At 38.6% G+C, this 288,358-nt stretch overlaps 2 protein-coding genes across 19 annotated transcripts; one reads left to right on the plus strand and one right to left on the minus strand.

The window, feature by feature from the left end:
• Positions 1-29,203: 29,203 nt before the first annotated feature.
• On the plus strand, positions 29,204-140,559 carry MBP (myelin basic protein). 15 transcript variants are annotated; one of them, XM_069004311.1, is made up of 10 exons: positions 29,756-30,083; positions 48,979-49,154; positions 56,237-56,311; positions 87,532-87,622; positions 121,348-121,778; positions 133,931-134,038; positions 134,509-134,544; positions 135,122-135,154; positions 136,130-136,252; positions 138,753-140,559. In XM_069004311.1, the coding sequence occupies exons 3-10, from the start codon at positions 56,261-56,263 to the stop codon at positions 138,807-138,809; spliced, it is 930 nt and encodes a 309-aa protein (XP_068860412.1). In that variant the 5' UTR covers positions 29,756-30,083; positions 48,979-49,154; positions 56,237-56,260; the 3' UTR covers positions 138,810-140,559. The 15 variants fall into 15 exon arrangements, with proteins under 15 accessions (XP_068860411.1, XP_068860412.1, XP_068860407.1 ...); XM_069004309.1 differs by lacking the exon at positions 29,756-30,083 and adding an exon at positions 30,581-30,789; XM_069004308.1 differs by lacking the exon at positions 29,756-30,083 and adding an exon at positions 30,581-30,784.
• Positions 140,560-141,733: 1,174 nt separating this feature from the next.
• On the minus strand, positions 141,734-223,456 carry ZNF236 (zinc finger protein 236). 4 transcript variants are annotated; one of them, XM_069004322.1, is made up of 33 exons: positions 223,286-223,456; positions 212,617-212,759; positions 211,009-211,173; positions 206,014-206,192; positions 204,760-204,884; positions 201,440-201,612; positions 198,671-198,817; positions 196,771-196,842; positions 191,859-192,062; positions 190,519-190,747; positions 188,538-188,810; positions 186,592-186,795; positions 184,695-184,839; positions 182,124-182,384; positions 181,620-181,870; positions 178,036-178,137; positions 173,019-173,170; positions 171,772-171,878; positions 171,526-171,677; positions 171,199-171,411; positions 170,405-170,684; positions 169,765-169,868; positions 165,655-166,020; positions 163,554-163,669; positions 162,100-162,343; positions 159,858-160,037; positions 159,178-159,330; positions 158,370-158,560; positions 154,638-154,769; positions 153,149-153,346; positions 147,360-147,489; positions 144,378-144,554; positions 141,734-143,937 (listed from the first exon to the last, which is right to left on the minus strand). In XM_069004322.1, the coding sequence occupies exons 1-33, from the start codon at positions 223,344-223,346 to the stop codon at positions 143,810-143,812; spliced, it is 5,757 nt and encodes a 1,918-aa protein (XP_068860423.1). In that variant the 5' UTR covers positions 223,347-223,456; the 3' UTR covers positions 141,734-143,809. The 4 variants fall into 4 exon arrangements, with proteins under 4 accessions (XP_068860423.1, XP_068860422.1, XP_068860424.1 ...); XM_069004321.1 differs by having other exon boundaries at positions 163,554-163,699; XM_069004323.1 differs by lacking the exon at positions 223,286-223,456 and adding an exon at positions 214,021-214,077 and having other exon boundaries at positions 163,554-163,699.
• Positions 223,457-288,358: the final 64,902 nt, after the last annotated feature.

The following is a 288,358-nucleotide window of genomic DNA, read 5'->3' on the forward strand; positions in this document are numbered from 1 at the left end:
ATTTGCTTTGGCTGGTAGGACAATCTCTCCCACAGGATCAACTACTCGAAGAACAGCAGTCTTCCCCTCACTCAATGCTTATTCCTTCTCCTAATCCAACTTGCTTCCATCTCTCACTTGCCCAATCACTCACAGAATGCACAATGAAAGCCAAAATACCCTGCAGAAGGACAAACTAATGGAAAAATCCCTGACTGGCAATGCAATTTCATTCTCTGGCAACATTGCACTAAATTCCAAATCTAGGGTCTGTATGGTGATCTGTTTACCCACTGCTTTTCTGATCCCATATTGATCCCCCCATGTTCCCCTGCCCTTAGCCCTGGCCACACTCCCTTGGGCTCTCCCTATTGGTTCCTGTACCCCAACTCTGCCCATGTACCACCCCTGAGCCTCTGACAAAACCCCCTGCGCCTGGATCACGAGGTCTCTCTGCCTCTGGAGATCACTGGGACAAGATGTAACTATTAAAAGATCCTCTTAAACCCTTATGGAGAGACCCCTCTCACCTCCCTCACCATCGCTACTTGTAAAGCTGATCGTTGCTGGAGCAAAACCACAGAGCCGTCTGAAATGGACTGCGGGAGGGCGAAATGGTCGCACTGCCCCAAGCAGCCCCACCGAGCTCTAGGGAAAGCTGCAGCTTGCTAAATTAAACCTAGCATTACAACAGGTCCAGTAGAAGAAATTATTTTTGCAGGATGAAGCACCCAGCACAGGAAACATTACACCAGCTCCAGCCTCCAACTCCATCAGCCTGACTTCGTCACTAATACCACATTTCATGGTTGACCATGTGTCTGACAACTTCATGGGCTCCAGTGGAGCTGCATTTCTTGTTCCAAGGTTCTGTTCCTCTGTACATTTCTTTATTTTCTTGTGTGTTGGAAGAGACTCCTGCACTGGAGGAAGTGGGCTCTGTTCCAAGCAGAGATTCAGAAATCTTTCTTTCCTGGTCTGTGTTAATAAATGTTGACATGCAATGGCAACATAGCACGGTGGAGGCAATGTGTGATTCTGGAGATAACAGGTAGTATTTGCTTCCATATGTGTGTTTGTGTGTATAAATATTTATATGTATGTATACATTTTTTTCTAATGCTTATATGTGTTATACAGTTCTCATGCATTTGAGCCCCTGCATAGGAGCTTGCACTGAGGATTTTTCTGACTATTCTCAAACTTCCAGAAGACAGGCCTGTGGGAGCTAAGACTGATGAGGAAAAGGGGCATATGGGACAAAATCACAAGGTGGTCTTTTACAAGGAAACAGCTTTTTTTCCTCCTGTGTTTCAAAGCATAGCAACTACATATTTTAATCTGGTTAATATTATCTTGGTTATGAGTGACCCATACTGGTCTTATTTTCTATAATGGGCTTTTCTCAACCGTCCACTATTTGTACACATATGCATGAATCTATGCAGAATTTTATAAGATCTGGTAAAAAACACTAGCACCACTACTACAGAAAATGGAATAATGGTTGCCAAGGGGTTCAGATTTAAACTTTTCTTTAGTAAGTAGAAGTACTGACAAATCTCATATTCATTTCTGGATCTTAATTCTTGTACTACATGCCTTTTGAGTGATGTGCTGTACTTTTGAGGATAAGCACATCTTGGGGGCTGTGGTATGTATTTTTTTAAGTAAATATTACACAGTACAGTCATTGGATCTGCATAACATTACCAGAAATATCTGCAGATCTTCAATTTCTTCTAATCTTATTATTTTCCTGACAGCTATAAACTGATGCTTCAAAATGTAGCATTTACTATGGGTAAAAATGTTTCTTCTCACCAAACAGAATTCCTCTGCCGGAAAAATAGTCCAGTGACAACAGCAGTAAGGTAGGGTTTGTGGTGCTGCTGTGCTCAAGGGGGAATAGAAATCATTTACAATTCTTGTTAAAGTTCCAAAGTCTCAGTCCTCTACTGTGACCTTTCAGATACTAGAGGGTTTTTTTTCCTTAAAGTCATCAGGGATTCATGTCACTTGACTGCAACCTCTGCAGAGTTATTGTTTCCTTTGCAGCTGATTCAGAAGTCAAAATGCAGGGAAAAGTCATCCACTATTGTAACCATTTTAATATCAATTCATGAGTTTAGGTGTTAGACTGGCAAAATTTTTCTTGTTAGAATATTTGTACTTGAGCTATTCCAACAACTACAAAGCAGCTGCGAATGCTGTGGGATCTGCAGCCTCAAAGCAGTGTAGGTTTGTATGCTCACACATGGTTTAGAATGGCTGTTAATGACTTCAGCCAGTTGCAAGAGCTGGTAATTCTATAATGAGAAAGAACAACTTGGATAAGTACTACCCACTGGTAAGATTAAGTTTGCATACATATTCATCATAGATAATCTAAAATTCTCATCCTTTCTGTTATGCAGTTATCTAACATGACTTGTGTTGTGTTTGTGTTTTCTGACAGTCCCTCTTTCTTGCCTTTGATCAGAAGTGATATTTAGTTTCAGACATGATACAGTGAGACGAGGGGTAACTGCCTCATAAAGCTGTTGCCGGCAAACAGAGGGATTGAAAGAGATTGCACTGCTTCATGGCCAATCTGCACTTTGAAATGTTCCTATCTAGTCCCAGAGCAATAAGTTTTAAAACATTGCATACCGTGCACAACACTGCTGAATGAACAGGTGGTTTCAGTCTGGTGAAACTGTATACCTCAGGCTTGAGACAAGAATGAAGACAAGTTTGTATATGGGCCTGTTACTTTCCAGAATATGTTAATTCACTGCTTTTAAATAAAATGTATTATATGTACAAATTCAAGTCTTCCTGTTTTGCCAGCATCTCTGGTTATTGTTTCAGTCTTACACTGCTCATCCGGATTCCCATTTCTCAGTGCACAGGCATCATCTTCTGAGTGATTTAATAATGGCTGTTAAGCTGGGCCTTTTGCAACTTACATCACTTTCAGAAATTCGAATTAGAACAGACTACATTTCTAGCTTGATTAATTTAGTTGGGTAAACCATTATCATATTTGTTAATTAAAGGTTGGTTTAATTGAAACTATGGAGAAATATTGTCATTGTATTAAAACTTTATCCCTTGAAGTCAAGCTTCTAGAAAGATGTACAGAGGGGTTTTAACTTGTTTTAAGTGCTGGAACTCTAAGCTCAGGACTGAATCATATGCAGTAGACAAAAAAAGATTCATGTAATAGTTCTTTTCAGTCTGAGTCTTGAAAATTAGTCTTTCATTCATAGTGAGACTGATGCAGTTATATGCAAAACTCTGTCAAGGCAAGGCGAGAAATGAATTGGAATTTGAAAGTTCATCAATAAACCTTTAAAAATAATGCAGGTTGGGCATTCAGCAGATCAAAAGAAAACTGAAGTAGGGTAAAACTGCTGAGTTTTAAAAGCCAGTTTCACAGTAAGTAGTTCAAGCTCCCTCTAAGCAATTCAAATGTTCTGAAGTTTGGGAGCACAGCTGCAACCTTCCACTGTAATTTAAAGAAATGTGCTTTCTGTCCCCCTGAAACAGCTATCATTAAATCCTCTAAACAATCATTTATGAGCAAAATGGATGCTGACCGGGCCACAGATCTGCAAAGTTATAAGGAAAGAGGCATTTTCCTCAACAAAAAGAAAGAATTTCAGAGGTTTCTGTTTTAAAACGGAAAGAATTCTTTCTACACTCATTTGGAAGTTGAGTAATACATAAGGGAAGTCAAACTTTTTTCTTCTTTTGTTTTACTAGCTTTTTTTGACCTATTTATCAGAAAGGATATGCTTTTCTAGTTAGATATGATGGCTAAAACTTGAAAACAGGAGAAGCAGATACAATACACCAGTGAAGAAGTCTCAACAGGATTCAGTACCTGATTTAAATTATATTTATATGTTGTGCTAGTAGCATAAAAGGATTAGTGAAAGAAGATGTTGGTTGAGACAAAATATTAGAATATACCAGGCCTGGCTGTTTGATTAGGTTCAATCTACAAGTCCTGCTTTGTATATTCACACCCATTCTTCCAGTCTACACAGGTCTTTCTCCTAAACTTAGAGGCTGCCAGCTGCAGATGATAAACATGAAATAGTGCAGTACTTGTTACACAATGTGAATATACTACTTTGAGGCAACATCATTTGAACTGCATGTGTTAGACTTCTCTGAATTTTGACACAACTAAAAATTCATGTGATGAACAAAAAGGTCTCTGCTACTTCTCTTGCCTAATGAAGTGAATTGTATTTGTTTGATTTTGTACTGTGTTATATTTAAAGTCCAAAAAATGTTGCAAGTTTTGTGTTGTAGAGTGATTGCATCTTGTTGAAAGCTCCTTTTGACACAATCTAAGATCCATATAAATGCCAATTCCCAAGAATAAGTTGCTGTGGGGGCAGAATCAAATATCTAATGGACTGTCTTGCAGAGGAACTGTTTGCTTAAATTTAAATGCTATACAAGAAAGCTGCTTAAATCTTAAAAGTAAAACCAAGTATGAAAACAAATTGTATGTTTGTATCTTGAAACTTAGTAAGTTTATGTGAGAAAAATGGGAAGGACAATTCTAAGTCCCTCCTCCTTTGTGCTATGGTTGCACACATGCAAACTAATAATCACATGGCAATGGAAGTTTCCAAAATGCAAATGGAAAAGGCCTGCAACTTTTTCTTTTAGGCCTGTCTGCAATTTTTATCATAGTTCTTTCTTGCTTTCAAAAAAGCAAGGCATTCAGGCTACAAATTTCCATTCTTTGTTTTTGCAACAGTTTTTTTTCAGAGGGCTTGAGTGAGATCAGTTCTGCTGAGACTGAAACAGGGAAAATGTGGAGCTTTCTTACTAATGTTAACAAATAAAGCCAGAAAACAAAACAGCTCTATGAGGGTAATATCCCATCATATCTGCCCTGAAGTATAGCACAATGCAGGCACTGCACTTTACTCTGTGAGGTTGAGTGACAGAAAAAGCAGTAGTGACCTTAGAGTTTTTGCAGGAAGCTAATACCTGTGGCCATGAAAGGCTCTTGTAGCTGTCACTGTCATTCTTGCAATCTTGGTAGAAGATTGTACCAATCTTGACTGCTTTTCTTGTGGGCACACACTGTGCTAGTTACATAGTATGATAGTTTATATAATCACACTGTATTTGTTCACTGAAGTGTAGTTCCACTAAGTGAGACCGCTAAATGCTATGGGCTAAGTTGAATTGGCTTTTGCATCTGTTCTACAAGTACAGGCTAAGCCAAGGAGACCTTGGCTTTTTTGCATTCCAAATGTGACATTCCAGTATTTATTAGATACTTAGAAAACAAGTTATAGAAAATTCAGGCTGGGTACATAAATGAATAGAAACATCTGTCTTTAGTTTCTGGCTGTATTCTTCTGCTCATGTATCAAGTGAGCTGTGAAACATCCTAGCGCTGTGTTTACAAGCAGCATAAAAGATCATGAGGAAATAAACCATTCTGTCTTTAGAAGGGCATTTCTGTAGGTTAGTGTAAATGTGATAAATAAGGCATAATAATGCATTATCTGCACATTGTGGGGAAAAACATAGCCAAAATACTGTTTTGCTGTCTATCTGCAGAGCACTACCCAGCTGTGTGCTGAATACGGCAGGGGGACCACTGGACAATGTCTTTCAGTTATGTGCTTAGACAGTGTTCGCATTTCTTAACTTTAGAAATCTTGACTTAATATGGTTCCTGTCTGTGGTTGGTCTGTTTTGTAAGTATTATGTATTCAAGGAGTATCAAAGTTTTTGTAATGTGATAAACAACAATCAAGAGAGTTCATGTGAGGAATGAGACAACTCTTAGTAGAAATTAAAACAATTTATTAAAACAGAAAAATTGAAAAATTGCAAAAATTAGCAAAATATAAAAATTTGGGATCCTAGTGGCTCAGGAGGTATGCCCCAGGAACGCAGGGATTCGAGATCTTCAGGCTTAGACAGCACTGGACCTCAGGTAGAGAAAAAAAAAAAGGGCTTGCAGTGCTAGGCTGGTCAAAAATAAATATATTTCTAAAAGGCTCCTGGAAAGGAGTAGGTTTCTCCAGCACTGAACTCAGCTGGAGAGGAAGGGAAAAAGGGGGCATGTGTGTCTTTTGCTCACTTTTATAGCCTTTGCTCCGCCCACAGCCCGCCCCTTTGGTTTAAGGTGATTGGTGTTTTCCCTTTGACAGATTATCTCTGTCCACCAATGGCTCATCCTTGTCAGAGGGGTGGTATTAGTTGAGATAAGGGTCATTAAAATTCAGGTTGCTGTGGAGCTTACAGGGTAATGGCTGTGGGGGCTGGGCTGTTTGTTGGAACTGGGGTTTTGAAATTTTCTTGGGAACCAAAGTACAAGTAAAAACATAAAAAAATACATCCAACACATCTTAAAACACTTGTAAAAGTATACAGTAAACACAGGAAGGATAACTCTTATGGTGTACAAGTAATTAATGTTTGAAAAGGGATTTTAACTGGGGAACTTTTAACTGGGAAGGGTGCAAATGAACTGCTTTGAACAAGTGAAAACCATAATAATAAAACTTGATTTGTGTACCTGGGCTGATGGGTTAATTTTAACATTCAATTTAAAAATATTTAACTCAAAATTAATTAAAGCACTTAATATGCAAAGACCAAGCACAAATAGGGATTTCATGTATGACAGTTCATATTTCCTTACTCAGCAGTCATAAAATAATGACAGAAAATATGAAGAAAGGCTCATAAATGCTACAGCAAAATTTAATAACTTTGCAGTTTTATATAATTGTTTCCACTTTTTTATCTTTTCCTTATTCCTGTCAACATTTCTTTAGATTCTACTTCTCTATCCCATCCTGTTACCTGCATTTCAGCACAGCAATTGCTGAAAATATGGATCAGAACTATTTCCAAATCCCTTTTACATTTAGATACTGTAACAAAAATATAATGAGCCTTCAGCAAGTGATTTGCAACATCAGAACTCTGGTTTTCAATATATAAAATGTGCTCAAAAGTGACAAAAATTTACAAATAACAAAAATAAAATAATGGAATCTAAAAGACTACTAAAAAATTATACCATAGTAGCATTGAGTGGGATGTTTTTCACACTAAAATTGCCTTTTTTTTAACCTTCAAATTTTGTGCTAAAATATTGCATTAATTCCTGGACAGATAATTGCATGTCTGCAATAAAATAGAAGAAACTGTAAATCAAATGCAGTATGACAGTTAAGTTAAAGGCTACTACATTTAGACATGAAAAAAAATATATAAAATAAACTGTTATCTGTAGTGACAAGATTCTGAATTTTTTTTTCTCTTCAAATTCAGAAATGGCTGTGAGTATTGCTCTCAGGATTGAATTGTTAGCTGAATTCTCTATGTAAACCAAATCTATGTAAAATAATTTTGTAAAATTGTTTAGATCCTAAAAAACTCAGTAATTTTGCCCTAATTCATTCTTGGTTTCAAGCCATTTCCCACTGTAAATTTTAATACTATAATTTAGTATGAGACAGCAATAACTTTTCTATGCCTCACAGGGATCAAAACTAAAAAACTTTGACAGCCAACCTGACAATATCATGAATGTAGATCATCTGATTGTAGGCAATTTCCATAGAAATCTTATTTCTATGGTGTCCTAGTTGCTACAAATTAAGTAGACTCATTCAATGCAAAGATAAAGGACAAAGTGTAGAGTTGCATAAATATTCAATTACTTGAAATTGTCCAAAGCTAATAAATAATTGCCTAGCTTTGGACAAATGTATGCCATATCTGCAAAAGATCATCATCTATCATGTATTTAAACTATCCTGCAGGTCTAATCTAATTAAATACACGAGCATCAGTACAAGATGAAGAATTTAGGAGGAAGAGAGTTTAATAATACCTGTATAGGCTGCCAATTTCCTTTCTTTTATTCAGGAAGGACAGTACCTACACCAGCATTAGGTTCAGGTGCACCTTTCAGGAGAGTAAGAGCATAATAGCATTTAAATGTTTTGCAGAACTAATGTTTTGTTTGTCATCATGCGCCACCAAATAGCACAGAACTGCTTAAACCGGTGGAGAAAGGGTTTAGTGGGTGTCAGATGGAAGACCATGTCCAGGAAAGGCACTAGGTGGCATAGAGATGGTTATTTAGGGCAGTGCAGAGTGGTAGGAGACCTCAGAGACTTAATAAAACAGCAGTGCTTAATAGTAATGTAAACTAATACTTTTTTATGCAATTTGCCATTGCAGACATTTAAAATTGCAATTCTGCTGTAGCAGAAGGATATTGCCCATCACTTTTAATATTGAAAGGGTTAGGACTAATGAAATAAATTAATTTTTCCCTTGATGGACAACAGGGACTTGCGAATTTCCACTTGTATTTCTCTTTCTTTCTGCTCCAACTGTGCTTTCTCAACCTTTCACAGGAATTACCTGAATCTTTTGGAGTTACATCTGCTAATGGAGCACAGATGCCAGGAGAAAACCTACAGTCTCCCTAAGGTGTAACTCTGACACAAAGCAGTTGCTGAAGATTATTGTAGCAAATGTTATTGTCTTCATAATTCATTCCTAAATCAGCTGTTGGGGAAAGGGCTAGAATGTCTCCAGGCTCTTGTCTCCAGAAGTTCCTCCTTTTTGCTATGGCTTTCTTAATTTCCTGCTCTGGGAAAAGGACTGACATTAAGGATAATGAATGTACTGACTCACACTTCTGTTAACGATTAAGTGATATTAAAGATTCTCCCTTTGTGTGGGCAGAGGAAGCTGGGCCTCATTAAGAGTTCAGAAGGAAAGATTAACATACTAATTAATGCACTAGCAAAAAACTTCCAAGATCTTTGGATATGATTTCAGGCTGTGTTCTAGCTGCAATTTCTCATGATGCTTCTTCTAGATTTAGTCAGAATTTGTTCCATTAGAAGATGGTTCACACTCACAAATTTAAATAGGATTTCCCATTGTTAAATATCAACACTAATAGTTTATATTCTTTCTGAGAAACACAACTTCTATCTCTTCATCACTGTGGAACACTGACATAGCTTTAGTTAACTCAGTGCAAAATTGAAGGTGAAACCCAGACAGAATCATCCCCCATATTCTTGTAGTACTGTAGGCAAAATTGTGAAAAATAGATGTATTCAATTTATAGTTACTAGCTTGGTGTGGGAAAGACTCATTATCAAGTTTTGTGGCTCTCTATCTCTTGGTAAGTAAATAGAAAAGGTAATTTTATAACCCTGTCACTAAACAAAAGCTCTCTTTTTATTGATTATTTTCAAAACTTTAAAGTCTTCTATGAACAAAGATGTTGCTTTTTGATCAGTGAAACTTCCTTAGAGATGATAAATATTGGGTGTATTGAGGATTGGGTTTGCATTTTGTTCTTACCAAAGGGGTGTTTACACAGGCAGCAAGGAAACAAAAAGTTATGTGGCTATTAAAAACTACTATATTTAGAGCCTGGTGCACCTAAACTACTACATCAAGTAACTATCAGTGTCTCAACAAGACCTCCATCAAAATGAGCTATCCCTCCTATTTGTAAATATTTGTATTACATTTCAAAAATGTTTGCATCTCCCACTGAAATATTTGAAGGTGGGTAATAGAAAATAGAATAAACCAGCAGTGATGGTAGTTGATTCAGCATATTCTGAAATCCTAAGCTTATTTACTGTACATTATATCACTTTGGGGGTGTTACATTAAAGCTGTAAGCTAAAGGAACAAGTAAGGGTATTAGAAGCCAGCTAGAGACTTCCTTGTATTCAGACATTCTTTCATTTAAATTTTGTTGATTGCCACTGACTTTGCTCACTCCTCCCCAAGCTTTCTATTTCCATTTTTCTATAATTATTAAATACTATTTTAATGCAGAGGGTTTACCTTCTTGGCTTGGTAATGAATGATTGGAGTCCACAGAACATGATAAATACAGTTGCCTTTTACTTGTTTTTGTTTGTTTGCTTTTGTCATCCTTTTCTAGGCATTTCTTGCCTTTCTGTGATATCTTTCAATAATAAGTTCTTCCAGGTGAAGGCATTATATTTTTCCATACATTCACTTTTCCCTAGGTACACTTCAGAATCATAGAATTAAGGTTGGACACGACCTCCAGGATCAAGTCCAAACTTTGGCTTAACACTACCATTTCATATTGCAAAGTGCCACAATTTAAAAGCCTTTTAAAATTTAAATGTATTTTATTTGTTAATCAAAAGACAAGAACTTTTATCATTTTCACTTGTAGATTTAACTTGTTTGCAAAATACTCAGGTGAACATTTTTTAACTTTTTCCCCATACATTTTTTTTCACCTTAGAGAATAACTGCTCAAATTGCTGCTTATGCTTTGAAACCATTGACAGCCTGCTAGGCCTTTCAGATGTTTCTAAAATTCAATCTCATGCTTAATGATTCTCATTAGAAAAGAAATAATTTCTTAGACCCATTAATTTTAAATGTACTTTGGCAAGAGTTGCCTATGTTATTCCTATTCTGTTCTCATATTGTTCACCTCTGAGTGACTGCAAATCCCAGCAAGAATTCTGGGGCACATGTAATTAATGAGTATGCTTGGTTAACGAATAAAGATTACAGGAAGAATGAAATGTCCTCTAGCAAGTGTCACTCTTGTATCCAAGGAGAGGATAGCCAACAGGCCTGGATGGTGCTCCCTTTAACATTATTTAATTCCTTGCATTTGGAAGGGATTTTGCTTTTCTTGTTTGAGGCAGGAGAGGCAGAATGTTTTGTGCTCTGGTGTTGTTATTTACAGGGTCCTTTCTTCACCTACTGTCCATTACGGTCAGTATTTTCTCTCCACCCTTCCCATTCAACATTTCAAAGTATCACAAGCAAGTAAGGTCCTTGGTGTAGAAAATGGATACAAATAAACTAAAAGTCTATATTGTTGTTGATGTATTTGAGATGGGACACACTGGGTTTCACACTGACCCGTTTTCTGTGTCTAAGTTGGACCAAGAGCCTCAGAAAATACCTGCCCATCCTTCTGCTCAGCAAGAGCAGCTTGACTTCTCATTTTGTTTTGCCGGGGCAAGACAGGAACAGCCAAGCTCCGGTGCATCATGGCATTGGCCCACGACATTGGTGTTAAAAACAAACATATTGTTCCAGCTTGTTGTGCACCAGGAGGAAAACACCATGGGTGTATGTAAGATGGAGAAATTAGTTGTATTGCTGGAGATGTTATACTACAGGTAACCCCAGTGACGAGATGGGAGAACACAGTGCCATCTGCCAGTTGCAGAGCACAGAAAGGTGGGACCTGTGGTGGAACAGTATTCTCTCTTTAAATATTGCAGAAGAACCTATTTCTAGAAGAACCCTACATTAGAGTGAAAGGAATATGTTAAAACATAGGTGAATTTTCACAGGAAGAAGAGATTTGGCCAACATGTAACATTTCATTGTCCTTGCTTGCGTAGCAGTCCCACTGTGTTACAGGCAATAGCACTGAAGAGCAAATAATTCAGAAAAAGCAAGCATTCCTCACTCTGCCTCTTCTGTGCTCATTATATGCATATCTTACACTGATTTTAGGTTGATTAATGAGGTAACTTTTTGCAATTCCAACATATTAGCTGTGCTCTTATGTTTCACCCAAGAGTGGTGAAAGCTGAACTTGTTACCACACATCTAAAAGGAATTCTAAAGTTACCAAAGCAGATAGTGACTCTCAGCATGGTCATCACATGCTTCAAAGCAGCATATTGGAAAAGCTTCCTGAAGTGAAAGTATCAGAGACCCAATTTGTTCCCAGATCTTGTCAGGAGATTTGTTTGGCTAGATTGGTTTGGCTAGATTTCTTTGGCTAGAAGTTTTGTAACCTGACACAGTTGGATGACACCAGATGCTGCAATAGTAGTATGTTAACTTGAGAAAGAGAAAAGTGTAGATTATGCATATCCACCTAGCAGGGGAAAAAAAAAAATCAACTTGTTTTCCTGTTGATCTACTTTGAAGACTAAAACCGGATATCGTATGCCAGACAGTAAGGAGTGTACAATTTCTGTGGGATAATTTTTTTTAAAAATGAAAATCTGTGACAGATCTCGTCTTTTATTTATTTCTTTAACTTTCTTCCCACTTTTCTAACAGTAATACCGGAATTTTAAAAACGACATTGCACCACATTTCACAATTAACACTCCCTACTAGCAGACTAGAATTTATCACATAATAAGCAGGTGGAAGTGGCTTATATTGTATTTTCCAGTTCATAAAGTGTAAGGAATAGAGTGAGCTATTCCGCTGTTGGAGGCAGGCCCAAACCTTTTAATCCTCCATCTTTAGAGATGTATAAGCCACATACCAAGACAAAAATGTAGGTTTTGACTGCTTTTTGGTGAAATGAATCTTGGCTCTATCCCTATTGCATAGCACTCAAAACTAAGTGGGGAAACAATTTTTTTGAAACCTTGTTAAATTTAATTATCGGCTTTGTTCATATGCTAGAACACTGTGTAGGGATTTCTGCCTTAGAATCTGGTGTTTCAGATGATGTATCTTCAGAACATACAGGACAGATCTAGGAATTGTCTTGGTTAATTTTTCTATATTTAACAAGAGTGTCTTATGTTCCCTACCCACACAGATTTGTTCAAGTTTCTTAGTACATTTTATCCAGAGTCTGCCACAGTGCCTTACTCATGACTCAAGGCATCAACTAACACTTAGGGATTATGTAACACATGATGCTTTCTCTTCAGCACAGACCATGTCCTTCAGGGACAATCTCCTTATAGAGGGTCATCTGATTCACAGATGATTTTGTCTGTCAGCTCATTTCTGTACAGAATATTACAGATTTCAACATCTGGGGACAGATACAACTACGCTGAAGGGAACTAGTGAGGAAGAGAGAAGCAGTTTAATAAAACAAATAACACAGATGAACATGGGTTGTTTAACAGTTTTAGTTTTTCCCCAGATAATTTTTGTGTAGGACTTTGATTTGTGAAATTTGGGTGAGATTAACTGTAGATTTCAGATATGTGACCAAGCTTTTTCAAAACTTGATAGACTGTTAGATCTGATAGTTGTTTTCAGGAAGACTCACATTTTCTGCACCCACTGTCACAAGTAAACTGTGTATTTAAGCAAGCAATTTCATCTCTCTTTGCACCATTTGTTCCTTAATTTGGCTAGTTTGTCTTCTGCACGATGGCCCTTCGTGTGTTTTTTGACTCTGCTGTTATGATGAGCAAACACAATCTTGGCAGCACCTTGCAAGAAATATTGTAATAATAATTAAAAATGTAATAACCAAAACATTACTTTGTTTTTATAAATGATTGCAGAACGCTGAAGCGTTAAACAAAACCCCTTTTCTTTGCATTTCTGAGCATCAGAGATACACACTAAAGCCTACGCTTTCAGGGAGGTACAAAAATAAAGGCAGAGTAAGAGGATGGCAGAGCAATTCCAGATTATGGACTTTCATATTACAGATAAATATGAAGTCTAAGTATCAGCTAAACACATTGATTTTCCCATTTTGGTTTTGAATGAAACATCTTCTCTCTTCCTTTTACATAATCTCCTGCTTTTGAAATTCATGTCGTTCCGCTGTTCAAGTGGAGAAAACCCCTGGGGGGCTGTAAGGGCAATGCATTGCAAAACTTTGGGAAGGAGCCTGCTGCACTGGAAGATCATATTGTAGTTTTACTGGTTCATGAAATATTTATGCCTCATCTCCTATACAGTTTTCACTCCAAAGTTGCTGAGCAGCTTGTAGAGCATGTGGCTTTGTTCTATTTCCTAAAAGATTCTTTCAGCCTTTAATGCAGTGGAAACCAATAATGATACTGACATTTTCCCTGCAAGCCTCACATTTAACCGTGACTTTTTCCTGATGTCTGTGGTGCAAACTCCCCATCTGACTGGTGTTTGTTACTGAAATGAAGCCTGTTCTGTCACCCTCTGAGTATAGAAATATGTACTAAGGAGGCAGGGATTTATTGAGGTAACCCAGTATATGGATTTTTTTGGGTCACTGATGTCATGCAGTTCCAGTTCAATTAAATCCCATTCAACCTCAGCTACAGTAGAACGCAAATACAAGCATTTATTCACAACATCCCAAAGCAGCACAGTTACAAATCATTACCAAAAAAAGGATATACACACAGAAGCGAAAGAAAACCTTGCCTAGTGTACCTTAGGCAAGGTTATGTAAGAAAAGTCTTTCACCCTTATTTATGTAATACTATTTGTGGCTGGGTCCTTCCCTCCTGTCTCAGATTATACTTGCTCAGTAACCTCCACCTAAAATTTTGCCCATCACTAAGCTGTTTTTAGCTTCCTGTGGCAAATCACCTTTGCAGGGCATCTTCAGCTATGCTTGTATCTCTGCTTGTCCCCTTCTTATCCTTTGTTGGAATACTAGCTCTCCTTCCCTTCAGTCCTTCAAGGACATCCACATGAACCTATTCTATTGCTCCAAAGCTCATGTTAAACCATGCTTATACAGGAGATAATCAGGCCATTCTTCTTAATGAAAACCAGGATTGTTTCCCCTCATTTAATATGTATATATTGCTTGCAGCAACCCTTTGGACAAGGCATTGCTGCCTATATGTAACTAGCTAGTAGAGAAAACTTTCCTTTGGTGAGTAAAATTGTTTTGTTCCCCTCTAATGACTGCTTCCCATGTTTCAGTGTGGGATGTAGCTTTCATTGCACTTTTATTCTATACCAATCTGTACATTGAAACCATAACTGAGATAATTACACTTAGGTGCTTGTCTGCCTCTCATTATTGGCTGAGGACTGCCTGGGCTGACAATGAATTTTGGTGACTGATCTCTAACCTCCTAATCCAAAGCATTCCATTTGACATATTGATGGTCTTAGGAGGATAAAGCTGTAAATTTTTTTTTTTTTTTTTTTTTTAAATAATTGAAAAGGCATTTTTCTACCTAGTCTGTAGCATCTCAAAATTGAAGCTTTTGGTGAAACTAGAACTAGTCACTGGTGATCACTGAGTTTTTTGACCTTGATTCAAAACACTACTGATATCCAGATTAAAACACGACTGAATGCCACTGGAGTTGCTGTAAGCATGATCTTGAGTGTCTTTAATGAGTAAAGATGGGCAGAAATCTTGTAGATCTACATTCCAGACCTTGTGTCTTCTTTCCATCCTCCAAAATTAAAATCCCTATGCCTGCTTCAGTCCTGAAAGAGTGAGACAGTTCCAGAAGATTCTGTCTTGTAGATTATATTTGCTCATCTGGGAATGTAAGTCCTCTACCTGAAGCATAATTCCTAGAAGAATAAGTTCCTGTCAGTGGCTGAATGCAAATTTTTATTTTATCCTGTCACTGCTGAGCAATTTACTGTATATGCATGATCCTTTCCAGTAATGAAGAGAGAGATTTGATCAGTGGCTGGGTTTGTTAACTGAACTCTGTGCCAGGGCGCTGACAAGGCTTAAAGAACCCTCTTCACTATTTCAGGGCCCTGAAAGGTCTCTAAAGAAATCTAAGAAATATGCTACCTCAAAAGTGAGTCGTTTCACTTAAGGGTTTCTTGACTCCTTGGGATACTTTTCCCAAACACTTGATGGGAAGCTTCAACCAATTCATGAAAACAATTCTTTGTTTTCATGATAGAGAAATATGAATAAATTAATGTGTTGGGGTTTTTTAACTTGATTGAATGCATTTAGAAAGCACTGCAGTATTTACACAATTCTACCACTACCTTTTCATCTTATCCTGCACAGAGATCAAATTTAGCAATTTCATTTATCTGGAGGAGGAAAACAGTTTCATAGTAGATAAAACTGATCTTCTGCATCAATATAGCTAATGGACTCATCAGGTGCTAATAGTTATGCATTAACTTTATATCAGGTGTCATGATGAACACATTTTCCTTTCCCAAATCATTTGCATTTATTTCACTATTACAGCCTTTTTCTCTTGGATTAATGGTAGGAAAAATGAAGGAAAATAGCTGGAGTTTTTCCTCAATGAGACTAATTTTTCAAGAGCAAAACGTAAATTACATTTTTTGTCAAATAAAAAAGAAAAAGGCCAGAATAAATAGATCGTCTCTGAGGTCCTTTCCAACCCAAAGCATTCCACAATTCTATGACAAATCAAAGCCTGTTTGCCCCAGAGAAGTGTAACACTGTTTTTACCTCTTTTCACAGTAGTTCAATCTGAAGCCTGTTATGACAACTGAAAAGGTAATTATCAGTGTAAGCAGAAGCTAGACACTGAATTGCGTCACAACAGCCGGGAACTTAACTCCCAGCCTTAAAATGGAATGGCTGTGACAGTTTCTTTGGAAAAAAGACAGGTGGCAGCACATCTATATTAGATATTTTCTTAATCATGCCTACAGACAATGGCACTTTTATAGACCTTACAGCACAGCACCTCTCTTGAGCAGTACATCCATATGTGTTAAAGGTTCCTGATAAAACAGGTCATTGTATAAAGGCAAATTCACCTATTCTGACATTTCATATAGTAAAACCTTTGCAACTAATGTCACTAGTTTTTAAAAATAGTGCTTGTAAAAAAAATTTTAGAAAAGTACTTCACGCCGCATTAAGAGTCTGCAAGATCTAATCCTAAAGTGAGATTTTTTTTTCCCAATACAGCTATGTAATAATGGTGCACTGTGTCACTAATTCTCAATATTGCTGGATAAAGCAGAATTATTTATTTACTTTGTGATGTAATATTCAAGACATGGATACAGAGACAGAAATTGACAACACAAAAATAGTTTTCTTCTAAATATATTACTTTGCAAAGGAAAAAACAGAGAATGTGAAATTGATAAGTAAAAATCTATTATTGAAGAAACAAAATTTATATGCAGTGCTGAGTGACAGACTTGTGGAGTATCCATAAACACCAGTTTATGATTTTTTTTACTTTAACCTAAATATTCCACTTAAACTGTGGCCTTATGACAGAAGTTATAATTAAAATACTCTCTACTTAATAAAATTAATTTGGGCGGGTGGTGGTGTTATCTTCTATCACCCTGAATTAAATCTCTGGCAGCAAGCTAGATTCCACATATCACAGAAAATTCAATTCCTCTCCCTGAAGAGCTTAGAGTCTGATTAAGCTGACATTAAAGTCGATGTAGATCTGCCCATTAAGTTAAGGGAATGGGACTGATTGCATTGGCCCAGATTTGGAGATAAGGATAGCAGACACATACTGCTTTGAATAGGCAGCTTCGGTGATTGTAAGTGCAAGATGACATTCAGCAAGCTGTTCTATGCAAGTGGAACACCTATTGAAAGCAGTTTTTTCTCCCCACTCAAAGATGCTTTCCACTGAAAAAATGGGATGATTTTCAGTGCCACTCCCAGCACTCAGGACAAGCAGAGAAAAACACAAGATTTGAGGCTGGAGAGAGTGTGCTCAGCTTGTTCAGCATTCAGGATCAGCAAGAGGCCTGATGCTGAAAGGAATCCTTTAATTTTTGCAGTTTGGTTTCAACAAAGCAATCCTACTTTTAGAAATTTAATACTTCTTATGTGGATTGACAGTTTGAAAACAGTGATTTAAGTAATTTCTTTCCCATTTGATGAGAAAACCAGGAGCTAATTAATATTCATAAACCAAACATGTTTGGTCATTGTAAAGACACATATTTTACCCCATCTGTCTGCAAATTGATTGTATTGGGACCCTTAGTTTGTGCCAAACCAGCAGGAGGTAGGCATGTTCATAAAAAAATAGGTAGTACATAATTCTTCAAAGATTGTCATGAACTGCAATTACACAGCATGAGAAACTGATGTAGCCAAATGGGGAAAAAAAAATCCACACTATAATAAAAGTGTTTTAACTGCAATTATGTCTATTAATGTCACGATGAACCCGAGGCCTTTTCGTGCTAAACACTGTTTCCAACATGGAAGCAAGAGATGGTGACTATTATAAGGACCTTGAATAAGAGAGAAGGCAGCAGATGGACACAGGCAGATGGGAAGCAGTATAACAAGGCAAATACTATCGGTCAGCTTGCCTGGCACTTGTCTCAGTCCACTGAAAGCTTAACTGCAGTCATGCTGCAGGTGGCTGTTTTCATTTGGGCAGTGGGTGGGTACATTTTGCTTGTTGTGGGTTCTTTTACATATTATTACAATTGAAGGTATTAAACCAAGTGGAGGGAGGATAAAGAGAGAGCTCTGCAGATGTTTACAGGGAAAATTGAGGGCGCAGATAATCTGAAAATGTCATTTCTACCTTCCCCTGTAAAGATTTGTGCCATTTTTAGTGGGTTATATATACTCGAAAAGAAAATAACTGTCTTCAGACCTTTTCACTTCATACTTTCAGTCTACCCTCATTTTGGTGAAATTTAACTCTCAGAGAATTTTATTGCATGAGATTTGGGTAATGGGGGTGAACTGTATGTTACCTGTGAAACTAAATGTTGTTATGTACAGAGATATTCAATCTAAGGGCCTTGTGGTATTAAATATGTACCTGATTTAACATGGATTGATGGGCTGTTACTGTCATGAAAATCACATTTTTCCTTAGTCTTTCTACAGTAGAACTCTTTAATATTCTTCCCTCTGTCACATCCTTTCTGAATACATTGTTTTCTCATGCTGTGAGATGCTGACACTTGATGGAAAAATTGTGCACCAGCTACATTATTAATAAAAAACCACAATTGTCTTCTGCTATTTTGGACATGCACACACACCAGCACATGCTCCAGCACAGGCTAATTTACAGAAATACTTCCACAAAACTTATCTTTGAACAAAATTAATGTGAATTTCCAAGTATAGTGAATAAAATATTTTTTTCTTATCATCTTAAAATTGATATTGACAAATTATTTTAGGAATTTAGTATTAAATTTATTGATTTGAATATTGTTGAAAATGTATCTAGAAAAACACTCTTTGTTTCATTAACTTCTAAAGACGTTTTGAATTTTTTTTAGGTTTTCAATGGGCTTGATGGAAAATTGTGGAAGAGAAACCTAGCCAGGGCCTACAATTACTCTTGTAACAAACACCAAGTTTAATGAAAGAGATGCAGTGGCTTATGACACGTGAAGGAAAGTTTACACAAGGTTGAAAACAACATATTTACAGGTAGCATAATAAGTATGCCTAAAACAGAGCTATTTTCAGACAAAGACTTCCTTGGGCTAAGGCTGAACCACAGATAAGCCCAGTCTACAAAAAACTCCTCACACTGGCATTTTTACTGGGATAGTTTCAGCCACTGGCAGCTGTTCAGCTCTGATAAATTTTTCCAGTAATTTACACATATCACTATACAATTACAATTTATAACCATAAATGTTGGCCTTCACAGGTTTATTAATTTATAAAGACTTTTCCTAACAGTTACACAGGATTCAATGTTCTGGGCTGAAACTTTATGGTTTGACTACTTTTATGAAATTATTAATATATACTAAAATTTATGAATATACTCACTTTAATTCCAAACTCATTTACTCATTGAATTTGGGTGTTTCCCAATGGAAGTGCTGACAGTAAGTTTAAAAAGCATTCACAAAAACATCTGTTGGGCTTTCTTTTGCTTTGTTTCTTCTTGGAAATTCAATTTCATGCAGACAATTAACTAGCTTTGGGGTTTTTTTCTGTTTTCCATTTTAAGTGTTTTTTCCCCTTGAAATGTCATGTTTCCAGTTTACATCATTTCTCTTTGTGATACATCAGATTCCAATCTTTCCACAGCTGTGTAAGCTGTACAACAATGGAATATAATTCACACTTTCTTTAGTTTAGAAAAAGGCCATTCTTCTAAAGCATTGAACACTGGATGTTTCATCCCACTAACCAAAAATCATACAAATTCAGTTATTTATGCAATATTTAAGAAGATAATTTTTTCCCTTCAATATTTAAGAAGATAATTTTCCCTTCAACCTTGCTGTCACCTCTCTGCTTAGTGGCATCATTAACATGCACAAACAAACATTCTTGTTTCAGCTGGAGCAGAAATAGCATGACTGTATACAATGCTTTGATTACCAGTTTTAGTAAAACTAATGAATTAAAAAATTGGTTCTACTCAGGAAAAAAAAAAAAAAAAATACAGAAAGAAGATACTTAATCTGACAAACAGCTCTTTCTGAGCTCCATCACTGAGTCCGTACACTGGACTTGCACAAGAAATTGAACACAAAAATTTCTTCCCAATATTTAATCTTATGAAAAACTTTGCCAGCTATTTGGGCCACTTGATGTTGCCTCCATAAAACTTCCACAGCTGCAAGTAGCATCAGCTGTGGTCTGGCGCCCTGGTGGCATCCCTCAACCCAGTGAGTGCCATCATGCCCATTGCTTAGTCCTCATCAGGATATTTTGGACTGCCAAGAAGATGTGTGATTTTCATGGAATGCATGCCACCAGCAGGGCAGATGTCAGACTCTGAGAACTACAGAGGCATTGAGAAGCAGCGCCAGGAGAGAGCACTGACTGTACCTCACACTGCTACAGAGAGGACATGTCTGAGGCCACAGGACCTGGAGCTCCTTCTGCTTCACACCATGCTTTTATCAGTGTTCACCATCTATAAACATTTTTGCTACAAATGAAACTACCTTCTTTCTGCTCTTATCTGTCCTGCTTATGACAATCTTTTATATACTGGAAGGTTTATAGGTTTAGCTCTTGTTTCATAAAGTTAATGTTATACTTGTAAGGCCCAGCCATTTCCTGTAGTACTGCTGCCTACTCCCATTGTATTTAATGCTTCTCTTTTCCCTTTCATACAGGCACTACCTAGGAAAGATTTGAAGCTTAATTTCTTCAATATTTTAATTTTCATCTTGTCCTATCAACTTACTTGCATCCTTTCTCAGCTGGCTCCTTCCACCCATTTTATGGTCATCCTTTTTCTCTAGCTCATATTAAACAGGAAGGAATCTGGACAACTGTAGGGTGTGTCCCTGTTGAAATGCATCAGAGTCCAAATTTATCCTTTTCTGTACCTCCTCTTACTTCCACCTTCTTTCATACTGCCTAGCTACTTTTTAATTGCCCATTTATTAAATTTTTTCTCTGTTAATTAAACAGAAGTTTTATACTAGTAGCTAGAGCTTATTAGAAATAGAAAAACCAGGAATGTGGTAGACTATTTCTATCTCTGAGCTGCCTATTCTTTTACCTTCAAGAGAAAGCTTTAATATTTAAAACAACTAAACACAAAGAAGCTGCATTGTTTTCATTATGACAGAGATCAGAGAACCTCTTAAAATCTATACAGTAGTGTATTTTGGGAAATGGATGTATTAATCCAGTTCATAACTGCATACAGGTTTTTACAAGACATTTATATCAAATATATTTTGAAATACCTAATAATTACCGACCAAACAGACCATAGATCCACCTGGAAGTATTGCTAGGTGGTTACCACCACCCATTGGAAGACTCAGCTTTGGACACTTAAAATGTTTTCAAATTTCAGTTATTTGGGAAAACAGTTTATTTGGGCTCTGCTTCTCCCTAAAACTTCCAAAACATTGCTTAATCTATTTCATACACTAGGAATGTACAGAAAGTTGCTTTCTTCATGTAAAAACAAGCAAGAAAACTTAGATTTTGCAGCGTATGTCTGAAGATCCATATGGGTGGTCAGTATTTAGGGTTTAGATCTACCATGCGGGTTAAAATGAATATTAGGTAGCACTGCTCTATCATACCTCGCAGTTGTTTTGGCCGAGAAATAGAAAGCTTGGCATAGTCAATTCCAGAGTTGTCTAAGGTGAAGTTTTCAGTATTGACTGTGGAGGCATAAGATAGCAATTACCCTGCTCAAGCTTGTTTGAAACTTCCAAATGAATAGTCATGTATTGTCTGAATGTTTGGGGGCTGTGGCTTTTCAAAGTTGAGAATTGTTGCATTGTGACTGTAAAGAAGAAGGGAATTGAAAGCAATACTACTCAATCTACCACTGTTCATGAACACAAGATCAGAACTTTATTGACAGTGATTATTTAAATACTGTATCTGTTTTGATAGATTCAGATTTCTCCACCATTCTAATTTTTACAGCTTTTTTCACAACCAGTCCAAGTAACAATCTTTTATTATGGTTAACCTTATTAGGTGCGGAAACCTGAAGTGCTTTTCTGATTGATGTTTGAATCATCCTTCTATCCACCATCTCTGAATCTGGGGTAAACTCCAGTATTAAGCAATGCAGTGCAGCACACACAGTAAAGGAATGAACTGCTACTGAAAGGCTCTATCTAATTGACTGTTTGCTTACCTGTCATAGGTTAGCAAGTTTTATTGCTGTGAAGAGCTGAAAACCTGAGGGAAGAGAAGGAGGAGATGCTTAAAGCTGAAAGTCTGTTGTGAAGCTATGATATATCAGAGTATCCCGTTGTGATTTCATGAAGATCTGGGGGGTGGAGTGTTCAACTCGTAAGCAAAAGCACCTGCGCTGAGATAGGCAGATGCTGACGCAGCTGTAATTTCATGAGAAGTTTGGACAGGGAGAGATGGACCAAATGAGGACTGTTGCTCCAAATGGGAAAGGAGAAAACCTCAGTTCCTAGAGATGCTCCCAGAGATAGTCCTAAAGATGAAGATGAGGAAGACCCTTTGCTCCCAGGGAAGGAGAAGGGCCTCTGTTTTTTGTTTCTGAACGGCTCAACCTTAAAATTGTACCCCAAAAAACTTCAAGAGTGGACCCTTGAAAGCAGTTGCGGGAAAAGCTGCAAGTCGGGGGAAGGGACTCACATGCGAGCAGAGAGACTCCTCTTCCTAAATGGACTGAACAATATTTGGAAGTGGGTGGCTGTCTCGTTGTGATAATGTGTTCATAGCACGAGCAAGAAGAGACTTCTCTTTCTAAATGGACTGAACAAGGTTATTATGGAAGTGGTAAACAGACTGAACATCTTAAGGGTTGTCTTTTTCATTGTCAGTGGGAGAAGGGAGGAAGGTGGGGGGGAGGAGGAGACTTCTGAAGGTGGTATAATTTTTTTTCCTTCTTTTAGGTCTGTTAATGAACTTCGTTATATTTCGTTCAAGTTTGGTGCCTGCTTTGTGTTTCTCCTAAATCTTATCTCACAGAAGATAAACAGTAGTGAGTATTTTGGACCAAACCACTACACTAAATTGGTGTTTCTGCCCGGTTACAAACCCAACCCGCTACATTACCCCATAGCATAAGTCAATCCACACCTGCCAGTCAGAAGAGCACACCAAGAACAGGTATTCTCTGGCGCAAATTGGGATACTGCTGCGCTAATCTTTGAAAATGCTACTGATACCCATATTTTCTGGACCTCTTCCATTGCAGTGACACAACATCTTGCAAGGATACTGTACCCTCTTTTCAAAAAACAAACTTCACAGGTGCAAATAATATCCTTTTGTTGTTCATCTTCAATCTGCTCACCTGCCCACTTTGCAAATGTAGAATTAGGGGGAGGGAATGTTATACATTGACAACTCGAGCTATAGTCAGTAGCAGAACAAAGTTATGTGCAGTCCATTAACAAGCACTGTAAGCACAGTTGATAAAATTCTTTCTTATGTATACTGCACTAGCTATTTAATCTGCTCCAACTGAAAAAAAGATAAGTTAGCACAGTGCCATGTATGAAAGAGAAAAGAATTTCCCAGCGGGGAAAACAGAAAGCAGTGCAAGCAAGTACACGCCCTGTAACTGCACACTTTGCATAGATTTGTACTGAAAACTGCTTGTTTTCAGATCCCACTAGATTATGCAATATCAAACCTGGAAAATGGCATGATTTCCTATCCCACAAAGCTAACCCCCAGCTGCAAAACATGATTAGTTTTTGTAGTAGGAGATTGTTTTTTGTAGTGAGAAGGGGGAGGCCCCATTTCAGTTATCAAAAATGCTTTCTGCTCTTTCTCTGCTGATACTGCTGCAGCTGTGCTCAGGCATTCTGGAGTAAGTTTTATGTGTGAGGCTGGTTGACTTCCTCTTGTTGGAAATGCATTGAATAGCAATAAAGCAGAGCTTTGTAGATGTCTGCCCACACAGTGACTACAGCTTCTCTCTTTTGCAGCAGGAGAAACTATAATGATGGCTGTCATGTTTGAGATTTAAGGAGTATGTTTTACTTAGTGTAAAACTGATCTGAGCACACATTAGATTCTCTGGTAGAGACATATCTGCATTTTGTGATTTACTCTCAAATTGCACTGAATATGTAGAGACATATCTGCATTTTGTGATTTACTCTCAAATTGCACTGAATTCAAGAGCTAGGTGGTCACAAATTTCATGTAATACAGATCTTAGCCTTTTACAGATTTTCACATCAAGGATTATGCTATAGTAAACAAAATTATATTGTCATTAGATTTTATCATTCATGTTAACACCCCTTTTATTTCCCTTATAAAAATGAATTTGGAAGTTGAAATGTCAGAACCTTACCATTTTATAAAGAATAATTAAAAAGTTAATTCATTGTGGGTGCCAGCTAATCATTCTTATTAGTTAGTACACTAAACCTGTCTTTATTCTCTAAGCCTGGTTTCTTTTCCAATTACCCCTTCTTGGAAACTTTCACCTGGGAACTTGTAAATCTTCATTTTTAAAGATGAACAAAAGAATTCTTCCTCTTTGGTTTTTTGTTTTTGCATGATGAAAAGTAAAAGGACTTCAAGCTGGACAGCCCTGCCTGTTACATCTGTTTCCAATTTAAGTTTGATAGGAAGTTAGATATTTTACATCTCTGGAATAAAGATGCTTTCTCCAAATGGCTGGAGAACTGGCATTAGAAACAAACAGTACTTCAACACACTGCAGATATTGGATTGAGAAAACGGATGGAGACACAGACAGGCAGAACTTCCTCTGGCACTGAGCTGAGTGAGGGCTGTTATTTTAAAAGCATCTATACTGAAATAGAGGAAGTGTTGTGCTGGTCATTCCAAAGAGAAGTCCAAGTTCTGAAGCACTGCAATGTAAAAGCCAAGGTGTAATAAGTAAAAAAAAGAAAGATGGGAGGAACAGAGGTTAATGACAGGTAGTCCTGTATATATTAATCTCTGTCTTGAAGTTAACTTTCCATGTCCACAAGAACCTTTAAAACACTCTATCATAGCTAAAGAAAAAAGGAATCTAAATGTACCTATTTATGTATATCTCTGTGAGTGTATGCATCTGTAATTACTGAGAATACAGACACTTTAATTTGTGTAAGTGAAGAGGTGTTTATACACAGGCTTGTTTTCTACTCATTCATTTGTAAATTAACTGTACATATCAGGCATGTTTTCTCTACTGATTAAGTGAAAAACAGAAACATGGTAATGCTCTTAACAGCACTTGAACACATCAAATATTTTTGACTGACTTTTTCCATTAGCTGGAATGTTCACGTCAGAAGACACAGAAGAGTAAACTCCTTTTATCATAGGACTTCCTTGGCCTATATTGCAGCAGTACATGGGATGTGTTTCAAATAACTTGCAAGGTGATCATTTTCATAGAAAACTGGGTTGTCAGAGGCAAAAATTAGACAGAGACAAAAAAAAAAGGAGAAAATTAGTTTGAAAGGCTGCTACGTTCATCTCCACAGTCCTGTGCTACTACAACCACTTTTCAATCTTCTTCTGCAAGCAGGACATTGGTGGTGTCATGAAAATAATGTTCATCTCTTGAACAACGCTTTAGGATCTGAAGACAACTATTAGGTGAAAAATTTGAAACAAAAATTCTTGTTTTATCACTGTGGTGGCCAGTGAACCCATGTTACAACAGACAGGTTCTCAGTAAGACAAGTCCTTAGTACCACAAGAACCACTTCATGTTAGGGTGACCAGAAAGGCTTCTCCCAGGATGCTTGTTCTGTTATGTTAATCTATCCCAGTTTGAATCCCCAGTTGGCTGTTGGCCTCTACCCCTCATCACTCCCCCAGAGCTTCCCCACTGGTCCCTGTTCCCTAGTCCCGCCTTTTCCCCAACCCCAGATAAAAAACCCCTGAGTTTGGTGTTCTTGTCTTTCCTCTAGAGCCTTTGACAGTGTAGAAGCAATAAATGCTCCTGTTGGAACCCATGCAAAGAACCTTCCTGTCTCTTTGCTACCCACAGTATTACTGAAGCTAGCCATGCATTTGTGCCTGCACGTGTGTGAGCCACAGAGCCAGACGGAGACAGTAATCGATCACCGATAGGCTATTTTTGCTCTAAAATGCAGTATCACTCAGACCTTTAAATGCCAGTATTTCTGTAAACAATTGCTTTTCTTTCTCATTCAGGCAAGGATACATCATATTTGCAAAGACTGTCAATATCTATTATATTGTCATTCATCCACTGCTGATTCCTCCAGTAGGTAATCATAATTTACCAGTAGAATTTAGAATGCATATTTACGATGAGGTCAAATGCCTTAATACCCACGGCTAGTAAGAAACTGTGAGTTCTGACAAGATTTCTGAAAAGGGTCTGTCCCCTTGTGGCTGCAGATCACCACCCCAGTTCTCAAGGTTCATTGAGAAAGTAAAAATGCAATTTTTTTAGGACTCAAAGGCTTCAGAAATGGTGGCTTTTTAACCACTGCTTTCACAGGTATTTACTGAAGAAGGATGTATTTTGATCCATTTTTCTAAATATTTGGCAGAGATCTTCTAAAGTTTATCCACCCTGACCATAAAGAAAATTCCTAGCAACTAAGTCTAACTTTGAAATACACTGACTACTAACACATCGCTCCCTGTCTGTGATAGTTCTCAGGTAAGGGTGTTCTGTTTATCTATATAAACAGTCTGACTACTCAAACAAATACGTGCTGAGACAATGCTCTTGAATCAGAGTCTTCTTGGAAAAAATAGTATCAAGAGCTTGTGTGATTCTGCTTATTAAATAGGGTAAGCATTGTCTCGTTATTTTCAAGGACTCACACATAATAAAAGGTTTTGTGAAAATACAGGAACCTCCTAAGTCTCTATAATCAAGACTTGATACTAAGACTTAAAGAGTTATCATCTGGAGTTTACTGACAGTCCATTCATGAAAAATTTCAAATGAGTTCCTAATTAGGTCTAGATTATGTTTACTCTGCATGTAGGGCTTGATATCGTTCATCTTGCATCAGCAATCTCCTCTGTCTCAGTGATGGTTCCTCATTACAACATTTGCCATTTTCAATTCTTGAAAGCAAATAGCTGTTCTTTCATCTTAATTCAATAGCGTTCCATGAATTTTAATTAAATCCTTCTCCGAGTTTATATGACGTTTGCCTGGTTACCCATTATGAGGCTATCACACACAAACTATAGTTTTCCTAATAGGTCTAATCTATTGGCCAACAAGGTCAGTTGCTTTTCATTAAGAATAATAAATGGCAATTCTAGTATAAAAGTACATGTGAAATATTGTGCAAAATCTGTTCTCCTTCCATTGCCTTTCTCTGATTTGCATAGAGGAACATTTAATACTTGACTCAAGCAATTTTTTCATGGACAGTTAATTAAAAAAAATCAAGATTAATTTTCCTGTGTCACTTGTTTTCATACTGTCTTTTATTCAGATAGAATTCTTTACAGTGGCCCAAAGACCAGGGGTGAAATAGTGTGTGGAATATTTAAAAAGAAGACGACATTTTTCTTCTTTCCCCGCAAAAGGAAGCAAATAAAAGAAGAAACTATACTGGCTTTGTAGATGTGAGCACATTGCTGCTGAACATACATGCTTTCGTCATTAAGAGTTTTCAGGAGCTGGCCTTCATTAGTAGCAGAATTACAAGGGACAAATCAGAATGTCTACACTTCTAGCCACCAATACTGTCCGCTGATTCTAGTGTTTTTTACAAAAGTTTAATTTGTATATGTAATTGAGCATACTGACATCTGCTTTCATACAAAAATCCTGGAACAACAGGGGAAACTACAAACTGAACAGTAGGGAGATGTTCAACACATTAAGAGAGATGTTGCAGCTATGCCAGGCAACACAGCTGTACAAGGGCAGTCATTTTTCCAAATTTTTTTCCCATATATTGTATGACAATCCACATTCTGCAGTTGTGAGTCTCCTCATACCTTCATAGACATTGAGGCCTCAGCAGAGTAAGTGTGCATAATTGTATATAAACGCACACACATATATATACAAATGTATAATTTTTGCATGCACATCTGTATGCAAAGATGTTCACATACGTAAATACATGGCCCACTGCCTGAAGGATAATTATTCTAGCTCAAACTTACATACAATATGAAAGAATGCAAGACTTGGATTCTAATCTCATTACCATAATTTATTCATCTACCTTCTGAAAGTGTGAGCAGATGAGATTTTGATCTAATTTTCCCCTGAGATTTTTATGCAAAAAAAGACAGGTATCACCACCCAAAATCTGAAAGTGAGTGTTGTCTCTTCAAGCTGTTGAATATTGGCTTATTTTTTCATGCTTTTTACCAAAGTTACCATTTAAAAGCAAAAATTATACATAAAGCTACAGTATCAAACTCATTTAGTATCTTCCTCAAATTTCCAAGAAAAGAAGTGATACCTTTTTGCCAGTGACAAAGTGTGAGGAAAGAGATGATTCAAAGCAGTACTTTATGTATCCTTAATATAAATTTCCCAGACTTTGAATTGCTCATAATGGTGATACTCCACCTCTTCATTTCCTCTGCAAACCTTCCTTCCTTCTGGGACCTTTTATAACTCACACTTCAGCATTTTATCTGCACAGTAGTCTTCACAGATACAGTAAAGACTAATGTTGTAGACTTCTCACTTTGCACTGTATGGAAAGTAGGATGTACATTTTGTACAATGGAAATATTTATGCAAATAACTGTTAACTCATGAGAACACAGAGTTTCTAATCTGGCCCAAAATACTGTTCTAAGACCTCTTCCATCTTTGGAGATGAATATCTAGACAAAACAAAAGGTTTACATAATGAGAAATTAGTGTATAGCTGGCATAATAAGTCTCTATTTATAGAAGTTTAAACATGGTGCAGGTGCAACAGACAGTAATCAGCAATGAACTTTTCAAATAAAGAATTCTATAAATTTACTTCATACTTTCACATTTTTGAACTGGATGGAAACTATGCCTAAAGTATTCAACCAAGTGAACTGACCCCCAAACGCTGGATGAAATGCAAAAGGCAGTTTCTCATCTCTCCGAACTCCGAACAGCCCGACCCCAGGGGCTCGTGCTCAGGAGCTTCATTCCACGAAGGTGGCTGAAGTTTGCCTGTGCCTAGCGCTAGGGTGACACCGGGTCACCACCCGCCGGACAGTGTGGGATTCCCGCTGGAACAGCGAGATGTGCCGTGGGCCTCGGACCAGGCAGAGCACGGCGATACCCGGTTTCTGTTGCGGGTGAGTGACTTTGAGTCTAAAACTACGGACCCTTTGCCTACCCCTCCCGCCACCCCGGGAATCAGATTTATCAGGATCCCAGTAAGCCCAGTTATGGGAGGAAGTTCCCGGCCCACGGCAGCCGGGTCCGGGAGGGCAGCGAGCCCCGGCGGGCAGGGCAGGGCAGGCAGGCAGGTTGCCACCGCTCACCCCACTGCAGCCGTGGCCAACCCCAGCTCCCAGTGGCCCGAAGCTACTGGCGTCCCTCTCCCCCCTGGAGCTCGGTGCCCGCCCCACGGGGGTAACGGGCCCCCGTCCCTCCTTCACCCCCGGGGTCCTTGCCCTTCCCTGCCCGCCTTCCCCGGCGGGAGCTCTCGCCCGCTGCTCCTTCCTGGTTGCCGGCGGCTGCCGAGGGGCGGGTGGGTGGCGGGGCGCGGCTGCCGGGCGCACCTCCCGCGCAGGTACCGCGGGACAGCCGCCAGGCTTCCAAGGGGGGTCAGGAGGGAGCAAGGGAACGAGCCACACGGCGCCGACACCGAGCGGGCGCAGCTCCCGGCTCCCCGGCGGGCGGAGAAGGTGCGGCTGTGTGGCGGCGCGAGGGACCCACGCGCGCTCCTGAGCGCGGCGCGGAGCGGAGGTTCCCCCTTCCTGAGCATCCCTGCCTCTCCCCTCACCTGGCCGCCGCTCCCGGTGGGTGCGAGTGTGCGCTGCCCCCTTGCACCTTGGCTGCCCCCACCCGCTGCATGCAGCCCCCGGAGCGCCGCAGCCCAGGAGGATACGCCGGGTGCGTTGTGATTATTATTATTATTATTATTATTATTATTATTATTATTATTATTATTATTATTATTATTATTATTATTTTGTGAAGGTTTTTTCTCTTCTCTCTGGGCGGCTTCGCGGAGGAGAGGGGAGAGGGGCAGCCGTGGCCTCCCCAGCGCCGGCGGCTCTAGGGCCGTGCCCGCCCCGCACGCTGCGCTCCGCTCCTCCGTGTTTGTTGTTGTTGTGCTCCGAGGAAGGAGGCGGCAGAGCGAGCTGCTCCCCCGGGGCGGCGGAGAGGGGGCAGCCTTTCGGCTTGTTTCTCTTCCTCTTCGCCGTGTACGCCCGCGTCCCATCCTCCTCGGCGGGGCAGCCGCGGGGGGCTCGGCGGAGGACGTGCGGCGCTGCGGGACACCTGGGGCAGGTGGCAGCGCGGACAGCGGTAGGTGGCCCCGGGCTCCCTCCCGGGAGGGTTCCCCCCGCGGGACAGGTACCTGCGGAGCTGGTGAGCGGTTCTGGGGGCGGCCCGCCGCGAGGGGCTGGGGAGGGCAGGCGCAGCTGCCCGGCTCCCGCAGGTGTCTGCGAGGGGCGCGGGGCTCCCCCTCCGTCGGGACAGCCGTGCCTTACATAACCGGGCGGGAGGCCCGCAGTCGGTACCGTGCCTTCCGGTTTCACATCGCGGCCGTGCCCGGAGCCTTACTCCGAAACGGACAACTTCTCGTTTTGGTTTGGTTTGTTGCCTTGTTTTTGGGGTTTTTTTTCCACTTCACGGGGCCAAGGCGCACGACAGGCGCTGGCGGAGAGCTGAGGAGCGGGGCAGGTGCTGTCCTCCCCGTGATCCCACCGCTGCCCCCTGCACGGCTGGGCACTCACCGGCTCTTGCAGGGATTTCCTTAACTTTCTGTGGGGAAGGTGTGCGCGGGGCTGCGGCGCCTCCGAGGTGCCGCCTCCTGTCAGGCGCCCCCGGGCCCCGCCACCTTCTCCGCCCTCACCGGCTCGGCTCGGCTCGAAGTTGCCGTACTTGTGATACGTGCTAGGCTGTGCTGGGCTGTGCCCTTGCCGGGGAGGGTTTGGCGGTGTTTAAGGTAACTGTGTCTCCGTGTGTGCCTGTGTGATGAGCTGTGGCATCCGATAGCAAAGGCTGTACTTCTCGTGTTTTCATACGCTTTTAATGACTTTTTAGAAATCGCTGCATGATTTGCCTTGGGAAGAATGTAAACGTGTGTTTTTGTAATTTTAAGTAGGTCTATCCTGATAGTATTTCCTGTGCACCACCTTTGCCTTTCAGTGTATCAGATGCTGTGTTTGGAGTAAAGTTGATTGAAATAATATGAAGAAGCTGGGAAAATAGCAATTTCTTGTGGAGAAATTGAGGTTTTCACCCTCTGCAGTGCAACCAGAATTGAGTCTCAGGTGATCAGGAGTGATAGCATGTATATTGCACTGTTTTATTTCTGTTACATCCACTAATCATTTTTAAAGAGCTGAGACTAGTATAATTTTGTTGGTGTGGAGTACTGTCACTTCACAGATACAAACAAGTTGTCCTGTAGATTATGGGTGATTGTGTATAAAGGCTTGAAATACCTGGCTGGAAGGATGACGAAGTGCTCCCTGTCAGTCAAGGTAAATAATAACAGAGTACGAGAACAGTCTTGGTTTACATTAATGATTTGATTGCTGTTGGCAGTCAAGTAGTAAACAGTTCTCTAAAATCTTTAAATGGTCTTAGAGCAGTTAGTAATAACTGGTATGGGTCCATCAAACCTCATGAGCATAATGGATTGTGGGTTACATCGGCTCTGTCACAGGTTGCATTCTGAATCATTCTAAAGAGCACCAAAGAGAACATTACAAATGCCATGCCTGGTTATACTGAAGTGTCTCATGATAACTGCCTGGAGAGGACTAGGACAGGGAAAGCTTGCATTGATGCTTCCCTAGAATACTCTCTCCAGGCAGCTGTGGCTCAAGGATTCCCAGGGGTATTCCCGTGGCGTTGCCTTTGTTCTTGACCGACACAAAGTTTGTTGTTCTTTCTTTGGTCTTATACAGTAGTTTTTTCAATCTCTGAGGAAATAGGTAACCAGATGAAGCATTCTACAGTCGCTATTAATCACTGATAAGATGGTCAGAGGGCAAGTTCTTGTTTGCAAAGGCCTATGCATAGGAGTTATATTGAGGGGTATTAATTTTCCAAGTGGTGTTCATGCACTAGGCTCTGAGATAATACATTTAAAATAAAGCTCGATATTTATAATGAAAAGAAAAAGGCATAGTGGTATCTTGATGAAATGGATTCTAATTAATTTTCACTGAGTTGGGAGAAAGCCATGAATACAATGTATTGTCAGCTTCACTGGATTTTTAATAGAGAATTAAGAACAGAGATGGAGTTAATGCTATTCTGTACAGCTGAAGAATGTTCACAGACTTTCAAAGCCCCTGTTCTATCATGATAGTTAATATAAATAAGGTAATGAGTGTTACAGTCACTATTGTAGTGATAAATTTTAGCTTACCACAGACACTTAATGATAGAAATTGCAGCATGTTACTTAAAAATAGTTGTGTATTTGTAATTGATTTGTTTTGTGTGTTTGTGAAAATCTTCATGACAGAATTGTTCTTGCATTGGGATTTTTTTCTTGTAATGCCAGCTCCCATATGATACCTAGAGCCTCACATCCTCTTTGAAGATAAGCTCATCAGAATTCTGGAAATCATCGACTCGAAGTATCCTGCACATGCAGAGCAGGCTTATTTCTGTTTTCAAGGCTTGAGAACAACCAAGATGACATTTGTCACCCCACAAATCCATAGCATAACTGGGACATCCATCCAGTTCTTTTCAGTTCTGAAAGTTTGAGAAGATGAGTGTTAGTGGTATCTTAGATTACAAATGAAGGTACGTGGAGTGGTAATGGTGGGATGAAGCAAGAGAGCAACCCAAGTGAGTGTCCCTACTGTTGTGTATCCAAAAATTTCTTGTTTGTTTTTTTTGTGATGGTTTACTCAGTACTTGATATGAATTACCCATATGGTTGAAATAGCCACTTTGGTTATTTTTTCCACCAAATAGAACATATATTTATAGTTTAGGCTCTAACTGCTCTGGTACATGATTGTTGTGACTAAAGAAACACGTTATAAACTGTTGAGAGAAGGCCAAGTGAGCTGAAATATACATCTCATAGTTATCAGTTGTTCAGTGTTTCAGTGCTACCTGTTTTCTGTTAGCTTCTTACCTGCCAAAAGGGAGAGCTGTGAAAATACATTTGTGCTGATATATTAGAACCTGAGCCATTTGGTTCAAACTTTTACTTACCAGAACTAGATTAACTTAATTTACATGAGACTGTAACAATTTTTGACAGTCCACATTGTTATTGGACTAATGAGAATGAAATCTTTGGCTAAAACACTAAAAGCATAAATAGTGTTTAGTGAGAAGGCTGGAATCTTGCATACAGGTTTAAAGTATAAACTCTGTCATGGATTAAAGTGCAGCAGAGTCTTCTGGATCACTGGTAAAGTGCTCTGTCCTTTGGTATTTAATTACCTGAATAATTTTTCTTTCAGGCAAGATGTCAGGTTGAAACTGTTACCTGTGTTTTCTGAGGTGAGGGTCTTAAATAAAGGACAGCAGCGATTAAGAGCAGCAGGTCAGGAACTGCTGTTTTAAATACAGCCAGCTGATAATCTTTTATAAACCAGGAATTTTTCTGGATTCTTTAAAATACTCTGTTGAAGACAGAAAGGTGTCCAGAATTGTTAGATGCTTCCAAGAAAAAAATCAGCAGGGACTTGTAATTTCTGAAGAAGCCTAAATTTATATGTATTTTAAAAAAGCTAGCAACCAATGGAAGAAGAATCAGAAAAAGGATATATGTTTTAGAGCTTGACTGCTCAAATCACTTGTACAGCTGGAATTTCCGACAGATAACACTAGGCTCCAGTACTTTATTTGCATATTTCTTGTGTTAATATCCATTTTCCAGGGCACTCAGCCTTCTGCACAAAGTGCTTGATTTGAACCTAATTAGATAATCGATATAAAATGAACAAGTTGGTCTCTGAGATACCAATCCAGTTGCCCAAGGCAGTGGCTGACTTCAGTGGAGATGACATTAGAGCCTCAGCAGCCTTCAGTCGTAGTTCTGGCTCTGGCTGTGTTGATCATTCTGCAGGCAGGTTTTTCTCAGCCCGAGGAGACAACCTGTGACTGCTGCATTCGAGCTAAAGGAGCACAACATGCTGCTACTGACTAAACAGTAAGTTAAGATGCCCCAGTTGAAACACAGTTTCTAAGGGTTTTGCCAACATGAGAATTTAGACAAAATATTCTTAGTTATGCTAAGCTGTGGTTGGAAAGAGTTGCACAAAACTTCATGGATGGCTTTCTCCCAGGGAGATAGTGATAGTGCCTAATCTTATGTCTTCAGTGGCGTTAAATAAAGGCTATGTCACAATCAGTTTTAAATTTTCTTTACTTAATAATTTCATTCAGATGACTATGGATTTTCTATGTTCATTTCTCTGGTTGTTTTCTTGTATTAGTAGCACATGAAGAAATGTCTTCTTCAATCTAATCACCACACATATCAAATGTACTCCTGTTTGAATTCTCATGTCACATCGGCTTTTGGGCATAGTAGTAAACAATTTTGATGTTAGTTATGTTTACAGTTAACAATCTTTTTAACTTCTTTAAAGAACAAATTGTACTCATGTTTTCTTTCTTTGCCAGCTGTTTTCAGAGTTTGGCCTGTGGGTTTTTCAAACACTTTTTCTAGATATTCAGGAAATATATCAGTCAATCTCATCAATTTTCTACACCTCATCTTCTTACTTGAGACATTTGCAGAGACTGACTCTTCTGTAAAAGGTAGATCATCCTGGGTCTAACTTTTTTTTGTAGAGATTCACACAGAGCTTACTACTATTTTCTTTAAAGGAAATTCAGAATCTATTGTGGACATTTATTAGTAGCTAAAGAATGTCTAAATAGGAGACACTTAAACCGTTCCTGACAACAGTATTCAGATTTTAACATTTTTGGGCTTTCATATTCTGAAAGAAGCTTTGTGCTTCTCAAAATGCTCTGTTAAAAATAAGTAGCGAACTCTTTGGTTAATATAGAGTGAGATCATTCCTGTGAGGTTTCTTGCATCAGTTGCAGTAACTGTGAAATCCCAGTTCTGTTGCTTGGAATAGCTGTAAATCTTGGACATAACCCAGGAAAGCCCACACAAAAGGCACGTGAGAGAAAACCAAGAAACAACATGGAATTTTTCAGACAGGTTTTTTTTTTTTTTTTGCTTCTGTCTTGAAGTGATTTTGAAATAACTCAGTGAGGAAGTTAGTCTTCTAAATGTTTACTTATATATTGCTTTTTATTTCACTTTTTAAACTTTTTTTTCCCCCTGGAGCTTTTGGAAGGCCTTTCAAAGGGGAGAAACAAGGAAGTTCATAAATCTGAAAAGACTGATCAAATCAGAGTTGTTGTTTTTTTTTAAATATACAATGACTGAAGGTAAAATAGTGGGTTTTATATTATTTTTTCTTAAAATTTGAGCAGTTTTTGATCAACGTATCAGCTGTACTAGGTTTATTTTGCACATTGGAAGGAAGGCTGTTTTTTAAATCTGACTTTTTTGTATTTTGTTCTAACACTTGTAAAATTTCTTAGTGTGTAATTGAAATTCTTAGTATTTGTTGGAACCCAGAATGCAGGGAATGTTTCTCTGCCTGTCCTGAGGGGCCTATCCCCTCAGGGAAACACTGTTTTTAACCTTGTACATGGAGACGGCTGCCAAGGCTTTGGGATGAATTAGAATCTACAAGGGTGTGAGTGAGGTGATAGTACAATATATAGCTTGTCACAGGGTGAAAAATTTAAAGTTTAGGTTTATTAGTATGGTAAGTAGATGAAGACAAGATGGAGGACTCCTGTCGTTTTTCAGGTCTCTTCCTTCTTCTTCACCTCCTCCATTTTCTGCAGTGTTGGTAGCACAGAATGATTGGTCAGGAAATGCCGCAGTACCGGGTTACGTGAATGGATAGTTCATTAGGCATTGGTAGAAAAGTCGAAATAATGGACGTTCTTAGTGACAATTGGGTGATTTATCTTTAAAAGGGCCTTGAGTTTCCTGCATTTTGTCTTTTGCTACTTGCTCTGCTTCATGCTATGTGGGCAGCATGTAAATTACTGATAGGATATAATAAACAATCTGAAGACCAAGAAGATCCAAAAGTCCCGTTCGTCTCTTACTCCTGGCAAGGACTTTCTCCGCCATCCGGGGAGGACATGTTGGGGTCGAGAACCCTCACAATATTTATTTTTTTAAACGCTTGGGAAAGTTTAAACATTTGTGAATGTGGGAAAGTTTAAACATTTGTGAATGTTTAAATTCAGGTCTTTCCAGATTGGTGAAGTTAACAACGAGGGGATCTAGTGTCTAACTATTACGATTGGAAAGTGAGAGGGACTGCTGAAGAGTTGAAATCGCTGGATCACAAGTGAAAATCTGTTTGTTATTCGCTTACTTCTTACTTGGAAGTCACAAAGTTCAATTAAAACAATGCAGTTGGACAATTCATAGCTATCCCTGGAATTCATACACTTATAAAAGAGGCATGGCAGTGTGAGAGATCGTTACTACCAGACACACATAGAGCTGTTCTGGCTGCGTTTTTGAATCAGTTCTTCTGATTGATCTTGTGAATACATGAAAGACCATGAAAAATAATGGTTGTATGTAATGGATTAGGTTAGATCAAGGACTTGTATAGTGCAGCTGCAGCCTGTCATCTCAAAGGGACTATATTTGCCCTCCAAAAATTGGAAAAGCTCTGAAATACAGCTTTTCTGTAGTTGTCAGTGCCCTGCCAATTTTGCTTTTTTTCCTTTTCAATTACAAATTGTGACACAACAGTTTCCAGATTAGAAGGCAGTTGTGTATTCTGATTATCCAAGGATCTTTTGGAGGACAGTATACCTCTCTTGCTTCATCTCTTCTGGGCATGGTCTTGACAAACTGTGGTATGATGGTAAGAAGCCAATCATGAGGTTTGTTCATATTTGGACAGAATGTGTTTCACTGGCAAAATGGCCCCAGTAAAATCATAGATTCTAATATTAACAATTGCCTTGGAGCCCTAAGAGCAGTTGTCCTGTAATTTCTGGTTAGTATTGACATTCCTGTTTTTCCTTGATAGATTTCAGATGGACAAACTGAAGTGAGGTAGGGTGACTTCAGGTTGGTAATGCTGGTTGGGTGGATTAAGTGGTAGAGGTGGTCTTTGCTGTCTCCTCAGATCTTCTTCCTCACCAGCCTTACTGTATCACTTTCACCTTGTCCGCACAGCTGGCCAAATCTCTTATTCTTCAGACTGGGTTAATGCCTTGAAGATAAAGCCTTTTTTTTTTCTTTTCTCTGTTTTTAGTGGAGCAATTCTGCAGATCCCAGTTACAGCTGTTACTGTCCTCTGCCCTTCAAATCTGTACCTACACCTGAGTGGCATCAACATATCCCCTAACTCATTGCCATTTTCTTCTGATTAATATAGATAATAATATATGTATATATTTAGAACTTCTGTTGGCTTCCTACAGTACCCACTCCCAAGAAGTGTTCCTGCAGTTTGTGAAAAATTCCTTAATTAACCTAGACTTCCAGTTAATCTCGGAAAAGACTCATCATATTCTGGAGTGGCAGTTCCATATCATCCACATCATCTCATGATTAACAGCAAAACATTGCTTTATGATGTTGTCTAACATACTGTAATGCTTTTCAGTTATCCTTCTCCAACATTGTTATTTCCCAGATGTCACCATTGCTCTTCTCTTTTAATTCTAAAAACATGAGTCCTTAGTTAAACTCTCTTGTCAGATCTTGTTAGTTCTCTGGATGAAAAGTAGTGTTGGAGTATTATCTGACAGAACTTACAGTGATGAAAATAAAATACTATACTTGTCCCTTAGAGTGTTAAGAAGGTACAGAAGAAATTATGGCAGATTCGTGCATACACTGTGATTTTTTTGTGGAGGATGGCTGTACCAGTTTGTGTCCAGAAACAACCCGTTACACTGAAAATTATGACAGCAAAGGCTGAAACCAAACAAAGGAAAACAACTGGCTCATGTTTCCAGTAGTTCTGTGGTATGGGATAAAATACTGATGAAACAATACAAAACAGTAACTTTGGGGATTAGCATGTCCCTCGGAGCTTTATCTATAAAGAATGATATAATAATTGTAATAGGAAACTTTCTGACCCCTACTGTGTTGCATTTGTAATGTTTTGATAGCTCACACCATTCTAGAGAGCTAAAATTGGAGTAAAACTCAATCCCACGAATCACTAAAATCCACTGTCAAGTTACACAGTCATCCCATTTTAATTTGTCTCTTCTGTGAAGTGGTCACTGAAAAACAGTCAGCAATTTGATTCCAGGTATTTTCATCTCTATGTTGCTTAGTTTAAAAGAAAAAAACCACAATGCTTGACTAAAAGACAGTGGCAAACTTTTTTGAAAATGGTTGCCTGTTGTGCTTCATATATTAACAAAATTGGTGATATGAGTAGAACCTTTTCACATTTCTTAAGTCAGCCTTGGTGTTAACTCTCCTTTTATTTTTCTTAAAGTAGAAAGTAGGTTTTTTTCATAGTTGTTTTTAGCTTAATATATGTGCTCAAATAATTGGAACTGACTTAAAGGAGAACAATTGCAATTATCTTGTGCTTTGGCTCTTGTTGAGTCTTTTACTTTTAGATTCTTTCCTCAAATGTTGGAAGTTACTGTAATGAGGGATTTCTCACTAAAATGCATAGCTTCTACAAGTAGAAACTCCCTGACTTGTATTTTGTGTTATCTTTTATCTGTACTATTACTTTGCCCTGACTTGTTCCTTGAGAAGAGATGCACATAAGTTTCTGCTCAGCTTTCATCAGCATAGTCTGACTCAGCACTGTTCACCTGGAAGATAGGCAGTAATTTGGCTTTGTTCTTGTTCTTTGGAAAGATACTCTTGTCAAATGGGAAACAACCCCTAATAGGCTCACATGGAAAAACTGTTACTTTAATGGAAATTTTAGTAGGTGCTTTTCAACTGAGTGCAGGGCTGTTGGTGTTGAAAAGCTAATCTTAAACTTTGGCTGACTTGTAGAGTGGGTTGTGAAATATTCTATTCTTCTCCTCCTCCAGTGGTAAAAAACATTGTATGTGGTTTGGTTATTGGGTTTGGGGTTTTTTTTGGTTGGTTGGTTTTTTTTTCCCTCTTAATTCTAACTCCTGAATGCCACAACCTTCTTTATTAATGAAAGCACCACAGGAAGATATTTGGTTCCAACTGAAGGCTGAAGTTATAGCCATGAGTAATAATTTTTTGTGCCCCTGGAAAGAGTGAGAAAGAAGTAATGAAAACTACTTTGCAACATAATTGGCCTTTTATTATAAATGGTTTGCATGTTTCATCCCTGTGAGTAATATTTTGTCCATTAGGCTTTAGCGAGGCCACAAACAGCATACAGCAACAACAAAAGTGTGCTCCTTGTCTTAATGGAGTTATGTGGTAAAGCACTGAGTAGCATCATGTTCAGAATTCTTAACTGCAGTTTATATTTTACCATTAGGGACTGTGTTTCTTTCCCCCTTATCTAATACTTACTTACAACTTCCTAGATCACAGTTGATGTTGCTCTGCCTCCATGCACCTTGTTGAAGAGCATGGCTTCATCATTTTTATGATTTAGTTTTAGATACAGAAAATTCGATACTAAGTGCTCCAATGCTTTCTCCAGGCAGAACAATCCCAGTGTGTTCAGCCTCTCCTCACAGGACGTATTCCAGCTGACAGCTGTCTTTGTGGCCTCCCACTGAACTTGCTTCTGTTGACACTTCATAATGTGGATCCAAAAGCAGACCTGGTAGTGCAGATACCGGAGTAATGGATTGTGCATGATGCAGAACAATTGCTTCCCTCAGTCCACTGGCTGTGCTTCAGTTTCCAAAGCCTGGGAAGCTGTTAGCTCTCCTTGCTGCCAGGTGGAGGGCTGATTCATGTCTCTCCAGGACTTCCAACTTGTTTTCAGGGGAGCAGCTCCCCAGTAAGTTGGTCTTTAGGCTATGCTCTCATGACATTTGTGTTGGCCGTATCTAAGTTATTCTGAATGGCAATCCTGCCCTCCAGAGTGTCTTCTACACCTGTAAGTGTAGTGTTTGTGGACTTACTGAGTGCACTGTGTGCTCTGCCAGGTCACTGTAAAAGAAATAAAGACATTAAACAGGACTGGGTCCCTAACCTATTCATTTGTAACCATGGGCAGATTGTGAACCATTAAGAGCTGCTGTTTGAGCCTAATGATAAGAGATATTTGGGTTTTTTAATCAGCTAGTAGTTTACCCACCCACACTGTAACTTAGGTTAGTTAGGTGCAAAGATGCTGCGTGAGAGATTGCGGAGTATTCCTAAAATCAAGGTGGATGACACCAATGATCTCTCATCCACAAATCCTGTCATTTTGTGACAGAAGGCAATCATATTGGTCAGGCATGATCTAAGCTCTGTACATCCATCCTGGTGATTCCCAATCAACATCTTCTCCTTCGTATGCCCAGAAATGACATCCAGGTAGGCACATACCTAAAAATTTTGTGGAAGTAGACTAACAAACAATGAAAGCAGGCTGGACTGTGATGCTTTCTTTCCTAGTGACCCCTCAGACTTGGTAACTGATAACCTGTGCATAATCCCTCTCCTGCTCTTCTTTTCTGGATGCCCAGTTGCTGTCCATCTGTAGGTGATGAGTGCCTGCCGGTCACAGGATGGAGCACCTGCATCTTGGGAGTCTGGTGATGAATAAGCTGGGACTTCATGTGACCTGGGGGAACAAGTTTGTTAGGAACAGGATGTTGCTTCTAGAGTGATTCTTGCCCCCTGTGTGTGTGTGTGAGGAATGCACAAGATAAGAAGGTGACAGCAAAAGTGACAGTAAGTTTAATAATTATATTGGCTTTATCTAATGCATGTTAATGATTATATTGATGTTCGGCTTATGGCCAGTGGGCTTTGCCCTGGGTTCTCTTTTGTATTGATTTAGTTCCATAATCTTGCCATTAGCTTGACAGTAACAAGTAATGCATATGCACGTGTCAGTGAGGCTGTGCGAAAAATCTGTATTTGCCTTCTGATATGCATTTAAAGCTTCTTTTTTTGGGAGTTGTTTGCTTTTTTTTTTGGTTTTGTTGCTACTGTTGTTCTGCTTTTACAACTTCTCTAATTATGTCATGGCTTTTTTTCTGCTAATCACTATTTTGATGTTCCCTTATTACTCATAATTTTAGATGGTCTTTAGAAAACACTGGAAACTGTCAAATGCAGTAAGATGCACAGTAAAACTGAGACTTGCTTGATTTTCACATAGTAAGAAGCAAAGAAATTTAACCTGATTATATGATGCTGAATAGTGAGCTCACAATCCCTTACTGGGGAATTCAGTGTTTCTCGGATCTTATCATTAGCACCACTTGCCTTACTGGTTCAGGTGTTTAATTTTCCAGTTTCTCTTATTGATAAACAGTTATTACTCTGCTTAGTTCATCATGTATCAAAATGATTTTGTCATGTGATGATAGTTGTCCTTAGTTTTGTCCTGTCTAGAATTATATATTTAGATATTCATTTTTATTAGCTGCATTATTTTTTAGGATCTGAAAACCCCTTCAGAGTAAGGTTATAAGTATATTTAATGAAACATTTCTACAGGAGCAGTAGCTGAACTGATTGTAAGAGCTACATTCTACAATTTGTAAATGTTCTAGTAACCATCCTATCAGCAGTGAATTAATCAGAAATACAGCTTTCATAAAATATTTTGAATGGCATGTATAATTAGCTCATTATTTTAATGCTTCCAGTAAGAAATTAATTAATGAATTGCAGTAAGACTTTAATACTTCAGGAAAAAGATCGTAATAGTTGGCAAATCATTGTCAGTATTTTAACTCAATCTTACCTGGATTCCAAAATCATATTGGCCTTTTCTAAACTAAGACTGAAAAATATATGTAGGGGAAAAATTCAAATGCTAAAGGATAAATAGTACCTCTATAGTAAATTTTATATACCTAAGTTCTTACTTTTATCTGTAATGTCTGTCTTCCACATTTTAGGAATCTGGTTTTATGCTTTACGTGTGAAGTGTAAAATCACATTTTCCTCTCGCTCAGTTTAGTAAATATTTTATTTTTGCAAATAAAAGATTAACATGCAAATACAGTATTTGTAGAATATTACATTTGGAGATAGACAAATGATTAAATGTATTTCACAATCAGCCAGCTCTGTACTTTAACCTGAGAGGAATAACCAGGCCTTTGGAAAGAAGGCAGTTAAGTGATTTCATAATCATTCATGCATTACAGCAATACTGGCACACACAAGCATAAAAACTGGTTTTGCTGTGTCTTCCTGATACAAACGAATACGATGATCTTCAGTGGGCTTTCTTGTAAAGACCACCTAAATAAGTAAGGTCAAATGAAAGCAAGATTTTAAGACATTAAGGTTTGTTGGAACACTGATTTTAAGTAGATAATAAGCAGATAAAAAAGTTATTCTGTATGTGTCCTTTTGTGGTATTGAGTAATTTTGTAATTTTTTTTTTTATTGATTGAGGGAGGCGTTGACTTAGAGTATGTTGACTCAATTCCTGCTTATAATTACATTTTGTTTGTATAAAAACTCTTGTAGTGTCAGTTAAATAAGTTGCCTGTCATATAGTTTCTTAAGCATTCTAAGTTTTCTCTATTTAAAGATTGCTGCAATTCAGAAATGTTTGAAGTTACTTGTATTTTGTTGGGAACCCTGTGCTTTGAAGTTACTAAACAGATTTTAATCCTTGTAACTAAAAATTGCCACTCTTAAGAGACCATACTTTTATAGTAATGGTTTATGACCTAGTGGTCTGACTTTACACAGAATACCAATGTTTATGTGGTCTGGTATCACACAATTATTGTAAAAATTAAGCTATCATTAGAAACTAAAAGATATACTTAAATTTTTCACTTCAACCCATCATAAAGAGCAACACTAACTCTTCATTAGAGAGATTCTTGTGACTGCTGTCCTAAGAGAAGTTCGTAACAAAGAGCAAGAAGTAGCCAAGTCACAAGAGTACTATCGGTTCATATGAAACAGAAAATAAAAACTCTGGTGGAAACTGAGGCAAGGAATTATAGTTCAGACTGAAGAGAATGCTGAGTAGCATTGCTGAGGGACATACACAGGGAGTTTCTGGCCAAGAGAGATTTCCTTCTGCTTGCAAATTCTGTATTTGCAATATAAGATCAGGCAGGTTGCGGGAGCAGAGCATGAAAAAAATCCCTTTGTGAAAAATTATGTATTCTGGATTATGTTTGGATATGGACAATTTGCACTGGGCAGATGGTAAGTAAGTGATGGGCAAGAAAATTGTATTGCTGGAGTGTCATGATGTGAAATGAGCAAAATGGTACCAAAATCACCCCCAAAATTATTAGGTGCCCTTGTTTCTGTGATGTTGTGACACCACTTGTTCATCAACTTGTGCATGTTCCAGTCCCACTGGACCTGGCATCACTGTGCATCTGATTCTGTTATCATCTGCTTCACCTTTTCCCCATGTGGGATTTGAGAGAACATTTGTGGTATGATCTGCAAACCTCTTCCATTTTAGCAGACCACCAGTATCTGGTGACATTTTCAGTGCTTTAGGATGTTTATATTATGTAGTTGGAAAGATAAGGGAAACTTATGTGCATTACTAATTGAATTTAAGAGTGAAAAAAGTACACTCTGACGTATCCAAACAGATTAAATGTTTACATACAAGTGTGTTAAAAAAAACCCCAAAACAGTTCTGGTGATAATTGCTTTGCACTTTGCTTAGCTTCAAACATACAGAGTCTGGAGTGCTTTTAGCTTGTGTTTTTAAACATCCTTGCTAGATACTATGAAGCCTGTGGTTTTGGGGGTGGAGCTGTGTTTTTGATCAGGGTGTTTTTTTCTGAGTGAACATCGTGTGCTTCAAGATAGTGAATGGGGAAAACACCTTTTTCTTTTTTTTTTTTTTCCCCCTAGCATTGCTGAATTTTTGTTGTGGACATTGGCATTAATTTTGGCAGATGCTCAGATACCAAACTGGGAATGGATTTACTAACAGATACTTACCTATAAACAGTGATGCATTAGTGTTACTGGATGCACCAGAAGAAAGTAGTGATGAAAACAGTAGCATAAGCTTAGTAAATGCGAGTTTGGTAATTCAGAATTATTTTTAGGTCTTAAAGTGCCACAGACTAAATATCAGGGACCACAGTGGGGCAATGTTGAAGTAAAGAAGGGACTATTCATTTGGGAGTGAAAGACTCCAGCTGTAACATCTCAAACCTATCACAACTGCTAACTTAAATAGCTGAATTTCCACTTAATTTATTATAAATTAGCTAAAACCTGTTGGTATAACTTAATTGCTTGCAATTCAGTAGAAGCTGATGTATGATGGTACATTAAATAAAAGACCCATTGCTTTCACTCATAGCTAACTCATGTGAGTGTTAAATGACAGGTTTTGATTTGGGTATTGATGACTTGTATTGATAACTGTGTTTATAACATGAGTAGTTGTTTGAAATTGCTGTAGATGAATTAAGAGTTGGATTGTAGTAGGTTGGGTAGAGATATTGTTTGAAGTGAGAAGTAAAGAATTCAGCCAAACCAGCAGCTCAATATCTCACTTCTGAAAGGTTTTAATTCTCTTAATATGTGGGATGGGAAGCACCATTATCAATTGAGTCAATGATGTGATGCACACACAGATTGCTGCAAGAGTTTGTTACATAGTTTGTTCTATGCATAGGTGATATAAAGTTTCGGTCATAGACTGAGGAAATATTATTCATTATTGTGTTTCCATGGAGAAGTGTTTACTGCAGAGTGTTTGAGGAGGGGAATTTAAGGACTCTTTTGGAATATAGTCTTAGAGGAATGTAATGAACAGAGCAGTTGGTTTGTAAATTATTTGGAAAATAGGGGTGAAAGAGACTTGAAGAGCCTTTTATGAAGCCCCTAATCTATCTAATGCTGAGAATTAGGTGTCTCAGAATAGTACCCAATGTAGTCAATGAGCAAAGGCTCCTGAAAGTCAGTATCCATGCAAACAAAGTGTGTTTCACTGCTGTTCCAGTTCCTGGAGCTGCAGAAGGGCAGAGGTGGACTTTGTGTGTGTCTCACAATTGTTTCCTGAGGGCCAGTGCTCACAAACTTACAGAAGAGCTGGTTAGCCAAGACCCTGCCGTGCTGTGGTTGGGATGGAGATCAGCTCTTTCCCAAAGGGTTCCGACCTGTATTTCCTGCTTCAAGGAGCAGGCTGCCAAGGTAGAGGCTGTTGAGCAGGAGTCATGCTCTCTTTCTTCAGTAAATGCATGTCTTTGTGCAGCGAGAGTTACAGTTTTCCCATACTCACACTGATCCCTTACAGGATAAAGTGAGAGAGCTCAGAGTAGGGAGTAAAGTCTGTTTGTCTAGTATCTTACATTGCAGTAAAATCCAGCTGGCTAAAAGCTATCACATTTCTTTTCTGTTCCGGCTTTCCAGACTATTGCTGGTTTTGTGATTTTTGTCTTGTTTGGAGCTTTGATTATTTTATCCTTTTTTAAAGTCAGTTGTCAGTGTATGAACAGATTCAGAAAAAGGTAGGCCCTCTCTGCCGCCTCTCCCTTCCCACCCCAGTGTTCCAGGTACATTGTTTAGAAATACAGATTGAAATATCCCCAGGCAAAAGGAGTGGCCTGTGTCATTTGCGGCTGTTCTGCCGTGGTAAGAGCCACACCATTCATGCAGTCCCTGAAATACAGTGGTCAAACTCTTGCTTTCTATCTTGAACACAGCTAGGTTTTTTCTCTCCTCTGGTTCTCCCAAAGCCCTGCTCACCTGATGTTTAGAAATGCTATGACTTTTAGTTTAGATTTATATGTAGGCAGTGTGTATTTTCTCCTCCTCCAACGCTCATTTAGCTTTGCTTTACTTAGGCAGGACACGTCATGAGCTTTTAGTCTTATCTCTGTCTAATAGATTCCTGTTGTTGCTCCCCTCATCTTCATCTGTTCTAGTAAAAAATTCATGTTGTTAAATACGGCTGACCAGAATTGTACCTTCTATTCAGCTGGTGTTATGCTAGTGGCTTGTGTGATGACTTTAATTCTTCCCTGTCTTATCTGGAAATATTCCCTCATGATACAATGTAGGTCTGTTTGTCTGTCTCTTTTTAATCTATTTTCCCCTTGCCAGATCACACTGGTGACTCACAGTTACCCTGTGATCAAGCCAGACTGATCTTGCCCTTCCGTATCGTCCAAAACGATCCCTGGTTTCCCACATCCTGTGTGAGTGTGCTAATCACAAGCTTATTATCTCATAGTATGGGTGACCTTCTGCTATAGCTGTTTAGAAAAAAAAAAAAGGCGGGGAGTGGGTTCTTGCAGTGGTTTCCACTCTGTCTTGTGATAATCTTGAGCCTGATAGTTCACATTTTCTGTGTTTGAGACAAAGTTGGCTGAATGAAGACCTAGGATGTCAGAGAAATAACCTCATTGTATATTGATGGGGTTCTGGTGTAAAATCATGTGATGCTGCTGGGCTGTATCATTGTAGCTGGAGTGTTATTTTGCACGATGGATGGCAGAAGTTGAAGTCCATGAAGCACTTGTAAAATAAGAAAGGAGGCGTGTGTTGTGATTACAAACCACTGGCATTATGTTGTAGCTGAAAACGGGTTTTCAGAATTACAGCTCTGGATTTAATTTTCTAATGTCTGCCAAAGCTTCTCACGTGGGCTGTAAGTAATTTTTTATGTATTGTCCTTACCCTATCTCTGCCTTTGCTCTATATGTGTAATATGGGAGAAAGGTTTATCTTCTGGTCATGTGTTTTGTCTACTTATGTTGCAAGACCTTTAGGGAAGGAACTTCCTCACTATCTTTGCATACTGTCTGGAAATCTGCTCTTGGCTGGAGGCTGTGGACCCTGTCACAAATAATGGCATTTGAAACATTTTCTTCTTTTAAAAAAATATTTAGTTAACAATAAAATAGTTTACAAGTGCAACTTGTTCGAGAATAAGATATTCTTGTGGTGGGTGCTGCAAATATTATATACAAGCTTAGTTAACTTTTAATAATATAGTGGATTTGAGATATATTTTGGTAATCATGATTGAAAGTGAATACACTGCTTGTCTCCTTATTGAAACATATTTTTTTACTCCTTTATTTTGATATGTTGCCAGACTTTGTTGTCTTTTTCTTTTGTACACTGATAAATGGTGAACTGCATTGCAAAACCATGCTGAAAAAATGAGTGTTTGGCCTGTCGCATGCTTTTGTCTTCCTTTTAACATGAAATAAACAATCTGGTTTGCTTTTTAATGAAAGAAGGGAAGATAATGGTCTTGTGTACATTTAGAACATTCTCATGTTCAAATGGAAATTTTCCCCTGGGTCTGTCATTGTTCTCTTCAATAGTTACTCTAAGTAATGACTCTTTCTATATTGGCTTTGAATGTACCCCTGATAAAGATTGGGAAAACAACATCAGCACATGACATTTAAGATTTTGATAAAATGAGACAATGTTCAAGTATGAGGCACGAGTTCTTGAAAGTATATTTGAAGAAGCACACAAGTATAATAATTATGTCAGGGTGATGTTTCTCATGCAGATTTCAGCTGCTGTTACTCATTAATTATTTAAAATTCCAAGTGCAACAACTCACAGCTGAGTGACTGTAACCTGCTGAGCCTCTGACCTAAACAATTAAAGCCAAAACATCTGGATTTTCCATTTGAAGAGAAGATAAATTGATTTATTTATTTCTCAGCTATACAATTATCCTTAGCAAAAAATGTATTTTGCTTTCTCTCCTCAGAAGGGAAAGCAAATCTGTGTATCATCACCAGAGAAAATCCCAAACTGGGATCATAGTATCTGTGTTTCCAGACAGGAATTTCTGAGGCCAGAAAAATTGCTCCTCTACAGCTTTCTGAGTTACTTTGTTCTTACACTTAATTTACTGATTTCGGAGAAGAGGAGTTTTCGAATCTTTACTTAAGCTTCATGAGGTGTCACTTGGAACTTGAATAGCAAACCATCTCTGACTGGAGAACTGTCATGTTTGTGTTAACGGACTGGGGAAAATGCTAAGCTGTTAGGAGGCTGCCACATGAACTTTGAACGTTCTTGCATGTCTTCAGCATGCTTACAAATTAAAATACTGAGGATGGAGTCTTCATCAAATTACTTTAAAAAGTACTCTAAAAGCATAATTTCATGTATGAACGCTCAGACAATAAGGTTAGCCAAAAGAAGTGAGAAGCACAATGCACAAGAAGACAGAAATACAAGCATATAGTGAAGGATGCATTTTTTCTGTGTCAGAAAAGAAACATGGGGTTTTGTGCCTCTTTGGCAGTGTGTTTATGGGAAGGAGGGGAGGGACATGGCTGTAGAGAAGTAGATTGGGCCAAAGGGAGTCAACTCAGAGTGTGGTGAAAGTCAGACCCTTTTGCAATATCAATATGCCAAATGTTACAGAGGAGAATCTACAGGAAATCCATCTGTTGGTTGATATGTTTGCAGTATAGATAACATATATGAAGTCAGAAGAGAGAGAGACAAAGATCAGGGAGAGAGATATACTTTTTTTTTTTTTTAATTTTTTTTTTTTAATTGAGAAGGATATAGTGATTCAGTGTTATCTCACAGCACAGTTAATGCTGTCTGAAGAGGGTGAATCATCTCCTTGTCCCATCTGTTGGTCTGTTGAATATGAGAAGAGCAGGCATACAGTGACTTTAATTCCTGTGTGTTTAGAACTGCAGGTGTGCATTTTGTCATCAGTCTCTACAAAGTGTTAATGAAATACGGATCATCAAAGTGCCTGTGTTCTCTGGGAAGCTGAGGTGACCTACTTCACTTTGAAAGGGAGAAAATACCACTCACCATTTGGAGAGGGCTTGTTTTTCTAAGCAGAGAACGGGGGAAAAAAAGTGAGTTATCGAATATATCTTGGTTTTATTCTCTTGGCGTTTTTAAATCTTTATGTGAAAATAGGTAGTAGTTCTTGTCTGTTTTCAGAATACCTTAATCTCCGAAACTGAATGTCTTCAAGTAACAAACAATTATAATTGTCTGTATCATTTCTGAGTTGATTTTTTTTTCCCCTCTGGTACTGTTAAGATTATTACTTAGGCCTGAAATTCTCTATTATTTGAATTTGAATTTTGTTCTTTTTTAATTTTCCTGGTTAATACTGCTCTTGGGTTATATATTCTTGTGTGGTGTTTCATATTTTTCAAAACTACTTAAGAATTTAGGAAAAATTTCTAACTTTTAGTTGTTAACTCACTGAGGCAGAAAGTTGAAGTTCACAGCTGTGGAAGTATATCCCTACTGGTTAAAAGTGGTGGAAAGCACTGGTCTAAGGAGTCTACTGCATATCTAGGTCTACAGATACCTAGAATGAGGCTATGATACGTCTCTGTTCTTAAACTTTATATCTTTCTCAGTCCCTTTTTTTTTTTCTTTATTTTCATTAGATAATTTATTTTACTGTAGTATCAAATTATTTTGTCTCTGGAGCATACAGGTGCTGAAAAAAATAAGTGATGATTGTGTGTGATCCTTTTTGGAGAGCTGGGAAAAATTGGTCCTTGCTCCAAAGTTTTGTGTGCCACGCAGACCTAAACCTATATGAAAAAAAAAAATAACTCCCAGCCTATTTTGTTGTGGTGTTCTGCATAAAAGACAGTATGTAGTAAATTAAATGAACCTGTTGATATTAGTGGCTGAGATACAAATAGACAAATTAGTCTTAATTTTGTAGGAGGGCACTATTTTCCTTTTGATACATACATTCAAGGGCAGTGTATGTGTGGCTCTCCCTGTTCCCTAGACTGGGAACACCTGAGAGTCACAAGCATCTCAGCAAAGTCATAGAGGACTTTAAGGAAATCCATGGGTAGTCAAGATCCAGATGTAGGTACAGTGGTAGAAGTGCAGCAAGCAGAAGGGATGGAGCTTGGATGTGCTGAGTGCATCTGTACCTTGCCTTTGGGGTCCCACCTGCCTCCCTCCTCAGATGCACTGGAGGTGATTAGGGAAATTTCCTTATGACCCTGCAGGTGGATTGGCATAGAGTTCACAGGGCTCTGCTGATCTTGATGTTTTAAGATGAACGGTAAACTTGTGGCTAATGCCAAATGATTAGTGCCATCAATGGTTTCTGTTTGCGTAAGGCAGTAGAGATCCCAGCATGTGCTACATGACCTTAGGGGAGCCTTTTTCCATTTGGGAAGCAGGAAAACCCTGTTAAGAAATTTGTTTTAAAATTGTGTCTTTTTTTTATTTCTTAATGGGTGGAACGGGGCTAGTGGTGTTCTAGCAAGGAGAGCGGAGTGGGTTGACGGAAGAAAGGAGACAAAAGCAAGAGAAGCCTATGCTACAGAAAATAAATATATGTGGCTTTTTTTATTGTAATTACACTGTTGTCTAGAATCAAGTTTGGACTATACTCAGCTGTGCTGAGGTGAGATTCCTGGAAATCACATGCTTTTACAAAAAATAATGTGCAATACCCTTCTTGTTGGCAATATAAGAAAATGGTAATCAAAGCAGTCAGGTAACATCTTAAACCTTGGGTCCTGTTTACCCCATGCCTTTGCAACAATGTTTTTTCACAGAATATATTCTCTCTCACTGTTGTAGCCTTTCTCATGTGCTGTAGTGTTGCAGAAAATTTTAGAGAAAATTAAGTAATTTTGGTGTCCTTTGCAATGATACATGAAGTGCATGTAAATTACTGAGCAGCTGTGCTAGGACTGGGGAGTACTTTCTCAGGTAAATTGTGTTGCAGTACTTGGCCCAGCTCTCAAAGGGGAAGTTTTCAGTGGCCTAGGGTCCTTGCTAAGATGCGTGCAGTTATCTATAAACATGGAAATTACTGTAATATCTAGATGGGCCAAGACTGTGATATGCAAGGCACTGTACAAGTCAAATGCATCTGTAAGTACTAAACTCCTTTTGACTTCTCTGATTTATAGGTCATGCCTGCCACTGAAATCTTGGCTTTAATAATTCATGGTGGAACTATGTCTGGAATAATGTGTTTTTCTTTCAGAAGAATTCCTTGGAGAAATATAATTGTGGAAGTCAAAGTGAAATAAAGTTTGATTTAGGAAGTATTGCATGCTTTCACAATAATGAGAAATTAAATCTGTGTTAAATAACAAACTCGTAAGGGATATAAGGCACTATATTTTATGAAATAATTTAACAGTCGAACTAAGAGGGTGGGATTCCTGGGGAGCAGTTTGTCTGTGAGGCAGGTTACTTTTGTTACATGGTTCCTCACATCTGTCTATGAAGCGTCTGACTGTGGTGGCTGATGGATTTAGCTGCAGGTCACTCATTTGTGCCTGCTGGAGGTTTTCTTTCTTAGTGAGTTGGGATATTAGGTTACCATGATGAGGGAATTCTGAAGAAACAGATGAGGCATGCCCAGTGTCTCAGTCTTGTTTGGAAAGAAGATGAAGTGAAAGGCTTCCTTGCAAAGATGCGTATCACACTGAGAGCCTAAAAAAACCACTCAAAGATTTCCATCTAGCTGGCAGCCAGTGCTGTGTGATGTGTGAGCTTGCTTCGCAGGAAGCTGTGGAACCAGGACCTGACTCTACCAAAAACAAACAAAAAACCAACCAACCAAACACACACACAAAAAAAGCCACCAACCAAAAAAACCCCAAAACAACCCACAAAAACTTGGGTGTTTGTAATTAAGAGTTTACATTAGGGGGCTACCAAAATTAGAGAGAATTTGCACATTTCTTAAAAGGAATTACACTTTTTATTTCTAATAAGATCTGTGTATAGTATTAAAATGTCATCTTTACTTGGATAAGAATAGTTATGAATTTAGCCAGAAGTTTTAAGTGAATTCCTCAAATATCTTTATATTCTGTGGTTACCCTTCCCATGTGTGAGTAAGTCTAGGAGCACTTGTAGCTCTGCACTATTACCCAACAACATCAGTCTGTGATGAATGTATATTCCTAGACAAGGTAGTAATTATGTTCTGATACTTGTAAATATGTAAGTCCTTGCATACCTTTATTATTACGTGTTGTTCTGTTGAGTCATAATTAATGTGTGGGAAGAGGTAAGATCATATTTAACAATCCATTTTCAGCATCCTATGATACATATTCAGTAGTTTATGCTTTGAAGTAACCATTAATGTTCAATAAAAGTGCTCTTTGTGGATTGGTTTACAGACTGTTTTGGCTGCTGAAATGCAGTATCACTTATTTAAAGTCTGGTGACTACATGGATGAACTTTTTTCAAGCTCCCATGAGTAAGAAAATGCTATTTTGCAGTTAAAACTGCATAACCTGCAGAAAGTGATGCCATCGAATTTCTTGGTGTATTCAGAAGGTTTGGAGAAGTGTTTTCAGTGAAAATTCTAAATCATAAAGGTCTTTATAGGCCAGTGGGTGTGTATGGGAAGATGATTAGAACCACTTGTTTAGCTACAAATATCAACAGGTAGACTAGAATGGGCTAAAAAAGTGCTACAATTATGCATGTTTCTAAACTGCTACTTTTAATCAACTATTCAGATGAAGATAAATTACATGATCCCAACATAAGTGTATTTTTATAGGTATGTGTTGTGTAGGACAGAGTTTTTCCATCACCTTTTTTTATTTTGAGTTTCAGAAGTAGAAGTTTCTCTCTTGGGTAAGGCACTGGCATTTCTGTAGTGGTTGCTAGTTGGAATTTGGGTTCCTATTGTGAAGAAAGTGGGAGAGCTGCTTGGTCTAGGCTTCCATCAGGTTACCTGTTAGACTAACTCTGTAAGAAGGTGAATTGATGGGAGGAGACACTTTATTTCACTTCCCCAGGCAAAATCCCTTGGCTGTTTTTGGAATTACTTAAAGCAGCTGGCATAGGTGGAGTTATTGCTGTATCAGTCATGGATTGGGAAGTGCCAGGTCATGGCAGCAGAGCTGATTCAGCTTAGTAGGTGGTTGTGGCATAGTGCTGAGGCAGCTGGATGACTCTGCTAGTGGCACTTGCACTGGTGGTTCACAACTTCCTGCCCCAATTCACTCACTTCACCCTAAAGAGTTTTTAGATAGGAGAAGTGTTTTCAACTTTTAGTCCTGTTAAATAGTTTACTCATGTGGCCTGTTATTTTCTGAGTCTCTCAGATGGTTTTAATATGAAACCAGCAACTCCTGATGGGGAGTTTTATAGGGGAGCTGCTGATGTAACTCCATTCACTGCAGGGGTGCAGTGTCCTCTCTCGTTTTGTGACTCACGCTCAGGTGCAAAATCTGTCATCTCACAGGATTCACGAAACTTGAAGAGTTTCACCAGGAAGGTTTTCGGCAAATGCTGTTGTGGTCATAAGCTTGGTCTCATATGCAGGCCTGTTTTGGCAGCTTATTGTTAGATGTGATTCACGTTAGATTCAAAGAAGGTGCTGCATTTCCACAGTACTTCTGTTTGTTTGTTTCTCCATTGCTTGGAGCACCACGACTGTTCTTGTGGCTGTTCATCAGTGCTAAATCATTCATGGATTCCTCTGCAAAGGAGAGTGCTGATCAGCTGATGGACATTGCTGGGAAGTGTAAGAAGCTGATTCTTCACTTCATACAGAGCTGCTTAGTCTGGCAACCTTGTACGTTAGGGAGGTGACTAAAAAGAAAATATGAATCTTTTTCTAGCTGAGATGTTTGGAATAGTTGGCTGCAAGTTCCTACAAAGGTTGTAAACTGAGTAATCCTGTTGAAGACAGTGACTCAACTCATTGCATAAAAATTGGCGTAGGTAGAAACTGTGCAGTATGGTCTCCCTCAGGACAGTAAGAACCAAAGTCAGTGTTTAATTCTTAGTGCTGCAGGGTATACTTTCATCCTGAGGTGTAAATGACCTGTGTGCTCAGTTTTTAGTCAAGTAAGGCAGATTTCAGCTTGAGGCTGAAGTGAAAAATTAAGTCTTTGTTGCTGTAAGTGTTTAAATGTTTATAGGCTTGCATGTATGTAAAGGTTTTACTTCCTTATCAGAAATCTATAGAACAGTTGGCACTATACAATTTCTTTCATAATTCATGCCAGATTCTTGGAAGCCTTTCTTTGCCAAAGCATTACTTAAATTCTCTGTTTAATAGGTAGCATGAAAAAATTTGTAACATTTGGGATACCCTTGCTAGTGCCTGGTTGCTTTTGTCCCTTTGGCTGAAAAGTAGTTTTATTGCTATGTGAGGAATTAATAGCGGTTGCCTGTAGCTAACTTCTCTTCAGTTTAAGCATCTGCATTCATTTATGCATGAAAAAAAGATAAAATCTAGTTGTGAGTGTTTTATGGATACAGGGTAATTGTTCCTGGAGCATTACTCCAAAGACCTGAGGGAGACTAAGGGGGACAGGATCACAAATCTGATTTGCAAGTGTTGTGTTGGCTTCATCATCTGTGTACTTAGATATATGTATGTTATAGGTCAAATTTGATAGTTAATTTTTTGATAAATGAGTGGAAGAATAACACATAGAACATTTGCCTTTATATTCTGCTGTAGACAGTTTTGTATTCCACTTTGCTTTCCTTATGTTGGGAAGTAAGTGATGAGGGGTGAGCTGCTCCTCACAATTTGTAGAGCAACGACCAGTTTGAGGAAGTTCAGCTCTGAAACTCAGTGTATATGAATTTATTTGTATTTTTCCTTGAAAATTTTCAGAACCACAAAAAATATGTGGGTTGGTTGTGCTGATCTCACAATTTGAAAGGATAGGGTTGTTTGGGGTTTTTTTTCATCTTGTATGAAATAGATAGTGCTGTTTAAAAAAAAAATGTTTCCAATTTACCAATAAATTCTATCATGAGTATTCACTCAGTTTGGATGGTTTTTTAGTTTTTATTTTGTGATATCTTAGAAATGGATTTTTATGAGGAATTTTTTAATTGGCTGGCACTTAGATTTTAGAGCAAATTGAGTTCAGTGGGTTGTCAAATGAGCACTGTAGACCCTCAAAATTTGAAATTTATCGCTGGGGTGTTGGGTGGAGTGGTGAAGTGTATGTGTAAATAAATCTATCAGTCTCTCCAGAAGTTGAAGTAGAGATACAAAATAAGATTGATTACTTATGACTGTCCATCACAGACATGTGTACTTTGTCAAAAGCACAGTTTCTTTCTTTAGAAACCTTTTGTACACAAATCAGTGCATGTAGCTCCGGTTATAACAATATATGAGTGTATGTAGCCTATTGTTTTACTTCATGCATGTAATTTAATGTTTCATGACTTCAAATGCTATGATGCACTGCATTCAAATCAGCTGAAGGCAGCAGCTGTGTGTAAGATCCTGTACAAACATGTGCTTCTGTGAGAATATGTAGCACAACCGCAAATGTGCTCTAAAAGCTGAAATTTGAGTGTTGTGGTTTAACCTACATAAGCTCTGTTAGAGCTGAGATACAACAGGATGAGCCAGAAAATACAAAGAAAGAGTTGGCATTACTTTCTTGTGTGCTCATCACGCAAGTGGGAGCTGTAAACAACTCACATGTTCTAACCTCCCCAGCAAATTGTTAGCAGTTTAAGTGTGGTGCTTTTTTCACTAATTGCTGTTTATATAATGGTAAATGTGAATTCAGAAGAACTTACTTGAGCTTGTATGGAAGTTTGTAGTTGTAAGTTACTTGATGCATACTACACTGTTTGTTATCATAAACATAATATCAAAAGACAGGGCTTCTATCTAATTTCTAATCTAGTTTTATGTCCAAATTTCAAAAAGAACATTTCCTTCCCTTATACGTGTTTTGTTGGTTTGTTTTTTTTTTTTTTATAGAAGTAGGAAAGCTTTCTGATACTGCTTAAACTTGCAAAATAGACCAGATAAGCATGGGTTTTTTCCTTAGGATCTTTCACAGACATTACCTTGGATTGTAGAAATTCTTACTGTATGAGAACAATTTCTTTCCTATGTATCAGATTAAAAATTAATTTATATTTCTGTACAAATGTATTGGTTTCAAAAATGTTGTTTTGTTTTTATCTTTTCAGAATTTAAAGTTTTGGTGGTCCATCATGGGGAACCATGTAGGAAAACGAGAGCATAGCACTGAGAAGTCAACCAAGGTGAGTGTAGAAAATTGAAGATAGATGGCTGCTTGGGAAATACGTACTCTGTGAAATCCAGGGGATTTTTAGGACAGTAGTTGTTTACCAGATCACTGTTATCATTACTGTTTTGTAGTTGATACTGTAAAATGACCATGTTTTTGAAAGAGTGTCCTATGAGATGTGGCCAAATGAAGATTTTGTTGTGCTGGATTTAATGAGAGATGTGAAGTCAGATCCACAGCTGATAAGATTCTCAGTCATGGTGGAAATGAATGAAAGAGACTTAGAAGCATGATATTGTAGAAGTTTTTTAAGAGTCAGTGAGCAGAGTTATGTTCTGTGTGTTGACAGTTTTTCATTTGGGCAATCATTGGCTTTATCCATAAGAAAGAAACTATGTAAAAATAGGTAAAATAAGAGGATTTTAAAGGACAAGACTGTCAGCCCAAGGAGATACGCAGCTTTAAAAATCTCCTCCCTAGGGGGAAAAAAAAAAAAAAAAGAAAACTGTCAAAATGTTCATTAAAAGTTAGTATTTGATTCCTAAGCATCTGCTGACACTGTTGTGTTTTCTACACATAATGTGGTGTTCTGTTTGCCTTGTGATAATATCTTGTTTATTTGTTTTTCTGTGTAGTACCGGAAGAGATTTCACACATCTTAAAAAAGGACAGCTTTCTATATATATTTATATGTAAAAAAACCCCTCATGGCTTGTTGCTAGCTCTTGCTATCTTCCCTCCACACATCCTCATCCAAAAATAACAGTTTACAGTCTAAGCCCACACTGTATAAAGCTATTGCCCTTTGCATTGGACATATGATATAAACAGATAGTTCTGTACTTTTTCTGGAGGAATGTGGGTATTTTGCTTTGCTGTGGCAGATAAGCAGCTATCCCCAAAAAGTGTACAAACTAGAACTCATACAGTTGTTAGTTCCTTGCCATCTCCTTTAGGAAAATACGTAAGCACACTGGAAGGAATAGGGAGAAAGCAGCCCAAAGAGAGGGCAGCTGGCTACATGTGGTTTTGTTTTGGGTTGCTGCAGTATTTTGCAAAATGCTTTTGTGGCCCAAAGTTGCAGTTTGAGTACAAACAATAGTATGAATCCCAAGTTGTTGTCTTGTGGTGACTGGTCTTGCAGACATGCCCTTTAGAAAACTGTTGTGCAGCAAAGTCAAATGCACTAAACAGATGCATTTAGCCAAATATTTTGATCCTTTCTGAGTAAGCGTGTGAGATCCAGCAGGTGTGATACATTAAGTTTACAAAGCTTGATGGGCTGTAGTGCACCAACTACCCCCTGCTTTGGTCTTTGACATAAAATTTGGTTAGAAAACCACATTGTATCTTCTTTCCTGCTGTGGGATCACATGTGTTTGATGCATCTGGATGGCAGGAGGGTGAGTTGTGGGGCACATCTGGCTTCAAAAAGCTAAAAATTCTTCGAATTGTAACAGCCTGTGCAAGAGGTGCAAATTCTGTGGTGGTGAGCAAGAGTCAGGTGACCATGAGTCTGCAGTTGTTATATAGGACAGATCAACAGAGAAACAGATTGCTGCAATTCTTTAAAATTCCTTCTTTTTCCTAATTAGTTCATGGAGAATACTTGATAAAATTCATTTACCAAAATTGTTTTGTCAAGCAGGAACTTACTACTGTAGTCCTTCTGTCCTTCACTCATCCTCCTAGAGAGTCAAAAAACCAAAACACCAAACCCCTAAACTTCCAAGTTGCTAGTGCTTGATCAAAATCTCCCTTTATGCACAGAAATGTGTGTAATATCCCTTTATCTAAAACAGCAGTCATGCCACAAGAAATTATAAGGCCACAGATTTAAAATCAGGAAATGTATGGTTAAGGCAGTACTATGGATTCCCTATAGTTAGTCATTCTTGATTCAGTTCTTTCAGGCAGCATTAAATTTCTTCGTGGTTGCATTAACCAAATGTCACAGTGTGTTTTGTTTTTTTCTTCTTTTTTTGAAGTCAGAGTAGGTTTTTCTGTTGTTCAATATTGCTGTAGATGAGAAGTGTTTTCCCACTGATCTTCTAGTGTGCTGTGGGAGACCTGCTGAAGGCCTACAGAGACTACAGTGGAAATGCTGAACTGCCTCTCCTCACTCATAGTGATAGAACTGAAATGGAAGAGGAGAACATCTCATCAAGGGTCTTCCTCAATTTCATTACTTTCACTCTCCAGGCTGTTTACTCTTAAGTCCTTTCCCAAAACTTTAGGACCAAAGAAAAACATAATTTTAGGCAGCTTCTTTGAACCTTTGAGGTCAGGTTTGCAGCCGTTGTAGTGCTCCTGGACTGGCAGACCATTTCTCCTCAGACCTTTTTATGTGTAGTGACATTAAAGAGACTGTTGCCAACTGCAGCAATCACAATTCTTGGTTGTCCAGTAAATGTCCTTTAATCCAGTGATCACTGTGAGGTTGGTTTGGTGGTTTTTTGAGTTGACATCTAGCTTCACTTTACATTTAGGAAATTTGTGTATTTGAATTACAAAATTAGAAATGGACTTCTGGAAAGCAATTACTTTATGAAATGTCTAGGATGATGCTAAGAAGCTTTCAAATTAGGAAATTTGCAAAAGACATTAAGATGGCTTCCCATGCTGTGACACTTCTTTCAAAATACTGTTCTCCTCTTGATATATAAATATGGCAAGCTACAGTGATTATTTAATAAATAATGAGATACTGTGAAATTAAGTGAATGCTTTGAAAAATAATTGGTCTGTTTGACCTGAATAATGTGGAGGAGTGTTTACAAAACCCTTCTGTTTTACTCACAGCAGTAACATACACCACCTCATTTCTGTGGGATGTCTTTCTTGTATGTTTAATGGATCTGCAGTTTTTAGAGTCATAAGATACAAAAAAATTGCTCAATGAACCCAGCATTTTCTTTTCTTTTTACTTTGATTGATACTAAACTCTGCATCTACCTAATGCATTAGTAGATGTTCTAAGTATTTATTTTGTTTACTTTCTTCTTAGCATTAATACTTGGGTTTGAACTTGACATAAATATATCTAAGAACAACAATAACAAAAAGAATGGGCTGTGCAGAGTTTCTTGCCATGAGTTTCTTTAACTTCTCATAGACCTAAATGTAGATGAGTAGACTGAAGATTTTTCTGGTTTTTGTTCAGTTTTAGTTGGTCTGTGATAATTTGTCATCATTATGCTACAAAGTGCCACAATCTCTTTTGCAGTGACTAAAGCTGCCTGTGTTACAACAGCACCGTTCTCTGCTACTCCTCATCAGAGAATTCTGCACAGCACATTATTACCATCCCAAAATCTTCAAACTTTCTTGCTACCTGTGAAAACTGGCCCTTAATTTCATTGATTGTTCAGGAAGAGGGGTTTGGAAGGAAGGTTTCCAGCATTGTCCCCACTTACTCCATAGCAACTACCAAATGCACCTAGTCCAAGTAGCCTGGTTTCCATGGTCACATAGTACAGTGGGGAGCTGGAAACAAAGCTTGTGATCTATAATGAAGGATCAAAACCCACTGCACTGCCATGTCAAGGGATTGCTCAAGAAATTTATACAGGCCTGGGATGTGTTAGATTATTGGAAATTCTGGACTATCTACCTAGTTCATGTCCTTTATGTAAATGGGATGTGCTGTAAATAAACACCAAGGAACCAAATGCCATTGCCACTTCTGGTACCTAGGTCTGAAAAACTTTGGGAAATGTAATTGCGGGCAAAAACTGAAAACAGACATAATGCTGATAAGGCCTTTAGTCTGCAATTTAATGTTTTCTTTGAACTAAAAATAATCTGTTAATAATGACCAAATCTTGCTGGATAGTGAACTTACGAAAAATCTTGCCTTTAATTGCCCTGTGTTATGTACCTAGATTCTATAATGTGTTTTGAGGTGATCGATTTGAGAACTTTAATAAAGTGACTGGTACTCAGTGTTTGAGTGTGGATACAAATATGCTGCTAGCAAGAATTTCTCTTGCTTCTTTCCAGTCCCGTGAGATACTTTTCTCTCTCACGGAAGATATTAGTAGAGTTCTATAAACTATGAACACCTGCAACCTTGCAAACCTTTGTTTATGATACAGTCGGAAAATATTTTGACAATGGATGTTTTAGGATTTTAGCCAATCACCCCAAGGGGTGGCTGATCCTTTGACCAATTAGACTATGAAGAAAAAAGTCTATAAAAGAGTTGTAAAATAAATCAATCTTGCTGTGCAATTCCTGCCTGCTGGATCTCTCTTCTCCTACCCTGTGGGATACTGCGACATTTGAGGAGAGCTCAGCATAACTAGTTCAAGCTAAATTGCTTCAGTAAGCACGTATCAGTAAATCAGATGGGTTCTGTGCTGCTTTAGAGGAGATTCTATTTTCTCTCCTCTTTTTCCCCCCTCATTGCCTTGCTAATGTTCCGAAATCTGCACCCTGACTAAGGCTGCAGTCTGGTAACACTGGCAGAAAATTTTCTGTCTCTTCCTGGTGAGAGGGAGTTGAAATTCTTAACATGACACATGGTGGTAGTTGTACTGTTCACCTCATATATGCTCAACGATCTGCAAGCATAAAAGCTTTCACTGCCTCTCATGGCTTAGGCTGCTTACAGACCTGAGCTCTGTGTGTGGTTTTTGCCAGGTGCTTCCTCTTGGTATGCATCATAAATTATCAAAAAAGGAAAAAAACTAACAGATGAAATATTTTTTACTTGCTTAGTTAATTGCTCTGAAATGTTATTTTCATAAGATAAAAGTTTATTTTTTTTTTTGTACATGCAGTTTGAGAGACACATGACATACAGATTGTATGGATTTTGAAGTTTGGGGTATGCTTTTCTGTAAAAAGTAAACAAACAAAAAGAATAGTCGTATTACCATACAAAATTAATCATGAAGCCTTTTCACTTTTTTTTTTTTCCCCTAGCAAAGTTGCACTGTTTCTATTTTCCAGTGTAATTCTGTATTTTCTCAGAGTTTTACCTTTTTCTGTAAAGCAATAAAGAGTGCAGGAACTATTATGGTGTATTTGCAATTTGATGTATTGATTAAAACACTCCCCCTTGATCTTTTCTGACGGCAAGTGAAAAAAAAGAAAAAAAACTTCAAAATGTTGACAGCACCAGTGCTTTCTGTGAGAGATTTGATGAGATTTTCACCAACCAGTTCTACAAGTTACATATGCACTGTAGAATCCTTATGACCAACTGGTGTCTGGTTAAGTTGGTGCCTGGTACAAGGAAGTGCTGCTTTTGGAAGAGGCAAATCTTCTTTAATGATGTGAAGTTCTGGGCAGTCAGGTTAAGCAATACCAGTTGAATTTGATAGATGTCTGTTTTCCTCAATTTCTACCACCAACCTAGCTTTGCCCTTGAGCAAATCCTCATGTGCTGGCTCTGTCTTCCTATTTCATTCTTAACCTTCATGCTGTCTAACTGGATGGTTTATTGGGACACATGCAGTGTCATTCTGTATTAATAGTAGTGCTTGGAGACCTTGAGTGGAGCCTTCAGGCACTAATGTGCTTCTGCTGGTGAGACGATACCACAGCAATACAGAAATGACTGTACTGTTTGAAACCTCTGAGAATGCCAAGCGTGAAGTAGCTATGACATCTGTCCTCAAAAATTAACCTTAACACCAGCATTCAGTACGGTATCAGAAGCCTGTGTTAATGTTTCAATGAGCAAATAGCTCTACTATGAAGTTAAAAGGAACAACTTATGTATCTAAATCAAAGTAATGTGTTTTAATATTTGACTGTTCATTAAACTCCTAGGGTGCTGAAATTAGTATAGTCAATTGTAGCTGCAGTAGTTAATCTTTCTCATGTCTAAAATATGGCAAGCTCGTCGTAATTTTGTGTGGAACATAAATTGTCCCTGAATTGAAGCTGATACTCCTACACTTCCATGTTTCCCTTTGTTGCATGTGAAGGCTGCTGAAGGTACAGTGTTCTGCTGTGCAAGGAATGGGTGGAAAAGTTACAGGTGAGAGGCAAGGCTGGTGCAAGTGAGGAGCAAGTTCTGGTCCTGCTGCAGCGCCCACTGCTAATGTTTAAGGAGTTGCCTGAATTTTATAACCATTGCAATATATGACTAGATCTGTGTTTCAGTGAAAAAATGAGTAAACGTGTAGGCAATAGTTTCATAAAATAAATTGCAAGTATGTTTTTCTGTTGTGCACACAGTGGCTAAGTACTGGTGCTTCTTGATTTGGGTCTTGAGCTGGTTAAGCGTGCATGGGTGTAAGAGGAAGAGGTGCAGTCGCTGTGGCTGGGGAGGAGGTAGGGTCTTAGGCTTTGTTCTCCCACCCTCAGCCTGCAGAACTCACTAAATGAGGGAAGTGCACTCTGTGCTTTTTAAGGTCTTGTGCTTCAGATGCCATGTTTTTGTGGTAGTTTTCTGCAGTTCCCTCCTTGTTAACTTTGATGTAGAACTAGATACATGTCCTGTCAAATGAGTTTAATGCCAGTGCCACTTAAATTAGCAAGGAGCTGGAAGAACAGGGGTGTAATGCAGTAGGCATTCTTTGTGAACTCTCTGTGAACTGTTCTAGCTGCTGAGATGACTTTTCTAGTAAATCAGCCCATACTTCAGCCTGAGAACATGTTGTTCTGTGTTTTGGCACCTTCGTGTCATAAAAACGAAGGGAAAGTTGTTCATGTTTATAATTTTGAGGAAGCAGTAAGTGACATGGCGATCCTGAAAGGGAGCAGTATCTTCCTTCCTCACATAACCTTTTGTGCTTTTACTGTTGTGGCGGTCATGATCTGGGTGCAGCAGTAATGTTGTATCACCTGCTCTGAAACTGGGTGAGATGAAAATTCTGGTCTGTTACTTTGACCTTGGTTATATTTGAGAAGAGCTTAAAAAATCTTCTGCAGTAATGTGCTACCTTAAAATGCAGTTATATCTGTAAAATAAGTTGTGGTGAAATGTATTTGCCCTTTTAGAGAAATGGCCAAGCTTTACCTTTGGGTATCTGGTGTCAAACCACAGGGGAATCTCCAGTGTCTGAGGCAGCGACTGGCAAACCTGCCCCATAGCACTTACTAAAGCATTAAACCCTGTAAAAAAGTGCGTTTTAAAGTTTCTTCTCATCTTCTTCCTCCTAGTGCTAACTCTGTTGTGTTTGATGCTCCTGGGCAGCAGCTGTAAGGAAGAGTTCTGGGGCCATGTTTTATTTTAATTCTCAGTTTCCCACAGTTGTATTTCTGATAGTGTAACTGACCATGCAGATGGGGTAGTTGTAACACATGGTTTTACACTATGTACCAGTACAGAGTCAAAACACTGCTCACATCTGATGGTAAATATTCTGTCGTGAGAAAAGAGGGTTTCCACATTAAGCTGAGTTGAATTTTGCTCTCAATTGTAAATTCAGCAAGTGTGTAATGGACATCAGAAGGAAAAAGTTGTAGGGCTTTCCCATGCAAAGTATTGCTGACAGTAACTTCTTTTTGCACTTCAGAAGTTGAATTTCTTGAGTAATTGGAACTATTTGTACAGTGAATAAATTTAACTTGTCTGCAGCTACAGTTCAGAAATTGATTTTTCCACTTTGAGCAGAAATGTCACGGAATGCTTTTCCTTTTTATTTAACTTTTTCAGGCGGTCTGCTTTAAGTTGATGGAAATACTCTGGTAGCATTTGCTGGGGGAGAAAAAAAGGTTTTTGTAAAAGGAAATAAAAAAACTTTCAAGCAGAATAATATGATGTTACTCTTGATTGTTGAGATAAGGTTCGCTCTTAAAAACAATCTGATCTTTCAGTGCAGCATCCAGTGGATGTGGCCATAAAGATAGCAAAATTTGCATAGAGCTGAAAGCCACAAGATAGATACCAGTTACCTTGGAGCATTTGGGGGACTTCTGAGCATCAGTTGCAATCAAGAAGAGGCAATAATGGAAATCTTGCATTTTTGTCACAGTGCCACAGAGTGATGGTCAGGCTGGTCTGGCTGGACTTAGAATTGAAAGCTGATTTTAGGGAGGCCTGAGGGGACTCAGCTTGCTCGGAACTCTAGGCAGCTCAAAAAACATTGAAAAGACACTAGAGCCAGAAATCTTAGCAAGTCTTTTACCAATGAGATAGATCTTCAAATAGGCACTTATCAAAACATCACCATTTTTGGGTCCTCAGTTATACCTGTTCAGTATAAGAGCTTCAGGAATGGATTCACTGATGGTGCAGACATTTTCAGATGAATTATGGAAATACCAGTATACTGGAGGTGTTTTGATTTAAAAAAATAGAGACTCTGATGTTGAAATCTGAATCATTTGGGGTTTTTCTAGTTTTAGTTTTGTGGTCATAGCTAACTTACCCGTCTAGCTCCTTCCTTTATCTTCCTTCTATTTCTTTCACCCAGTTTCTTCCTGCATGCTACTTTCTGGCAGCACCTCTGATGCAGTCAAAATGCATTGCTTTGATTTTTCTGAGGTCTTAGAAATAATACTTAGTTGCTAACAGTGCTCAGGAACAATAAAGAGATGGCCAGCTAACAGGCAGTCTGATCAGGAAGGTGTGAACACCATAGAAGAAAATGGAGAAAATTTGCACTTTCCTGACACGTATCCACTGGAAAAATTACTTTCTCTTCAAGCCAGTTCTTTCTCTTCATGTTATAATATGACTTTCTACAACCTTCACAGCCTACCACAGTACACTGCTTTGCAAAGCAAACCAATAGTGCCATTGTCAGGATTTGAAAGCTGAAAATCAAAGTCATATTCTGTTATTTTTATGACCAACTATCATTGTCACTTATATACTGTTTTGGCATGAAGTTGTTTTGGATTTTTGTATTTTCACCTTCTACCTGTTAAAGAATTTGTTTTATGCAGCAAATGCAAGAACTTTTGTGTGTTCCTTGGGGAGAGATGTGGCTAGAATTTGTCCATGTGAAGTGAACTGTGCAAAAACTTCAAATCCCACTTCTGTTTCTTTCATGCATGCATAGGTAAGCATGCACAGGTGTGTACTGAAAAAAGTACAAGTGTAGGTTTAAAAAATATTTTTATATAAATGCAAGTTATATAAATTCAAGTATTGATGCTCTGCTTCTGCCCCTGTATGGCTGCACATGTGCTTGCTGTATTAGTCTTGAAAGGCAGGACTGGTGGTAGCCTTTCACCCTGGGGAGTCTGACTATTCATTCTGATCTTCCCTGTGAACTACAGACTAAATGTTTTCTCAGTGTTAAGCCAGAGCTTTCCACTGCCGATGAAACTTGCCTTATGGTGCACAGCGATAAAGCCTGAGTAATCAGTACTTTTTTTTTTTTCTTTTAAACTCTTGTCTGAAATTCCAGACAATTTTGGGTTTTTGAGACTTGGAAGATGAAAGATTGGTGCATGTGAGACTCAGAATGTCAAGTCAGTGCCTGTAACAGTTGAGAAATATTTATATATCATAAAATACATTGAATATATTTCAATACTTACTATATATTGATTTAAAATTAAATATCTTTAATATATTTAACAAATATATAGTACTAGTATAAATAAATATATCTTCATGTTTTAGAAGAGGCTTCAGACCTCATAGTAGGTGAGACCCACTGCACAAAGTAACAACTGTTTTGTCTTTGGTATGCTACTGCACAGAAGACTGTTTGGGATGTGTGTTTGGGATGATTGACATTACTTCTGGAGCTTGGTCACATGAGATGAGATTCTAGGTCAAGGCTGTGCATAACGTTATATGTTTGTGCTGAAATAAGTAACTTGTCGTGCTGCAGGATACTTGCTGATAGATACTTGCTGAGAGGAGGTCTTCTATGTTGTGGTGCTAATTTCCATCAGAATCAAATCTGTGTTAGGAGAAAACCTATGTTATATATTTTATTTGAGAGAAACGGAACCACTGTAATCTATTACATTCAGATTGGCTTAAATGAAGCGTATTTGTTTGTAGGTGCTGACAATGTGTCCTGAACATTGTTAGGATTCTTGCAGATTCATTTACTTGACAAATTAATTTTAATGTTGGTATTTTTTTTCTACAATGCAATATTTTAAAAAAAAAAATCTTGAAAAAAATAGGTGAAATACCTAATAATAAAAATTAAGCTTTTACTCCTTTTCCTCTTGTTTTGACTTAAGTGTTTTGTGTTCTACTTTCCTGAAGTCTTCTCAGGAAGGGAAGGGATAGAACTCCATTCAGGAATCTCTTCAGTATACCTTTTCTGTCTGTTGCCTTCTTTTCCTTTCCAGTGGCATCTTATCTGTTGTTTTTAATTTTTTTTTATTATTATATTATGCTGTGCTATATAGTCTTTATAAGGATTGCTAAAATGATATAAAAATGAAAGTTTTATGGAGCCTGAGGGAAAGGAGGCCACAAGATCCCTGTCATTGGATGTGTTCGGTTGGGATGGGGAGCTCTGGATTCTAATACCTTCCCAACAGATTGTACAGGTGACTGGCCAGTGACTTCAAGTACAGAGAACAACCAGTGGAGCAAGGGATATTTCTGCCTTTGACAAGGGATGCTGAGATCTTCCAGGCAACAGATTTTGCTCTGGGATTTTGCAGAGTTCATAATGCCATAGCATAATGCAGTTAATACTGTCATAATGTAATACTGTACTTCAGCTGTTGAATCACCTGATTATGGGAGAATAAAAGGTTTATGGGATTTTGGAAGCCTGTAGGGCTTGACACATAGACTTTGCATCAACTAAATTGCGTGTCTTTGATCATTTCTGAGTATGTCTCCTGCTGCTGTATATAAGAACAGGAGAGACCCTCTGAACATGTCTTGAATGTAGCCCCCGAGGGAGCGGGCTCCACCAGGAGCAGGGGCCCTTGGCTTCGATCCCAGCTTTGAGATCTGGTCTCAGCAGATGACAGGTTGTTCTGGGTTTTGCCCCGTGGGCTTGCTTTAACCAATTAGACTGCAATCCGTGGGCTGGTGGAACAGGTGCAGAGCTGCTGTCTTTGTGCAGGAGCCAGATGGCCAGTTAATTGTCCCAGTCGCTGAGTAAGACTTGGCCGAGTCTCCTGCTCAGTTCTCAATTCTGCTGCTGCGCTGCCAAGCTGGGTCTTGTGGCTTTAAGAAATTGAGAACTTCAGAGACAACTCTGAGCATCTGGACTTCTCTTAGTCATGATGTAATGTTGTTAGTTTCAAACCTCAAAACGGTTCATAGCCTAATGTTGTTTTTTTAAAAGAAAAAAGTTGCTCGATGCTTTCCTGGAGTAAAGATTTCTGATCTGAGCTGGGATATCTTGCTTGTTACAATGTTATTAAGATCAAGGTGACAGAAAAAAAGCTGTAAGTAGGTACCCATATTTCAAAGGATTGATTCTCTGGGATTTTGCAAGGAGAACCCTTGTTGAGTTACCTCTTATGAGGACGTTAGCTGAGGGGAGGAATTTTGAGGGGAGGAATATTTTGGTTTCCTCAAGTTTTTAAAATCCTGTTTTAGAATAACTGTTTTTCATTCTTAGGAAGAAGTAAGAAATCATTATGTGAATGTTGTACTTAAGGGGAAGTGCTAGGCTTTAGGGCTTGTAAACTTGCTAAAAGAATTGCAAATTAAGTGTGTTTGCTTATCTATATGCTTACACTTATTCACTTGGTTTAATAACTGCAAATATAGTTTACCTGTAACCTCTTCATATGAAGTTACATGTAACTCAGTCAGTTGCTTTCTGTCAAGATAATCCACTTTTATTACTGTAAATCATTTTAGAAGATAAAACTGTGGAGTGTTAGAGGCAAAGGGTAGGCCTAAGCAGATTAATGATAATATGTTATTTGCTATGGTAGGGAATTGAATTAAAAAGATGTCTAGGTATTTTCCAGCAGGCCACCACTTTTGTTCAGTGCTAAAAAGGCAATCTCTGGGTCTAAAGTGATTATGAAGTCCCATGTTGATTCAAACTACTTGAGTTAGACTGTCAGTCAAATCACAAGTAGCCTATATATGGAAAGAATCAAATATATATGTTAATAAAGTACAGCTATTTAAGTTTTTGTATTTAGAGTTGATGGATTCTAATCTGCACTTATTTTAAGATTTTTTTAATCCATCATGCTCCACCTGTTTTGTTTGGTCCTGGATCTGATTCACACAGCTTTTTTTAGTATTGTTTTGGCTGTGGCTCTGGCAGTACCAATTCTACCCAGAAGTTACATAGCCTATGGGTTATACTACCTCTAGGGGAGAAGGTGAAGAGCTTTGCATGGTCTGTTGTCCTTATGTCTGAAGTGTCCATTGCACAGCATATGAATAATACCAGAAAGTCTGCCCAAGTCTACCTGCTCCTTTTTTATGATGAAATACCAGCAAGAGAAGGGCAGTGGAAATAGCTTCTTGTTTACACACAGGTTTCTCTCCAGTTATATTCTCTGCCTAGAGAAGCAGCTGACAGTAGTTGGTGCAACTTTGTTTTACAGTTGCCCACATGACTCCTTTAATTCCTGCCTGCCTATAGAATTGAGACATGGATTTTAGCCTTCACAAAACATATGCAGTGATGTAAAATTCTATTTATGTGCAGAGGGTTACTAAGTAACAGTTGCTGAGGGAAATGCAGTCTTTAACTGTGTGACGTCTGTGCACTTAAAATTGCCAGCCAAGTAGTGCATTAACATAGATTTTGCTCATTAATGTAATGGGATTTGCTGTGGGCAGTGTGAGAAAAACCTTGGAAAAACAACAGTGTAGTTCAAGGAGTTGTAGTCTCTGCAGCCTGACCTTGTGGACAGGAGGTGAAACCCAGTTTTTGCCCTTCTACCTCGTCCTCTCCATACCATACCATAATTAAGGACCCTGATATATTTCATAGAATCATAGAATATCCTGAGTTGGAAGGCACCCACCAAGTCCAACTCCTGGCCCTGCACAGGACATGCCAAGAATATCACACCATGTGCCTGAAAGTGTTGTCCAGACATTTCTTAACTCTCTCAGGCTTGGTTTGTCCAGTGCCTAGCCACCTACCTAGGTGAAGAACCTTCTCCTAATACCCAGCCTAAACCTCTCCTGACACAACTTCAGGCCATTCTCTTGGGTCCTGTCACTGATCAACAGAGAGAAGAGATCAGTGTCTGCTTCCTTTGCCAGCTTTCAGTCAACTGGGACCTTTCTAGATTCCCAAGACAGTTGAAGAATCATTGTGGGAGGTCCCATGGTGACATCAGGCAGCTCCTTGAGTATCCTGGGATGAATCCCATCAGGCTCCATAAACTTGAAGGGATCCAGCTGAAGAAGCAAGTCCCCCACAGGTTCAGGTTGGCTGGGAGTTTATAATTCTCACGGTCATGATCCTTCAGTTCAGGACTCTGGAGGTTCTGTTTTAAATATTTGTGTGTATTTTTGTGTATTTTAATATTTGCTTGATATTTTTGTGTGTATTTGTATTTATATCTATATCTGCCTATACATAAAAAGGATGCCATGTGTAACCAGTTTGTTTTGCATGTGTACCTTCCTTCAGGGGGAGGAAAGTTGAGGGTCAAACAAACAAAAATAGGGGATAGATTGGGTGTTGATAATACAAGGAGAAATTTCCCTTGAGCTGTGTCTCAAGTGTGTCTCTTCTATTAACTCTTTGCTTCTAATTTTGCATGGTCTATCAAAGGATTTTTTTTTTCTAAGGATTTTTTTTCAAGAAATGTTACTTGGGAAAGGTCATGTGTGTAGCCTTGAAAATGAGCTTTTGTATTGAAAGAGATTCTACTTAAGTGATCAACCTTTCCTTTAAATCACACCTAATATGACCTAGCAGTAGGGCTTTTCATTGAAGACCTTCATATGCTGATAAAGATGATTTGTTGAACTTCTATGAAGTCCTACATTTTTTAACTCATTTGTCTATTACCAGGCTCCTTTTTGTCTGAAAATACATGGAGGATAGGGAGAAGTGTGCATGTATGTAAATAATTATTGCACTGGGAAGGTAACATGAGCTTATTAGGCTGTGTGATTTACTCACTGTGGCTTATGGAGATCTTAATTTCAGTGAGGTTCTTATGTTAGTGATACCATTATGTCAGAGTACATAAAAGATGGGCAAAAATAATTTTTTATAATGAAGTACTATCACAGTCCGTTTATAAAAGTGCCATAAATATCTATCAGGCATATCTAGTCATTATTTTCTTGGATTTTTGTGATGTTTTAGCTGAATCCAAGGATGTTATTTGTTTATTGGTGAGAAATGAATTATGGCCTGGAGTTGATCTTATGTTATTTATCTGGGCTCTTCAGTAACTGCCATTGCCAATGTCACGTGAATAGTATTGTAATTTGTCAACTGTGCAAAATTTCTTTGTTTATTCGCTTTTGAAAATTGTTTTTTTTTAGTTTATTTTCTTGTTCTTCCTATGAAAATTTAAAAATACCCCAGCAAACCAAGAAAAAACCAAACCTAGTGATAGCATCTCTGTAAAAGTGTGTGTTGATTTCTCTTCCTGGCATTGTACAGTCTCTTCACATTTTCAATGGGGTATAATTCTCAAGTACTCTCTGACTTCATTTTTTGCCCGTGTTTGAGAGAGTGTAGTATCTGAGGGTCTCTGTAGTCTTTCATACAGTTCACTCATTTTAGTTTTGAGCCCAGAAACCCTTCCCTCTGGAGAGAAATTGGTCCTGAATTCTTCATTGTTCAGTCAAGCTCCTGTTTCTCTGTAACTCTTTGTCATCAGCCGTTCAAGTGGTTTGAAACTGATGTATTAGCCACAGCTTTTCTCTTAGGAAGCAGTCCTTGCTGGTGGGGGTACTGACTCTGAGCAAAGTATCTTTAGAGTCTACAGAAGAAGCAAAGCAGAACAAGGGGAGAAAAATTGTCACACAATTTACATATCTATTCTTCCAAAGCCTTTTCTTGTTGCTCCATAGGGACTCGTGTTTCTTTTCTCTCATATGGCCAGGTTCAGGAGAACTGGAGTTAAACCTATTTGCCAATAGCTCCTGGCTTTGCCATGTACTTCAGGAGCTGCTCCTCAGTTCCAAACACCTGTAATGCAACCATTTATAGTTACTTAACTAGAATGGATGCAAAAAATAAATGGAACCTTTTCTGCAAAGCGACTTTCAGGCTGTTTGGCCCCTGCCGATCCTAGTGAATGGATGTAACCCATTTCAGCTGCAGAGTTTTGCATGTGCCTTTATTGGACTTCATGAGATCCTTGTCTGTTTACTTCTGTAGCCTGTCAAGGTCCCTCTGAAGAGCGCCTCTGTGTACTGACCAGTCCCCCAGTTTATTATATCCTGGGTTTTTAATAAAGACATTAAATGATACTGGCCTGAGTGTTGATCCCTGGGGGATGCTGCTGCTGACTGACTGACAGCTGGACTCTGTGCCGTCCTCTGAGCATGGTGGTCCAACCAGTTACCCACCCCTTGTATTCCACCTACCCAGACTTTATCTTCTTGGTTTGACTAGAAGGGTGGAGTGGGAGGCTGTGTCATAGGCCGTGCTAAAGTCAGGGGATATGATGTCATACTTTTTCCCTCCTCCCCAAAACCAGTCATTTCATCACAGGAGACTATCAGGGGGTTAGTCAGATACCATTTGCCCTTGATAAATTCAAGCAGGCTGTTCCCACACACCTTCTATCCACGGAGAAGAATTACTGTTAAAACTGTTATGTCATCTGCCTTTAATAAAAAAGAGAAAAACAGCTAAGCATTTGAAATGCTGTGTATAAAGTATATGTCTCATTTTACCAATGCATTATCACCCCTTCAGTGTTAACGCAGAGGTTTCTGTTGAGTACAGAATGTACCTACCTTTGACAGTCTTTTATCCTTCACTAAAGTACTGCACTTTTGAATTATTGGAAAAAAAAATACTGAGGCCGCCTTCTTTCAGGACAAATCCACATAAAAGAGAAAAGAGATGTGAAGTGCACTTTCTAGTTATATGATGATCCTTGATTTCTTGAAACCTTTCTAGAAAGATGGACAGTTGTCACATATTTACAAAGTCTTGACAGATTGATAGCAGCCTGTATAGTGTGACAGTACAGAGTTAATGTTGAGCGGTTGCAGAAGAAATGGCGATGCTGTCTGGCTGAGCTGTCAGTTGGGTTTTTGTTTGGTTTGTTTGTTGTTGTCTTGGGTTTGGTGAGGATTTTTTTCAGTTTTTGTTTTTTGGGGGGGTTTTGGGGTTTTTTTTTGGTTAAATAGCTATAAAAGAGTAAAGATCTGAAAATTAGGCACTGGAGGAAAAGGTGGAAGTTGAAGAAAAGAACAAGTGTTCCTGCTTGGAGTTGGAGACATTCCCAGGCAGTGAATAGGTGCGCTTGCTGGTAGTGCTTCATGCTCCCCCCCCCGAACCTGGGGCTTGCATAGATGATGACTATAAATAGTGCAAAGTAGCACTTACTTAAATTACCTTTTTTTTAAAAAAAAAAAAAAAAAAAATGTAGCTCTTGAATTCCAGTGCGATACTTCTCCTGAAGATGTGCAGAGTTCTTACTAGAAGCACACTAATGAATCAAACTCTGGTAAATTGCATCATCTCTGTAGTGACCAGTCACAGGACCCAAGGTAACAGTCTGAAGTTGTGGCAGGGGAGGTTTAGGTTGGATTTTAGAAAAAGGTTCCTCACCCAGAGGGTATTTGGGCACTGGAACAGGCTCCCCAGGGAAGTGGTCGCAGCCTGACAGAGTTCAAGGAGCGTTTAGACAGTGGTCTCAGGCACATGGTCTGATTCTGGGGGATGGTCCTGTGCAGGGCCAGGAGTTGGATGATCTCTGTGAGTCCCTTCCAACTCAGCATATAGAATGATTCTGTGATCTATTAAAATGACAGTTTCTGTTTGGTTTTTGGCTCACTGAGTGATAAGCTGGCTGCTCAGATTGTATTTCTGGTCTTAAACATTTCTCCTGCTTGTACATGCACTAGTGTTTCAATGTCATCACTTCTGATATTTATTTACATTGGTATTAGAGAAAATGGATATTTATCTTACAGTCAGTTGGAGATTTATATTGCTTGATCTTTCTCAGGTTTATTTTCTTTATATATTCTTTAAATATTTCTTTATCTATTTGGAAAATGGTAGCTACACCTGTTTAAAACAATACTGCCCATGCAACAAAACTCGAAGTGTTCCTGAAAAACAGGGTTGTGTATGGTGCAGATGGGGTCCTTCTTACTCAGTTATTAGATTAGCTGCTCATGCTTTGCAAAAGGTATGAGAGCAGCCTTATGAACCATTTATGTTATGGAGCATGTATCTTATCATATTGGCCATCTGAAGACACTTTGGATAGATGCTTACTGACAGCAGTCCTTTTCTTGTGGTGTACAGAAATGGCAGCAATCAACTCCACAGGAAAACCTCCCCTAGTTCCAGGTGAGTAATAGTAGGTATTGGCTGATGAATCAAGTGTCACCTGGGACTGAAGGAGCGCTGAGTGTGAGATCTGAGTGAGTCATTTCCTTGGGCTCTCAAGATTTGTCTTACCACTAGTTCAGTGTGGTAAGCAGCAGTAGTTAACTCAAGATGACTATTTCTGAAAGGCAGGAACATGTTAAATTACTGATATATGGGGGGAAGTGTAACATTTCAGCTATATTCCTTGCATATGAAATCACTAATATCTGTTAGAAACTCACCACATCGTTTTATGGAATTTTGGAAGAACATTAATCATTGCATGTCTGATATGCCCACATCTTCATGTTACAATCTGTAAGTATGCTCCAGAGGAGGGCACCAAAATGTGGAGGTGTTAGTGCAACTGGTATAACAAACCAGTGGGTGGCCTGGTAGCCAGAACCCGATGAGGTCATGTTCTGAGTGACAGCCCTTAAAATGTCTGGAAGCTGCAGTGTGATCAGGTGCTCTGACTGAGTTTTCAGTAGGTGCTCATTAAAGTGTACTTACCTCACAACTGCATAAATATTCTGATATTACTGCTGCTGACTGAAACAATGCATTCTCTGTTTCCTTGTAGCTTACTTCTAGCTTTAGAGGACCTTCATGTACCAGTTGTGGGGCAACAAATGAAATTGGCTTCTGCTGTTTGTTAACATCCAGATACTCAGGATTTGTTGTTGTTGTTTTCCCTCTCACAGTGGTCAATACACTTTGAATGCTAATTTAGACATTTTAAACAGGCTGAAAATAAATTATAAAAATGTCATCTCTCTTGGCAAGTTTGGGTAAACAGTTGGGTTTGTTGTATTTTTTCCCCAAATATTTTGCCTCTGAGACTTAGTTATTCCCTTCTGAGATGGGAAAGTTCACCTGTTGAATGTGTAGGTTAGTATTTCAGCGTGCAACTTCATATATGTGTTACAATGGTCCATTTTTCTTCTAATATTGGTGTGATTGTAACTCTGCACAGTAGTTTTTGTGAGAGTGCCTCTGTGTTGGCTTAAAGCATGGAGGGAAGCATTGTTCCCTTGTTTGTTTTCAGAAAATGTGGTGGGTTGACCCTGGCTGGACTCCCGGTGCCCACCAAAGCTGCTCTATCACATGTTTAGAGCATATGAACATTGTGAGAGGGAAATGACCATGCCAGTAAGGGTTCTGCTCCTCTGTTCCTGATAAAGGATGCAGAAGTCAAAGCAAGCAGTGAATGGGAGCAGTTTCTATTTGTGTTGTGAAAATTTGAGGCGTTTGTGTTCTGTTGCTGTGGAATTTCTTCCTTGTTGTTGGAGTGGATTGGTTTTGGTTAGATTTTTTGACGTTCTCCTGACTTGGCTTCTATTGCTTCAGTGTTAATTAGGTGCATTGTTTTGAGATGTTTATTTTATGACAGTCTTTCTGGTTCAGTTTAGACAGTTCCTTGAAAAATGACTGACAGCTAGAATATTTCTGAAATCAGTTAATCTCCTCTTTAGATTTTGCATTTTGTGGTTGTTAAGGTAACTAGGAAAAATGAGTAAGTGATCCTCATTGTGCTTTCTTCAAGCCTCTTAAGCAAAACTGTAAATCAATTTTAATAGGTGTTCTGAAGTTGCTCTTTTAAAAATATTCAGGTAAGTATTGCATACATTTCATTGTATATTCTTTGTCTCTTAGGGAATATCTCTCAGGATATTTCTCTGTGTTCTAGTAAGTAGTTTTATTTATGTACCATTGACAGCTATCTGTTAGTTAGCTGTTGATTTCTACTTGAAAGGCTTACAGTAGCCTGCTGAAAGAAAGGTCAGCTTGCTTTGGGCCTATACTTGGACATCAGATGAACAAATCCCTGGGATGGTATTGTGGCTTTCTGAAGACGTAGCTGTTCCTGTGATTTTAAAGTCAAAAATTAGCTTTTATCATTCTGTTGCTTCCTGCTGGTTACTTGTGTGAGAATTGAAGTTGCTGAGAATTTGTGGGCAAGGTCTAGCTCTTAAAATGATCTAAAAAAATATTTTCAAGGTGACTAATACTGATGATAAACTTCTTGTAATGTCTTTGGTGAGGTATGGAAAGGGAGGTGGCTTGTGGTTTTTAAGCATGTTGAGAAACAGACTCCTTGGGAGGCTTTAATATGGTTCTAAAAACTAACATATACTTCACAGTGGTCCTTCTTTCCTGTCTTTTTATATCCAAGGTCATTACGTAAGGTACAACTACAGTTCTGTGCATGCTGTCTTTCCCTCTCATGTATCTTCTCTTTTAGGAGAGAGATTTGGGTCCATGGTGTTGTGGTGATGCTGGTGGGGCTTGTGAAATCCTTGGACTATTACCCCCTACTGCTGCTCTTCCACATGGGCACCCTTGATACTGCTGGGGGGGTCCTGAGAGTGTCACACGGCTCTGGGTCTGAGGAACAAGGGCACAGGAGCCAAGGTTTTCTCCCTGATGCTCCCAGTGAGGGTGTAGGGTTTGAAAAGAAGTGAATGGATTCTGGAGGTCAACAGCTGGTTGCACAACAGGCATTTGGCTTTTACAAGCATGGACAACCCTCTCTGAGGGTCAAGGACTGCTCAGAAGAGATTGAATCTACCTGACCAAGTCACGCAAAAGCTTCTTTGCCACTAGGCTGGCCAAGCTGGTGAGGAGAAAAATAAGGGAAAAATAAGGGAGAGGGAGATGACAACCCACAGACAAGTGAGGAAGGGATGGAATGGGTTGACAAACAAAGGACACAGGATGAGCAGACAAGAAGAACCTTGGAAAAAATGTAACAGTGCTGAAGGCAGAGGTTAGTTCTGTGAACCATCAAGGAAATATTCAGTTTTGCCTAGTGTCTTAACATTCCTGGTGAGTCTGCATTCGACTCTAAGTTTTACAATAAAACTCTGTATCTAATGTTTGTAGCATTTTTTAGAGTATTTTTTTCTTCTTTTCTTTTCTTTTCTTTTCTTTTCTTTTCTTTTCTTTTCTTTTCTTTTCTTTTCTTTTCTTTTCTTTTCTTTTCTTTTCTTTTCTTTTCTTTTCTTTTCTTTTCTCTTCTCTTCTCTTCTCTTCTCTTCTCTTCTCATATAGTCTTATAGAGGAACTGTTTTTGACACAGTATTATATTGATAAAGTGATCCTTGATAATATGATCAATGTCTTTCCTTATCTTCACATCTTCACATATTGTATGCTTGATGTTTTTTAAAATGTACTTAAGTGGGAGTTAAAAGATGTCATGCCACTGTCTTACATTTATACGAACTGTTTTGTGCCTTTATCAGTTTCCTTTAACTAAAAAAAAAAACTTGCTTCCATGCCAACTGTATTTCAAAACTCTTATCTGAAAAAAAATCTTTATTTACATTTTGAAAAAGGCAGTTGTGTTGATTATTGTGTAAATATTGACCCTGTAAATCTTGACATTTGAAAATATTTTCTTCTAAGTGGTGTTTGTGCATTTATTTACACTACACAGAGGACCTATGCTCATTCTGGGAGCATGCAGCAATGAAACTCATTTTCTTTCAAGATCATGCATTTAACATTGGCCTATTTAAATCAAACAGGGAAGTGGAAAGTAATTTTCTGTCTTGGGTGGATAGACAGGTACATGCACATGAAGGCCTCATTTTCTATGGTGGCAGCTTTGCCCTTAACCAAGCATTACATAGCAAACCTTCTTTTCCCATACAGACTGGAGTGAGGGAGGCTCTGTGGTGGCTTGGACCCAAGAGCTGGTTTGGTTCTGTCTTCTCCCTTTCTCTCACTTCATGTTACTAAGATGGATTCTTTTTAGCTCCTCTTTTGCCCCTTGTCAGGTTCCTTGGGGGCCCAAAAAGCATTAGGAGCAGCCCAGCTTGTGGGGTTGGTTAAGAGGGAGGACATATGCCATGGAGATGGGACCAGGTTGGGATCTTGGCAGGAGCTCACGCTAGTGAGGAGCTGAAATGTCTGGGTCAAAATACCTTGCCACTTTAGAAAGGCAAAAGCGTCTTTTTAACAACCCACCACCCCCCAAAAAACCTAAGCCCTTTTTGTACAAGATTTAAGAGACATCTGTTAATTTTCTTTTATCACAGTTCAGAAACATTGATCAGTACTGTGGTCAGAATTTGCTTTGAACCTACAAATCTTTCAGGTAAATATAATGTATTTTAGTATCAGGCAACTTGTGTGTGCAGTTTTTCTTAGCTTTGGCCTAGAAATACACTTCATGAGGCTAGAGACTTCCAAGTGACCTAAAGCAGTATAAGTGTGCTGGAAAAAACTCCCTTCTAAAATTACCTGCTTGATGTTAAATTTAATTCTCTTTTTAATTCTTGGCAAATAAAAGTAAATTTTGCTTTTTAAATGCTGAAAATGTGTTGGTACTTCTTAGGGAGTTGAAGAGATGTAATTTTGAATTTAAAGGGCTTTTTACATAGCCGCTTTTGAGCTTTCTTTCCTCATGAGCTAAAGACTTGGAAGTGAAAATTAAATTAAAGAAGTTGAAAGTTCAGTTTGGTGTGCACTGGCAATTGTTTCAGAGTGTGTTTTATACTCATTAAGCTCAGAGGGGATTTGAATTGGTCTGTTGTATCTCTTGCCCACTGTGAGTCAAACAGCGAGAAAGTGTTTTAAAGTTGTCTACTGTTTTTAGCTTCTTTTTGTAACCTCAGAGAAAGCACTGAAGAGGTATTTTTATTACTCAAGCAAGCCAGCCTGCAACCATGTTGAGGAAATGACCCAGACACATATTCTGTGTAATTATTTTGCATGCTGAAGGACTGGTTCATGCACGTAATGGAATTAGGAATAAAATACCAGAAGTGAAATTTTGGCTTTCCTGCAGCCTGGTTTGCTGCTGGGGAGCTGGGCAGAGCTAACCTGTCATGTTGGGTGCCGAGTTCCTGCTGTGTGTATTCATTTGGCACAGTTGTGCTTCAGCTCTTTGTAGCCCCCACAGTCACATGTTCCACTTTGCTCCTGCAGACCGATGGAATCAACAATTTATGTTGACAAGGGAAACCTCATGTGTTTTCTGTTAACAACGGTAACACTGGCTGCAGAGTCAGGATATCAACTGTGTTGGGTTTTTGTCAAAAATACCTGTCCGCTCTCAATTGGAGTACTGCAAAAGCCAGAAGATTTTCACACCTGGGGGCCGAGAAAAGATGTTTTGCTGGTAATGCAGCAGAAAGGTTTATCTCTGATAGTTGTTTACTGTTCTTTGGTTTGACACTTTTACAGTGAATATTTCTGAGATGCTCTGTAACAGCTTTTATTTTATAATATATTTCACTCAAAATACCTTCAAGATAATGAAAGCGTGAAAATAAGATTTAATGTTTTTTTTTTTTTTAACTTATTTAAGACACTCTGAGTATCCTCTAGTTCCTGTGTTAGTGCAGACATCCTTGTGTGTGATGAGCCAGATTTGGACATTGCTTCAGGCATAATGTCTCTTTTTTTTACTTTTTTTAAACGACCATAAGCATCAGGCAAATGCAGCAGTGCAGCTTCACACAGCCAGTGGTTGGTGGGACTCTGGAAAAGGACCAGAGCCTTTCCTCTGCATATCCTGGCATTGGGTAACTGCTGCACCGAATCATGGTTTGGAACGATGCAGTCTCCCAGAGGTGCTCCTCTGTGGCCAGCTGTTTGTAGGTTGCCTGCAGGGAAGTGTAGAAGAGCTGTGGGTGCCTTTGCTTTCTTTGCTGCTCAGTGCTGCGTTGTGCAGCGCAGCACAGAACCCTGCAGGAACCCTCGCGGCGCTGCTCCCAGCCAGGCTTCCAGTGCTGCTCAGTGCCCTGCTGGGCCACTGCCCACTGCCCACAGACAGCTGCCACCTCTTCTGCATCTCTTCCTGTGGATGAAAGGTGCAAATCAACTGATTTACTGCCACGCTCTACAGGCCTCTGAGGAGGATTCAAGACTGAGGGTTTCTAATTATGCGGCAATCATTTTGATTTTTATTTATTGCAAACTGCCAAACTGAGAACTCAGATATGAGAAGTTCAATGTAAGAGGTTGAGAGGCATTTTTCACCTGAAAAAAAGCCCAGAATAGTTGTAGTCTTCTCTCCCTGGTTAGTGGATTGTTATTTTGCGCTTTTTTTATAATTACTTCAGGTTTTTTTTTTTTCCCTGTTAACTATTGGGCTTCATTCTGTACCTAGTTGCTAGTTTTTGCATCTCTGTTGTGCTTTTACAATAGATATAGTCAGATGCTTAGTATCTTTTTCTGGTGTATTGGATATATATATATGAATTCAGATTTTATCAATATGCTAGAGTATAGAAGTTAGCTGTGAAGAAAACAGGATCTCACTAGCTGTGAAGAAAACAGGATTGCTGTTGTAATCTTTTGTTACAACCCTTCAGAAAGACCTCAGGTGGTGGCATTTGAAAATTACCAGTCTGCTGGGGTCAGACACTGACATTGTTCAATGGATTTATGAAGCTTTTAAGGAGGTACACCGAGGGTTGAGGCTGCAGCATTAAGACTGTGTTTATGACCTGAACCACATCCTTTTCTTGGAAAAAATAAGAGTGAAATATTTGCACTTGTTTCAGCATGTGGCTAAAATAAGTGCTTAAAGGACAGTAAATTTGCACTCAGTTTAGATGAGATAAAGATGATGAGTGGACTGTGAAGGATCCCTATTGACAGCTGTCATTTTTCAGACTATTCTGGAAATCAGCTTGAATACCTTTTGTAAAAGAGACAGGCTCTTGTGCTTGATGTCCAAAGTACCTGTTTTTGATTTTGTCCCTTGAGTGTTGTTATGGTTCCTCTTTGTTTCACGAGGTCAAGAGCTGCATCCATCAATGTGCCTGCCAGATGCTGTTTGCAGTGGAGCTGTAGAAAACCTGCCTGGGTTGGAAGCAGGTAGCACATGTTCTTTAATGACATTAGTTCCAGGTCAGGTGTTCCAGAGGCTGTTGAGCCTCACTGTGTTCTCAAGTGTGGGTGTAGGTCCTTGTATTGGTCTTCACAGTGTCATAGAATGTTGCCACTGCACTGCTTGTGCAGCTGGTGTGGTGATGGTTGCTCTGCTGTGTAGGACCAGGGTGGGATTGGCAGAGGAAGTAGGAAGTCATAGCCCTGTCCATACTTGTCTGAATTTTATGTGATTCACATCTGGGTTTCCTGTGTACAGTTTCAGGGTTAATGTGCACAGAGTTAAAGAAACTTGCATGAAATTGAAAATATTGACCCAGAGCAGATTTTTGTGTCTTGTCTTTACTTGTTCTGCAAATTCCTTGCTGTTCTATGATGATTCCTGATTCTGGCAGTATCTTAGAGTACCTACAGAGTAAAGGTCACTCACAAAGCTTTTCCTCTCCCTCTGCCCCTATGCCAAGGGTGTCTGAGATTGGTTTTTTTATCAGTTCACAGTATTAGTGCAAAAGTCTTGAATCTTGCACGGGGATGTCTGACCTGGTTTTTATTTAGTTTTGTTTCCCAAATGAATACTGTCATTTTAACAGCTTCCTCCCAAATGCCTTTCGCCTCTGTGAGTTGTATGGACACAGTAATGTAATCCCTCCTTTTCTTCTTACTACATGCTTGAAACTCCCTCCTCAGCATAAGGGAATACGGTATGGACTAGTAAAAGCTGACTAATAGCACACTGTAGGTCCATTAATTGTCTTTATCTGTTACATTTTGAGCTGAAGAGACCTCAGTTATAAAATATGAGAACCCCAGTGTGGTCAGGAACATTTAAAGGTGAGATAGTCTCTGTATTAACCCAGTTTGGAAGAACATGGAGCAGAGTGCTGATAACACCAAAGTCATGGGTTCAATCCCAGTATGAGCCATTGGCTTGAGTTGGACTCAATGGTCCTCGTGGGTCCCTTTCAACTCAGAATGTTCTGTGAAATCTGTGAAGCTTCATGAGCAAAAGTAGTTTTTAAATGCCTTTCATGAAAGAAGGGAAGCACATAGCAAAATAACGTGGAACTGTAATGCGGAATGTAGCAAATTTTTTAGTTGGAATTCAGTGTTTTTTACTTCAACTCCTTGGTATTTTAAGATTTCAAAATAGACTGAATTAGTTTCTTCAAAGACCTGGATAATGTGTTTGAGGCATCTCAGACCTTTTTCGAAGTGCCTTGGGGGTTAGTGATGAGAATCCTTTTGTTTGCAACTTCTTTTGAAGTTCTCCTTTGGTGACAGCAGCAGTAGCACTGTGCTGTTGAGAGGAAAAGAAAACTGTCCTTGGAAAACTCTAGCCCTCTCTTTTTCCATCACCCTGTCAATTTTTTTTCTTTCTTATACCTTAAATAAGATTTTGACACATGCACAGGAGTGTAAAAATAATTACATATGGAATTTTGTGGAAGCTATGAAGTAGAGGATATAGTGAGTCTTGCATTTTAAAATGAATGAAACTGAATGTAAAAAATCAGTAGAAATTAAACTTAAACTGAGAAAACAAGATATAATAGAAATCTGGAGATAATGATTGTGATTAGCTTGATGTTTAAAAAGAGTTACTTGATTTAAATGAGAATTAATAGTAAAATTTGAATCCTTTTCTTGGCTGGAGGGGACTGAAGAACAAACTGATGTAGGAGTTCCTGGAATGTTTTCAAGAGCTTGGAGCTGTATAGATAGCAAAAGCCCAGCTTCAGTCTGGGATGACCTTGTTGTGAATGAGGGCAGTAGTCTTGTTTGAGGAGTACAGATCTGCCAGTATGATGTTGTTAAAATTGACCATTCACCTTTGGTGCAAGAGGCCTGGTGCTTGCTGGTGTGTGGGGGAGTTTCTGTACCAACACAAAGGCGTTTGGGAAATCTCCGCATTGAAGAAGAATTAGTGGTGGAATTCAAGAATATGTTTGAACATACTTGTTAATGCAGGTCCAGGAGATCTCTGCTCACCTGAAGAGGGTCAGCTGCCATTCCCTGAATTCCTGCTGCTAATAAGTGTTCGCAGCATCTTATCTGTGTCACTGTGTTAAGCTGTATGTGTAGAAATTCCTCTCAATGAACAGGAGCTAAAAATTTTGATCCTGATTGAGGTCTCTGATAAGAAGTAACAAGGAATTTCTCCAGCTTTTATGAAAGCAAAATTGTTAAAACGTAATATGGGGATGCAGAATATAAAAATTACTAGGAAAATTACAACTCTTAAGATTGACTTCCATCCTGCCCTGCTGATTGCAGCAGTATTTGGTGTTTTGAGAAACATCCATGCATTTGACAGACTTACTGATACTTGTCTCTCAGTCCTGTTGCTGTCACAATTTTGAAGGAGCACATATTCATGTTTTAAAGAATTTTCTTACTTTTCCCCCATGGAACTCTTTGGAAAATCAGTTAGCTCTGAGAAGACTGAGATTGTCCTGAAGGTATACTATAGCCTGAACATCATACATTTTATGAATATTATATGAAAGGTGGCCTTGCATGGTAGAATTCAGGGGAATGTCATTGCAGAAGTGGAAAGTCAGGAATGTTTTGCAGGAATGGAGCAGTATGACCTACTGCTATAGATATGGGTTAGATTATCCCAACTGTTATTGCCTGCAGCCTTACTCTTTTTCTGTTATTTCAAAATGAAGGTTTATTTCCAGTCAGTTCTGGTTTTATCCACTAGAAACTCTTGTCTGTCTTTTGAGGTGGTGTCTGTTGTTTATCTTAGTTTTGTAGATATAGCACAGGGAGAGAATCAAGTGTTTAACCATGCCCCCAGTGCTGCTGGGCTTTGTGGAGGGAAGGTAATGTGCTGTGGACGGGAATGAATGAGACAAGGAACTGGAGAAATGTCTGTGCTGCCAAAGCAGCTGCTCATGCACTCACAGTCTGTTGTTGTCTTGCTGCAGCTTTTGATGCCCTTGTGGCACTTTTCCAAAAATAAAGGAAATTTTAGCTGTTTTCAGTTGTGCTGCTGGAGTGGAGCTAAACGTACTAGCTGAATATATATAATAAGAAAAAGGAGTAGGTTGTAAAAGGCAGGAATGAAAGCACAGACAATGTGAATCTGTGCTTCACACTGAATTTCTTTAATTCTCATTGAGACATAACACTTCTTGAATAGTCATTTTATTTCTGATGAGAAATTTTAACTTTTCTGTGTGGTTTTATCACTTCGAAATTGAAGTCATTGAGTCATAACTTTGTGGTTAAAGGAAAAGAAACAAGCCCTTCTTAACTAGTAAGAAAAAACGGCAAGGTAGTTAAGAAGCTGGCTTGAATACTCTAGAGTACAACTTTCCATTTCCAAGGCCTATGATTCCTTGAGGACTTAGCTGCTTCTCTAAATATAATGTGCCTCACTGCACTTTTTAACCTGCCTGATACTGTAGTACCTGCAGAATACAGCTCACTGTAACTCAGTATTTCTTAATATTTCCCATGTAAGTAAAGATCATCTAAGTAGGCACTGATAGCAGCAAAATACAAGTAGCCTCTTCTTGCACTAATGGCTGTATATAGAGCCAAAACATTTTTGATATTGCTGTTCATTTGTTGAAAATACTTTGATAGCTACTGGTTATTTGTATATTTACCTATCAAAGTTTTAAAATGTGTAATATGGGGACTGTGGTGTGCACATGGTAGATAATGGGAAAACAGGTGAACTGAGTCGTAAGGCACCAGGGAACAGCTACAGTGGAAAGTTGGGCCAAAAATATCTTATAAAACTGAGGCAGATTATAAGGCAATTCTAATTTTTATCAGGTCTGAATCAAGAGCAGCTGTATGTGTACATATTCACATACATAGAACTGCAGTATATGCACATCTCATTTTGAAACTGCTTTATGAAATAATAGAAATGTTTCTAGTCTGTCACCAGCTGTTCCCATGCTGCAGCTGCTGGCTTGCTCCTTAGGTATTTCATGGTGTTTTGGAACATGAGTGGCAAAGGAGATGCTTTTTGGGGAGACAGTTTTTGTGAGTTTAGGCCTATATAATATTTATTTCATACTAAAATCAGGTATTATCTACTCTCCTGGGAACTGATACTGTAAAATGAATCTATTTTCCCTATCACTTCTGAAATTGCATTCAGTACTCAGCCTGAAGGGGCTAGGTAGAGTTACGTTTACACTGTTATGTACAAAGGGCCTTTATTTTATAACCAGCCACAAGCACACTATTTCTGTAGGTAAAGAGTCTCTTCTGGCACAACTCAGGCAGTGTAAGAGAATGTGTTCTCACTTTTTCTCTTCATTGATTGCAAGGACAGAGGCACTTAAAATTTTTTAGGACCCTAGAAAAAAGAATCAAGCAACTGACCAAGTCTTTACTGTTTTGCAGTACAGCTTGGTTTGGAGTGTCTGGATCATTGATTGTTCTTTTGCAGTGATTTGTCTTGTATTGGTTTGGGGAATATAAGCATTATATGTGCCAGCAATAATGTGTTGGGTAGATACTTTTGTGCAAAAAATAAAGCAAAAGAAGTATTTTGAAAGTTTGCATTTTGGTTAAGAAGGCATGCCAAGCAGAATTATATCCAACCATACACTGTCGTTTTAGGCTGATACATCACACAACTTTGCTGTCAACATCTTGGAGCTGGCTTCTGTCAACACCAACATTGTGCCTTATGTAGGGAGCAGACAGCACAGCTGCTGTGCAGTTCTTTCCAGTGATTGAACTCAAACCAAAATGTCTCAGAGTTCTTTCTAACTTCTCTGAGACTGCCAAAACCATGTTTTCCAAGTAAGGGATGCAAGCATCTCCCCGGTAAGAGCTTGGAGTGACAATGTGTTTCACAGACACAGCTGAGCGTCTGCTGGATAGTGTTTTGTTGCTACTGCTCTTGATGCCTTGCAGCAGGTTACAGACTTCCAGCAGTTTCCCAAGGGGAACAAGAGCATGAAGAACAGCAATCCCTCTCCTCCTGTACCACCAGCTCTACCATACACTACATATGATGAAATACAATTAAAGATGGAGCTAACAAGCACTGCCTTTACAAAGCCTAGAGCAATAGCTCTGATCAGGAGTTCCGCTGTCCCCTTCATTTGGGAAAGCCCTGAACTTTTGATCATCTAAATGTATTAATTTTGTCCCATCCATGATGACACAATTTTTAGTGTTTTTCTTTGCCTTTGGGATTGACTTACCCTGCTGTAGCAGATGTCCTCTTCTGCTTTTTTTCAGAGTTGACTGCTGTTCTCCATCTCTCTGTACAACAAAGATGTAGTTGATTTGCTGCTCACTATAAAGCAACTGAAATAGATTGGAGAACCCAAATCCAATATGCAGCTTACTGAATCAGTGGCCTCTAAATATGGGTGATCCTGTCAACCAGTACAGACCTTAGCCTAAGTCCCTTGTCCGAGTGGACATCTTTGCAGACTGGGTGGCTCCACAACTGACAGATTGTATCTCTGGGACAGGACTTCAGTTATTTGTGCTGATCATGAAGTTGTTTACGCAAAGCAAGTTGTCTCCCAGTATAGCCATTTCTGATTTCTGACTGGGTCCCTTCATCTTCCCAAAGGACATTAGTTAAGCCAGACTGAGTGAGCATCTGCTAAAACTGACTTCCCTCCTCAGCTCTGAGAGGTACTGAGCTGATGGGTTTTCTGTATGGGACACACTCAGGTTGGTACCTTGAGGGAGTGCAGAACCTTTTCACTTCTGCATGTGCTTCCTGCTTCAGGAAGGACCTGCAGTTTCCTCTGAAGCACTTTCTCTGTCTCTGCTTTTCCCAGTTCTTGTCAGCTGCTGTGTGACACCAGTAAGCTTGCTAGGCCTATCTTTCATTTATTTCTTTCTCAAAATTCTTGCTGTCTTGTTTCAAAGTCTCTTTTGAGTTTATGTCCCTTAAGTTTGCACTCCTCTGTTCTATAGGGAGGTTAACAGACTTAATCTACCTATCTTCTTACACCTTCCTTATTGTTATTAATAAGGGGAAATAAGAGAAATTTGGAGCTGTGCTATGTTTCTGAGAGAAGAGATGGTAGTTTTCATGAACAGATTGTATAGCAGCATTTTCAAATATATATCAGAGTTTAAAAATTGTATTTTTCCAAAACATCACACAGTTTTCCAAATGAGCATGTACTTGAATAGAGCAATATGTATCCTTTAAAAAGCATAGGCATACAACATTTGTCTTTTATTCCTTTCTCAACTCTTAGTCAACTCTTTCCAGCCATATTTAATATTGTATCAGTCATTTCATATCCATCATTCAATGGCTGACTGCTTATGCAGTTTACTGCCTGCATTGCTGTAAGCTTGTTTATATGTTTCTCTTGAGCACTAAAGTAAAATATTTTTAAAACATGAGTTATTTTTTCTTTAGTAGCAATATAAATATTTAAAACTCAGTGTTTCACAGCTTATGTTTTCCTCAGACTTTTCTAGCTAGGGAATGATATGTTTTAACTTCTGGCAAGTTAAGTGCTGAAGCTGTTGCTTTATCTCTGGGCCCAGTCTAGTACCAGGTAGCTAACTGGCAGATTTCTTTCAGAAATAGAAAAGTACTTGTGCTTTAAACAGTCAAGTACATGAATTGGTTAAAGACTTGAAGCTGGCTGCTCATAAGCTCTCTCTAGCTCACTTGCCTTTGCTCTGTAAGGAGGAATATTTGTGTACTATGTTCTGATCTCTTGGTTCACTAAGCTAACATGGAATATGTCAATAGAAATAAAATTAGATATGAAACAGAAAGGTGGAAACTTACAAGACTGTTATGATTTAAGATCTCTCTCTTGTTTAAATGTCTTTTCTAACTCTCCAGTTTATGTAGTCTAGTCAGATTAAAACAGGCTCAAAAAAAAATCTGGGTTTCCTGAGAGTATTTTTCCTTACTATTTTGCAAACCCACATATGTGTAGCAAAGATAACAAAACCACCTGTGTTAATGATTCTGTAATTAAGAATATAATTTAAAAGTTGGAAGAGTGTTTCTGTTTGAGAGCTATAAAAGGAGAACTAATCTCAGTAAATGTTTGTTTTACAGAATGCTGAAACCAAGGTGGAGGAAGCAGCTAAGGAGAGTCCAAAAGCAGCCAGACTAACACAGCAGTCTTCAGAGGATAATGAAGTATTTGGTGAGTTACTAGGACAAGTGGAAAATGTTATTTGATGTGTTAGGAGAAAGAGAATTCCCTCAAAATCCTAGTGATCTACTTAATGTTGGTGTACAGTATTTGAGTGCAGGCTGTACAGTCCCACAGAGACCTGTAAAGATGGAGGAGAGGACCAAGAAGAAAACAAAGAGCCATCAACAGTCTGAAACAAATAATCTCTGAGGAGAAGAAAGATTGAATTCCAAGTGTTCAGTAAAATTAAAGGTTTATGCAGTAAGGGAATATAAGCTTTTCTCCATCCATAATGGACAGGATAAGCAGTGAATTCTTAAAACTGCAAAAAGAAAGATGTGATCAAGTGTCAGGAAGGGAAATACAGGAACAAATACTAAAGCATAGTGATACATCATCTGGAAAGTGTGCAGATTCATCATTGCAGGTCTTGAAAAACAGGTTAGACAAGTAACTGTCTAAGCTGATGTAATCATCTTGTGCCAGAAGGATAGACTGGATGACCTTTGAGAATTCTTGGAGGCCTAGGTTTTAAATGAACTTCTCTTGTTATTTTTCAGTGAATCCCTTCCCTGCTCTCCATAGAGGTTTTGCTGATAGTTTTATTATTTAATCTGAAAGCCACATTTGACCTTTCCTTCTGCGTTAAGTTTTGGAAAAGAGACCAGGAATCTTAGAATCATAGAATATGCTGAGTTGGAAGGAACCCATCAGAACTATTAAGTCCAACTCCTGGCCCTGCACAGGACACCCCAAGAATCACACCATGTGCCTAAGAGAATTGTCCAGACTCTTCTTGAACTCTGTCAGGCTTGGTCCTATGAGCACTTGCCTGCAGAGCCTGTTCCTGTGCCCGGCTGGGCGACGAACCTTTTGCTGATGAGGGAAAGCTTATTATTACAACTTTAGATTGATTTTATGCTAATAGAACTCCAATAAAGAAGCAGTAGTCTAACATTAATGCAGGAGAGGTTAGGGGAAGGCTGCTTATGTGGATGTTACTAAGGCTGACTAGCTTGAAAACTTTAGGATGAGCGAAATATTTTTGAATACAGTAACGATTTTTTTTTCTTTCAAAGTACAAAAGGAATGGAGCATGGATAATTAGTCTTTTTCACTATATATGGAAATCATTTAAACTGGTTTTGTTTCAATTCACCTTTTCTCAGTGAGATAATATAGTATGATTGGCACATGAGCCTGAATTCCTGGTATGAATGTTTCCAACACTGATCACATAGTGCCAGTGTCTGATGAATACACCAGTGGACTTTAGAACTAGCTTTCAGCTTTATTAAGTGGGTGCTGAGGCTGTTACCTCATTTCCTCGCTATTTGCTCTGCCAGTTATTTGCAGTAGATCCAGTATTACTGGTTAGAAAGCCCCATGGCATGGTGTAATGTGCATCTCAAGCTGTGTCCTTTCTCAGAGCAGATCTTTCGTTTTCTTTCTGCAAGAATGATGGAGAGAGCAAAGCAAGGAGATCTCCATCTACCTCTTTCTGCCAGAAAAATCTCAGGCATTTAAACATTTGTATACTGTGATCAGTGCTCCCATGTACCAGTGAGCTAACCCAGTAGTTAGTCAAGCCTGTGGTCCACGTGGGAACTGTGAGTCTAAAGATGGGAATTAACCGTGGAATTCACTGTTGGTAGGTTTAAATTCAACATCCAATGATCCATACCCTGGATCAACACATTCTTTTACTAACTGAAGAAAGTCAACGTGCAGTGTGCTACATGGTCTTTAAAGCTAATGATTTACTAACAAACTGCTAAATATTTCCATGTTCCAAATCTGTGAACTGAACTGGTTATCTGAGATAAGACACTGATCAACCTTTGATAACTCGACATAACAAGGAGGAAAATTTTTTTCCAACCCCAAAACAGTCAGACTGTAGTATCTTATATCAACCCTCCTACCACTTTGCAAATGACAGTCTGGTGTGGTTTTTTTTTATTTTAAGATTAGGTCAAAATGGGGAAGAAAAAAAGAGGAAGTATGGTGCAAACGGAGTCTGTAATCTTCTTTTACCCTGGTCAAATGAGGAAATCAAAGTGGACTGAAGGTGCAAGTGAAATCACTGTAGTAAAGATCAGGGAGAATATTTTGACAGATACAAGTTTTATGTGTCTTGAGAATGACTGCTGTGTGTGCCTTTCCCTGCAGTTCTGGACAATTTCTTAAAATACTCTTATTATATCTTACAGGGATAAAGGATAAGCTTGAAGCAGTTTTCCCTAGATGAGTTATTTGTTGTTCTGTCACTTAAATGATTAGAGATCCTGCTCACTCTGGCTTGATCTATTTCAAGCTATCCCTCATTTCTTTCTTCTTTTTCCCCAGTGATGCTAATTATACCAAGCATCAAGTATGCACCAATAGTTGGTTAATTCATAGCTCCAGCTTTGACTAGAATCCCTCTTCTGAAGAATTTTTAATAGCCTCCAGTCTCTTTGAGCAGGTGCAGTGTCTTCCCTTTTCACAGAGATCAGTATCCTTTGTGACTTATTTACTATTTTCCCCAGACATCCCTTCCCCAGCTTTCTCTGGACAGTGCCACCCCCTACAGAAAGGTTAGCACAGGCAGCAGAGGAGCCTGACACAGCCTCTGAGCCCCCTTTGAAGAGGGGCAGCATCCCTTGAGAGCCGCCTGCCTTTTCTGTCCTGGTGGGCGCGCAGCAGGCGCTGGGAGGAGCCGTGTCCCCCGGCAGCGCTGGCTGTCCCTCTGCGCTGGGCCACCCGGTGGCAGCAGCTGCCAGTCCCTGGCAGCCACCAGGGCGCCTGGACTGCCAGGTCCAAGGCTCTGCAGCAAAGGAGACAGAAATCTCTTGATTTGTGCTTGTCTCCCCACTCTACAAGGTTAGTGTTGGCGTGCACCAGGTGGCAGTAATGACTTCTCAGGATACGGGAACTTTTCTCTGCTCTGGGCAGCATGGAATAGATGCAGTTGCTAAGGATTGTTATACAGAAGATACCTGGTGAAGCTGTACCATTTGAATATGTCAGGGTTTTTTTGAAAATGCTTCCGTTCAGAGTAAATGTGGTTTCTGCAGTCCCTATCAGCTGGGTCCAGTTTTGGAGGCAAACATGTTATTATTGATTGAAAATATCACAGTCGTAAGGAGCCAAGTGTGGGGTTCTCTTACAAGTCTGCTAGACCTGGTAGCATTCTTTGTAGATTCAAGCAAAGTTTGAGCCACTACTGCAAAGGGCCACTTGTGAACACACATAAATGTCATACTTTTCCTGTTGTTCTTCTCTCTGTGGGTTGGATTTGGGAATTACCATTCCAGAAGGCTTTTTTGCATTTCTCTTTAATATTTGGGTTTTTACTGGGGTATAAATGAAATGGCCTTGCCAACAATGAAGCCACATCGTACCAGCTGCTTTATGAAACAAGCAAATGAGTCAGGTGTGTCTTGTGTTTCAGAGAGGTAATTCTCAAAGGCAATGAACTTTTTATACAGGAGGATGGAATGGAGAAATGGAGCAGAAGGGTAAGGGTATGGGAGAGAAAAGACATCACAGTGATGGCATTTGCAACTATGAAATTCTGAATTGACAAGAGTTAGTTTTGTTTGCCCTTTGAAAGGATTTTCTTGTGGCATCCAACAGAGTTCTGTTGTCTGATATATACTGAATATGCATCTGTGATGTGGAGCTAGAATGTCTTGCTTGCTACTAACTTCTGTTGAACTTGCACGTAGTCAACATGGTCTCTGTTGCAACCAGTATGTAGTCAGAAAAGGATTGTGAATTACAGTCCAGGGGAAAGAAGGAAATTCCTGGGTATGGTGCTATGCATTTAAGGAAATGGATCAGGAGGGGACTCTTCACCTTACTTCCAGAGATTATTTTCTGAAGTTTATTTGATCCAATGCTACACTACAACTGTCAGGCAGAAGCAGGGGGGAAATCTGCCTGTCATTCTGACCACTGGGATGACTGGATCTTTCTTTCTTTGGTTTAGCCCCTATTACATTAACCTGGAAAACAGAAAATGCAGATTTTTAATTATACTTTATACTTTTTTTTCGATAGGGTTGAACTAGCATAAAATTACAAGCAAGATTTTTCCTTGGGAGAACTGTTGTATATTAACAATATATTCCGCTTTCTGATGGCAAAGAAAGTCAAGTGTGCTAACTTTTTGTCATAGAATCATAGAATATTTTGAGTTGGAAGGGACCTTTGAAGGCCATGTGGTCCTAATCCCCTGCCATGGGCAGGGACATCTTGAACCAAATCAGGCTGCTCAGAACCCTGTCCAACGTCACATTGACTGTTTCTAGGGACGGGGCATCCTCCACCTCTGTGAGTAACCTGCTCCAGTGTTTTACCAACCTCATAGTAAGAAAACATCTTCCTTAGGAAGATAGAGTAAGACTTGATCTTGTCAAACAGGAAGCTTCATTTTCTATCTTGTCGATGAGGTCTAAGCTCGTATCTGGATGTGGCCATTTTTCTTCTGGCTTAGAGCTTTCCAGGGATCCATGCTGTGTGCCTAAAGTTGTACTGTGAGGTGTTGGGTTTTTGTTGTTGTTTGGGTTTGGTGGTGGGGTTTTGTGCTTTGGTTATTTGTTTTTGGTGTGGGTTTTTTGTTTGGTTGGCTTTGGTTTTTGGTTTGCTTGTTCTCTGGGTTTTTTTACTAAAAAGAGGCAAAATGAACACATTTTTTTCCCCCTCTAAGAGGAGAGATCCTATTGTAGGGCTTTTTCAGCACCATCTGCCATTTCAAACTGCAGTACTGGGTACCTCTTGATGTATCTTTTTGTGTGCAGAGCTCAGAGATAGAGCAAGAAAATGTACATTCAGCACAATTCCACGGTGGCCCTGACTCACCCCAATTCTTGCTTATGCTGATGCCTGCTGCTGTGTCCCACACAGAATGTCCTGTGGGGAGTTGTGTAAACCCATGTGGGATGAAGAGCTCCTCTCTCTGTGAGACTTCCATCTGTAGTGGTTTGACAGACCTAGTCACGCTCACTGTGGGTCTGCCTTAACACAGTCCCACTGCATCCAAACCTAGGAACTTTTGGATGCTGTGTATTGAATGCCAGTTTGGGCTCTTTGGTTGTGGGGTTGTTCTGGTTGTTTTTTTTCTTTATATGAGGATTTACTGATGGTCTATAAAATTTGTCCGGGAAAATGAGAGAATTTGTATTCTGGTCTTATAGAATATACTTACAAAGGTGGGAATATATATGCTATTGACTGTTGTATCTGTAAGGATTTCACTCTTCTTGTACCTATTTTTGCTTTTTGATTCTTGCTTAAAAAAGAGAGGGGGCAGAATGTGAAGGGAGTAGCTGGAAGGCACAATGCCTTTATCAGGAGGTGATGCAGTCCTGTCAAGAGCTGGCTAAAAGCTGAAGGTTATTGCAGTTCAGTGACCTCACTGGGAAGCTTCTTTCATTGTAAACACAATCAATTGTGGAATACAAGCTATGACATTAATGCAAAATAATGGCAAGCTTACACAAAAAAAAATCAGTCTGGTGGGACAGCAAATGGTCCTAAAATAGGTGTTATTACCATGGTGCAGTTATCTCCTCTTGCCTGAGAGGCAAATGGGGGAATTCAGTGTCCTGTCGGTTTTCGTTATAAGCTAAGTAATGATTCTGGTTTTCCAGCTATCCACCTATTTCCACTTTCCCTAGCCTTCTTTCCTTTTCCCGGTTTCTTGCAAGACTTGGCCTGTCTGCTTTCATCCAGAGACCACTGGTTTTTCAAAATTACAACAGCAACCCTGGATTAGCTTTCTGAGATGGAAAGAATAGATTTACATTTTAATAAAAAACCTGCTTGCTGGTTTTTTTTGCAATTGTTGGGTCTCAGAGGTACGGCTCACAGCTTTCCCTTTTTGGTGTGGTATTTTATGCCCATCTGCAGATCTTTATTTTAGGGAAAGGGCTGAAACTTGTGTATCTCACATATCATAAAGGGGTTTTTGCAAACAATGTGTAGTTTTTGCATATGGGCAAGCGAAGATGAATACTGGAGAAGTGCTGAGGTGGAAAGAGACCTGTAGGAGTCCAGAGGCAGAAGCTGGCCAACTGGTGGGATATTTTGTTATTTTAAAGTTTAAAGCTTTTTATAAAGTACAGATATTTGCAACTTCTGTATTAGTTCTGTAGTTTGTTTGGTTATGGCTCATTTTTATGGATTTTCTTTATTTAACAGTAGTATTCAAACATTATTTATTTCCTGGCAGCAGTCTGGTGCTTTAAACAGTAACAGTAGCTCTTGGACATCTAATTAGTTAATATGCCTTTAATTAAGTAATGTAATGTCCTACAGTAGCATCAACTAAGTCTTCAAGATTGCCTTTAGTATGCCGTTGATGTTTGCTGCAAAATTAGTGCACAAGCACTTAAGGGCATTTTAACAACTCTGACTTGGTATGATTTTTCTTTTTTTTTCTTGTGTGTACCACATGCAAGAAATTTGTAAAACAGAGGTCTGGGTTTTCCAAATATCATAGGGACTGGATTTGTTACTTGGGTGGTTAGCATAGGCGTGGAGCTGAGACAGCAATGTCTGCTGCATTTTTAGCAGTGGTGGGCTGTGCTTGCTGTAATTAATCAGCACATTAACAATAAATGACTTATTCATGATTTTAATGCTTGCTATACAATGTACAGGAGCCCTGATTTTTTTCCCCCTTGTTTATTCAGTGAGTCTGTATGCAAGATGGAGGGCAGCACAATAGGCATTTACCATCCTATTGTTATCCAGAACAAGCATTGTATCCAGTTGTAAAAGTGAGGATGGACAAGGGTGGTCTAATGTCACATGTTGCTGGATGGTGATTTGAGGCCTATGGTTAATTAGCTAGCCATGAAACAAATTACTCCTTTCCCAGTGTGTTTTATCATCTTTGTCCTGTTAGCAGGCTGCAGCCCAAGAGAGTATTCTCTGTGCACAGAAGTCCTTAGTGTTCTCTGTCACTGATTCTTATGTACCATCCAGTTGGGTTAAGGCAGGATTTTATCTGTAAATGAATTAAAAGTGCTTCTGAAAGATCCTTATTTCAGGGAAAGGAGCTGAAATGTTGCTGTTGTCCCATTTCCAATTTTGTTGAGGCTGAATAACCACTCAGTTCTGGTTTGAGTGAAAGAAGAAGCAGAATAGTTCTCTGTGGGCCAACCACTCTTCTGTCGGGTTAGCTGAAACAGATGTTGTTGTTAAAGTTTAATTACAACATGACTCACTTTTTAATGCAGTGGCTAGAAGAGAACTAGAAGGAGTTTTTGTACCATATGTTAGGAGAATATGAAAACAACAGCTAAGATTGATAACACTTCCGTGTCTTTAAAAAAATAAGTAATATGAAAGTCATCAACTTTGGCTTCCTGCATAATAGAAACTATGGAATTTCATTATGTAATTCCTGGATAAAATCCATAATACCTGATTTGAGCCAGAATAATGTCCTGTTGCAAAAATTGTACAAAACCAATGGATTCTCCTCAGACTTTAAGCAGTCAGTTATCCTGGTTAGAAAGAGGCACTTTGCTGATGGTCTGCACCCCATAGTTGCCTCTAGTTGTGTGTCTGGCCTCCATTAGGCTGCCCATAGCACACATCATGAAAGACATATACAAACCCAGAGTTTTTCTTATCTGAATGCAGAAGACAGAAATTGGGGTAAAAAGGGGATACAGAGGTAAACATCTTGCCCTCATAAATACTGTAGGTCAGTGCGAAGTTGATGCTTCCCCTCCAGTGTGCTGTCAAACAGGTGAAATTCCAATTCCTTGCCAGGATCTGATGGGCCTAAGAAATTCTGGGTTGGATTCTTAATGACACTTCCCACTCACACCCCCCTTTAAGTCGTGTTCACTCATGATATTGTGATAAGCTCTATTGACTTTTGCCAAAACTATAAAGATAGTGAATTGAGCTTAAAAATCAAAAATCCATTGACTTGTCCTTCCAATATTAAAGGATCAGGCTGGAGTGTGGAAAAATCTGTGTATTTTCTTATGTTCAGGTTGATGCCCAAAGAGTATGGAAGGGCAGGGAGAGAGCCACTGTAGCTGCATCCTCTTGTCCAGCAGCAGTTCTGCAAAAATATCAGCCTGGGTGTGTGGTGGATGTAGCTCTGGAAGGAAAGCCAAGCAGCAATAAGCCCACCGTGAAGGATTATGAAAGTAGAGAATAACAGCTATTGTAAACACACTATGCAAGCTGTTTTGGTGGTGACCCTGACAAAATATTTTTATTCTGGTGCTGAATTGGGCTTCAGCCTCATGCGTGGCATTTGCAACTGTGTCCACAAGACTGAAAATGAATCTGCTGGTGGTGGAGAGCGAAAGCAAGAAGGAATGCACAGCATTTGAATGAGTGAATGAAAATTTGCAGGGCTTGGCATGTGTCAGTTTCCCCTTGGCATTCCCATTGCTGTACCCTGGAGCTCTGTGAAGCTCCAGGGCTCCAGTTCCCTGTCAGGCAGGAAATCCAACCCGTACTTGAAGCTATGGCTCTCTGTTACGCATTTGTTCGAGAAGGCTGCCTGTGGTTTGGCTTAACTCCTTCAAATACATAGCTCAGCAGCACTTGTGCAATAGTTCAGTTTCAGGGGTGGGACAGTGGCCCTTTAAGTGCTGACAAGGAGGAACAGAGCAGAAATTCACATCTGAGATAATCCATTTTTGATGAGGAAAATAGAAGTGAAAAGGACTAGTATTTACTGGTGTGCACACACTGGTACTTGTACAGAAACATCCTGGTGGCGACAAGACTGCAGTCGCTCACAAGCCTTGCAAGGAGCAGAGAACAGCCATGATAATGCTGCTCTTTATTTCCAGTGCTGTTCAGAGCAGGCTCCCTCTCTAGAGCCTTCCCTATGCTTCCCTTCCCTGTTGCCAATGAAAAGCTTGGCCTTTTCTAGTCCCTTTAATAGTCCCACTTAATTAGAAGGAACCATTTTTAGACTGGATACAAAGTATTTCCATCAAAACAGCAACTTTAAATTAGTGTGAGTGATTTCTAGTAGCTGTCATCCAATGTGAATTCTTCTTTTCTTTTTGGTTCTTCTTTCTGTAGCATCTTAAAATTTCTTCTGTGCATCATACTAATCTACTGCAGGAGGACTGCAGTAAAAATCAGAATTTTAAAGACTAAACTCAGTTGCTTAAACAAACGTATGCTTGGACTGTTAAAAAATAATTCTAAATAAGTTTATCTCAAGTGACTTCAATAGAAAGAGTCTACAGATAAAAGAAATCCACAACAGTTCTCATTTCTGTTCTGAAGTATCTGTAATAGGATTTTCTTTTAACCTTTGCTCGTGGAAAAGTAAATGAATGGGCTCTTGAAACAAGAAGTGAAACAAAAGTGATAGGTTTTGGACACTTAACTAAGCCACCATGTTATGTTACAATAAATAGACTTCATTTCATTGGAAACAGTGGAGACAAAATTAAAATATTGATGCTTCTAAAATAAATACTTGACATTTGACGATTCCTTCTTTGAAATAAGCCTGCTTCCCTGAATGTTTATCAGGATGTGGTATCTCTGTTTGCCTTGATGGGACCTCCTGCTTCTTCAACACAGCAACTCTGCTGATTTTAACAGAGCCATGCAGTGGTTATGCCTGAGTTCCTACCAAGATTATGGTTGCACCCAAGTTCCTACTGAGGAAGATGCTGATCTGTAGTACCTGAAGTCATCAGCTCAGCCAGCAGGTTTGAGGTAGCCGTCTTTCACATCAGGCATCAAGCGTGCCACTGGGGCAGCTTCAGGCAGGCAGATATTTCCATTTTCTGATCTACTGATGTCGTGCAGCCCAAACTCAAACAGGAGTAAATAATTCTATTCTGAGGTGAATGGGCCAAGTTTTAATTGCAGTTGTGACATTTATTGTCATGAGTGAACTGAATTCTTTAGAAAGCCTTTTTGGGCAGGATTAGCTATAGACATGATAAATTTTTGTCCCCTTTTTTTCACCTGTTGCTTCCCCTATTCATCAGGTGTAAAATGTGCAAGTATTTCATTTTTTTAAGGTAAGGCTATGGCAGGAGCAGGCAGTAGTGTTACTCTGTTCCCTTACTTTCAGGCTGTCCTTTGTTTTGTGTATCATGTTCAGTCTTGTATATAAACCGGCCATCCTTAAAATGACCACGAGACCCTCTTGTTTGGTCTCCAGATTTTATTGCTGTAGTATCACATTCCTTCTGCATTTGTCAGCATAGGAAATCTACTACAAAATAGGCAATAGATGTCTGGATACCAATTATACAACAAGCCTGGGTGCCCTAGTCAGCATTAAATATAAATTCTGAACGTTTATTCGATTTATTTTCCAAAATTTGTTGAAATAATTTTACTGATCTGTTTTGGAATATATAATTCTGATATGAAGATCTGAAGGCAAATTTGTTTCAAGATCCCTGAATGAATCTGCTTGAAGTAAAAACCAAAACCACAAACTGTTAAGACCCCTGAAAAATAAGAGCTTCCCTCTTCCTTTTCCACCAAATTTTTCCACCCTTGCTTTGACAGATCAATGGCTGGCCAACATTATCATGAGCTGCATAGCCTAGAGAGGGAGAATAATAAGTGAAAAGTAGTAGAGGAACTTCACTAAACTTCAGCAGAATTAGGAACATGCATTAACTTTTTGAAATACTATCCAGATTTTGACCGAGATACTTTGGTGGATTTGGGCTTAAAGTGAGAATCAGAAGACTGAGCAAAATAACTGTGTGTGACTTTTCCCTTGGTGATAAATTCCCCCAGGCTCCAGCAGAGAGATGTGACTTGTGTTTCCATATGCCAGCAACAATAAATCTGGCATCTATTTTAAAATCAGTGCTCACCTGATTGTAGTAATTTATATATAGTGGCCTGTTTTCAGGATGTGGATTGGAGTGGTCAGTGAGATTGAACTGAGCAATTTTCTGAAAGTGAGAAGCCTAGGAATTGAGATTTCTGAATATATTCATGCTTGGGATTTTTCTTTTACCTTTTCAGCTGCTCTCATTATTTTCATGGTGCACAGGGTGTTTTTTCCTCTGTTACTAAAGTACCAATGTCCAAATGCAGACTCACTCCCAGCATTATTTCAGTCACAATTCATACTGCAGGAGCACCCAGTCGAGGACTGGACCTCACTGAGCCTATTGATCTATAAACATTAGACCACAAGAAGGTTGCTCTGCACGTGTTGCTGCCAATTCCTGTTTCTGAGAGTAGGTGTTTCCTTGCCAGTCAGTCTGCTTTTACACCAAGCAGTGTTTTGCTCTTAACTGTAAGACAAGAACCAAATTGCTCTAGATTTTGCAGACAAACTGAGGTTTCACAATGAAACCTGTTCTACGTGGGTAAACTCAGTAGCAGAATCTCAACAGCACAGTTATTCTGTGTGGATGTGTGCTTCATTAGCAGCCTCTCTCAATGCTGTTGCTGCTCTTGACAGAGTTACAGCTGCAGAGTCATGCTTGTAGCCATACAGCTCTGCTAGTGACTGCTCCCTGAAGGCAAGCCTTTAAATTATTCCGCTCTTCAGCCCAACAATCTTTTTATATTGACTTGTAATTTGTTGTTCAGTTTTGAATAATTATGAAGAAGGGCGAATATCTTTCTAGTTTCTGAGTTACACTTTTGCCACCCACAGGGTTTTTTTGTGTAACGTATGTGCTGATTAAAAATGTCTCCTGCAGTGAAAATATGAGACCTTTTCTACTGTATTTTCTTAGTTCTCATGTAAAAGGACCCTTTTTAGCTCTACCTAAATGTACCTATTAGAGGATTTCTGAGACTGAAATGTTCCTGCAAATTAATTTCAAGATTCCAATAAAAAAGAAAATAAGAAAAAGAAAGCTGTGGAGCTGGCCCCTCAAGAAAACAGAAGTGAATGTCTTGAAACCAGCATGTTATTTAAAATCACCCACTGCTTTGGCTAGTCATTGTGCCACCCCACCACTAACGGCATGTTCAAATACCTGGCTTTTTTAGTCAACTCCCTGTGTATTTTCAGAGTATTATAGTCATGTTCTTTATCAGGAATGAATTGTGAGAAGTGTCAGAATATAAGATAGTTTGACATAGGGAGCTATTTAGAATTAGATAGAGCCTTTTCTCCTCCCTCTCTATTAGTCTGCTTGTGTTGACATAATTGTGATACAGCACTGCAATATAAAGACATGTATTTTTTAAAGGCAAGATTCGTAATTCAATATCCTGATTTAAATAAAAATATAACCCCTCTAATTTAGCAGATTCATTTTCATTGAGGAAATATGTAAATATTTGATAGTTCTGGTATTTTTATTTAGTTGTTTTATTTTCTATTTTAATCAGAGAATAAAAAGGGATCTGGAGGTTCTCAGGATGATGGAAAGTTGTATTTTTTTGTTACCTATAATGTTAAATAAAAAGTCTGTGCAAATAGTGACATTTTCATCTGAGTGAAATATCCTAACATTTCTTCTTTGTAGAATTGCTAATGAGGTCACATCTTTCTGAAAATTGCAGTTAATTTGTATTGAGTGTAGGGTTTTACAACATTTCAGATCTCCTTAAATGTTGTGGTTGCAATAGTGCATTTATTTTAAGGACGTTATTTATACACAAAAATTAGGAACCATGCTAGTAAGCTGTGTCTTCCACAGAGGGGAAGATAAAAATGCAACTTGGATTAGGGGGAGGAATTTGATAAAGCATATTTATGTCCTTTCATGCTCTGTACATTCATCTGTTTAATTCCTAGGCTGGTTTGTGTGTTAATTCAGAGAACAGTAATGTGCACACAGTGGAGATGCAAAGGCAATTTCCTTGTCTCTCTGAAGTGTAAGCTGGAAAGTGTATAATTATCTGTAGATTTTAGCAGATAGTACCAATTGGAGTTCTTGCTTATATGATGCTTGTGCTAAAAGTGGTGTGAATCAGAGGTGGTTTGTTTTGTTGTTTGGGGTTTGGTTTATTTTTTTATTAACTTACCTGTGGGTAAGAGGCTGAACATCTCATTTTTGAGATTACTGGTAAACAACTTAATGTTTTCAACAAAGCAATTCAGGAATCATGAAAGTGCATCACAAGGATGTGACTTGAATGAAATATTATAAAACAAAATTTAAGAGATAAGAAATAAATCTTGTATAGGAGATGGCAGAACAGTGAAGAATGGAATGACCTTATTCTTTCCTAATTACATTATCTTTGTGCACAGCTGCTTAGTCTAGTGTTTGGGTTTTGAGTGGAGGGGTTTTCCTTGTGCTTTGGAGTGTGGCTTTTTGGGAAGTTTTTTTGGGGGGGTGGTCGGGGGGGCCGTTTTGGTTTTTTTTCCTCATATGTTAGTATCTGCTTGTGCTAAGAACCTTGGATCAAACGCACTTTTAGGTTTCTGCCTACATCGTTGGGGAGAGACAGACGGATCTGGGATTAGAAGCACATCTGTATCTGTTTTGTCATTCTTAAAACTGCTTCATCATTCAGCTCACAAGGTCTAGAGCCTGGAACTCTTAAGGATTGCTTGTATCCTCACACCTTTTAGATTAGCCCAGTGGTCAGCGAGTTCATCCGAAAAGACAGAAGAGAAGTTCCAGGTCTGTGAAAATACTTCACTTAAAATGTCCTGCCAGCAGTTCTACCTCGGCCTTTATATGTGGTAGCCGACATATCTCAGATGATCTCAGCTCTCAGGGGAGCATAAGAATAGAGGCATTCTCTGCGTGCATGAGTGGTTGGAATAACACTGTGCTTAGTGATCAAATGAACAATCCCTTTGAGCTTTCGAGATAGTACCCCCTCTCACAGGGCATCGGAAAGCATTTCTTTAACAATTATGCAACAACAAAGCACAATAGGATCACTGGTTGCCGTGATTTCGTTCTGAGGAGGAAAGTCCAGAGTTTATGTTACCTTGTTGTTACTATCTCAAACTAAACCGGTTTGGCAGTCAAGAAATGCAGCCTGATCTGTGCCAGATCCCTGATTTTAGTGGAATAGGGTGGTGCAGAAATAAATGTTCGGAATTTTTTTGTGTTTTAGCCTGCCTGGTGCTTTTTTTTTTAAAAGCTCCCTCCTTGCCCCCCTAGTCTCATCTGGCACTCCTGCTTTTCCTTAAAGCAGTTTAAAGATCCTCCTGATGCAAACAGAACTTGTACCATGGACTGTACTTTTCTTATGCTCCAGGTCATTTCTCCAGCCCAGTGGTCTTCCTTTTTACTGTGACCGATTCCTCCTGTGTGACTACACTATTTTACTGCTGCTGTCTGCTTTTGCTTACCACCAGTCTTTTTTTCCTGTGTTTTTCTCACCACATTTTCTTCTCAGCTGCTGATCCATTTCTTTCTGCCAGACCTTTAGCTGCATTTGCATCCTTCCATCTGGCTGGTTCATACCTTTTCTTCCTTTTCCTCTTCTCCTCTTCATGGTCCTCCTTTACTACCAGGAGTCACTCCTTCAGCTGCTTTCTAGCAGCTTCTCTACTGACAAACACACAAAGTTCTCCTTCTGGTGAGCTTCTTGATGATTAACCTGCATGTTACTACAAATATTCTAAACAATATTAGCCAGTCTGTCTCTTTTCTTGCATCCCTGATCATCAGAAAAAGAAAAAAGTGGGATGAAAAAGGGTAAATTTAAAGTAATTTAGATGTTTCCTTTTTTGATTTTTAAGTGTTGAATGTGGGACACTGCAAGCCACAGATCAGTGAATATTCCAGCCTTGCACAAATGAATACTGATGAGATGACCTGGGATAATAGTGTTGCTCAGGGCTGCTGAGGCTATTCTGCTGTAGTAACAAATTCTAGTCAAGACTGAGACATATTCAGCAACAGGATGTCTTGTTTTTTCTTTGAATTTGAAAACCAGTAACAAAGCTGAGGTTTTCTTATGTTGTGCATGTGTGTGTGCAAACAAGTATTTGTATGGCACACAAGTGTTGCACAGTTAGCAGCAGAAAAGATACAGATACATATATTCTGTGTTCTCTGGGATGGTCATATTACCTAATCTTTTCATTCTAGATGAAGAAGAATAAAAGTTGAAGATTATAAATTGCATTAATTTAAAATTAAGATCTGGTGTTTCTGGTTTTGCTGGTGCAGTGCCCATGCCCTATTAAAATCTCAGGGGAAAAAACATATGATCTTTAGCAAAACTGCTAGTTCTCAGCTACTGAAGTGGGCCTCAATGTAATATTTATAGTCTCATCATAGAGTTCTACTGGTTTGTTGTTGGGTTTCTTTTTCCCCTTTTCTCCCTGCTAATTAGTTTAATGCTGTCAGCATAAGAAACATATTTTTACTTTTGTATTTGTAGTATTCATCTATAACTTCAGGTTTGTCTGTACTTTTTAGGAAAGGGAATAAGTCTTAGCCCTGGATTTCAGATCTGACCAATTACTGTGTCTAGAATCTCATGAGCTCTTCCTACTGCTTTCAGCTCATCCCAGTGGAATAGGCTGCGATGGTTGGCTTTGAGCTGCTTATAATCAGGAAGCACACACAGTTTGTTAGATTTTACATCATTGGAGGGCCAGAGGCTGGAAATGGGAATGTGTAAATTTGACACTTGATTTGATATTCCTGCTGAGTAGAAGACGCACACATTTCTCCCTTTGCCGTCTTATTTTCTCCTGGTGGGGCAGAAAGTATATGGTAATGAGTCCATAAGCAAGTGGTTATTTAGATAGCAGCAAATTGCTGCATAAAAAAGGTCCATATGCTAAGGGTCAATTTAAGGTAATTTAGATGTTTTCTTTTTTGATTTTTAAATGCTGAATATCAGTGAATGTTCCAGCTGTGGTCTCAAGGAAGAACGGGAAGGTGGGAAAGCTGTTCTGGTTTTATCTTGCAGAGGGTATTTAGCAAAGCCAGTTGTCTCAGGGTCCCACTGAGATTTTGTTTATGAAGAAAAGTACTTTGAATGTCTGAATCTACTGCTGACCTTTTCTCCTTTCTCTTAATTATTTTGAGTACCATGAATTAGTATCTTGCTTCAGATTTAAAAAACAATCAAGCAAAACAAAACAAAAACCAGATGAATGTGCATGATAAATTGATAGCATATTACCCTCTCTATTAAGAGTATGAAACTGGTAGAAAACAAGAAGCAGACACAAAATTCTTAAGCAGGCAATTTGCACATTGTGGGTGGATTTTCTGAAATACCTGAAGGGAATTTTAAATACTCTGGAAAAATTATGAGAAAGATCATAACCTGAGTGTGTTGTAAGTAATAAAGAACACTAAGCACAGTGGTGAGCTCTGCAGAATATCCTAAAACATTTTCACATTCACAGTGCAGTCTCAAAGGAAAAATTGTAAATGGAAGGGAAGGACTAGAAAAATGTGGTCCATGGAAGTGTTAGTACTGAACACTGTCAATACCATGTTCTGGGAACCCTGAGATGTAAAACAACTGTTGGCATTTGGAAGTTTGGACAGGGTTTCGGGGTTCTTTTGCAGGAGCTGAAGGTCAAAATACCCAGTGCCAGACTGCATATGAGCTTTAACCTGACAGGCGAAATACTGACACCACTGAACCTTTCCAGTTTGGCTGGCAGTAGTGCCCCAGCTGTGTGTGTTTTGTAAGAACACACTGGGGGAAAGCCAAGCAAGACGGATAAATGGACACATATTCTTAAACAGCAGCTGTCTGTAACATCCAGTTCCACTTGGCTAAGCACTAATTTGATTTTTGCTTCTGCTTTTAAATTCTTTTTGAGCTCGTTGTAATCTGTTTGCATTGGTTGGTTAAATTTGCAATAATAGTCCAAAAGCAGAATTTGACAGCCACTGCTTTATTACCACCTCCTTTCCCCGCCCCATTTCAAACAAAGCCTAATTCCAAGGTAGAGTGGCTGCACATTTGGCTTTTTTGCTTTAGATTTCCATTAGACTTTACTGCCAAAACAACCTGGTCATACCCATGACAAGGCTGAATTTGTCTTCCTAGTAATTTGTTTGCCCTAAAAAGCAATTTGATACAAAGGTTTTCTTCAAAAAGGAAGGTATTTTGGGGCAGTAACCACACAATAAAAATACTTAATTTCACTTTTGGAGACCACTCACTTTTAAATTGCTTTGGGTGAACACATTCCATTGTATGCTGCAACATTTTCCATCTCTCCTAGGGCTAGGTCCTGGCTTTTTCCTGTATTCATGTGCTTGCAGTCCCTTTGCTTTCCCCTTCCACACCTTTGTGTCTACGTTCCCGTGTCAGAAAAACCATTCTGGGCAGGATGGGTGACAGAGGATGTCAGAATTCACATCCTGACACATAGCATGGGCACAGCTATACCACTAGAATGCATCTGGTACGAGCAAACAAAAAGAACAGAGTGTTTTTCAGGCCATTTGGGGTACAGCTAAGGCTGCCTCAGTTCTTCGGAGACTGTGTGTTACACAGATTTTCAATTTTTGTAAAATAGATGCAGGAAGGGCTAAGGAATGCTTTGACAATATGATAGATGTTTCCCAAGGGTTGGTCAGCATAGTTCTGAATCATGATATACTGTGTAATTCCTGTAAGGCAGATGAAGCACATAATCCATGATACGTATCCTTGGTAGGAGGTAAAAGAGTTCCACTCAGCCATTTTTTAAAGACTTTTTAGCTATTGTGTAGGGCAAACAGTGTTTTCGTGGAGGAAGAAAAGACACTGCTTCTCTGGTATCACTGACATCTCTCCAGTCAGCATTCAAGTGCCATGGCATTCATTGAATGTTGTGTTTTTCAGAAGCAAAGCCTTGCTTGATCTGTTTTGTGTTACAAAACATGAAAGACAGTCTGGATAAATTTCTTTAATGGAATCACTGATCCTTCTAAATGTATTTCATTTTCATGTCAATTCCTCTTCTGGCTACCATTTAAAGCATATTTGATCTAGTTACTAGCCCTTCTGCAGGCTTAATGCTGCTGGTAGCTCCAAGTTACTAATGCTCATGTTTGTGTAGATGTTGCTGGAGAAACTGTGTATGGCCACATGCGAAACCGCACTGTCAGAAGGTAACCTGGTGCACTCTCCAGGGATGTGGTGCCTCTGCGTTGCAGTACATCCACCCTTGCCTTTTCCTGACATTTATTCATTTGTTAAGGGTTTAAATTTATCAAGGGAACTGCCTTTATTCAGTCACCACTTAAGCTGGCTTTTGCTAATTACATCAGATATCTGTACATGTGCACGCAGAATAGTGCTAACAGAAGGATTCTGCTTACAAAACTTAATAGTTTGTTCATTAAGTAGGTCTCACTTGCCTGTGAATCCATGCTGACTTAGAGCTGTACAGATGCGGTTTTTTTTGGATAATCTTGGACATATATCTTTGGTACACAGGTTGTACATCCACCCAATTATGCTAAAGTTCCTGTGAACTGGGCTGGGTGTCCTGCCACTCACAGAAGTGCAAGTGGCTCCCACTGACTTAAATACCAGTCAAAATAATTTTTTTAAAAAAACAGGTCTATACTGCAGTGCAAGCAGAAGAGGAATAGCTGAAGATGATGCAGTTGTATCTGCTGGTTAGTTATGATAATGATAATGGTAGTTATCATTTAGCTAGCCCCATGCAGCTTCTAAGGACCGCACAAAGTGTGCACTAATTAAGTGTGAACTACTCTATCAGTTAACTTTTACTGTATTTGGAAAGCCTGACACTTTTTATTATGTGTGACAGACCTGGCAATGAGAGAAAGATGTAAGCAGCATGACTTCAACTTGCAATCATCTAGTCAGACTGTATCAAATTAGATGTATATGAAAAAGAATAAATGCTCAGATAATGTCATGGTCTAGCTTCACATCAAGTTATCCTCTATAATTTTTTATCTTTTTTTTTTTTTAATATTGATTGCAACATGTTGCTTGTGCCATCAGTAGAAGTGTAGGATAATTTGACAATTGCTGATTTCAACTAAGTTGTGTCAGCCACCTGCAAAGAATATGGGCCTTAATTTTATTCCTTTCAGGTATGTGAGAAATATTTTTCTTGCCAGAATAGAAGATTGAGAAATTGAAAATGGGGTGAGTGATAGACCTGTCTTATTTATTGTCACAGAAAAGAATTGTCAGGAGATGTGGGTGGGAAGAAGGGGATTTGTTTCAGTAAATGCCTCTTTATGACACTTTCTGAAAGGCAAGCAGTCAGAGCTGGAGACTTTGCAAGTGCAAGTTTTTGTCCTATCATGAACTACTTATTTTCTTATTTTTATGAAATGTATCTTGGTCTGTTAATCTGCATGTATTTGTTTTTTTTTTTTCTTTTTTGTTTCACTTCTGTTTCTCAGGCAATACTGTCTGCAGTGGGCTTTGCTGCTGAAGGAGATACTCTGGAGGTTCAATCCCTCCTGTAATAGGCCAAAGATAATAAATGAGAGTTCAAAATTAAGTGCATTTGCTTCTCACAGCTTGATGCTTTCATGCTGTTGGGGAGCAGCAGAAGTGGCCTGTGCAGCGTGGGGATGAGCTGGGACCAGGGTGACAGCGAGGAGGGCAGGTCAGGCAGGCACCCAGCAAGGGGAGCAGCGAGGGCTGTCAGAGTCCTGGCAGGTCCCACCGGGGGGGAGACACAAGCCCAGCCACCCCACAGGAGCCCCACAGGCCTTTTTCTCATCCCAGCTGTCTCCTGGCAGCCTGAACCTGGGCTAGAGCTGACCTTGAACAGGGACAGGGAGCTCACAGACGAGTGAGAAGAGGCTGCAGAGCCTGCTCATGCACTTGGGACCTGGAAATGAATCCTTGAGCCATGTGTTTTTCCTACTGTTCTTCACAGTTACTATAGATGGAGTTAGATTTTTTTCTCCTTTGTATTTTTTTTATTCTTGATTCCAGTACTTCAGGCTTTCAGTGGGGAGGAAAAAAAAAAAAAAGCCTAGTAGAGCATGAACACAAATCTGGAGGCACAGGCAGTTTTCCTGCTACTTCCAGCACATTTGACTTCTGCAGTCTGTGGCACCCCTTTGTCAGACTGTCCTGGTTATCCTGTTTTCTCAGGATGAGCTAAGTCCATGGTTCTCTACAATGGATTGCATCCTATATTGAGAACTGAACCAAGTTGCAAAGATTTTATAAACAGATTGCACTGTTTACATATTTCAAAGGATGCTGAGTAACTTTCTGGGATACCACAGACTGTGAATATGAAAGACTTCTCATTTTGCCAGTCCCAATTTGTGGCTGCAGAAATTCTCTTACAGCACTTACCTGGGAAATAAATGAATTTCTATTTTCAGAGATAAGATTAACACAGCTTTTTTTTCTGTCTTTGGAGCACTTTCTACCTTCTGTGAGTTGTCTGCACAACTTCCTAGGAGGCAGAAAAATGAAAACTTCCTGCTGAGAAAACCAAGACAGAGTTGTTTTGTTTATTTCTGAAATGGCTTGTGCATGGTGCTCCTGCACACACAGGCCCAGAACCATGAATTGCTGAGCCTTTTGCCAGCAGACACAGGGCTGCTGCACTCAGGAAAGCTGGAGGCTGCCAGTCCCAGGTCAGTGCAGCACCAAGCCAGGCATTAGTCAGGTTTGCTGGCTGGGATGAGCGTGGTGCTGAGGGCTCCAACATGACTTCCAGCCAGCCTTGGGCTCAGTGGAGCAATCTGCCTGCAAAAAGCAGGCATGGTATCACCTGCCTCCCCAGGGCTGCATCCTAAGTTAGGGTAACCAGGACTGTGTGCTGTGTGCATCTTCTGCATACAATGCTGCCCTATGAGAGTCCTTCTGGTGTAACCCACTGAGTTGCTCTTAGGCTCTTTGTAAACTTTTCTAGAGTGGTGGTTTTACTCACTCTCATGCTTGCCGGGTGGATTGAGAGAAATGTACCTAAGTACACTTGGGAAAAACATGTTTATAGCCTTTCTTGCTTGTTGAAATATTGTGTAGCTCAATCATACTGCCATTTTAGTCTTCAGAACTAACAGCTCTTTTTGCTGACCGAGCTTTCTTCATCACATGAGAAGTGACTTTATACGTACTCAAATAGCAAAATAAAGTTTGTGAATTCTTGTATTTTCTTTCTTTCTTTTTTTAATAGTAGTAACTCCCACGAACTGGTACAAGGCTTGGTACTGTGCAAGCAGTTTTTCACTCTCAGAATGCTGCTACTGAAAAGCAGATATTGTGTAAAGTACCATCGATCACTGCCGCGGTTTTATACAGTTTGTCACCATTGTTCTTCGTATAGCATTGAGTCACATTTAGAACTATGGTACAGCTCACAAGTGTTCAGCATGGGGGAAAAAAGTGTTGGGTTTTTTTAATGTAAAAAACCTCTTAATTATTTGTAATCTGGTATCATTGATTTGTTAGTGTGTAGAAAATATGTCTGATGTGGCCTAGTATAGGTGAGAACAGAATCATTAATATATTTAGGTGTGTATGATGTGGTTTATAATGATGGAGAGTGGAATGGAGTTTCTGAAGACCTAGAATAGCTGAGGTTAGAAATATTAGAGCAGATATCTATAGGGCTGTTCTGAGAGATGCTTAGCTCAGAGGCAGAAATGGACTTTTATATCTAGTTTTACATTAACAGCTTTGGGATTCCCTAATAATTTCCTTGGGGTTTTTTTTCTGACTAAGAGTATACTGTATCTCAGGTAAAATCCCACTGAAGTAATAGATTATTTTAAATTGATGCGTGAGCAGATCACATTTTCTCTCAGTCTATCAAACACCATGTAAATACATCTTTTAGAAATGTGGGATTTCATGCTGTACAAATCATACCAATGGCCTAGGCTACTTTGGAAATCTTGAAATTTCGCTCCCTCCTTCTGCCAGTACAGAAATGTTTTGTTTTCCTTTCAAGCAGTACCTGTATAGATGAGCTTGTAGCATGAAATGGGGAGAATCCTGTTTGTGATTGGAACATAGAGCAGGCAGCAGTGTATGATCTTTGTGTTAGTACAGCCATTTAAATTTCACTGGGAAGGGTGAGGAATGAAGTATTTCTTCTTTCAGTGAAGAGAAGGCAAACTCCCCAAACCAGATCAGTCTGTGGCACCAACCACACAACACTTAATGCTGGTTTAAGGGAACTGCAGGCAGGTGCTGATCCAGCCGTGCTGCGTTAGCAGAGCTGTAGAGGGCTGCTGCTGGAAAGGTGTTTGTGAAATGTATCCTGACATGACTTTGAAAGCTCTTAGCTTATGTGGACAAGTGTCAGTAATCCAGAGCAGCAGAACCATGTGAGAAAGGGCAAAAGGCCATGCAGTGTTTATTTTCCAAGTGGGGACCCTTTGAATTTAGATGTTTTGTGTAATCATCATAAGACATGCATGGGTTTTAAGCCTTTGACAGAATAGGTTAGGAGAGGTAGCACTTTAGTCTTTTGACTCTTGCAGTTGATTTAGAAGTGAGTATTTGTTGTCTACTTCTACTAGCTTCTGACAGCTCTGACTGGTATTGGGCAGGCAGGCTTTACGACAAGGAGAGATTTCAGAGGTGAATTCCTGTGCAGAGATAATTTGGAATTTGTTCCAAAAGAAGCCTGCCAAGTCCTGCAGCAGCTTGGCAAGGCATCATGATCTTTGTGGAGGTGAAGCTCGTGGGAACTGGATAGGCAACACAGCAGAGTGGTTTGGACAGCAGCTTTGGTCCAGGAGCCTTGGGAAGGGACGGTGGGAGGAAGGACTGGAAACTGCTGGGGGCCAGAGAGGGAGACAGTGCTTGACAGGAGAGAACAGCAGAATGGTGTGAGCAGAGCAAATACTGTCCTATCCTCCAGGATTGGAAGTCTTGTATCTAGACTTATAACACTGTGGATTCTCTGGTTCACCTTGGAGTGTAAAGTCTTTCCATGTGATTATTGGTAAGGTTTCTTTATTCCCTGGTAAGTGCCGGTCATTGCTTGCAGTATAGACAGACGAGGTGATTCGTATCCAGCTTTAAATGTCTTCAGCTCATCATCAAAAAAACCACTCATCTCTCTCTTTTTTTTTTCCCCCCTGGTATCTTTTTTCTGAACATCTTATTCTCAGCTTTCTGCCAATATTTCTATGGAATACTATCTCTGCTGTTAGGCCCTGTGCCAGTTCAGTCAGTGCAGACTGCTGAACAAATCCTTTGGATTTGTTGTTTTATTTGCTTGGTTTCAAGTATTCTTGTTTTCTGGTTTTAGGGCTTCTCTGGAGGCTATGGTGAAGAAGATACTGCCTCCTGTAAAACCTATGATAAGTTCTGGAATAAGGTTTTCTATTAATCTGTCTGCCAGGCAGGCAGATATTTTAATCAAATCTCATATTAATTGTTCAGGCATATGTTAGAGTTCCCTTCTAAAAAACATTTATTTGGATACCAAATTTCTTCACTGAGGAAATCGCTTCACTAAGAAGTCTCTAAACAGTTTATTTTTGCTGTTTAATGCAAACTACCTCTAAAACTCTTGGGGGTTTTATTGTATTGATAGTAAAAGTGTAAAGGCCTTGAAATAATTTTTGCTAGTATTTAACTACCCACCTTTCATTGCATGCATTGCAATGTTTCCTACCCTCCACTCATTCTGCACAGCAATTCCATGGCTCTGCTCCTAGGTCTGTGCTGACGTTCTCCATTGTGCAGCTTCCAGACAAAGCTGTTTTGACAAGCAGGACAGAGCATGGTGGCAAAAATCCCATTCCCTCCGTTCACAGCAGTGATCAGGATGCAACATCCTCGAGTACTGTGCTCCTGTGCCAGGGCCTGCAGAGAGACTTTAAACTGCAAGAGATTCCAAATGCAGCCTCTGGAGTCTGTGCCCAGCAGCATCCCTGCCATAAATGTGCTCAGCTGTGATTTCTTGTATTGACTTTGGATATGGTATGTGGAATTTGTCCTTTGAGAAACCAGGCTTTTAGGTTCATTCTCAAGAGCTCAGAGGATGTCACAATCACCTTGAGTGTTATCTTCTAAAATCCGTTTCATTACATGAAAATGTTTTAAAATATGGTTACAGTAAGCATTGCCAGGCAGACTAAAACTAAGATCTGGAGTTGAACATCCCTGAAGTGACACATATGTGAAGTATTTACTGTGTTTTTAAAATTGACAGTTGGCTGCCAGTCTTGTAGGCAGAATGACTTTCTCACCATCCATACCCCAGGCAGAGCTGGAGCTGCATATGGCTGCTACACAGTGCTCATGGGAGACATGGCAGCATCGTGAACTGGAGGCGAAGCTCAGGACCTGGTCCTCTGCTTCCCCCAAGGGTTACGGAGGTGCTTCCACCTCATGGATGCAGCTGGTGGTGTGGCTCTTGTCCCCACCGAGGTGTGAGCTTTTTCCACTTCTTCCACTGTCTGGTTTAAGCTGGAGGTGTGAGTCATTGCCTTCCCCCAGGACACAGAGGGGCTCATCTTCTACCTCCTGGGTACTGCTGGATATGCAGGTCACAGCATGGTCCTCTACACCCTCCTAGGGCAGGAAGCTGCTCTCCTGGGCGCTGCCTCCCACAAGGCACAGGGGTGCTTACATCACCTTAGAGGAATTTATCAGTTTCTGAGATGTGACAAGCTCTGTGAACAAGCTCTGTGCAACTGGAAGAAACTCCTGCTCACTTTTGCTCCTCTGACCTTTCACCATAGATGTAAGGTGAAAATCAGTTCCAAAGTGAAGATAATGTCAGACAGCAACTAATGGCTGTGGACTTGTTGTGATTGTAAAGAACTGCAGTTTAGGCAGATTTGAACAACCCTACCCCATCTTTTTTGGCTTGTGTGTGTGTTTGTTTGTTTAGGGGGTCTGTTTTGTCAGCTTCTGAAGAGCCAGATCTCCAATTTTGTTTTACATATGCAAGAATGCAACACAATGGTAAAGGGTCTACAGGCTTATTTGTGCCCAGGTATTTCAGGTATTTTTAGAAATATTGGCAAATATGTGTGTCATACTCAAAATGTGTCATTTATACCATTGTGGTGCACTGCAGAATTTTCTGGAAAAAAAGGTCTTCTAAAAACTACCAGTGTAATTCCCCTCACTGCAAATTCTGTAACCATAACTCTCTGAAATCACTTCTGGTATTAAAAGCTTCAGTTCAGAATGCATTAACAGGGCAAAATAGAGAAATCCAGAGATATGGCAATGTACACCGGAAGGATGCACAAAAATGCCAGGCTTATTGATCACATCATCATGCAGGTGATTCACAGCTTCCAGAAACCCAGCTTGCATTGTGCACTTGTCACTTTGCCATACTCCTGTAATTTTCTTTTTACCTGGACCTGCCCTATGCAAGGCTCTATTGGAAAACAAAATTTGAAGTTATGTCCTCAAACCAGCAAATCAGTGCATTATTTTGGGGGGAGTTAGAAGCATTCATATTCGCTTTTTATTTTAACATATGAAAAGCTCCTCTACAGTGCTTTGGGCTGTGTTCACTACTGTGAAGTGTTTTGTTGGGTCTAGTTGGGTTAGTTGGTCTCAGGAAAAGTTAACACACATAAACACTGTTATTCTGTAGGACTAAAATGCAGCTCTTAGAAATTGGAATTTATAGCCTCATGCTGTAAGAAGTTTCCCTGTGGTCACAATCAAACCATGTTTTTTAAACGTAGTTTATTTGGTTAAATTACTACAAGTGTATTTTATTCTGCAGTTTATACTTTCTAAATAATAAAATACCACTCAGAAACTTAAATCCTGGTCATGAAAAACACAGTAGAGTTATCAGGCCCTCTTTTGGAGATGCTACGTGATGGGTTTTAACAGAATATATTCAACAGATAGGGGGTTTTTTGTGCTGCTTATCATGCTCTGAGCAACTTCTTTGAACCAGCTGGTTCAGTCGCTGTACTCACTTCACTCACTTCATGAACATTTTGTTTTCTGCTGCTTTTAAGGCCCTGTTTCTCTATGCTATTGTGAAAGAAATTTAACTGTAATGTTGGGTACTGAGTTGTACTGATGGAAGTAGGTTATTTTCCAGTAAAACATAATTGATGTGGAAAATAAAAAAGATAGTGGAAGGTGTGAGGTCTGATGGAAGCACTACTCATTTTGTCACACTGTTACTTTGGTGGGGAGGGATATATCCAAGTTTTTCAACCTAACGATTATTCAGACTCGATGCAACTGAAGCAGGAAAGATGAATAACCAAACAAGCTTTGTCTAATACTAGTGAGTTGCACGATCTTTAAAGAATACAAATGCTGATGGGTCAGCAGGTGATTTAATTTCTCCTCCTTAAGTACATGAAATTGTTTGCTACAAATGATGCTCCAGCTTGCTTTGCTGTAGGAGGATCTTTTGTGAGATATTCAAGATTAAAACAAACCTATATGTTCTAGTAACACAAAGGAACAATTTTCTTTGAAAATTGGTGGGTGGATAAAATCCTTTGTTTAGATTTTTAAAAAACTCTCTGCAGGCTGTATGGAGAATTGCCACATGCTTCTCATAGATTCCAAATTTCTGCCATAGCAAGTCCCACTGGTTTCAACCACAGGCTCTTTTGTTTTCTGTACTCGCCTTTGTAACCCTCAGCAAGTGGAGGCAATGCCAGAAGTTCTGGAAAACAAGAGCGAGAGGGTGCGAGCCAGGCCTACACTGCTGCATTCCTCTGCAATGGTAGGCCACCGTGTGGGCTTTGTGTCAGCTCTTCATTGTGAACCAGAGGCACGGATAACCAAGTGCCCAACTCTGGGAAGGCATGCAGAGTGCAAGGCAGTTTCTGCAATCAAGTAGATGGGTTTTAGTTACAATCTCGAGATCAAAAGTTGTCATTGCGCAGGGGATGCTTTCAGCTTTTTGGAATGCCTCTTTTTACTTGCAGGTTTCTTTACTTGACCTCACAAGCAAACAGTACCTTCACACACCCACAAGGCTCATAGCAGCCCTGAGCCACTTTCTCTTTCATAGAATCATAGAATCATTGAGGTTGGAAAAGACCTCAAAGGTCGAGTCCCCCCTTTGACTGGACACCACCACATCAACTAAACCACAGCACTAAGTGCCACATCCAGTCATTCCTTGAACGCTTCCAGGGAGAGTGACTCCATCGCTCCCCTGGGCAGCTTGATCCAATGCTTAATCACGCTTTCAGTGAAGAAATTCCTCCTGATGTCCAACCTGAACCTCCCCTTGAGGCCATTTCCTCTTACCCTGTTGCTGGTTGCCTGGGAGGAGAGGCCGGACCCCACCTCGCTTCTCTTTTCCTCCATCAAGTCTGAAACCTGGCTCCTGGAGTGCAGCCCTCACAGGGGGATGTTAATGCATTTCAGCCCACAGTAACCACACATGCTTCCCGTTAATATCCAGACTTTGGGCATGGACTCTGGGTTATTACTGCACAGACTTGCAAATGTTTCCACATCTCTGACATGCAGATCCTAGGAGTTGTATGTGCCTTGGTGAAAATACAGAAAAGCTTTCCAGCAAGAGGACTCCTGATATATCAAAAATCTCTGACTCAGGGAGTATTGATACTTTTTACACACTGATACCATAAAACATAATTGCCTTCAGTAGAATGATAATGCTGAACATAAGCTGTAATGAGTATACAGCTTATTTTTAATTTCTCATTTTTATTTTGTAGTAGTTTCACTGGACCAACCCTCTCAAATCATGGAGCTGTCAGCAAAGCTAAAAATTATGTGCTGTTTGCTGATTCACAAAATAAGATTTAGGCATGTTTATTAGACAGTCACCATTCCAGCTGGATGTCACATTGCTGTGTGTTTTCAACTAGTCATTGATTGGTTACGTTACGGTTTTACTGGGTAAGTTGAAAAAGTCAGTATAGTTACCCTACCAAAAAAGATACCACAGCAACAATTCCCCACTGTGCCACTACCACTTCATAGGGATCCTTCTCCCAAAAACTGTTGGCTTTACTGCAAAGCAGTGCTTAAGGGATGTATGTGCCATAAAACTGGTACTCTTGTAACAAGCAGCGGTTCACAGGTACATATTAAACGCTTTGGGGTGATGAAGTCTAGCAAAGACAGTTGAAACCATATTTCCTGATACTTTCCTGTTGTCTCTCTTTCATGTGTTTTCATGTGAGCTTTGCTGTAAGGCCAAGCTCTGCTACCTCAGCAGCTTTTGTTCAGCAGGAAAGGACCAGGGAGGGCTTGGAGAAATGAGATCTTTCATGAGTCTGAAAGAAACTGTGCCAGTGCTTGGGTATTAGCAAAGGTCCAGTGATTAATAGATCCTTTTTGACCTATTAACTTTCTGTCTGGCATTAGCTCTTAGGGGGCATAATGCTTTCTGCAGAGAATAGCTAGTAGCTGGTATTCCATGAGGCATCAGGGATGCAGGAAAAGCAGCAGTTTTCAGGCACTTCTTGTAAAATTTTAAGTGGAAGTTTCATTCACTCGGCCACAACAATGCAGTCTAAATGTCTAAACCTATGTTTGGCCTTTACCAACAATAAAATTGTTTTTAAATAAAATAAAGTGCAGTAACTTTCAGCAGGCTCAGCCAGTGATCCTTACTGACCCAAGATGTAGTATAGAACTAAACTTGGTCTTTTTTTTAGTTTAGTCCAATAGAAGTAAATACTGGACCAGGTGAGGTTTTTCAGTTTTTACTGTATTTTTAGTACTAAGTTTCATTGTAAGGAAAATTATACCATAGCAGACCCCTTATTCACTGCTTCATCAGTGTAGAAATGTACTCAACTCATCAGTGAAATGGAAACACTCTCACAACTTTTATTCTAGTCTGGTAAGAGCTTTATATGCTGTAAAATGTCTAATGAAAGAAGCGAGGAAGGGAAGTCAAAGGAGTGCATGTTATGCTTAGCAGGTGGTTTCTCGTTTGTGTGGTGGTTTAGTCTGCAGCTTGGTTAGCCCATAGAACAAACTGAATTTCTTGTGTAGAAAAGTATCATTCCTTCAGTTATGCTGCAGCCAGAAAGAAAATTTGCCTTTGGGTGGAAGTTTTTTTCCCTGGAAGTGATAAGCTTTGGCAAGGAGGGAGGGAGGGCAGAGCAAGCTGAAATGGAAATGATCTCTTGGCTAAGTGCAGTAGGAATGTTAAACTCGTGTGAATCTATATCATGAGACACATGGGCACTTCTCTCTGCATTCAGTCTGCTAGAAAATGGGGAAAATGTTTGTGTAAAGGTTAAATCCACCAGCACATCCGTTCTGGTTGTGTTCAGAGGTGTGACCAAGTATTTGTTTCACAATTGCACTGCATGCCATCCATTTCAAACAGAAATATTTGTCCAAAATTGATTCCCAACTGTTTGACAAGCATCAGACAAACCCAGTAATTAGGTCTGTTAATTTGAAATGTCTGATGGCATATTGCCTTCTAACCATATTAGTGAAGTTAGGCTAAGAGCCATTTTTTGTCTGCAGTGTCTTAGCATAATGAGGATGAACCAAGCTTTTGCAGTTCAGATTTAACAATGCAGACATAATTCTTTCCCCTCTGTCTCCCCAAAACTTCTGTAGTGAAGCCTAATGGCTGTGGGTGCTCTATTCTGCTGTGGGCTGTGCTGCAGTAAAAGTCCAAACCAATAGTTGGATTGTTGGGAAATCATCTCAGCCCAGAGCTGGAACCCAGATACCCTCAGCTGCAGCATGTATGTAGTGATGATGGATGTGTTTTCTCTGGCCTTTTATTCTTTCAAATGCCTGATATTACCACAAGTGTCATTAGAAGCCACACATTCCAAAACAGTGGTCTTGGCCTCTTAAATAATGCAAGGCAAACTATCACTAACACATTTGCCTTACTGCTTTAGCTTACCAGAGATCTTGAAATCTCAGCTGTGACAAAGTTGATTAATTTCTAGGTGTTACCTTTTGTTGTTCAAGTGACTAAGAACAGGTGAATCAATACAAAAAGTCAGATGTTTTAGTTAATATTTTGTTGTCAATATTTCGGCAAACATACTGAAATAAACTTAGCTCAGAATTGAGGACTATACTGCATTGCATTTAACTGTCTATAAGTTGACATCTTATAGAAGAGAGAGGATCTAAAAAGCAGAAAAGGGAAAATACAGATTATATTTCATGTAGTGAAAAACAGTGCTTTTTAGATATAAATGACTTAAGCTAACATGAAAAGTTGATTTAAAAGATCAGTGAGATAATTTCCATCTTCATACTCTTGAGAAAAGAAAGCTGAGAAAATGGAAGTATAATTGATCACAGTAGCCTGTAGTTATGAAAAAGTATATTCAATATTCAGTGTTACAAAGTTGATTAATGTACTTTTTGGCATTTGTAACGAGTAAATGATACTTAAAATTTCATACAAATATTTAAGGTGCTGTCATGTATTATTATGATCAATACTTGCAATATACTGTGGCTGTTCATCTAAGCCTCTCTTGAGAACTCATAAGGGAATGGACTTCAGCTTTTATCAGCTTCATCTTCCTCATTTATTTCACAGCAGTTGTAGAGGGAGCAGCAATAGGAATGTGAGAGGAATTAAAAGTATCTGCAAGAAGGCAAGACTGGAAAGGAGTAGGAGGAGATGAAAAACTTGTAATCTTTTTTAAAACTCTTAGCATAAGGACCCCTTTCCAGGTTGTCCTCTGTATGGAAGACTACAGACTGCTGCGCACACAAGGGGGGACTATCATAGAGAAGCCCTTCCAAGTGACCCATGAGGAGGATATTTGTATCCAAATTGGAAATTGTACTTTGCATAGAACAAATTTCCATGGTCCTGAGAGGAGTTGTTGTTTGAAGCATTGGGCCAAGAGTTCCCAGGAAATTAGAAGTTTAGGGAAAAGAGTTATTTGGATTCTCAAGAAATGGGATAAACTATCAGTGTCTAATCAAACACTAAGGCCACAGTAGTTTTGAAAATACTCATATGGGACCTAACTCTTATTAAAGACAATGAAGGATTGGATTTATTGCTGTCTCAGTGAGAGCACCTTTGGACTTTCTCTTTGGTTTCTTTAACAGACTGTTAAGAATTTTTTGTCCATCTATATTCCTCATTTTGGAAGTCACTGTGTGTACAGGGAACAAATGGCTCTGTTCACTGTGACCAACATGCCCAGGGAACACTGTGCCAGCAGCAGGCTCAGAGCAGCGTGTGGTGAGGGGAAGTGGAGAGGTGGCATTGCCTTTGGGAGTGGTCCTTGGCCCCACCTGGAGTGCCACATCCCTGCTCCTGTCTGGCTCCCTCCTGCTGCTTTTGGGCTAATGTGAGGAGGTGCTTTTCTTGTGCTCTCATTTGTGCAGCTCTCAAGGACTGCATTCACTTACATATTAATAGAAGACACTGCCATAGCCCTCTAGTCAATGCCTGTGGCAATGCATTCTGCCGTGTTTCATTTTACAAGGATTAGTAAAAAAATGCCTAAGATCTCTTCCTTCCTGGGCAACTTTCTCTTGTACAGGTGATGTGGTACAGGCCGGGTACTCTATTTTAAGAAAGAGCTGCATTTTCCAAAGAAAAACAACTTTAAAAAATAGTAGCTATACACAGCATTTACAATAGGTTTTAATAAAAGTCTAAATATTGGTTTTTAAATGAAAAAATAAGCATATATTAATATAGTCCATTAATTCTGGATGTCCTTAGGACATTATTAAAGTGATCTGCCTCTCCAAATGCACTGGAAGTCTTTGATTAGTTAGCAAAAATATTAACAGTATCTCTTACATATTTTTATATATTAGAGAAGACATAAGCATGAAGAAAATTTAGAGGCAAACTTAAATGTGTGCTTTCACTACTGAAATAAAGCCTCCAGAAAGATTTCTACTTTATAGCTCGCTGCGTATGCATTGGGAGAAGCTACTTTTGTGGCACAATTACCCTTCTTTGTTGCTTACCAATACCCGTATTCAGTGACACAAAGAACAACTGTTGTAAAAGATATTAGTATGCAGATGCTCTGGTGTTATGTTAATGCATTTAATTAAATACAATAACTCTTTTGTTTGCTTTTCTTTCTGCCCTTGAATGGATTTGTATTATGGTATAGAATCTAGGCTTAGAGTTGCTGTATAAAATGTTTTGCAGTTTCAGAATGTGTCCCATATCCACGCTAGTTACTTTGCTTTTGTTCTGTTAAGAAAATCATTTGGGTATGTTAAGGGTTTCTAATAAATTTGAAAGTATTTTTTCAGGAAAACTCAAATCCCAAAGTTGCCAGCAGGTATTTTCCCCACTGATGAGGTCTTCAGTGACAGTTAATATGGTTAAATAATTGCATTCCTGAGAGACACTTCCAGATGTTTTAACCAAAGAAATTTTTCTTGAAGTTCCCCAACATTTTCTAGGTAGTTTTCACAAAAGAAATAAAAAAAATGGAACCAACAAAACTGCACTTTGTTTTCATATGAAAAACTGTAGCAGACTGATTACAACCAGTTGTAACCTACACACAGGTTTTGCAGAAGCCATCATTACTGTCTTGTGTTGTAATTCATAAAATTATTTCAGAATTATTCTCAGCCTGAGAAAAGGTTTCTTTAGGGCCCTGTGAGTGGGTGAAACCGTATTAAATGACTGTGTCAAGTCTAAAATTGCTCTGCTGAATTAGCAAAGTGCTTGAGCCCAGAGTACTTCAAAAACACAGCAGTATTTGCCAGATCCTATCCCTCCCAGGGCAACAAGGACCAAATCAGATGAGGATGTAACAGGATAATTAGGAGACCCTAAAGGTAACACATGACTAACTTATTTCTGAAATTCTGAGCCCCCTTAACTCCAAAAGACATTTCTGACACAGAGTGAGTGTGTGGGAGGTGTCTGTGCTGTAGATTGCTCCTCAGGCAGTGACCCACTAAGACTCTTTTGGTGTTCCTTGGAGATAAGTCATACTCCTCCGTGGGTGCAGTTTCCTTTAGAACAGTAGGAATCGTGGTATAGATCATAGAAACCTCCATAAATCTTTTTGTCACTGATAGAAGGAGCTACTGTAGGTGAAGGGCTAAGTGTGCTGCAGCTGATGTTTCTTAGATACTTTAGTTGGAGCATCAGAACACAACTGTGGAGAAGGCAGCAGGCATTTCACTTACCACAGGGGTCTGTCTTGATACCTTTCTTGGCTAAAAAATAAGCTTGTCAGTTGCAGATAATTGTTTTTGTCACTTCTCACAAGCACTAAATGCAAATTGGACAGTTTTGCTTTAGGCCTTCAGCATCAGTGCTAGGACATTGTACCTGGAGTGCCAGGATCATCCTACGTGGAGAAAAACTGTCATGAGAGGCCAAGCAGAAATTGCAGTTCAGTGCTCGCTGTCTTTTTTGAAGTGAGGACAATTTCAATAGTGGGGAAAAGGAACCCCTCCCCTCATTATGTGTGTTTGATCCATACTGAAGTTACAGCAAGGGATTCCAAATGAGGCCAAACACTCTGGCATCGTGGAGAGGGAATGTGCACTTGTGAAGGCACAGATCTGCAATGTCACTGTAATTATTTATTTTTTCCCCGTTTTGGACAAAGACGGCATAGTTAGAGTTGCAGTGCTCAAGGGAAAATACAGGAATTCTGATTACTCACTGAAAGCCTCCTCATCCCCAAAACTTCCATATAAATAAAGTTAGTTTCAGTTATGCTTCAAGTAATCTATCGATCTATTTATAAATGTGTTAAATTAAAAAAAGAAAAAAAAAACCCACAACAAAAAATTACCTAGAACTACTGCAAATTTGTGTGAGACCATCATTCTGGTTTCAGTTCCAAGATAACTTAATGTTCTTTAAGGCTGGAAGAGAACATAGTTTCATTACAACTGCACATATTACGGGTTTTGTATGAAATGAGCATCTCAAGGCAAGGGAAAGAAAGCAGCATTGTTCCAGGGCTGTTTTTCACAGGCCTGTATTCATATCTCATCCTTGTTGTTTGCAGGAGAGGCAGATGTGAACCAGAACAATGGGACCTCCACGAAGAGCCCAGCGGTGACAGACTCCAAAGGCACAGCAGACCCGAAGAATGCCTGGCCCGAGGCCAACCCAGCTGACAGGACTGGTCGCCCCCACTTGATCCGCCTCTTTTCCCGAGATGCCCCAGGAAGAGAAGACAACACCTTCAAAGATCGGCCCTCAGAGTCAGACGAGCTACAGACCATCCAAGAGGACAGTGCAGCAGCTTCAGAGAATTCGGATTTGATGGCTTCACAAAAACGCTCCTCTTTCCGGCACGGATCAAAAATGGCATCTGCGAGCACTATAGACCATGCCAGACATGGATCCCCACGGCACAGAGACTCGGGTCTACTTGACTCGCTGGGCAGATTCTTTGGAGGTGAAAGACACGTTCCCCGGCGGGGCTCTGGCAAGGTGAGCTCTGAGGAATAGAGAACTGCGAGGCCACAGCAAAATACAGTACAATGAAAGAGGAAGGGTGGGTCTGACAGAAAGGTCTCGCTGCTATAATGCAAGAGTTGACCTAGCCAGCGGGATGGTACTTGTAATATAATGCTTGGCTTTAAACTGAAAACAGCAACAACAAAAAAAGCAAAGATCTGGGAAACAAGAGGAGCTACTCTGGGTAGTAACAAGGAGTATTAGAAATCCAGGGGGCTCTAGAAACATTACCAAGAGGAATTTTTATGAGCATTTAATGTAGTGCATTGTATGCATTTGTATGCTGTGCCATTTAGAGAAACTTCAGTCTGCTTTTGTGTGTTGTTCTTAAATATTTGCATAAGGGACCTGGATGAGAGCACTAAATGCAAGACAATCTCTACGTATCTTGGCACTAAACAAACTTGGAAATAGATGTTGCAAAAGGAACTGTGGCCAAATTCTCAGCCTGCTTGTGCAAGAGTAAGTTTAAGGTCAGTTGACAGCATTGGCAGGGAGATAGCTTGACAATTATTATCCTGAATCCCAGGTGTACAAAATAGTCCAGCTGCTTTGTTCTCATAAGAAGTATAGATTTGTTCCAGGCATTTCATATTAGAAATTGTATAATGAGCCATTTCTACACTGAATTCAAAAACAAGGTATCAATGAAAGGCTGTTAATTGAATTCGTCCCTTTTCCAGGATTAATCTGCCTCCTCTGATAAGTTATGCAGCTGGCATATTAGTTCACTGTTATTCAAGTGGCAAAGTTTAACATACTTTTGCTGTACCCTTTGCCATGTAAATGATAAGTGGAGTCTTGTGTTTGTGTGTCCACACACTACATAAGCATTCGAATGGAACTGCTGTAGGGCTGTAAAACCTTTCTTTTAGCTGAATTTATTGTAATTGCTCAAGTTGCATGTTGCAAAAGCAAAAAGCAGTATTTGTAGTTACTGGCTGGGCCCAAATTTTTGGATAACCTCTGACAACCTTTGAGGTCTGTTCAGTGTTCCAGCCTGTGATCTGTGCCATCTCTTAGTGCTGCACTGGGACAGGACATGAGCTGCCCTGTGGTGTAAAACCAATCTGTGGTGGTCCCACAGCTGTGGCTGTCAGTGTCCGTCACAGCTCCACATCTGGAAGCACAATGTATAATAGCCCTTCCCTGAAGAATCATTGTAATGTAGAGACCTCTGGATGAAAAATACTCTAGAAACTTAAAACCAGAAGCTTCTCATGCTTGGTAGGCTGTACTAAGCAAGCTGGGTGTTTTGTTCATTTTATTTCTCACCTTTACAAACTGGGGCCTGTAATGCTATTGAAAAAGATTTAGCAGCCAGGCAGTTGTTTCTGTAGTATTGTTCCTGTGTGTAATGTTCATAAATGCAACAAGCAGTTGCTGTGAGCATGAAGAGAACTGTTTTTCTTGCTGTTACTGCAAATAGCAGAGACTGTTCCCAGCTGCTCTTTTCTGGAACATGGTTGGCCAGCTCAACTCTTGCTGTTTTGTTCATGTACTGTGTTACTCGATGAAAAATAGTGTATGAAATGTTCTTTGTACACCAAGGAAACAATACCAAAAAGTTAGATTCTGCATACAGAATATACAGAGGTATGTGCATTCCTGCTTGGCAATAAATCAAACCAATCAACTCAGTTTTTAGGAGTAATGACTAAAAAATGTCTGCAAGCTGTATAAATTCTGTATTTTATCTTTTGGCGCGAACACAATTGCAATGATTCTCTAGAGATTTCTATGTAATTATGTATGAGAGCACAGGACATCATCTCTTTTATCGCTGCTCTTCAGTAAACTGCTATTCTGAAGAACTTAAATGTCTGCAAAACAGTACAGAATTATGGACAATTCTGACTCTTTTTACCTAGCAGAAGTAGTTGTTTGGGTTTCTTTCCCTTAAGAATGACTACTCACAGTGTTAGAGAGTCCTGATTTGCAGATCTGAGCTGGAAGCACAGAAAAGTCGAATTATTTTGGCAAAGTCAGCCACAGTACGACTTCTCGTGCCAAAGGATCTCTAGCACTCTTCCACACAATGATAATATTGATTTATGTCCTAGGAAACATTCCTAGGAAGCTCTCTTGTGGAAGGGCTTCAGTGTGGAAAGGACTGAGCAAGCGGCACCGTCAGTCATTTCAGCTATTATTTATTTAGCCTCTGAAACAATGCCTTTTGGTTTCTTGTATCAAGAAAGGCTTGTGGTGTCATTTATTTATACAAGTGTAGACAGAGGAAATCTAGATGGTTAATTTGTGCTTAAACCCTAAATAGTTGTTGGCATTTGCTGAATTTTGTAGAGTATCACTGATAGATGATGAAGGTGTTAATGAACAAGCCAAAATAGAATGAAGTCCCTTGGCAGTTTTCCAGACTCCACTAAGTAAACAGGTCATTGGCAAATAAGATACCACTAAAAGCACCTTAAAGGATGAATTTCAAAGGCTTGAAAAGGAAAAGTTCCTAGAGCCGCACTGTTTATTTGCTTGCACTTTTTTCTTTATTTATTTTGAAGCATTTCAAAGCAGTTCTGCTGCTGCCTTTCTTGCAGTCTTCCTTTTTCAACCAGCCCATGCCTCAGTGGGAGCATCTCAACTACCCACACCAGCAAGCACTGGAATGCGAAGACAACACTTGCTCTTTGTACAGATTTAGGGCTGACATTCAAGCAAAACATATTATAAATTCTTTGTGGAGGCATTTTCTTCTTGCATCCATAGCTGAGAAGTACATTAATGAATAATATGCACTATTGTGTCCAGAAAGGTGGAGTAGGAACAATGCTGGGACTGTTTCATGGCCTCCTTTTCTCATGGGGAGCAGGTTCTCCCTTGCCCTGCAATTCTGAAGTTAAATTAGGAGTGCATGGGAGTTCCATGGGAGTTGTTAAAAATAGAAATACTGGAGTGTACAAAAGTACTCCTTCTCCTCTAAGGGGCAGCAATTGCATTTGCCATTTTTCCCCCAACCCCATCAAGATTATGGATAGCTGAAACTCAATCAAAACCAGCTTGAACTTTGTACTTTTAAACATTTTTCTTAAAGTAGAATATTTGAAACAAAACTGTTGTGCACAGCTCAAGCTGAATCGTATTGAAAAGGAATTTAAAATGGTGACAGAAAGAAACTGTGGTGCAGACATTTTAAATAGCATGCAAGAGAGAGTAGCATAACAATAAATTATTTCCTTTCTAATCTTTATAGCATATTGGTTGAAGCAAGTTTGTTAAAACAATCAAATGTTCTTTGCAGCTCCTAGATTCTAGCCTGTATTCCACTTCAGTATGTACTGACTGCTGTTTTGTTTCTTTGATGCAGTTGTTCATGCTTTTGTAATCCTTTTGTTTATGATTTTATTTTTTTTTTTCTACTAAAGTTTGGATTGTGAAACAAGAACTTTTCTGTCCTGGTTTAACATTTTGCATTAACGTACTAAACTTTAAACTACATTTGTGACACAGATGCAACAAACCAAAATATGTGACAGCAAACAATAGGTGAGGCAAGGCTGAGTGGAAGGTTCTATCAATTTCTCTTTTACATTTTGCTTCAGTTTTGTATGCAATCTTGTAACATGCTGCTGTTGCCTGTATGAAGCCTTGCTCCTGTATTTCCTTCCCAGTTTCTATATGCTTGGGTGCAAGAAATACAGAAGGTAGAGATGGGGCTTCCCTGTCCTACAGATAAATACAAGGCAGGAGCATCACTGGGCTGAAGTTCTTCTCAACTTGAGCAGAATCAGGGTTTGGGATCAGCATTTCAGAATCAGCAGTTCCAAACCCACTCCTGAGCTAAGCAGTTGCTAGAGCAGAGATCCACAAAAATGGTTGCAATAGCCATGCACAGGCAAAAAGTTTAGGAACCACAGTTTTAAATAAAGCCATGGAGGGATAAATTAATCAGAATCTTTTTTTTCTTTTTTTTGCACTTGAACTCCATTTGCATTTCCTGTGGAAGCTTTAATGTATACTACAGCACCATGAAGAATTTGAAAAGTAGTTAAATCAGTGCTAGTCTGACTAGTATATGATGTGATTTAAGTAAATACTTACTGTGATTTTAATTTCCAAGTCTTAGCTTTCAGGGAGTGGTATTGCTTGTGATACACTGTTTTGTAAAACCTGCTGTGCAAGCAGTATGCTTGTAAAAAAATTTATAGAATTTATTGTGGTTGTAACAATAATTTTGTTTTAATCTTTGGCTTTTTATGTGCTTTATGTATTCATTAAACTGTTTACATCACAAAAACCAGTGTACTAATGATTTAATTTGTTTTAAATGCTTTAATCCATTAACAGCAGTTGCAACAAACTACTACTTGTACGTGACGGGTTTTTAGTTCAGTAAGAGGCTGCTTGTCCTGCAAAATTCAGTTAGAACAGTGCATGGGATGCAAGGGAACAGAGGTTGCCTTCTGGAAGGATAGGAGAGGCTTTGAATAATCAAAGCTCCTGAATCTGATGTTCTCACTTATAATGGGAACTGAATCTGGCCTCTCATTTGTAGCAGTAGTAAGGAATGATGAATAGCCGAAAATGAATCAGTGTATCAGAACTACTGGTCTGAAGCTCATTAATTGTGCAGTGGTAGAACCTCCAAGTACTTTCTATCTGCCTGGTTTTAAAAATACCATCTGTACAAAACAAAGTATCAAATGGTGAGTACACCCAGCATGTGAGAAGTGAAAGGCTTAGGAGCCAACATTACATGGGATTGATTGTGACATGTTCATTTAACACAGGTATGACCATATACATGTTATTTGTGCCTAATAATTAACACATTATTTAATGCACTGGAACTTGCATTTTCATGGAAGTTACTGCTTGAAGCAATTATTACAAGCTACTAGAGGAATGTGGGAATTGGACTAGGTTAAATGCTCTGTGCTACTTAGAAGTGCAAGCACTAAATTTTGGTGAAGCACTAGTGGTGCTTTGTGCTCACCTGACAGCAGCTGCATGCAAGGTTTGTTCAGAAATGGGACAAAGTATTCGGGGCTCACTGATTTGTATTTCAGGTTAAGAGGAGATCATGACTGGGCAGAATGCCAGTGTGCTTCTCTGCTTTAACTGTCTTTTATATGGTTGTTTTTGCCTCTTAAATTCCGAAATGTATTAGTAACATTCAGGCTAAAATACAAATTAATCAACTGAAGCATTTGAAGGATCTCTGTTCCTAATCACTCCACAACAAAAGGTTTCCCCCTTTCATTAAACTTCAAACATGATCTTTCAGTTCAGTCTCTACTTGATTATTTCTAGAGTCTTCTAGCCACTAGTATGATATAAAAAATAATAGTAGTATGTTTAAGTGGGAGCTGCAGAAGAGCTCCAAGGATTCTTTTGAACACTTGGTGAAGTTCAAGGCTTGCTGGTGCCCTTTGGCTGGGCCTGAACTGAATGGCACAGCTTCTGGTGGGGCAGTGATGGCAGCTTTGGGGTCTTTTAGTGGGAACTGGCCTCTTCTGTTCTCAGCCAGTCCTCTCTTGTTCACCTGCATGGCACCACAGCCCAGCTGAGAGTAAGGTCTGTATTTAATTTTAATACCATATACCAGAGGGAGGTGTTTGTGCAAGGGACCAGCAGGGACCCCAAAACTTACAGATGGTCAAATAGGCCTATGAAAAATTTAGCACGAGAATTTTCTCTGCCTGAAAACAATGTTTACTTCTCTGCAGATTAATCCGTTTGATAAGTAAGAAATTGCTTTATATTAAAATCTGCTATATTGGTTTTTCTATCACATTCCTTGCAAATGAAGAATTGCATTAGCCTTAGCACTTTCCATCCTAGAATGCCAAAATAAATGACTGTTCTTCAGCTGTTTTCAGATTACACAATGGTAAATTCTGCCAAATAGAAAACTGCAGTAGAAGTTAATACTTTTTTTTTCCCTGACCTTGTTCTTTACCTCTGTCATCACATACCATTAGTGACAATTGCTGGCTTTCAGCTTTTGTACTGATGCAAAATATGTCACCTTGTTCCTGAAATGGTCTCCAGTTAATTGTGTTCAGTTACTCATGACACTCTTCAAGTTACTTGGTTTCATTTCTGAGCTGCACAAGAAATCATCCACTGCCATTTTCAGGTGATTTTACTGAATTTTTTACAAAGCAATTTAAAAATTGTCTGTAAAACACAGAATTCCTTCTGCAGACCCAAGATGAGCCTTAGCTCTCTTTCACCTTTTGCTTATGATGCATCTACTTCTCCATTTCTGATACATCATACAATTAATGTGCCTTGGAAACTGTACAAGCCTCAGGTTTGGAGTGGTCCATTTTCCCCACTTTATACCAACAATATTATTGGAAATTTTACCACAGTATTTGTTTCAAAGAAATATGATGTTAACCATGTCATATCTAATTATTTCATAATAGTAAACTCTCCTTGCTATTATGCTCTCTCCACAAGTTATGCTGATACCAGCAGGAGTGCTTTTAGCAACCTGTACAAGAGTTTAGCTTGTCACTTGCTTGCCTATGCAAGGCAGAAAAGAAATAGAATTGGGCCAATCCCTTCAACGATGATCAAATATTTTGTGGGTGGGTGTGTGTGTGTGTGCAATCTGAGATTTTCAGAAATCAAGGTTGTAGTAACATTCTTCTGGCCAGCAGCTGTAAAGTGATAGTGTATGCCTGGTATTAATAGCTTTGTTTTCCAAATAATTCCCATCTTGTTTATTGCGTGACCTTCATGACTGAAATACTAGGGAACAGGACTTGTAAAAATTGTATAAATCTCTGCTTTCTTACCAATGGCCATACCCACAACATTAAATTCTTCTGCTGTAGCAGCACCAGCAAACAGCTGCATCTCCACCAAATACACAGGCCATCAGTAGAAACTGCTCATGGTGAATACCAGTGCAGGATGCCTTCCATCTCTTGCCCATGTACAGTTAAATCCTTCAGGCTGTGAAGTTTGTTGGTAGCAGAGGCTCCTCAGAGGCTATCCTCAGATAGCAGAGGCTATCCTCAGAGAATACCTACTAGGCAAAATCCTTTTTTTGCTGGAGTGATTATTCTCAAACAAAATCCAAAACAAAACCAGCCAAGAAAACCCCCACCCAAACCATGGATTATTTCAACAAAGTTTAATGCATGTCATTGATACCAACTTGATAAAGTAACAGAGAGAACAATACTGAGTATGCATGAGAGAATGTGTTCAAGTAGATGAAGAACTTCTATAATGAAGAATATTTGAATAAAATTATTGATGCTAGGCAGAAAAAATGCCTCAAAAAGCAAAGTCAAATTGAAGTATCAGGTTTTGCCTCTGAAACCATTTATCAAGTGTCACAACAATGGAATAAACTGGATACAGGGAAAAAACCCAGAGGGTACAATGGCACTGGTCTCTGATTTGAGCCCCATCATAGAACTATCCTGGAAAACTGCCACCATTCTTCTTTTTTCCCCAGTAATTCTTTTACCTGCTAATTTGTGAACACTAATCATCAAGGCACTAAGGGGTAAAAGGGTTATGGAGAAATGTGGTTCTGGATTATCAATTGGCACCTCTCTTGATGGGGAGTGTTCTCCATTGTTTCCTTCTTCTTCCTTGTGTTTCTTACTTTTCAGTCATCTCTGCTCTTTACTGCCATTTTTGTTATTCCTGTCATTCTGCTAAGAATTCTTCCTCTTTTTGTTCATCACCTATTTCTAGACAAAGATTGATCTCAGCACAACACTGAAAGACAGAATCTCCTGTACTATACATCCCTCTTCCTGCCAATTCTCCTCTATACCTTTGAGCAAGTAATTTAATTTCTGTCTTCCACATTAGTAGAAATTAACAGGACCGTTACAAGGATGTGTGGCTCATCCATTCTAAAGTGATTAAAAAAGCCTGCTGAATTAGGTAATTAGCTATAATGTCATCACCAGATCCGCCAGTGGGGAAGACGTCAGCATTCCCATTACTTTTGGCAACAGATCAGCAAGTCGTGAACAGCCTGGGACAAACACCACCACCAAGAGCAAACTGCTACCTGGGTTGTATGTGAATGAAGATGGAACCAACACCACCAGTACAACACAGCTCTGGTTTAGCAGTGCATGCTCACAGAAGTTGTATTACTACTAGAATAAGCATGGAAAAATACATCCCCACATGACACGTGGGCTGTGTATTCTGTCGCTGCCTGGTGAGAGCCTGGGTAGCAGCACTGGAAGGTGCTGACAAAGCGTCAGCCATGCCCAGAACACAAAGCCCCATGGACAAAGCCCCTCCAAATCCCAAGATGATGCAATTTCTGTATTCAAGTGCCTGTCAGATTTTTTGTTAAACTATATAATAGATTTCCATGTTATTAAAAAAAAACCCCAAAACATATCTATTAACTGAAAGGATGCATCTCAACTCCTGTTTGGCATACCTATTTAGAAACCATACTAACTACGTAAGTTTGAACCTGGATAGAAATGTCATTAGAGTTTGGATTCAGAGTCCATTTCAAGGACTAACACAGAATCAGCTGAGTGGCTTAAAAATTGCCTGTTGAACTTGCAGCATTTTCTTCCCACTGAACAGCAAATTGTTCATCACCTTAAAGAGTAATTTTAGTCTACCAGTGCAGTTGCAAATGTCCTAGTGGGGTGGCTAAGCATTACAGACAACCTGCAAGTTGTGGGACAGTTTGATTTTCTAAGACAATCTAAATGCAATTTTCATGTCCATGTGAATTTGAAATGTGTTGATTTTGTAGGATATCTTTTAAATTCATGCACAGCAACTCATTAGGTATCTTGTGAAGAAAAGCCATTGGAAACCATGAAACCCATTGAACCCATGAAAAAGCCCATTGTTTCTCATCTTTACCTGGTTTGACTGCATTTGGTATCAGCTATTTCTGTATTTCATATGTATTTGGATTTGGCCAGTAGAAAAACAACATGGCATGTAGTTTAGATTTTCATCTCACATCCCCCAAGTAGGCAACAAAACCACATAATAATGATACTGAAAGGAACTGTAAAAAGCTGAAAATTCAAGTACTCAAAACATCTTAATACTATTATGGTCATAAATGTGTATCACAGACTGATTAGGAGTTAGAGCTATTTACATGCATACGGTGTCTTCAGCTATAAGCAATCCTCTTGTGGAGGATGAGAGCCCTCAGAGACAGATTATAATATGCATTTAAAAGTCCCCCCTAATGCATATGAGTTGCAAGATGTGACATATCCTGTTTACAGCAAGCAAAGGCAGGGATGGATTTCATGGGATATCAAGACTAAAAAAAAGGCCTATAACTGCTTAACTGCAGTTTTTATACATTTTATGCCCAGAGTAAATTGTTGCACAACACTGAAAAGCATGCATACGTGTGTGTGTGTGTATGCATATATATCTATCTACACACACACACACACCTGGGTATCTTCAGGTCAACTGGAAATGTAATAACCTTGCACAAAACCCCAAAAGGAGCCCATATTGTTAGAGAAGTGGCAATTTTAATTTTTTTTTTTAATTAACAGCTCTTTCAAGATATATTAATATGGGTTGTGCCAGTAAATGCAATTAGTCTGGTGTGAAAGTTCATGGCTAACACAGGGAATGCAATTCCAAGGTATAGCTAATGTTGAGACTAAAATACCTGCATATTTTCTTTGCACTGCATTCACAGTTACTCTCTTTTTTTTTGTCTTAGTGGCCAACATACCTAAGGTAGGTGATACACAGTAAAACAGTGCAACTTTCCTGTGCATCACCAGAAAGAACCACAAAATGTTTCAAGAAAAATCACTCCCCATTACAGAATAACTGGGGGTATTTTTTAAAGAATTTTTATTTAGATTATTAATCCTTAAAACTATTGATTTCAAAATGAAGTTGCAAACTGTGTTTTTGTAATCAGTTATACCAGTTACTGCTTAAATTTCCAGTACTGGCACATCTTTTTTATTAGTATTATTTAGCTTTAGGGTTCTTTTTGGCTTTTTTGAATGTGCAGCAGAATTAGTTCAGATCCTTAACTGAGGTCAAACATTTCATTAATGTTAACTGGGAACAGGAAAAGCTGACTGTTCTCTCCTCTACAGATGCTGAAGAATTATTGTGTGTTTAAACTTTCTTTAAGGGCACAAACAGAGGCACCTCCATTTTAAACTTCACCAACAATACCCAAGGGCTCTGAATTCAGGCTCATACTTGGCAAGTACATTTCAAAATACATAGTTATAGAAGCCAAGGATGCATTTTATTGGCCCTGCTCTCAAGACTGAAATTCCTAGCAACATTGCTAGAGGTGTGAAGAGAGTTCACTGCAGCCCCTGGGGAAAAGAGACCAGTAACACAAAGAAATAAGAAGTAAATTACATCCCTTCCTAAAACACAGTTGCTCTTCTCTATTCCTATTAGGTTTTAACAAGAATATTATTTAAAGCCAAGCACTTAAAACATACTTAAAGATAAATGGTGATGATCTGAATGCATTAATAAAACACGTAACTGTTAAACTGAGTTCCTTCAAAAAAGTCCACTCATATCACACCATCTCAGTAGTCCATTGTAGCAGTATAAATCAGATTTCTCTTTTCATTTCATTTCAATTCCATTAGAATTTACCTTTTAACACCACCTACAGATATCAGTTATTGCATAAACATAGCCAGTCTCCGAAAAACACCACTGGATTTTGCTCTCTGCCCCTAGGAGTCCAAAAACTGAAAGAACAAACTAGAGGTGAAAGAGTAATTCCAAAAATGAATTGAAGGGAAAAGTGAATTACCTGTCACAAATAAAGAATAATATCAAAGATTCTGAAGACCTTTTCATTCAAAGGTGAAGTTTGCTGATGATAATATGAATGGAAAGCACTTTATTTTAAACACCAAGAAACTCACCCAGAACAGTCATTAAAAATTACTTCAGATTTTCTGCTGCTTTCTACACATTAAAAGGGGGGACAATCAAAGCCTGTGATGACATTTGGCACTGCAGGCAGAAGAAACTTTGTATTTACAGCACAATAACCTTTTCAATAAGCCAAGTTATTAGCACCTAATAATTGTGCTAATTCAACCTAGTAATTGGTCAGAACGCCAAAACCAAGAAACTCAACCGGATCTAGATTCTAAAACCTTATTCCAGTTTCTCTCCATTTCTGTGGCAATCCATAGCCCATTAGATCTGCAACACCATGATATTTATCACATTACTTATCTTAAAGACAAGGCAGTCAGCAGGTTTCAAAGGCAAAGCACTGGGTGATTTGAATGTAGATTAAGAAGACAGAAACATGGCCGAAGTGCTCTGAATACTACTGTCTCTCTCTTCCTAATCACGACAGCAGAGGATATTTTGGCATCACTGGAACTAGCAACCAAGTAGAAACTGCTGCAGAAGTTTAGGCATTGACTGCCTGACATTATGGAGATTTCACAGATCCAATAAATTTCAAGCTTTCCTGCCTTTAAAACAGTAAGTGTCCACTTCAGCATGCAAAAAACCAACCCTGATAAAAACCAGCTGAACTTCTTTGCATTGATTATTTTTCTTTTCCAACGGAAATCAGTGTCATAAACCATATATCTGACTTCATTTGGACTATTGCTCAGGAAACCCTACTGAAAATAGAAAGCTCTACTGGAATAGAAATTGTCAGCCTCACTTGATTCCCTCATTCTTAAAAAAAACCCCATTGCTCTTGCAGCTCATGAGTGTTACATAGTCTTTGGGAACTAAAAATTATACATGATCTATTCCTGCTTTCCCATGCAGAATGATCTGACATAATTTTAAGTTTTTTCTCCATTTTGGTTTAATTTCTAAAATCACAGCCTAAGATCCTACTTGAGAAAAATTTCCTATTTAAGGAAAATTACAAGGTTTCTGTTGCCTCAAGTTTCCAACAAGAGGCTTAATTCCATACTGGGCTGTAATGTTAAGAGCATATGCATCCATATATATGCACGCCATATGTGCATATACATACTGCGTATTTGCCATTTCACAGCACTGACAGCTATAGGGGGCAATCTCTGTAGATTTCCAAGGCATTTTTCTCCTCTCTTCATCCCTGGTGAAAATGACTCTCCATGCCATGGCTGATAAGCTGTTCTTCCCAGCTGACTGGGCGACGTGCCTGTTCTGCTTTTCAGGACATACATGCAGCCAGGGTCAGCCACCACGTCGGGTCCATCCCCCAGAGATCTCAGCATGGCCGGCCTGTTGATGACAACCCTGTAGTCCACTTCTTCAAGAACATTGTAAGTCTCCCCTCCTCTTATGCACCAAAATTAAATATTTTCTTTAGAATCCATCAGTAACAAACACTCCCCAATCATTACCCTTCGAGCCCCAAATTGTACTGTGCCCTTGAGCTCATTATGCTGTTAAATGACAAAAATAATTTTTACATAGAAGACAAATAATACTGAAATGCTACCAAAAAAAGCATGTAAACCTCCATTACCATAGTCAAATGCTAACCATGTCAGTTATACAGCTTCACCATATACAGGTTTAGTCCTTGTGTCTTCAACACTGGCAGTATTCAGAAATTATTACTGTTTCAAGATAGACATAAATCCAATGTCTTCCAGGCAAAGCCTAAGACAGCAGAGAAGCTTCTCAGTGCAATTACCCTTTTTAGCTCATGGATAATGTGCAAAAGGCCTGATGATTTCTGACATTTATTTTTGTCTTCGTTTGACAACTCCTTTGTGTTGGTTTTTAGGTCTCACCCCGTACACCTCCCCCAATGCAAGCAAAGGTAAGCAGTTTCAGGGGCTCAAGGCATTTATGGGCTAATTCACACTAATTTAACTGCGAGCCTGATTCATTGTCTCTAATGGCACTAAGTAAAATCTACAGGTATCACTGGGAACAATTTGAAGTATGAGCCTAAGACATAGAAGCCATGGTTCTCTTCCTCACGCAGCTCCTGACTTTGTGCATGACTAATTGAAGCCACTTGCAAGGATTTTTATATTCCATTTATGCTGTGATTGCTTTATGTAACGAACTAACAATAGGTAATGCTTTCAAACAAGCCTCTCCAACCAGAAGCTGTCCTTCCATTTACTCAACTCAGCTGGCTTTTGAAATATGTAATACTGACAAACTATGGCTAGTGAAGTCAGTTCTAGTAATTACAATAAACAATCTTGCCTTTTTTTGCTTCATGAAATGACTGTACAGATTGTTGTTTTCAACTCCTGCCTGCCTCATTACCTGGCCATTATTTCATAATCTTGGCTGTCTTTTCATCTTCTTCTGTGTATAGCAGACCCAGATGCTGTGTTCCATAGTGATCATCATGTCATTGTTTCTTTTTCTTGCATGTACAGGGAAGAGGATTATCCCTCACCAGATTTAGCTGGGTAGGTGATGAATGTGCTTTTGGTAACAGCCCTTTTATTTACCAGGCCAAAGCATATCTTGCTCCATTGCCTCAAGCTGCCACAGAATCGTGATAATTTTGTTTTGTCTCAGTTTTGCTATTTTGCTTTTCCTGTTCCACCTTCCTCCCTCCTTCCACAGCACTTTAAGATGGTAATTGTGTTGCTTGCTCTTATCCTGCAATTTGACAGCCCTTGCAGCAATAATTTCTTTTGCTTCAGCATGAAGGGAGCAAAATCCACTGCATGGCAAAGCTCTCTTCCCTTAAAGGGTCCTGGAAGACTCATCTGCTGCATTTTTCTTCTCCTGGGATGGACCAAAAATGGGAGAGAGGGCTGGGATGAGATAGGTGCTTACTCCACTTTTCCAACTGCTTTTACACAGTAAAGTCTGCAAAACTAATGCTGTCACTAACCTCAGTATTTTGTCCCACCTTTCCTGTCAGTTAGAAGTGATCTGCCTAAGCAATTCCTAGACAAGTTCTTCCCACAGTTCTCTCACAACTAATTAAATTCTACTTCTCTACCACAGGTTTGATTTTATATGAGATGGCATGTAAATTACTGGCATTTTAAGACAAAATATCAAAGCCTTCGAGCCGTTAAGCATTTCTTTCACTATCAGAACACCACAGATTAGCTGATGTGTTTGACATCTTAGAACTCATGAAATTAAAACATTTTAAGTTTTGTCACACAGGTTAACCTTCTGAGTATTTCATTTTTGAATATTAATTCATTTTTTACAGATTGATGCTTCCCTCAGATTTGAATGTATTCAGATAATTTCCTAACATTTTCCTTCATTCTTATCACATAAAAGATTGTTTTATTCCAACAACCTCCTAATTCCTCATTTAAGTATTACATTTCAGTGATCACAAAAAAAGACTACAACGTGTATATGTTAATTTGAATGTGGTAATTTGCAATACACATGAAAATCTTTCTTTGCAGGGTGGTGAAGGACACAAGCCAGGATATGGAAGTGGAAAATTCTATGAGCATAAATCTGCTCACAAGGGACACAAGGGATCCTATCATGAGGGCCAGGGCACTCTTTCAAGAATCTTTAAACTGGTAAAGTACAACTGAATTTTAAGTACAAAAGAATTGAACTGGGAAAAAGAGAAGCCAAACCTCTCCAGAACCTGCCATGTTTGAAACAACCACATTTCCTTAAAGCTTCTGATGGAACTAGATTTGCATGGATAAACCAGAAGGTTATTTTGTGGCTTAGGGATTACTTACATGATAGGAAACAAAGGTAAAAATACACAGTTAGAGGCCATAAGGAAAGAAGGTAAGTCCACAATGTCTCACGAAGACCTGCACCAGGATCAGTGTTGTTACTGAATGCAAAAATGATCTGGAATACAGAAGACAAATGAGATGACACAGCTTGTTGCTGCTGAATTATTTAGGATAGTGAAAATGAAACAGAACGGATAAACTTCAGCAGGGTAGTACAGGGAAGTGCTGGACACATATTTGGATGCAGTAACAACTCCAGAAGTCCCTGTTGTTCCCACCCCAGGTGGGAGAACTCCTACAGTATGTCAGTGTCACAAGTTATGACACCACAAAGTGAGGCAAATCAGAAAACTGTCATATTAGAAATAAACATTTGGTCAGATTATCTTTAGTCTGGTTCAATTCCCCATTTCAGGGCACAGCACAGCCACAACAACACAGGCAATAAACAAAAAAACAGGAAAAAAAAGGTCAGTGGTGAGGATTTTTCATATTCTATGCCAGGAAACAGACACACGAAAAAGCAGACTCTATCTGCTGGCAGATACTTTAAGGAACACTGTATTTTCCCTCAAAGGCAAAGAAGGCAGTGAATTCACTCATAACAAATCACCCGGTGCACTATTTGCACGTGAAGATGCAATAAGCAGTCAACTTAACTTCAAGTCAGAAGGTCTGAGATCCTTAGCAGAGCTGATTATTTCAGACTCTTACTATTCCTCCCTGCAACAGCAGATGTAACAGTGCCTTCATCTGTAGCAAAATCCACATTTTTGTCTCTTACACAGTTTAGGTTACATATCTCCCATTGTACAGTTTTTTCCAAATATATGCAGCACTGAGTGACAGCACAAAAACTTCAAGGAAGTAGTAGGAATTCTTATGTTGCAATTTAAGAAAAGGAATGATCTCTTCAGAGCCCCAGGTAAAAATCAAACACATTTCAGGTCTTATTTTCACTTGGTAGTTTTTAGTGGGGTTCAGATACATCAACTATTCCATGGCTATATACTGACATTATTTGTAAAATTTCATCATTTCAACATCTGAAAGTAAGTATTAATGACCTTCCATGAAATTGAACGTTCTCTTTTTTGCATAATCATCACACCTATTTTAGCTTAGATTTATATATATCTCAGAGATACATACACCAGTTCTACTTTTTAGATAGCCTTTTGCCAGCCATTGTAATTTCTGGAACTTTGATACGAGTTTTATTCTGGCCCATTTGATTTAGCCCCATTGTTTACAGAAATTACTATTTCTTTATACAGTTCTACAGTCTTGTAAAATAAAAAAGTTATCCATTCTTTAAGGTATCTTTGAAAGAAAAAAGCCTATTACCTAATGAATTAGCCTGAATTTTCCTTGGAACAGTTCTATAAAACTAAGGAGGCAGCACTGAAAGATGAGAATATAAATAAAGAACATTAAGTCTCAAAGTACACACATGTACTTTTTTTTTAAAACTAAACAGTTCAGTCATCACCTGATTAGAGTAACATAACAATTACCACACCATCTCACATTTGTGGTCATAATTGTACTTTTTCAAGATTTTCCTATAGAAGAGTTGCTAAAGCTACGGTAACACGATATCAAGTTAGCCTAATCTTAAATTCAAAAAAATGAAATGTCAAAATTTCAGCTTGTATCATCTTTGCTATAAAACTGCTTATTTTCTCAAGTGCAGATTTATGAACTGTCACAGTTTTTTCCTCCTAGTTTGACACTTTATTATTTCTAAGAATAGGGCAGGTTTCAGCCCTTTCATCTTCTCTTAACTTTCCCCTGAATTTGCATCTGAGCTTTCCATACAAGACTCATGCTGATATAACACTGAGAATTTACTGCAGAATGAAACTATTAACTTTCAGTTCTTTCAGATGTGAGACTATTACACCTCATAAGCAAGGTTTGGAGATTTTGTTTAATTGTTTGTTTTTTTGAAGCATACACACAGTACAGGGTATATAAAAATGAAATTTCCCATTATGTCCAAGCAAATAAATTGTTTTCATTAGGAAGGCCTGAGTAAGAACATGCACTTAAAAGTAATTAATGAGAGACCATCTAGTCCTGTGTGGAAGATTTAATGAGAGTAAATTAATCCTATGTGAGAATATAGGAAAATCAATCATCTTTTTGAAGTGAAAGTCCCAGTAATATTTAGCAATGTACTAGAGGCAACTGCAGGCCATCTTCATTAGATAGTATTTAAATTCTGTCACACTTACTACAGATGGATGTTTTTCAATGCACAGCCCCATATTAATTAACATATTAATTTCTAATTAATACAACTCTGTTCTTCCTTCCACAGGGAGGCTCTGGGTCCCGACCTGGATCGCGGTCTGGTTCACCCATTGCTAGGCGCTGAAGCTCCAAGATGCCATCCAAGGATCATGTACTCTGCTTCATAATGTAACTGCCTTAAAATTAGTAACAGCTGCCACAATTACCTAGATAGATGCAATCCATTACTTAATGCCAATTAGGTTCTGCATGCAGTAGATTATACAAACTTCTATTGGCAATCCCTGAGCAACAGTTGAATGAAAGGAACGCAAAAAGTAGCTTTACTAGATGTTTTCCTTATTTTATGTGAAGTAACAAGATCTCTGACTTTACCCGTTCTTCTTCAGGATGCCCTAACTGTATGCTGGACTCCTTTATTTCTCCCAAGCACCTAATTTAAACTCAACTCTTCTGGTTTCGTTTTAGTGAACATCAGAATTACAAATAAAGAGCTATAATGTCTTGGATACTGAGCACTGCTGTTAATGAATTTTTGAGATACTGCTGTTAAAAACAAAAAAAATCCCAACATGTGCAGAAGTTGTAAGGACTGTTTATCCAAATTTTCTTTTTGGTTTTTTTTTTGTTGTTTTGTTTTGTTTTAATCTTCCTTCTCTCACTCACAGAATAATTTATTTTCATAACAGGATTAGGCAGTCATGGAAAGGTTTAACAAACATTGGGAGCTCAAGGTATGTGAAGTGTGCGAGGGGGCAGATGTTGTAGAATCAATATGATGTGGAGCAATAGCAATAAGGAAATTCTTTCCATACTAAAAATTGCTCATTGCGTCCAAACCATTAGAATAAAGAGCAGATGAGGGAGAGAAAGAGGATTTCAAATTTGAGTTAGACTAATGTTACAAAATAAGGGATATTCCCAGAGAAACATCTAAGATTGCACAAGTGACCACTGGACGTCACTGGTGCTTCACATAAACTCTGCTGCAACAGCATTAACTTTGCAGTACAGTAAGTAAATAAGCATATAAACAAAAAAGTCTAATTTCTGAAAGAAAGCCCTTCAGTACTGGAATCTCAGATAGTCCTGCACATCTCACTTTAGAATGTCAAACCCTTCTCTCGGTATTGCAGCAGTGTTGTATTTGATTGGCTCATCTTTTGCCCGAGTAACACCTGGATGCCTATTAAGGGCCGTGCACCAAAGCAAACTCATAGTAAACTACTGTGAACATTTAACTGTTGTATTGTAGTTGCCTTGTAGAAATAAATTATAGCTCAGTTAGAGTTAGATATTAATTGTTCACAAATTACTAAAATGAATGTGTGGAGACGGTATTTCCAACCACACTTAGGGAAATAAAAGGCTCTTCTGAATTGCACTGTTTTATTACTTAAACTTACCATTTCTTCAAACTGTCATCTAAGTGTCTGTCATGATTAATTATTTTATTTTTTTAGTTTTAGCCTATGCACTGTAGATTACAGTTAGTGCTTCCTAGGTTGAAACTGCATTCCTAATAAGTGCCCAGTGAAAGTTACCTATGAATATGTATGTTAATTGCATTTCACATCTAAAACTATTGTAGGTTTGAATCAGTGTCCATTAATATGAAGCAGTGGAAGATGAGATACATAGAGAAAATACATAGAGACTAAAGAAAACAAAACTGCCAAAATTATTAAGCATACACACACATATTACATCTATTACCTTCGTTGGTTGCTATGTGTATTTTTCTATTGTAGCTTCATTCAGATGTATACTCTGCAACATAATAGTTGATTTAATTTGAACACGTGTTGTTCTTATAGGAACACAGCTTTTAAAAATAGTCATTATTGAAATAAAGTAATCAACTTGAAACGAAACTTGGGCCAGTTTTGTTTTTTACATAGTAAAAGGTCACATATATATATATATATATTTATATATATACATATATATTTAGGTCTGTTTGGTTTATTTCCCCCCCACACACATACAGAGTTTATGAATAATGTTTTGATACTAGAAAATGACACTTTGGGACCCTGCACACAGGCTTCTAGTGACATTGCATGGCCCAGAAGGCTGACAGCAGGACACAAGAATTATGGAATGCCAGTGTCTATGGAGTGATAGCTACAGGCTAGAGGGATATTGCAAGGCCTAAAATGTCTATCAACAGGCAATGAAAACCTGCCCCCCTCATGAACAGCTGAGGTGCAAATAGCCCTCAAAAATGTGAAAGAATATTTGAAGAAAAAACCCAGAGAAATACGTCTTTCAAAATACTGCACTGTAGAGCAACAGAACTTATCCAAAACTTCTTTCTTGCCTTCATCACTCTTCTTCCCCCTCAGTCATCTTTCCCAGAGGGTGGAAGTGGCTTTTTTGGATTTACTTCCTTTAGAAAGCATTGTTTTACCAACACAAAAAGAGATTAAAACTTAGCCTGAAATTTATTCTTTTAGTTACTCACTAGTAGTTTTGATGAAAACCAGCAGTTTAAATGGCCATTTGATTTGTAAGCAAAGGATTTTTCCTGAAACAGGAATGCACAACCAATACTAGGAGTGGGTAATTTAATATACTGAAGGAATGGACATAAACCAAAAGAAATTGTGAGCGGACACAAGCCAAAAAGCCCAAGGCTAGCACAAGCCTACTACTGCATCAAACCAGGAAGAAGAGAGGCTGTCCTAAGCACTGTCCACTTACCCACTATACAACGTGGCTCTTCAAGCACTCCTCAGAACAAGAGTTCTTCTGCTTCCTTAAATAATGCACCTACTTAAACACTGCTTTTGAAAATATCAACATATTGGTTACCGTGTCTGTATTTGTACTGAACATCAACACATACACTGCTTTGCAAAGCTCCAACTCAATCTTACCAAGGCTATAAAAACCCCTGTCACGACACTTGAAGTTCATGGGGGAAGAGGATGCAGGGAAGCAAATCAAAAAGAATGTTAAAAAGAATTTTTTTAAAAGTCTATTATTGTAACTGACAGGATTTCCAAGTGCTGAAGGAGTAACAAACTGAATTCAGGAAAAATGTCAGCTGATGCCATAACTTACACTGTTTATTTAACACTTCCAAGACTTGCTACAGACTCACTGCCTCTAACCAAGGCATAACACTTTGAGAAGTGACCCCTTAAAAATGGCATCTTTTTACTCACAAGATCAGCTTTTAGGTTGTGCTTACTGAGTATCACAGGGTTGGAAGGGACCTTAAAGATCTCGTAGCTCCAAGCCCTTTGTGCATTTATAAAGTATTCCCTGAAATAGCAGGGAAAATATTTCATACATGGTACAAGCAACACAGCACATTTTGCAATATTATTACAGATAAACAGGTGCTATGCCATGAGGCCAGACAACTGCAAAATATAATGTCTTTCTTAAACAGCCAAAACACTCACAGGCTGCCTGGAAGGACTTTATTCTTTACGTCTATTATTCAGACACGCACTTCCGCAAACAGAGTTTTTCCAATCTCCTAGAATCCAGAATCATATGCTTAAAAAATACACGAAACAGAATTTGGAAAAAAGTAATATTATTTAGCATGTTTTTGAATTAAATATTCCACATAACAAAAGTGTTATTTTCATGTCACCAACTATATTATTTATATACATATGCTGAACAATTAACAAAAGAATTAAGAGATGCCCTATCAAAACCAACAGCAATTTCTTGCTTCAGCAATCTGAAATAACTAGTTTTTATCATAGACAGAGTATAGACAATATTTACAGAAAAGAGCTTTTTGGATCTGAGAACAATTATCTTTTAGAAAGTAAGTTAAAGTCCAGGTCTGTACTATTGTACAACATATCCACCACTGATCTAGAAGTACTTGTGGCAACCGAACAGATGAACTTCTTGCAACTGGGATTAGTATTTACAAAAATACTGATCAGCCACACAGAGGCTCATAAACTTTAAATATCTATATACATATATAAGCACACATATATATATATCTATATATATGTAACATATAAATAAAATTCAAAAGAACAAGGCAAAAATAAGAAAACAGCTTCTGTCTTTGGAATGTCTAAAAGACAACTATGATTTTACTCCAGTGTTTCTTTGCTATGAATATACTCAACAAGTGGCACCTTTGAAAGCAATACTCAGCTAGGCAGTTTTGCTGAAACAATGATTTAAACAACAAATAAATGTAACATATTTCCAACATCCACAAAGAAAGTAATAAGGAATTTACAGATTCAAAATGATAACTGTTTACAGCACTGGGGAACATTGGATAATATAGGTGACCTAGTGTGCATCTAACTTTCTCACTGCTACCACAAAATTGTACTTGTTTACTTCACAGATTTAGTATATGGCTGTGTTTTCCACAGATAATCAAGATATGTACCTGCTGACCCAGTACAACAAACAACAACAGAGGCTTTTACTGGAACCATTTGTTGTTTGGATTCTTTTTAAGTAATTATTGCCAAGTCCAAAATCTCAGACTTTTACTGTAAAAACTAACATCTGTCTGCCTCTGTGGTTGGAATGAAAATGAACATGCTCCCTTCTCAAGAAAAGCCATGAGCTCGCAGTATTTTTTTTTTCAACATATTCTCAAAATGCACTAAAAAAGAAAGCTTTCAAAAGAAATACAGCCTTTTCCTGTGCCTTGTAAGAAAAAAAAAGGCAAAACTCCACTATTTTATACTGCATGCATGCATCAACTGCAACACTGTTTCCAATCTCAGTTATTTCTTTAAACACATTAAAAAAAAAGTTGACCAACACTTTCATGATTTTCCTGTGAAGTTATTATTCATCTCCATTAAAAATGGGAATCATTCTATTCTGATATAAAGTTCCAGTTTATTTTTAAATAGATATACTGGCTGTGAATTCAAAGATGAAACTGTATACATTATTACCTGAGTTCATTGATTCACAGACAACTTAGGAGATTAAATGATGTTTTCCCAATATTCTTCTACAACCTTAAAAAAAAGAATTAATCTTTTAGGTAATTTTTGTAAATAATTAAAAAAACTATAATATATTATTCTATTGTTAGTATCTTCAATGCTTGAAGCTTTAAAGTTCAAGTCCCAGAAACATTTTTAACTTTCAAATTTTAAGGTGTCATCGAAAAACATTGCCTATACTTTGCCATTCATTTGAAGATTCTTGTACCACTTCTTCTAAATTCAGAGCACGACTAATGTCTTCCCCTTCTTGTTCTTGGTGACTCGCAGGCTCTTGTACAGGACCTACCAAGGCACAAGAGAAAAAGGCAAGTGAGTATGATTTGATATATAGTGTAAGAAAAATGCAAAAAGAGCACTTGAGAACAAAGGAAACATGATGGGAACATGGATATTACACAATTACTTCAGATACTGTAAATTCATTCGACGGTCTTTGAAAAAAATTTTTTTAAAGTTTAATACAATATACTGTTTTCCTGGAATAATTTTTCAACTCTGTATTTCTGTACACAGAGCTCCACATAAAAAACAAGGAACCATAAACAGCAAAAAATTGGTGTTTCAACCTGATTTTTGGGTTGCATGTGCAACTACTAGTTCATCAGCTGTGGTCTTTGGCTATTAGTGCTTGATTCCTCAATGACTTAAGGGAAATGCTTTGTGCTCTCCTAACAGAACATATGGATTCCTGCCCTCAGCAGTACTACCGCTATGCCACGTACCAGTGTAACCATGAGCCCGTTTCATATGCAGTTTCATATTGCTTTTCTGTGTAAATCCCATTGCACAGTAATCACATTTATAAGGTCTCTCTCCTGTGTGCCTTTTCATGTGGACTTTAAGAGCACTCTTCTGGTTAAATGCCTTTTCACACAGCGTACACTGAAATGGCCGTTCCCCTGTATAAAGAAAAACATATTTAATAATTTTTCCCTTCAACATTAAAATACAGTTCAGAATTCAGTAAAAATTATTAAGACGATCTAGAAATGAAAGAGACATCATTTTCCTTGAGACTTTTTCCAAACAGTGCTATAGCTCCATAGTGTCAGCAAAAATCTCAAATTAAATGTCAGAATAGTTACATAAGTACTAAATCATTGATACTATCTTTCCTATCCAATTTCTCATCTCAGTAAGTTATTTAACAGAGGTACAAAAAAAATCACTTTACCAATCTGACTTTTCTGTACTCAAGGAAACCATCGCCTTTTTACACCATTTAGAGTAATGCAGATAAAGCAATGTACTAGAACTGACAAAGCTGATGCCTTTAAAAACTAAAAAGTCAAATATGTTAAAAAACAAAGTGTCCTGGTAATTCTACATGGAACTCGTGGCCTCCTATGCCAACAGCAACTGCGAGAATACTACTGTTTCTAACTAGAAACACCAGAACATATTAACTTAAAAAATATTTTAAAATTTAAAAATACCTACTTTGCAAAATCAGACTTTTGCTTCAACACTCAACACCACAACCTCTGACATGAACACCAGACACATTGTTGTATGTCATTAAGGACTTCTAAAAGCACTTTCGAAGATACACCTTGTAATTAGTCAGCACAGTAAAGCACAAGCAGCAGTAAAAATACTTTTCCAAGTTCTTCCTTGAAGGACCAATATCTCTCATGTCAGTGTTCCCACATGCATGCCAAATCCAACTTCTCAGACAATCAACAGAAGGTCCTTTAAAGCACAGAAATTTTCTTTCTATTTTTGTTAACAACTTTTTCACTAGTTTGAAGAGAAATCTAGATTTCCTCAAATACTTTTGATTCCATTTTTACAGTTCAGTGAAGGTCAACAGCCTTTTTGGTGTAATGGATTACCACATGGTTTTTGGTAGCACTGGAAGCAACTGCTTCCCTCCAACATTTCAGCAAACCACTCTTCACTGATAAATCTTAAATAACAAGATATTTAGAGCTATTCAGAGAAATAATGTGTTTTCCTTCTGGCCACTGATTCAGTAGATATTACCCATTAGAAATGGTTAAAAATGTTTAATCAAGACAGAAATGACAAACACTTTGTCACAGACAAGGATGGTACCTCTGTGAAAACTAGTCAGTTTAGATTTAGATTAACCTTTCCTATTATAGTTTATGTAAGTGCATCCATCTAAACACTTCTGTGCAGCACATTTTCACTCTTTTGGTCTTAAGCGATTTCTAAAAGAACATTATCTTCTGAAAGAATTACTATCATATGGACTGACCTACTGTTGTCTGTCATTGCTGAAACACAAAAATAAATATGAATTTAGCAAGGTCTGTTACAGCCTAGCACATGAGCACCGTAGTAAAGAGAAATGCAAAAATATCTAAGGATTTAAGGATTTACTGAGTGAATGACAAGTCATTCCAAAGCAGAAATAATTTTTCCTATGATGGTGAAGATTTATGAGAAACAGATTAATAAAAGGACTCTGCTCTGTTCTCAGTCTTCCTGAACTGCTCCATGCCTATTACAGTGGGGCAGCAGCATGAAACTAAGCACAGAAAGTGGCAACTGATTGTCTTTCCTGCTTTCTACATATTTTCTGGAACCCTTAAACTAGGAGACAACTTTTTTAAGAGTCTGTGTTATTTAAGTCAGTTTTGCAAAAAGCAAATTATTGAGGGATTCTAAAGAATTTTCATCTCCTTGGATTTTAACTCCCACTTCTCTTTTCCTACCCACAGCAGAACCAGAATGTTCCTTCTTAACACAGTAACCACAAAACAGCTTGATGCTGGGGAAAGAGAAAGCTTTGGCTGATGCACTGGAAGAGCGAGTTATCCTTTTGTGGGAGTCTTCTTACTCTACAGCACATCCAGTCAAATTCATTGGTCCCCTCCAGCTTACTAGCAACACAGATAACTGTCCCCTGTTCTCTTTAAGTTTAGCAGCCATGACAGCCCTTTATTGGTAGCAGTGGTAGGGAAAAGAAAGAAATTGTTTCAGAGAACTGACTCCTGTATTTAGAACTCATGTTGTTACGAAGACTGTTCATCAGGCACAGAAGGTAGCATGGAGGGCAGCTGGGCTATCATCCTATATACAGCTTTCAACTTACAGCAGGGCAGAAGCTGCAACCTGAAAAGCACTTACATCACAGAAAATGAATGCTCCCTAGAAGAAGCCAGTATAGATTTCTTATAGATTAACTGTTGAAGAAAATAATTAAGTGGAAAAGAACACAACAAATTGAAGGCACTGGCATTAGAAACAGATGGCCTGTACAAGCAGCTCAGTGACAATGAAGCACTGCATACAGCAGTCAATATCAGCGCTAGTCAAGCCTGTCCTGTGTTTAACATCACTGAGCACACCCACTCGTTTGCACATTCTTCTGTATGCTTGAGGATGACCACATCCAGTGTCTTTACATCACTTCAAACAATGCTTTAAAATATGCTTTTCTTAATCTGTTTCAAAGCCTGACAAACTTTTAGATAAAAGCTCATGTATTCACATTATCACTGCAGTACTGCCAGTCCCAAAATACAGATCAGCTTAAGTGAAGCACACGAGTTTTCAAGTTTGCTGTTCCTCCTTTTAATTTCCAAATACATGAGATAAGAAATTGACTTGATATTTTAAGCTCAAATTGATATTTAAACGCAATTAGCTGAAAGCACAAACATGGATTCCAAACATAACAGCAAGATATTCACAAGAAAACCTTGTAAGATAAAAATAATTTCCGGTGTCACCTGTGTGGATGCGACTGTGTCTCTCCAGCTGACTTGGCTTAGCGAAAGCTTTTTCACAAGTATCACACTTAAACACTCTAGGCTTCTGGGAACTCAGTGAGGGTCCACCCTGATGGGTTTGCATGTGTTCCTAAGCCAGTATAGGGAAAAAAAAAAATTCAGACCATTTAAAAAGACTTCAGTACTTAACATAAAAATATATTCACACCTTGAAGACAAAAGCAGAGGATTTTAGTCATCAGCAGACAAGCTGGAAGAAAATGGAAGCCTGCATTTGTTTTTTTCTTTTAATTGAGAGATTATTTTTGTGTATCAACTCTCTCTAAGGCTGAACCATTGGTATCTTTACACTTCTGAAAAATTCCATCAATAACTGTATGTCTTTCTTTTTTGGCATATATTAGTCCCTTCACTAATTATCTGAAGCATAATAAAATACAAAAAACCAAACCAGAGTTCTTTAAATGCTTTGTTAATCTACAAAGAGGTATTTTGACAACTGTGCATTGTAAGATAACGTAAGATTTTTCCCCCTATCCTCTACAGTATCCCATCTCCCTCCTGGTCTATGTAGGTATTTCTCAACACCTGAACTGGTAACACTGTAAAACTGTACAGGCCTCAAAGAGGCAACTATCACAACATACACACACACAGCTGCACGATGTCAAGATGCAAACAGAACCACTTCACAATGGACTCTTAATTGAAAAAAACACCAGAAACTAAAAACACTAAGGTCCTTACAGGTAAAATAGCAGTATGCTTTATCTTTGTGAAGAAGCATCAATAACAGCTGTTTTTATGCACTGATGCTGGGCCCAGAAGTTTTGCAAACTTAGAAGAGTATCTTATGTTATCTATAATTTTTTTCGTTTTATTTATCAATGCCAAGATAAAATTCAAATTACAAAAAAAAAAAAAAATATATATATAACTACAAAAATCTAATCAAGAACTGTATGCGAAACAGTACTGCAAATACTTGTCCACTTTCTAAACTGTGTGTGGATATTCTTTCCTAGTCTATTTCATTACAGACTAAACTATTAATTAGTCTTTACTATACCTAAACAATAAGCCTTCTTGATGTCTATGAAGTCCTATTCCTCACTCCACGAACTGAAGCAAACTTTGTCTGCAGTTTGTTTACACTGGAAAATCAGCAAGACAGTTACACGGAAGAATATTATTATTACAGTAATAATAATAATATAGTATTATAAGGAAATAATATAAGGTCTTCTTAGAAAAATCAGATATCTGTAAACCCCAGCTTAGGTGGAAATAAGCAAAATCTTTTGGTTTTATCTTCTTCATTACCCCCTCAAGCATTGAAACGGTGGAAGCACACTATGCCCTACTCCAGAAAAATTATCTGAAACCAGTTGCTTCTTTCTTCCACCACAAAACTCACACAAAAAACCAAACCTCCAAATCCCAACAGCCCACCACCCCACTTTCCACTTGAAAGCAAAGATATCATCCAGATAGCCCTGTAAAACTTTCTGTCAACTTTCTCTGAACAAAGTTTGTGATGCAATTCTGTTCCACTGACCTGTGCATCTCTTATATTTTTCCTGTAAAATAAATATACTTTTGAAAATGCAACATTCTGAAGTGCAATCATCTCTTTATAATTCAGTATTTTACTGATTGTTCATGTGATGTTTCACAACTTTATTTGCGTAATTCTTTTATTCTTCAGAGAGTAATTATTTTGGGGCACCAAACAAGCATTATCTAATCAGAAAATAAGATCAGGAAACTTTCTTTGAAATGACTCATGCATTGGGTATGTCACTCTTATACCCCATCTCTCCTCAAGCATTAATTGTAATCACCTCTGAAAGCATGGCAATAAAAAGTTTGTTTCATTCCACTGTTTTAATAAGATGATAAGGCGTTTTTCCTTTCATCTTGGAATCATGTCTGTGCCTTATTTACTATCAACAGTCAGCTTGCAGATAGTTCCACTACATACTGATATGAAACTGGACAGTTCAGTCACTGTGCACATCTTAAGATTCTCATCTCTGAAGCTGTAAAATAGGACAGTAACCCACATCAGAAGGGGAACTGAAGTCACTGGACTGAAAAGTCTTGATACTGGGGGTAAGGTGGGTGGTGGACATGTTTGTACATGATCTCTGAAGAGGATTTTCTTGTGGATAATTGTGAATCTGCTGGTACCGATATCTTTGGAAAAAACACATACATAGTTAAGTACTGGTATCTAAACACTGATACCCTTGATACCCTTACCTCTTACTGGGTTTTTCTGAAAAGCATGAAGTTTGGCAGAGCCCTTAATATTTCTGGTGATCTCCAGAATTCCATCAGTATAAAATGAAGACCATGAGTAACAGACCACTAAACCCTTCCCAAAATCCTAAGACAAACCCCATGGTTTCATTTATCTTTGTTGAATTTGCTGTTAAAGGCTGCTCACAGCTGATGCTACTATTAACACCTTGATAAGGGGTGTAATTTGTTTTAGTACATGCTGGTCCTGTGGTAAATGAAACTCTCCTTTAAGACCTTTAAGATCAAAGCCAACCATTAAATAGCACTGACAAGTCTACCACTAAACTAAGTCTGCTAAGACACTGTCCATAGTGCCACATCTACACATCTTCTAAATACCATCAGAGTTGGTGACTCAACAACTTCCCTGTACAGCCTGTGCCAGTGCTTGACAAGCCTTTCAGTGAAGAAATTTTCCCTAATATTCAATCTAATCCCCCCCAACACAACTGAGGTAATTTCCTCTTGTCCTATTGCTCATTACCCAGCAGAAGAAGCCAACCCCCACCTGACCACAACCTCCTCACAGGGAGTTGTAGAGTGATAAGTGACACCCCCAGCCTCCTTTTCTCCAGGCTAAACAACCCCAACTTCACTCAGCTGCTCCTCCTAAGACTTGTGTTCCACACCTTTCACCAGCTCCATTGGCTTTCTCTGGACACACTCTAGAACCTCAAAGTCCTTCTTGAAGTGAGGGCCCAAAACCGAACACGGGATTTGAGGTGCAGCCTTGCCAGTGTGAAGTATAGAGGGACAGTACTGCCCTGCTCCTGCTGGCCACACTATTCCTCCAACAGGCCAGGATGCCATTGGCCTCCTTGGCCACCTGGGCCCACTCTGGCTCATGTTCAGCCACTGCCAGTCAGCAGCCCCAGGTCCTTTTCCACTGGCAGCTTTCCAGGCACTCTGCCCCCAGCCTGTAGCGCTGCCTGGGGTTGTTGTGACCCAAGGGCAGGACCTGGCACTTGACCCTGTTGAACCTCACACAGTTGGCCTCAGCCCACTGATTCAGCCTGTCCAGATCCCTCTGCTGAGCCTTCCTGCCCTCCAGCAGATCAACACACCTGCCCAACTTGGTGTCATCTGCAAAATGACAGAGTGCACTTGATCCTCTTGTCCAGATCATTGATAATGGTATTAAACAGACCCAGCCCCAGTACTGAGCCCTGGGGAACACCACTTGTGACTGGCCAGCAGCTGGATGTAATTCTGTTCACTGCCACTCTCTGAGCCTGGACATACAGCCAATTTTTTCCCAGCAAACAGTGAACCTGTCCAAGCCATGGGAAGTCAGTTTCTCCAGGAGTATGCTGTGAGTAATAGTGTCAAAGGCTTCGCTGATGTCCAGGTAGACAACATGCACAGACTTTCCCTCCTCCACTGAGTGAGTCACTTTGTCACAGGAAATCACATTACTCAAGCAGGGCCTGCTTTTCATAAACCCATACTGGCTGTGCCTGATCTCCTGGCTGTCCTGCATGTGCCACATTATGGCACTCAAGATGGGCTGCTCCATAACCTTTCCTGGCATTGAGATCAGGCTGAAAGGCCTGTAGCTTCCCAGATCCTTCTTCCAGCCCTTGGGGATGGGCATCACAAGTGCTAAGATCCAGTCAACTGGGACCCCCCTGGTTAGCCAGCACTGTTCATCATAAATGATTGAAAGTGGCTTGGCAAGCTCTTCTGACAGGTCCCTTGGTACCCTTGGGTGGATTCCATCCAGTCCTATAGATGACTTGTGCATGTCTAAGTGGCGTAGCAGCTCCCTGACCATTTCCCCTACCTCCACCAAGATGGCTACGGTGCTGCACGCACCAGTACAGGGACATTTCAAATGTGCTCCAGTGTAGTCAGCACACTGGGGTGGAGCCCAAAGGACGCCGCTGGCACACGAACCCTCAAACACTGGCATGCTGCCCTCAAGCTTATCTCCAGCAAGTCTGGTTTTATCCCTTTCTCCCTACAAATCTAGTTTAGATGATCTCTTTCAATGAGCCCTGCTAGCTCCTCAGCAAAGATCATTTTCCCCCTTTGAGACAAGCGTAGTCCAACTGCAGCAGGCCTGCTGTTCTGTAGACCAATCCATGACCAAAAACCCCAAAATTCTGCTGGTGATATCAGTCTCAAGATAGTTACTGATCTGCTGGCTCTTCCTGCCTCCTCCTACATCATTCTCTGCAACTGCAAGGATTGAGAAGAAGATTACTTGTGCTTCTGATCCCTTAACAAGTTGTCCCAAGGCCCTGAAGTCTCTTGTGCCTGACCTTGAACTTCTTATTGCAACTTCAATCGCTTCCTTCCTGAAAAATCAGTTATGGATAACAATCCGAGGGACATATGAGGGTAAGAAGGTATCTTGTCATATATTTAATCTGGCCCCAGGACATAATAGAAATCAAGGTTTAATTATGGAAAAAAAAAAAGTAACACCAGCCGGTTCTAAGAAAACGAATTGGAGAGACTGATATTTGGAGTTTGTTTATCATTATTTAAGGAAAACAAGTATCGAGACTCTTTTGGTTTTTTTCCTGGGAAATTTCTTCTAAGTCAGAGGTTAAGAGTTTCATAACAACACGTTTTATGATAGTTTTCAATAGTCTAGTTGACAGACATGATCACTCCAAGGGGGTGAACTTCACAAAGAGAGTGTATTTCCTTAAAATATTATATTGAAGGGAAGGGGAATCTATTGAAGAGCTCTCCTAAAAGCTAATATAAAGATAATACAAATGAATATAAATACATTCCTTTTGGCTCCAAAAACTTCTTGCTATAAATTCTGGGAAGCTAGCAAAATTCTGGGCAACTTATATGTTTCATCTTTTCTTAAAGCTCTTCTTCAAATTACTTCCTTTAAGTATCTCTCAGAGGTAAGATACCGGCCTGAACAAAGCACTTGTCTAGTACAGCCCAATATTACTAACAGGAACATTCTATAATCCAATTAAGAACTTAGGTACACTACTAATCTTTTTTAAAAGACTTGGAAGTATTAGGTTGTTCATAATCTAGAGAAAACAGACAAAATATCACTAGACAACAGCAATAATATTAAGGACTTCTTAAAACACTTCCTCTATCACTTGTACTCACACAACAGAGCATCTACAAATGAAATGGTAAAACGGCAAAGCAGGTAACTTCCTGAGATACCAAAAGATTATGTGAAAATCAGGATTAGCACTGATGATACTCATATGCAAACAAAGTAAATGAAATCCTTTCCTGACACTACTACTTGCATGACAGGCATTAACATTTTTCATTCTGTAGTCAATACGCATTAAAATCCTCTCCATGCTCCAGAAGAGAGTTCTCTATCTGCGCATACATTATCCCTTAGACTCCCTCTCTCAGATGCACACCTCTCACACTGTAAAGGGAAAGCAAAGACAAAGGGCTAATAGGTACCTTTTGTTAATATCACAGAAAGTCCAAAACAAAAGGAGTTAAGAGAACAATCAACTGTTATTACCAAATACCTTGAGATGTGTTGCCCGCTTAAAGGCCTTATTGCAGATGTGGCAAACGTGTATTCGCTCCTTGCCATGAACCTCTTTGCAGTGGTGCGTCAGCATGGTGACAGAATAAAAGGTTTGGCTACACTCAAAACACTGGTGCCCACGAGTTTCTTTTTCTGCTTGACTGCTTTTAGTCACATTAGGAGAAACTTCTGTCACCTATAACAATTTACAAATACACTATCAGATTAATTTCATACATGCATCCACAGCGGTTTATTTTTCAAAATCTATCTCAACATGACAAATTTTTGGACAGCATCTTCAAGCAACTTACAGACACAAAAGAAGTCAGTTATATGTAAATATGAACTTCTATTTCACTGCTCTAAAGAATGACACATATGAATTTTAAGAAAACATTATTATTTATTAATTAACTATATTAATTAACTATATTAATTAACTATTAATAACTATTAGTTATTAATTAACTATGATCAAATTGACTTAATCATAAATAGAATGTGTGTGTATCTGTATTTTTCCACATTCAGTTTTATGCTCCTGAACATCTCAGATGCTCCTCAATTTCCCATCAAACAGAATTCAAAGCCAAAAGCATTTCAGACAGAAAAAAATTATCTTTCATTTTGTAGAGAAGAAGAATATTTTCTATTCGTTTAACTTCTTTACTGGGGATTCTATTTTCATAAGGAAGTAAAGCTCTACCTCCAGAAGTACTGAAACACAATGAAAAATTGATAGAATTGGATGGTTGTGTGCTGTATTATTGTTTTAATTAGTGAAAACTGCTTGGAAAAACTACTTTCTTCAGATAATTTAATACCAAATTCCTTCAACTTTATAGATACAGAAGAATCCTAAGTACAGTAACACAGAAAGCAACAAATGAAGTCACCATCTACCTCTCCCGTTTCTCCTATTTTAGAGCTTGCCTTATCAGGCTGGTTGAAAACATTCATTTTCCTTCAAGAAAACAAGTCTGAACCACTTTTTCTAGTATCAAAACTGTCCAATGTATGCAGAAGTTTCTATTGTGATTCAAAGGCATAAGAAGCTGAAAAGACTACGTTGCACCATCACTGAAACAACTTAGGTACAGAAAGAGAATGGGAAAAGTGTATCAATAGGTGCTATTTTTTTCCCACATCTCCAAAATTTATCTATTTTTATTATCTAACTACCAGTTTACTTGGAAATCTTTGGAGCAGTCTGTGTTGAGCGCATGATTATGCGATTTGTAGAAGGAAACATCTTATTAATGACATTTCTTTTTTTTGTGTGAATATGTATATATATATGAAAGTGGTTTTTAACTCAAAAACCAGCATCTGGGTGACTAGGAAGTCACAGAGAACCTCTTCTCAATACTCTTGTTTGGGATTGATATCAGCCCTCATGATTCAGAATAAAAAGGAATTATTCCAGTGTTTTGATTAAATAGAAGTCCTTTACCACAAAAGATACAGAAATGTATGGTATCTACCTGATATGTTATTTCATCAGAATTTGCAGGTGCTGAATGGGGTGCATGGCTCACCAGTATGACTTGCTGTGATCCTGATCCACTTTGGCTAGCAAGACTGGAATCTGTGAGTATAGCAGGGAACTGCTGACCCTGTCAGAGAGGGGAGCAAAAAAAAAAAAGAGTAACCATACTTAAAAAGCTCTATTTAAACAGCTACCTGCAGTCATGTTTCACACCTCAAAAGAACGTTTATTTTTCCTTTAGAAATAAGCATTTCAGAATCCTATCTACACAAATGCAACTGTTTTCCTTCCTTTTCTCCTTTGTAGCAGGTTCGGTTTGTAACTGGTCAGAAACACCAATTTAGTGTAGTGGTTTGGTCCAAAATACTCATTACTGTTTATCTTCTGTGAGATAAGGATTAGGAGAAACGCAAAGCAGGCACCAAACTTGAAAGAATATAAAGAAGTTTATTAACAGACCTAAAAGAAGAAGAAAAAATAATTATACCACACTTTCAGAACTCTTCTCCCCCCACTTTCCTCCCTTCTCCCACTGACAATGTAAAAAGACAACCCTTAAGATGTTCAGTCTGTTTACCACTTCCATAATAACCTTGTTCAGTCCATTTAGAAAGAGAAGTCTCTCTTGCTCATGCTATGAACACATTATCACAACGAGACAGCTGCCCACTTCCAAATAACTTTGTTCAGTCCATTTAGGAAGAGGAGTCTCTCTGCTCGGGATGTGAGTCCCTTCCCCCGACTTGCAGCTTTTCCTGCAACTGCTTTTGAGGGTCCATGCTTGAAGTTTGTGGGGTACAATTTTAAGGTTGAGCCATTCAGAAACAAAAGTTCTCTTCACTCATCTCTGGGAGCATTTCATCTCTAAGAACAGAGGCCCTTCTCCTTCCCTGGGAGCAAAGGGTCTTCCTCATCTTCATCGTTAGGACTATCTCTGGGAGCACCTCTAAGAACTGAGGTTTTCTCCTTTCCCATTTGGAGCCAAAGTCCTCATCTGGTCCATCTCTCCCTGTCCAAACTTCTCCTGAAATTACAGCTGCATCAGCATCTGCCTATCTCAGCGCAGGTGCTTTTACTTACGAGTTGAACACTCCACCCCCCATATCTTCATGAAATCACAACGGGATACTCTGATATATCATAGCTTCACAACAGACTTTCAGCTTTAAGCATCTCCTCTTTCTCTTCCCTCAGGTTTTCAGCTCTTCACAGCAATAAAAGGGTTCATCTCAACTCGGCCTTGCGGCTGGAATGTGGCTTGTCGCAGTGGAGAGGGGGGAGAGCCGAGCCGCTCCGGCTGCCCACGGCAAGGCAGTGGGGGGGGTTCTGTGGGTGGAACAGGGCCCATGGCTTCAGGATGGCTATGGCCCTGCCTGGCCGGACCCACTGGCCCCCCACACGGGCCCCGCAGCCACCTGTCCCAGCGCCGGAAACGAGAGAGAGCTGGGGGGGAGTTTGTCTATTCTTAAGTGTGGATCACAGAGGCGGTCACAACTTTAAGTGGCTTAAAGAACTGTCCATATTCAAACTGGCCAGCTGATAGGTTCTGTCAGGTCATGGGGGGAAGCTGTAAGCACCCCTTTGCAAGAACATCACTTCCGAGACTATGCTAGCTAACCCATTACATCCTTTAAATTTAAATCTAACAATTTAAGGGTAACAACAGCTGGAAGTTTGTAAGATTAGATTCAGTTCTGATTAATTTTTACCAACCTTGCGTGAAATGCTGAATATTTTAGCCTTCCCTTGCCTTTTTTTAACCCCTGTATTCTGCTCTCCTGCATGGCCTTCCAACAGTATCTTCTTTTATTTAAATATCCTAATTAAACATACTTCCAAACCGCATGAAATCATGATATAAAATCACTACTTAGGATATACGATTACTAATATCTTACAACTTCTATTTCTACACTACTTTTAATGACTTTTCAATTTCCTTGGGAAACACAGTTTTTTTACATACCACCTGTCTATTCACCATGATTTCCTGTGTTTGTACAGCTATTATTACTATTATTATACAATATTTCGATTTTATTTATGCTTGTCTTAACAGAATGTCTTGGGGTGACCTTATGCTGTGTATCCCATATTGCTGCCTATGCCCAGAAATTAATTCCTGTGCCTTTCTATGCCTCTAAACTGAGCCCGAAAGGGGGAAGGAAAAAAACTGAGCAAAACTTTTTCAAAGCAGTCTGCAGCTTGTTCAAAGTCACACACAGATAGCAATTGGCTTTCCCCACTGCGGCAGGGGAGGGAGGAAGCACCCGGCTTGCTGCGCCCAGAACAGTTTTTTGGCCAGTGGTTCAGCTGCTTTGTTCTCCGGAGAGAGACTGAGAGTTGAATTTTTCCTTCTCTGGAATTTCGGATTTTCTCCCTTTTCTACTGGACGGCTTGATTGCTGTAACATCAGAGCACATCGGGAGGACTTTCCACCGGGCACAGAGGGCCTGGCCCTGGCCCAAGCCCCAGCTCCGAGGAGACCAAAGGGAGGACTCGAACGCTTTCCCAGGTTTTTCCTCCACAGCAGAAGATGTTACCATTTAACATTATTTTCCTTTCCTGTGTGTTTGTTAAATAAATAGTTTTATCTTCTTCACTTTCCTTCGAGGAAAATTTATTTTTTCCCTGACCTGGTGGGGGAGGGGTGGTTGTGCCTTCTCTCAGAGGATATATTTCTAAATTTGGCCAAACCGGCACGGGATCTTATTAATAAACAGCAACACTGCCAAATGTAATCACTTAAATTATTACAAAGTCTGAAGTGAAACCATGTTCTGCTTTGTTACTCTGTGATACCAGAAGTCACAAACATATCATAAGAATTATTTAAGAAATCTTTTCTTCCATTCCCCAAAGCAAAACTGAAGAGGGAAGCATATAACTTTGTTTCACCAGTTTTAATCACACCACATGCAAGATAAATAGTATTTAATTTATATATATTTACACACTTTAACTCAGGTCAAAAACTAAATAAAAATCCATCTAAGCCTAGTTAAGCCAAGAAAATAGAAGAAACAGCCCAAGTTTTCAGATGTAAAATCTACATTGAAATGTCAGCCACACAACCCTAAATTTTCACTTTGTAGTGTTTTAGTATTATTTTTTTATCTCCCACTCTGTAGATTCTATTTGCCAGTATGTCTTTGGCTCTTCATGACACACCACCACAAAATTCTTAAATTATGATATAAATGAAACTAATAGTAAGGTTACTGGGGAGATGATAGTCCATAAAGCACCATTTTTATAAAATTTCTTATCATGCCACCTATTATTAAACATAGTCAATTAAATTCTCTCCTGTTACTTGCTGTCAAAACTGTTGCAACTCCTCTTCAACTCTCAAGCTGACAAGTAGGAAAAAAAAATTACCCCATGAAATAATATATTTCGGAGTACTAAGCTGTACTACTGAATAGTGATGATGAAGTACATAGTTCAACACTAAAAACTCACCTCAAACACTGTTTGAAACAGTAGAACCTCTCTGTTAATTTAAAAAAAACAAACAACCCTGCAAAATTTATCTGCCCTTCTGTTTAAATAATTCATGTTTCTACATGCCGTACACACATGGTTGGCAGAGACAAGGAAAATTAACTAAATTTTCAAATACTGTGTATTTACAGGACAAAATTATTTTCTAAGCAAAATCTCCAATTCCTGCCCTGTAAGACAGAAAGATCAATTTATCTGTCAGTTCAGAAAAGCATCTTACCTGTGAAGTGATATTAAGTGTAACTGCATCAAGACCACCTGACAACATTCCCTGAGTGTCAGCAAGAGTCAAAGTGACACTACCATCCCCTCCAACTCCTGATGAAGACATTACCAAATTCTGTGCAGAAACTGCAGGCTGAGATATAGGTGTTGCTGGAGGAAGGTTTGTTCCACCTGTTGTGTTAAGTTCTAGAATATATGCAAAATGGTAAAAATTATCTGTTACATACATAAACTCTAAATTGCAAACTTATTTTAAGTGAAGTTAGTAATTTCTGTTTCTCATTGCCAGGACTTTGTATTTTGGAATCAACAAAATTGGTTAAACAGCTAATTAAGCATCTAAAATTGTCAGTCAAATGATAAAATTAGAAAAATAACATTTAAATATAGCTTCATGAACATAGTATTGCATGCACAGCTGGTCATGTGCGTATACAAACATATATAGGTAGAAATTCATATACATACTTAAAATCTCAAATCAGTACTAGAGCAAATTCGGTATTTTATCACTTCTGCAGCAAAGGCACCAGATTTTGTCATCCTCAAGTTTACACATATAGTTCTTCAGTACTCCTGTAACTGCCTAAAAGTACTAATTTAAGATATGTCTTCTTATTTTCATTTTTCTTACTGTGTGGAATAAAGTTCATTTAAACTGATGTAACAATTTAAAGCTTGTAAGAAAACACAAAATACTTAAAGTTCCTGAATCACGACGTGCAAGATTATACCATTTCATTCTAATATTTATTTTTAAAATAAAATATTATTTTTAATTAGAAATATCATTGTATGCATACCTGGAGCATTTAGTGAAGGGCCCTGAGAAAGAAGCTGGTCGTTGCTTATAGTTAATGTAGCATCTGTAGTCTGACTACTGATGGTTGGTGCTGTCAGCCTTAAGCCAGTATTCAGATCAGTGCTTCCAGAATTATGCTGAATAAGTTCTTGGCCTGAATAGAAGTAAGTCCTATTGTAACTAGAATAGTCTCAACATTATTCTGCTACTGTTCTTACAACTATAAACAACAGATCATAAAATAACAAAAGCAGAAAATACAACCAAAACATAGAATTAATTTCTACACGTGCAGATTTTTATGCAGAGGTTTGACAAGTTTTTAATACAGATGTGATTATGCAAATCCAGATACAAACATGTACAGAAATGCATGAGATTAGTAATATTTAGACAAATATGGATCTCACTTATCTAGATTCAAAGCACCAACTTGATCAATCTATAAAAATCCAGCTGTTAACTGAGGCTATAAATAAAACAGTGAACCAATCTAACATGTTCTCAAAGCAAATGTGTTTGGTTTTCAAATGTGGATTTGAGGAGCGTCTTTTAAAGTTGATAATATACAAAAAGTACACCATGGGAAAACTGTGGACTGTAAAAATCCTTGTATGCTACTGCACAGGTACGTCATGAAATACAGATCTGGTATCATTAAAGATTTTTAAAAACACAAACCAGATATTGTAAGAGTGATTTCTTGAGGACTTCCTGATGACGTCGCAGTAGCAGAACCCGAAGCATGAGCTAGAACTTGACTCAAACTGGAATTATTTATGGTTAGCATTATCTCATGTTGTCCATTTGTAGATGACACCATACCCTGTGAAGTCATGACTTGAGTAATGTCTTGTGCACCTAAATGTAAGTGGTTGAACAAAAAAATTCCATTAATATCCTTTGGTGGAATTTTTGACATTAACTTTTTAAAGCAAGTTATACATTACTTTCTGAACTACTATAATCAGTGCAGCCAAGGGGAGATGCTAGAAATTGCAGTCTAAAATACAAACTTTTTTCACATCCAATTTATTCCTCTGCAGTTAAAATTTTCAGAACTCATATATTTTGCTCAAGACTATGGAAGTTCTTAGTGTTTTCACTATATAGAATCATAGAATGGCCTGGGTTAGAAGGGACCCTAAAGATCACATAGTTCCAACTCCCCTGTCATGGGCAGTGACAACTTCCACTATATCAAGCTGCTCAAAGCCCCATTCAACCTGGTCTTGAGCACTTCCAGGGATTTGGCATCCACAGCTTCTATGGGCAACCTGTCCCAGTGCCTCACCACCTTCACCTTCAAAAGAATTGCATCCTAATAGCTAATCTAAACCTACTCTCTAATTCACCTTCTGAAAAAATTTGCATTAAGATAGGGTAACACAAAGCTGTAAAATTTGCTGAAGATGCTTGTAGAGGTTTGGTCCAAGATACTCATTACTGTTTATCTTCTGTGAGATAAGGATTAGGAGAAACGCAAAGCAGGCACCAAACTTGAATGAATATAAAGAAGTTTATTAACAGACCTAAAAGACGAAAAAAAAAATTATACCACACCTTCAGAACTCTCCTCCTCCCCCCACCTTCCTCCCTTCTCCCACTGACAATGTAAAAGACAACCCTTAAGATGTTCAGTCTCTTTACCACTTCCATAACCTTGTTCAGTCCATTTAGAAAGAGTAGTCTCTCTTGCTCATGCTATGAACATTATCACAACGAGACAGCTGCCCACTTCCAAATAACTTTGTTCAGTCCATTTAGGAAGAGGAGTCTCTCTGCTCACATGTGAGTCCCTTCCCCCAGCTTGCCGCTTTTCCCACAACTGCTTTTGAGAGTCCACTCTTGAAGAGTTTTGGGGTACAATTTTAAGGTTGAGCCATTCAGAAACAAAAGTTCTCTTCACTCATCTCTGGGAGCATTTCATCTCTAAGAACAGAGGCCCTTCTCCTTCCCTGGGAGCAAAGGGTCTTCTTCAGCTTCATCTTTAGGACTATCTCTGGGAGCATTTCTAGGAACTGAGGTTTCTCCTTTCCCATTTGGAGCCAAAGTCCTCATCTGGTCCATCTCTCCCTGTCCAAACTTCTCCTGAAATTACAGCTGCGTCAGCATCTGCCTATCTCAGCGCAGGTGCTTTTACTTACGAGTTGAACACTCCACCCCCCATATCTTCATGAAATCACAACGGGATACTCTGATATATCATAGCTTCACAACAGACTTTCAGCTTTAAGCATCTCCTCTTTCTCTTCCCTCAGGTTTTCAGCTCTTCACAGCAATAAAAGGGTTCATCTCAACTCGACCTTGCAGCTGGAATGTGTCTTATCACTGTTGGTCACATGACCTCTGCCGGACAGCGGGACAGCAGTGCCGCTTTCGATGAGATCTTGGCCGCAGTGAGAGGGGAAGGGGAAGCCAAGCCGCTCCGGCTGCCCACAGCCCTGCTGGGGGGGGGGGGGTTCTGCAGGTGGAACAGGGCCCATTGGCTCCAGGATGGCCGTGGCCCAGCCCGGCCTGGCCCAAGCAGGGCCTGGCCGGGCCCACTGGCCCCTGCACGGGCCCCGCAGCCACCTGTCCCAGCGCCGGAAACGAGAGAGCTTGGGGGAGAGTTTGTCTATTCTTAAGTGTGGATCACAGAGGCGGTCACAACTTTAAGTGGCTTAAAGAATTGTCCATATTCAAACTGGCCACTGATAGGTTCTGTCAGGTCATACAGAAAGCTGTAGGAAGAACATCACTTCCGAGACTTAGCTTGCCAACCTATGACAATGCTCAAGCAAGAACTGCAAGTTTATTTTATTACAATGAGGTGTTTGGTGAGAGCGGGGGGAGGCAGAGGGGTAACATTTTCTCACTGTGGGTAATACCCTAAGTAAAATTAAGAAATTGAAAGCACAATAAAACTACTGACAGTGCTTACCATTAGCGCTGGTTGTCAGAACAGACTCCTGCTCAGACAAGGACCCTATTGCCATGTTAGCAGATGATGTTACTGTGGACTGCAAAGACAAGCCTGATATGGGCTGAATAACCACATTAGCTGGCACTGCATTTTCTGTTGCCTGGAGGGAGGGATTCTGTGGAGCCATGGTGGGATCTCCAGTCAGCTGCTGAGTAAGTAAATTACTCTGCTGTAATGTCTGCTGTAGGATACTTGGATCGATCTGAAAAACAAGTTTCCTGCAATCAATCTGAAGTTAACAAAATGGGTTAAATGAATGTTCTTAACATAAGTTCAGAACACATATTTATTGCATATAGAGAATATATGGTACTGAACATATATAATTAACCATTTAAAATTTTAATTTAATTTGTATGTGTCTCTATATAGCCAGTCTCTAAAGTGACTATGTAACCAGTCTATACAGATTTACCTTCCCCCCCCTTCCCTCAACAAAATGTTTGGGAAATCATGATCAGTTACATATCAGCATGCCCGGCCCCAGGTAAACACATGGCTGGTATTCTGTACTGTCTTATTAGTGCATATAATGCCTATCACTGTCTCCATGCTTTTGAAAGTGAAATAGCATGGAGAGAAGACTGATACCAGAAATTAATTATTTTTTCAGCTTCTAGGGGTCATTAAGGTCTCACTTCACAAGCCAATAGCTGTTCTCTATACTTAAAGATAAGACATTTTACACTTCAGAGATGTTTAGCAGATGAGAAAAACAAAATTTTCCTTCCTTTTATGCTTAAAATTCCTTGAGCAGAGGGACTATGAGCAACTCAATGCAACTCTGCAGATGTCCCGTCCCTGACCTTGGGGTTGCACCTGGTGACCTCCAGACGTCTCCTCCAACATCAGAAATTCTGTGCAACTGATCAAACACAACCAATTTCAAGAAAATCATGGTTTCACACATCTCAAATATTTCTAAATGCAATCATCTCACCTCTTCCTGTCGCTCTTTTACAAGATAAGTGGGAATTTAAATTGCGAATCCAACTATTAAAAGCTTGCAAAGTAACAGTGTCTGATGTTTAGAAAAGCACATTCTGTGCAATAATTTGGGTTTGTTTTGGGGGGTGAAAGGAGTGGTGCCTTTTGAGTAGGAACCTAAAGTACTTTTGAAGTGTAAAGACAAAATGCAATTGAAAGAAAAAAATACATATTTTAAAGCAGTATGTTGAAATCACAAAGAGGTAAAACAAACTGAGAAAAATGAAAATGAAAGAAACCAAACCAGCAAAATATCCCACTGTGCAGCTATTTTTTAAGTCTTCTAACATTGTACAACTGATACAATATGTTATTGCTCACTCAAGGAACTCTTCCAGAATTATGCAAGCTCCTTAAACTTTCTTCAGCCTCCAAACTGACTTTATAGAATTAAAAGCAGTTATTAAAAACAGTGAGCAACTTACCTGTAACGTTATGTTGTTAATACCAGTGGCATCTATTCCAGAAATCTGAACATTTTGTCCAACCAGATTAGCAGCCAGTTGTAACTGTATTCCTTCAAGAGTGGCCAAGCTACCATCTGTCAAGGACACAGTTAAGTCACCTCCAGCTACCAAAGAAAACAGTTATATTGTAATGTTTTTATTTACCATTACTGACTACCTCTTTCAGTGTGCTTATTTTTATAAATTAAATCAATATAAAAGCTATGTACACACACATTTATTTATGACAAGAAAAATAATTTGAAGTAGACGACTGCCTGTTTTAAAACTTCATAAATCCCATGTGATTTAAGGATTGCTATTTAGGCACTAGCTAGCAGCTTACAAAACAAGAATCCTTCCAGAGTGGCATTAAGAAATCTGGAAAAATTTGGTTTAGATTTCCTTGGAAAGTGTGCTGCACCTAAACAAAGCAGCACACACACAGGATATTTACATTCTGACTCTGAACATACACATGAAAGTTACTGCCACATTTTGCACAGCACAGACATGGTTCAGTATCAAAGTGACAGAGTTCATCCTCCATACTTATATGGATGAAAATAAAGGTACATTAACAACTGAAATCTGAAAGTCTTTAAAACTTGAAAAGGTTCTAATTTCCATAGTGGAGAATACACCATCTCTACAAAAGGTCTTGAGAGAATATAAAGAAAAAGTCATTTTGTGTTTGATGTACCTTCTTCTCCAAACACCTTGCGTGTGATCAACCAGTTTCCTTTGGTTGATGCTTCAAAAACACCTACCCTTCCCTCTTCCGAAGTTTTTAGTACAATAAATCTGGTTCACAATGCACCCAAAAAATACCTGCCCTGGGCAAAACCCACATTACTAGTCTCAGTTTAAGAAGGCCTCTTTCTAGGACATCTGAACATACTAAAACCACTCCTCCTTATTATGTTCAAAAATCCAAGCAAACATCAATCGATTTTTCATCACAAGTTTATCACTAACTGTGCCTGTCAAATAAGATCAGTATCTTCTGAACACCAACAATTTGCTCGTTTTGGACAACAGCTTAGGTCAAATCAGATAAGCTAGAATGGCTACAGTTAAAAATGAGACTGATACAATACTCTGAATTTGTGGGCATACCTGCAAGATCATAGACATGAACTGAAAAAAATGCCAAAGCAGCACAGAAAATCTAAGTCTCACTTTCAGAAATGACAGACAGTCCAAGACTCACAATTTAAGTGGCACGTTTAATAATACCAAGGCACGTTGCCAGAGACCTGAACACTATTCTGCTCTTAAAATCATCTCTGTCCCAAGTTTACCTGAGCACTTACACAACATTGGGTCAGTGAGCACTTAATACAAAAAAATACCTGAAAAAAAATTAGAAATTAGCAAGGATCATTCTCAAAAGGTAACCTTCTTACAACACGAAGCATGTTGGGTATTCTCTGCGAGTTGGTCTCAAGGAATGGCCTGTGGAACGTTTATTGTGCTAATGCAGCCATAGTCACTGCCAAGTGGTGAGACTTACATCCTCAGCACTTAATTATCTAATGTACTTGCCTACACTACTGGTTTTTTGTATTGCTAGAGTTTTCGTGTTTTGTTTTGAGGTTGCAGGTCTTTTGGCTGTTTTTCTTTTGGTGTCGGGGTGGGGTTTTTTCTTTTTATTTTGGACAAGTAACTCCACATGTACAGCAGAGGATATGCACTTAAAAGACATGCTTCATTATTCACACAAATAACCAGTGTAGACAAACAAAGCAACTGTTTTGCTTCTTTTCTTTTTTAAAAAAACCCAGGAAGTATTACCACAAAGAATACAAGTACTCCAGCTATTTGTTATCTGCATTTTCCTCCTCTCTGCAGTACAACAACACAGCAGAACTGAAGAGACTTTTTTGGTGAACTGCATTCTTAAATAAGTAAATTTCTATTCATGTCACTACTGTGCATCAAACCATAAATTCAGTACAACTCTTACCTGTTTGGCAAGAAGTGTTTGGCAAAACTTTCTGAACTCTTAGAGAAAGCAAATCTCAGAACTCGATCTCCACACCACCACCACCACTACCACCACGCCATCCATCTTTACCTGACACTGAAGCAGGCAGGATAGCCTGGCCCACAAGTCCTTGTTGAAGTAAATTTTGATCAAACTGACTCGTCAAAACAGAGTTATTCATGATGAAAACATTAGGGTCTGTTGATGATGAATTAAGGAGACTGACTGGTTGTAGTCCCTCAGTTGAAGTCCGGGCAACAGGCTTCCTAACTTTCTTTGTATCTGGTTTATAATGACACTGTATGTGGGTTTTTCTGCGCCCCGAAGTACGAAACCGCAAATCACAGTGTGGGCATTTGAAGGGCTTTGCTCCTGTATGCAGGCGCATGTGGACTTTTAGACTGCCTTTTGTAGAAAAAGAATTACTGCACACGTGACAACAGAAGAGCTTCTGGCCTAGAAGAGTTTCAAAACCAGAAAGATAAGTGATTAAACCTCTAAAGACTTGACAGGACTAAATCATCCATTTAAGGAAACCCATAACAGATTCTAAACTAATTTGAACAGAATAAATTTGAAATAATTGGATTTTATCACTTGGCTGCTTTTCAAATGAATTAAGGTTCTCAGTGAAGTGCATATTAACTTTTTTCTTTTACTAAAACTCAATATGCTTTTAAAGCTTTCATGCAGAATCTTATTTGGTCACCTTCATGCCTCTGTCCTCCTCCTCATCTCATCTTCCTGACTAATCCAGTTGTTTCAACTACACAGCTCATAAACTGAAGAATTAAAGGTTTTATATCAACCTCTTCAGCATTTGGCTCCTACTTACTTAGCCACTCATTTCCTTTTTTAATTCCAGCAGCTTTATTCCTCTGTTTCAATGCTGCCTCAATTAACCAGTATTAACGGATTACAAGTAGGAAATTATTAAAATTAAGTGAGATAACATTCTAAAACAAAATATCAACCCCTCAGAGTAACCCAGAAGTACAGAAATCTGGTCTATACGTACACAGTCCTTTTAGTCCCTCCTTTCAGAGTGCAAAACATCTGAAAAATATCCGTGGTCTCAAATGGAATTTTTAATGTACTACAAGTAACAGCAAACTACAGAGTTTATTTCTTTAACCATATGCACAGCTGTACAATCCACAAAAAGCGTAATTAAAATATCTGGCAGAAAACATGCCACTGCAGCTGAAAACCCACTGTAACTCCTGAAATTTCCAGGCCTTTCAGCACAATACTGCTTCCTAGCTAAACAAGGGAAAGAAACCAATGCATTTGGTAAAGAAATCACAAGAACAGCATATGCCTATGATTCCTGCTATTGGGTTCTAGTTTCCATTTACACAGAAGAATCTCTCATCAAAGTCCTGAATTACAATTCAACCTACTTCAAATTACAAAACCCTGGCACACTGTTGTCACTTCTTGTTCAACAAAACTAAGTAAACCTCTGACAATAATGGAGAAGAAAGAACCCAATAACATGAACTAGTAAGATAGTGGGAATCTGGGCTGCAGCAAAGTCATCTACCACATCCAGAGTGCCATAAAAGAAGCCATCTAGCAGTCTTTCCCACTAAATAAAAAGGGGGGTGGAAAAACTTTCCCACTAAAAGAGAAAAGGGGGTGGAAAAACAAGAGAGAGAGAGAGGAAAACAAAAGAAAATAAGCAGGATAGAACAAACTAAACATCTGAAGCCCTGTTATTTAAATATGGAATGAGATTATGACCTGACTTTTGGGCCATTTGTGTAAATACTAGGAATCTGAATAGAAAGATGGCTGAACTATGTTTTCAGTAGTTTAGTAGTTTTTACTTAGTGTGCACAAGGGGAACTTGGAGGAAAGACAATCACAAATTCGGATGAAAAATCGCCGAGGAACGGCAAACACTAAATTGGCACTGCTTCCAAATACAGCAAAAATTAAATGTGTTTTATGCCATTGACAGTTATGCCACACTACTGGCTACACAACTACCATGTTAACAAGAACTGTTACATAATCAGGAAACTGGAAAAGCAATGAAGAAAGAAATGCAATAGTGTGTGACTTCAATTATCCCACTTTATGCTACATCAGGATACAGAAGCTAAGTGTTCAGACAAAGAACCATACACCTCAAAGAAAAACTTCCCATCAGCCAGGTACTTTCAGTAAAGCCCCAAACGAATTCTTTGGATCAATGCTGATTACAGATGATATCAGGTAGGCTCCTATCCAGGCAACTTTCAAAAGCTGAGGAACAGAGTAGCTTTTCAAACTGAACTATTTTTAGGGTAGTTCCAGACATTAATACTGCAAAATTTTTTTTTTTTTTAATAAATTATGTATGTCTCAATATAAAACCAATGAACTATTGGTGTAGGTATTGCCCACAGATTATGACAGCATTCCAGAAAGGAATCCAGGCTCAAATGCAGAAAACTGCACATTAGTTAAACTTCATCCAGCACCAGCTGGCCCAAGTATAAAAAAACATGGAAGAAAACCTCCACAAGATAAAATTAATTACAATAGGGAAAAAGTGATGCGGTTTTTGCAGTGAAAATTATACCTCACAAATCTGTGAGCGCTCTTTGAAGAAGACAGATTTCCACTGAAAAGACTGTACCTGGGTTTTTTGAATTTTACACTGCTTTTATATGAAAAGACGTTAATAAAAATTCTGTCACAGGATGAAAGGACAGAGTCTTTTCATGAACTAAATAAAAACAGTTCTAAGACTGAAGACAAAAGGTTTATACAGACAATTTGCACAAGGCTGGAAGCCAGGAGAAGAGTTCTTAAGCACCTGAGCGAGGACTCAAATAGTTAAAATTGTACTATATGTAATGTGAAAGAGAGGATGAATAGCAGGTTGGGAAAATCAGTTTAAGGATGTTAATAATTTACAAAGCTCCATTATATATTATTAAAAAGTCTGTACAACAGTAAAGAGCTTAAAAATTAAGAAAGGGAAACAATTTCTCATTATTTCTCAAACAAAAAACTAGTGGGCCTAGGAACAAAATTATCAAGACAGCAAACTGAAAATCACACTTGATTCCAGGAGCTTACTACTACTGACTCAACTGAAGGCCATTCCTTTTTACCCAATTTTTCTGGGTTCAGAAAACAACTGGATAAAACTAATGTAAAATATTGTATTAAAGCTAGCAAGCAAAGAGATGCAATCTCTTATTCAGAGTCCCACAATTTGTAAACTGCTTAAACCTGGAGGTACATGACCAAATCCCTGCTTTGTTACTTTCATTCTCCTTACTGCTACTACTTATCTGCTACTGTCTGAGACAAGATACTGATCTACACAACAATTTCATGTAACATGAGTACTATGTCTAAGTACATTAGAAACACTAAGCAACATTAGAAAGTACAAATACAGTAAAATGAAGAGGGAGCTTCCATGAACAAAATAATTATGCATTACAACATTAGAAGTCTTCTATCTTGTTTTTTGTATTTTTGAAAAGACATAATAATGAAACTTAATGAAACAGCCGACAGTTTAAGAAATTAATTAGTTCAGGACTGGGTTTATTACAGAAGTTCAATGGTAAGAAGAAAACAAGTACGAAAGACTTAGAAGGGTTTTTTTAATTAGCACAAAACTGGGGTTGAAAACCAGTACTATTAAAACAGACCTCTCTCAGTAATCAAAAAGAACTACTGTAAAAATCTAAATATTACAGATATTAGGTTTATATTCAACTTGCAAGATTCAAACAGCTGAATGCTCAAGATTTTTGTACACTTATTTTCCAGTTTACTTAGCATCACAAACATTAATGTTTATAGTTTGTTTTTTTTTCTCAAACTTAATTTTGTAAGATTCCCCCAGTTCTACCTTCTTACTCAGGAAAATCATTTATCACTGAAATGTGACAGAAGATTGGACATGAACATATTCTGGATACTTACATACACAGTTTTTGCATGAGCTAAGACTATGCTTTAGAAGCCTAATAATACAGAAGGCTGTAATAACATGGTTTTACTCAGAATGTTCTAATGTGATTCATTTGATGATGTCACAAGTACCAAATTTCCCCCAGCACTGCCATCCACAATTCCAAATAATAGATCACAGTGAAACATAGCATTCCTTGCAAAATCTGTACTTGAACAGCTGGTCAAGAAAGCAACCAACTTCTAAACAAAGACATGCAAAACCTTACTGACCTGTGTGTGTTTTAACATGACAATCCAGAGTGGATTTTACAGTGAAACTCTTTCCACATTCATCGCACTTATACGGCTTCTCTCCAGTATGGATACGAACATGCCTAAAAATTTCAGGATACATGTATACGTGAATTTCTACTTTTATGTCAGTTTGTACAAATATTTATTTTCTATCTTACTAGTTTTAGAATTAATTAAATACTTATACTAGCATTATACTAAGCAGAACAAGATGATTTAAGTATTTGCATTTTTTCAACAGATTTTTACATGTTTTTATATGCAACTCTGCAAATATGCAAGAAAAATAATTTATTCTAAAACTTCATAAAAATAATTTTAATACTGCAGGAAAATAACTATGAAAAGGCTGGATGAGTCATTTTCAGAATATGTAACATTTTGACACATTTTTAAACCATTGTAAAAAAGAAAAATTTATGTAAATATTAGTCAAACTTCAACTTAGGCATAGAGAGTTATATGAAATTGTTATTGCTAAAGTTTCTGGTGAACAAAATTAATTATTATTTATTAATAATACTATTTATAATTACTATTTATAATCATTTATATTATTATTATTGCTATAATTACTCAGCAAATTAAAAACACGTGAAACTTTTCAATTTCTCACCTGACTAAATCACTGGGTTTTTTAAAGCTTTTGGGACAATAACTGCAACAGTTGGCATATTTAGGCTCTGCTTCCAGTTCTGCTTGCTTATCTTTGATCTCACTAATTCTGTCTTTCTCTGCAGCCGACTGGACAAGAACTTTTTCTGAAACAGTAGCACTTTCTTGAGGCCTAATCTTTGCCAGTTCTGCTGTTTCTTCTTCTGTAAAAGTTATGACACCAGGACGAGATTTTCTGGAAGTTCTTTCAGAGCTTTCATCATCATCTTCAACACATGCAACTATTAAGTTAAAAAAAAAACACCAAACAAAAAATCAAACCAAACCAAAAATCATATGCCTGTTTAGTTTAATCTGTCAGCTGAAATCACAAAAAATAGAAGGCTTTATTATTAAACACATGGCCACTACATTACGTGGTTGGACTTTAATCTCATTCAGAGGTCTAACTAGTCATGTCTGTACTTCATTTTAAAAAAGCTGGATTTATGATTCTTATTTTTACAATAACTAACACAGGTTATGTAATATAGCACAAAAACGTCTTCTACTTTAGTGACATACTAAAGGAGCTATGTCACATACAATACCTTTAATGCACTGGACAGATCCTGGAAAACTAATTTCTTTAAACAATTTAGGTAACAGAGCAATTTCAGCAGCTCTGAACATCAGACATTATCCATGCTGGAAGGCTATTTTGTACCATTACTGTTATAGCATTCATGTAATCCATCAAAACATCTGTATTTCTTATGTAGTAAGGACTGTAAAAGTAAAAATGAAATAATTTACCTCCCCCTCCTGTATCTGTAGCTGCTGCTACAGCTGAGGAGACTGCCTGATGTTTTTTCATATGTTTTTTGCAGTGAACAGTTGTTCGAAAGCTTTCATCACAGAATGGGCACTTGTAAGGCTTCATGCTCATGTGAGTTGCCATGTGCCTGGTAAGACTGCCATTAGTTGTGAAGGAGGTATTGCAAATGCTACAGCTGAATGCTTTAACTCCTTAAAGTAACAGAAACAAATAAGTAGCATGCTATTTGTTTAAGTTTACTCACATAGGACATTTACAAAACCCAGCATGGGTTAAGCTCATAAAGAGCTGGTATACTCTGTTACCTGTATGAGTCTTCTCATGTGACTTAAGAACTCCCGAGGAAACAAAACCACGGCCACAGAGTTGGCATTTATAAGGTTTCTCACCAGTATGTGATCGTACATGTTGCTTCAAATGGCTGGATTTCTTAAAACCCTTGTTGCAATATTCACACCTATTAGAAGAAAATTTTTTAAATTAGTTTCATGTAATTATTATCCATAAAAGATCCAGGAAATTCTGTTACAAAAACTAAAAGCATAACATACCTATATGAGCGCCTACTTTGATCTTCATTTTCCTCAAGAAAATGAGGCCGTTGGGTGTGCAATTCAAGCTCTTCCTGGTGTGACTGATCTTGTATCAAGCGAGTGGCCTAAAAATCAAAGCCTCAAGTAAATTTCAAAACACAACATTTAAATACAGTCACACAAATAGGCAAGAAAAAAATTACAGCATTTACAGTCAACACAAGTAATTAAATTTATGCTTTCATACATTTTGTCAGGAAATCAAGAGTGCAATATAATGCCTCTTTCATAGTGAGAAGAAAAGCACCAAAATGTTCAGCTACTGAACTGGAATAGACAACATAGTGCACTTACACTTCTCTGAATCTCCACAAAAATGTTTCTAAGTCATCTAGATTTTCTAGTGTTTGAGGAGTTAAATTTAAAACTGGGGCAGCCATTTTAAACACTGAGTAAGCAGCAAAACACAGTGTTGCTGACAGACTTCACTACCTTCTGAACATTCCTGTAAGTAAAAGCCACAACAGACTAATCCCTGAGAAGAAGAGTATGCTTCAAAATCTGAAGCCAAGGGAAATTCCAAAGGCTGTAGGCTGAAATGACTCAAACTGTTCCAGATCCTAAAACCCTCATCAGTTCTCTGCAACAATTGCACTTTGCAAACAAGCTTGAAGGGACAGTAACTCATAAAGATCATAATGGTAAATACAGTACAACAGATTATCTTCATGCTAGGTACTTCTACCATCATAAAAAGTTTCATTTAGACTGCATTTTTAGCAATTGAATCATTTTACATATTTAACTACATGAGAACCACATAAGAACATCATACACTGCAATATGCAAGCTCCATGAATGATCACTAAAGATTGTAATGCTTTTTTTTTATTGCTTGATCATATATGTCTATAGACATTTAATAATTAGGAGAGAATATAATGCAATAATGTAAAATTATTTCAGAACATTACATTCTCTCCTTAGTTTTAAACTCACAATCCAACACAACAGTATTTTTTTATTTAATTTTTACAGTATTTAATATTTTCTAGAGCATCAAAACATACAATTCCTTTTTAGAAACTAGTCAAGTCACTTACCCTCCCCTCACCTTTCTATTTTCCAGTTGTAAAGCATAAGCCATCTAGGGAAGAAATCCTGAAACTTTTCTGATTCTCATTTTATCTAATCACCAATGAAACGGTGCAAGAAAGTCACAACTGAACATGCAACAATGAATCCTGCCTTTGAGTAATACTTACTACGTTAATAGTGTCTGTATTTGGAACCTGAAGAAGGGCTGGTGGATGATAACTCGTTGAAAGAGCCTGAGATTCAAGTGTGCTTGAATCCTGCAGCTGTTGTACAGCTGGAAATTGAGTCTGTTGATTGTAGCTGTCATTCACTGTAAAACCTGCCAGAAATTAAACAGTCATAAACATGCAAAATACACTATATTGGACTTTGACTAACACCACACTTTTCTGAAGACTACCTTCAAAAGAGAGTAAGTATCATTACCACATAGTAATAGTTGTACTCTTCACTGTTGAGCGTCAAAACACACGTATGTTTCTGGCATCTACGTAATAGGCATAATAGGGTTACTTACCATTAGCTGGAATTCTATTGGAAAATCTCCTCCACAGAAAAACACTGTTTGAAGTTTCTTCAGGGTGCCACAATTACCTTAGAGCCATTGAAATTTTGAATTTCTTGTATGTAAGCATGCATGTGTCAAACAGGTTGACCCATCTCCCTTTATCCACGTTGGTACCACGCTCCCTTAACTACACTGGAAGCCGATCACAAGGATGCAAAGCTCAGTGGGGAGGATGGCGGGTGAGTGGAGGAGATGACCCAATAGGAGAACTCCAGTTTCTGATAAAGTAACCCCACTGTCTCCTACTTTGGATCTCCTCCACATATTCCCACTCTTTAGATAATAGTAAAGTAGAGCCTCTCAAAGGCAAACTGCGACGTAAAAAATAAACACGTTTTTATTCACGTTTCCAGTATAAAACCCTGAATTTTTTATTTGGTTTTGTTCTCCTGAAACAGCAGATCTTAATAATCTCCTTTTCTAAACAAATGAATGAAATGATAGCACCAATGATTCAGAGCCAGGGAAATACAGCTCAGATTGCAGTGTTTTTAAATGCTATCAACCTTTAAGTCTTAATACTTCTAGTATTAAAAAATAACCCACAATATCATGTGGAAAAAAATGAAACCACAGGTACCAGTAATTAAAGTATGGGCAAAAATTTTAGTACTTCTGTGCAGTTTGCCTTTAGTGGACAAAAAGGGTGAAGATTATGAAAACAGGGTAGAAACAAAGCCACATCAGATGATCACAGCATCAAAGGCCAAAAAGCAATGCTTAAAGAATGTTTTGAGTAACAGTAAAACAAAAACCTGGATGTGTTGAGTTTAAGCAGAAATTTTCCCAAGACACTTTCCACAGCAGAAGAATATTGTAACCAGTAGAGAAAAAAACCCCCTACTTGTATGCTATTGCTTCCACCATAGAATGAAAACTCACAAATGTTAACAAATCGTGAAGGTATTATTAATCAGGTCATAACTAGTGACCAAACCTAATACTGAAACTTGTATTATGCTCTCTCCTAGAACTACCACAAGAGTACAAGAAAAAAAGATCCTAAAAGCTGAACCTTGCACCTCAATTACCCTTTGTGAAATGACAAAAAAGTAGACTGAAGAAAGCAATGAAAAGTTCTGCAGTGATAAGAGGGCTGCTAATTTCTACTTTCCAAATAAATTTTAGAAGTATCTTAATAGAAAAATGGCGTTCCTACTACACCAGATGAGAATACGAAAAAACAAAGACTCAAGAAACTGACGCAAAGTGATGTCACTTCCATGCTCTACATTAAAAAAAAAAAAAAGACATAACTATTAAATACACTGTCCAAAAAACCTGAAACTTCTTTTTTAATCAATAGGTAAATTTTACTAGCTAAAAAGGAAAAAAGCAGTCACTATACCATGACCTGTTTCATTTCACAATGTTTAAACAAATTATTAACATCCTGAAAAATTTCCCAAGATCATGCAACAAATGCTCAGGAAGAGAAGTTCTGAATGTAGAGGTATTTGAGACAAACTGAAGAAAGAAATGCTACTTCTGAAAGTAGTTTTGGAATAAATACAAACCAAAGTTGTAACAAGAATATACACGAGGCATCCCCATTTTAATCAATACCTAGCATAAGGGTCAATTTCCCCTCAAAATTAAAAAAAGATCTGACAGTTTTGAGCATTCTAAAGGCATTTGCTACCACCATACTATTCCTACAGAACAGCACTAAAAAAGAACCCCATACCACCAAACACCAGAACCCAGACATTTAGTCTGAGAGAGAAATTTCACAACCTTTATTTTCTGCTCATTTTCATCACCGTATGTTGTTTCCCAGAAGCTTTTAATCAATCTTCAAAGAACAAGAGAACATCTTAAGCTCTGTATAGTAATGGGAGTCTCTTAGTACAAAGTCCTCTAAACTTGGAATTGGATACCATGTTTTTCAGTACAGGTAATCATTTGTGTTGCTTGGGGTCTTTTTGGCTTTAGGACATCATCCGACCTATTATCTTCTATATTAACAAAACATACTGAAAAACAGAATACTTTGGAAATCATTTCACTAGCAGAAAGATGTGTCTTGCATGTGAGAACAAGAAAACAACAGTATGATAGTTTCTGGCAAATACAATATTTAATCTAGAAAAAAATTCAAGTCTTTACTGACAGATCATTCAAATTCTAACATTATAAACATTGACATGCACATGTGCATCTCAGCAGGAATCACTGACCAGCAATTACATGTTCTGCAGGTTTGCTTCTTAGGCAACTTTGGCAACCAGCTGAACAGTACTGGCTTCAAATATGTGTAAACAGTTACTGAAAGATCAGAATTCAAAGTCCTGAGATTACAGATCAGCTTCTTAGGAAAGCAAAACAGCATTCTGGTGGCAAGTGTATATTTGTATAGGCTACAGAATTAACAGCATTTGGACTTCCAGTTTTTCAAGATCATTTGCCTGTCACCACTACTTGAATTATCATTCAACCATGCTTACAGGGAGACTTTAAAGGAAGTAAAGGTGATGTAATTCATGAAAACACATTTGGTGACAGATGATGTTCAATAACCCAAAGACAATTTCTGATAAAAGACATATTTGTTTGTTCTGACATCACTAAAAAGTCTTCAAATGAAGATGCCTGAACACAAACTACAAAGAACGTAAATCCTTTTCCTAAGCCTTCAAATCTAGCTCAAATGAATCACAGATTATGATACTGTAGTACCCTCATAGGATCTGCACTTCTTTACAAGTCTGAACATACAAGGAAGAACATCTATCTGAACAAACAAGAAATTCAATAGAAGTATTATGAACAAACCTGAAAGAAGAAACAAAATTCTGGCAGGTCTGTGCAGACCTAGAGATTAGACTCATCTGACTAAAATGCAAAGTTGGGGTTTTTCCCTTAAAAATGAAAAAGAAAAATCAAAAAACCTATTGAAGATTTTTGTAGAACTCCTATGTTATTTTATTAATAAACACTGAAGCAAAATATTTTAGCAAGAATACAGCCTATAAATATCAAGAATAAAAAAGACATCGTGTTTTAAGTTTGAATGTTCTGCCTAGCTGATAGGAAAAAGGAATTAGGAGCATGAAGCACAGATGCAGACATAGGGAGAGGGTCGACCAATTTAACGCATGCATCCGCGCAAATGCTTACCTACCTGAAATTCAAAAAATTTGAAGGGCTCCAGGATCTTCAAGGAAACTTCAAAGAGTTGGAAATCTGTGGATGAGATTCCAAGTAGAATAGGAGACATCTTATACAAATGAGACTTTAAAAAGCCCACACCACAAATTTTCTGTTTCTCTGAACCAATTTTACAACATATTGACGATCAGTCTAGATTTCTGATGATGAAAGAATTGTTTTGTGAGTTCTAGAAGAGTCTTTCCCCTCCCCAAGAAATCAATCAATATTCATATAATACAGAAGGTACACATACATAGAAACTTAAGTTTAAATAAGATAACAAGAGTTACTTATTGAATTTTCAAATTCCAAGGAGCCATTAAAAAAAAACAAAACAAAAACCACCACCACTCTTCAGAGTAATGTAGAAAAAAAGGCTGCTTTTTTTCTGTAGTGTCTTCTCATTCACTTGAAAAACTGTAAAAGTCAACTAGTGAAAATAATAATATTGTAAGAGGATCAGGATTATCTTGTTTAATGAAGGTGGAGACTTTTCTTTTCTTTACATGCAAAGCAGCACAACCTAGAGAATTAAAATTGGCAAATTATACTATTTCTTCACAGTGTGATACCACAGTCAATTAAGTTTTTACAAATGATACTATACAATTAAAAGGGAATGAAACTAAGAACAGAGAAGTTTGTGCAGACAGAATACCAATTACTGGTTACCAGCTACATAGAGTTATTTCCTAGAGTCAGAAACAAGGAGATCAAGGGATCAGCCAGGGATGTATGCTTCCAAACCAAAACAAATGAAAACCCCTTGAACATTCCCCACCTCAGCAACAGCCCCCCCGGCCACAAAATCGAAAACGAAATTAGTAGCTTCATATTATGGAACAATTCAAGAAATCCAGCTGTGAAAAGCAAAGAAAGACAGTCATTTCTTCACTATTTGCAGGCTACACATGCCTAAATATATATCCCTGTAATTTATAGGAAAAAAAACACTTGCCAAGTGCCTACAATCTCCTAATTTGCTAGTTTAATTGCTCTATAAAATATAAAAGAAAACTGCTGTGGATAGGTGAAAGTATGATTTTTATGTGACTATATTTTTCACTGTCCTTTTCCAAAATGAATCCCAGTAGCTACTCACTCAAATCTTAAGAATGTGTTTCTGAACATCTCAGGTTATGAGAATGTATATTGAGGGGGAAACTTCTGCAAACTACTTACTGCCACAGCAATTTCAAACATAATCAAGGAAAGAATATGAAATGCTTGACTATAAAACCCATACTGTAATGACTAAACATCAGCTCATAAAAACAAAAAAAAAAATTTAAGTATTCATAATAATCTACCAAGTATAGCTTCAAAATGATGATTTTTTTGCAAGTTCTCTGCATTGCAATTACTTTGACTACAGATGCTCACTTCAGAAATGTTTTATCATAGCTATGCTGTAAAGCCAGATTTATAAAAATTACTTTTTACCTCCTTTATTTATTACTAACCTTGTGATAAGCTCTGTTGATCAAATGGCTGCTGTGTTATAGTTTGTTGTTCAAACTGAGTGATGTTTTCCTGTAAAGCATGCTGGGATGCCACAAATCTATCTGAAATGGGGAAAGGAAGGAGAAAGGAAAAGGGGAAAGGAAAAGGGGAAAGGAAAGGGGAAAATATCAAGAAAAAAAGATGCAATTAACTGTATATATCAGTTGTTTCAAAATCCCCATATTTTGCAGTCATCTGAATTTTCGCATTAAAACTAAACTAAACAATTATTAGCTGAACAAGTATTTAAATCTTTGTTTATAGTGCATTTTATTTATATTCTCCTGTTGCACTTGATAACTCATTGTACCATGAAAAAGAGCAAATAAGCAAAACCAAAATACTTTGTTCCACTATTACAAACAGAGTAAGTACATGGAACATTCATTCACCTCAAAACACAGGTATTACTTTCTAAGTAGACTATACAGCAATGCTTTTTAATAATAAGAGAACTGACATGGTAAGGTTTTGTGGATGTATTATTTTTCTGTATATTTGTTTAGTAGTTTTGCTTGCTACAACTAAAGGGTGCAAATCTGTTGCAAAATGATTAAAGGATCAGGGGCATGGATCATTGATAGAATTATGGGATCAATAAAAGAACTGTACAAAGCAAAGGCCTGCAAGCAAAAAACCTCCATGAGAAAATCTCTGTGTGAGAAACAGGCCTGAGAAACAAAAAGGGAGTTTTGAGGATGTGCAGCTGTGCAGATAAGATGTACTGACCATGAGAAGGGAGGGTGAACTCTGAATTCTTTAATCATAACATAACTAGTAGAAGCTTGCCAATGTAGGCTAATTATGTAGAAGCAGAAATGCGCTTTGATAGGTTTTAAGCCACTTAAGAGTTAACAAGCTGGGATACTATATAAGTGCCTCTGGATTGCTAATAAACGGAGCTTGCTTTTATCAACCACATTGGCTGGACAGCAATTCCTCCCCCCGCTGGAGTCCACAGACCTTTTCCAACATTTGGCGTCCAAACTCGGACTGGCACTTTGTTCCTTTTGACTCAGCGGGAGGCCAACTGCGGTGCCAGAGCAGCGCCAGCGGGCGCACTCATCGGCAGCTGCGGACCAGTGCCTGATCCCAGCCTGGACCGCCAGGACAGTGGGGTCCGCCATTTGGCTGACAAGGGCTAAACCTGAAAGGCTCCACGACCCTGACAGCAGGGACAGTGCGGTAAGACGCGGAGTTGCGGTTAGACACAGAGAGTGCGGCTGGACGCAGATTGCGGTGAGACGCAGATATGGAAACAGAGGTGGTCCTTGGTTTATTTTTACGCTTTTTAGAAAAGCGGAGACTTAAGGAAGTAAACCTTTATAAGGAACTAGCTGATCCAAAAGCGTTTAAAAAGAAAGCTAAAGAAGCAAAAGCTCTCAAATTCACCTGGAAAGCAGTAACTGGCACTCTCGCAGAGATGAAAACAGAAAAGATAGTTGCCGCAGCCGCCATGGAGACTTTAGAGAGTGGCAGCGCTGACTGTAGCAGCTCCGGGAAAGAAACAGACGTGGGTCTTACAGAGCAGCAGGCAGAGACCAGAGCGGAGCCGAACTCAGCAGGGCCGGAAGTTACCCCTCCGACATCTGAGGGTGAAATGGCCACGAATGCGGCAGCAGAGCCACCAGACCCAGGGTGCGGGGCACAGGCGGGCCCAAGAGACACAGGCAGTCCTGGTGTCCTGCCAAAAGCGGCAGAGCCACCCAGAGGTCCTAAAGCCCAGCCAAAAGCGGCAGAGAGCAACCTTCCCTGCCGAACAGCGGAATGTCTGGCAGCTGAGCGGCTTCTGCGGTTTCGTCACCTGCAAAGCCAAAGCCAGCCAGGGCTGCTGGAGCTCAGCCCCAAAAGAGGGAGAAGCACCAACAAATGATGCAAGAAGTAATCAAAAAGCTTGCTGATTTATCTACACAAAGCACTTTGCATTTTATCTTTACAGCAGATGTCCTGTGTCCAAATGATTGCATCAGCATTGCACAGTTGTTATTAACCCCTTCATAGTTCCTGCTCTGGGAACGAACGTGGACTGCAATGCTGCAGAATGTCCTGCAACAACAGGGACAAGTCATCGCTGCATCACTGACAAGAGGAGTGCCCAGCAAGTGGTGCCGTACTACAGGACCCCAAAGCGAGAAGGCGCAGTCAGCATCAGCTCCTGAGGAAAGTGACACCACTACTTCAACAGCTGGGACTCTGAGACCTCCGTCCCAAGAAGCCTTGGGAGAGGCTGCAGACGTGGCTGAGTGAAGGAGCTGAGGACTTGCCAGATCCACCACTCTCCGTAGCAGGAGAAATAGCGAGACTCTGGGGCAAATGTAACAGCTGCCCTAGGTGGCTGCTAGTGACTTGTGGTGGGTGTCAGGGAACTCTCTCCAAAGGCAAAACTAAGAAGGAGAATTGCATAAATTTTTGGGTATAACACCAAACACAGAAGTAGAGTGAAAAATTGGGTTTTTGACTGTCTTAAGACAAAAGCATTAGTGGACATTTTCAATCAGCTGTCCACCCATTTAGATCAAGTAAAGGCAGTTAATTTGGCTAGCATTTATGTTTTTACCTAGTACTTTAGCAGCCAGGGCTCACGCTATTTTGCATAAACTTGCTTGCTGGGAGAGGGATAAGTTTAATATAACTTCGCAAATGCTCAATGAGTTAAGTGTAAATGTTACTAGTGTTAGACATACAATATTACAAAATTAAGTAGCCATTGATTTTCTACTATTAGCTCACAGCCATGGCTGTGAAAAGTTCCAAGGTATGTCCTGTATAAATCTTTCTAACCACTTTGTCCTAATTCACAAGCAGATAAGTAAGTTACATCAATTAAACACACAATTACAGAAAGAAAATAGTCTCAGCTTAGAAAGGTGATACACAAAGTCACTACATCTGTGACCAATCAAGTATTGCTTGCACAGAAAGAAAAAGGGGGCAAATCTGTTGCAAAATGATTAAAGGATCAGGGGCATGGATCATTGATAGAATTATGGGATCAATAAAAGAACTGTACAAAGCAAAGGCCTGCAAGCAAAAACCTCCATGAGAAAATCCCTGTGTGAGAAACAGGCCTGAGAAACAAAAAGGGAGTTTTTGAGGATGTGCAGCTGTGAAGATAAGATCCGGAGAAGGGAGGGTGAACTCTGAATTGTTTTAATCATAACATAACTAGTAGAAGCTTGCCAATGTAGTCTAATTATGTAGAAGCAGAAATGCACTTTGATAGGTTTTAAGCCACTTAAGAGTTAACAAGCTGGGATACTATATAAGTGCCTCTGGATTGCTAATAAACGGAGCTTGCTTTTATCAACCACATTGGCTGGACAGCAATTCCTCCCCCCGCTGGAGTCCACGGACCTTTTCCAACACAAATCCTAATCTTTTTATATTTTAACAGTAAACCAATGAATGAAACTGTACTATATACTGTAAGTATATAGTAAGTAGACTTTACTCCATGTATTTTTCTAGTTCCTGTCAAGAAACAATTATTTGAGAACATGTAAACTTACCTCATTACAAACCTTATCACATTTCAAATACTCACCCTCATCTTGCTCTAAAGGCTGATCAGCCAATTCTTGCTCTAGTGCTGTTTCTTCTGTGCCTACTACTGGCTGCTGGTCTAACGCTAAAATAGCCTGCTGATCCGTCGCAACAGTTTCTGACTCCTGTAGCTCATCACTTTTAATCTTCACTTGCATTTGTGTAGAAACATGAATGCTCTGCTGATCTACTGTAGAATCATCTATTGAAGAAGACTGCTGATTCTGCTGAAGTTGCTGTGCAAGTTCATATCTACCAAGAAAGGTGAGAAAGTATGGTTTTAGTTAGACATATATCCTATTTATGTGAACAATTTTTTATTTTTACTATACACCACAATTTACTGTTGGGTACCTGCAAAGGTACCTAACGGTTTGCTACCCATAAATAAAAACCCTTATTCAAATGTATACACTTTTTACAGAGCAAAGCTGCCTTTTTAAGTACCTTTAAGGAATGGCTGCCGAACTACATTGAAAGATTCATAAAAAAACTGCAAACATACCTATGAGTCTTCATGTGCTTTTTACAGTTGAGTGATGTTTTGAATGTTTTTTGACAGTAGGGACACATATACGGTCGAAGGTCATTATGGATCCCCATGTGTCGCCTGAGGCTACCACCAGTAGTGAAGGCCCCGTTGCACACAACACACTTGAAAGCTTTCAATCCAGTGTGTGTTCTAATATGTGCTTTCAGAACTCCAGCTGACACAAAACCTCTTCCACACTGAGAGCACTTAAATGGCTTTTCACCAGTATGCGACCTTTGCAAGAGAAAGCGGGAGTTAAAATAGATTTAACAGTTTGACTTACAACGTTATTAAAGGACTTAATTTTAAAATGAACAAAATAAACCAAACTAAGGTGATAGCTGTATGGATGGAAGAGGTCTCAATTAAGAAATTCCAGAAATTAAATTTAACAAAGTTACAAACAACCTGGCAGGGCTGAAAACAATGCTATCTGAGTAGTTTTAATTATGTTCTACAGTCCGATCTCCTTTTCTGATCATATTTTGTTTCCATTACAATACTTGGGTTTAATTTTTCCATTCCAGATGGTATAGTAGTTCTTCAGACTAGTACATTATCACTCACATGTATTTTCCTCAATTCAGCTAAAAAACTGTCCACAAAAGTTTGGAGAAAAAGATACGGTTCTCCTTATACATACAACCGCTACACTTAGCAGCAACAAAACTCTTGGAAAAAGAACTGTGTCCATCCTGAATACCTCCTGAACAAGGCACAATACAACCTGCCTCTCATAATGCCAAGTTAAAAAAATATTCAAGTGGGGAAAGCCTCTCACTTATATTATCGAAGTACATAGCACTAGCTATATCCTTCCTTCCAGAGGTGCTAGAGGAGTTTCCCTTTAGGACTACACTAAGATACAAAACAGATGGGAGGAAAAGTCAGGAGATGGAGTGGAACGCAGTAAGAATTGTAAGGGTTACGACTGCAGCATCCCAGGAGAGAGCTACAAGGAAGGCAATGGGAATGCTAGGAAATGGAAGATAAAAAAGCAAGATTTAATAAAATCAGGTAAAATTAGGGACAGCTTATGATTGCAGTAACCTTGGAAGTCTATGACCACCACATCAGATGCCATAACATAATATATGAGAGCTATTAAGATTACTATTTTGCTACCAATACACTGGTAAAAATCAGCAGTAGGGTATCCTGACCTTCCTTGGTGTGCATGGGGGATAATTTGACACACTATTCACAGTCCCTGCTCTACTGAAAATGCCCTACTACAAATTTCCCTCTTTTTCAGAGAGGGAAACAAGCTTTGCAAGCAATGACCAGCACTACTCCATGAGAACACACTGTCCACAAAACTAGCAAGCATAGCAATTTAGTTATAGCAATGCCAATTTACAAAGAGCAAACATGTAAAAAGTTTCTCATTCCTCCACAAAAACTTAAACACTTAAATGCTTCACTCAGTACTCTGTTGAAAGATCAGAGATTGTTGAAAGTTGCAGGTGATTGGTACCCACATCATATTTTTGCATTTTCAGTATAATTCAAAGTTATTTTCATTTAAATCAATCCATCTGGAATGTATCCACAGAAGACAGTGAGAAATCTAGGTAGGATATTACAAAAGATGTGATACTGTAAAGTTTCCCTTCCTCCTGTTAAGACAGCATATAAAACCCGGAAACTGTTTCAAGGCAATCTGAGAACTTAAAAATACAGAACTTTATTTGTAAAGAGAGTATGAGGAACTCACCACGATCTGGGCTAGAGAAAGTGAGAAAGCAGTACAGAGCTTACATTGCAGAAACAAGCAGATTGCCACCTGCTTGTACGGACTCTTCCCTTAGATTCCAGGCACCATCTTTGGTGGGTTTTTTCATATTTCCTCTTCTAATTATTTATAGTTTGTAAGTCAGAGAGCACTGTTTCATAACCTGACTAAATGTTAAATCTCACTGCTTGTAAGATTGCAAAACTGTAAAACTCATCTAATTTTGAGCTACTCTTCTTTTCAAAACAAGATTGAATTAGTTATCTCCACTGGTTCTCCTATAATCTAAATTTTTCTATGACTCCATGACTTTGTGGCTGTAACAACCACTGACTACATGGAACTTGAACTCAGCTTCAAGCAACATAATGATCCCAAACAATATTTACTCGATTACAATGTAAGCTCAAATTCTTTTAGAGGTTTTCTATACAGAACAAAATGCAAATTTCCTTCTCAAAAAATAGGAGTTACATACAGAGCAGGCAATCTGGAGTATGCAATTACAACATTACCATTAGAATTCACAAATAGTGCTTGTTTTTTTCTATATACAGTTTAGGAAAAAAGAATCCAAGTGTTAGTAAATTAAACTGCACGTTGAACACAACCACTTGTACTTCTAGAACTGCACATAGGCATGAGTTATTCCAAAGCCTCCTCCAACTCCAAAAAAAAAAACAATTATCACTGGTTCACTGTTTAAGAGATGGTAAAAAAAATATTTTCAGTGAATACTATATAAATTTCATGCTTTTCCATGGATCTGTTATTACATACATTTTCTTCCTTTATTGTGTTTATTTTACCTGATATGTTGCTTAAGATGACAGGATTTTTTATAGGCTCGATGGCAATAATAACACTTGTATGGTCTCTCTGGATTATTCACAAAATTACTGTTAAAATAGTTTTGGAAGACCTGGCTATTCCTTGGGATTGGCTGGAAAAGACCTGCATATATAAACACACACACACAAAAAGGAGAAATTGATTGGTAAAGTTGCAGTAGTCTGAAGAGCTCGTATTTGAAAAGAAAGCAGGACTAAACTTGTAGTATCCAAAAATATAAAGAAAATGTTTTTAGCACTTATTTAAAATTATGCATACATCTATTTAGCATTATAGATATTATACTGTTCATGCTATTTTAGTGGTAAGTTCTTCTTTTATCCACAGGTCCACCTCATTATAGTAGCATCCTTGTCCAAAATAAGCATTAACTTTAGAAAAAGCTGCCAGTAATGAATTCATTGCTGATCCAATAACTTCTTCTTCCAATCTCGAACTTAGCAAATGATATTTAATCAATGTATATCAGGTATACAACTTAACAAATATTTAATATGCCTTTAGTGAAAAGTATTGAAACAGGTAGAGAACAATTTGCAGACTTTTTTTCACAGGCTTTTAGAAAAATTAAGACTACTTTAGAAAGCAAAATATATATCAACAGAAGTGCCACTCAAAGATCAACATTATTACAGAGTAACATTATTAAGTTCTTGACACCTCTAAAAGAACTAAGATTATTTTTCTGGGGGGAATGAATAAAAATGTGAAAATATTGTGAGGGGGTTGAAAAAACGTTACACCTTCCTGAGAAACAGTAGAGATTATTTTTACACTGAACATTCTAATATCAGCAGAGTTCATGTGTTATCAGCATCCATAGGAAACAACTTCTATAGTATTTCTGGTTAATATTCATCTTTTCCCAACAATCGGACTTCAACTGCGCAGATCTTTATTGTATTGAAGTGGAGTTTTTGTTTAAAATCAAGAAATGGGATTATACTTGTTTCTGGGGTTCACTCAAGAAAGAAATACTGTGTGATCTGTCTGAAGCTGTCAGCTAAATTTTGCTTGTACCCCAAAAATTTAAGTTTCTTCTATCTGATACCAAAATAACCCCTTCTCTTGCTTTCACTAACTCCTGGATGCAGTGAAAGCGAAAAGATTTTTAAGAAGTGATAAAAATTTTATCAATATAAGCTGAAGGTATTACCAATACAAGATTCCACCATAAAGATGACTGTACAACAGACAAGTCAGGGGTTAGCAGACTGTTCAATCAAACAACAAAGAGTAAACACCTCACCCACTACACTGAACTCTACTGGACAACATACTGTTTTGATTGGGCTGTAAAACTTCTTCCAAAAAGTCATTTTATATAACCTTGTGACAATATTTATACAACATATAAAATAACTGGATGAATTCTCCAAAGCAGGTTCCAAAATTAAGGCGCCTTTCTGAAATACGACCACTAATCATTACCACTAATTCAGCTGAGGTCACAATTTATAACAAATACCTTAAAATCATGTAACACACCGACTCCTTAATATTTGTAATCTGAATAAACATGATCATCTTAAGAAGAATCTAGGTCATGAACTGCCATCTCTTCCATACCTACAATCTAATAATACTTAAACTCCTTAATATAAAAACACACATACTTTTTTACTGGTAAGGATTACACAATTTCACTGTAAATAAAAAATCCTCTTCTTACTAATTCTACTGCAAGCAAACTATAAAATATGGCACTTTGCTGAAGTTTGTTTTTGACGACTTATTTCAAAGCGCATCTTTGAAGACGAGTGAGCTCTGAATGCTTTTGCTTGATTAAAATGTGACCTTTATATTCCATTGAAATCCAAATTTCAAGAGAGTATGGATTTACTTGATCTTTACCTAAATCAGTTATGAGTATGGGCTCTTGCAAAGGAATGTCTGGTACTGGACCACTTGACTTTCCTACTCGAACTTTTGCGGGTTTACGTTGATGTCGCAGCTTTCTTAGCTCCGTATGTTTAAAATGTGAAGTGATGTGAGTTTTCCGATGGCCCGATGTTCTAAACTTCTTGTCACAGTGAGGACAAGCAAAAGGCCTAACACCTGCAAAATATTAAAAAAAATTAGTTTAAAATTTTATTTCCATCAACCTAGAAATGTAGCTTTAGAATACCAATTCTCTTTCCTGTATTTTTTTTTTTGCCTTCTCTCATGGTGTTTATTGTTACATAGGTTTTCAAGATAGATCCATAAAACCAATCAAGGTAACAACTAATCTGCTGAACTGCTAATGGATTGAAACACATCACTTGAAGCAAGTTTGTTATCAAGAAACTGGATGATGAGAAAGTGACAGCAATTTTCAAGTGTTTCAGAAGCTCTCCTAAGAGTTGCACATGGCAGGTTAAAGTTCTTCCAAAACAAACTTTAAAAAAACTGTGAGAAAAAGGAATCAGCAAACACACAGGCAAGTATGTTATATAATAGGATAAAAGAGAAGGAACTGTGATGGGACAAAGTCAAAAAAATTATACATCCGTCTCTGAAAACATCAACTCTGTTTGATGGCAGTCAAAAAAGCATGCCACCAGAAGTATCAAAAAACGACTTTTGTAATGCAAAATCCAGTAGAAATCTCCTTGGGAGCGATTTCCTAGAGAATTTGCTAAGTTAGAGACAGGCAAAGCTGAACAACTTTCTGGTTTTGTTCAAGGGGAAATCTTGAATTTAAAAAGCTAGGAAACATGACTGGGTATTATGAAGAAAGCTTTTATCAAGTTCAATCACAGGCAGAAAAAATGCAGAATAATGAACCACTCTTCACAATGCAATAACTAAAACATTGTATGAAACTACAGAGCAGTTCCATAAACACTGGACTACCTATTTTCCAAGCCACCTAATGCTTCTGCCACTCTGAATTAATCTGAATTCTTGTATAAAGCAAGACTGACTTTAACAGAAAAAAACACTGGTTTACAAGTTCACAAAAAAAAGTGTAAGACCTTCTGCAGATGAATCCAACATTGATATTTCATGGATAAAATACATCCAACTATAAAACACATTGAACACCAAATGCACCTAAGCCAATGAATGATACTTTTGCAGAAGATAATTACATAAACAGGAATGAAAGGAAAGAGCAGCACATTTATCTTGCCGAAACTCTGTCTACCTGTATGAACAAAGAAAGAAATTGGAAAACAACCAGGTAGCCTACCAAAAGCAGAAAATTAATTTTTCTCTATGGAAAGGATAGTTCAATCACATAAAAAGACATGTTGAAGACATCATCTATTATGTAAACAAAGACCATATGATCAGAGGAGTTTTAGGATATGCAGTGTAACATGCTGAAAACATGTAAGTTGGTGAAAACATGAAACAACACTGTAATGTAGAGCATAAAATGGGAAGTAACCAGTCCTGAGTGTCACTGTGAAATTATCAAAAAGTGTGGGGAAGGAGAGGGAAGATGCAGAGTAAATATTAAAGATGACTGGGGATAAGTAAAATCAGAACTCAAATTTTAAGAGTATTACTCTTTAAAAGCACAATTAAATACATTCAGAATAGCGATATTAAAAAGGAACAACAGCTGACTCATCGGAAAACTGAATGTCCATGGCTTTTGTAAGAGCCCAAAGTTTCAAAGCCATGAAACACTAGAAAGTTATGACAAAAAATTACACTCATCATGTATGACACTAAAATGATACATTCTATGATCGATATTAACAATGACATGACAGACATGTCTACAACTTACACATTTCACAGTCTTTTCTCATTCAAGGTCTCATCCACATCATAGAATACACAAAGTGATTTCAAGGCCTTACCTGTATGCAGGCGAATGTGAACTTTTAAACTCCCTGAGGTGGAAAAGCTTTTCATACAAAATTGGCACTTAAAAGCTTTAATGCCAGTGTGTGTTTTTATGTGTGCTGTTAGAGTGCTCTTCACGGCAAAGGCGCGGAAGCACTGGGGACACTTGAATGGCTTCTCATGGGTGTGAATGCGAATGTGGCGCACTAAATCGCTCGGTTTTTTAAATTCCTTAGAGCAGGATGGACAAACATGCCACCTTATTCCATTTTCTTCACGTATAGAACCTAAAACAAGGAATACCAAAATGAATGCTCTTTAAACCTTTTAACAATTCTTGAAAAATCCCACCACATTGATGTTATTGTACAAAGCAATCAGACCACAAAAACATTTTGTGCAATAGATGCCATCACAACACACTTCATAGAAGATTAACTTCTCTATCAGATATATTCTCCTTCATGAAAATGGTGATGGGCTGGAATGACAAAAACAAACCCCAAGAGAATCCTGTTGAAATTCAAACAATGCAACTTCTATGCCACTTAGAAATGTAGAATGCAGCTGTAATGCAATATAATATACCAGTTAACTTATAAATAACATATCTAACACAAAATTATCCAACAATGACTGTAAATCCTCAACCCCAACAAATTATTTTACATACTAAACACATACCTAACTGGAGGAGATACTTTGCTTGACCCTCTCTTTTGCAAGTTCAGATGTATATTACATTTTCTAAACTTGTAAAGGAAGAAAAACTGCACAAGTCCTTCTGATATTTTTACAATTTAAGGCTACTTTTTTACAAAATTTGTTTTATGATCCAAGAACCCTAAGGTCTGTCCTAAGGCAACAGGATGTTTTTTCTCAACAAAAAATGAAAGGAACCCCTTCTAAATCCTATCAGAGTTTTTTATTTATACATGTTGTTCAATATCAGATTGTCTGCTCATTTAAATCGGTTCACATAGTGGGTTTTTTCCTGTCAACACACTGAGGTCATGTTACTTTATCAAAAAACAAAAGTGGTTGTGTTTGTCTGTAGAGAAGTGATCTTTTATTTTTATTTGTAGTCACAGCTAGAGAGTTGTTACTGTTATACACAAGTAACAAAGTAATTATTACCAGAGGAAAAAGTTAATTTTTATCACAGCTATACGGGAGAAGACAAGTTTTTACTTTGGATCAATTTCTCCATGCCTTGCAGAAGTAAAAGCAACATCAATGTAACTATGAAGATACTACAGACAGAGATCAAAGGCTGCATTATAGCACTGTATATACCAGGCTGGCCACTAAAGTCTGAAGGCTTTACTTGGAACAACCAACTTCTAGCAGCCATAAAGCTCAAGCAACCTTGAAACTGAAGTTGCATTTAAGCACACAGAGACAAAATGTAGGCTTGCATATACACAACACAGTACAGAGGCAGAATAATAACATGGATTTATACTGACAATATCATATCAGTACTGTGATTCCAGAGACAGGTGACATGAAGTATTATTCATATAATATAATGCCAGCCTTCATCCTTCCCTACATGGGATCAGTGAAGATCTGCAGTCCTGCCCTTATGCCTTTGTGAGGCCTCACTTCCAAAGGGGAAGAACAGTCCTTGCAAAAACTCTCTACTCTGGGACACACAAAGAAAACCCAGTCCTTGTCAGAGAAGGATGATGGGAGAGGAAAACACATTCACATACTTTTTTTGTCCTTTTCCTATAACTCCACTGATCTAATCCAAAAGATTTAGAAGTATAACTTCATGCCATCCTGAGATTTTTCTTTATGAAAATATATTTTATAATGAAAATTATAAATATTATTGATCATACCTTACACTGTGTTTCAGGTAAGAGCAAATACTGTACATAAATAATCCACAATACATTTTCGGAAATCCCTTTATAAAGCCATAAACACACCCACAATTACTACACTCTTTACAGCACAAAAAGTAGAAAGCAGTGGCAATATTACCAGGCAAAAATGGTGATTTTTTCTTAATGAACTTTTTTTCTTTTTTATCTAGTTTATCTGGACTGTCTTGGTCCTTTTCTTGTTTGGTACTATTAGAATCAGCTTGATGATTTGAGAGGCTCGGGACATCTGGGTTCTGATCCTGGGTCCCTGCAGCCTTAGCCTGGCTGCAGTCGGTAGAATGTGCAGAGACAGGAATTGATGACAACCCACTGTTCTCTAATGCTTGCTGAAAAAAGAACAAAAAAACTTCTGGATAAAGAAAGAAACATTCCACAGTTATCCCCAACTTGTCTCAAACAAGTACTTAGAAGATACAATGCAAATATAATTAAAGGAATTAAATGTCTTGTTTTCACAGACCTGCAAATGCATTATTACACAGCATTGATTTCTGATTGTATGTGAAATTTTACGTTGGATTTTCTGTGCTTACATATTTGCCAACAGCTGCGTTCCAGGAAACAACAACTTTTTTTTTTTTTTTTTTTTAATAGCTATCAGGATAATAGTTATGTATCATGTTGTTACTTTTTGCAATTCCTCATCACATTCCATTAGACATTCCATTAGAGAATCCAGCACAGATAACAGAGTGAACCTGCACATAGCTGCATCTAACATTTAGGTCTTCCAAAACCAAATTTAAATGGTACTTAAAAGTCTAGAGATGAAAAGGTATCTTACAGGTTAGCAGGCTACCACTAACACTAAAGAATATTATTCTCTGCCCAGTTCCATCCTGTCTGTGCTTTTATGTGGTGCAAACTGGAGAACAAGCACAGACAGTAATTCACAACCCTACATCTCTTCTGTTACACCGCATCTCCTTCTGCCATTATCAAGGACAAAATACAGTTAAGAAAAACACTGGGTGACCTTGGAAAAAAATTTCATGCACAAATAGGAAATATTCAGAAAGTCTTTATTAATTAGAACAGGGTAAAGGCCACATAGCTTCTCATTATTTGACCAGATAAAAGTATTTTTCCCCTCTTGAATGATATCATGTTTTAAGCACTGCATAACCTACAGATATGCCACAAGCTCCTTCTAGGCAACTGGAAAAAAAAAAGCTAAAGGTATAAATAAAAATATCCATATACAAGGGTGTACACTTAAATTAATATTTATAGCCTTTCTCTTGCATTATTACACAAAAGATACATTGGTGCAGTCCACACCCATTCAAAAAATCTTTACAATTCTTTCTTGACTGAAAAATTGCTTAGAAATTCATAAGGAATGCCATAATACTGAGAACGAATTTCATTAAAATTTAAGAAAGAATGAGAAAGGAACCATTGAAATGTAAAGCTGTTCTCACACAGAGCCCTTACCTGCAAAATATCTCTGCTGATCCCCACTGCAATGTTGAGCTGTTGACCAGGTTGTTGAGGCTGGTTATTTTCTACAGGACCTGGTTCTGGTAACTCGAGGAGCTGCTGAATGACATCAGTGACAGTCTGCTGACCCTGATGAGCAGCAGCTGGAGACACCTGGTTTTCTGTCTGTTGAAGAAGTGGAGACCGAAAATGTGTGGCCTGAAATATACAGCAGTACGTTTGTCAAGGAAGATCAAAAGTACGTATCACGAACTCACCTGTCCCACTCCCTTACGTGACATGTCTGGCAACTGTCCACTACGAGAATAGCTACTTGTGTAAGACATAATGATTATACAGAGCCTCATTCAAAGTTTGCTCACTTCATTATAGAATTGCTTTTTTATATCCCTTTTTTTTTTCGGTTCTTCCCAAGCTTGAAATTGTAAGCTTACGGCTTGAATTAAATATATTGTTAACTACTGAACTTTCAACCAATTAAGAAAACACAGGGATCAACTAAAAAACTCCACAAGTAAGGCCACATGAAAAGTAATTCCCAAAAGAGAGAAACTGACATGGCTATCTTTTTAAAGTTCACATTTACCTCAAGCAGGTCCTTTGGAAAAAACAATCTTCCATTAGAGATTTTTTTTTTTAGCAAATTATTGTGTGCTGCTGTATGAAAACCTTTCAGAACAATCGACTAACTGTTCCCTTTCAATTTGGAACCTTTGAAATTGCTTAGCTTTAGAGGAATCTCTTCATATTCTAAAAAATTAAATACACATCAGGCTCTGTCAAAATACTAAAAAACCTTGAAGTGTAAAATTCTAATCTCTCAATCTTTAATTTGAAATTTTATTTTAGACTACCTTAGTAACAAATATGAAGGAAAAAAGTGATAAAGAGCCTTGGTATTTATTTTAAAATCAGAAATAAAGTCTCCTGTTTGCCTACATTTATAAACTTCTTACCACAAATAGACTGCATAAGTATACTATTACTGAAACAACTGCTTTCAATGATTTGTTTTACTGCAGAAAAGAGAAATATATATTTATACAATGGTTAGCCCCATAGCTGGGTAACCTAGAACACACTGGTTATTTGCTTCTAATATTCACTTCTGTTCTCTAAAAATAACCACTTCCAGGTGCATGTGTAACCACACACAGATATAAAAGGCTGTCTTCTTTCAGATCATTTTTAGCAAAGAATAATCTTAGGCTTCACATGTGTACTATTTCTTTCTACCTGAAAACTTCCCTGAGATATTCTTTATACTGACACTTTACACTAGACAGTTAAGATGACAGTCACTGTAGTAAAGAAAGGATGGTTACAGAGAATTATATTAAGAAACATTAGCTTGACTCAGATTATGTCCTGTGAATTTGATGAAGTATTCTTAAGGCCTTCTCATGAGATGATATAAAACAAATCCTTATCTTGTTTCTCTTGCATGCATGTGAGAATATCACTTGTTACTTTGCTGATTTAACCATTAGGTTTTTTTTCACCTCACCAGTGAGACACAAAAAGACTCCAACTCTTCAGACAACAGTTTAGCAAAAGTGCTATAAACATTTCAATATGGGTAAGACACTATATGCCATTCTCACTGCAATAAACAGGAACTGAAGCAAAGCAGTTTGCTAAAGAGTGTAACAGCTCTTTATATAGATAATTTCTTTTCTGGAAACAGAATGTAGGGAAGCTCTTATGTAGAACAGGATGCCTACACTAAAAGTGTATCAAATTCTCCCAGAATTTGATCAAATTTACCAAGAGCAAAATTAATTGTTAATGAAGGAACTTCTCAACATCATCTTCAATATGAAAATCACAGCATTACATGCACTTAGACCAGAGTGTTCTGTGTATTATACAGCAGTTTATATACAGTCTCATAGAGGTTATCTTTTTTGAACAATAATGTACACACATACATGAAGTTTGTTACCATTACTCTTAAGATACGCTGTTATTTATAAAAAGTTTCAGAGGTCTCTTTCTAGGTCTCATTTGAACATCTGATTTTAAAGCTAACATGGAAAATGAAATGTTTTATTACTACTTCATTATTCCACTGTTGCTCAATTGGAATAGTGGACCTTGTGATGACCCTTGGTTTGTTTGATCTGCTGTGTAACACACAGTGTGACTGCTCTGAGTGAATTACTCCTTCAAGTCACAGTAACCATAAAAAATTAGAGCAGTTCGTTCAATCAAGTAGTTTATCATGGTTAATTTTTTCTGTTGCCATCCAACTTCAATACATGGCTCGAAGAGAAATTATCGTCACTAAAATTTCATACTTTATTTCAAAGTGCCAATTTGCCTAGCTTCGGCCCTCGAACTTTTTTTCCTCTTCTCTATTAAGATGACAGACTTTTCCCTCTTCTTCAAAACAGAAGATGGAATCACCCCTATCTATTTCATCTGATGGGCAAGGCAGCTAATGCACCTTGAATCTCTTCACTAATAAACACACCATAGCATATTTTAAGGATTCTGATGGCTCTGATTCCTCCTGTATCACCGAAAACAGTTCATGAATAGTGAACACTATAAACAGACAACTGAAAAAACCCTAAAAATTTCCAGAATGAAATACAGACTATATACAACCCTGGATCTGGACAGACCTGATCGATAGGCAGAGGCCAGTTGTGTGAAGTTCAACAAGGCCAAGTGCCAGGTCCTGCACTTGGGTCACAAAAACCCAGGCAGCGCTACAGGCTGGGGGCAGAGTGCCTGGAAAGATGCCTGTCAGTTTTAGGCAATTCTGGGAGGAGAAGGCAATGGGATCCATTCCTTCCAACTCATACCTCTCGCTAGGAAAAACCTGGCAATCTTCATCACACTATCATAGAATATTCCGAGTTGGAAGGGATCCACAAGGATCATCAAGTCCAACTCCTGGCCCTGCACAAGAACCATGCACAAGAATCACACCATGTGCCTGACTGTCCAAATGTCCTTGAACTCTGTCAGTTTTGGTGCTGTGATCACTTCCCTGGGGAGCCTGTTCCACTGCCCAGCCACCCTTTGGGTAAAGACCCTTTTCCGGGTATCTGACCCAAACCTGCCCTGACAAAACTTCAGGCCACTTAATCGGATCCTGTCACAGGTCACCACAGAGAAGAGATCAGTGTCTGCCCCTTTTCCTCCCCTCATGAGGAAGTTGTACTAGACTGCAATGAGGTCTAAGTCTTCTCTTCTCCAGGCTGAACAGACCAAGTTCCTGTCCTATCCTCATCCGGTAATGGGGCAATGTTATTTTTACTCTGCCTATTGCCACAAATAAATTTGAAAAAACTCTTTTTACTGTCCCCCACAGTTCTGGCCTGCTCCAGCTCCAGTAGAGCTTTGGCCACATGAATTTTCTCCTACAGCAACAAGCAGTATCTCTGTATTCCTCCCGTATCACCTGCCCTTGCTTCAACAGGGCATATACCTTCCTTTTCTGCCTTATTTCCAAGAGATCTCTGCTCAGCAAAGCTGGCCTTCTGCCTCACCTGCTTGACTTGCTACATTTGGGAATCACCTGTTCCTTTGCCCTCAGAAGGTGACATTTAAAAAGTGACCACACTGATATTCCCCAGCACCTGCAAAAACATTCTCCCAGGGGTCCTTATTTACAAGCTCCCTGAGCAGCCTGAAGTCTGCCCTCCTTAAGTCCAGAGCTGAGGTTTTGCTGGCACTTTTTCTCCTGTCAACAGAGATTTTAAACTCAATCGCGTCATGGTCACTGTGGCCAAGATGGCTGCCAATCTCCATTTTGCTTATGAGATCCTCTCTGCTGACAAGCAGCAGATCAAGGAGGGCATCTTTCTGAGTCTGCTCCCTTAGGACCTGTTCCATGAAGTTGTCATCTAGATTTTTTAGCAATCTTCTGGCCCAGGTTTTACCAGCTGTGTGATGCTCTCAGTTAATTTCTGGCAAGCTGAAGCTCCCCATAAAGTCAATGGCAGTTGACTCAGAGGTGTCCTTTAGTTCCTCAAAGAATAATTCGTTGACATCATCATCCTGGATGGAAGGTCTACAGTAGACTCCCACAATGATATCTGCGTGACTTGTTTGCCCCTTGATTCTTATCCAGGTGCTCGACTGCTCCACTGCTAACTGTGAGTTCCAAACCTTCTAACCCTTCTCGTACACACTTTCTGTGCCACCCCTCCACCTGTTCTGCCCTGCCTACAGTGGATGGGCTGTTTATGGTGACTTTAAAGCAATACTGCCACATTTCCCAGTTCTCGGTTTTGTGGATTTGAGTGCATGATGGTCTGTCCCTAAGATACCATGCTGCAACCTACAGCTGACAAACAAGATGTTGCATAGCTGCAACAAAACATACCAGCATTCTCAGGGGGCTGGTACATACAGGCCTTCCTGCACACCATAACTGTTTGCTATGGAGTTCCAGAAAGTCAGCCCTGCATCATCCTTCCCCAGCTCCACGGCTCCTCCTGAGCCCCACAGTTCCTCTGCTGCCTAAATTCCAATCAACTCAACCGGTATGAACACAGCTCCTTCCCTCTCCAACCAAACCATGGTAATCCCTGCAAAGTAAAGGCAGAGGGGTAGGGCAATCCAGTACTTTAAAGAATCCTTATTCTCTGGTCTTATTGTACAGAAGAGTATTTACCTCCATTTTGAAGAGTTGTTAAGCAGACTTACATCCAAAATCGTGAGTGTGTAAACAAATGAGGCAATATAATAAATTTAAGACCTGTTCCACCCTTAAATAACCATCTGCATTTGCCAAGGAGCCTCCCTTCACATACTAGCTGATCCAACTTCCACGAAGTATCACAGCATATATTCTTTTTCACCAGTTAAATGAAAATTTGTGAAATTATGTAAAGTTTCTCCCACTTATAATCTTGACACAAAAATACAACAAAAATTTCCCACTTACATTCTTCCATTTGCTATCAACAGGTTGCAAAAGATTAGCAGGGGATGTTGTTAAAGGCTGGGTGACAGAGTCCTATAAAGAAATCAAAATATTTTAAACTTTTGTCAAAAAGAAGAAAAACATGGCTCATATAATGCAGAAAAGCAGCGCAGAAAAATGAGACTATGTGAGAGAAACAAAAGTACACAAAATCACCTTAGTTATAAATACTAATGCAGCAAATGACAGCAAAATGACAGCCTTACAGTCACTGTAATTCAAAAGATGTACTCATGTATCACACAAGAGTGCATTCTTTGGTATCACAGCACTTCAGGAAACTTCAGCTTTTAGAATGGGTTCTTAATAAGGACATAATCATTGCTTATCCCCGGGTATGTACATGCCAACAAGGGATGACAGAGACTGACTGCAAACTTCAGAATAGAATTATTATACTGGACATTTGTTGTTAAAGCAGCTTTGCAAGTTTTGAGCAGAATGAAGGAAAGTTCTAATCTAAGAATGCTAGTGCTAATCTAATAATGCACTAAGTTTCTAAAGCAATAAAAAATAGGAATAATTAAATATAGGCAGGTTCAGATATAAAATTACAAATAAAAAGCATAATCCTCTCTAATATGCAATTGACATGTCATTTTTTATCTCTGCTCCTCCTTGCTAAACTTCTTGGCATCTATTTTAGAAAGAATCTTTTTCTCCCTTCTCTCTCTTTGCTTATACTATTGTATTGCTTTTGCTATTCCCCTCTTGCATGCAAGCAGCAAAGGATTCATGCAGCAGAGATAATACCATACTGCTGTAATATCAATATGCTAAGAAAATCCAAAATATTTAGGCAAACCAAAAAAATAAAAACAGAGCTAGCCAGGGAAAATAAACAATGGGTAGTATGAAGGAATTCTTTTCCATTCTGCTTTTAAGATTAGGCTTGAGAATGTAGAAATGTAAAAAAAGACAGAGAATATATGTACTTGCAAACAAATAAGACATATTAGTCTTTCTTTTTAGGAAGTAACATGAAGAAACAAATAGCATCTGCCCTATAAAACAACTTCAGAAAATCTAAAAAAAAGTTTTTCCAAACAACATTACTAGACAGTTTTTTTTCAACAAGATACAGCTGCAAAATGAAGTTCAGACTCCAAATTTTAACCATTCTCTTTCAAAGTCTGGTATTACTCATCACCCATTGAACATTAAAGCATGAGTTGGAGACTAGGCAAAACAAAGTGGAATAAAGGTAGAAAAGGTAGTTCTAATCAAAGAAAATAATGAAGAGTACTGTAATAAACCAAATATGCACTGGCTCAAAAAATACAGTAGTCTTTTGAAACCAGAGACATTTCCTGAATTTTAGCTCTTTTTTGTACCTTGGCAAAGAAAGAAAAACATTCACTGCTTCCAATAAAGCTATGTTTTTTCCTTTATAATCTGCCAAATAAGAAGCTAACATTTAAAACAAGTTATCAGATACACACAGAAGAATCCACTATGTGTTTATATGGGCTGGAATTATATAAACAATTTCTGAAAATGAGTTGAAACGAATACATTGTTTCAATAGTTCTAAAACTTCCCCATCATTTTTGTTTTATCAGAGGAAGCCAACATAATCTGTAAGAACAAGAATTATACTTTACTTAGTTGTAGAATTAAACTGCTGTATTTTCAACCAAATCCTTGAATTTTAAATACTTTTTTACATGTAGTCGGCCAATTTATATTTTCCTAATATTTAATCCTGCAAATTAACACCAAAAATCACACAAAACTTGAAAAAGACACAAGACAGCTACAGGTCAAGAAGTGCTGGCCTATCTGAAGAATTACTGGAATCAAAATACAGACCTAATAAAACTCTCAAAGGCATTTTCACAATATACCAAGCAAAGCTTACCGCTGTAACATGAGATACATCTGTTGAAGCACTTGCAGAATTCTGTGGACCACTCATGTGCATCTTGCTGATATGTGTATTTAAACTACCCAAGCTTTTGAAGACACAGCTACATTCTGTACAGTTGTATGTAGGGCCGTTCTTCACCTTAAAAAAAAAAAAAAAATTGGAGTTAATTTCCCCTACATCTACCAAATATTATGTTTTTCATTATTTTTCTATATAACAAGTACATTACGGAATTATGAGAGCTAAAATGCTTTGTTTTTTCAAGTTACCAATATGCCGTTATTGAACCAGGCTGGTACCTCCTCGATATAAATGAACTATAATCTATGTACATGACTATAATTGCTTATTACCATTTCTCAGCGTTGTGAAGCACCAGACAGCAAAAAAAAATGTCCTCTGGCAAACAAGGCCTCAGACTTTTCTCTCTTTACAGTCTCCTACCATTCCACACTTAAAAGCAAGAGTGAAATGCAACTTTATCAAGTAAGATGTGGCTGAAGATGAAACATCATAAATTATACAAACGGAAATTTAGAAGTGCGAGATTAAAAAATGCAGACAAAACCAACACTGTGAAGGGCAGGGAAGTTTAATGTTTAGTTTGAACTGAATTTGAACGCACAGAATGAGAAAGTGATCAGCAGCCACTTGTTTGAGACTTTCACACCAATGGGTTAAGGTAATTAAAGCAGCTAAATTTGCAGATTCCAACCATCCTCACTATTCCTCCTCACTCCATCATACAGCAATAACATCCAGTGTAGCACTTGCAATGTGCAGGGAGCAACAAGATATTCAAAAGAAAACACACTGTAGTACTTGCAATATAGTATTGGTACTTTGTATTTTGTGACACTAAACTGCGAACAGGACTTTCACAAAGAGGTATTAAGTAATAAAATATGCTACACCTAAACAGTGCTTTAGGAAGTGAGAATCAACCTGTAATTCATTATCAGCTGCAATGTTATTTTGTAACTGTCTCAGCATAAAACAAAGAATTCATAGAGTTCCATGCAGGCTTGAAGAAAACACAGCAACAGCAAGAAAGGAAAAAAAAAAATTCAATAAATTATCCAAAACAGTAACTCAAATGTAGGCTCAGGACTGCAAAACACAGCATAGAATGTGTAGCATTTATTTAAAGTACCATATCCCACAGCTTGATTCTTTCTTACAGAATAACAAAGTAACAGAGAAAAAAGTGAAAAATATTTTTTACTGCATCCCTAACTAATATTGAAAAAAGTCAATTTAAATTATTAAATCAACGTTAGTGCATTTTTTTATGTAGCAAAAGCTATCCCATATCGAGAGATGTTAACCTTGAGGACAACTAGTCACACAAAGTCAGAGAATCACAGAATCAATTAGGTTGGAAAACACCTCCAAGTCCATCGTCTGACCAAACACCACCATGTCATTTAGACCACAGCACTGAGTGCCAAGTCCAGTCTTTCCTTAAATACCTCCAGGGACAGTGACTCCACTCCACCTGGGCAGTCCATTCCAATGCCTAATCGCCCTTTCTGTGAAGGAATTCCTCCTGATGTCTAGCCTAAACCTCCCCTGGTGCAGCCTAGTACTGTGTCCTCTTGTCCTTTGGCTGGTTGTCTGGGATAAGATGTTGACCCCCACCTGGCCACAGCCTCCTTTCAGGCAGTTGTGGAGAGCAATAAGATTCCAATAAGATTCCCCCTGAGCCTCCTTTTCTCCAGGCTAAACATCCCTAGCTGCCTCAGCTGCTCCTCACAGAACTTGTGCTCCAGACTCTTCACCAGCTTCACTGCCCTTCTCTGGACCTGCTCCAGCACCTCAACGTCTTTCCTCAACTGAGTGGTCCAAACTGGACACAGTACTCAAAGTTATATGATTTAACATAATTAAGTGCATTACAAGCTACTAAGACATATCCATATACTAAGGCATATCCTAAAAGTAAGGAACGAACATGCTTAAAGGATCCTTAGTGATATCTACCATTGTAACACAAAAACAGAAAACAAGAATACAAATCTCAGAGTTAGGGGAAGAGTGAGAACAAAGATGATATTCTGCACACAAGAAAAAAAAGAAGGAAAAAGTGCTACCTCTACCACTTCACAACTTCCAAACTAGGTCTCTTTCTATGGGTATTTCCAACCACAAATCATTAAACTCTGCAAGGAAATTACTGAACAAAGCTGCATAGCTTATGTTGTTCAGAAGATGGTATTATTACAGCAGTACCTTTTGAATCTTAAAAACTGTCAAAAAGAGGAAAAAAAACAGACATAAGGAGATCTGAAACAATTTTTTTAATCTTATTCTGGAATTTCCTTCTACCTGTAACCAAAAAAACCTCTGTAAAAGGCTGCAAGATACATATTTCAAAGACAAATGGCAATACATTCTACAGTGGAATTAGCGAGTTGCTGTTTTGCCTTGAAACTTTTCACCATTTTCTGCTTGGACACTTTTAGCTTTCTTTCATCTGATTCTAGCCCTCGTTCTCCCAAGACTGATATAGGTACATTTTTGAACACCTAACCCCACTATTTATTACCATGTATTGAAAAGACATGGGAAATGAAGGTTTTGCTACTTCTCCTAAATATACATTTATCCAGACAAGGCTAAGGAAAGCTCACAGGTAAAAGCAGCAAACCAGAATCTACACTACAGCAGTAAATCTATACAGGTTGGAGCACATAGGAATAGCAAAACTGAGTTAAGGTGCATGTTAGCACGCAGGACTCGATGAATAATTGCATTTACCTCCGAGTGAACTCGCTGTATGTGTGACTGCAGGTTGCCTTTCTGGGAAAAGGCGGCGGGACAAAAGGCACAGGCATGGGGCTTCTCCCCCGTGTGCTTGATCATGTGGGTCTGCAGAGCCCCCTTCTGGTTAAAGGCCTTCCCACACTCGCTGCACTTGAAAGGTCTTTCACCTGCAAGGAAACAACAGCAGGAGGATGAAGAGGAGGAAGGGTAAGGAGTTTTAAGTAAATGTCAGCAGTTTCCTGTATCTAAAAGAAAAACTGTATCAGTTAAAATAAAATACACACATTACTATATATGTTATTAGAAGGTTTTGACAATAAAATTGCTTACCTTGACCACCTCAGCACCCACTCTTATGAAAATGTAGCCTTTTGAAAAAGTTTTGTAACCTAGCTGATGATTATCAGTTGAAATGGGTAAAATAAAGGAGATCTACATGAAGCAATTACTTAAAATAGCTTCCCTCATCTTGTGGTTTGGAAGATCTAAGAAGCTGCTATGCAAAATCAATGGGGAAAAAAAAGGGAAAAAGAAAAAAAGAAACCCACATATGTTTTACACCAAATCCTATCAAATGCATATACCTTCACAGAAACAAACTGGCCCAGAGGGTAAATGCACAGTAGTAAATAACTAACAGTCAAAAATTTAACCTTTTATCTAATTTAAAATCAGAAAGTCTTACAGCAGCACTGCAAAAGATGGCATATGGTTCCCACTCCCCAATAAATATTAACAGCCATTCATTCTTTGCAACCACCTAATGAAAATATGCAATGAAATAATGTTTTGGACAGCTCTGCTGAGAAAATAATTTTTAAAACTGTTCACATTGAATATTTAAAGAAAAACTAGCCAGTATTGTTACAGAAATGCTCGATTTCACAATTTTGGTGCCCTCAGTGCTGAGCATAATTACAGTTTTTGTATACTAACAGATAAGCGTGAAAAACTCCAGAGAAATTTCAAGTTACAGAATATATGAGGACTGCATAAACAGATTACAAAGCTACATATTTTAAACGGATCAAGAATAAATTTCCATTTTTTACAACCATGTGTTCTAATTAACTCCTGGAAACCCCCACTGCAAACTCACTACTACCCTTGCTTTTCTTTTAGTGAAATAGTTCAGCTGTGGTAGCTGTAGGACCTTGAAAATATTTAACACTTTGCCTTTGCACATTTCTATAGCCAAGACCAGCATAAGCATGCAGTATATTATGTCTGCTACACCAGTAAGTACTACCATGTGCACACTAAATCAGTTTTAATAAATACTTTTATATGTTTTCTAATTTTATAGCTGTAATTACATCTACTTTAAACTTACTAACTCTTAATTAAATTCACATTGTCAGAAACAAAAGCAGCTATTTTTCTGAAATATATTACTCACTGCAGGAATATATATCTTCTGCTGGTTAGGGGTTTTGAAGATGCTTTAAGGATTGCAGGTTTTAACTGTGTATGTTTTAACAGAGATTAAAACAAAGAACACTGATTCATATCTGGAAATACTAAATTCCTATTGGGCTTTCACAGGCAAAAAGCTTAGCTTCCAGTAAGAGCTGCTGTTGGACACATAGAAGTATTCCTTCAGGTTAAGTTTGCCTACATAACTGAATCTCAGTGTAAAAATGAAATCTTAATGCTATTGTGGAAATGTGAAATTTTTGTATTTCTCAAGTATAACTTAATAAAATACAGACTTGAGGAGTGGAATAAGGGGTTCCTTACTTAGTTATTAATGTGGGAACTGCAGTCCCTGAGACTTGATTTTTTTCCCAAAAGGATGTAAGTGCTCAAAATGCCTAGCTATGAACAAAAAAAGTATTGCAATTAAGAGGCTAATGTAATGCTGCATGTTGTGCACAGACCTGCTATTTTAACACTTGAAGACTTGGGCATTCTAAATTCTTTAAAGCAAGAGTTGTTCTTTTCTACATATTTACAGTACCTCAAGCAGCTGAATGCCAGACAGATTGCCTGCAGATTTAGAGTACTAACATACTTCACAAACTAAATGAGTATTTGCAAGCTACTTGGAACTTAAAATGACCTCCTGTCATGTGCAGATTAGGACTGCATTTTCTGTCTCAGATTTCCCAATAGACAAATGTCTTTCTAGTATTCAAACGAACTATAAATGCCCTTGAACATTTTGAAGCTTTAAAAAAGCATCCTCAACGAACTATAATATTGTTTCTTTAATTGTGACTAGAAAAAGCTAATGTATTAAATAGAGTCAAGAATCTAAAATACTGAAGTTAATTTTCACTGACCATTTTTTGGATATTACTTTCAAGCAATTGTTTTAAAGCAGGTACAAGGGTGACCTCTTGTGTTACTTTTCTATAACTAGAGCTGTAAAACTTCAAAGGGTTCTTAAGAAAGTGTCACACAATGGTATTTTTATTTCTTAGTAAACAAGGCCAGTCTTGCAAATGGCAACTCATCACATCACTGTCTGAACAGTGATATTACACTGACTGATATTACAAACAGAACTGCATGCTTACATAAATGAATACTTGAATTAGCTAAAAACCAGACAAATGGCAATTTATTCAATATGTATGAAAAACACAAATACAAATTGAACATCACTGGAACATCTTCAATGAAGGCTTTGTTTAAAGCTCCTGCTATAATAGTGTATCTGGCTAAAACATAAGAACTATTCTTTTACAGTCATCTGTACACTTCTAAAACTTTTGTATTATTTTATGCTTGGCATTTTTCAATTATTTCAATTGATTAAGGTTTAAACATTCACATATTTATGACAGAAATTTAGCAAAAAACATCCCCTATTCATTCTGCAAATTTGAACAGTCACCTGTACTTCTTCTATTATTAAAAATTACTACCTAGGCTTACCAGCTCTGAAGATCACTTTGTAAGTTTAAATAAATCAATTTAAATAAATGCAAGACCACTACTTTGTTAGTACTATTAATTTTCATGTACTTTTGCTCTTTTAGCAATTGTAGATTTTAGAACCTGCTCTCTAGAGTATGTAAGATCTAATTTAAACTAGATGATATTTGGTAACAAATGAAATCTATAGAGTATTTTACATTTTTTTAACTGTTTCTAATCATATAAATCTGGAAATTTTAAAAGCATATAAATTTCCTAAGCGAAAGAATTACATAAGGTTTATTTGAAACCAACAACTGCATCTAATGAGCCAAATGTATTAATAATATTTTAAGTCCCAACAGGAAGAAAAAATATGTAGTATTTCACAGGTTAACTGATTTTTGTAAAACAAAAAGAAAATAAAATAAGTACTTCCACAGCCTTACCTGTGTGTATTCTAACATGCCGTGTTAACTGACTCGGTTTCTGGAACGTCTTTCCACAGTGAGGACAGGAATAGGTAAACCCACTTCTGTCAATGTTTCTGTTGTAAGATCTGGTATCTGATACCCTGTGATTAAAAAAAAAAAAAAAAAAGGAAAAGAAATAATTTTAATATGAAAGGCTATTTTGAAGAAGCTTATTTTACCCCATCGCTTTCAATATAGTGTAAACTTGATGGCAACACAGTACCAGCTGCAACAGTGATAACCCAAACTCCATAATCACACTGAAAGAACAACGCAAACAGCTCTTTTCTCAGAACCTACATGCACCAAGAATTTTAGTTATTTCTGTAGTAAAAATCCAGTATGTCTTAGAGGCTCTCTACAGACATCTTCAGGGTAAATTCTGCCAGAAGTATACAGCGACTTCACAGATATTTTGGTGGGAACTGTCTACTCTACACAACTCTAAGAACTGGGAATAGACAGTATTTCTTATTTTTAAATATGTAATTTTCCCCATCTGTTTTTTACAGAAACAGTAAAGATTAAAAGAGAGATCACCTGTCAAGACTTAAGGCTTTTTTAATATATAAAGTAAACCAAGAGACATTTGTCTTCCTTCTAACTTAAAGTAATTCTCACCTTGCTAAAAGTAACGTTAAAATAGAAAGCTGAAAGAAAGGACAGAACAAATATTCATCAAAAATAAGAAAAGCATTTACCAGGCCTCCTTTTTTTCCCCTTCCTTTTGTGCTTTTTCAGATTTACAAGAAACTCATGGGAGGCTGTAATGAGGACCTCTTGGGAAAGATGATTAAACTGCAAAGAACAAGTTACATCTTTGCAGGATGAAAGCATGAAAACTTTTGTCATTATAATAAATGCTATGTAAAATTAATATACATTTGCTTCAATGTACTGCTATTAGCATTTAAAATCATAAACACACTCCAAAAATCACTTTGCATGAGAGAAACTTAACCCATGTTTACAAATAGCTGGCAGATGAACTATGCTTAGTATGTGTGCCAAAATACAAAAACAGGAAAAAAAGAAGAGGCCTCCAAAAATAACCACCCACTTAAGCAAAGTTTTAAAAAGCAAGTGTCATTTTAGAACAGCATACCAAAGAAAAGGAATGATCTGCATAAATCGTGGCACTTTGCTGACTGGAAATACTACTCCTGCTTTTCCCAGCTATCACTATAAAAGTAACATCTGCTCATTTTGTTACAATCCCATGATTGTCACCTTATTTTATAGTGAGTTTTCATATGCTCCTTTAGCTGCGAGGAAGTTTCAAATTCTTTTTTGCAAGACTTGCAGCTGTGGATCCTACTGCCTGCCAATTCTTGACGATGTTCTTCCATGTGTATGGACAGCTGACTCTGTAAAGTGAATTCATCTCCACACTCTGAACAGATAAGATTCTGAAAGAGATAATAGTGACTGATTTTTCAAAACAGCGGTATACAAGCACAAGCTTTGCTCAAGTAGATTAACTTATCCTTCTATGGACATTGGCAGCTGGAAGCAAGCAGCAAGAAAAGTATACAAGCAAGAAAAGTTTATGAGCCCTGTAATATAAATTACGTACAATAATCACTGCAAGATTATATTAATATTTATATTTTAAGAAACTCCACTAGAACTGAGTTCTGAAAAACTTCATACGGCAGCAGAAACGAGCAGTTCAGTACCATCATCACCACTCCCTATTTCCTTGGTGGGCTGCTTCAAGACACACAGAAGCTCACCTCATGGTCTGGTCTACAGAAATATCAGTAACAAATAGGACTTTCCAACCAAAAGCATCTTAACTGTAGGGATTTCACACCTTTACTGGTTAAAACTGTAATGACTGGCACTTTTAAACAGCAATCGCACCACAGTTAGCACTGACTTTTCTTAAGATATCTTGACAGAAAACATGACAGAAATAAAGAGGGACACATAATGTTTCTAATAGATACCTCTTCAACCTGTTATTTTATAGCAGTATTAAACACACCACTTTCCAGTTATGTTAGTATTCCATGTCATCTAGAATGGAAATTATACTTGTAATGTTTAACGCAAAAGTATTGCCATTTCTCTAAAATTCAGAGTAAGAATCAAAGTCAAATATTGTTCCAGTGAAAATTAAAAGCTCTGCATTTATTTGACTTCCTTTGGCCTTTTGAAACCATTAATTTTGTCAGTGTATCTTTATTTTAGAAAACCTAAGCTGAGAGTTAATCTTAAATGTCTAAAAATATGCATCTCTGTTAAATGTTCTTCACTGGTGTGCCTAAGTAACTTCAGTCTGTTTTTTTTTAACTATAAGCTCATTTTTCAGTAATGGTGATTATCACTGCAAACTAAAATGTTTTTTATCCTCCCCCGTTTTTTCCCTCTCCCTTAATTATCAACAAGAAAAATAAAAACAAACAACAGAAAACAACAGTGTTCATTTCAAGAATCATATTGACAAGAATGTTTTAATCAAGAGGAACACAGGTATCCAACTTTGTTTTTGGATTGTTTTGACAATAAATTTGTTCTTTAAGTCTGAAAAAGAAAAATTCTGCTGTATCACTTGTCCACACAAAAGCTTAAAAAGCTGAAGTCCTTCAATGAAATTAATTACCAACTCAAAAATTACTTGTTTAATCTAACCTAGATGTCATTACTGGACTCAAGTTATAGTGTGAGATGACAAATAACTAATACTTTTTTTTTCTAGGACATACATTCAAATCTGAATACTTCTTATGGGTATCTATTGTTGTTACACAATGAATTTAGTTTATGATTAAACGAAACTAAAAGTGGGGCAAAATTTTATGAAGGGAAGCTTACAATTACTATACCAAGCTCATGAACCTCAAAACGGTGAGATTTCGAATCACTCCTCAGCATTTTTCAGACACGCATATGTATCATGTTAAGTTGCTAATACACGTATCCTATTAAGCAACTTCTACAAACAGAAAAATAGCCCAAGATGAAGTATTTGAGACAATAAAAGACTTCATGATTCTATTCAGTACTGTGGTATTTGCTGTAGGAAAGCAAGCAGAAAAACTACAAAAAACCCAGCAATATATAATCACAAACAGACTCTGCTATAGGAAATACCAGATTTATTTTTTTGCTTCTCAAGCAAACAAAAAAACTGACCACCACACACAAGTAACTGAACACTGTAACCTCACTATGGTTAAATTCACATTTTAACACTGAACAAAAGGGGCTGATCATACATAAAATTCCCAAACTGAGAAAAAAATGTTTAAAGCTCTACTCATTGGATTCTGCCTGTATTAACTCTCCCTACCTTACCAGATGCAACATGTGAAGAACGCTTAGGAACTCGTGATCTTCACCTGTTTAATATCTATGATTCCTAGCATCTGTAAAGGATTTTAATCTGCACTTTTCCAAAAGATCATTGCTCACAAATTTAATTAGACAGGACAAATCAAATACAGCTAATATTTTTTTAAATAAAAACCAAACAAAACCCCAACATTGCACAAATGAAACACAAAAATCGAAACAAGAGGATCTTATAATGAGGGAATTTTCACTTTATATCCACCAAATACCAGTTTTAACTTTTTCAACATATTAAGGCTCTCCTAAAGCCCAAAAACCCTCATGTTCATGAAAAAAGAAGCCATAGTAGCAGTTCTAATGTAATAAATAATTTTTTTTTCAGTTTTTTATTCAGCATTTATGTCTTGCCAGGGCAAAACACAGCAGTGAAAACCACTGTACATTTTCACTGAGGAAATGGACAAAATCAAGAATCCTCTAGAAGATGGGGCATATTTACACAAGATACCGTCCTTTATGATTTCTCAAGAGAAAGCTACCCCATATCAGTGAGGAGTGTCAAACGTGAAGTTTTTCCCTCACACCAGTTTATCACACACAAATCACCAAAGAATGTGAGGAGAAAATACAGTCTCTTGCAAGCTCAGTATCAATAGCTCAGAAAATTCCTTCCAGAACTTCTCACAGGAGCAATCAATCACAAAAATCTAAGTTTCACAGACAGACTCACTCTCCCAAATCTCAATAGAGCACTCAAGAAGCTAACCACACTAATTTCTTTGTCTTGCCCATCTGAATTCATCTGTAGATAAAGCTGCCTGATGTAGCACAAAACAAGAATAAGGTTCCCCAAATTTCAGTTTGTGAAGCCATCTCCTTAACTGCTATGTATGTCCCCTAATCTATATTCCCCCTACGCCCCTTTGCGCTGATTTCAGGTTTTTAACTCTTCTAACAGCAAAAGGAAGAAGAGCAAACAGGAGGGAGAATGTACTCCACTGGTAACTCGTTATCCTGCATGTTGTGGAAAACTCAATGACAGCTAGTGCCATCACCAATACCCTCTGCTTCAAGTTCAAATTCCAGCTCTCCTCCAGGTCCTGTGCATAACTGCTGTGAAAGTTATACCTGCAGTTTTCTGTGAACTGTTACATTCATCTCTGTTTTATCACAAAACCATTGAGCATTATAAGAAACATATTCATTAGCAACTGAAACATGTATGTATTTTTGCATTAAATATGTATTAAAATGTTTGTATTTTCAAGCAGCAGACTGAATTTTAAATTGGAAGCCATCACACAACCAATTCTTCTGACATCTGCACCAAAGCAACAAACTCAGACCTACTGTAGTGCATGAAAAATCACTAATGGCAGAAACAGATATCAAGAACCACCCTTGGGTGTCTTTCCTGATGCTTAGTTTCCTTATTCTGATGTTTTTAGCAATTCATAAATCAAGTTTCCTTGGTAATACCCATTAAGTCATTTATTATTACAGATATGTTAATATGCAACAAAATTGTACTTAACTTGGCTACCTACTTGACTGTGCACGTGACAAAACGTGAACTAAAATATGATTAAAGAAGGAATACAACCTCTACAGATGGCATGCCGGCATCTGTTTTAGGGAAAAGTGCAAACAGGCCTATTATCCCAAACTTACAAGTCAGAACTGCTGTTGATGCCTTAGGTTTTAACTTTCATATTTTTCAAACCCTGTGCTGCCTACTGTGTAACTCTGAAGTTTCCTGTGGCCTGTTAACTTCTGCTCTCTCATGCTAGGCCTGCTCTCCAAGGACACTCAGACCGTCCTAGGCCCAAAAGTATAAACCAAAAGCCTCTAAAGGGGGAGCAAGCTTGGGGAAATTACATCATTAACTGAAGCTTTAATTGGAGAATTAACCCTGATATGCAAATGAACCAAACTTATAAAAGTGTGAAGAACTCGTGACCTGTTGTCCATCTTGGGGTCCATCTTGGCAGTAGCCTCTGGCTCCCCAGAGTGTACCTTTGAAGGCCTTTCAAATAAATACCTACCTTATTCCCTTACTCTCGTCTAGTCTCTGTTTTTAGGTGGCCACTTCAGGCATCAGTTTTTTGGTGACCCAGGTGGGACAAGAACTGTATGGTGGCCACTGTAAGCTGTCAGCAATTGGCATGGAGAAACACACCACCATTACAGTTATGATTAGAAGTCTGACAATAAAAGTGCATTCTTGATTCAGCTCCCATTCTCCCAACACCAAGTGCAATTTTGAAAAAACCTTAACAGGAGGAAGAGACAATTACGTGATGGAAAACTTGGTATCTCGGGCAGTGCAATCACCTCTGGCAATTGTAGTAATGCAGTCATGACTATAAAGTGTGCAAAATACACCACTATGTATTAACTGTTTGCTAAGAATTTAACCAACACTATCAGAATGGAAAATGAAATTGTGAGAGGGGAAGAAACAAGAAGTACTCTCAAGCAAAACAACCACTCAAAAATGGAGGTGGGAGCTGTAGATAAAGGAACAGTTTCATCTATTTCTATGGATGGTGAAAGTGCCTCACCATGACATCTGCCATCAAACATGATCACACATTATTTATTACGTGTGGGCTTATCAATGTAGATTAAGCCACAGAAACATCTTCAAAATAAAAGTATGTGTAAATAACCAATCAGTTAATGTTTATAATATGGTATCTATCAAACATGCACAGATGCTCTTTGTTCATAAAGACACAATGGGAACACTTACTTATATTCAGGATATTAATTTCCGTAACTAATCCCCGCTTAAAATTTTATATTTCTTTGGAACAAAATAATTTATTCAATCCTCCAATTTAAAGCATACAGGTAAGGGATTAAATACAACCACTATGACATGTCTTTTCAAAATTCTGTTATAAGGTTTCATGAAATTACCTCCTCTTTCTCATGTAGCATAATATGTGCTTTCAGACTGGCTACTCGGGAGAACTTCTTGTTGCACACAGGACATGTAGGATCCTCGCCATTGTGAGTACATTTGTGAAGTGTCAAGTTGAATTCAACATTAAATGACATCGGACACTGGTCACACCGGTGAGGCTGTTTGTTAAAATCACAAAAATAAAGACAAAATTCAGTCTTCCCATAAGCTACATATACCCTGACTGACACATAGAACCATACAAATCAAAATGTTAAACATTAAAAAAAAGAGCAATTCAAGTACCTACGTAGGATAATGATGCTTAATAATACCAATATTAATAATTTTATTTTCTTTGCATCTCAATACAAAAAATACAAATACAGCATTACAAGAGCACAAAGGGAAAGAAAGCAGGGGAACTAAGGAAACCAGAGACTCAAAACCAAGACTGTCCAAAAAGAGTGAAGTTAGCAGGAGAGAGGAATGAGCAAGAGACAGAAATACATTTTCCTTCTTTAACTCCGGTCACAATTCACCCAGAGGGTGGTTGGGCACTGAACAGGTTCCCCAGGGAAGTGGTGACAGCACCAGGCCTGACAAGAGTTCAAGGAGCATTTGGACAATGCTCTCAGGCATATGGTATGAGCCTGCCCAAGACCAGGAGTTGGACTTGGTGATCCTTGAGGGTCCTTTCAACTCAGTATATTCTGTGATTCCATGAAATCTCCTTAAGTAAAATTAATAATCAAAACAGCAAAACACTTAGTTTATACTAGGACTGACTAGACTGCTTTTCACTTGGCATCTGCACAATCATTTTTAATTCTTTAAGAGCACCTTCACTTTTAGATGTAAAGGCTCTTACACATAAGTTTGCAATAGCATGGGTTTAACTTTATCAACTTTACAACACTGAAACTTGTGTAAGTTGTTCTTTGTATACATTAATTATCTCCAAGTGCTAAGCTTTGTAAAAATTAATCTGTATTTAGGGCTACCTCAAAAAGTAATAAAATTGTTTTCCTATCACATGTAAGTAGTTTTAGCTCTGTGAAATAGAAAGCAAGGGAAATAAATCAAATGCTTCATATTACAGATGCAACTTGCGGCAAAAGCTTCATTTAAAAAGCCAGTCTAGTCTTAATCACATATCTGTATTCTTCTCATTCTTCCCAAATTTGATTTGTAAGTAGCTAAAGTGATGACATTAATCTACTGATTAATACATACATACTAAATTACTTTACTAGTAGGGTCCTGCTAATAAATATAAGCGTTATTTTCTTTTTATTGCTAATGTGCAGAATCACTTTGCAAACTATTGCAAAAAACTCATACATTTTCTCACCTAGCTGAGTGTTTTAAAAATCAAAGAAAATGGCTAAAATTAAAAATTACTGATCTGGAAACAATAATCCAATCAAAGGGCATCAAAGGAAGGTCCTATCTCAAAGGAAACATGAGAAAACAAGAGGAATGTCACAAAACTGAGGCCCCCAAGTAATAATTATTAGTAGTGTGACTGAAAAGAAATGGAAAAGACATCTTGTGTTAGCTTCACTTGATAGTATATGAAAATATCAATAGACACTGGTTATATCTACTACAATTCATACCTTGTCATTTTGCTCATGATCCCTCATATGGCGCTGGAACTGGGTCTCTCTTGGAAAAGACAGCAAACAAATCTCACACTTATGAAAGTTGGGTACTTGGCAGGGAAAATCACCGTTCTCTCTTTTTGGTGTCAGAAGATCATCTGCAAAACAAGCAACAAAAGATTTGTATGAAGCCACATTTCATCTACTTATAACTCCATTGTAAAAAACAGAATCATTTCAAGCAGAAACTATTCCCATTCCTCTACGATTTTAGACTTATCCAACACTGTAACTTCAAGGGATCTTGAAGATCTCAGGCATAAACATTACTGCTTCCATTGACATAGGATCATCCAAATACATCCATATCTCAAGCTGCCAGTCACTAAAGACATAAATAATCATCTTTTCCCCATAATTTGAAATAAATTCTTTCTGTGCTCCATAAACACCCATCAAGTTCGCAACAAAATGAAACGTTGCAAAAAACACTAGGTATGAGTAAGATACTGCCAGGGGTTACTTCTAATAGTATTACATCACCTGTTTAATAAAGTTTTTTACAATTACCTAGTCAGCAGTTCTGACTACTCAGATTTTCTGCCCTCCCTCCTTGCTCTCTCTCTTTCCTTAAGAAAAATTTAGACATCTTTTCTTTCTTCTTCTGGCATTTTAAAACCTTTATTAAAACCTATTTTAAAACCTTTAGGGTTACAAAACCAACACCAATGTTTCAAATAGTTGAGAGAGATGCAATAAACTGCAAGTCTAAGTGTGTACACATTAATTCAAAGGAAAGAGATGTATTTTTCTTTGAAAAGATCCAGTCTAAGCCCACATAGTTTTCTTTAAAACTCCTACAAGTCATACAACTTTTGACATACAAGTTGCAAGCTTCTATATCCTTCTGCTCAAATGAGTGAAGTCAATCCTCTAAATACTTTATGATATAAGGAAAATATTAATCTAAGGAACTTAGGCACATTTTATATTTGAGAAGATGCTCTATTACTAAGGAAGTAATCTTTATTCAAGAAAAAATTTAAGAAAAGCAACTGGCAGGAGGGGTCAGCTTGTGCTGCAGGTTAGGGTCATGAAAGAGAAAAAAATCTATAGAATTCAAACACTGCCACAACTAAACTGCATCAACAACAGAACACAAAAAGAAGGGAACACTGATTTTATTATCTAGACATGGAAGGCCTGATGTTTCTCTTTAAGTCAGTACTTTTCCCCACGTATATAAGAACTAGGCATAGGAAGTAACAACAACACAAGGAGAAGTTTACAGCATCCTGTTTAAATTTCCTCAGAGGAAACTGAAGATTACAATTCGTACAGTATTTCCACTCTACTGCACCACTTCAAAGTCCTCTCTCATTCACCACACCATTTACAAGCAGAAAAAGAAATCAGTACCTTATGTCCTGACCATTTTTTTTTCCCTGCTAAGATTCTCATAAACAAACTTTAAAAGCTTGTAGTTGAGGAAGCTGTAGAAAGCATTACAGCACAATGTATTCTGGGCAAGAAATCACAACTAAAAACAATGCCCTAGGGACTTATACTTCTCCTTTCTGGACTAAGTTACCCAATTAAATTTTGCTTTGCAAAGTTTCATTTTCACGTATTTCTCTGTAACACAATGATGCAAATATTACTAATCTTTATCATGTGTACACTTGTACTTATTGCATCCTTTAATAAACTGTAAATTCACAGTATGCAGACACTATCAATAACAACCCTGAAATAGTCACATTTCTTCAAAAGCTGAAAACCACAGCTTTAATTACAAGACACAATCCTTTAAGCATCCTTGTGATAAATATGCCTGAGCAGAATAAAGGACACAAGATCAGTTTCTGTAAATAATGGCAACACAAGAGAAGTGAAAGAAAAATCTACTCCTATACTTGGGCTATATGAAAATGTAATGCACAAGGCTTTCCTTTCCCCTGGAAAAAGGAGTAATTGTTCAACCCCATGAAGGCCTGACCTCTACTTTAAATTGACAACTGAAAAATGACCCAATCCATGACTTTAGAAAGACCTTCAAACCTTCCCCTTGAGCCAAAGAGATTATTACCTTTAAATATTCACTCTTGAGATCAAAGGCACAGGGCAATATGCAAAAATAATGCCTAAGCAACTGAAGTAGCAAAAATGTAGCACTGAGATCATCTAAGGTGCCAACTTCCCTATACTTTGAAACAAAAACCCAACACGCTCACTAGTTTCTGAATAATACTACCAAGTGACATCGGTCTTGGGTTCATAATATTTCTATGTATCTTTTTTATTAAAATGTGTATCATATCTGTATTGACTGTAATACTGATTAATCTACAGGCTGCAAATGTTCTTCTTCAATTCAAAAATGAGTTTAACTATAGAATGAAAAATTAAGTATCTTGTAGTATTTCAACAGAATTTGATGACTATAATTCTATGAAATCAGACCACCTGATGCAGTACTTGAAAGTACTTTGGCTTTTCTGTAAAAAGACAGAATTGATCACCACTAAACTAAACAGAAAGACGAAACAAGTGCATAATCCTAAAATGTTTCATGGAAAAGAACAGAAAAACAGCCGGAACTTCGAAAAATGAGGAGTTGAACATATCATATCCCATGCCAAATCATCAGGAAGTTCTCAAGACTAGTTCATGGATGATCATAAACCCTCCAAGCTGCTCTGCCTTCCCAAAGGCACTCAGATCCCATGGAAGAAGAAAACAGAATGCACCTATATAGAAAATGGACTGCTTACATCTGTAACATTCTAAGCATTACGCTTTCAAAGAAAATCTTTGTAACTCTTTCCAAAGCCAAATCTTACAGGCTTTTTTGGCCCTATCTTTTGTATTGGTAAAAAGCAAAGGGCTTTGGGGAATCAGGACTGGACCCTAGAATCACCAACTGCACTGTAAAGTCCAGCTTCTCTTGGCAGGTGACTCTCAGTGCAGAAATCCTTAAGGACAAGGCACGGCAGATCAGCTTAGGTTAGATTCCAGAAGTCTTCAAAGGCTTAGCTATTGGGAAATCAGCCTGAAGTCTATTCTAGATAGTTACAGCCAGTATGTCCACAGAAACAGTCTAATTTGGATATGAAAGAATTCTGAAAGTTCAGTTGCTTCACTTTTATTCAAAGGGCAGGATTACTAACTAATACGGGTTTAAATTGAAATACAAACTTACAAACTCATTTTTTATTCATTAACACTTCATCTGAAGTAGCCTATGGGAGAGATGAGACTAAAATCTTTTTTTCATTTGTATTGTCACTAGAACAGTCTGATCCTCTATCACCTACCAAATACTGGGTATTTCAGAGAGCTGCAACTCCCTTTTATTAAAGATGTAGGAAGGGACTTTATATCTTACTCTTCTACTAACAAGGAGAGCATTCAGAAAAATATTCCTCCTGAAATAAAACAATTGAGTAACAGCAAGGTTTAAACTGTTACACTGTGTCTAGAATTAGGAGGACAGTAAAAACAGGAAAGACTGTCAATTAAAGAAGTAACAAGCAAGTGAGGCATATTTTGACTTTTCAGGCAGGTGTCACATGACTCAGGTCTGTTTTCATTTCAATCACCAAAAAAAAAGTTAAAAAATGAAATAACCATTTGACAAAATTTGTTTGTTAGAAGAATGAGTATCCCAATGAAAACTTTATTTACACTGATACCTATTTCATAACAAGTCAAAGTAATAACCTACACTACCGTATTTCAGATAAATATACAATAAAATAATCTTTCCCTATATCAGAGGGAAAAAAAGTTTTTGACACATCAGCCTGGATCATCAAACAAGCCAAACACTGCAAAATACTGAATCTATCTTAAAGATCAATACTGTTGAATACCAGAAAAACACACAGACAAAAGCATGTTCAAGAAGTTGGCAGTGGGGTATGAACCCTGTATTTTTAAATGCACTGAGAAATTCGTCCATTAAAAAAATGCAACAATTCTAAACACTCCCTGGGTACCTAAGTGAAAAAAAATCAAAATACTGACATAACTGACACAGCATTTGATGGACACAATTCATCATTTATCATACTAGCAAACATATCATAAATAGCCAATATGATGCTTATGCTCTCAGAAAAATATACGTATTAAATACGCACAAATTAAGCAATTTATTTATTGTCAGGTATACTCTGGCAGATGAAAACACAAGTCTGCTGTTTGTTAATGAATTAATGCCATCCAGAATGCCATTCAAGCCAAAACCACAGAATTAAAACTTGGAGGTTTTAGTTCAAGAAGACATTAACTGATTAAGCACATAATGTCAACACAATCACATGAAAAAACTGGCATGCTCTTACTAGAGAGCAGCTTCTTACTGGTATCTGTAAACACAGAGAGAGAAAACACAAGAAGAATATCATAGTAATAAACCTCCTGAAAAGTAAGTGATTCTTTCAGGTCTGCACACTACAATAAATGCTAAACCTTGCTGAACAGAAGGAAAGCTGCAAACATTTGCATTTTTTAGTATTAACTACACAGAAACAGTGCAGAAGCTACTGTCACTTTCTATTTTTTTTCAATTTGCATGTTAGTCTAGCTGCAACATAAATCAACCTTATTCCTTCACAGCTTGGGAGAGACAGTCAAGTATCAATACAATTAACCTAAACAGGGAGCACTTAGCTCATTATGCACCATCAAACACATTTTTGTCAACATGCACTGTCAAACATATTTTTGTCTGTATTCTTACAGTTTGTCCAAAGTGCCCAAAAACAGCAGAATCAGATTTGCAAAGTACCTATCAATGATAACAAACTTCCAGTTTAAAGATGGTCTTACTTGAATGCTCTTAATGTTACAACCTGTAATTTCTTTCCTGAATTTATTGTCCCTCACAGAGCAGCAGCAATCACTTTGGGTGAACTCAGCTGTGATACAGCCTTCACCAACACTTGACCTCAGGAGTTGAGTCAGCAAGCAGGTGCTCTCTGCTAGAAGCCACTGATGATAACTCAATGTGGAAGGAGGAAGACAGAATTAGAGCACTCCCAGCCATTCTCTCCTTATGTAAGCAGCACTGTGCCTCATGGCAGCCCACAGCCCTCTCTGCAAAGCGCAGATGGACTCATTCAGCTGTGAATGCAGCACAGCCTTATTAGATCTCTAATAACCTCCTCGAATCCGACTGAGAGGACACTGAAAATAAAACACTCAAGCTTGTGAAATTCATGGATGAAAACTTGTCACTGAATTTAAATGGCAGCTGGCAAGCCTCGGGACAAAAGGGTCTGACCCCATCAAAACCTATTTACTAATTTATGAATGGAAAGAAAGTGGTAGGACAACAGAACAGGGATGGCAATATTGACATTTCCTCATACTACACTTGAACTCACAGAACACAAATGATCATGAATCATTAGAACATTTTGCTTAGTTCTGCAATCATAAAACAGGTTATTTTAAATCTAGCTCAGCACTCCTAAACAAAAGCAGCAGGCATTCCTCCTGACTTCTAATGGGAAGAGCAGGGGAGAGACTCAACTCTCAGTCCACATACTGAGCCAAAATCCAGAAACCAATCAAGATTTGCTCCTATAAGACAAGATATTTTTATTATGCTTTGGTCAACACTTAATCCGGAGTGCCAAGTAGTCTTAGTCCACACACTTTGTTTCCAGGAACACACTGCTGGGATGGACATCCAAGGGCCAGTCACTCAGCATATGCCAACACAAAGTAGTTGCACTCCTTTCAGGAGCAAAGATGAGTCCAGACAGAGCACAGCCACACTGCTGCTGCAGAGAAGCTGGACAGGACACAGAATTAACATAGCCAGTTAGAGGCTAAGTAGGTTGCACTGGGTCTGGCTGGGATAGAGTTAACTTCCTATCAGCCCATATGGTGCTGTGTTTCAAATTTGTGACTAAAACAATGCTGCTAACATCACTGCTTAAGCTATTGCTGAACAGTGCTGCACAGCATGAAGGACTTCTCTGTTTCTCACTTTGCCCCCACAGTGGGTAGGCTGAGGGTGGGAGAAAAGTTGAAGCTAACACAAAGGGATATTCCAGGCCATAAACCATCATGCTCAGCAATATAAACCTGGGGTAGTTCTTCCAAGGTAGTGCTCTTTGCTCAGAGACAGCACCAGACTGTACCTCTGTGAGAGATGGCAAACATTGACCTTTGCATCACTTGGTTGGACTTTTTTGTTGGTTGGCAATTTGGTTGGTTTGGAGTTTGTTTTTTTGTTTTGTTTGGGGTTTTTTTACCTTTTTTTTTAACTTTTTCCCTTTATTTCTTAAACTGCCTTCATCTTAATCTACAAGCTTTTTCTTGCTCTTGCTATTCCCATTCTTTCTCTCACTCTTCTTTCAGGAGAAAGTGAGTGGTTGGAGGGTGCGTTAATTGCTGGCTGAGGTAAACCCACCACACAGACACACCATTCACATCATCCTAACCTACACAGACAGCTGAAAATTGGCATTTCCTCAACTAACTTCAATAGGCTCATTTGACATTCAGGCAAATATTGCTACATTTATTACTAAATACTCCAGGAGCTACACTTTTTTTGACAGCTGCATATGAATACACCAAGCTACCATTTTTCAGCTGTTTTCACATTATTTGGATTTCTCATGGTTGAAGCCATGACCTTTACCTGTGTCCAGTCACTACACTGTTAACAGAAACTTCTGAATGAACTGAATTATTTACTACGTGGTCTTCCCTCTTCCAGAGAATGAACATAATCCAACTGCAGCAATAAAACCAAAAGAGGGACATGAGCGATTTCAAATAGAAATTTTAATTATATTTAGAAGTTTAGAGGCATAGAAAGGCACAAAAATTAATTTCTGGGCATAGGCAGCGATATAGGATACATATCATAACGTCACCCCAAGACAAGAAGCACTTTATGTGTGGGAATAAATGAGGTATGAAGACGAGCACAAATGCAACAGGAAATAAAATTTCTGCAACTGGCTGAAAGCTATGGACATGGGACAGAACAAGGGCTGAAGCTATCACACAGACAGAACATAGATTACTTGGGAAAAGACATGGACATTATTTCAAGTATAGTGAGGAACTAATGTGGAATTAAAGCAGGCCAGTGTAGTCTATCATCTTTATCACCCAACACGCCCCTCATACATAAATGTGGATTGTTTTACTGCAGAACAGTGAGGTGACCAAATAACAGTATCACCAATAAAGCCTAAATATTAACTTTTCTAAGGCAAAAGTTTGAGCAGTTGTTCCTCCCGTATGTTTTCAAAAGGAATTACCTATACCTATTTAAGAGATTTAGGGCACACCACACAAGCAGTACCACAACCTCTTCATTCTTGCCTGCACAACATCACTCACCTACTCTTCTCTTGTCAGTCAGAGGTCACCACATAAAACCTTAATGCACAACTACTAAAATAATCTACAAAGAAAAATTTGGTAAGACTTAACTGGTGAGTTCAAATTTTATTTTTCTTCAGTTATATAAAATTGGAATGTAAAGCCTCTAAATTGACTTTTCCCTAAATCAATGTACCCACATCCTAAGTGCTGCTAGATGACTGACAGGCAGCAAACAAAATACAGCCAGGTCTGCAGAGGCAGACTTAAAACTATGTCATCTCTGTGTTTCTTAGCTTTGTCTATTTAATATCTATCACTCTTCCTATGTGAATCCTGTTACAATTCAGGCCCTCTGAAGACATGAAATGCTCAAGTTTTAACTGCACTCATCTAGGAAATCAGTTCAAACATGTTTAAAAGTAGCCCTTGGGTTTAATAAAGGACATACCTCTTGGCTTAAAAACTGCTCCAGTACACCCTGAAATATTTATTTTGCTGTTCAAAGCATTCCTTTTGAAAATGATCAGATAGCAAAAGTCAAAACTGCTCATTTCATGTTGCTGCTATTCAGTGACGAACATCACAGGTAAAAAGAGAAAGGGCCTCTCTGTGGAAGGAGACTCCACAACTCCCTTGTGTAACCAATACCTGTGCTCAGTCACCCTTACAGTAATGAAGGGTTTCCTTATGCTCAGACAGAACCTACCATGTTTCAGTTTGTACCCAGAGAGGTCAATCTGAGCAGTTCAACTGAGTTTAAAGACAAACAAAAAATTGCAAGATAGTTTTGGGAAAACACTACAATGCCAAAAGAGAAAAAGGATTTTTTAAAATACCAGCTATTAAGGTCAAGATATTATTTTGACTATTGCTGCCTAGTGTTCATTTTTTTATCCAACATATTTCATTTTCCTAGAGCAAAGAACTTGTTCTAGTCTTTGACATGCATGGTGGTTAAAGAAGTCTAAGGAAGCTACATAAAACATTATTGATTCACCTTTATTTTCTCCCAGAGCTGTATTACCCTAAATATACAGACTGTACAACTACAGAGAGAAACACTTCCATGAAAGATATCAACATAGCACGACTGTAGGAATTCCAAGGACCACACTTAAAAAAAACCACTTAAACCCATGCAATTTCCTAAGTAAAAGATATGAAATTTATTTCTGTAAACACCTGTTTTCTAAATAAAATTTCTCCTGGTACAAGTGAAACCTATGAAATGCACAACCAGTTTTCAAAGTCTGTATCTGAACAGGACAAACAGCCAAATGTCCCGAACACATAAATTTCCCAGGTTCAAGATGTCCTGTTCAGCCAGAGCTTCCTCATTCATGACCTTTTTTTGTCACAGAGAAGTGCAGAAAAAAACACTCTGCTTGCCAACACTGACTTTGCTGCTTTCCCTAACTGCTGAAATCTCAAGGATCAAAAACATCAGCATCCACAAAACCTGCCTGTTTAGGGCAGTTCTTACAGTTCTTTCTGAATCCCTGTAATAGCCCTAGAGCCTGTAATTCTCAACAGCTGCATTCAAACCACCTCTATGAAACAGTATCATTAATAAATTGGCAAATTTCTTTTAAAAGAAATAAATATGTGAAAAATAGAGAATGTGATGAAACTCACAGTAAGTCTTGTCAGCCATACAGTTCTCTTACTATAGAAATAGTCTAAGATCAAGGTCCAACTATAAGCAAAATGAATACAGCTACTAGGCTGTATTTTTCTGGACAGCTTGTCTCAATTCCCATCCTTTTCTCATTTGGACATCACAGTATTACTACAGGAGTTCACACACGTATGACACATGCATACCCTTCCAAAAACTACTGGAGAACTAAGTAGATCTTTAGGTAGATTTTTAGTTTCAATAATAAAAAAAAAAAACCCAAACCCTCAACATCCAAAGCTGGCAACAGCAAATGTTCTTTAGGACCTTCTTTATATCCTTATTACTTAGTGATCAAAAGCTGAGATCAATGGCCACAACAGAATTAACAACAAAAAAACCCCCAACCACTTCTGGTAGGAACCTGTGGCCCATCTGGCTTTCCATACCGTAGAAAACATCTTGTCCAACTTCCCAACTCTCACATAACAATACAGCTTTTTCTTTGCCTGTCAGCACATTTTAATTCTACAGAAAAGTATTCCACAGTAGGCTCACCTACACATTCCCCTTACAGAGCCAGAGCTCATGTGCAAGCATTGAGAAAACTAAAAATTCTAAATATATACAGAAAATATTAATTGGCTGACTTTTCATGACTGAAATCGGCATGGTATTCAAATACTTTATGAAATCTCTCTCCACTCTATCTCTTTAAAAACACATATTTAAAACAAACACCTACTGCTACATGCTTGTGCTGAAGAAGTCACTTATGAGGGCTTCAGGCCTACCTGAACAACACTATTTTTTGTCTGTGGGTCTTCCGATATTCCTCACAGAACCACAGTAACATCAGCAGGAATAAACTACACAAAAGAGCCATAAAACTCACCAGCTACCAACTGCTGTCAAAAAAAAAAACCAAACCAACCAAAAAAACAACAAACGCCAGCCCATCAAACCAATCCTGTCCTGAAGTACTCTCAAGGTATCAACGGCAATAAAATATAATCAAAAATTTTAATATCGATGCGTGAGACTAGTACATGTTGGGAGAGAAAGCCAATTTTGTTTGGGGTTTTTTATACATATATTCACAAAGAAAACTACTACAAAGGAGTTTTTAAAGGAAAACAACAACAAACTTAAAAATAACGTCCTCCTTGCAAATCAGAGAGATGGACGAGTTGAGCCTCATTTTCCATTTGTCTATCATCCTTTATTCGAAGCTCTCGTTAATTTGGCCGGGGGAAGGAGGGGAGGGAGAGGAGCAGCGGAACGAGCCAGAGCCTTCCCGTCCTACCCGCCGCAAGCCGGCCCGGACAATTCCTCCGGCCCTCCCTGCCGGCCCGGCGCCGGGACCCGCACCGCGGCAGGAGAAGGAGGAGGAGGACGGCCAGGCCCGAGGAACCCTGCTGCACCAGCCATCACCGCCATGGCCGCCGCTCCCGCAGCGGGAGACTGCGGGAAGGCGGCGAGGCCACGCCGGCCCGCTCCGCCGCTGCCCGCCCGGTATCATTCCGCAGGGCCGGGGCCGGCTCCCTCCGCTCTCCTCTCCTCCCCTCCGCCTTCTCGCCTGTACCCTCGCACAATAGACCCGGCCTTCCTCCCCCATATCCGGGGACTATATGCGGAGCCCGCGGAGGCTTCTCACCTCCCACCCCCGGGCGCGGATCGCGCCCGCCCGGCCGCGCTCGTTACCTGCCTCGGCGCCGGCCTCGCCACTCTCCCCGCCGGGCTCGGGGGGCCGCTCCCTCGGCATGGCCGCCCCCAACCCGTGCCTCCTGCCCCCCCCCGGCGCACGCACACACCACACACACACTCTTGGAAACGGCGGAGGGGGGGACGACGGGGCGGGGACGAGCGGGCGGGCCCGGCCCTACACACGGGCTGCGGGGGGCGGGCGCCGGCGCTCCCGGGGGGGGCGAGCAGGGGGGCGAGCGGGGCAGCGGCGAACTCACGACAGGGCCGGGCGGGCGGGCAGGGGGCGCACGGCGGGTGAGGGGCGGCGGCGGCGGCCCCCAGTGCGCATGCGCCGGTCTCTGCCGGGGTGGGGGAGGTCGGTACGTCCGGGTGCGGCAGCGGGCGGGGCCGGGAGGCCTCCCTGGTGGAGCGGGCCCGGGAACGGGAGTCGGCCTGGTCGGGCTTTGGCACAGTTGGTCCGCTTGCCTGTGGCTCCCATCTGGACGCGTTCCTGTGTCCCCTGCTGTAGCTGATCCTGTCTTGGCAGAGCGGTTGGACTGGGTGATTTCCAGAGGTCCCTTCCAACCCTCACAATTCCGTGATTCTCTGAGGGTGGGAGTCTCAGAGCCTGAAAGCAGGACTCGGCCAGAACAGCTTGGTTTATGGTCTGAAACTGTGTCAGGGGAAGATTAGGTTGGGTATTAGGTACTAGGAAAGGGTTCTCCACCTAGAGGGTATTGGGGCACTGGAACAGGCTCCCCAGGGAAGTGGTCGAAGCACCAAGTCTGACAGAGTTCAACAAGTGTTAGAACAATGCCCTCAGGCACATGGTTTGATCTTAGGGCTGTCCTGAGCAGGGCCAGGAGTTGGACTCTGATCCTTGTGGGTTCTTCCAGCTGTGGATATTCTGTGGTTCTGTTCCCTGTGGGTGACTGTTCCCTGCCTTTCCCTCCCACACCCTCCATAAATTCTAGTTTAAGGCTGATGGGCACACAACATGAGCACAGGTGTTATAAATAAAGTATGTAATTCGTGCTATTGTGTATAAAACTGAAATGTAATAAGACCATGCAGAGACAAGAGTTTCAAAATCCCTCCACCAGCCTGGCTGAGAGAAAAATTTCATAACACTAAAAGAAGTTCTCTCACAGATGTAATCAATAAGTGAGGATTCCACCCAGGTGGGGTTGGGTCTTATCACCGGGACATTGACACCATGACGACTTGATCACCACCTTCTGATATCTACATCTCATCTGATAAAGAAGCGGACATTCTGAGAACTAAAAATAACTGTTCCAGGAACCAGAGATGGCCCATTCATCATCTAGGATGGACAATTCATCAGACCCAGGAAAGACTTTGTGCAGCCCAACTTCGGGACAAGAAAACTTCATGAATATGCTAAAATTACGAGAAGAATAGAATTAATTCGGACTCTACCCAAAAATTGTATAAGAAGGAACCAGGCGAAGCAGCATTCATGAGCTTGGGAGGTCTGATGCGATAGAGGTCAGATCTATGCGTGTTCACCCAGCTCCAGTCCTGGGCTCGGAGCTGCTTTTCTCAATCGTGGCTTTCTATGTGACCGATCTTTCAGCCGCGGAATAAAATCTATTTCTTTATTAAATTTAATTTGGCTGAATTTCTTTACCTCACAGGGACTCACCTGGTGCCCAGGAAGGTGATGGCTTCCAGCCTGCACAGCTGCCAGGGCAGGCGGGGTTTGCTGCTGAAGCCAACTGAACTTGATGGGAGTTGTTTGGCCTGGCTGTGCCCTGCCCAAGCTTTGCTGCCTGAACCGAATGCTGCCTGTCATACATGAAATCCCTAATTGTGCTTGGTCTTTGCATATTAAGTGCTTTAATTAATTAATTCTGAGTTAAATATTTTTAAATTGAATGTTAAAATTAATCCATCAGCCCAGGTACAAAAATCAAGTTCCATTATCAGTGTTTTCAATTGTTCAAAGTAGTTTATTAGGAGAGTTGCACCATTCCCAGTTAGAAATTCCCCAGTTAAAAATCCCCAACTTATGTCCCCTTCTCAAACTTTAAACCACCTGTACACCATAAGAGTTATCTTTCCTATGTTTATCGTCTACTTTTACAAGTGGTTTAAGATGTATTAGATGTATTTTAATTTTTTTTCAGGTGTTTTTACTTTGCACTTTAGTCCAAGGGCTAACTTCAAAACCCCAGTTTGTAACAGCCACAGCTATTTTTAGCCCCTTAGCCCGTCAGGCAAGCTCCATGGCAACCCAAATTTTAATGAAGGCATTGTAGCACCCTTATCTCAACTGATACCACCCCTCTGACAAGGATGAGCCATTGGTGGACGGAGATGATCTGTCAAAGGGAAAGCACCAATCACTTTAAACCAAAGGGGCGGGCTGTGGGCGGGCTGTGGGCAGACTGGGGCGGAGTAAAGGCACTATAAAACAACGAGACAGGTTTCCAAAAGTTCAGAGAGGTGAGGAGAGAGTATGCTTTGTGGGGTAGCTGTGGTGGACGTCAGCGTTGGGCATTAAAAGCCTTACTCCTATTAAGGAGCCTTTAATAATTTTTTTTGGCTTTTGGACCAGCCAAAAGTCAGCTCAGCACTGTAAGTCCTTTTTCTCTACCTGAGGTCCAGTGCTGTCTCAGCCAGAAGATGTCAGATCCCTGCACTCCTGGGGCATACCATCTACCAAGCCATAGGATCCCAAATTTTTATATTTTTCTAATTTCTGTAATTTTTCAATTTTTCTGTTTTCAATAAATTATTTTAATTTTTTATTTAACAAAGAGTTGTCTCTTTTCTCACACTGCCTAAGGAGATCTTAGAATCACAGGGTGGTTTGGGTTGGAAGGGACCTTAAAGACGATCTCATTCCAATGCCCCTGCCCGTGCCAAGTGACACCTTTCATTAGACCAGGTTGTTAAAGCCCCATCCAACCTGGCCTTGAACGCTTCCAGGAATGGGGCGTCCACAGCTTCTCTGGGCAGCCTGTGCCAGTGTCTTACCAACCTCACGGTAAAGAATTCCTTTCTAGTATCTAATGCACCCTCTTCCGTTTAAAGTCATTCCCACTTGCCCTATCACTCCTTGTGAGTGAGCCTTGTCAGAAGTCCCTGTCCAGATCTTGATGTGAGTTGTCATAAAAGATCATTGGGTTGTTCAATAGCAATTTTTTGGTATCGTAAGCCATAGTGTTTGATTTTGTTCCCTGTAACTCGTGTGCAATAGAACTGTGCTCTGGAAAGATACCAATAAAGTTGCATATGCTTTTCTTGACAGCATGTTCAGCACTTCATGGACTTCATTGCTTTCAAAGACACTGCTGTATGTCATCGTTTAATACATAGGGCTTCCGCCTCTAAAATTAGGTGTTTATTACACCTCTTTCTTGCTAAATAAAACTTAATAGAACATATTTACTTTTGATGTATGGCTTGATTATTCTTCTACCATTATCTCAGTAGTTTCATCTATTTAAAATTCTAAAGCTTTCTCATTAATTGCAGGGTTTTTCTGCAACTTTTAATTTTTAAATGCCTTTTTAAAAGGAGTATATTTCTGTATAGAGGGAACTAGTATGAGAATACTGCCTGCAGTGATCAAACTACCTTTTTTGGTTTTTTAGCCACTCAAGTCTTACAGCCAAAAATGGATCCAAAGCCCATTGCCACTGAACTGGGTTGCTGCTGTTTATTTGCTAAACTGTTAAAATGCTCAAGTTCTCCTCATTGCCTTCTAGGATGTCCCTTTTTCCTCCCCCCATCCCATATGCCAGCATGTAGCCAGTTTCTTTATTACCAAATACATAGTGTTTCAATCCCCTGTATTAAAACACATTTAATATGATGCATAAATCTGGCTGGATGATCCTTTCCTCATTTATTACATTTATTACTTTAATGTCACTTTCTGTAGTCTCTGCAAATAGTATTAGTCAAGTATTTCAGATCACTGATCAAAAAATAGGGTGGCTAGGTACTGATATCTGTAAACTATAGTAGCAAAGCATTTGCTTAATAGTTCTCTCATCGTTGAATGTTAATTATCACTTCATTAATTAATTTATCTTGTTCCATTGCAAATGAATGTTGAGGGTTTTTTCTTAAGTTAAAGCCTTTCAGATACCTAATTAAATTACATCTAAAAACTTGCCTTAAGCAACACAATTTAATCATATCAAAGAATGAATTAAGGTTTTTGGAATGCAAGGTTTCATTTCTTCCTGAAGGCTAAGGTTGGGTAAGCAATATTTAGATAATTTCACATTCTCTCCGCCAATAAGAAGTGTACTGTTTTTAATTTTCTCTGCAGAAGGGCAGCATTGGCATATAAATAGGGAAAGGAGGACTGAAGCTGGTGTGACCATTGCTTGGGGCTTCTGTGAGCTGACTACTCGCGGCAGCCCAGCTGCAGGCAGGAAAAGAGCAAAGAACAGCAGTGGCCTCTGGTGGCTGTAGGATAGTTCTGTGATAAAATATTAAGATCGCCGGTCGTTTTAGCAGTGAACTACACCCTACAATTACATGAAACACAATGACAGCTTTTTGTGTGATTTCAGAGAGGCCCCAGGGACAGGACTCAAAACCAAAGAAATCGAACTGGATCAGTATCTAGAAAAACTTTGCACAAGCTCATTATTTTATATGCTTCTGATTTTGTTCTAACTTTGTTATCAAAATTTTCTGTATTTTTTGTTGAGGTCATCTGCTTTAGGATTAAGAACCTTGAATCTTGAGTTTATTTTCAGTTTTGAAAAGACCTGATGCACACTTTACAGGAATGTAAATGAGATAGTATGTGCAGGCAACTTCTGTCTGTACAGGTAGTAATGAAAATTGTCTAATGCAAAAGCCAACTTTCATTTCTACTTTAGCTTTTCAGCATTATTGTTCCCTGCATGTCTTTCAGTGTTCAGCGGCAGTACATACAATTGTGTTTAATTTTGTACTGCAAAAGTCTGTTCATTATCTCTTCCACATTTATGTGGTATGTTTGTCATTGCCTATCAGTCTTTTAACACTTCTGCATCACTCTCATTCTGTATAAAACTAGCCCTGCATAAAATCAGAATAGACGTAATGTTTTTCTTCAGAGCCTGAAGAAGCTTGTGGTGCTGGGAGATATGCAGTTCATGAAGAGTGTATGGAATGCATGTAGAAGAGCATATGAAAATTTTTATTAATAAGGAAATCCAGTGATATATCATATGCCTAACTTTATAGACATTTCCAAGTTGTCTAATCTCTCTGTAATTTTCCTTCTTTGTCTGTGTGATTGACATGATATTTTCCACCTGCACTTTGCAGCTCCAGGAAGAAATGTACTGCATGCATTGCTAAAACTTCTGTGCTACTTGTCAGTGATTCTATTGTCTGCATTTGTAGAAGTGCTGATAGTGCTGATACTTCAAAGTATTTCAAAATTTTAGTATTTTGTAAATAATAAAATCACCGATTATAGTCTTTCTCTACAGTCTCTGGCATTACTCCAGAAGTGCTACACAGGAAACTCTCAGTTTTGGGGTGTGCCTAGCATTATAACCCAGTGCCTTCTCAGGTGAGGGCCTAGCAGACCATTACTTATGCTTTGTTGTCCATACAAAGAAAACACAGGTCTGTTTCCCAGATGCAGTCTGTAATGTAATACAGAGAGTGCGAGATGGTTAGCCTTTAACTCTTCCTATGATTAATTTTATCTGGTATCACCAATTTCGAGGAAGAAAAGCAGCTATAGTGTCATCCCTTAAAATATGTAACATTAAAAGTTATGCTTATTTTATACCTGCAGATGAACTGTAGCAGCAGAGTAGTTCTAGGTTTTACTACCAACCGGTAGTACTTGGTGTGCTGCTAAATTTTAAGGCAAACTAATGAAATTCAGTGAACTGTTACAGTAAAGCTAACTACTAAGTAGGGTACTATTTGCAGTTGTCAAATACTTTTTTACTATTGGAAGATTTTTTTCGTTTGCTTATGGCTTTGCCACACTTGAAATCTTTGGACTAAAATTTCCATGCCAGATGTCTCACTGCTGTTTATTTGAATAGTCTGCTTCTATTTTTCAGATTATCTATCAGTCTTGGGGTTTTTTTATTTAAAAAGGCACATGAAATCATTTGCTGCACTCATCAGTGAAACCAGTGGTTCAAAATTTTGATGTTAGCATGAATTTTAATTCAGGAGAAGTCTATTCCAATAAAACTTCAAATTTATTCTTTTTCAATATGTTTCAAACAATTATTAGACTGTGGTAATTTTTTTATTCTTTTTTTTTCCATTTCACTTTAAGGGTCATGTGACATCTCTCTGTCCATGTTTTCCAGGCTGGGGCAGGCAGCACAGTACTTTCCCTGAGTTAAGGCTGTAGATGTGTAGTAATACAGACTGGAAAATCCCTCTACAATTTGCTTAAAATAATGACATTTAAATAAGTAACACACCTTTTGAGCTCTTATGTTTTGGCTTTTGCATGTCTGAATGCTTGTGAACTAGAAACAAACATACTTCCAGTGAATGCATTTTTGTGTCATGCTTTGACTTCAGGCAATGGCATTTTAAGGAAAAAAAATCACAGTTTTTCCAGCGTGATGAAAATGCTGATACACCAAAGTAGTTCTGTAGTTCTGTGTTCAGCCAGAAGTGAGGGAAAGAGAGGCCATCTCAATATCCTACACACACAGTATAGCCAGGCCTCCATAGAAGGGTGTTTTGAGAGCTATACCATCAAGTTGCATAGAATGCTTTGGTTTGGAAGGGTCTTAAAGGTCATTGAGTTCCAACCCTTCTGCCATGGGTAGGGAACCTTCTGCTAAACCAGGTTTGCTCCCAGCCCCATCCAACCTGGCCTGAGCACTGTATTTGCCAACTGTTGGCACAAAACAATAAATATACTTAAGAGTGACTTAGTGCTGTTGCCAAAATGAAATAAGCTGTCCTGGAAATAGGAACTTTATGGTTATAGTGCATAATCTGGACTAGAACCTGCAGTAATGTGGAAATGTCAATAAAAGCAACAGTCTTCTCTTGTATTGCTATAATAGCAAAAGCTAGAATAGGCCTGGTGTATGTTCAGAATGTATGACATTGTTAAAATTATACACTGTGAGAACTGCAGCATGCATTGTTTATGAAGGATTTCACTAAACAGGTAGTTTTACAATCTTAAGTTATTAATTTCCAAGGAAAGGTAAATGTTTCCTGCTTTGTTGTGTTGGTTTGTTCATTTACCAAAGAAATGGTGCCTCCTACACTTTCTTAATTTCCTTTTGTGTGGCTAAAGGACTTGGGTTTCCAGAACAGTCAGCTATCTTGCTTCTAAAGGTGCTATTCCAGTGGAAAACAGTATTTTGATGAAAAACTAATTTCTTGTGAAAATCTAGTTATTATAACTCCCCACCCCCCCACATTTAATGAAGATTGAAAAGCCCTTTGAATAATAGCCATAAAAATCTTATTGGCAGCCATGAGGCTGCATGTCAGTTCAGTATTTTAAGAGGAAATCCAGTATAGTAAGGTAGGGTTGTACTGTCGTGCATTGTGATAGTAGAGCTGTACTAAAGGTGAAATCTATTTTGAGACCAGGATGACTAATCAAATGAGAACAGCACTGAGTCTAGCAGCTTCTTTTAACATATGTTACTGAACTTAGATATTTCACATCTGTGTGACTTTCACCTTCTGCCAGCTGGGCACTAACTCAAACTGATCCTCTAAAGGATAGACATTACATTTGTTGTCAGTGTCAGAGTTCTAATTGGATTCTTATGAATTCCTACAGCACCATGTTACCTAGATTAGCTCCTACACTGGGATTTTAAATCTTTTTCCATGTTTAAAACCGGGCACAGATATCACCATTTTTTGTGCAGCTTTCCTAAGGGTGCAGGTTTTGCTATCACATTCATCAGTCTGAGGCTCTATGACCAGAGCTGTCTCTTTTCTATTGCATTTGATTCTCCTATTTTTCTTCTATTTATGTAATGTATATCCTGTGATGCAGGTTCGCCACCAGCTGAACTATATTCTCTGTTCAAGTGTAACATGCCTGGAAGATGTTCCAGTCCTTCAGATACAACCTGCTAATCTTTCAGCAGCTTTGCTGCAGGGATGACAGTGTATCATCTGCTCTAGATAGTATAGGGTGTTGATTTTTTAAAATTTTTGAATCTCTTTTAAATCATTTGTCAGAAACCTCTAATAAGCTTCATTATTTCTTTCAGTGACATTAGTTTCCGTGATGTCTGCACTACCTGAAATTTCAGCCTGTAAGTGTTCTCTGTATGTTTTCTTTCTGTGTCTTTTTTGGGGGTTATTGCATGATCCTTGTGGTTTTCTGATCATGCATTTTATAATTTTCATCTATCTTGTTATGTTTTCAATTTTGTTGTGTATTGTTTGTGTTTCAAGTAATAGTGTAGGAGTCTTCATAACCTACTAGGTTCACTGATGCCTTGCTGTGAACTTGGCATTTAATTTCCTGTTTGTATGCTGCCTTGTCTTGATGTCTTACAATAGGCTGAGGTTTATGTTTCCTGTTTTATGTTGCCTTTTTGTTCCCTTCCTCCTTCCTCCTCTTCTTTTTCCTCTCCTATTTCCTTTTCCCTTGGCTACAAGTTTGGCATGATAATTTCTTCTGCTGCAAGTGTATGACCCCAGACAGAAGGTCTGTCCATCGCCTTTTTCTTCATAGTACATCATGAGAAATTTTATGTATGATCTTGTAATTTGCTTGTCTTTTCTGCTCTCTATTGCTTTTTGATGATTTTGGTGATGAGGGTGGGTTTTTGGGCAGGCTTTTTGCTGTCTTTTTGTTCTTTTCCTCTCTTACATGCCAAATTGTCCCTGAGAGTCTGTTGGAGAGTTGCTGTCCATATTGTTTTTGTCTGTGTCTCCTCATAATGGTAACATGAAGCTTTTGCACATTTTTGTTCAATCTCCTGCAGCTTAATTCCAATTTCTAAATGATGAGGATTTTAATCGGACAATTCTAGAATTCAGCTTATTTGTGTAATTTAGTACCAGTCTTCCCCAGATTCTTGACCACAGTTGTTTTTCTTTTTTTAAAAAAAACCCATTCATTAATTCTTGAGAGAATGTAAAATCCTAGAAGTCCTCTAAAAGCATGAACTGCCTGTGTCTTTTCTTCATACATCAAGGTACCAATGGAATATGTAGTCACCTTTACAAGTAACAAGTACAGTCTCAGGACATCATTCTGCCCTCCACAGATAAAGATACCTCCTGCAGAGCAGTTTCAGAAATAAGGCTTTCCGTTCCTACAAATTACACTTTACATATTCTTTTCACTATGAAGACTATGTTTGAACCATTGATCTTTTCACATGAAGGATTTTTTTAATAGAAAAAAATCTTTGTATTTGGACACTACTTGTATTTCCTCAAATCTGTTGTATTTTTCCATATTTGGACATGCTACAGAGCCCTGGAATCTGTGTGCTGCATAGACCACAGAAGCTTGAACTTAAGTGCACAGGAGATGTTTTTCTCCCAAAATTTTCAATGGAAACAAACTTACAGACTTCAGAGTTAGACTATGCATAGGACTTCCCCTGAAGTAGCAATGTAGACTAAATACTTTCATCCTGAGGAAGAAAAAAAAAAGTTTCCCAGCTTCATTCTTGGAGGGCAAAGATCTCCATTCTTTAGACAGATAACTAAGGACTTTTTATAATTTCACAAGCCTATATTTTTCCTATTTGTTGATGGGAGTATCTCACTTTGTATCACACACAGATATTAATATAACTGAGCTCGCAGTGAGAAAACAAAAATAAGTAAGTATATGCTTGCAGAGAAGGTGAGAAAGTAAGCAATTATATTTACTTGAACAACAGAAATATTATTAGAATAATAAAATTTTCTTCTAAACTTTTATTAAAAAAATCTGATATAAAGAATTCTGTCTTAAAATTAGGCCTGAACTTTTCTAGGTCAATATAAATATCTGAATGTTCATGTTCACAGTCTTGTAATTTTGGAAACTTGTGCAATAGCAAACAATACAATATAATTAATTGTTTTGTGTTTTCACAGCATTAATTCATATGAAGGAGTGTTACTTGGAGCCCTTCTGGGGATGTAACTGCACATTGTGAAATAGTTGGTGGCTGTTCTCACTTAGAAATTCCCTCCCTACCACCCTCACACTGATTCTTCTTCTCTCCACAGCTTGTCAGCCTGGGCTGTGCTGGCATGATGGTCCAAGAGGGTACACCATACTTGAAAGAGACTATGGAACTGACCCCATTTTAAAGGATTTGTATTGTTATGCTTTTGGCAAGCACAATATACTGATTCCAAACACAGATTCCATTCCCTCAGCCAGATATTAAAGCTGCAAAAATCAAGGAGCCAGATTTACTAGGATTTAGAGACATTGCCTTCATACAAAGAAGACATACAAGAGGGGTCATTAGGGAACTGAGCTTCTGGCACTTAAGATCAGGAGTATTGTGAGCTTGTAAACAAAAAAGTGTTGAGAAAGCCAGTATGTTCAGAAGAACATGTGGTTTGAAGTGGAAACTGTGGTACTGGTAATGTTATGCAACTTCAGATACATCAGTCAAAGCAGAGAAAAATCAAATAGGCTGCCAGTTAAAGAATGAGATGTGGCAGAAACAACTTCTTAGAAAATAAGATACACGATGAGGGAAACAAGTCCAGCCCTAAGTGGAAGAAGTGGCATAGTACACTTACCTGAAGCTTGACAGAAGAAAGTTAATCCACAGATTATAACACCAAAACAAAAAATTTGTTGATAAAGGTGAAAATTAAGTAGGCCTTCATGGTGGTGATATGGTGTTATTTACTTCTTAAAAGTTAGAATATAATGAAGAAACTCCCATGAATGTTGAACTTGCTTCATCAAACAACCTTATGAATACACATGGACTGAAACTCAAAGCCTAAATCAAAAAAATGTATAATTTGGTTTGTAACTGCCCAGCAAAGATGGTAACACTGGTTTTTCAGAATCCTAAGACCGTCAGAGAAGCAGCCAAATCAGGCAATAGAGTAATCATGGGCTGCCTTATTTGCCTACAGCCATGGGTCGAATACCATAAGACTGTAACACAGAGATGGCTCAGTAGATGGGTCTGGGGCAGTTGGCTGGGCAGAGCCCAGGAGGGTCTGCAGCCTGTGAGCTGGGTCAGAGCAGCTTCCAGGGGCTGCCCCAGAGCCTCACAGTGCAGGGATTGCTCTGCAGCAGCTGCTGCAGCCCACTCGGCTTCAGTGTTCTTCTAGGAGCAACCACAGTTGGGCTCCTCAAAAAAGGGAACGTGGAAAAGAAGCACCTTGTTTAAAAGAATGAAATCTTCTTAGTTCATGTCAATTTTTTTTGGTCATCACCACACTGGAAGCATTGGGCCAACACACCTACTTATGAAGAAAAGTGTGGGAAATGGCAAAAGAAAACCCACATACTAAGGAGCAAGTGACAAGGATAATGAAAGCAAGGAGATGCTCTGCAAAAAACTGATGTCCATATTAAAAGAGTAGAAAAAATTGCATATTCTGGCAGGTAACATGTAAAAGCACAAGAAGACAAGAAGACTTTTGAGGAGCATCTAGCAGAAGAATTCACAAGTAGCAACAAATCTTTCTTCCAATATATCAAAAGCAGGAATTAAGCCAAAATTTGAAAGGCAAGGATGGTAACTGTGGTATGAAGAGAGCACTCAGAGGAGGATTTAGGCCATTGCAGAGGAGCTACATTAAGTATTTTCATCAGCACTCACTGCACAAGAAAGAGGGCAGATTCTGATCTGAAGTTGTCTTTTTGTGATACTTCTCAGAGGACCCACGTGGAAAGAAAGTGGCTACAGAAGACTACAGATGAAGCCAACAGAGCACACAAAGAGCAGCATATTGCCAGGACAAGGTGATGTTCGTGATAGAGTTCAGGAGGAATTCAAGCCTAAAAGAATTGAATGACTCCTCAACCGTGACAGTGGTAACTTTCTCAAAGCTGCCTTGGCAGCCAAGGACAACTGCAAATCTGAAGGCAACTTTTTAAAAACTTTTTAAGAAGAGACCTGGGGAAGTACAAAATTCTTAAGCATTTTTGTTAAACATGACATCTGTACCATGCAGATTAGCTATCAAGAACAGTTACTTAATATCTTGATAAAATGATGTTTTTGTTGGCCTTTCTGAATTCTTATCAACACTTCTGTGGATAACTGTGATGTGATGATGTAATTGATGTGGCTTACTTGGTTTTTCCAAAAGGCTTTTGAGAAATGTCTTATTAGAGGCTTTTAGGGAAACTTTGCACGATGTCGTGAGAGGGAAGACCCTTGTACGGTTAAATGCTTAGAAGACAGGAGTAAATGGTCAATTTTCACAGTAGAAGATTCTGTATGATCTATGCTAGAGCCTTTCCTGTTCAACATGGCTATAAATTACTTCAAAAAGCATGGTAGCAGTGAGGTAATCAAGTTTGATGACATTAATTTATTCAGGGTAGTAAAACTTGGTGACTGAGCAATAAAATGACAGCTTAAATTCAGTGTAGATAAATGTTCAGTGATGTACATAAAGAGAAGAAATGCTAATTTCACTTTCATGAGCTGCCTGGAATGAGAGTTTGGAGTTATGATCAATAGTCACACGGAAACATCAGTGTTCAGTAGTGTTCAAAAGAGTAAATCAAATATTAGGAGCCATTAGGAGAAGAATGAAGAACAGAAGAGGGACTGGTACTCTGCCATAGTGTAAATCTGTGGTTTTGCCCTATCTATAATATGTTGTTCAGTTCTGATCTTGTCCCTCCCTACCACCTCAAAAAGGGACTGAAGAACATTTAGTCAAGGCTGACTAGGATGGTCAGAGACATAGAGTATCTTCCATGTTAAAAATCACTTCAGCTACAACTCTTCAGGCTGAAAGATAGAGATATTCTCAATGACAAGGGGCAAACTGTGGAAAAAGGAACCAGGAAGAAGCTAAATTACTAGGGGCAATAAATAATTATAATCATATTAAAAAATAGAGTGGAAGGAAAAGTCAGAGGGTAAAAACCATAAAAACAGGGAAATAGAGATATTAAAGTACTAAGCAGAATACTTCTTGATAGTACATTGAGGGCATCCAAAGACATGGTGAATGCTGCTCAGCAGTTCTGTGTACAGAGACTTAGCAAGGTGTATGACCACAACTCAACACTAAATACTGAAGAATTTCTTTTTTAATCAAATACAATTAGTTTGATACTCATTTACATTTGCAATTTTCCAGCTATTGTATGTTTTAACTCATTTAACTGTTTTGTTGAAACGCAAATGGTAAACACATATCTTTTAACATATTTCAGAGTCCAGAACCACATGACACTTTCAGATGACCTCCTGGGACTCTAAACTAAATGAAACCCATAATTTCCAATTTACATCAGGAGCACAGCTATTTGAATTAATTTTTCTCTATAATCTTTATCAGTATTTGAAGAATATACCAGCTCAAAAACACAGTCAGCATCATAACAAATGTTTATTTCAATATTCTTCATTATTTAAATAATGAAAAGAAACCAATTAATCTATTTTCTTGAAACCCCATAGGGCTGAGACAACCAGATAGTTTCCAACTGGTTCATGCATGCTGGTCTAATACAGACAAGTAGTGGCTAAATATGGTGGGCTGTGGTTAAAATCACTGCAGGTGTTCTACTTAATGAAGTGGTATTTAGGTGGCAGATGACATGTTGGGCTCCTACGAGTCATCAGTACAGGAGAAGGGAGGTGTAAATGCTGAGCCATGTGACATCAAAGAAGGACATGGAGGATTGCCCTTAACTAATGTAAATTGTGGTCTTTGCTACCTTCAGCATCCACTGACCTGGGCCAAAATGTAGTTGCCAATGTACATGTGGAAAGCTCTGTATATTGCTTGTAGGTCACCCATATTTATTTTATAAATATTGTAACAGCAAAGGCAGATGGGTTTACTGAATTTTCAAAAATCGTATAGAAAACTAGGGGCAAATTCAGTGTCAAACCCCCAAACTGTCTGATTCCAAATCCTCTTCAGAGGTGATGGAGAGAAGAAGAAGGTGCAAAATCATCCCAATTAAAAAGCAAACAATAATTTCATATGTAGCTCTTAGCAGATGAGCACTCAACAATTGCAATTTTAGGGATGCCAGTAATTTCAAGCAACATTTCTTTCATGGAGAATATCTCCTATGTAACATGAATGGAGCAATATCACTTCTATGAGAAGAACAAATGATTTTATAATAGCATATGTCTGGACTGAGTTTCCAGGTGTGCAGTCACCTTCACAGAAGCCTGATGCTGACTTTTTGTGGGGGAGGTTAGAACAACTGCAGGCTCATTTTCCATATGAATTATCTCCTGGGCTGCCTAAGTCATTTGCACTGAACTTCATCATTGTTTTAGTACCAAAGAAGCAACAAAAATGTGTTATCTTTTTTGCGGACATGTAAGTAAAAGGAAATGAAAAATTACAGCAGTTTTTAAAGATCAAAGAAGTGCCAAGACATTAGAGTTTTGATTTAATGCCTCATCATTAAAATGCCTGTTTCCTCCTATCCTTTTCCTCTTATTTCCTTCTCTTTTTTCTTGTTAATATTTGTTCTTTTCACTGGCATTTCATGTCTTACCAAACTTGTCTATTCTTCTTCTGTTTTATACATCCCATTGCAACACCTCTGTCCTCATCCTACATACTTTGTCAGTGTTTGAGTTCCCCAGCTGTCTTTTTTCACTCCTGATGATTTGTCTGAGGTAAAAGAAAGTAGAGTCTTCAAAGACATTGGATACAAAATTGTAATACCTGTCCACTTAAGTCAGTGTGTATTGTCTGGTTTTTCTGGGGCTTGTAGCTTGGCAAAGTATGAATGCCTCTCTAGGGAACTTCAGCAAGTGAAAGTGCAGATTTTCAAGTTCTTTTTTCAAAGGATATAGATAACTGATTTTTTAAAATGAAATAACTGAGAGTCCATATGAAGTAAGCAAGCTGTTATCGCCCACATAATTATTGAAAATCATAAGTTCATCTGAAACACTCTCTCTTTTTAACCTTTTATTTAATTCTGGAGATGACACTTACTCCAGAAAAGATCAGCCCACACAATCAAGTTGAAAATGGTCTTATAATGGAAAACGTTAGACAATCTTAACAGCAGGTGTCAGTGTGAACTCTGCCTTTCTAATTAAGGGTGAAACCAATCTGATTAAGAAGTTTCAGCACCATCACTTAATACTCTCAGTTGTGGATCTTAAAAGCTCTTTTATTATTCAAAAGTGCTTTCCAAATGTTGTTCTTTCACATGTCAAATAGTTACAATATCATAATCAAGCTATTTTTCTGTCTTTCCAGCAATTTTCATGAGCAGCAGCACCACAGTAAAAACCTTGAAATCACACCTCTGAAAGCAGCAACCATAATAGTAAATATTTGCTGTTATATAATATATATTGAATTTGTTTTATAGAAGAATGTGATAAATAAGTGATAAGGTTGATTGAAAAGGCAGACTAAACTATGAAAAGACAAAACACAATTTTGCAGAGATTTAAAGAAGTATATAGTCAGTAAAAAACCCCAAATCCTAGTGTAGAAAGTCACTGGGGCATGTAGTAATAAAAATCAACTGTCTGCAGAGCTGGCTGAACAAGCTGTAAGACATTAATGAAAGGAATTAAATTAGAATTACCTGGAAACTAGTAAAGTGGGGGGGTTAAGGTGGAAGAAATGAACACTTATCATGAAATCCATTTAGATATTCCTTCTTCCCTTCTGCCTTTAGCCAGTACCTTTGCTCACCCATATCTGTGCTAGGTGTGAAAAGGTATTTTGTATTTTTGAAGATCTTTGGAATGCCTACCTATATTTCTTCTCCAGTACAGATATTCCAACTACTGCACTGTCAGAATATTTAGTCCTAATTTTTTTTCTGAGAAGAGAGGCATAGAAATTTCTATCAATGTGATTGTTTAACAGTGTGGTTTATGTGGAAGATGAGGATAATCACAGATGAGGCATCTGTAGATTTATTCTATGACTAGATATGAGATAAAAAACTTAGCCAATCTAGAAGACATATGTAAGATAATGATTCCTTTAAAAGTTCTGATATATATGTGTGTGTGTGTGTGTAATTTCATATATATATGTATGTATGTATTTATGCATATGAGCAATGAGCAAGGCTGGAAGGCAGCCAGGATCTCCCAGCTGAGAATTCCCCTGCCTGCCTGCTTTGGCTGGCACCTTACTGCACTCTGCTCCTGTGTCACAGAGCTCCAAGTACCTTGTCCTTCAGCTGTACTCAGTCAGTGCACATAAAGAAGCTTTCACTAGGATTTAGAATGGTGGGAGTCTGTCCTAAGAATCAGTGATCCGTAACTGCCTCCATCATTCAGCCTCCTCTGCACCCCCAAAAACTTTCTATCTTTTTGGTTGCCTGTTTTGTGTGGGTCCCGTGGTGTACTGCCTGAGTGACTCCAGAATGGGAATGGATTATCTTCCTGATTGCTGAAAGGTAGAAAAGCTCTGCTACTCCTCATACTATACATGGGGAGTTAAAGCCATTCTGTGTTTCTACTGACTGAAATCAGTGTTTGAATTCAAAGAACCAAATTGGCTGAAGCTATGTCTGTATGGCCTGGAGGAGCTCAGGTACGAGCCAGTCCTGATCTCTGCCTCAGATTTCTTTTTTGGAGAGTCATCTTGATTTTCCAGATGAGAAGCAAAGTGATAATCAACATGCAGGCAGTCCCCAGGGAATTTTGACTCTGGCCCCAAGTGACAAGACAATGTAAATACTTGCAGAGATTTAAAAGCCAGGGTTATTACAGTAATTAGGTGTCCATAATTTCAGCACAGCACAACTGAATTTTATGAGATTTGGGCACAAGAATGGAATCCAAAGCCCAGAATTTGGGGACTAGACAAAGTTAGGATAACCCAGAAACATCATATTCTGAGAAGTCATTTGAAATTATCTCAAAGTTACTGGTAGAATGTAGGCTTGTCTGAGAACTCATTCTGTTTGGGACTTGCATGTCTATAGCAAGACTGCAAGGTAAGAATCTAGATTTCCTCTGAAAGTACTTAGAATTAGGAAGGAAACAAAGTAAACTTTGGTTGTACTGTACCTTCTATCCCAATGATAGATGGGATGATGGCTAGAGCATTCAACCTGCAAATGGGAACCTCTGGCCCTTCCACTTTGTCTCTCTTCAGCTGGAAGTATTTAAAATCACCATCTCTTTGGGGCTGCCTTTACCATTAGGGTAGCTGGTCTGTTTTGGGGCATCATCTTCTTATTGCAGGCTTAAACAGATTGTACTGGAGGTAGAGAGAAGCAGCATAATCCTATAGCCTAACAGTTTAGACATTATGCACTGGGCTGTAAACAATTTGTCCAAAACAAGAGAGGAACTCTGCAGAAGCAAGATGCTCTGCTCTCTTGGCTTCCAGGACTTGAGGTGGTGGGCACTCATTTCTGGTTACTTATAGCATTGAATATTGGCATATTCTACCTTTAAGTGTAACTCCAGCCTGACATACTGCATGTGATTAATCAATTTACAGAAAAAACAAGCTGCACCTCAAACAGTTTCTGAATTTAGTTGAATTTTGTGTTGCATCTGTTGCAGCAGGACTGAAATAACAGGGGAAGGTGCCTTTTTTAAAAAAAAAAAAAAGGAAAAAACCTCATCCTTAGGGATTTGGTTATCAAAAGTAATTCTAAAGGAATGAAACTTTATTGACTTAGTCTTTACCTTCCTTAAGCATCCTAATTGCCCTGAGCACTACTGAGAAAGGGAGAGAAGTATGTCTATACCAGCAAATAAAACCGTTCCCAAGAATATTCCCAGGCCCAGAAGCCAGCTGGCATGGACTGACTCACAAGTACCCCAGTAAACAAACACAGCCAGCCTCCAGAGCAGGCTGACTGGATGCAAATCCTTTGGTGCTAATGGTCTGTGGGATGTTGCAATTCCATGCCTGGGAATTGCTTGGGAGACAGCTAGTTGGTGCAGGCCAAAAGCATGTCGGGGGCTGCTCTAATAATTTCAGACCAGTCATATTGCAGTGTCTGGGAACACTCACAAATACTGTTTAATTCACTGGCACAGACATAGCCTTAGGTTCACTGGTGTATTCCACAAATTCTTTCCAACTGCTCCGAGATGATAAAGACTGGTGATTATTGGGGAGGATATATTAAAAATTAAATCTTGATTCAAATGCCTGCTTTGTTGTGAACCTTTTTACATTTGAGAAATACAAATTTATAGTTTGGTTCTGGATTTTTGGTCTTGTAGTATTTGTCTTGTTAGTGTAGCAAACCTTTTAATGTCTCATAGTAATAGAAAATAGCCTGGAGATGTCTACAGGTTTTAGAATTAATTTTGTGGCCTTTAGGGAAAATTTAGGAGTAGACAACTAAATTTGAAGTGCTTTGTGTGATTCTGGATATATAAAAGCAGTCTTCTGTACAGAGTCCTCTCTCTCCAACACCTATTTTTTTCTTTGATAAGTTATTTATTTAGAAGATATTATAATTTTAAAACTATCATCTCAGAAAACAGATAGCTTTAAAAGACTTTCAGGTTTTTCAAAACACTGCTTCATTTTCTTGTGCAATTAAATGGGCTTATTATGTAGGAATTGAGTTAAATTATAACTGTGTTCCACATTAACTTGATACAAAAAAAGTAAAGCAATGGTTAGGTGTGAACAGAGATTGCCTATTTGAATTATCTTAATTTGTTCATTGTCTCATTTTTAAGTCTTCTAATTCCTACTTCCTACTGCCCACTAAACATTTTGTGCATTAGCTAAGAAGAAATAGATAAACCACTCTGAATTAAAAAACATACTTGTAAGCATGCAACACATGAAAAGTAACTGTTTGGCCTTTACATTGAGTTTAACTGATTTTACCAATTCTTTCAGTCCTTTGATTGCAAATCTTGTATGAGAGGAAAGAAGCTGAGGTTTTTACCCCATCATATATTCTTTTCTCTTGGAAAAGAAAATCAACTCATCAAAAAGAACACATAAAGAATTCAGCTTTAACCTGAACAAAATGGTTCCCTTTTTCTCCAAGTTATTTATTTATTCAAGTATCTATATCTGGATTGCTCCTTATTTACAGAACTAATTTTAATCCCCTGATTCCACAAAAGGTCAGACAAAACTTCTATCACAGCCCTAATGCCCTTCATGAGTCTCTTTTTACTTTAATGGAAGATTTTTCAAGTCATGATGGTAAAGGAGCAAGGCCCTAAGAGGATCACTCTGAGACTCCTGTGGTCAGTATGTTATCTCACTTTTTTGTGATGAAGTTATGTTTGCATATTTCAAAGACAAAGATTTGCAGAAAATTAGCACATAAAACTGTGGTGAGGCAACATAAAGTAAGTCAGGACAGAAAGAAAATGGCAGCTTATACCACAGCATATTCTTAAAAGGCTTTCTGATATCCAACTATTAGAACAGATCTGCAGCCTTAGATGGTGTCATTGTTTACACAGGGTTGCATATACTAAAAGAGAAAGGATGGAGTAAATTTGAATTAATACAAGCATTTTCATTATAAAAGAAAAAATAAAGCTAAGTGAGCAAGCAGTAAAAAACATTATTCTTCAGTTGTGCTGTATTTTACCATCAACTGAAAAAATGTGATTTTAAAACGCTTTCATTTTGCTTTGTTTCAGCATCATTAATTCATTTAAATCCTCCCTTCTTCTACAGACAGCATAGTCTCTGTGACGTGACAGGATACTCTAGTCCTATTCCAAAATATTGTGAGACTCTTAATATAAAGGTAGTGAAAAAGGACATAAAAATACGTAGCAAACAAAACTGGGAATGATGGTTAGAAGAGTCAAGTTTCAGATGTTTTATCTAGATCTGAATTGTCATTGAACCACATATTCTAAAATAAATGTCCATAAGTGTGGGTTGAGACAATGTGCTGCATGAAGTTTTTCTGTGTTGTTTTATTGCAGTAAACATGCATAAATAAAATATTGCAATTGCCAGTTTTCATGAGCAAAGCAGTTCAATAAATAGATCTTTAGGACTGGGAGTAATTCAAGGTAAATAGATTTTTTTAATGTACACCATGAGCAGAAGACTGCAGTCAATGTCCTCAATGTGTAAAACCTGGGAAGTTTGGTGTTTTCTTGTAGTCTTCTTACTCTAGGAACTGGTATGTTAAACAAAATCACCAAATATATGGAAATCATGACACAGAGATGGGTTTGCAGCATTAGAAATTTGGGTCACTTACTCATGTGTTACCACATCCCAAACCAGCTATATCCATTCTAGCTATGTGGTCATGTTACATCTCCTCAGTCTAGAGAGCTTCAATGAATACCAAAAAGTTGTGGCATATTCTCTCAGCTTCCCACTTAATTTCAAATGCAAGTGAAGGTTGCAGTGGTTGGTGCTAGTTGGCTGGGTTAGAGTGTGTGGGATCTGTGGTTTGCTGCAGTTTGTAGTTTACAGTCTTCTCCAGGGGAGCTGAGTAACACAGACGGTGTGCATCTGAGCCAGCTGCAGCTTTCTGCTTCTAATCACAGCTGATGGACCATTAACTGCAGAGGTTTAACAATGGAAGTAGCCAATGTTGAGGAAAGTCCAGGGACTATAAAAGCAAAGAAATAAAGAGCGTTTTAAAAAATCTTTTTATAGGGTGACATGAAGGAAGTACAGTTTTCTCTTTAAATTTGGGGAAATTTGATCTGAATTGATCTTTTACTCACAGAATTTATACACCACATGTCTCTAAAAGGTCAGGCAAACTTGATAGTTGTCATAAGTTACTATGTATTTTCATGTCCACACAGATTGTTGTTGACTCAATATGACACATCTGAAAAAACCTCCACAGTCTATTAAAACCAGGGAAGGGACAGAGAAATACAGTTGCTTTAATGAACAAAATCTGACTAAAAATGGAACAGGCATGAAAAGGACTTGATGCAGAAGCTGTAGGATATTTTCTGATCATGAAAAGGTACCTGATGGAAATTACCTACTGATGAAGTGTTGCCAGACGAGAAAAGATCTGAGGATTAGCACTGCAGCTGGAGGATTGGTGAAAGAGTGATATGAAACTAGAGGGCAGAGGAAGGGAGAGAGAAGGCTGTGCTGGCATTTGAAATTTACAGACACCTATTAAATGAGATGACATAGAGAAAAGATGCATGACTGGGTTGTATGACCCAAAAGCCCATATGTCATAGGTCAAAATGAAGGAAGAGATCACTCGTGGAGGAGGAGCCAAAAAACATGTGTAAATCACTGAAAAGAGGGGCAAAGAACAGACAGAAACAGAAGACTTATTTTCTGGAAAAAGCAGGAGTAACTGCTAGGGAAGGGGGGAAATGGAGATAGCCAGGGAACACAGCAGGAGAGATAACAGTGTAGTATAGGAGACTGTGAATTACAGAAATATAAACTTATAGGTTGGAGGGACTTCTGAAAATCATCCAGTCCAGCTGAATAGTTTGTTGAATGAGGATTTTTCAGCAGATGAGCAGGTCAGCAATAGCTTTGTCTATCTCAGTCTTGAAAACCTCCAAAGATGAAGTCTGTCTCTCTGTCCTGGTCCTGTACCACACTTAGCAAAGACATTTGTCCCATAATGTCCCATTGGAACTTCTCTCACTGCACATTGCTGCTATGGTATCTTGCAAAATTGTCTGCAGTTACCATGAAAAATTTGTCATCACAGTATTGCCCCTTCAGGTAGTTGCAGGCCACTGTTAGCTCACACCATATTTTCTTCTTCACCAAGCCAAACAAATTTCTTCTCACCTATGTGAGGAGCTATGCCTGTAGCTCGTCCAGTCAAGTTTAGAATAGCTTCCAAGATGGAGATTCCACAACTTGAATGGGCAACTTGGTTCAGTGTTTGACCACTCTTCCAGTGAAAACATTTTTTATAAGTTTCAATAGAAATTTCTCTTGTTGCCACTCAGGACCATTGCCTCATACTGTTTTTATGGCATATCAAGAAGAAACTGCCCCTGTGATCTTATAATAGCAGGATAGCCCCCATTAAACTTCCCTTGTGCAGACTGAAAAAACAGGGCTCTCTCACCTCCTTGATGGGATGTGTTCTAGCCTCCTAGTCATCTTGGTGGCCCTCCAGTGGGTTCATTCTGGTATGTCCAGATCCTTGTTTTACTGAAAAGCCCTAAACTGAATATCAGATACTGCCTCTTAATTACAACATAAAGGAGAAAAACTTGCTTCATTTTATTTGCTGGCTACACTCTTCCCAATACAGTTGTCATGGTTTAATCCCAGCTAGCAATAAAGACCTGTGCAGCCATTCACTCTACTCCCCAATGGAAGAGTGTGGGAAGAGAGTTAGAAGGGTAAAAGTGAGGAAAACCTGTGGGTTGAGATAAAGGTTTAATAGGTAAAGCAAAAGTCATGCATGCAAGCAAAGCAACATGAGGAATTCATTCACGACTCCCCATGGGCAGGCAGGTGTTCAGCCATTCCCAGGAATGCAGGACCCAATCACAAGTAATGATCAGCATCACTCTGAAAGTCCCCCTCCTTTCTTCTTACCCCCACTTCATGTGCTGAGCATGACATGGTATGGTATGGTATGGTATGGTATGGTATGGTATGGTATGGTATGGTATGGTATGGTATGTCCCCACCACAAATGTAAATTTGAAAATAAAACAAGAAAAACAACTATGACAACAAAACCAAAAAAAACACACAAAAACCCCCCAAACCCACCACCACCACCAAAGAACAAAAACAAACAAACAAAAGAAAACCCCACCAAAAAACCCCACCAAAAAATCCCACCAGATTCTAAGGGCTGGTTTTGGAGGAAGGTTTTGGTTACAAGGGTTCAGTCACAGTCACTAAGAATTTTTATGAGGAATCTGAAAATGGACTCCTCTTAAGTGTTGGAGTGCTGTTCTTCTGCCCAACTAAGAGGAGGTTTAAAATACAAGCTTTAAGCTGTTCTCATATTTACAGCATTGTTTCAAATGTAGTACAGCTGTACATAAATTACTTCACATTTTGGAAGCAGCTTGGCTGCAGCACAAGGTTGCTTTGCTTATGCAGTTCAACCTGGTGTTTAGAAATTGCCTGCACAGCAGGGGAAGACTGACATGGAGATTCATGTTAATTTCCACACTTGGCAAAGGTACAGAGGAAAAAGAAAAATTAGTAAAATAAAAGCACTGTAGTGGTGAGAAGAGCTAAAATTAAATCACAACATCTCATCTAATCGCCTTCCATTCTTTTTCAGCAGATTTAAAGTATTTAATACCTTGATGTAATACTGTAATTGCATGGGGAATTACAAAATAAAGCAGAGATTGAGACTAACAATTAAATGCTTCACAAAATGTATGCTTCAGTACCTAATGTCCGAGTCCTTCTCTGCACTCCCCTCAGACCTGAAACATTTGAGTTCCACTGTGGAATACAGAGATACTCAGTATCTCTGCTGTACCTTTCCCAATGTATTCTGGGCTCCCTTGGCCTATTGGTTCATGGATGATAAATACATACAAAAACCAGTTTTCAACCATAAGCACAAGGAACAAAAGTTCTCAGAGCAAAAAATTCTGCCATTAGACTTTAGGAAAGCATCTTGCATTTTAGGCTGTTGTATTTAATTTGATGGGTATCTACAATGGAGTTGGAACTAGATGAATTTTAAGGTCCCTTCCAACCCAGCCAATTCTATGATTCTATGATTCAATGATATTCTAGTCCTGGTTTGCATTCTTGATGGTCCCAAATATATGACATCAACACATTTCATACTGTTTGTGTCATGATCATTAAACAAAAATAGCAACTGAAACTGATGGGAAGCACAGGCACTGATGGAGTCTACCCCAGTACAGATGTTTTACCTCCTGAACCATACGTCTATAAGGGTGAGAAAAATATGAGAGAAGAAAATGGCTGTTCAGCTAAGGGACAATGCTGACAGCATAACAAATACCTGGGAAATGACCATACTTAAATTTAATATGGGAATTTAGAGCCAGGATTCTGACTGTTTGGAGGGGTGTTATTTTGGACCTGCATTTCAGCCAAAGTAATGGAGTGTGAAAAAAAAGACAACTGCATTTCAAATTATACTGTTCGGTTCCTGTAATAGAACTTTGGACTTAGTGCAACCCAAAAGGCACTTGAAAAAAAAGCTTTTTGGCATTTCCACATCAGTTTTAATTGGTATAAATACAAATATAACACTCCCTCATTGAAACTGGCTGGTTTTCATCTTAAAACAAGAAATTTAGTTTCATTGCTGAAAGGGGGTAGGCAAAATCTCTATTTTCTCTGGAAAAAGGGTGAGTACTTTTTCCACATCTGTCTCAGACACAGCATGGTTGTTCCTTTCCAAAGAAAATTGTGTTTGGGGGAAAAGCTAATCAGATTATCACTCATTTTTCAGAGCAAGCCATTTGGGTAAAATGCCCAAAGGTATCCAGACTTGGGCCAATTTTTCCTGAAAGTAGTTAGTATGACACTTTCTTAAAAGGCAAGGAATTAAATTACCACAAAAGGAAACTATTATATCAGTTGAAACTGTTAATATATAGTCATAGTATCATGATCTTTTATCACTTTACACATGTAGTAGTGTCATTGATTTTTAAACAGTGCACTGGGAAAACTGAACCAGAGTTCTCTTTTTAACAAAACTCAGTGAACCTTCAGGGTTTAACTTAAATCTTATGTGCTACATCACACTTTGGAACCTCATGACAAAAAAAATGTTTTATTATGCTGTAAAACATGCAAATATTACTGAGATTGTTGTTCTATAAATGCTTGGAAGGTAAGTTTCTCAGTTTTGGATGTAAAGAAGAAATTCATTGCCTTTGGTAGCAGTGGTTAGCCAATATTGAGAGCCTGTCCTCATTAGGAAGAGAAATGGAGAATAGCCCAATAGTGACAATCCTGGTAATTTACAGGAACGTGTGCAGCATCCTGTTTTCTAGGAAATAGTCAAAATAATCACTATGAGACAGCGTCTTTGTTCAAAAATCAAAATCTGCCTGGCTTTCCAGAATTTTTTTCCCAAACAGCTCTGCACATCTTTCTCACAGAGGTATGCCCTTGACACCTCTTGCTTTCTTCTGGGTTTCTCCTCGCCTCATATGTATGCATTGGTAATCAGTCTCACAGCCCTCCAGGGACCTCCTCCATCTCTCTCATCTTCCTGAATTGCAACCTCTTTAGTTAGTTACTTAGTTACCACTCCCCAAAGGGGCCCTTACTTGCTCCTTCCAGTTAGGCTGCTGAAAAGCCAGTTTCTACTGCCCTTTTGATTTTGCTTGTCTCTAAGTTAGAGAAAGCATCTCTGAGCGTCCAATGTGCCAAAATTTTGCATTTTTTAAAACTAGTATGTGACCTATTGTTTATTGTTCTCATATTTGCTTTGGAGTAATTCTTAGCCCAGTCCTAACCAAGTGCTGGAGCAGGATGGCGGCAGAGCACCCATTCTTTCCCCGTTTGTGTGAGTGCTATCCAACTAATTTATTGGGCTGTGTGGTGAATACACCAGCTCCACAGCTGCAGAGCTTTCTTCATCAGCCACAGCAATAACTGAGCATCTGCCAGGAAGGATGAGGAAGTTAAGGAACTGGACACACCTTGGAAGGATGGGTCCATTCAGCTCTCAAATGAAGCAGCCCACAGAAGGCTCTGATGCAGGATGTACCTGGAAATAGAATATTCCTATGAAACAGTGCCCTACCCTTGATCAGTTTCTGATGCTATGTCCCTAAGCAACCATGTTGATCTTCTGTCATGGAGCTCGATGGATTTTTGATCTGTCTGATTATGTCAATGCAAGTATTCATTTAGGAGCAGGAAAATAGGGTGGATTGCATCTGAAGATAGTACCAGATGCACTGAAAGTAGAAAGTAAGTGAACTAACCTTTGAAATCACTTATGAGAAAATGTTATCATTCTTTATCCCCTGCAGTATTGAAGTCCAGGGCAGCAAAATATTCAAGTTTTTAATGTACAATCAATGACATATTAGGAGGGGTTTCAAATTAATTGTCTTTAAGTGGTGTGTTTGGTGGTGTCGTCTTTCTAGGTATGTAATCTGGATAACAAGCAATGGTTGAGATGACTCTGGAAATTACTGAGTGAAAATTACTGTCTAGTGCTCTGCAGGATATTAATTAGGTAATCCTAAGTAGCACCTTTGCATTTGAACTCTGTTAGAGATACACAGGAAACATGAACAAATTATTGGGACATAGGAAATTGCCATGTTGAATTCTCTGTGTGCATTCTCTTACTTCAAGTAAAAGTGAAGCAGCCTGTCCTTTAATTGAGAGAAAAACCACCTAAGATTATATTGCATTTGCAGGAGAGGAAGGATGTGGATATGGTTACCTCACAGGAGCTGACACACAGCAATTCATTACCCCGTGGTACCTTCTCAGTGTGTCAAAGCCTTATGGCTTCAAACTGATATTTTCTTACATTTTGCTCATTAATTCTCTGCATTGAACAGACCATATATTTATTTCTTGAAGTCTCTGAGAGAGACAAAGAAAATGATGACATTTTACAATTTTAACTGCTAGAAGAACTACAAGCGTAATTATTCAGTTTATGATGAAACTTGCAGCAAAACTGACGTATTACTACTTTGACAAGGTATAATTTCTGTGAAGCTTGTGTCCACCAATGCTAGCATGTATTTAGTTCTCTACTTAGCTGCATTTCATTTTTATCCAGCTTTTTTTTGCCTCAAATATTTTTTTTTAATTTTTTCAGTACCCTACACATATGATGCACAAAATTAGTCATGGTCACAGTAAGTCCAGGTTTTGAAACATTTTGAAATAGAATCTGATGCTGCTAAGAATAAATACTTGCAATAAAAACTTCCAGGCAGATGATACCAACACTGTCATGCCAAATCAACGATTATTTTATAGGTGATCAAAGTACCACTCATATCTAAGAATTTCCTGATTAAACAGAAATTTGACACATCCTCAGCCCCTGTATCCTACCATATTGTCATGTTAACATTACCATAAATAACACTCCTGGCACACAATTTCATATTAATATTACTTAATGCTTATATCAAGAGCAGGAATGAAGGCAATTAATTAAGGGTAACTTTATTAATTAATATCAGGAGGAGTGACAGACTGCTTAGTGGTGAAGAACATGATATTGAATAGTAAACTTTTGTCTTTTACTATAGTTCATGTTTCTAACAAAATAATCAAGAAAAGAATCAAGAGAGCAGGAAAAAATAATCTACAAACTCAGAGAGAAGGTGCAAAGACACCTCAGCAGGAGAAAACAAGCAGCAAACACAGAATTATATGGATGGATGGATCAGCAAGCAGTAGGCCAGAAAAAGGGCTGCCCAACAGGCTCAAAACAAGGACTCATTGACCCCATGTCATTGTAAGGCCACTTCTTATTATTTAATAATTCAATATTGTTGAATCCTGGAAAAGTCATGAGAGACATAGCACCAGGGGGACCTTGGCAGTCTGGAGAGCTGGGCCAACAGAAACATAATGAAGTTCAACAAGAGGAAATGCAAAACCCTAACCTGGGGGACTAATGCACTAATGCACCCTGGGGGCAGACTGCCTGGGAAGCAGCTACTCAGAGAAGGTTCTGGGAATGCTGGTGGACATCCTGGAATGCATTAAGAGCACCATCAGCAGGTCAGGAGAGCTGATTGCTCCCCTCTGCTGAGCACCAGTGAGAACACATCTGGAGTGCTGTGTCCAGTCCCAGATTCCCCAGTACAGAGACATGGATGTACAAGAGTGAGTGCAATGAAGGGCTACGAAAATGATTAAGCAATTCAGTGAAGTGCTAAAAAATAATTAAGGAATTGGAGCATCTGACACAGAAAGAGAGACTGAGAGAGCTGGGACTGTTTAGCCTGGAGAAGAGAAGGCTCAGGGATATCATATCAATGTGCATAAATATCTGATGGTTTGAGTAAAGAGTAGGGAGCCAGAGTCTTCTCAGTGGTGCCTCATGAAATGACAAGAGGCAATGGAACAAGGTGAAATAAAGGAAACTTCCCTTGAACATAAGAAAACATTTTTTACTGTGAGAGTAGTGGAACTTCAGAAGTGATTTCCCAGAAAGGTTGTAGAGTTTAAGATACTCAGAAGCCAATGGACACTGTCCTGAATAACTTATTCTAGTTGTCCCTGCTTTGGGGGAAGGAGGGCAGGAGGTTGGAGGAGGTGAGGTCTCTTCCCACCAGAAACAAAGGACTACTGAATAATAGCGTAGATGAAGGCATAAAAGTTGCTTAAGAAAAATAGTCTGAAAGAGACTATAAGCTTTAAAAAATCTCTGGTGCTATGCTGAAGATACCAAATAAATTGTAGCCCCAATTATACAAGAAAGGGCTTTGCTGAGCATAAATTTAATAAAAAGACAGATTTAAGCAGCACAGGGTTAACTGTATTCTCCTACTAAAAGATTCTGACATGTTGAATAATTATGAGGACCACCATGTATCCAGTTCTGTGAAATGCAACTTACTTTATGTATGTTGTTTTTGTATACCTGTTTAGAATCCTAGGGAAATAAATAACTATGTGAAGCCATGAAAAACATGAATGGGGAACATAAAAAATGGGTGTTTAATGAAAATTTGATGTAATTGTAAATGTTAAGTCAAAATATATTAAAACATGAGATAATGTTTTCTTACTGAGTTAATGTTCAGCCTGTTGAGTAGGAGATTCTTAAATGGTCTTCACTCTAAGGATCATAACAAGAACAGTTGAAGACTCTTATTTTGTAAAAGAGATATAAATGGGAGATGAATCAAATGTAATTGCTATTGGCATGTTTCATGCAATTACAGGGGAAAACATGATTAATAGAAATGAAATTTATGGTTGATTAAAAATAAACTATAATGCCTAGAGAGAGGCCACAGATAAAGATAAATGCATTAATATGAAAATAGGCATCTGCAAGTAAAAATCTGTAGTAGTGGTGAGCCTAAATATAGTTCCTCTTAATTGTGGGGAATAAATATTACCTCTGAAGTTGTGGGAAAAGAGAATCTTGTTTAAAAGAGAAAGCACATTTGTTCAATGCACAAAAAGACTAATTGCTGCTAGAAATCTGTTCATTTTGCTACTCTCACAGTAATGATCCTAGCATATACAAAAGGAGCATTTCAGGCAAATTGAGACAGACATGGAGCATGAGCTCAAGGTGACTTGGCACTGTGTTCCTCAGATCACCACCCAGCAGTCAGTCACTGCAGCAGACTTTCTTGACACCATGATTTGATAGGGCCAGAAGAGTGGAGTGCTACAGACTGCCCTGCATCTTAAAGAATGCAGCTGTCATTTTCATTTTCTATATGCAAAGGAGCTTAGGGACTGAAACCCACCACTGTCTTTAGACACTGGTGGGGGGAGAGCATGAGATTTCCACTATTTGCAAATTAGGTGCATCTGCTTACAGAAATTATGGGAATTCTTTACATTGTTCAGGAAAGGAAGGGTACAAAGTATATATTTAAGCTGCTATAATGAAACACATAAGAGTCTTCTTCAAGCAACCTCTGAACCTGAAGTGTGCGAGACAGATTTGGTGATGAAGATAGTGTGCAAATGTGGGTTGAATATAAGCATTGGACTAAAATAATGCTCATAAATGATGTATCCAATCTAGTGTACCATAAATGTACATACTCAACATCTGAAACTGGCCAAACTGAGTAAAATAAAGGGAAATCAGAAATGTGGCCTAAGGCAAGTTGCTTTCTTTCATCTGCTTTAGGAATGTCCCACTAAAGGAGAAAAAGAGCTAAAGCAACCAGGCATCCTAATATTTTGCCTTATTTACCTCTGCTTAAATTATGTCTCATAGCTACAATTAAAAAAAAATAAAATCCTGATATTTTTAAAACTCTTCACATTGTTTTTGCCTAAACAGCTGAGGAAAACTGTATCAAGAGTAAAACTAAACACTGTGTACATATTGCTTTGTATAGGGAAAAGAGGAAAATTCAGGGAAGTTCAGAAGAGTATCACATGTTCAGACCTCATATAACAGATGTAACTCTTTTGAAAAGACTGGAATTTTATCAGAGCTGAGTTCAATCCACTGATGTTACATAAAGACAAACATCCCAGTAGATTATTTTTGGGATGGACAAAATAATGAATCCCTTGTTCAGGAAGCTCGTAGTAAATACAGACACAGATGGGAATCCACAAATACTTAATTTATAACTACCATACCATCTTGTACAAATGAATAGTTAATTACTTGTTTATATACTTTGTATATCACCATTCAATAATATTTTATGTTCTTTTTCCAAACCAAATACCCAAGAAGTATATAAATGGGGGGAGGGGGTTGTCATTCAGATAGGTAATATATATGTCATATAGACATCTAAATTCCACTGCATTGTAATAAAATATTGAAAGAAACCAAAAGATGCTTTTGCCTTGTGATTTGTTCTTTTCAGTTTGTGTCATTGCAGCTTTGTTAAGGCACAGTCTAAATCTTCCCGTATGGCATCTTTGGTACTTTCCTACACATATATTTCAGTAAATGGGCTTCAGTCCAAATTTTTATTCCTTTCTCTTTTGTTGTTCAAAACAATCGACATCAAACTGAAACATGAAAGAGAGAAGAAAAGGTTGTTTTCTCTACACTAAGAACCACAGCAGTGTTTTACATTTTCCATATGAATACAATTATTGTTCATCTCTTGCTTGCACACTGCATCCTACATTTGGATTTTGGCAGGTAAACTTATGCTTGCTGAGCTCATTGATGCTTTTGTCTGATTCTAAGCAGCACTTTAAGCTTTGTTATTGTCCGCTAGACACTTTCCCTCCCCCATAGCTACTTAAATCCTTTTTAAGATCAGTTTTCTGGAGTCCATCTGGCATTTTCAGACCCCTATTACGAGGCCAGTGCACTGCTAGGGTGTGCTGTGAGCTGTGAGAGGCCGTCGTGCTCTCTTTCATACACACAGCAACAGAAGTGCTTTCTGTTTATACTCCTCCGCATGTTATCTAGAATCTAATTTCAAACACGTTCATGCTAAAATAAGACTTCCAACTACTACTTCTATTTGTACACGTCAAGCTTTCTCAATCCTAGCTTTATTGGCTAAAAAAAAGTTTACAGATAACATACCCCAGGCAAAGTTCTCTAATGCTTCATTTAAGAAACATTAGTAACTGCGATCTGTGGAAATGAACTGAGATAAATTGTGGCTTTTTTAAAACAGCTTCTTTCTGTCCAATTTAGGTATCAAAGACTGAAACACTGGTAATATGTCTGAAACATTTGAAGATGAAATAAGAAATTACTATTGATAAAGAGGTTGAGTTTACTCTGTTTAAAGGCTTATCTGGTCAGAATAATAACTTAAACCAAAGCTTTAGTATATAAGGATGGGGGAGCCAGTGCTGTTGGTGTGTATCTGACTCAGTTCCCCTACATATAAGCAGATGAACATTACTTGGTCTAGATCTTCTGACTCCTCTTGCACCATCTGCCTAAGCATCACTTCTGGGGCTGCTTGACCATGAATCTTCGTCCACTGCCCTGTTTTCCCTGCTTCACCTTGTGTAACCTATTCAAGTGCTCACTCACATCATAATGGCTCTCTCTTGCTGTTTGGAGCGTGTGGCACCAAACCCAGCAGCACATTTTGGGTGAGGACTCTGAGCTACTGGTTAAAAGTGTACATTTTCTGCTCTGGCAGCTTGACAAACCTGGTAATACATTTTGATGGTGAACTGTTAAATCAGTTCTCAGCAAATCCCACTAGCAGTCAAAATACGTAATAGAACAACAATCATTAGCATTCTCTTTAATGAAAGACAGTAGTTCAGTCACGGAACCCATAGCATTCAAAGAAGGGTAAAGTATTAGGTTTAGTGAATCCTACCTTGGAAACTATTTTTGTAAATCTGGAGCTATTTTTCATATACAGTTTGAAAGTAATCATCTGCATCTTCTCTGATGCAGGGAGTATAACATTCAGGTCAGCTTGTTCACTATCAGCTTACAAGTTTTCCATGAGACCTAGGGCAAATGAAATAGTTCAGTCGAATCCTTGGTTTTCTAGTAACAAGAAATAATGTTTGAATGTTTGAGGATTCTGCTCCAGTGATGATGATGAAGTAGTCTGAATCTGTGGCAAGTATCTAGAGTAGTCTCCTTTTGCTAAGTAGTAGCAAAATTCAGAGCTTTGGAATTGAATTTTTCATGTGAAACAGAAATTAGTGACAAGTCAGTTATTTATCTAATGCAATTTGTGCATTGAAAGATTATGCAGAAGTCCCTTTTCTGTAAATAGTATTAGGAAAAAAGAGCATAAGGGTAATTCATTAGACACTTCTGTCCTGCAACCAACCAACTTCATGGCCCTGGTGGCCAAGAAGGCTAGCGGCATCCTGGCCTGTGTCAAAAACAGTGTGGCCAGCAGGACCAGGGAAGTCATTCTTCCCTTGCACTCGGCACTGGTGAGGCCACACCTCGAGTGCTGTGTCCAGTTCTGGGCCCCTCAGTTCAGGAAGGACGTTGAGACACTTGAGCACGTCCAGAGGAGGGCAACAAGGCTGGTGAGGGGCTTGGAACACAAGCCCTATGAGGAACGACTGAGGAAGCTGGGGTTGTTTAGCCTGGAAAAAAGGAGACTCAGGGATGACCTTATTGCTCTCTACAACTTCCTGAAAGGTGGTTGTAGTCAGGTGGGGGTTGGTCTCTTTCTCCAGGCAGCAACTGACAGAACGAGAAGACACTGTCTTAAGCTGCACCAAGGGAAATATGGGCTGGATATTAGGAAAAAGTTTTTCATGGAAAAAGTGGTGAAGTACTGGAATTGTCTGCCCAGGGAGGTGGTGGAATCACCATCCCTGGAAGTGTTTAAAAAAAGATAGGATGTGGCACTTGGTGCCATGATTTAATTGAGGCCTTAGGGCATGGGTTGGACTCAATGATCTTAGAGGTCTCTCCCAACCTGGTGATTCTGTGATTATGTGATTACCCAAATAACATTACGTTTTCCTCACTCTCTGTCCTTTAGAGGAAAATGAGTGAGACCAGGCACAATTCAGAAATAACTATCACAATTGGAAATGTTTGGGTTTCACCATCTTTATGCTTTTTTATTACTCCCTCCTCAGCTGAGACAGTTGAATCAAGTCTTTTAAACTACTGCCTTGAACATTTCAGGATAAAACCAGTTGGGCTGCCCTAACTCCTAGCTGACGATAGTTCATGGCATCCAGGTGATTTGACATGAAGAGAATGAGGGGCACGCCCAAATTGTTTCATTAAGTCAGCTGTATGGCTGATAGTTTTCTGTTGAAGGATCATTAAAATACCTGTGGACAGAGGAAGAGGAGTGGGTGCTACAGTGATTTCTACAATTGCTGTTTTAACAACAGGGAAACTCCTAGCCAAAGTGCCTAGTGAAACTGCTAGCCAAACTCCTGCCTAGTGCTTGTTTAGAAAAAGCAGATGAGACTGAGCATCCCTCTTCTTCTCTATGATTCCTTTCTCTTCATTATGCTTTCACTTGGGCTGTGTAATAGAAGGGAACTTCAAGGATTCAGATGCCATCCAGAAAGAAAAATAAAATTATCTGGTCATAGTTAATTACTTTTTTGACAAAATATTCTCTGAAGCGTTATTCTGCTTGTTTACACATCTTTAAACTCCAGTGTACCTTAAATTCTTCTATAATAGATTTAACTTCAGATGCACTGTACCAATTAATATTCCATTTTGGTTTTAGATCAGAATAATGTTTTTCATATAGTATTTTTAATGACTATGCCAGTGTAGTGCCCTTCATAGATAGCACTAAAACGTTAATTATAAACACAGCATCTATTTTGCTTTATGAATTCTCTTGTAGAATCAAATTACTGACCTTTTTCTCATTTAATCCTATTTTCAGAGCCACCTTACAGAATTTGACAGTGGAAATTAAGAACTTTCTGAGAGCCAGCTCAATTGTTTTCTTGGTTTTTAGCACCTTAAGTTCTTACCTGGAGAAATCAAATGAAATCAAAATTAGCTGAAACAAAAATCAGAAGTGACTGGTTTTATAGGCCCATTTTCCCACATTAGTTCAGATGTTGTCTGTTATGTCCATACCACAAATAATCAGGAGGAAAACACTTGGAGGGTCACATAGGTCAATAAACATCTGGTTTATGAAGTGTTGCCCCGCTGCCTGTATTATGTTGATAAAATTACTTTAGTCAGGAGAAAGAAATATAAAGTATAAAATATAAGTGGTAAATTTTCTCGTCTTGACATATGGAAGATTTGCATGTGTAATTTACATCGGCATAAATCTCAGTTTATCAAAATGAAATTCTATCCAAAATTCCAAGAGGAAAAGAAACATGGAGTGTGTTTTTCAGCGGTCTGTTTCCATCTCAGTGTAGGTATAGGGTCCTCTGTCCATCAGGAAGAGACCATTCCAGAGTACTTTATACTTCTCCAAGCAAGTCATTTGAAGGCACTGCTTCTTTCTGCTATGGAAGCAATTTTAATCTGCTCTAAATGCAGATCAGCAGCAAAACCCCCCAGCCATACAAATTCTCATAGTCACGCTCTTCCCCAAATTCTTCTGTTTATCTCTCGAGCTTTTGCAAATATTTGAAATTCCTGGAGAAATCCGTCTTCACCTGCACCCACTAGCAGATTCACTAAAGAATATTTAATGAGAAGGTCCTGTGTTGTCTGTGTTATCAGGAACAGCATGCTTAGCTTGCTTTAATTCATGTGGCAGATAACTGCCTTTGTGATAAGCCAGCTTTCTTCTTTTTATTGCTGTTCTTTGCATGGCTTTTATGTTCTCTTGTGATGTTACTAAACATTTTGCTTGAATAAAGATTGGGCTGCTTGTTGGATTTTTGAAAACTTTCTGTGTTAAAAAGCAAAACTGCTTTGGGCAAATTTTGTTTTCTTTTTTTTTCCAAGGAAAATTCCTGTTGACTTCAAATAAGGGCTTCAGGGGTTAGCTGTCCAAGAAAAATGAGTGTATGATCACAGGAAGAGATTTCTGACACTTTCCTTGGCTAGGAGCATTCATCACATATTTGAATGGAGTGCTGCCTGGAATGGATCCAGGAAAATAGGTATTAGTTTATGAACTCCAGTTATTGTGCAACCAAAATGCAGTAACATTAACCAATATGTTTAGGTGACTATATTTTGTCCAGAGGAGAGAAAGCAAAAATTAGTAGATGTGATACAAAGAAATAAAATAGTCCTTCATTAACTGAAGTAATTTTTTTGCAGTGACAAAATTAAGTACAAGGCATCTGCCCTAGACACGTAATTCTAATGCTTACAAGAATCTTGTTTTTACTTGAGGCAGATTGGATCATTTTTCAAACAGCTTTACTGGTCAACCTGAAATGAAAATTACCAGAGACTTGGTACTCACACTATAGGTAATGAAATATCCCCAGCAAGGCATTGTACCTGTGTTCATCGCATGTATCCTCCCAAACAGGAATAAAAAAAACCCAACAGTGAACTTTTAGTGTATGTCTTGGGCAATTAGACAGTAGATATTTATCAAGAGATGAAATAATATCCTCAAGAAGTCATCATCTGGTGTTTGTTAGGTAGGTCAGCTTCCAGTGTAGCCAGTTGCTGTCTGATCTAGACACTTCTCATCCTACATTCCAAGTAAGTCACCTCATCCGTACTCATCTAGCCACTTTCTCAGTTTTCACACAGTCAGATATGCTCATAAAACTGTCCTAAACACCTTTTCCACATCCTTCAACTACTCCAGACAGGTGTGGTGATGTATCAGAATTTCATCACTGTTGGCCATGGCAGATTTGCTCTGTACTTCCTACATTTTTTTTAACCTTTCCCTGGAATACTGCAGGTGTGTGCTACCTGCCAGCAGCCAGCAGTGACTCTATCTGTGGAGAACAAAGGCAAAAAATTCCTTGTGCTCTCCAGTGCTCTGGACTCTCAGAACTGTAGAGAGTTGGATGGGTGCAGCCTCTGCTCCACAGAAGGAGATTGCGAGCTTCCTGTTTTTAAGCTGCCCTTCAGGACACAATCAGGGCTGTGGGTACTGGTTGAATCAGAAGAATTGCTCCCTCCAAACAGTTCTCAGGGCCCTTATTTGCACTCTGCAAGTGACTGGTCTTGGTGATGGCATGCACGTGGTACATTTGGTAGACATCAGTTGCCCTCTTCAGTATCCCCTACTCTTTTGTTAAAGTTCGCAGCATCAAAAACTCGGCTGTGTGGGTTTTTTCTTTGACTTCATGTGTGTTAAAAGCTGTGGCAGCCTCAAAAAGAAGGAAGCTTTGGGTTCAACTAGAGACACCCCCATTTTCTATTTTTTGGAGGCCTCTTCTGCTCTCTTTTGTGGTCATTGCAGTCATGTTTGCAGATCACGGCAGGTTTGGCAAACCTTGTGAGTCCCGAGGGTGATTCTGCACACTGTCCACAGCACGTGTGTCAACAAGCCCAGCATTGCTGGCCCACTGATAAACCAGCTCTTCTGGAACCATCTGGAGCTAATGCAAGTCTCATTTCTGACACCTGTGTTCCTGCCTTAATGCTTCCAAATAGGCATTAAGGGAAGAATGGATGGCATGAGCAGAATTACTGTAGGACATCTGTAGACACACTGTCACATGACTGATGTTATGACACGTGATCTGCTTTAGAGTAATTTTTTACCATTGCTATGGAGATCAGAATGCCGTGGGTTTATTTCTAAGCTTGGATCTTGCACTACGTCCATTTTTTGCTATATAAATTTAAAATTAAAATATTGTAATATGTATCACTATTATGAGTTACACTCTTAAATCTGCCTCTGGGCACTTAAATAAATGGCCAGGTTTTTAAATAATTAAGTACTTCCAGCTCCCATCAAAGTCAATAGAAGAGTTGTAGCAAGTAACAGGCAGCAAATTTCAAGATAGAAAATACAAAGAAAAGACAATTTCAGCTAGTATTGTATGAGCCTGAGGCAAAAGATGTAGAAAATGTACCCTTATCATGGATTCTGCTAAATAAGGGGCCCACTGTTGATCTGTCCACTAGTTGGCAGGCATAGCAACGGAGTCAGCCATCCTGTGAATGCATCCCTGGCTGCTCCCGAATCTCTGCTGAGGCGTCCTAGCAACTGTGTGCCAGCACTGCACTGTGCAAATGCATAAGCATTAGCAGGATCAATCAAACCTGCAGGGGAGTTTTCCAGTGGCTGGTGCTTAAAGCATTTCACTGGAACAGAGTGAAACACCTGGTGAACAGGGATACCAAGGTTAAGTGTATTTCCAGGACTGCATTCATCTTCTTTTTCTTAAAATACCAGCAACTAGAAATCATAGTTCTGAATGCATAGCTTGGAGATTTTTCCCTTCCCTTCAAGATCCGGTTCCTGAGGATTATGCAACTGTACAAGCGCCTGCAGCAGATGCTGAGAATATTCTCACTCTTTGATGGATTACATGGGTCACTTCAAATTTAGGGACAATAGGACCTTGCAGATCAGATTTACAGTATATTTAACATTCCTGTTTCAATAGTGGCCAGTGCAAAAGGTTAGCAAGGATTGAACTATCTAATGTAGTAGTAGTGTACACTATTTTTTCCCCTCAATACTATGTTTCAGAAAAATACCATTATATATCAGCAATTTTAGTTGACTTACAAGATGAGGTGAATTTTTACAGTTTTTCATTTTGCTTTCTGCCTTTGCATCCCACATATAACAACCCTGTAACATTTATTTTGGAGCAAACTTGTTGTTCAGTCAGGAAACCAAGAAATGAGTCACTCAGCTCCCATTTCACATGAACGTTTCACTCCACGTATATACAAATTCACAATTTCATTTTCTGCCTTCTGTGCATTTTCTGGTGTATTAACATGCTTTCCTATGCTCCGTCTACTCTTTCTCTTTTCTGTAGCTGCTGGAGAGACTTTTGTAGAAGCTTTTTTTTTTGTACTGAGGCAAAATCCTGTCAACAGAGTGCAAAAGCATGTTTAATGGCCTCTAGCTGGCTGCAGATGCCCACATTTCTGAATAGTACTCAACATCAGAAAACTGAACGTACTATTAATTAAAGCTTTCTTTTCAAATGATGCCAAAATAGAATATTTTCTAGAAAGACCTCACTTTTCCTCCAACATGAAGTAAGATGAAAGACATTTACTTGGTGATTTCATCTGCATTCTCTGAAGTGACTCTCTGAAATGTGCTTTGGTAATAAAGAAAGCACTTGTTGCTGAAAACCAAAAGCAAAGTATTACTTGTCAGTCTTTATACAGTGTATCTGCAAATGTGAGTCTTGCGTGTGAAAAATTACTGGTGGTGTAAAATAGGACATGTAAGGCCACACACTTACTGGTTAGAAGATCCTAAAGGGAATTTTTTTTCCCAACCACATTAAGTTGTCCACACCAAATATCTATTTTAAGGTTATTATACAATAACATGATAAAAATTATATTTGGCATGTGAAAAATGTATAGACAGTACTGAAGAGAGATAAAGCAACTGATTTTTTTTTTAATTAAAAAACCCCTTGGTTTACAATGTAGCAATAAGTTTTACAGTTTTTTATTTTGTATCCCTGCATCCCTGGAATGCTGCAAAAGACTCTAGCTACATTTTTATTTCCTTTTATGTATACATAATGTGTATTTCAATGAAAAAAGGAAAAGAGAATTTAAATAAAGTGTGAATGATCAGTGAAATGTATACGTGTTGCTTACTGTCAGAGCAAGTATGTGCTCAGGGTTACACAAGTGACATCTAAGTTGTGTGGAAGTTGTGCTTGTCCCAGTTCACCAAATTGGAAAACAAGCTGGTAATTGCCTTCCCCCACAACTCCCAGGCCACATACTGTGCTTTCATTTACACAAAGACAAAGCTGAAAGGACAAAAATGCCACAGATTGCCCAGAGAGGTTGTAGATTCTCCTTCACTGGAGATATTCAAGAACTGGCTGGACACAATCCTGTGCCATGTGCTCTGGGATGACCCTGCCTGAGCAGGGAGGTTGGGTCAGATGACCCACTGTGGTCTTTCCCCATCTGACCCATTCTGTGATTCTGTGATTTTATGAATAGGAAATGTGGTCTCAGCCTACACAGTTAGGATGTGACTGCAGCATAAGTTGGGCCCCACCAGTTGGGGAGACAACACAATATACATGCAGCACTTTGGGCTTCAGAAAGCATTCAGGGCAAGAAGAAACATCCTGTTGTTTCCCACTCGGAAAACCCCTTTCCAACTCCCATGCAGTTCAGATGAAGGGTAAACAGCTCTATGCAAAAACCCAGCAATGCGCTGGCATTCTGGCAAAGCTTTCTCCTGCCTAAACCTCTATCTGCCTGCTCTTGCCTGCCTGCATGAGGAGAATACATAATGTGTCAGCAGGATCTGCATCTCCTCTTCTACTGTGTGGTGAAGAATGCTGAGGAACATGTGAATACCTGGTACCCTCTGTCCTCTTAAAGTTATATGAATTAGCAGGATACTAGGGGTATACTTCCTGTCCAACCTTCTCTTTGTCTCTTTTTGAATATTAAGCCCTGTTGTTCTTGCTCAAGGACTTTTATAATGTAGGAAGACACTTCTGCTAAACTTTAAATTTCCTTTAAAAACCAAGTTTTTCTGGGAGCCATCAAATTAATGAGTCTTGATTTATGCAGATTTGTGCAACTGCATCTTCAGGGACCTAACAGGCTCTAAGTTTTTTCCATACTATTATGAATTACTAGGGTTATTCATAATTGAGCTCTCCCATTTCTATTGTAGACTTCTTAATGTTTAAAAAGTTCATAACCATCCTTTGCCTTACTGGAAAAATATTTCCACAGAGACAATACTGCAAGACTGGAACAGGATGCCCAGAGAAGCTGTGAAGTATCAGTTCACAGAGATGTTGTGCTTTGAACTGGACAAGTCCCTGAGCAAGCCTAGGTAGCCCATTTTAAGAAAGGGGTTTGTCCAGGTGGTCTCCAGGGGTCATTTCCAACCTAAATTACTCCATGTTTCTACACAAACAATGAAGCCTTGTTTATATGCTCCCATCTGTTTCCGTGGCACTACTATACTGCACCTATATGCCACTGAATTGGGTTGAATTTGGCAAAAGGGAATCAAAGGTTACAAGAAGACAACATACACCATAACCACATAATTCGTATTTCCTCGCAAATGTAGGCTGCACATGAAAAGAAAAGCAGTTTTGTCTGAATAACAGGTTCAAAATTTGCTGAGGTACAAAATGTAACTTACATCTATAGTTTTTAAAAAATTATTACTTAATATTGGTCTTTGAGTTGATGTTCTATATAGATTTTAATTATTAGATTGATAAATTTAGCATCTCTATTAATATGTTAACCAATATTTATTCTTAGAGTGGCAAAATATCAAATGCTCAGGCAAATTCTGACCTCTGCAACACTGATGTAATTTGCTGAATTAATATCAAACTAAACAAGATTAGAATTTGTCCCAGTGATTCAGAGGAGTTATTCTGAATGTTACAATTCTTGGCTATTTCAGTACAGATTCGTAAAAAAAAATAATTATATCTTAACAAATAAAACTGTATCTATGCAGTGTAGATACTTGTGCCTAAGAAGACAGAAAATAAACCATAAAAGGTTTTTTTTATGTAGTCAAATAATTATTTGTGTTAATTTACAAACACTACACCTGTGTTACTATCTTTTATCACTTTCTTCATGGGATACAGGATATACAATATTAGAAAAGGCTCTGGGGCACAAAAAGGCTTATTCATTTGAGGAACATCACTGATGTCATGACCCACAGGAGTGAACACTGAGGAAACTTGGAACATAAAATGCATTATGCCTGCACAGAACAAAAAGATCACAGGAACATTTTAAGTGTTACTTATTTATAAATCTAAAAGCCCCACAAAATTGCATGACAGTTTAGGTTTTCTAAATCAGTGAAACTGGTGATAATGCAGAAATTGAGAACATATATCTTTAATCTAACTGGAGAAATGAATTTAGTTGTAAAACAACAATTCTTTTGGATAGATCTCAATTCTTTCTACAATAGAAACAAACCAGTCCCTGCTAGCATGGTGAATGCTGCATTGGTGTCATATGGTGGATGTTTGGATATTATCCATGCTAAATAGAGCCAGAACCAGTCAAAAATCTTATTTTGGGAAGCATTACACCCTTTTCTTTACCATTTTCTCCATCCTTGCCAAGGAAACACTAGAAATAAAGTGTTTCTAAATCAAGCCCTTAAGATCTCCTTCCATGCTATTCTAAAGATCCTTGATGTGTGATTCTGTCTTGCTGAAAGAGATAGAGACTTGCTGAAATGTCTCTATCTCCAGATGGATAAAGCCAAAGCGATTATTGTTTTATAACTTTATGCACAGTTTAGAGAAAAGCAAAGATTTTGGAAAAAGGTGTTTACACCAGTTTTCCTCAACTGGTGTAAACTGGTCTGCATCCCTTAATTTCTGAATTTATACCTAAAATAAAATAAATGTAAAATTGTACATGGGTTTAGTGCAATCAAGTAGTCCCACTGGAAACTGCAAGATTATGATCTAATTTAGCACCACAGTACACTCTGAGGGTACCTTGTCTAAGTATCCATGGTATAACCCAGAGTTATGTCCAAACAAAACTGTCTTCTGGGCCTGAAGCATGGCCCTAGCTTGCCTGTGCTTGCTGCAGCTCCCTGTGGATAGAAGTGGATTTACTTTCTTTGCAGAAACCCACCTTTGGGGACAGCTGGTACACTTGATGCTGTCGATTGCCCCACCTTGAGCTGTTAACAGCACCCAATAAGATTCTTGTCTCCCTGCCAGCAATTGCAAGGTGGATGGTAAGGATGCAGAGAAACCATCATCTGGGGAGTTATGCACCTTTAATGTCGCTTTTGTTCCACTTGTGCCACGGAGTTTCTGCGCTGATGGCCAGGATCCAAGTCCTTCTCAGGCTCATAATGAAGTACACTGCAAACAGAAATATTTGTACAGTGTCTTCCAGTGTTGCTCAAGGTAACTGAGATTACCATAAAAAGGAGACTAGTGTTGCTCTTTTTTTGCAGTGTTTCCATGCCTGTACTAGATGACAGCCCTCCCTCTATTTTGGCAGTCTGTGTGATTTTCATACTCAGATGCCAGGCTTATATACATAATATATAATAGTCTGTTTCCACTAAAACAAGCAATATTTGTCCAGCATTTATGGTAGTAGGTAGGTGTTGGGTTTTATGTCTATATTTGAGAAAATCAAGTCATTGCTATGCAGTAGGATGTATTAAGCTCTTAAATATGTCTAAATTTCTGGAGTGCCTTCTGATTACACAGACTATGGAGGAAGGATGGGAAAGAAATTTTTCAGTCACAGTTGACTTAAGTTGATTGAGGAAAATGGTAAATTTTTTGAAGAAGACACTCATTGGCATGAGGCTGAAGGATGTGCCCTTTAAAAGGGACCCAAAATTCCTAGAAAACTTGCACCTTGGTCACTATGCAGCCTATCACTGTAATGTCCTTCAGCTCCAGTTGCAGCTAGTTAGAGGGACACTGACTAGCTGCCTTTGCTAAATGAAATCCCAGAGTGCATGTGTGAGAGGCAAGAGGTTAGTGCACAAGTCTCATACCCAAAGTATAGATATTCCTTTTTCCAAAGGCAAAATGGTAGTGTTGCGTAGAAATTCCCTTGGATAATTGTAGAGGTTCCACCCATAAGCATGAGGAATGCAACTCTGTCTTCTGTCTCTAGCCAGGGAGGAAAATTGTAGCTCCTCTGTGAAAATCCCTGTTGTTGTAGCTAAGCTGACTGCCTGCAGCTGCTTGGGTGGTTGGAAAAAGTAGGTTAACTCTACTTTGTACTGTACAGAATGGGCTACACTAAGTCCTACCTTTTGTAAAGAATAAATAATAAAACCCCCATTTCTTCTCAGCATGTTTAAAATCTACAGAAAAAAATAAAAATTCCTACTTTGGTGTTTGTATAATGCCTAGTTGGTGACTAAGGCACTGTGATGCCACAAACAATTAAGGTAATTCTTCTTTCTTCTTTACTTAAGGAATCACTCACAGATATTAGTATTCACCAAAATCTATGATGGGTAATTAAGGAAATGTGTTGTCTGCCAGATTTAGAATAAATTCAGTAGCAAATAAACATGCTATTAGAAAACATGTAATCTGCAAAGGAAAATTCTTCTCCAGTTATCTCCCTCCATACTTGAAAACCTTATCCTTGATCTACTGCTCCTCCCTGGATCAAAAACACCCCACAAAACAAACCTAAAAACAGTGTAACAGAACAAAAATATCCCAACTGTTAGTTAAAGAAATTGAAAATGGAAGTCCAAAGTAGGTCAGCTTTAACCAACTGACACAACTTCTAAGGTCAGGAAAAGCTTCAGTCATAGTTTTTTTTCCTTTGCTAGGGAAATTATTACACAGTAATGTCTTGGGGCTGTGTGTTTGCTGGTGCTGCCAAGACAAGTAATTTCTGTGTGTGCTATGAGGAGCATTCCTTCTCTATCATATGACTACAAGATGGACATAATGCTTCACAGTAACAGCACTGACTCACCCTGTGGTTTATGCCAACACTTAATGTCATTCATGCTTAATAAAACTGTAGGGTTCTGCTTTTCCACCCACTTTAAAAAATTTTTCTTGAAACCTACCACAGCACAAGAAAAGTTATGGCAGCTTGATATAAAATGTTTATTTTATATTCTCCATTCAAATATATTTGACAGTATTCCTGAGAAAAAGTTCTATAAACAGCCACACACAGATGGCAAGCACACAGCTGAATGACTGCATCATTCTTTTCAGAGAAATAGGTGTATCTGGTAATCTGATTGTCTAGTCTTTTTGTTTGATGCAAAGTTCATTTGGAAATCACAGATTCATGCAAGCCAAAATCCCCCCCAAAAACCCTCCAGCTCAGATCAGCAAACTGACTCACTTCTGGTCTCCTCAGCTCAAACCCACCTTTACACCAGCTGCCATGCTGCCTTTGAATGACTGATGTGAAGAGAGTCTGTTCAATATTGCAGGTAAAAACCTTATTAAAAAAATATTGAATCAAACATGTTTTCCTGCCATGCTGTAAGCCCAAACACAACAGCAGCAGTGTGGTACCTAATGAGAAATTCAATGCTGATGCACCTCAGTCCTCAGCTCCAAGATGTACTGGAGGAAAGCAAATGCCAGCTCTTAATGCCACCTCTTAATGCCACATTATGCCTTGCCCTACACACATGTCCAGAAGGATTTCACTCAGTTTGAGCAGTGAGCAGCTGTAATTCCAGCTCTCTCCCATCTAAGTAGAAGCAATGAGGAAATTGAATGGGTGTGAGGATTGCATGGCTCGCAGAACAGCAAGGATGGGTGGGCTGTGGTTGGTTTCTTCATGCTGTGCTGCCAACACACCTGAACAGCCACAGGAAATCCAGTGGCAAAACCCTGAAAATTGTAGTAGGGTGTGCAATTTTCATGAACAGTGAGAATATAATATCTAGTGAAATTAGTGGTGTTCTGAATTTGGTTTTTATTGTAGTAAAAGAGAGTGGGGGGGGGAAATGGTGTTTTGCTCCTGTGTTCAGTTCCTGAAGTCTTATGCCTCAGCAGGGTTATTGGAAATACACAAAATTTGGTGCATTCTGCTTTCTCCCAAATGGAACAAAATTATGATTCAGAAATATCTGTAGCAGTTCCAGGAATAAATTGTCTCTCTTATTGATTTAGCAATACCAAGGCAGTAGAAAATTCTCAGTTCTGTATAGAGGGATTTGTCCCAGTTTTCATTGTAGCAACGGAACTGAAATAGACAGTTCCAATAAAGTGTTATTTTATTAAAACCACTATAATTGCACTTTAACTGTTTGCATGTTTTTGTCCTTCTCTGCTTTTCGCCCAAAAAAAAGTCACGTCTTTCAGTAATATTGTTCTTCCAGTAAAATTAGTAAACTGGCTTCTCTGTGTAGTATCAGCTTGATTAACAGCTACCATACTCAAATGCATGACCTCCTTGCTCAGGGACCCCTTTGGGAGAGTGTGGAGTGTGAATACAGATGTGATAATGAGTGGGAGTCACACATTTGTGGCTGGCTTTACCTCAATAATAGTATTTTTCTCTTTTTTTTTTTCCAATAAAAAAAAAACCACCCAAAACTTGAAACAACTAAGGATTTTTCATTGCTGACTTTTAAGATGTACAAAGGATTCTGCCAGTAGATATGATTGTTACAGAATATTCCCACAAGAAACAGGACTATGTTGCTTTAAAGCCTTCTATGTTTAATGTTTGTTTTGGGCTCTCTTGTGCAAACTGTCAGAAGAAAAAAGAAGAGACAGCAGGTGTGTAATGTATAGTTTGATCATTCAAACATGGTGAAAAATGATATCTGCTCTCTGTAGATAGAAGCACATTTTCAGCTAAAACAAACCTGTCTTCTGCTTTTTTGTTTGATGCAGAGAGAAAGAGTGCTGTTCTGATTAGGATAGAGTACCTGAAATCAAGGAAGTTACTCTTCATGGCTCTGACAGGCACTTCTCTGCCTGAATAGGTCACTAAACCTGTATATGCTTCAGTTTTTATTATTTGTAAAGCACTTCTTATTTATTTCAGAAAGAGATACTGAGACAAAATAAACTAGGATTTGAAAAAGCATGTTTAGATCTCCAGTAAAAATACTGCAAATATGGGACATATTGTCTGTTTGGAAAAAATAAGTTGAAAACTAGAATGAAAGTATGAAAAGTTTTTAAAGGGAGCTTTTAAATGTTTGTCAGATTTTTCTACTTATTCCTGGCTCATTTTTATCAGTGAAGCTGATATAAAAACCAAAGCTAAATGTTGCAGTGGGAAGGAATGACACATGCTATTTCCTCCTCTCTAACACCCTTACAGTATTTGACATTGCTGACAGGTACCTCAGGGTTTTGGGAGAGAAGTTATTCAGAACTCCAAATATTGCACCAGGGTCATACTTGGCACTTGCTGTTCAGCTGTTCCCATGCAACAGAAGCCTCTTCCAATGTCATTGGAAGACCCACAGTCAACAGCAAGGTATGCAGCCCATGTTTGCTTTAGGTCCCACTGTTGCTCCAAGGACAGAGGGAGAGCAGAAAGGAGAAGTCCAGAGCTGTTTCACAAGGACTTGGATGTCTCAGGCAGGGAGTGCTGTTGCCTCTCTGAGACACCAACTGTCTTGGAGAGATCAGAGGCCCAGGGTTTCAGCTCAGATGGCCCACAGTGTAGTTGTTTGGCTTTCCCTGACTAAATGGTGTCTGAGCTAAATAATTTAGTACTTTGCCTTAGGCTTCATGTCCTATTGCCATGAGTGTATTTAAAGGATCCCCATCCCCTTTCCAGCTATCACATAAGGCAGCACACATACACATCTGTTGTATATACACATCCAGATTTATTTTCGGGTTTCTCATTTCAAGGCTTTCTTTTTTTTGCTCAGAGTTCTTCAACTTGAATGGTGCTTCATGTGAGTCATCCATGTTGCATTCAGCTCATTACCCTCAAGGCCAAATAAGAGACGGCACCTGGCACACAGTAGAAAGAAAACCATGTACAAAGAAGTCACCACACTGGAAAGAAGCACTTGAAACCAAATGGTTGAATTATGTCCCTGTGGGTGGATGCTCTAGATAGATTCGTAGAAGAGAAAAAAACAAAACCTTGTCCTACCTCAGCCTTATTGAGACCAGGCTAGGATTTCTCAGGTGCATAACTGTTTGTTGAAAAGCATCACATGTCATTAAAATACTTCTAAATTTTTGAAGACTGGTTTTCTGCTCATAGAAACAAGTATACTCTACCTAGTATCTTAAAGTAGAAAAAGAAAGCATCACCACAAACAAGTTTTAGTTTTATATTAGCTTTAGATATTGTTAGTTCTATTTAATATTAAGAGTCCATATAAATATTTTGAGGACAAGCTACATTAAGCTTGCTGACTGGCAATCTGAACAATCTATACTATGAATGGTGGGAAATTTCCAAGTGATCTAACTCAGCTTTTGTGATATGGTTGACATCACCTATGGGACTGGCAGCTAGATGAACTCACCAAGAGGTGAAGCTCTCCTCACCTAGCCAGTGACTGCAACTGCTGCCCGAAGTGCCCCTTTTATTCTTTTCTTGTATGTTAATCCCAGTCTATGTTCTTAGCTAGTCATCCTGACTCCTCACAGCATCAGGGTCTCACACAGATGACCTAGGAAAGAAAGAGGGAAAGAAATAGGCAGAACTGAAAGCCATGCAAAGCTCTCTCCTGCCATGTCAGAACACCTGATATTATCACAGATTTTCAGAATCATAGAATCATAAAATCATAGAATGCCCTGGATTGGAAGGGACCTTAAAGATCATCTCCTTCCAACCCTCCTGCCATGGGCAGGAACACCTTCTACTAGACCGGGTTCCTCAGGGCCTCATCCAACCCAGCCTTGAACATTTCCAGGGATGTGGCATCTACAACCTCTCTGGGCAATCTGTTCTTGTGTCTTACCACCCTCAGAGTATAGAATTTCTTCGTAATATCTAGTCTAAATCTATTATCTTTCAGTTTAACGTCACTACTCCTTGTCCTATCACACCATGACCTTGTAAAAAATTCCTCAGCCTTCTTGAAGGTCCTCTTTAGGTACTGGAAGGTGCAGTAAGGTTTCCCCAGAGCCTTCTCTTCTCCAGGCTGAACAACCACAGCTCTCTCAGACTGTCTTCAAAGCAGAGGTACTGCAGCCCTTTGATAATCTTCATGGCCTCCTCTGGACTCACTAAAACAGGTCAATGTCCTTAGTTTTGGTCCCCCAGAGCTGGATGCAGCATTCCAGGTGGGGTCTCATCAGAGCAGAGCAGAGCAGAGCAGAGGGGCAGAATCCCTTCCCTTGCCCTGCTGGCCATGCTGCTTTTGATGCAGCTCACAATAGGCTTGGCTTTCTGGGCTGTGAGTGCACATTGCCAGGTTGTGCTTAGCTTCTTATCCATCAACACCCCAAAGTTCTACTCCTCAGGGCTGCTTTCAACCCTTTTTCCATTCTCTCTTTCCATTTAGCATATGTCTCTCTGATTCCCATTAGCCACTGTAGGATTAGCAGAATATAAAGTTGCAGTATGAGCAACCAATAATTTGCAAATAATCCAAGCCACTTGGTGCTACTGAGTATCTCTTACATATTTATATACTGTCTAAAATGTTAGATATCATTACTTACATTCTTTAGTATATCTGCATACCTGAAATTATACAGATTATATAGTGCTGTTCAACTGCAAATTGGGAAGGAGCAGCCCATAATTCTTTCTGTGATCCACTCATCAATTAACAGGTTATGGTAACATATTCTGCGTAACAGAGGCCAAAATTACTCATCCAGTAATTTACTCTGTCTGAGCTGGCATGGGTTTTCAAGGAAGACCTAGTTCAGACTTTATCCCTCCCTATACAAGTGATTTTATCAATTAATTAACCTCAGCAGTCACAATTTGTGCTGTGCTTCTAGTGAGCGTTTGTTTAATGTGTGTTTACATGCACTGGAACATGTGCCCTTTGGTTTGCTGTTTACTTGGGCTTTTTTTCCTAAATAAAAAACCACCTTCAATCAAAACTCCTTTACAGCACAGGATCTCTTAAGCAGCTTGCAATTCACCTCACAACCTTCTTAATGGCATTTGCAACAACAGCATGGAGAATTGCAGTTTGCTTTCTCTGAGCAACCTAAGGGAAAGCAGACACAGCTGGGGTGTGCAGGGCTGCCCTTAGCTGGAACAACGGGGATGTGCTGCCAGAGAAAACCCTAGATATGCCACTCACCAAACTTCCAGGGCTCCCTCTGGCCCAGAAACATGAATTTTGCACCAAAAACCAAGACAGAAGGGTCTGAAGCATGAGTATGTCTCACCATAGTATGGGGTGAGAGGCTTGTCAAGAGGCTTACCTGGGCTTAGAAGTTCAAAAATATTCCAGCAGTTTAGGCATCCTCTTGGCTACTCAGACGCTTTTTTTTTTTGAGACAAAATATTGCTCTTGTGCTGGTTTCACTCAGCTAGTGCTCAGGGGAGCCCAAGCCACCATACTACCTCTTCTTCCAAAAGTTGTGCCAGAAGAGAGTTATTTTTTCCCTTAGGCCAAATATGAGCAAAACTGAAGAAATCATATCCTTTCATATATCCTTAGCAGTGCTAAATATGTTCTCACCCACAATGTATCTGTTCCATTTTTATGTAAATAGAATAGTTATGACAGCATGGTACAACCCAAAGTTTATTTGAGGGCAAGGTTATGAAAGCAATGACTCTTTTTCCTCTGGGTAAGGAGGAGCCCTATAGTAGCCAAAAATTCCCAGAGATAAAGCATCTTATCTCGTTTACCTAGAACCTAATGCATCTGTATTTTTGAAGCCCAGAACACAAAGCACATTGTATTTTGGGCAAATTGCATAGCTTGGCTAACATATGTGTTTCCTACATTTTGTGCAGCTCAAACATCTTTTTCAAAGGAAAAATACCTTATTAAAAAAAAACCCTTTCTATAATTTTAGGTGAGTTGTGTGGAATTGTTTAACCTAATTCCCCTCTAGATAGTTTTGACAATGGAAAAGTGTATGCCTGTACTATTTACAGAACTTTGGTCTGTGATGAGAGAACAAAAAGTGCAATATAATTAGAAAGATGTTGAGAAACACTATGTAATAGCTGAAGAGTTCTGACAATAAGGTAGAGTTATTCCTAGACCTTCTTTATTCACTGGAAGATAATATGTAAGCATGAAAATCAGATAAACATATCAGAAAACTATTAGCCAAGTCTTGGTAACAGTTGTACCATTGTAATTTCATGGTTCAATGACTTTGGTTGGGTTGTTTGTAAGTGTTTCTCCTCAATTTATCCACACTATATTCCTTGTGTTAATGATCTATTTTCAAATCAAGTGAAACATTCCTCAGCTCACAAGATGTTTTCCTCCTTGATAAGAAAATTTAATAATGAAGAAAAATGATACTTTTCTGAGGTTTGGGGGGTTTTTTTTGTTTGTCTTCTTATTTTTTCTTTTTTGGTCTAGAATGGCCAATTAAATTAAAAAAAAGAACTGTGGGAGCTTAAAAATGTTATACAAAAATAATTTAGTACTTCATTGCATGTTCAGAATTGCATATGACCACTGATGAGTCATCCATATTTTGGTATTGTGGTAAATTTGATTTAACCTTTCTAAAACTATCCCTGATAAAAAGACATCTGCTCCTCTTCACTGTTCTGACATTTTGTCTTGAATATATCCATTCATGGTAGACATTTACGGTTTCATATTCCTGTAATAGTCATTGGGAATTCAAAGGAATGCCCTTCCTTGACCAAAAGGCAGGATTTAGTGAAAGCTGTGTGATGGATCAGAATTAGCCATTCACTTCTAGACCTTTGACTTCAGTGGGCTGAATTTGAAGCAAAGACTGATCTTTCTTAACTCCTTTCTATTTATGGCTATATCAAAGCCAGAGTTTTTTAAAGACATGTAGAAACAAAAGCAGGGGACTTTGTCCAAGCTTTGAACAAAGATGCACTTGTACAGGGAAAAAGTGAGCCTAAGTATGGTGAAAGAGCAACAGCCACCAGAAAGGGGAACATCAAGGAAAGTATCTTTTCCCTGATCAGAGAGGTGACATCTCCTGAGAAAGTATGTGTCTATGAGATAAGAAGACTGCAGAATAAGATCTAGTTTAGCATTAGCAGTGAAATAAATTATCAAAAAAAGCATTTACAGGAATCTGCATTTACCCCAAATAATTAAAATGGATTAGGTAAATCTTAAAAAAAAAAAGATTGAGAGAAGAGGCCCTGTAGAATAAGAAGATAACCATCACAGCATAGCATGAAACATTCAGGACATTGAGTTACTGGCCATTTTACTGAATTAAGACAAAAAAGGACTCTTCCTATAATCCTGATTTTGTTATCATCTTACTCATAGAATAATTAGAAGAATAACTCGATAACTTGAATGATGCGGATCAGTATACAATGAACTTAAAAGATGACTTTTCTTCTTTTTAAAAGTTAATATGTGATAATTGATGGTTGTCCACTTTAAGCCTTGCTGTCCATGATAATGAGTAGCCACAATTCCCTACCACTGATTTTCAGATGGCAAAACTATGGTATAAGAAATCACAACCAATAATAAAAATTAGCTTGCACTGGGCTACTGTCAGTACTGTTCTGAGCAGCAACAACATCTGTCACTCTTTTTACTTTTATGACATCCAGATCTCTACCTGAAACTCACTGAAAGGATGTTAAGAAAGGAGGTTTAATTTAAAAATTTCATCCTAACCAAAAATATCAGTAAAACATTTTTGAGGCTCAGGGCTAGAATTGAGGGGGATACTATTTCCTTTGCTTTAAAACAAAGTAGATAGAGTCTAATCTTGCTTCCACTGAAGTAACAGACTTCATCATACAAAACTGAGAGAGAAATTCATTTTGTTTAATAGCTGTGGTTTCAGTTCTTTATGCTTCTGTTTCCTTAGAGACTTACACGCTTGTAGATAGGCATACATTTTCTGATAAACATTGTACTTCCTTTGCTTTCACAGGCTGAGGTTTAAAAAGTGTTCATGCATTCCTTCATCTTTTGTTTTCCTTCAAGTGCTAATGAAAAAAGCAGGGCTGCTGCAGTATCATATGCAGGATAAAAACAATAAAACTCTGACTTGGGATGTTCCTCACTAATTACCTTGCCTAAATAAACTTATTGGCTATGATTATAACAGATCAAAACAATGATATTGGGAAACAAACTGTGCACAGTCAACCACTCCCAAATATTGATGTTGTTGTCACAAGCATTATTACACCATGCTCTTTTTCTTCATTTCTATATCTGTGACAAGTCTTATACAACAAACATTGCCAAACAAACATGGTGTCTCTAATGTTTTTAGTGTGCTGTGGTAAGATAACAAGGCTGATACCCTTGGTCTGGTAGATTGTGTCAACAACCTGCAAGATTTATCTTTCCAGCATGTCTGTATAAACCTATGTTGGTTCATCTCAAAATCTTCAGTGAACTGAACCTCACAGAACCTCTGTGAAAGAGAAAACTCTCATAATTATCACTATGTATTTGGAAGTAAATATCACAAGCAAGACTACTAAAATATACCTGCACTCAGGAGCACATAAATTAGGTTTAGATGCCTAAGTCTTCCTAAAGTCACAGACCCCAATAACTACAGCAATGCTCTGACTCAAAGCAGGGTGTGGGCCACCAGCAAACCCAGGAATAATTCATAGTCACCAAACTATCCTTTTGGGAAATGTTATGGATCTGATGATGATGAATCTTGTTTCTTTTTACCTTGTTGAAACCAGTTCTGTCTAATAGTTGTCAAAGAGCACCTACTCTACAGTACGGCAGCTATGTTACTGTGGGATAGTGGGAGTTGGCACCTGCTCAGAGGATGGAATTGTTCTGAAGGAGACCTTTTCTTTAGGTCTTTCTTTCATTAATAACCCTGTGAAGATCAATTTGTGGAAGTTCATTCTGATATCCTGTTCATTCAGTAGCAACCTCATATTTAATGATTGCTTAAAAGGGTGCAGAATAGGGAAATAAATCAGCATTGGTGTCAGTTTGTTTTATTTCATCAATGGTCACCATGGAAACAAAGTCACTGACCTATTTCTTTTCATACATACGAGTAAACACCAGGGTTTCCAATTTTCATACACACCATCTTTCATGCCAACAATTTACCTTACAGAATATCCATAACATACTGTCTTACTGACACTCACAATTTTTCCCTACAGGACTTGTTTACCTTTTTGCCAGTTTCCTTCACCAGGAAGGCAATGAAAACTTAATATTGTCGTGATAATACCAGACCTCTTCTAGTTTCACTACACCTACACTTGCACATTGGTGCAGTGGCTGTAAACCAGCGCTCTAATAGCTGCATGATTAGATGTGCTTCAGCAGTCATGTCTGACTCATCAGATTAATTTCAGATTGCTTCATTCTGCATCTTTTGAAAATACTGGTCAGTGTTACTACACAAGAACATCTTTCTAATGACAAGCTAGCTGCCATTGTATGAACATCTTCTGCTTCCAGTGGAGGAGATCTCTACTCTTACCTCCCCATCATGGCACTCTTTAAACAAATTATTACTGCTGACCTGGCTTGTGCCATACTGTTCAGAACCTGTGGATTCATTCTTCACTTGTTGTATATGCATAATTCACACGATTTATTTGCACTTAGATAAGGTGTAGGTGTCAAGAACCCACAGGTAACATTAACCAGCTGACACCAAAGTGAGTGTGTACATGTAAGCAAAGCGTGTGCCTACTCGCATAAGGAAGAAGATAATGGAGTTTGCAAGGAGTACTGCAAAAATATCAGGTCGGAGTGCCATTTCTCCTTTTATTATTGAGCACACAGTAACACCCTCTCCCTAAACTTCTTAAGCATTTACTGTGTATGTTGTGTGCGTGCAATGCACTGTGGCCTCGAGGATAATCACCCACATGTGTGGGAAGAGAGAGACAAATCATATGGAAATGCTGAACAGTAAAACAATATGATATTTACTACATTATGGCCTCTGAAACCATGCCCCGTGCTTTTCTCATTGCAGTAACAGTTAAATAATCTAGCACATTAGCTGCACATTCTAGGCTAAATACACTGCTAGAGTAACTCTAGAGCTGTAATGAATATACTTTCTTCTCCTTTAAGCAATGTAAATCCATATAACACCATTGAATTTGATGGCATTACTCCAAGACTAAATAGATATAACTATGAACAGAATTGTCTGACTGAGCCAAGCTGTTCAGAAAGAAATCAAAGACGTGCCAGAAAGCAAGTGCCTTTCATTTTATTGCTCTGTGACAAGCCTGACTGCTGTATCTTTCACAGGCGTTTTAGGTTTAAGTTAAAGGCATATGAAAATACTTGTTTTAAGTCAAGTTCATCTACATCACTGTTCATAGCAGTCAATATATGCATTTTACCTGACAGGGGAATTGAGTGTTGTCTAGGTCGCTTTATAGGGAGGTTTGTTGGATTTTTTTTTTTTTTTTGGCTGCTATTATTTCTGCAATCTACCAGGCAAATGTGGTTACAATTTCCTAAGTCCCATTGCCCAAATTTACCTAAACTGCTTCATAAACAGAATTTAAACATGCCTTAGCTTGTGGTAGATTAAACTTTTCCTCTACTACGCTTCCAAAACTTCTGTTCCAGCTGAGGGCACTGACCTTGCAAATAAATAAAACATGTTTTGTTTCAGTGCTGTGTATCTATCTCAGTGGCCTGCAATCTTTCAAACTTTCCTTCCCTCCTCCTTCTCTTGGGTCCTGCTGTTTCCCACTGACGAGAGGGACACAGAAGCTTCCTTATTGGGTAACACTGGGCAAGTTTAAGTGCTGCTGTCCACTGAAGGGAGATTTCTGTAGTGACGTCGGACAGTTTTTGCAACAGGAGCCTGAGGAGCCTGAGCTCAGCAATCAGCAGCTGGGGGATTAAACAGGAAGAGGAAAAACAATAAGAAAAACCCCCCAACAACAACTGCTTGAGTCTTAATACTCAGATGATTTTTGTTATGTGAAATCACCGGAATATTAAGTAAGGGGACTTTCTCCTCATTTTCCTTTTAATATTGTCAGCATTTCATACTAGAGCTGCTGCCACTGTGATTTCATTTTTCATATTAAAACACTTTTTTAAAGCTTATTTGATATTTTCATCTTTCAGGTGGTCAGGGATACAGTATGTTGTGGGGTCATAAGGGATGATGACTCTTCAGTGCCAAGCAGAGCTCAGCTGTAGTGTGTTGGAGGCACAGGGTCCTTGCACAGACTGAAAATCCATTGAGAATACAGACTTCAAAAACAGTGCCCTTTTACTTCATACCGCCAGTTCTTTATGTATTTAGGGGGTTTTTTTGGTTATTGCTTATTTCATACTTTTTTTATTTCAATAACAAAAATTAAGTCTCACTACATCAGGATTCCATAGTCCACTAATACTCCCAGATTAATGGAATCAGTGGTGGGAGTTGAATAGTAAGTTTTCCAAAGTAAAAGCACCCTAAGAAGTTAATTGTTTTCCAGGAGACTGCATGGGGAACCCAGAGTATTCTACAGCCTGCCTCAGAGCAGAGATGAGTGAAATTTTAGCTGTGGGAGTTCGTAAGTTTCAGAAACAGGTTGGTTTTTTTGTCAGATGGAGTTTGCAAATGGATGTTAAAGTAAACAAAATTAAAACGGGATAAAATAGACTTTCTTTGATCATGATGCTAAATTTGATACAGTAACCACCCACATAAACACAGAATCTTAAAGATTTAAAAATCCTAAATATAGGCATTGTTGAGAAAAGTAATTTCAGAGACAGTGGAAGAAAAATCCAGGTCAGAGAGAGAGTATGCATAGCAATATTATCTCTCTAGAAATATACTTTCCCTCTGGTTTTGGCCACACTCCAAAAGTCTACTTCTGAGACATCCCAAACAATGGAGATGTTATAATGAGAACCTGTGGAACAATGTCCTGCATCATGCTGATGGTTTATAAAAGAGTGGCTTGTCTCAGCTCTAATCATTCCACGTATATAAAATTAATGGTCTCAAAAGACAACAAATGCTTACTGCACACAGCAAGCACATTGCAGAAATCCACTTAGATGGCACTAACTTTCCACTGATTTTCTCTGCACTTTTCCTGAGGAAGCAGGCACTCAGCAGGGTACTCCCTTGTGTAAGCCCAGATCTTGGAAGCATGGATTTCTACAGGCAGATTCCTCATACCATACTTAAGCTGCTTAAAAGGAAATGGTCAGATTTTCAAAACTGTGAGAAATGTGCAGTTACCATGGACATTGAGGAGATTTGCAGCTTCTAGGCAAGCCAGGTACCTCCTTTTTGGGCACCTAAGCATGGCTACTGGCTACTCAAACTCAAAAATATTGGTGTAAGCGTGGAGCTAAATGATTTTGTAGTACTTGAAGGTTTTTGACTTGATTAGAGATTTTTGTATTAAAATTATCAAGATGAGGAATCTCATGCAAAGACTTCTTACCCTCTTTCTCCCTAAAAATTCAAGCCACACTGGTGTGAGTACCTGCATGTGTGCCGAAGGGATTTCACTGAGCCAGGGGTTAAGTAAGTGACAGGAGCTTATGTTGATGGTTTGGGGGTGGCAGAGAGGGTGGCAGAGGGGGTGGAGTAGTTGCAACTTGACTGCCAGGGACACAAATCACTGACAGGTCACTGTCACTAGATGGTGATTTAGTGATGTTCTGCCTCCACTTCCCTGGGTGGAGATTTTCACAAATCCTGTGACATAACTGTATTTCATTTGTGTGTTTGGAGATCTGGAATTCATTTTATTAATCAATCAGCTGTACATAAATGAAAGAACACGGTCTAGTAAAACCTGTGTGCAGGTGGATCCACCCTAAGGAAAAGCCTGTTTCCTTCTAGTAAGGGCTCTCCAGCATCCTGTCTGCAATGAACCTCCCCCTGCCTTTTCCCACCTTTACACTCACCACCCATGCACAGGAAGGACAGCCCAAATGGTAGCTAGAGGCAATCTGCAGATCTTGGGAAAGGGGACATGAAGACAAACCATGAAGCAAAATTTCTATTAAACTGGGAATTTGGTGGCAAGGACTGGAAAATCCTGACTTAACTTCAGGGAGTTGAGATGTCTCTCTGCTGAACCTCAGCTACTAGTCAATGAGGATACCTGGCATTGTCATCTCTTGTTCCCAAGTCATTGTTTACCTACTGTTTGATGCCATTCTATAAAGCTTCTGCTATTATGACATGATACTTTTTTTGGAAAAAAAAAAAAAAGAAAAAAAGCCCCATTTCAGTTCTTGTTCAAAGCCCCTCAAGTCTTTGGAAGAAATGGAAAGTGATAAAAAAAAAGATTATTAATTGATAAAAAAGTGATAAATTAAGATGATTAAATCTACTGCTTACCACATAAAAGCAAATTGCATGGGCATATATTATGTCATTCCTAATTATTTTAAATAGATATTGATCTACCTTTGTGAAAAAAAAAGTTTTTTTCTTTTTTTTGCAGGTATATTTAATAGACATAACCCAGAAAAACATTTTATATATGAAAGCATGCTTACACACGTTATTTCAACGACCTGTCCACATGATATAACTAAATTGTTTTAAAGACCAGTTCAAAGACAAAGGGTTAATTCACCTATATACTTACTAGTTCAAAATGCAAAAATGTATTTATTTGCATCCATGGATTTTATTCCCTGTTATGTCTTCTTGACAAGGGAAAGCTTAATGGCATGTCAGTAGCAAATAAAAAGCATAAGGGTGATGAGGAGATGAGTCTGTTGTTTGACACATGCAAGTTGCAGTTTATGATTTAAGAGAAACATATCTTCTCTAGTATGCTAAAGAATCGTATGGTGTTTTAAGAAGGAAATCTCTGGTTTTCTTCTGTCTCTTGCACATGTCCTGCAGGACAAGAAAGACACGTAAGAGCAATGTCGTGGGATGCATTTCAGACTCATACCACTGAGTTAAAACATCTCATCAGTGATATGCTAAGATCCACCACTGCTTTGTAACTGATTAGTAACATGTATTGGTGTATCTTATCTTGTCACACTACTTGGCATACATCCAAATCTTCCGGTGCACAAAGTAAACGGTGACATTTTCGATGTAATTTGAGTTTTTCTGGTGTGAACTGTGGACTGTTCAATAAATTTAGACATGGAGGGTAGTCCTAGCTACACAGAGCTTATCTGGTGGTTTTATAATGCCCTCCGAGAAGTGGCAAATAGAATTTACAGGGAGTTTCCATACAAGGGGCCTGCAGTTTCTACTGTTCCCAGGAGATGGCATACATCTTTTGGAAAAAGATATCTGCTCACTTCCTAAAGGAGCAGTGAGGTGTAGGAGGAAATACTTCAATGCACCATTCAGTTCTGCGTTTACCACTTGAAAAATTGAAAGTCAGTTGGCAAACCCTTTGGGATTTAGGAGAGATGGAATGGGGATTGCCATCCACAGAGGAGAGTTTGTATGAATAGCTCAGCAGGAGGAGGGTGAAGAATCCCCACCCAACAACCGCATTTTCTTTGTGGCATAATATATGTAAGACCATAATACAATGCCCTCCTACTTTCATCTTTCTATATTGCCACTCATCAGCATTACAAAGAATGTAGCTATTAAAAGAACTGCCTCTTGGCACCCAAAAGCCATAGCACTGTATTTTCTACAACAAAAAAACTTGAGCCTCTATTATTTGTTTTGCTACATTTGCAGCAGTCTCCCCATTAAGCTTGCTTCTCACAGCTCCCTGATCTCATTCCCTGTTGGACCTAGATCAGACACACCAGAGGTCAGGCTGACTTTCAAACCTTCTTGCGGGCTGGCAAGCACAGAAAAGTGTAACTGTAATAAGGATTAAAAAGTTCTCAGATGAGCCTACCAATGTGAAAAGTCCCTCCCTTCCCCAGTTCTGCTGTCCTCCAAAACCCTTGGTGTAAACATCAGAGCCAGATTTATCAATCAAGCATTTATTAACCCCTAGTAATTCAAGCCAGCCCTTGCAAGCATTGGGGCCTGTCCTGAAGCTCCTACAAATACTCTAGCTACAAGTTCTCTAGCACTTCAGTGAGGTTTTTAAAAGTCCTGCAACTCCTGCTAATGGAAAAGAATTGCCATCAGTTTCTCATGGCAATCCCAAATCTCGGAAGTGCAATCTGAGGCAGTGAAGGGCCATCAGACATTGCTCCTTCTGCTGATGCACCCCTGTGTAGGTTTTTGTGGTAAATGGAAACTGGTGCATTGTGATTTGTGACACACTGCCTGCATGTTCAAATTTACATACATAAAACTAAAAATGCCCTCTCTGAAAGGGCAGCAACATGACCAGCAGCAAGGGCTACAAGAACCAAAACCTGATCTACCAGCAGCCACCACCTGCTGACAGCCCAGACTAAGGTAGCTGCAGCAGAGAAAGCAGTGCATGGGCTCAGTCCCTGAAGGAAGCTGCAGCCAGAAGGGAAAGTAGAAATAGTTAAGTGCTGCAGCAACCAGCATCTTCACCACACATCACAGATGAGGGTTAGCTTGGCTGCAAGCTGGGTCAGGTCTAAATTGATCACAGGGGGATATGTGAGGTTTCAGAGCAAATTCCTGAGCACTGGACTCCTGATTCATCAGGTCCAGACCACTGTATTGTAGAAAACCTGCACACTGATTTTGAATGTAGGGAGGGGGTGCAAGTTAAAGAGGGCTATAATCCCAATCAGTCTCTGCCAGGGATTGCATATGCTCTTCCTTATGCCATGGGTTGCATCGTTGCACCTCCCCATCCCTCCCATGAGCACAGGAGCCAGAGCCATTCCCACAGTCACTGTGTAACTGCCCCTAAAGATGGTGTTTGTTACTGCTGTCATTTATGGTGACCAATTTTCATCTAAGGTTTTGCTGTTCAGACCAAGCCCACTTGCCCACCTCCCACAGGGCTTCCTAGGGCTGCAAGCCATGTCTCTGGAGCCTGAACCTAAATGCAGTAAGACTCCAACAGGCACCCAAGCTACCTTAATTCCCCAAGGCAGTAAATCCTATAACCCAAGTCCCCACGCCTGTGACAGTGTGGCTGTTGGATCACCCATTCTGTCTACCACCCTGGCTGGGATAATGGCCCTTCCTGTGCATTACCATCTCCCTCCAGGTGGGCACTCTGATAGTGGTTGGTGTGCTCAGGTGCCTGGCCAGCAATTCTCGGAGATAATGTGGCCCCTCAAAGGCTCACTGGGAAATCTTAGCTTGACAGCAGGCTCCTTTCAGCCTTCCTTTTCCCACTGTATTCAACACAACAGAGGTGGAGCCGGTTTCAGACTTTTGGGGGTCACAGCAGATTGGGATAAGCCCATGCCAGATGCAGTAAAGTAAAAGTAAGCGAAACAGCTGGCAGCAGGTGAGTGGTGCATTTTTAAAGCTCCTGGGGGATGTTTGAAATGCACTTATCTTGATGCTTGTGGATAGTTTTAAAAGAGCTCCCTGGATTTGCTGTAGTCAGCTGTTTGCTTATTCTAACAAATAAATATAAGACGCTGCTCTTCAAGAAATTAAAGGTTAAATTTGGATGCCTTCCACAGGAAAAGGAAGCATAAGGGTGAGTATGTGTTTTGAAACACGGATGTTACAATTCCCATTCTAGCTTGCAAAACAAACCCCAAACCCGTACTATGTCACTTTAATGATTTATAAGCACGTCTTTTAAAAAAATCACTTATTCAGTTCCTCGTGATGGCTCTCTGGTACACACATGAGGCTCAGCAGTGTGCTTGTTTCTCATGCTGCACAGGTTATTGCTTTTACCAATGGCCAGACTGTGGCTGCCCAGGAGCAGGTGTGTGAGTGAGGGGGAGGTGAGGAAGCTCAAAGCCTTCATCTCCTTGGGCAGGTATTCAACAAGCAGCAATCACAGTCTTGCCTCTGCAGACATTTCAGAAAGAGCAGGCAAGACACACTAGTTGTGGTTCAAGTGGGGTAAATGCACTTTCCTCTGACACTGCCCACTTGGGCTGGTTTGGAGACAGTTGTGCTGCATCTTGGGATGCGTCCATGAACTGCTCCAAGCACTGGGGTAGTGTTCAGCAAAGAAAATCAGGTGGCTTGTAGCACTTTCTGACTCTCCCCCTTTAGTCATAGGAAGACAAATTCTGCATTTCTGTTAATCTGAAAGTGCTGTCTGTTTCAAGAATATCTATATAGCCTGCTCCACTGCTGAGGCCCTCTGACACCTGGAGTTTGAGTTCATAAGGGCTGGACACCCAGGACTGTACAGGTGCTTCCAAGGTCTTTGATACTCAGAAAACCAAGAAAGAGCAGCTATAGAAATTTTTCTAGTGAGGACAGGAACAGGTTCAAATACAGATATGCACATGCAAGAGCAGAAGTGAAAGAAAATGTTAAACTGAGATCAAGGTCATACAGACATGGAATTATTAAACCATCAACTAATCATTTAAGATTTACTCTGAACCACTCAGAAATGGAACAAATCAAAGGAAGGTGTTTCTCAGTTTTGTTTGACTAATGCAAAATCTAAACCATACTTAATATATCACTGGGTTTCAAAAACTTACCAGACAGTATGGTATCTACTTCTTCTGTGAGATTTACTGCTCTTTAGAGCTGAAATATGCCAAGGGGGACCTTTAGCTGGTTATGATAAATGGCTTATCTCCACTGACTTCACTGAGGCTATGGTATATTGGTCTGATTTTTTAATATCTGACCTAAAGAGCTAAAAAACCTTTGAGGACACTGGCACTAAAACCTGCTTCTAAATGCAGGTACTGCAACAGTTTTTCTAAGGACTAAGAAATATTAAAAGGTCAAAGTATAAAATTTGAAAAATGTTGTGAATATTTCCAAAGACAGAACACAACCCCCCACCCCCCAAAACCTGAAATTCTTTTCATTGAAACACAGGTATATTTTTCATGGCTTATCCATATTCCTTTTTGCAAGGAAGAAGTTGCTCAGCTTAGATGCTAAAACCTGGTCTATCCCTTTAATATTCTGTGTGGAATCAAGTTACAGAGAATTAGAAACTTTCAGCATCTTTGGAAAAGGCCTCAGCCCTCTCAGCATTGAATTGGCAATGGTTAACATCATTATTTCAATGAGTGCCACTTCACCCATCTGACAGATACCCTAAAGGTTTTCTTCCACCATATAACCACAGCTCTACACTAAAAATGCTTTCCACTGTAGGAACAACTATCTGAAGATCATTTTCATTTCTCCTTTTCACGTTCAACTGTTTACTCCATTCTCAGAGTAATGTCTTTTAAAAAAAGTTGGTAAAAGCAGAAATGAAAGCAGTTGCAAAAAAAAAAAAAAAGGGCTATTTCAATTTGATTAAAATTGAGACTTTTAATGTTAACTCTGGCTATGGAAAGCAACAACAGCCAGTCTCAGGGGTAGAAGAGTGAGGAAGAAGACACACTACACTTGTCACCAGGAGCGTTACTGGCTTCTACTTAGAGGAAACATCTGCCAAAATTTGAGCCAATCAGGGTAGAATTAGCTTGATATAAAACCAATTCTATTCATCAATTCTTAAGGACTAGGCAGGGAAAAGTTACATTTTGATCTTGGAGCAGTTGCTGCGCCATAAAACTTCCTTGAGAATTGTTTTGTATTTCTTCCGCAGTCTAAATGTTTTGATTACCAAGGCAGTGTTTTCCCATGAGGCATATCTCAAAGAGATGTGGTGCCAGCACCAAGTGGGATGAGATTATAAAATATAAGAAGCTGGAACATGAGAAGTTTGAAACTCAGATGTGAAAATGTTTATTGGATAAATGTTTACTCTGCTGCATGCTCATATTTATTTTTCTTTCGAACCTTTGAGTTTCCTTACTGCTTCACTGAGACAATTAATTTTCTTTGGAAAACATGGCATGGTTAATTAAACAGGTGAGAGAAACTAGTTTCTCAGCTGTCTGGAGATTCAAAGATTCAATTGCAATTTGCGAAGAATATATTACAGTTGTCAACATCACGTGAATCCTGGGTTGTGTGAAAATGATAAACTCATGAATGCTGTAGGAAATACCCCTTAGAAACCTGAAACCCTTTAGAAACTCATCAATGCCAGTCCTCTGTTGTTCCAGGTGATCACAGCACATTGTGCTTTTCATGAATGGCTTGTGCTTTGTCTTATAAATACCTAAGGATTTTGCTCTTTTTTTTCTTCCTGTAGACTGGTTACTCTGAAATCTCATTATGCTGATGATTGGGGAACAAATTCAAAATCCCCTGGCTATTTCTTTTTGTACTAAAGATGGTTTTAGTTTTTGTAGCCTGTCTTCATCTCTGATTTTTATCGTCATGATATATTTACAAAGATTTTCTCTTAAGTCCTCACCTGATAGACAGAGCAGCGCAAACTCGAGAGGTGTATCTTTGTATAGGGGCATGTGTGCTGACTTTGCTCTTGTGAGCCAGCCCTGCTTGGCCCACACAGTATGGCCAGTGCATCTTCCCTCTGGAACTCAGCCCAGCTCTGGTCTCACGGTTCCTACCCACCAGCAGGCAGCATCAGGGGCTTGAAGATGTGCTGAAGAAGGAAGCTAAAAATCACTGGTCTGGCTGAACAGAGATCTTTGGCTGAAATTCAGGGGGAAAAAAAAGAGAGTTTATGACCTTTGGAAGAAGGGGCAGGCAGCAAGGAGAAGTTTAGAAAGGTCAAACCTCAACAAGAACTTAATCTGGCTACTACTCTGAAAGACAAGAAATGTTTCTATAATTACATTATCAAGAAATGGAGGGCTAAGGAGAATCTCCATCTTTTATTGGATGCAGGGGTAAACACAGTGACAAAGGATGAGGTAAAGGCTGATGTACTTAATGCCCTCTTTGCCTAAGTCTTCCATAGTAAGATCAGTTGTCATCAAGGTACCCAGCTTCCTGAACTCTCTGGAAAAGGGAGATGGGGAAGAGAATGAATCCCGCATAATCCAAGGGGAAATAGTCAGTGATGTGATACACTGAGATACATAAAACCCTATGGGGCCAGCTGGGATCCACCCAAGACTACTGAAGGAGCTGGAAGAGGTGCTTTCCATCACTCACTGGCACCCCTGGCTAACTGGGGAGGTACCTGTTGACTAAGGGTTAGCAAATGCAGTGCCCACCTACAAGAAGGGCCGAAAGGAGGATTTGGGGAACTACAGGCTTGTCAGGATGAACCTTGATGCCAGGGAAGGTTATGGATCAGCTTATCTTGAGTGTCATCATATGACATGTGCAGGACTACCAGGGGATCAGGCCCAGCCATCATGACTTTATGAAAGGCAGGTCCTGTTTGACCAATCTGATCTCCCTCTATGACAAAATGATCCATGTCATACATGAAATCCCTATTTGTGCTTGGTCTTTGCATATTAAGTGCTTTAATTAATTTTGAGCTTAACATTTTTAAATTGAATGTTAAAATTAACCCATCAGCCCAGGTACACAGATCAAGTTTTTATGGTCTTCCTGTGTTTACTGTATACTTTTACAAGTGTTTTAAGATGTGTTAGATGTATTTTTTTATGTTTTACTTGTATCTTGGTTTCAAGGCAGATTTTAAAAAACCCCAGTTGCAACAAACAGCCCAGCCCCCATAGCCATACCCCCGTAAGCTCCATGACCCTTATCTCAACTAATATCACCCCTCTGACCAGGAGGAGCCATTGGTGGACGGAGATGGTCTGTCAAAGGGAGAGCACCAATCACCTTGAACCAAAGGGGTGGGCTGTGGGCGGACTGTGGGCGGAGCAAAAGCTATAAAAGGGAGAAAAACAGACACGCCTCTCTCAGTCTCCCTTCCTCTCCAGCTTGCTAAGGCAGTGCTGGAGAAACCTACCCCTTTTTAGGGGCTTTTAGAAATAGATTTCTTTTTGACCAGCCTAGACTGCAAGTTTTTTTTCTCTACCTGAGGTTCAGAGCTGCCTTAAGCCTAAAGTTCCTGAATCCCTGCGCTCCTGGGGCATACTTCCTGAGCCACTAGGATCCCAAATTTTTATATTTTGTTAGTTTTTGCAATTTTGTTAATCTGTTTTTCTGTTTTAATAAATTGTTTTAATTTCTACAAAGAGTTGTCTCATTCATCACAATCCACTCAGTGAAAGAAGGAGAAGGTGTGGATGTTGTCTACTTGGACTTTAATAAAGCCTTTGACCCTGTCTCCCACAGCATTCTCCTGGAGAAACTGTGTGCTTTTGGCTTGGACAGGTGCACTCTTTGGTGGATAGAAAGCTTTCTGGATAGCTGAGCCAGAGAGTGATGGTAAATGGAATTACATCCAGCTGGCAGCCAGTCACAAGTGGTGTTCCCCAGGGCTTAGTAAAGGGGCCAGTCCTGTTTAATCTTTATCAGTGATTTGGAGAAGGAGGTTGAGTGCACTCTCAA

Source organism: Aphelocoma coerulescens, chromosome 2 (assembly GCF_041296385.1).
Source record: "Aphelocoma coerulescens isolate FSJ_1873_10779 chromosome 2, UR_Acoe_1.0, whole genome shotgun sequence".
Classification (NCBI taxonomy): domain Eukaryota; kingdom Metazoa; phylum Chordata; class Aves; order Passeriformes; family Corvidae; genus Aphelocoma; species Aphelocoma coerulescens.

Excerpts from the sequence above, each read along its gene's own strand:
- MBP (XM_069004310.1), top strand. The coding sequence starts at position 56,261 with ATGGGGAACCATGTAGGAAAACGAGAGCATAGCACTGAGAAGTCAACC. Across the intron at positions 56,312-87,531 it reads GCACTGAGAAGTCAACCAAG|AATGCTGAAACCAAGGTGGA; the intron begins GTGAGTGTAGAA and ends TTTGTTTTACAG. Across the intron at positions 87,623-121,347 it reads AGAGGATAATGAAGTATTTG|GAGAGGCAGATGTGAACCAG; the intron begins GTGAGTTACTAG and ends TGTTGTTTGCAG.
- ZNF236 (XM_069004321.1), bottom strand. The coding sequence starts at position 223,346 with ATGCCGAGGGAGCGGCCCCCCGAGCCCGGCGGGGAGAGTGGCGAGGCC. Across the intron at positions 198,818-201,439 it reads TACAGCGAGTTCACTCGGAG|GTGAAGAACGGCCCTACATA; the intron begins GTAAATGCAATT and ends TTTTTTTTTAAG. Across the intron at positions 188,811-190,518 it reads AAAATCACCATTTTTGCCTG|GTTCTATACGTGAAGAAAAT; the intron begins GTAATATTGCCA and ends TCCTTGTTTTAG.